Source organism: Epinephelus lanceolatus, chromosome 18 (genome assembly GCF_041903045.1).
Source record: "Epinephelus lanceolatus isolate andai-2023 chromosome 18, ASM4190304v1, whole genome shotgun sequence".
NCBI classification, from domain to species: Eukaryota; Metazoa; Chordata; class Actinopteri; order Perciformes; family Serranidae; genus Epinephelus; species Epinephelus lanceolatus.
Genome location: NC_135751.1, coordinates 38,775,180 through 39,057,556, shown reverse-complemented (window position 1 = coordinate 39,057,556; position 282,377 = coordinate 38,775,180). Strand labels below are relative to the sequence as shown.

Here is a 282,377-nt window from a genome sequence, read left to right as displayed (position 1 = left end):
TTGGGGTAGATGGCGATCACAATACTGGGGAGTAAATACTAGAATAAAAAATTCTGATATTGATATATTGGCCGATACTTTAAATATATATAAATATGGATATCAAACACTTGTGACAAAGATATGTAATGGAGTCAGGATATTTTCAAGTTTAACCAAAAAACTAAATTGTTAAAAATCTAATCAGTGCACTGAAACAATAAACTTACTTGAGAATTTAATAATTATATTACTTCTTCTTCTTCTTTTTCTGTATAGTGGTCTGTTAAAAATGTACTTTTCTTATCGGTGCATATCAGACAACATTTAAGCCGATATATCTGTGATAGGCTGATTTATCTGTCGGGCTCTAGTGTAAATGCATTTTGTAAAATCATTAAAAGATGTGATGGTAGATTGCGTTACTTCTTAAAATCTGTTTTCAGTCTTCACTCTTTGGATTTTCCCCCTTTTGAATAAAGGTGTTTAATATGACTGTGGCAGGACATAAAGCAGATCCTGTATGTGTTAAAAACTCTGGTATGCGCTTGTATCACGTCTGTTTACAAAGAATTTCACATGATGTAGTGGCAGCACATGGCTATGTTTTTGCAAAAGCACAAAATAAGGTTTTCCTAATTTCACCTCGCTGGCCGAGCTCCGCCATCGCTGACAAAACACAGAGATGTTTATGCAGTAAAATCCATGCATGTAAAACACTGTGATCCATAACTGTGATTACGTCGACAGTGTGTTCTCACAGAGGGTTTTGTTATCATTACAAGCTTCATACTCCTACTCTATAAATAATCTATTTGTCAAGACTTCACATGTTCTTAAGCTAAAAACTGTGTGACTTAACTGTACACAAACTACACACAAAAGATAGTGAGTATACTGGTGGCCAGGAACGCCGTGCTCGCAGCTTGTACCAGGATATCCTCGGGTGGTGGCTCCTTTACTTGTCACCCATTTGTGATTGTGTGTGAGGAAGTCCACCTGAAGCCAGTCCAAATAAATTTCACCAAGTCTAAAGCTGGTTGAGACTGAGTTACAGCGGAGGCAGAGCGAGTTCTGTTGAAGACTGAGACTGAGACCAGGCAATAAATAGTCTGGATGTCCCTCCAAAAACAATAAGCCTAGGTGGCCCTAGTGATAGCTGGGTTATTGTCTGGTATGTGCACTTCCAAATGTAAGACTGGCAATATGTTAAATCTCTATGGAGCAGCCCAAAAATATCTCCAGAGTTTCTCAGGGGTAAATGGAGATGCAGATCTGTCTTTAGGAGCTCTGTGCTGGACCCTGCAACCGTCACAACAGCGCAGTGTGTCAGGGTTTGACCAATAATGAGAGGAGGTCTGGTGCTTTGCTCTGGAGTCTGTTGGTCCACCACTTCAGTCCAGACTGAAATATCTTAGCAACTATTGGACGGATTTCCGTGATGTTTAGAATAGATAACAATGATCCTTTGCATCTAGCGACATCATCATGTCAAGCTTTACATTTGTTGAAATTTGGTGTGTGATCATATACCTGCAAAACAAGTGACATTCTCTTAGTGGTCAACCGACATGTTTTTTTTTTTTTTCAGGGCCAATACTGATACAAATTATTAGTAATCAAGGAGACCAATATCCGATATCCAGAACTGATACACATTTAAAATGTTAGTATCAAAAGTTAGACTAACACAAACGCCAACACGAAACATTGTTGCCTTTAAGCGTACGTTTAATTGAATGGTGCAATAAAGAACTTCTCAATGTTATCGTTAAAAAAAGAGCTATTGGTCTTTCAACGTTTTTGCATATATAGTAGTCTGCCAACGCTGGTCACATCTCTTGCAGCATCCAAGCACTCATACAACTTAAGTCTCATCCAGTAATTAGGCTATTATTCGAGTAACAGCAAAATGTTACTAGCAGAACCATCGTGTGTTCCTGCAACCAAGGGACGAAAAAAAATAAATTCCATTCATTGTAAAAATGCTCAATATCGTGTCCCATCAGTGGTCAACCCTTGCTCAGCTGTACTTTGTGTTTAGAGCCAATTAGAACTAAATGTTAGCATACGATTCTGACCCACTGTCTCTTTGGCCGTTGCCTGTAGGTACGTCTCTACACTGCTGTCTACAACAGTGCAGCTCGCTTCATTTCCTATAAGGGCAAGTGCAAAATAAAGTTTTTCTTTTTTCTCAGAAATAAATCCCAAATACAAACAATGGCTAACTCCTTGTTTCGCGCTCTGCTAACTTGAATGGGGATAAAATGATTTAATCTTGCGGCTTCTCTAGACTTAATAAATGTCACTGGACCAACTGGATCAGATTCTGACAGTGAAACGAAATGTTTTGTGTTGGTTGCGATGCTCAAAAAAATTTATCCACTGATTTACAGATGTCTCTTTCACAGTGTAAGTTCATGGGCCCAGTGGCATCGTCGGACTCAGAAGTTGTAATTCCTTTTTTGGCTGCCATGTTAGATTGGCTTCAAAGCCCAACACTGTTCCTGGGGGCTGGGGTTAGAGCAAAATATAGTTTGAAAAACATGGAAACCTATATGGAAATGGAAAACCATGGTGTCCTGCAAAGGACAGATGGCAGGCATTGTTGTATTCTCTCTGTAATAGAGAGCACAAAAGTGACAACTAATGGCATACTCAAGGCTACTACCTCGTGTTGTGTTCACACCAGGAGCGAATGAAACAATTGTGTGAGTGAATTACATGTAAAGTCAATGTAAAGAAGTGATTAGACAGGAATTTCCGCCCGGGGGTTGTGGTGGACGAATTACGACGCAAATGATGCAAATTAAGTGGTGTGCTTGAAGAGAGTAGTTCAATTACGCGTCATACACTTATTCATGAGAGTTGAAAAATCTGAAGTTTTTGCACCACGATAGCCAATCAGCATTGAGATTCAGGAACGTTTGATGCTGAGGACATACCACACATTCACATTCACTGATTCAGCGATTTCACACGCACATGACACAAGTTACGTGCACGTATGAAGCAAGTCATCACAAAATACTCTAGTGTTGAAACTCACACACGAATAACGCAACGCAAAAAATACACTAGCATGACATGTTAAACAATGTACCTGCCAAACATTATGTTAGCATTGTGAATGTGAGCATATCATCAAGACTGTATATAATAATGGACGTAGGCGTTGTAACGGCACCCATTGGTTTGTAGACTCCCATTGTAAAGCCTTGAGTTTGGCATTTTGGCCGTTGCCATCTTGGATCTTTGGGGCCGGAAGTGACCATATATAGATGAGAGTAGGAGCTAACCCTAATACTATCTGCTAGCTTGGTTAGCATGTTGCATTTACAATTTTGGTTAACTATGATAATGCTAATGCATGTTTATGCTAGCAATAAAAGTCCTAAAGCATTAAAACAAAATGAACTTTCCTGAAAAACTGAACATCAGACCACTTAGAGGCTCTTTGAGTAAGACCAAACGCTGAACAAGACTTTTTTAGGTGATTGATGTGACAGCTACGGCAATGCCTATACTCTGGGAATCTGGGGTTACGCCGTGGTTACGTTACCTGACCAGCGTGGTCGCTGTGGTAGTTTCTTGTCAATGAAGAGAGCCCAGCTGTCACTCAAAGCTGGCGCGCCCTTAATTGTGCTTAACTTTGAGCCTTAAAAACATTTTAAATGATTGAGCTCTATAAAAAATTACCTGCTGTACAGTTGTCATGAACAGGAAAAATAGCTATAGAGACCAAAACAGTTTTTTGTACCAGGCTGTAAACATGTTTATTTCTGCTCTAAAGTTTCAACATGGGGGTCTATGGGGATTGACTCGCTCTTGGAGCCAGCCTCAAGTGGACATTAGAGTAACTGCAGGTTTTGGCACTTCAAGTTGGCTTCATTTTTCAGCTATGGAGGTTGCTGCCTGGCATGTCAGCATGCTTACATTAGCATTTAACACAGCCTCATAGCCTCTAGCATGGCAGCAGACTCAGTTTTGTTGACATATTTTTGGGTCAAGCATCCAACTATGGCCAAGAAAAATCTTTTCAGCCCCTTCTCAAGTGCTACAATATGTGTGCCCGCGTCTTTGTTTGTGTATTAGGATACGTAGTACAAGCAAACTGCAGACATAAAAATTTATGTGTGGCACCATGTTTCCATTAGTGTGTTTACGCTGTGTGTGTGCGGTGGTCTGTGAGGTATTTCGGGAACATAAACTTGTCATTAATGAACATCATTAGACATGATGGTTTGGGACGCAGCAGCTAGGTGCAGCAAGGCACTGCAAAAGAATGCAAGATGCAAGTCCAAGTTAATCAGCTCCTCCGCTGCTTTTCTTGGCGTTAGCCGGGCCCACCACAATGCCACAGCCCTGGAGGACAGCGTAATTACAAGCTGCTATCTCGCTAAATAGGGCTCTTGCTCCTATGCAGAACAGTGATGACATGATTAGTGTTTTCCTGCTCATCTAGGCCTTGTGAATGGGGATGATGACAGCTGTATGTGGCCGGGGAAACAGTACTAGATTGTTCCTCAGTGCCTTTAAACATAACAACACCTACCACAGAGAATGCTTCTTGTGTGAGCCACAGAAATGAGTGTTAGCAGAATAACAGCAATCTGTCTGCGTTCCCTCATTATTTAGCTGAATTTGCGGTCGTTGGTATCAAAGGGTGCGTGATTTTTTTTAGTGGCAAATGAAGACAAATTGTGTTGTCCCGTGGACTGATGAGAGGAGGTTATATCCTCGCCACACACTGCATAACCAACATCTAATGTAACACAGATAGAATATGTTTTCTTAGTTTACTTTTTCAGCCAGAAAAACAGACTTCTGCAAGAATAAAACGCCAAGAAAAGCTCTAAATTATATGATAAATAGCTGAGTGCAAATTCTTTAAACAAATGTGCAGACAGTCTATAAATTAAACCACATAGTTTGCACACCATCTTTAAAAAGTCAAGCTCCTATAACCTTCCTTTGCTCTACATATCTCCTGTCTGCTTTCTGTGAATAATTTTACCTTGCATTAAAAGAAGACCCCTGTGCTTCAGTATTCGCGTCCCTAACACCTGTAGAAATATTAGAGAGAACTTTGCACTCCATTAAACGTGAGGCCCGCTAAGGAAGTGGCGGACTCTGTCATCAAAGTAAATCCTCGATGTGCAGGAAGGCCTTCACCCAGAAAGGCCTGCGCTGGGATCTGCCACAGAGTGAGTTACTGGCACTCTCCTCGGTCCTGCAGGTGCTGGTTTGTGTAGCGGAGAGCTGGTGGGAGCTGGCGGAGGTCACTGGAGGGGGTGAGTGAGTGATGTTCGATCTAAACTGCGTGTACAAAGAAGTCAGAAGGAAATGGTTTTGGCCTGAGAGAGGCTGTTAACAGTACGCTCCAATAATATTTCCATTAACGACTTCTCATTAAACTCTGTCTGTTTTTAAGCTGCTAAAAGAGGCTATAAGCTCCCGGCGTTACACCGGCTCCATTTCAGCGTTTTATTAAACTATAAGGGCTGGGGTCTTTTGTAATATATAACCCTCTCTATCGCATAACTCACACAATTTTTCTAACTCACGCTTCCCTGTTGAGTGGATGAAATGTCTTTAAAGTGGTTTTACAGTATCAGCTCAGTGCAGAGGTATTCTATCCCAGGCGAGAGTTGCTCTTGTTATCTTTAAACTCCAGAGGTTACATCGATCCATAAATCACCAGGCCCGCAGTGTCTAAACGTTCCGGCTCGACCTGCCTGTCCGACGGTGGATTTATGATTCGCGGGTGTAGCAGCGAGAGCCAGCGCGGTCTCCTCTGGGCTCCCTGGCGCTCTCCTGTGCACTTGTGTACATATTTAGAAAAAGTGTGGGGTGGCTGAGTGCTGTTCTGTTGTGGGTCAGACCGCCTGAGCTATCCGTTATGATGCTGCCGCACTTCTCTGGCTGCTCAATGAGATACAAAGCTAAAAGCGGAGCGCACACTGCTGCAGGAATCCTTTATAGGTGGGAAGAATCAACACTAAAACACTTTGGTTCAGGACAACTAGAAGCACACAGATAATGTGCAGAGCTGAAACCTGAGGGACGGCTGGGTGATGGTAGGAGCTGTGCTGTAGGCTCTTTTTCAGTTTCACATTCATCTTGTGAAACTATGTGCTTTCAACAAAGCTTGGCAAAGAGGTAAATAGCAATAAAAGGGGATTGGAGTGTACATGTTTCCCTTGCCAAGTGTTGGAAAAAAGATATTCCCCACATTGAGCGTCTGGCAACAGAGCTTTGGCTGGTGATGTCATCTCCAGGTCCACAGTTTCTGTTTGTTTCACCTCCATTATATGTGAAGGTTCAACAGACCTGAATCTCTTGTGGTTTCTACCCTGAGACACATTTTCCCTCGTTTGGTGTCCAGTCCAGGCCGTACAAGGCTTTGAGAGAAGAAAAAAAGAGGGTAGATACAAACTTCATGCCTCTCTGTGACATGTCTGTAATTCCATTAGCAGTAATGCCTCCTCTCTATTGCCATTCATGCCTCGGGACATTTGGATCTGACATGTTTATTAGCCTGGCAGATAAAATGACATGCCTTTCTCTCCACTGGCAAAGATGGCAGCTAATAGCAGATTGAATTGAGAGCAGAGACTTGGAGTGAAGTAGAGTATTAAGCCCTATTCGCACGGGACTACCAGGGGACGTCATGTGACTTAGAAATTACGCCCCCGCGTCTGTGTTTAGTGCAGCACATTCGGACTGGATCAGCAAAGTCTGTACTTTACTCATATATACTGACATATCCCCTGGATATGATGTCAAGGCTCTGCGTAACATCTGCCTCCAAACAACAAGCGTAACGGCAGTGTAGTGGTGAGACGAGCCTCTTGGCTTTGCACCCAAAGTGCTGTCAAAACTTGACCTGTCACAATAACTACTCATGTTGGGTGATATATTGTCCCAGAAATAAGTGTGATACATGATTGTATTGTCATTTTAGACCATTTTCTGCCACTCCACTGTACTGCACTGCACTGCACTGAGCAGTGTGCTGATGCACTGTACCCCACCTCTCGCCCCATGAGTCTCCAGCACACCCATTTCTAATGGTTGTGCTGATTTCTAATGATAGACAGTATTGAGTATTGAGAGACTGTATTACTTGTTCCTGACTGTGGGCGTGTTTCTGGTCTGATTGCAGGTTGCATAATTGGCCACTGCAGCGTGATGTTGTTTTGTCTTTTCCCAAAAGTTGAATATGTTTTAATGTTAGAAACACACTCATACTAACATGCTAAGATGGTGAAGCTGGTAAACTTATACCTGCTGTAATTCTTATATATACGTTAGGCTTGGGCGGTATCTAATTTTTCATGCCTTTATACCTTCCTGGAATTTCACCAGGGTATATGGTCGTATTAGTGTACGGCGCTATGCTGCCCCCCCAATTTTCCTGTGTAATAAATGCACAAAAGAATCTTGCAAAATGTCAAAAAACGTATCCATATCTATTTTTTTAGATAAACAGAGAAAAATACATGTGCACTTTTTTGATTTAAGTTTCTGTCTTTCACAGTACTACTGTATGCCAGGCTTAATTGTAAGGCTGCCCCCGACTAAGAATTTTCCTAGTTGACCAACAGTCGTCATTTAGGCCCATGAGTCGACTAGTCTCCTGCATGTTTCTGATATGAATGTAATGATTAAATGATATATTTTGGTGGTTTGAGTTAGGGATGCACTGAATATTCGGTAACCGAATATATTCGGCTGAATATTGCAAAAAAACACACATTCGGTATTTGGTGGAATAAGTGAAAAGCAAGGCCGAATAATAGCGGCGTGTTTTGATAACGCAATCAAACAGCGTGATTTGTTTTCCACAGAGCTCTACGGTGCAAGCATTTTACTCGCATTTGTGACTAAAAATAGTTTTGTGGGAGCAAAAGAAATCATTCAGGAGCACGCTGTGCGAGTACAGATTTCAACCAGCAGCAGAAACGAAAGGCGAATCCTGCCGGATGTGGTTGAACGGGGGTCACAGACACAGACAGGAATGTATTCCTGTCAAATACAGCGGCCATAGTGCTCCGCGACGCAAGATAACAGCTTACCAGCGAAGGAGAAGCCCAACTCCAGGTCCAGTAATTTCGTCTTTCGTTGGTGTCACGACTGCCCAAAAATACCTGAACAGTCGAGCCGTGGCGGCACACAGGTATGTGACATGTCAGAGGAGAAACGAGCCGTTCACATTTCTCTCTTTGTGGCAGGTAACGGCCCACAAACCTCACCGCACTTTAGGGACTGTTCTTTACTTATGAAGGGACTGTTCTTTACTTGTCAGGGGAGGAGGGTGGCTTGATTTTTGGTAGATTTTTATTTTATTTATTTATTTTATTTTGATCCCCCCTATGTTAATCACTTATTGATGCTGTTTTTGAAGTATGAATAAGTCAATAAGTAATTTATTCCATTGAAATATCATTGATGTATTATAGAAAAGGGATTTATCTTTTTATAAATGACAAAAGGCACATCTGCCTCATTTTTGCTGTGGTATCATGATACTACTCAAAACCATGATATTTTCACTGGTATCGTACCGTGGGTCCCAATTTTGGTACCGTGACATCACTAATCTGGAGGGGGTTCATCTGCAAAAACTAATGAAAAACTAAACAACGGCATTCGGTATTCAGTACTCGGTATTCGGCCAAGTGTTTAATTTTATTCGGCTTCGGCCACAAATTTTCATTTCGGTGCATCCCTAGTTTGAGTTAAAGGTGTGGGAAAGACAAAAAAGTGACCGATGAAATCTAATCTAATCCGACTAATGACCGTTCTGGTCTTGTTAGTCCTTTAGTTAGTTAGTTTACTATTCCAACATTCACCAACTCTGGTTAGGTCAAAATAAACCCTTAATTTATCGAGTTAGATGTGAAAATAAGCTGCTTTCCCACTGGTCTCTGTCCTCTCTGCTGTTGTGGGCATGACACTGTATTCAGTTGGTCCTGTTATGTTTATCTGAACCCGGTGTAACTCTGAAGTCACGGAAAACCAGTGCTTGACACCGACAACAGAGCCATCCTTTCATGTCGGCATGATACGCAGCCGGTTGCCGTTATTGTTTAACGTTGCCCGGTGGTGTGAGGGGAAAATGCGGCGAGACAACAACGAAAATGAAGGCAGAGAAAGTCTAAATGGGGCAGGCGGGAATGGTGATGGATTGGTCCAACAACCACCGACTTTAACTCAGGAGGCTTGTGTTCTGTATGCAAACTGTAGATTTCCTGTGAAAACAGAGTGACATGGCGTCCCAGAACGTCAACAACCAACACACCCAGAGTTGCACCACACTGACCTCTGGATGTGCATGATGTGCACTACATGCAAAAACTCCTCAATACATCCTCTCCAGGAAGAGATTAATAGGAAGATAAGTGTCTGTATTTTTGTTAAAAAAATCTGACTAAATGTCCACTGCCATTGATAACATATCAAGTTTCATTAGGCTCTGGCATAAAATGACACTGCTGCTCACCTAAAGGCTGCAGTGATGCACAGTAGGACTGTAAATTCAGACCAGGATGAAAAGAAAACAGTGGAGTTTAGCATGATGATTGTATCTGCTTCTTCAATCAGTGCACTGGAATGTGTAAAGCTTTCAACAGCCAACTGTGCCACTGTGACATTTAATTCCTATGGTGGAAATACAGCATATTTACAAGTCCTACCCACGGTGTCAGGAAGAATTTGTCCTGTGCTGTGCCGCTGTACTGTGTGTGTAAGAGGATGTATGTTTCCTGTCAGTGAAGAGTAGTCTTCTTATTTCCTGTGTGGATGTTTTAAATGTTTCTACACAAACATTTTCATTGGCCCCAGAGCTGGTTTTCACCACAAAAAGCTTGGGCATGCCAGCCGCCATGTTTCCTCAGCTGGTGGATAACCTCCACTCCTCACGCATCTCTCCCTCTGCCATCAATTTCCTCCTCCCTGCCTCTTACTGGCCCATCTTTCAGCACCTGAATGTGCAGCCGACGTGACTGACTGTGGCCCAGAGTCTTTGCTGTGAGCCAAAGTCAAACTAAATCAAATGTGATGGACAGGAAAGGAAAATGTATTCTGAACTAACAAAACTTTTTTAGCTTCTTGAGACAATTGACCTTTTGCTAAACCCCTCTGAACGCTGAATATCCAGTTGTACCCTGAGCAACTGTAACTAGGCAAAACAGGCCTTTGAATTTTTCTGCGTGTTAAAGAGGTGTGCATGGGACTGTAGTAAGCGTGAATTTAAAGAGTCTAGAGGGTGGTGTAGGCGTTTTTTTTAGCCATTACAAAACCAAAACACAAGTGCAAATGTGTTTTTCTTTTATTGTTAGCTGTAATACTTTCTGGCTAACTTCTTACAGTTAGTAACTAGCCTACGAAGTCCAGCAACCCCAGCCAGCGTTACCCAGGATAGTCATATATTTGTCAAACACATCAGTTAGTCCTCATCCTGAAAGCCTTTTCTTTTGTAATATAAAAATGAAAACACACATTTTGGAAGAGGACGCTGGCTTTTTGCCTGGGACATGTCGCTTTAGCATGTATCTAGCCATGAAGCGCATATGTTAAAGCCTTTGGAAACACAGCTTGAAATAGTAAAAATGCATATATTATATCAAAGTCGAGTGTCTCATTAATCATCCACAAAAGTCTGAGTGAAAATAACCATTAATAACTATTAGAAAACCTGGTTTAAAAACAGCTCATTTTGCTATTTAGACCACTTGCCAGGACAGAGGACAGCTCCCTCGTTTTGACTGACATCTCCCTGGCTCAGCAATGGCTGCCACAAATTTAATCCAGCCGTACATGTTTGAGCCCTCTGATGATTCAGAGGACAAAGCAGAAGCTGAAAATGTTTCCTTTCAGGTGGTCACTGAATGGTAAGTTTCAAAATGTTTTGTGATTCATATTAATGTTACTTCGTAGAATAGTTAGCATAACTTTTACATGTAATGTTACGGCCAGGCTCCACCGGCTGCAAACGTACAGCATAGCGTCGCAGCGTATTCATTGGGGCTCCACTGACTGCGTCTGGAAGCGACACGTAGAGAAGCCAGCGGGGTTGTTTACCGTTTGCTGAGCCGAGAGGCTGCATGTAGGCTGCATGAAATGTTAAAGCATTTTCCACCTAAGTTATTACATATATTTGAGTTATCTACAAGTTTACTGTACTGTTTGTCATCTACTTGCTTTCAAATGTCCGCCACGGACACAGTGTCACGGATAAACAATAGAAGAGCCGCTTAAATAGAGTTGTCGCGCCGCTCTCGTTGCCGGTGGAGCCGCTGTAATTGATTAACAGGGGGGCGAGCTGCTACGGGACTCGCACTGCAGACGTGCCCAGTTGAGCCCGGCCGTTAGCTGAGATGAATGACAACGGGAGGCTAGCGCTTTGCCTTTCTTCATTGAGATACGTTTTCATTGAAAACATAAATCTGCTCCGTTTTTCTCATAATAGCCTTTTTCATTCAAACACATCCAGTCTTAATAGATTAAATATGTCTTTACTCTGACACACACACCGACCGTCAAAGCGGGAGAGACCGGTGCCGGCTGGCCGTCTCTCTGATGTTGTGTAGAAGTATTGGCCCGCCTCGAATAATGTTCCCCTCCGGCTAAAATTGTGTTGTTTCCCGCAGCATCACCTCTGCGATTGGGGATATGTTTATGCGTAGCAAAGCTAACTGCTTGGGGTTGGGGTTAGGGGTGAGGAAGGGTGCACATTACGTCCCCTCCCCGCGAGTCAACACGGGCACCGGGCCCGGGGGGCAAGCCCGGCCGCTCACAAGCCGCCTCTTCCTGCAGCTCCACAAGCTGCAAAGGCTCGGATTGTCCGGGCTCTGGAGCCGGTCAACCTGATTCGAGTGCTGCTGGGAGCCCGCTGGAGGCAGAGCCTCCACTGGGTCGCAGCCGAGCATTTCAGCCAGTTTACGATCTGTATTTTCTACACATCAGACTAGAAAGAGGAGTTGGCTCAGACTCAGAGGCAGATTTAGCTGGAGCAGAAAGGTTTTGTTGCGCTGCCACTGGGGGGCGGGATGAGACAACTGACTGATGATTTATGATTGGTTTGGAATTTATTGCGTAATAAATCTCAGAGATAACCACGGCCAAATCAAACCCAATTTCAAGAATGTACAAAAACTTAAAAGACAGATATTTCGAATTTGGATGGAAACAGATTTCTAATTGTTTTAAATGTTTAATATTATGTACATAAGACCCTAAATTACATAGTTAGAAGGCTATTGTGGATTTGGGTTTCCAGAGGCTTTAAGACAATTTACAAGGCTCCCATTTAAAAAAAAAAAAAAAAAAAAGAAATGCTAAAAAGTCTGCTTTCAACCAACTAGTGAAGCTAACATTAGTTTAATTAGCTAGCCAGTTAAGTACAACCATACATCTTCTGAATTCCAGTTTCTCTCTTTAATGGCCTTGTTAACTCATCGTAAAACACACTTCATTCAAACTGGACAAAAACCGTCTTGGTTAGTCTTTCTGCTGTTTCAACAATCAAGTCTGGATTGGTCGAAGTAAACCTTTAATTCATCTGGCTCTGCTGTTTTTCCCACTGTCGCCCTCTGTTGTTGCTGGGTGGCTTTTTAATAGTCCTGTAACATTATCCCCACCACTTGCAGTTGCCATCTCTTAGCTCAGCTGCATGTTCCACCAGTTGAGACCGACCTCTGGTGATGCATGCTGTGCACTACAATACCTCACCTCAATAAATACTGAAATTATCATAGAGTACTTTAGTATCAGACGAATGTAATTTGGTTAACAGTGGTAAACAAGTGCAATTTGTAATTAATTTATTGAACAACCGGGCTTTAACGAACCTAGTGAACCACAAATTCAAAGTTAACATAAGAAAATCAGCAAACTTTCTGTTGCTGCTGTTACATAGGTTAGTGGCAGCGCTGAAGGACTGTCTACAAGCAGCTCTCCTCCCAATGACACCAGTGGTGGAGGCTAACATCCAACACAGCCATTTATCGGTCCCAGCAAACTCACATCAACAACGAAAGCTGGATTCATTTAACCCATTAATTATTGTTAACATTAGCCAGTTAGCCCTGTCACCGTGTGTGTGATTGTGTGGGCGGACTCTCGCCAATTGTACGAGGGTGCAGAGGTTACACTCCCACAGCACTTGTCTCCTAGTGTCTTAAGATTAACCGAGAGAGAGCAAGTTACAGCGGAGCAAGGAGGCGCTGAGGGAAGCAGTATGCTGCACGCTGCTCTATAATGAAATAAGGTTTTACCCATTTTAAATAGTAAAAAAATATATATATTAAAATCATGTTCACAAGTGGGAGGTTGGGCAGCGATCACTCTATACAATGAATGAATACTGATGTCCACATGGAGCACTGGAGTACTCATGCCCATCCATACTCTATTATCAGTTTATTAGAAAGAGTAATGTCTATATTTTCAACGCTCTTGATAATCAGCCCTTTGGGATTTCTAAATACCTTGGTGGTTTACTGTAACATCTTGATACCACCCAAGCCTAATGTGCGGGACAGTAGCACAGTGACTTCCTTATTTCCTACAGTACATATGAGCACACTTTCATTACTCAGTTCCCTTCTCCAACATCAAAGCACACCTAGACACCCACCTCAGTGACCTCACCCTGTGGTTGCCTCACTCTGACTACGTCCAAGAATCCAACTACGTGGCAGGTTTGAGATGAGGAAGCCAAGGGTGAGAACAACGCTCCGAGTGTGATACTTTGAAGTTCCTGCATGCTCTGGAAACAGGGCAAGGAATCACCTGCCATAAAGACGTGTGCGTAAGCGCTGAGCTATTTGTTCTGGTGCCTGGGTGGTTATGGGTCCCCAGGGAGGGCTGGCCCGGGCCCCTGTGAGATCACATCAGTGTGGATCGGGTGGGAGTCCACCCGGAGGTGGAACTAATGGGCCCATGTGTTCGGAGACACTTCTAAGAGCCAGATGCTGGGAAGAGAGACGTCCATCGAGTTTTTCCACAACACCTCCCCTGGAGAGAGGAGCGGGAAACCCAGTCAAGCTTCACACGCATGCTGGACATAGAAATCGGTGTACACAGATACACATACCATGTTCATTTGGTTCAGTGCAGCCAGGAATGCTCTCTATGACACACACACACACACACACACACACACACACACACCTTTAGTTTGTTGAGCCTACACGGACTCTGTTTCCACTCTCCCTCTCATTGATGCAGCACGCAAGGTGAAATAGTCTAATAAAAGGGATTCAGGGCTCACATCTATCTATTCCATATGATCTGCCCGCCCCAGTAAAAGTCACGTACAGACTCCGGTGCCTGTGGTTCGCCGTATTATTGATGTAGTCTTGACCTCTCCAATCTGACGTCTTATTCAAAGTGGTTAATGATTACCATCTCTCAATGTGTTTCAGCTGTCGCACCGGTAATCCCCCCTGCTCCATCACAAGGATTGTTCCTGTGGATGTCAACGTCTGGACGTTGTTTTGACCTCATCTCTTCCTCCGAATTGACTTAGAAAGGGTGAGTCATTAACCCATCTGTCCAATCTAATGTAACATCAGTAACAAATCGGATACAGTGATATGGATAGGAAGCACAGGCTTACAAGAAATAAGTGTCGTTGGCCACCTTGTAAATCTCAAACAAGATTAGCAACACTCAATAACTCCACGAGAATTGATGCTGTCAGATGGTTACAGACTCAATAAAAGATGAATAATAACATTTAAAGATCAAGATAACGTGACAGGCCTGTTAGAGAAAGGTTCTTCTTTTTAGGTTCTCACATCCTGATACATGCTCTGCAGTCTTAAAGGGGCAGTTCACCCCAAAATCAAAAATACGTATTCTTCCTCTTACCTGTAGTGATGCTGATCAGCCTAGATTGTTTTGGTGTGAGTGTTGGAGATGTCTGCCTTCTCTTTAATATACTGAAACTAGATGACACTTGGCTCATGGTGCTCAAAGCGCCAAAGAAATACATTTGACGAACTCATCAGCAGTGTCTCTTTACAGAAAACATGACCTGCTTACTCAAGATAATCCACAGATCTTATTGTGAGCAGTTTCATGTAGGAGCTATTTTCTTTCGACCAACCTACCTCAGCCAACTGTGTCATAGTGCAGAAGGAAGCGTGCATCTACTCATGGACGAGAGGCTCATGACAGTGCAGGATGTAAACACTAGGACTGTCCATGACTAAGAATTTTCCTATTCGATCAATAGTCGTCATTTAGGGCCATCAGTGGACTAGTCTCCCGCATGTTTATGATATCAATTAAATAATAAATGATATATTTTGGTGGTTTGAGTTGAAGGTGTGAGAAAGAATAGTATCAGTAACACTGTTAACACTGTGCTACATTACAGAGAAATACAAACCGTACTAATGAACCTTCATTAATATAGGCCTATATTTTATCTCCAAGTGCACGTCACACACTGAGCGAGCCGCCTGTTAATGACGCTGTGGGCTAATGGACATGTAGCTACTTCCATGTTTCAGATGATACGTCATGTTTGTAGTCGACCAATGAAGATGAGTTTACATATCACCTTGGGTTCGTCCTTCACCTTCTCAAAATGATCCCACATTTTGGATTTCCTGCCCGACATGTTATTAACTAGCCTGTGGAATTACCGCAGGTACCAGCCCTGGAAATTAACCTGACTCCTGTCTGACTGCTGAGCGTGGACACTTCCTGTGTCTGTCCTGTCAGATTAAAGTCACACATGGTGCAGTCATATAAGTTTGGATTTATTTTGACAAGGTGCAGCTCCTGATAGAGTTTCACGTTTTGTATTTGCTGACTAACGACCTTTCTGTTAGACTATCAGGGGGCAGCTCTAGTAAACATAAATGACAACCTCCTGGGCTGAGCTGTAACCATGGATGTTTGAAGAGACCTGGACACAGTGATGGAAGCGGGGCCACGTTCATTCCTGTGGAAATTGTTCAGTGGTGCATGAATCAAAAAAGTTCACCTGCCTTGTATAAAATTACCTGGATGATCGTCACTGCTTCTGCTCTGTGTGGCCCATAGAGCAGGTGCACTTAAGACTTCAACTGGTTGAGCCAGCTACTTCCTGATTAGTGCCCCACTAACTTAAATCGGGATAAAATGATTTAATTGTGCAGCTCTTCTGGACCTTCCCAATGTTATCGAACCGAATGGATTCAATTCTGATTGTAAAAAGATTCATTTTGCGGGGGTTGTGACACCACAGATGTCTCCAACACTCGGCAGTTAACACCAAAACAATCTAGATTGAAAAACAGCACTACAGGTAAGAGTAAAATTTGTATTTTTTATTTTGGGCTGAACTTTTCCTTTAAGAGATGATGTTGTGAGAAAAGTCCATGTGAAATTGAAAGGGAATGTGTCTGTCACGAGTCACCATGTTGTCCCATCCAGTCCAAAACGGAAGACTGGCGCAGTCCAGAGAACACAGATAATGTGTCGCCACCCTCTTCCTTGCTTGAATATAACATCCTGGAGTTCGGTGTGGATCAAAGCAGAGACGGATCGCACACATCCTTAGTAAAACCCCACAGAGTGACTGTCTTCAGTGTCAAAGAGGGTTAGAGGGAGCGATTCCTCTGCGCCTGGGAGAAAAGGTTGGCTGCTAGAAGTGGAGGAGGCTTTCTGCAGAGAGGAAAAACAAGCATTAGAGAAGGAGGAGGTCAGCGAGGCCTCTGTAATGATTGCTTAATAACAAAGAGGTGAGAATGAGTCAGACAATGAGAACAAGATAGGAAATAAAATGTGACTAAGTCCCAATTCATTGTTTGCATTAGGAACTATAAAACATCCAGGGGGTGGATTTAGAAACCTGTCAGCGGCAGGGTAGGACTGGGGCACATTTATAACATTAGTTAAGACTCATATAAAGCTCTGGTTCCTGGCAATGATACACTGTTCATCCTTAATTGTTACGGTAAAGGGGACCTTTAATGCTTTTCCTTACTTTCTGTCATATATGACGGATTACAATACTGAATATTCATATTAAACGTGGCCAAAGTGAAGAATAATGAGCATGTAAAAATAATCCTTGCAAGCAAAAACCTCAGACTTCCAACAGTTTCTTTCTACTTTCGAGACAAGGTGACATCAGCTCATGATGGATTTCACTATGCGGTCATTTGCCCCAAGCACGCTACATGCTAACGTCAGGGAAACATATAGTCTTGGTTGCTGATGTTGTCAATTTCTTCCAGATTTTAGATCATATTCCTGCAGGAACATGTAAAAATGTTGGTTTTGAAGCTTTAAGTGCTGCTATTCTCCTTAACAGTCACTCCCCAGCTTCATTGACAGTGCAGAGACCCAGAGATGTGAAAGGCGTGGTGATGAACAGAGCGTGAATACAGGTGTTCCAGTACAGACAGTGTGAGGGTGCTTTCAGACCTAGAGTTGTCTTGCTTTGGTCTGAATCAGGGACTCATGTTGTCACAAAGTTGTATAATTGCCTAGAGTTGGTTGGTGTTCTCACGGCAGCATTTACAAGAGGACCAGATCAAATGCCTTGTGTGAGAAAGCTGCTCTTGATTGGTCAGAATTTCCATGTGGGAAAAATCCAGCAAGTAAAGCAAACGTTGAAGAAGAGTACACTTGCAAGATAAATGTGACACTTTCTAATGTCACAATGGAGGGACAACTACGCAGGTTGATTTTAGCGCTGCTCATCGTGGACTATATTGCTGTCATTGTTCATTTTAGTCAAAGCATACAGTTTGAAAACGAGGCGCGGCTCCAACTAGAAAACAATGTTTTGATGCATTGGATGTGCTGAATGTGCATATTAAGGCAGTACAGGAGGAGGTGCACATTAATAATCCTCCAGGACTGTAACATGCTCATGTTTAACACAAACAATGTGTCATGTGACTGCAGTTGCTTCACATCCAGGTCGGAACACCTTCTCACCACAAACCAACCGCACCAGAGTTCCTTTGGAACCGGACTGAGACCACCTCTTCAAGAAGGTCTCGGTCTGGTTGTTTTGGTGCACACCTGAGTGTGACTGCTGTGTTCACACCTGCCCAAACGAACTGCACTGAGGGGGCAAATGAACTTGAGCTTGATTGAAATGAACTAAACAGGGCAGGTGTGAAAGCACCATGAGGAAAAAGAAGTGCTTTTTGACCATTTACAGTTCTTATTTTCAGGTGATTATACACCAAAGAAAACATACTTAGTATATTATATTATTTTATTTCTTCCCATAACTCCTACACACTGGACCATTTAATTATTTACAACACATGCAATCACATGTAGACGCTGCTTATTGAGGTGCTAAAAGATTCATACCTCCCTCTGTGAGATGTTGGTGCATTGAGATGCAGCGACACACTCTGGTAATGAGTTCGTGTCATTAGAAGTACTCTGTTTATCAGCATTTCCCTCGATCGCATGAGGACAGCTCAGCTGTTAAATTGGTCTGAACGTAGAGTGCCTGTTTTCCCAAGCAAAACTAATTTTGTTGATTTACAGGCACGGCTACTTATCGTGTGTGTGCATGTTCCAGCCTGTGTGGCACGTCTTGAATCAGCCATGCATGCCTGTTGCTGCAGTATTTCACAGTGCTGGTATCTTTGTTGGTAAAAACCAACCAAACAAACAAAGACAGTCATCAGTTTCCCATGCAGGTTTTCCACATTCTGTCTTCTCTTTCATCATGGAAAAGGAGCTGTTGTCCAGATGGGAGCAGACAGCACACATCACTCAGGAATCTTAGACATGATTGGATGAGCAGAGAGTGTGAGTCAAGAGCACTGAGCTGTTTTCTTTTTCTGGCTGAGTGTAAAGTGCCGAGCGCTGGACGCTCTCTGCCTCTGGTCAGTCACTCGCTGCAGAGATCACAGTGCTTTCCCTCAGATGATCCTCGAGGAAGTTTTTATACTTGTTGAAAGATCCCTTGTTGTTCATTTAATGCTGAGCACAGTGCAACAAGTGAACCAGCTCCTACATGAACTCTTTACTGGAGACCTGACGTAGGTTTCTGCATGACTATGCTACGTATACACCCGCCATCCTGCCTAATGTTCCAGTTCATGACTGAGCAAAGCCTTCTTTGAGAGTTATTGATCTCCCTAGTAGTTAGCTATATTCTTCTAACCCCCAAACAGGCATGGAAGCTAAGCAATGTACTGCTGTGTCAACACATTCTCACTCCGACCTCGTCACATGTCGACGTTTTAGTCATGGACTTTCCAAGTCCAGATACAATATGCAAGGTACCCTGGGTGTGTTGGCTGTTGACGTTCTGGGACACCGTGTCAACTTCAGCCTGTTACATGCATTGTCTTATTTTAAGATACACTTCAGTTTTCACAGGAAATATAATGTTTGCATACAGTCTCTTTCAAAATAAACGCACTACGTCAGTACAACAACGCAAAGTGACATTTTTTTTCCTCCAACAAGTAACGCACATGGTTGGCTTTATGCAACAAAAACACATGGTTGGATTTATAAACTTATGGGACGCGAACACCTCTCTCCCGGGTGAACGTCGGTGTTTGTTGGACCCATCCACCACCGCTCCCACCTGCCCTTTATGGACTTTTGCCACCTTAACTTTTGTTCTTGTCCTGCCACATTTGCCCCTGACGCCACCAAGCACCGTTAAAGTACAACAGCGACCAGCCATGTATCATGCCAGTGTTAAAGAACAGCTTTTTTCGTCAGTGTCTGACGCCACAAGTCACTGCCCAAGTGCCATATTTCAACGACTTTGGAATGAGACCAGGTTGGTTTGTTTATGTACTGCATGATTGTAGACTCTTAGTCTGCTGGAGAATTTACCACATTAATGATTATTATTTTTAGTATCTCATTGACCCAAACATTTTCATATTGCAAAAATTTTTTTTGTCTGATTCACTTAAAAATCTAACAAAACTGAAAGCAGCCTGTGGCCGTGCTGCGGCCGTGCTGCCTGCTCTCTCCGGTTTTACGCCAGGCTTGGCTCCTTTCAAAGACTCCTTGCGAAGCACTCCTCTGGGGTTTTTTCGGACCTAATTGTATTGCAGAGTTTTGCACAGCAGCGACCGGATCTTTGCTCTCAAACCACAAAAAAATGTGATGGCACAACAATGTCCTTCAGTACATTATTCTGTGCTTTCTTTTGATTTTCACATTGGCTAGTCATCCTGTTTAATTTGTCTTCTGATTAAATCGGAACCGCTGAAACAAGTTGTAGGAAGCCTCTGCAAGTAATTGGTTGCTGGCAGACACTCTGTGCTGCAATAACATGGTTAATCAGCAGTGTCGTGCACTGTAGAGCCGATGCGCTGCTGGTTCTGCCGGCCTGAATAGAATATCATGTCTATAGCCTTACTGTTGTGTACAGCCTTTATAGACTGAGCTGCGTAGCGATGCGCGGGTCGACCCGTAACCCGCGGGACCCGCAAATGGACCTGCGGGTCGGGCAGCAGTGATCGTCTGTTAAATCGGCCTGTAAATGATATTTTGACATTATTGGCTATTACTGTCATGGCATCCGAAGGTACTGATGCGTTGAGCAGGTGACAGTCCGCGGTCGTTTTCAAAACACACTTGTGTCACGCACTCTAAAAGAAACTTGTTGAAACTTTAAACAATGATTTATTGTACAAAACGGGGGAAACAAACGTTGACAAAAACGGTTCCATAATTCATATTAAATTCAAAAGATAATGAAACAACAGCTACAAGTTAGAGGGAATAGTGATAAAGTGGTAAAACGTGGCATTGATCCACAGCCTCAGACGGATGCGCTCAAGCCTGCCGTGCGCACAAGCTCAGTTGATAGGCTATACTATATTTTCACATTTTTAACAATGCAATTTAAAAGTTTTGATTTTTATTGATAACCTACATTTACCAACAACAAAAAGACTACATTTAGCACCAAAAAAAATATGTAAACAATAATAATAATAATAATAATAATAATAAAAAGTAAATAAAAAACGAATATCGAATACCAAATTTTCATAACGAATACCTACCCATAGAAACGAATATTCGAATATCCGAATATTTTGGTACAGCCCTAATAAATATCAGAGTTAATCATGATATGAAGATAGATACACATCATCTTCTACATGTCATGCTTGTGCAGGATAAGTCTGTTGTTTGTTTCTGCCAACCACTGATATGACCTGTGGTTAACATTTGGTCAGGTTTAGCCACAAAAAAACAATTTGTCATAGTTAGGGAAAGATCGTGGTTGAGCTTAGAAAACTTGGTTTTGGCGGCACAGTGACGGCTGGAGAAGACGTCGACGTTTCAGTAAAAAACAACCACTTTTTGTGGATATCTCTGGTCGCTAAAATTATCCATGTTTGTTTGCTAAGAAGCCGTTGACACTGCAGCAATGACTCACTAAAGCACAACCAGTTCTGTTGTTTGTTGATATTGAACAATTCCACAGTGGTCTGCAGCTTGGCAGGTGTCATCTGCGTCACCTCCAGATGACAAAGTCAGCTCATATACTACTACATGTGTTCGTGGTCTACAGAAATGGACAATTCAAACATTTTCTTCTGGCGACCCTGATGGATAGATGACATGAAAACTAAAACATTTCCTGGATGATTTGAACTCTGTTGATCTTTCTTTAAAATAAAACATTTAAATTGAAATACTGATTCTGATAATAACACAGCAACAATCCAAGGTCACCCTGCTGAAGGTGACTGTGTGTATGTGCAGGTATGTGTAAATAGATTTCCTCCTGGCTGGCGTTGTGACCCAGGTCCTCCTCCTGTGACCCTGTGGATGATTGCTGTGACTGAGACGTGTTTGATCCCTGTGCTGATGCTGGGCTTTTGATGGCCACCCCGCTTTGATGCCGCAACATGATTGAATCCGACCGCTCTCTGTGACTCACACACACACACACACACACACACACACACACACAGTGGACCAAATAGCTCCATCAGACCTTGTATCTAAACAGGAGGTGCTTCTTTCTTCTCTCTTTGATCCTGAGCATTGATATTTGTCGTATTTCGGACATTCTGCGTCCAATATTTAATTCTCTGTGAGGAGGGATTTGGACTGTAACCTTCAAACCTCATTCATTCATTCATTCATTCATTCATCTTCTAACCGCTTCATCCTCTTGAGGGTCGCGGGGGGGCTGCAGCCTATCCCAGCTGACATTGGGCGAGAGGCCCTTCAAACCTCAGAAATATTAATATTTTTATTTTCTAACTTCTTTTTCTTTTTATTACTGTTGACATGACGGATGTCAGTTTCAGTTATTTTTGCTTTCAACAGCCAAACACCCACTAGCCATAAACTAAGTGGTTCATTTCTAAGAAAAAAAACACAAAATAACTTGAAATACATGAGGCGCTCTCCTTTTAGTCCAGTGCTCCATTGACTCTGTGAAGTTAAGTGCTGCATTTCAGAATGGAATTCATTTAGAGGTTCATTCAGCAATTACTTATGGTAACGAGGTGGAATAGGATTGGTGTGGTGGCTACCCTGTCTCCCCCCAGCTAGCCCTGCTAAATAAGTGGTGTCATTTTGAGCTGCAAAACCCCTTTAGCAAAGTGAACTATGCTAGCACCACTAGCCTTGCTGACACCGTTAACAGAGCTGATAGATCTAACAGTAATAGCATAGTTGCTAAAGGAGGTTTTGGGGGTCAAAAGAAGAAGAAGAAGGAGACGAAGAAGATATACTTTATTAATCACAGAGGTGAAATTTAATTTTTTCACTCTATTGTCATATACACACAGGCCCGAAATACACACACATGTACAAACAGGATCTATACATGCATTAAATGGAAAGATGTCAGAGCGAAGGTACTGCCCATGGACAGGCGTCCCGAGCAATTGGGGGCTCGGTACCTTGCTGCCCAGGAGGCAAACTGTCACCTCTCTAGCTGCCAGTCCACACTCCATATTTGATCTGTATAGGGACTTAAGCTGGTGACCCTCTGGTACCCAACACAAGTCCCTATGGACTGAGCCACTGCTGCCCCAAAATTAAGTCACTTAACTCATGGAGGGACCTGGGGGTAAACCAAAAGACTGGGCAGTGTTTTCGCAGCAACACTGTCCCCCCACCATGGCTTGTGAAGGCGTTACCAGCTGTAATCACCGAATGAGTGGTGCCGCAAGCTAGCTCCCACCTGACCCGGGTGGTGCACAGTGCAGAGCTGCCCCAGCTAGCTAACCAGTGTAGCATTAATACCTAATTAGCTTTGTTTATGATGCGGTGCAGCATAGTGCTACACAGTACGGCCACTAAACTGAAGATTATTTTTTGGGCTTTTTAGCCTTTATTTGATAGGACAATGTTGTTGTGAAGGGGGAGGAAGAGAGAGGATGACATACATCCCAAGGCTGTAGGTCGGAATTTAACTTGTGGCCGCTGTGGCAAGGATGGGATGCCCACTCTACAAGGTGAGCTACTTGGTGCCCCCTTAACTGAAGAGTAGTAAAAGTAACCTGTAGACGAACATGTGGTTAAATTAAAAAAAAATGTGTAACCAGGCAAAAAATATTCCCAGCAGTTGACAGATTAACGGTTAACCATTGACACCCCTAGTTGACAAACATTTGTTTTCCTCTGACACCGGTTGACACAGCGCTTTTGTTTCTCACATGAAAAACGGGCATTTCCTCCTTTAGCTTTCCGCTGGTTATTGTGCCTCTGCACCGAGGACAGCCATGACTGGAGGCATTAAGTTTGTGGGTTGTCTGTCCATCTCATTCTCATGAACGCAGTATCTCAGGAATGCCTTAAAGGAAGTCCCTCGAATTTGGCACCAATGTCCACTTGGACTCAACAATGAACTGGTTAGTGGTGGTCAAAGGTCACTGTGACCTCACAAAACATGTTTTTGGCCATAACTCAAGAATTCATACGCTCATAATGTTTTCTGGACCTTATTCACCGGCATATCTCAGGAAAAGAAGAGGAGACATTTGGTCAGATACTGAACTAGTGACACTAATCTTGGGTGTCCATTTTGAAACTGAGTATAGATCTTCTGTGCTGCTGGGGGAAGATGTTTGTGAAGCATCCATGTTTCAAAATGTGTAGCTTCTTAGCAGCAACATCTGCGTTTGAAGCTTTGTCTACTGTCATGGCTACAACTTTGTGTTCTGTCCTGGTCCTCTGGTCGTCCACTATGAGCGATTGGATCTGCTGATATTGAACTTCAGGTTATTGACGTTGCACCATGTGATGAAACTCTTTATCAGTCCTCTGTAAAAATAGTCTTTAAGTGACGGCAGACACTCTCACTTGAAATTATTCACTGGAATAATACATGTCAATAACTTTAGTTTAACTTCAGTTTAGTTTGGATGTAAACTGAGACTGTGACTGCCTGGCGGAGGCCTACAGCCATGAGGCGGTATTTCTAGTTATACAACAGTTCAGTTTCCTGACCGTTTGATGTCTTCCTGTATTAATCCGAGCACGGAGCCTGATTTACTAGCAACTCAGGACCACTTTTACTCTGCTTTTATGTCAGGTTCTGTAGGATGGAACAACATACTGACTAATGGCCAAAGCAGACGCAGACCTTTAAAACATACAGCTTGTTGAAATGAAATTTAGGTTCTGGTCATATAATGAAAGTATATGAAGACATTTTTATTAAATATGATTTATCGTTAAAGCAAATGAAGTTTAGAGGTGCTGGTAGGAAAATTGTGGCTCCTTTAGACAGAGCCAGGTTTGTGCTAAGCTAAGCTAACTGGCTGTAGCTTCATATCTAACTGACTGAGTGAGTGGCATCAATCTTCTTATCTAAGAAGAATGTTGAACTTTTGGGATATTTTGATCCCTTAACAACACAATTGGTTCATGAAAGTTTTACATTATGTGGCAGCTCTCGCTCTGCAAATCTTGTTAAGTATTAATATTGATCATAATTTGCCACTGGTGGAAAGTAACTAAGTACATTCACTTAAGCACTGAACTTAAGTACAATTCGGAGGTACTTGTACTTTATTTAAGTGTTTTAATTTTATGCTACTTTCCATGTCTACTCTGCTACATTTTGGGGGAAATATTGTATTTTTTACTTCACTACATTCAGTCGATGACTTAAGTTACTAGTCACTTTGCAGAAGAAGATACTGAAAACTTTTTAATGTGCTGTTAAAGCCAAAAACGATAAAATGCATCCAACATGTTAGTCCATCAATAATAAAAATATATAATAAACTGCAGAGCCCCTTTGGTTGAATAGTGAGTACTTAAAAATTTAGACTTACAATACGTTTTCATTAGCCTGGAAATCCAGACTCAAATCTAGAAAGATTTAGAGTCTGGCCTTCACCGATACACCCTTCCTACCCAAGGGGCGGCACTAACTGAGGCATTTCAAATGCCACTGCAAACAATTGGATAGCACAATAGCCAATCAGAGCAAAAAAACAAGGTGACGTATTCATTGGACTAAGCCCTGTTTGTTTGCCGAACAGTGGACTAACTGATATATTATGCTTTTGCCGTATCCCATCGGCAAAACAGCAAAAACGTCCTTCCTGGAAGCGAAGGCTTCTAGGGCAGTCTTCTGTTCCTCTCTCAAGGTAAAAGATAAGTGTAGTTGGCTTAGCGTTTCTTCCAAAGCTAAATTGAATGGACACGGTCCTTCGGCAGCTGCCATCTTGGCTGTTTACTTTTCGACTCCTACGGCACAGCGCTGTCCTCATCATGTTACGCCCGCCCAGAGCCCAGACAGACTGATCTGATTGGTCCGATAGGCGATTCAGCAGGCTCTGCTCATCGGGGGCCAGATCCCCGTGTAGTGGAAATTCGAATTTGCTAGTGGCGGGGCATTTGGATTTCCAGGTTACATTTTCATGATTATACTTATATAATTTTACTTACCTAAGATTTGAATGCAGGACTTTTACTTGTAACAAAGTGTTTTAAATTACTGTTTTAGTGCTTTGACTACCAGCTTTTTATCAATATGAGTAAATGCCCAGATCTCCCTGCTCTTTTGCCGTAGCTGAAGGGCAGGTCTCATGTTTGTACGCCCATCGTCACCTCAGACACAAAAAGTAGAGAGGCAGATCACGACAGAGTCCATGGTTACAGTTCTTTGAGCATCACAACTCCCATGAAATGATTAATTTCACTATCAGGGTTTTATCAGTTTAGTCCAATAACATTTGGAAAGTCTAGAGGAGCCAGAAGGAGCTGCATGGTTGAATAATTTTATCCTAATTCAAGTTAGCAGAGCACTAAACCAGATGTCTCTAGAGCCCTTGCTCTGTGGGACCAGTGATGCCAAAGCAGTGCTGATCATCTGGGTAATTTTAAACACGGCAGTTGAACGATTTTGGCTTCATATGCCACTGAGCAACTTTTGATACACTGTATCCAGTTCTCTTCATACATTTATGAAAAACACTGAACCAATATTCTGTAACTGAGTTGCCTATGTCTTGCCTCAAATGTTTTCAGCAGCATGTTTTAGCTAACTATATAACTGTAATTTGAGATTGTTTGTCACGAGCTGGCCACCATTTTGTTTTTGGATGAGCTGGAACCAAGTTGGGAGCGTTTATGGGTCCAATGAGGCGCAGTGCATTCTAGTAGTTGTAGGTTTTCTACCTCTTGAGCAAAAGGGAAAGTCACAGCCCTTTATCTCTGTTTCCTCAGGTCTTGTAGCAACTTCAAAAGTCTTTCATCTTTGTCACTGCATAGACAGTTCAGTTTAATTAAAGGACCATCTTTCAAACACTTAAAAACTCAAAGTAAAAGATCTCAATATGTCTTCCACCTCTGTAACTTCTTCATGTTGTGACCAGTACGTCAAACATCAGTTGTTCCCCAGAAGTTTAAAGAAGGGGGAAATCTTTTGAGGTTGTCACTTGGGAGAGAAAAAGTTCTGGGTCAGCGTTGCAGCCACTCTAGAAACCAGAGCGAGCCACCCTGAGAGTTATAGGTCTGCCTCATCAACATGCAGCGTTTTTCTAACACTAAATCTCAACATAGGTCAGCGCTCTGTTTTCCTACATTTCTGTCTCCCACTCGACCCAGAACTGTCTGGTAGCTTCTCAGCGCTCCATGGACGGACAAGAGCAAAGAGGAAAAAATGGCGGAAAGAATAAGTGATTGTGAGATGTGGGAGCGAGGAGTGTTTGGCAGGGCTCATCTTGTTTGCTCAGTAAACCCCTGAGGCCTGTGTTTTTTCGCTGAGGGAAATGCCCGCATTGTTGCGCCCGGAGACCGTGGTTACTGGCCAGCCCGGGGCCCAGCCAGGCAGGTTGGGACAAACAACAAGATGAAGGTCAGCTAATATAGCAGTTAATTCCACTTCCTGGTCCCCATGACACCCAGGCAGGGTTTATTTGAAGATCCCAGACCCTGAAGTCACTCTGCACTTTGTTTAGTCCATGAGTATTTTTGGTCCGAGCCAACACTTTCAGATATTAATGTATTCGGATGAGAAGGAAGGGAGGGTGGAGGAGAGAGGAAGAGGGGATACAGCCGAGCAGTGAGGAGGAAAATTCCAACAACACACCTCTCTGTGTCAAATTTTGTCTAATTACTTCTATCATGACAAATATGTCACATAATTATAATAATAATTTTCACATCCTTGAGGATTAATCATTCATTCTCACATTAAGACAAATTACAGTAAAAATAGTCAACGTAGGTGTTTTTGATATTGTGGCCCAACCTTTACTGGATTTTTTCAATTTCTAAAGCTAAGATTTCACATCACTTCTGGAGCGCCTGCACAGCAAAGTTGTCACAGACAGCGTTTTTTTATTTGGTGGCCAAAGTCTTATTCAGTGACAGTCTGGCAAGGGCTTGACTGTGTCCCTGTCCTGCACTCTAGCTTTAATACAGCTGTGATGTGGCTGTAGGAGAGAACACTGAGCAGTGAGGCTGATATCAGTGAGGTAAAATTACAAAAAGTGACACTGGATTATATACTGCGCTAGTTATAGTAAGTAGGCATTTGAATCCAGCGTGGAAATGGCAAACTCCCCCACTAATAATGAGTAATCAGCCTTTACAGGATGCTGTGATGTCACGTCTGCAAGAATTTACACAAATTCAACCAGTCTCCTTGAACGCTACGCAACCTTGCAATTTTGTTTAATCACCACAGTTCTTTCCACAAATGGTAGTTTACCGTGAGTTTCTCGAGTCATAGCAGTCCCCTGCGTAATGTCACCAAATTCACTTCCTTGTTTCTTGTTGTGAAGATTAGTTACTGCTAAAGACCTTGCAAGGTAAATCTCTGATGTTCTGCAGGAGTGGGGGTGAACTGATTTACACTGTGTGCAGCGTTGTGGTGGGAGACAAATCACATCAATTGACAAACACTTTTATACTGCAAAACTCACCTGGGACTGGTCGCACAAAACACCTTAAGTATGACACTTAAGGCTTAATTTCTCCTCAGTTGAAGACCAGCCCCGGACTTCTCAGACTCTTTAAGTGACTTAGCGCTCAGAGGGAACTCATTCAGCGGCTCCTCTGGCAGCAGCACAGCGTCTCTCCCTCTTCTCTCTCGCCGTGTGTCATCAGGTGTCATAAACTTTTGGCGATGTAAACCTACGTGATGCTTGCAGCTAGACAAAACTCCATATATGTGAATGTGTGATAGTTGTGGCATCATAACAGCCTGTCACAGGTTACAGTGTGATGATTAGAGGAGAAATGCAAGAGCATAAAAAAACAGAAGGAAATCACCTGTTGATTTTTATATATAGATCCCAGGGGACATTTTTTGATTTGAATTTGAAGGAAAACTGTGAAACTAGATCACTTATTTTGCTGCAATTCTGTTTTCTTACATTAACGATAAAATATACATATATTTTCACTAATTTGTCATATTGTCAAGAATGTTGTTATCGCAAAAATACCCTGAAATATCGTGATATTATTTTGGCCATATCGCCCACCCCTTGTTGCATACAGATCTGTTGCACGTGCAGAAAGAATTAAGGTGAGTTAGATCAAATATGCTGGTTAGTGGTAACATTAGTGTAGTTTTCACTTCCTCCTGCAGTGCCTTTGCAGAAAAAAACACTTAAAAACATTGAAACAGACCTCGCAGTTTTCTTAGAAAAGCTGCTGTGAAATCAGTCAGTTTAGGTCACACCAGTCTCAAAACAAAGCAGATAATCACTTAGTGTGAATAGCTACTGCAGAAAAAATGTCAACCATAAAGAATATCAAATTAATTTTGCATTAATGGAAATCTTTAGGATTGTAACTTCGGAGTTAAAGACCTTATAAAATGTCAAATAGCTTTTAGTGTGTTAAACTCTGTTTGGTGTCCTCTTGTCCCCGTTAAAGCCTGGAGGGTGAAAACAGGGTGCTACTGTGAGGCAGCTGAAGGACTCTCCTCACGGCGTAGACTCCAGTGAGATCCATCCCCTCCGGCATCCTCTGGACCCGGCAGTGTGCGTGAATAGACATTTAAAAGAGCTAGTTTATGAGCTGATGGTCTTCTTGATCGTTTAACTTGGACTTTGAGAATGCAGCGGGGGGGCGAGCTGGGTGAAAAATATAGTACACACCATCCAAAAGCCAAGTGGCTTAATCCTGTATGGAAATGGTAATGAGAAAATAGAGGACTAACCCTGTCTGTGTGCGCTCTCCTATCCAGGATGGGTTGGAGGCCTCTCTAGTGGGGCTTCTCCAGGATGCATAAGAAGAGCCTTTGTGCTCCAATGTAGTAAGCCAGAAATACAGCTTTTGAACCATGTGCATTGCAAGAAAGAGAGCGATGGAGAGGCAGTTTGGGAGAGAGTGAATGAGTCAGTGAAGAGGTGGGGGGTTGGGAGGGCTCTGAAGGTGTCAAAAGCAGAGGCTGTAATAGTTGTGTGTCTGCGTGTGTGCACATATATGTTTTTTTCAGGGTGTGTTTTCGCCTGTATGTGCCCATGCTTGTGTGTGTGTGGTGGTGGCCACACAGTGAGCTGATATCAAGTACCTCTTTAAGCCCTCCTTCCATCTCCAAAGGTGCTTCACTCTTTGTTTCACGGAGCCCCATTTCCCCCGTTCTGCTGCAGCCTGACTGTGAATGAAGGCTGGGAAGCAAAAGAGTGGCCTTCGACGGATGGAGGACAGCGCTAAGAAAAGGAGTGGAAACTGCAGCACACCACCTGTTTGTGTTTGTACACTGAGCAAAACTTTAAACGCCACACTTGTTTTTACTCCCAGTTTTCACAGGCTGAAGTTAAAGATCTAAGACTTGTTTTAATGCACTCAGTATATAGATTTCTCTTTTGGTCATAAGTTTGGTAGGGCTGCACCCGACTAAGAATTATCCTAGTGGACCAACACATCACACACTGAGTGAGCCGCCTGTTAATGACGCTGTGGGCTAATGGGCATGTAGCTACTTCCATGTTTCAGATGATACGTCATGTTTGTAGTCAACCAATGAAGATGAGTTTACATATCACCTTGGGTTCGTCCTTCACCTTCTCAAAATGATCCCACACTTTGGATTTCCTGCCCGACATGTTATTAACTAGCCTGTGGAATAACTGCAGGCACCAGCCCTGGAAATTAACCTGACTCCTGTCTGACTGCTGAGCGTGGACACTTCCTGTGTCTGTGCTTTCAAATTAAAGTCCCACATGGTCCAGTCATATAGGTTTGGATTTATTTTGACAAGGTGCAGCTCCTGATAGAGTTTCAGGTTTGTTTATTGGCTGACCGATGACCTTTCTTGGCAACTAATATTTGTCCGAAAATTAGGGGGCAGCCCTAAAATTAGTAAAAATCCTTTTACAAAACAATCCACCCACCTGACAGGTGGGACATATAAAGATTCTGACCAAACAGCATCATTACTTAACAGTGAGGCTGGGGCGATTCATCAGCGTCACCGATTATGGACTAATACTCTGATTTTAGAGGAAAAATGGCGCCGTGTGTAACGGTCCTCTGTGAGCTGAGCCTGTTTCCAGGAAGTGGGCCTTCCATTTTTAACACAATCTGGAAATCCATCGGTAAAAAAAAAAAAAAACAACTTTTTTTTTTTCGTCCTTTACCTCTGGAGGCACAGCCCAGAGTTTTTCGACTAACGGAAGTGCAGGGGCCTCGACGATCGCTCACGCCCTTCACTTCCGGCGGTGCCCCCAGGGAATCGCCGTGAGTTTAGCTATATATCACATTTTTCACGTCACTATATCACCGTGTAGACTAATCTGATGTTTGCTAAGTCTATAAACACAATGACTGAACAAACGTTACTATTTCTGTGTGCACATTTTGTAATTAATAACATGGTTATCGTAGATTAGCTGGGCTAACCGTTAGCTGTTAACGTTAGCCGTTAGCAGTGTCTGTAATAACCATAGACTGTATAAAAATAAGGTAATAACTCAATAAACGGTCCATGAATAAAAGATTTTTTCCAGCGGATATCTTAGTTACAACATGATTGAGCTAGCAAAGCAGTTTTGTGTTGCTGTGTGTGGTATTTATTCAGTTTTGGCAAATCACGATGTCTAGAAAGCATCAGTGGCTGCAGCTGACAGGGATAGTTAGCAGTTAGCGTCATCTGTTCAAAGCCCCCCCAGTTGTCTTTCACACAGGGCTGCCGACAGATTCTACAATGTAAATTGCAGAATCTGTCTTGAGAGATTATTTTTAACAAAACATTTATTCATTCTTTCATTTCAATGTGATTAAGACATGTAGACTTTACATCACTCAAGACCCCTGCGTTTAAAAGAGAAACATAAATGAATTATGTAGTATATACTAAATGCATATTTGTAAATTGAACAACCCACCATTTCCCATCTTTTACAGTGCAGGCCTCACAACCACGGATCACATGTAACCACAGCAGCTCAGGATCTCCACATCCAGTGTCTTCACCTGCAGGATTGTCTGAGACCAGCCACCTGGGTTAGACATAAACTTTTTTGTTGCTGGTGGATTCCAAAAATCTACCAGCCCACTCAATAGAGATTACCACTGTTTTTTTGGCTCGTGAGTGAAGCAAAAATAGCAGCCACTTGCATGTTTTAATAGCATTTGGCTAGTTGCTGGTGCTGATTTCCAACCCTGGCAGCCACACGAACAGCTGATGCAATAATTGGTTTGCACAGCCAAAGAATTTCTGCACATATCGTCAGAATCCGTCCCAGGGAAGTTCATCTCAGCGACTAGTCTCAGAGGATCTTGTGAGTGGAGAAGCAGGATGTGGAGGTCCTGGGCTGGCTCTCTAAGCCAGATGGATGCATTGCCAAAATTTCTGAAATGATGCTGGAGACTCTTGTGGGCATTCCTGCAGTCAGGATGCCAATGGCACGCTCCCTCATAACCTGTCATCTGTTCTGCATTGTGTTGTGTGATCAGACCGCACAGAGTGGCCTTTTACTGTGCTCATCCCAGGGCACACCTGTGTAGCAGTGATGGTGTTTAATCAGCATCTTGATATGCTGCACCTGCCTGGATTATCTTGGTAAAGGAGAAGTGTTTGTGACCAAAATTTGATAGAAATATATCCACTGAGTGAATTGAAAAGTCTTCTATCTGTAAAAATTGGAGCAAATCAAAAGCGTTTAAATTTGTATTCAGTGAAAATTGCAGTCAAAGAGGTGACACATGAAAAACATTTATCAAGGAAGGAGTGAAGCGTGTTGGTGTCTCACACTTTGTCCACCAGGCAAGCCAAATTCCTGAGGTTTATTTTGATAGTACTGATAGTTTATTCTCTGGCCGTCTTCGCACACACTTGCATGAATTGAAATTTACTCTGCTGCATTTGTAAATTATATGATTGTTTCCCATCCTCACGAGAAGCAAAGCAAACAGGGCTTGGAAATACATTTAGTCAGCTGAGAAAACACAGTGTTATATTGTTCTCTGTTTAGTCGGGTGCTTAGGAGCAAACAAAACAGCATCTGTGGTGCAGCTCGAGTTTTACCGAGGGTTAAGAAGAAGGAGCAGGGGGCCAAGTGGGTTTGAGAGAAACAAAAGACCATGATTGCATATAGTTTTGCAGCTAAAGTGGCGGTAGCAGAAGGAATCTCATGCATAAAATCAGAGTTTAAATCTGTCAGGACCTGACTGAAATGTTTGAACCTCCCTGACTGAAATAAAATGTGATGGCACGCATGAAGCTGCGTTAAACGACGTCGTCCTTTGACAGTCACTTCCCCTGAGGTGCTGCTGTGAATAGAGATTAGAGACAGCAGCACTAAAGGTCCGTGGCTGCTGGTTAATGTAAATCAGTGCCTGTGATCTCCTCTGGTGTTCCTCCTTCATCCCGAACAACTAATCCACTTAAGTATCAGAGGCCTCTCAGCTCGCTAACCAAACTCATTTGGGTAGATCTCAATAATTAGTTTTCTCCCACCCTGTGTAATAAAACATCAATCGTAGTCATTAAAACATTGTTCATTTACGCTGAAGTTAATGAACGTCTCGTCAATACACTGTAATTACCTGCTAATTAGATTGTTATTGGACTGTTTGAATACCTCCTCTTTCTTTTACTCTTCTATTGAAGGCTCCATCGGGCCTGTTGATGAGGGGGTGTGAATGGGATTAGACTGCCTGTGATGCTTCCTGTCCCACCATGGTGGTCAGTTCTCTTAAAGGGATTTTAGGAGCCTTAGATTTGTCCATGGGTTTTTAGTTTTAGACAAAACTTATAATGGAAGATTTTTATTTTCATTCAAGATAGAAAGAATCTCTACAAATAAACATATACAAGCAGAACGTTTATAAGTAGAGCTTGTTCAGTCCAGGTATCAACATGTGTGTTGGGTGATCCGATCACAAGGGGAAAGCTCTAAGTCTGTCTGTTCACACCTGTGAAAGTTCCCAGTTGCATATGTCAACTAGAACGCCCCCCGATGTCAGATTTCCAACTCAGAAGGTTGGAGGAACCTCACCAACTCCATCCTGAAAATCCAAGATGACTCCAACATACATCAACAGTAGTGAAGGTTGTAGTAAAATACAGTTTATTAGCTCCTCTATCTTATTTGTGTTTCACTGAAAATATCGTACACACAGTCCTGTCTAACTTCTATTTGTGGACATGTTCCTGCAGTGTTGGTATGTGCAAAATACAGTGTAATGTGTTGTTATCAACTGGTATTCCTAACAACATCTTGGTTGTACTGGAACAGGGTCAACTGTGACGTCATTCCCAGCTCTCGCCATCTGTCTCGAGTGACCACTTTTGAGCACATCTCACATTCCCGCTCTTAATGCAAATAGACACGTACGTCATTTCAAACTACAAAGATCAAATGCATTGTTGCAATGCTCCCCGACACTACTCAAATACCGAGATATGAATTTTTGTCCGTGTCGCCCAGCCCTAGTGACATTTTATATGAGCTGACTTCGTCACTGGGAGGTGGAGGGGATAGTGGATGGTGTGACATTTAGACAAGATGCCTGGCATGCTGCAGGGCACTGTTTGAGACTGACAAACAACAAAACCAGATGTTTTTAAGCAACTTTTTTTAGCCACCGACCATGGGTGTTTCTTTAGTGATCTGTCAGTGTGTTTTCTGCTGGAATAGCGCCACGAAAAATGGTAGTTTTTTAATGAGACATCGCTACATTTTCTGCTGGCATTGTGCTACCAGAATGGCCAAAACATGCTCTTTCCATAACTATAACCCGGTGGTTACAAGCAGTGTTGGGCAGTAACGCGTTATTAGTAACTGTTAGTTTTGGCAGTAACTAATACTCTAACATGTTAGTTTTTAAATTCAGTAACTCAGTTACCGTTACAAAACGGTGCGTTACTCCGTTATTTTTGGCTAGGTTTTAAAACGGCGTGCAGCATGCAGTATTCCTTCACAAACTGAAGTTCCCTTTCACTAAAACATTTTAGCCCTAAACAATAAAAGATAGTCAAGTCAGATAGAGGTGTATGAACAATTCTTACCAGAGAATCTTAATGAAACACGTCTCTCACCATCTCTCAAGTCACTGTCGACCTGCTGGCCTCACCACAGTGCTGTAACGTTACATTAAGCGGTAGCGATTCTGTAGATTTTTAGTCCCAGTAACGTTATATCCAGTGACGTGATAGCCATTGTTATCCCAAGGAAGCTTTTGTTGTGGACAGACGGTCTGCGGTGGGGTGCCATGTCATAATTCCGACATCCCATTATCTCGACATCCTATTATTCCGGAAATTACCCATTGTTCCAAAATCTCAATGTTTCGACATCCCATTGGTCCGACCATATCAAACCCATTGTTCCGAAGTCCCGTTGTTCCGAAATCTCAATGTTGCAATGCAAAAAGTTGAAAAAGCAAGCAGCAAGGGAAAGCAGCAAGAGACTGTGTTGTTGTGTTGTTTACTGTTGCCGTGACGACAACGGTCGCCCTGTTTTGAGGAAGTAGAAACGATGTTGAAAGTTGTAATTTTAACCCAAACCATGATCTTTTCCTAACCCTTAACCAAGTAGTTCTTTTGCCTAAACCTAACCAGACCTTAACCATGAAACAGTTATTTTGTAACAATGAAAAATGAGATTTCGGAACAACGGGACTTTGTAACAATGGGTTTAATATGGCTGGAACAATGGGATGTCGAAATATTTAGATTTCGGAACAATGGGTCATTTTCGGAACAATGGGATGTTGGAATTATGGGCAGACCCCCTGCGGTGGGCGACAGACTGGACATCATCATGTAGCTCTTCAAATGTTCTCTTTAGCTCATTTTCCATATTTGTATCCAAGTACCGTATTTGAAAAACGTTTAGCTGCCTGACAGCGAGTGACTCCACTGTAGAAGACATGTTGCATGTTTCCTATACCGTTCAATTGTTTTGTCAAGTTGTAGTCTAACAGTCCCTTGGTTAAACTCCATCCTCTGTCGCTTAGGCGATGTAGCTACGAGTCAATACAGTTAGGAAATGTTTTTAATCCTGTTTCCCAAAACATCAATAAATCTTCTTTGTGGCTTAGAAAAACTACACTGCAAAAAAGAAAAGCAGTTAGCGCCTTCTAGCGTCCCCACTCAGTCATCTACAGCCAGGACGTACTCAGAGAATAGATGACAGTAGTAGCACAACACTGGTTATAAGTTTCAGTGTATCCATGACATCATAACTTACAAACGTATACATGGTTTGCAGACACATACAATGCCAGCCTTTACTCTGGTGATTTGCCAAGAGAAGAGTGGCTCTGGGGACAGTCCTTCAGCGCTGCATCTAATTCATGGAGAAAGCAAGGATGTGAGCTGAGTAGGTGGACTTTCAGTTTGGCCCAGACCAGCTCTGAATGTGGTCTGACTGGTATCGTGTTAATACCAGGTGTGAACAGGGCCGTAGTTGGTGTAGTGATTTGGGCCCACTTGGGTGTAAGGACTTAAGTGTCTCCACAGAGCTATAAAACGCAGCTAACCGCATGAAGGTCACATAATCCCTGACGTGATGTTGTTTCAACGTTGCAGACAGCCACAGCGGTCTCGTTACACTTCGCGCTTACCTTTCAGGGAACAACATGGGGGTAAGGAACAATAAGGAAAAGGCAATAAATTCAAACGCTCCACATGTTTCCATGGGCTCAACCTGACAAAGAAATCAGGGTCTTTTCCATCCCGTCCTCATCAGTGCACATATAGAATACATGTCATGGGACTTTGAGCCATGTCACTCAGCCACTTGCTGTTTCCATTTCCTGGCAGCTGTCAGCGCAGCACACAATCAGAGGGCAGAGGGCCACCCTGCCACCACAGCAAGAACAACCTCAGCGTGCCGCATCGTCACCGCCGCCCTGCCTGGCTGTGTTTTCCGAGGAGTACTCTCTCTGTTAACAGGGAGACAATGGCAGCGGTGCGACCGGGGGGGATTCATCTGTGTGGAAAGTTCCAAGTTGGTGCTGCTGATGGAAACCTGACCCCTGCATTCAGCCCGCTTTGCTGCAATATGAAGGCCAGAAAGCTTTGGTCATATCGTGTCTGTGTGTTTGTTGTTCCAGCTTCATCTTTGCACATACTGAGAGGGAAGTTCACACACACCCAGATCTCTTTTCAACTCTCCCATCCCGCCCAAATCATGAGACAAATCACAGAAAGCTTGTACAACACTCGGCCTCGATAAGCCGAGGTGAAATCGTTCGTATCTTGAATGACTGTTGTGATGTCATTGTCAGAGAAGCCAGGGAGCCTGAGCAGCCACGTTAACAGACCTCCATCCACTGGCCTCTTCATCCCTCTCTTCCTCTCTTCCATCCACCCATAGTTGGAGCAGTTTTCTGGGTGGTAGTCCTGGTGGCCTTTATATTAATGGAGAACACAGTGACTGTATAATTGGTTGGCCCCTTTGGAGCATTTTGCACTGGGCACTATGGGAGCAGTATATCAATACCCTGTCGTCCAGCCAAGACAGATGGACTCTCATTTGGAGCAGGTTCAGAATCGTGTGTTTTTGTGTTCAGCTCCCAGAGGAATAAGTTAAGGGGTTTCCACTGGTGCCAAAACCTCCCAGCTACAACAATAACATCTGCGGTTTGGATTAGACGTGTTGGTGATATCACCCTTTTAGTAATATGCCTGCGTTATAGCAATCTAACAGCCAGTCCTTATTGTCTGTGAAGTTTATAGAGGCGCAGGATCCAACACAAATGATGATCAGCGCTGCAGGACATGGCCGAAGTTCTTTGGCTGAAGCTGATGTTTTAATTCATTTACTTCATTTAGTTGCTTAACAGTTGGCTTCACATTTTGAATGTCACACTGACAAGTTTCCCTTTAGAGACCTCACATAATTTCAGAGTTTGAAAAAGTAAATATCAGAATGGGATAATGGTTTGCTCAAAGTTGAAGTGGTGTTTTATTTTTCTTAAGTACTCACAGAAAAGATCACGGTAAGGTTTTAGGAGTATACCTGAATCAGAATACATGACTCAGGAACGCACAAATAATGTGTATCTGAAGTTGCTCATTGTTATTCAGGGGGAAAAAATGACATGTTTGTGCACTGTGCTTCCTCAAATCAATTCATTGTTGATGGCTAGAAGATAAAAACACCCATTCTGGTTGCAACACAGGACTCTGACTTCACTACCCAGTCGTTTCATTTACTACATATTTACGTTAGCTGGTCTGCACGACAGTCACAGTATTGACTTCCTTTCCAGTTTCAAATCCTGTCTGAAAACACATCTTTTCTAACTGGAATATTTGGTATAATTTAATGGAGACACACATTTTACCTAATATTTCTAATTCCGATTTTTGTCCAGTCATTTTATTAACTTTTATTGTATATTACAACATTGTTTGAATTTGGCTCTATGGATACATTGCTGCTTGTTTTTTTTGTGTTACTTACTGTGTCTTGTAAGGTGTCCTTGAGTGTTGATGACATGAGGATGACATTATAACATGATAACGTCATGATGATGAAATGTTGATAAGGACATGTTGATGGTGATTGAAAGTACACATCTGAAATAACTGCACAAAGAATAAACACTGGTCCGATATGTTCAATTAAAGATCTAATAACTATGAACCATCTATATTCTTCCCGATTAGGCAATAAATGTTTTTTCCTTGACAACATTTGGTATATTTAATGTGTTTTTTAGTGTCAGTTTAATCTTAGAGCCTTTGTTTTTACGCTTTTCATGGTGTTACATTAATGCTTTTAAAAGGAAGACAGGAATAAGAGGGTAACACATTTACGCTAAAGCTGAGTCAGACTTAATCACACTGTTAGTCCTCTTTTAATTACCCAGTAAATAATAAATGATTACAGTGTACAGACGGGAGCAGACGGCTTAGACTACATGTTCTTTTACAAGCGTTACTGTATGTCATGACAAGAAATCAAACTATGTGTAGAATTGTCACTTAGTTCAATAAAAAATCTTTATTAGAAACTTAAACACTTAATACACTGTAACCAGCTTCACTATAATTACAGTAAAGAGTGGTGTAACGAGGCTGCACACTCCAGACCTACACTGTTATAAAATAGCTTTCTCACACATTATCTAAACTTTGTCTTGATGAAGACAATATTTATATACAACACGACATTTTGTTCAATTTATGAATTGCTGGGCTCACTTTTATACATCATGCAGGACATACAGTAAACCTCAGTAGGTTGTTTGCGAGTGACAGTATATATATTTGGCTCCTTTATTGTTTATGACCTGATGATATATCGGGTCAAAAATCGAGTTTCCTCTGTGACATCAGCTTTGTGAGAAAAACTGTTCTCCAAGTATTTCATCATCATTTTAAAAAAGACAAATATGACTGTTTTGTGACTATTAAAAAAACACCATTTTTTGTTTTATTCCTCAACAATAATGAAAAAATTGGAAAAAAAACAACATTCATCTAACTGAATATTTCCCTTTTTTTTGCAAATATGTACATTTTAAAATAAATTATACATTAATTTAATTTCAATATCAACAATATCAAACTTGTTTTGCCCATTTTTCTTGCCTTGTTACCCAGTAATAATATGACTGCACCCTGTAATTATTGAATAAGTACTCAGTAATTTAGTGGCATACTTAAAGTGTAATTTATCCCTTTTAGTCAAGTCAAGTGAGCTTTATTTATACAGCACTTTAAACACGGAGTTGATCCAAAGTGCTCTGACAGCACACAGAGAAAAGCAAAAACAAAAGAAAGAAGAGGAACAGAAACAACTGAATAATAATAGCAGTAAAATATGATAAAATTATCATTACTGATATTATAGCACCTATAGCAACAAAAAAACTGTGTTCTTGTTGTTATACTGTCACATTATGCACAATTAAATGAGTAAAACTTTGTTTTAAGATGGCTCTTGAGAATCTCAGTGATGGAGGAGAGTCGGAAAGTGGGAGGAACTGTTCTCAGAGTCCCGGATCTCGGGACGGACAGACGTCTTTAGTCAGATGATCTCAGTTCTCTCACGGTGTGATATGAAGAGAGAAGCTCTGTGATGACAGAGGGGGTGAGGCCGTTTAACACTTTGTAGACACACATCAGAATCTTACAATTTTTTCTGTAGCTAACAGGCTGACAGTGTTGGAGGCAAGAGTGGGTGTAATGTGCGCCTTATTTTTTGACCTTGTTAAAACTCTTGCTGCTGCATTTGGACTAGTTGCAGACGGGATAAACATGAATGAGTAATACCAAAATATAATAAATTGCAATAGTCGAGGCGGGATGAAGGAGTGGACGACTTTCTCTAGTTCAGAAGTATAGAGAGTTGATCTGAGTTTGGAGATGGTGCACAGCTGTGTGAAACTTAATTTTACTACTTGATTGATTTGTATGTCAAACTTCAATTCAGAAACAAATATGAGATTGTGAACATGTGATTTAACAGAGGGAACAAATAGTCCAAGATGAGGAGAAATAATGTCAGTCAAATGCTGTGGTCCAAATAAAATAACTTCAGTTTTACTCTCATTAAGCTGGAGAAAATTTGCAGCCATCCATGATTTCATCTTGTGACAACAGTTATTGAGTTCACTTAGTCTGTTGATGTTGTTTGGCTCTAAGGGGAGGTAGATCTACATGTCATCTGCGTAACAGTGGAATATATGTTTTTGGATAATGTGGCCTAATGAAATTAAATAAATGAAGAAAAGGAGCGGACCAAGTATGGAACCTTGGGGTACACCACAGAAGATGGGAGCTGAGGAAGAAAATGAGTTACTGACAGAGACAAAGAAGGATCTGCTGGATAAATATGAAGAGAGCTAGTTTAAAGCAGAACTAGAGACCTCTACCCATTCATTTAATCTGTGAATGAGCATCAGGTGGGCTGCAGTTAGAGCTAAGTGCAAGAGGATGGAGCAGTTGTCTGCGTCAGCAGCTATGAGGAGGTCATATGTCATTCTTAACAAGGCTGATTCAAGACTGTGAAGCGCTCTGAAACCAGATTGGAATTTTTCCAAAATACAGTTTTGAGCCAGGTGGGACAACAGTTGATGGAAAACTACTTTTTTAAGTATTTTTGAAAGAAAAGGGAGTTTAGAGATTGGTCTGTAGTTATTTAGGACTGAAGGAACTAAATTTTTTGTCATCCGTATTGCCTTACCCTTTGTCTTGTTATTTGTGGGCTGTCATCTAAAGTTTTGACGAAAATAACCTGCAGTATACACCGATCAGCCAAAACATTAAAACCAGTGGTGGGTGAAGTGAGTAACATTGATCATTTTGTTACAGTGCAATGTTCTGCTGGGCGACCTTTGGTCATGGCATTCATGTGGATGCTAATTGATGCCCTCCACCCACCCAAACACTGCTGTGGGCTAAGTAACCCCCCCTCACGGCAGTGGTACTCCCTGATGGCAGTGGCCCCCAGCAGAAAAATGAGCCATGCCACACCACATAAACTGCTCAGGAATGGCCCGAGGAACATGACAAAAAGCTGAAGGTGTCAACCTGGCCTCCAAATCTCCCACACCCCAATCTGATTGAGCATCTTGGGACGTACTGGTACCCCACCTCAGAACTGACAGGTCTCAAATGAGCCGAAGTCAGCACCCCGGTGCCAGACAGTCCAATCCAAGCAGGCCTCACTGTGGATTAGGGGCACCTCTGAGGTACCAGCACATCCCGTGGATGCTCGATCAGCTTTGGAGCTGGGGAATTTGGAGGCCAGGTCGATGCCTTGAGCTCTTTGTCATGCTCCTTGGGCCATTCCTTAGCAGTTTTTGTGGTGTGGCATGGCTCATTTTTCTGCTGGGGGGGCCACTGCCATCGGGTAGTGCCGCTGCCATAAGGAGCGAAACTTGATCTGCAGAGGTGTTTGGGTGGGTGACATGCATCAAGTGGCATCTTCATGAATTTCTGGACCAAAAGTTCCCCAGGAGAACACTGCATTGTAACAACATGATCAATGTTACTCACTTCACTTGATAGTCGTTCTAATGTTTTGGCTGATTGGTGTATGTCTGTGGACCTTCCTGTAGGGAGTTATTTTATTTGACTGTGAGTATGGCTAAAAACTTATATGCTGTGGGCTTCCACAATTATAAACAATTACTGCTGACAAAATGTGAAGTAAAAAGCACAGATGCGTCTAAATTGTATTGGATTGCACTGTTTGATTAAATGCAGTCGTAGTAGTTTATTGTCTGCGTGTGTTGTGTTGCAGTGTTATGAAAATAACGACACTTTCTGATTTCAAGAGGAGAAAAGAACTAAAAATGTAATTTCAGCTGGGATCATTGCCATTTAGTTTTTTCACACAGCTTTATTTCAGATGAATTAATTTTCAGTTCTATCAGGCTGTTCAAGAGCCAAACACGTATCAATACTTTTCATTACAGCCATCTACAATTCAATGCAAAAAAAAGTAAAAAATAAAAGATCAACAATAAAAACCACAGAAGCCACATCGTTTCATGTGTCATTAAATATATTCATTTGTGATAAACATAATATATTAGTATTACAAGACATTACACAACCATTTGCAATGGACACTGCTAAACAACATTTACAAGCCAATGTATAAACATGAGCAGATAATTGTTCAGATATAATATTTATGGAGAGCAGAAGTCTGGTAGGGAGTACCTTTCTGCAGACGTGTCGGTACAGATGTGTTGGCAGAGACTCGATAAGTGCGTTGTAGTTTTCAGATACATACAGTATGATGCACAGAGTACTGAGGTGTACCCTTGTATTTATTTGTGTTCATGTGTGTGTTAATGCACTATATGATGTGTGCGTGTAAACTGAGTTGTGGTGTGTGATCTTCCGGGCGCTCACGTAAACATGAGACATTTCTCTGACATTCATTTATTTGTCTGTCATTTATTAAGCCTCTAGTATTTAAAACTCTGGTTAAGTTCACATGGAGATAGATCTAGTTAATGTTTAACAAAAAAATAAAAAAGTAATACTATACAGCTATATAACACGTAGACAATCAGTCATGCCTTGTTGTCGAGTACCAAGTCTTGATATTGGAATCCAGTCCTCAGAAAGTCTCTTTGAGGTGACGAACATTTGACATGGCGTGCTGAATGCACTGTACAATAAACATCTGTGATATTTAAATCACTCCACAGGTTATTTTTCCCACAACATTGAATACTGTATACAAAGTAAATGTGTACATAATTCACAATCATTGTTAGCTATCAGTCAGCTGAAGTAAATAGTGAGCATGCATTATGTCAGTGGTTTGAGGATTGTTTGATAGGTCGATATTCTCTTTTCTTTTTTTCATACAGTGAGATACTTCATCAGTTATTTCACTTACAAATGTTCGGGACATCCACCTTACATCTAGATCTTTATTAGAGAATAAACACGAAATTATGTTCTTACAAATTCAAACAGGGTTCCTGTCAACCAGAAACATCAGACCATACAGACCAGTCATCAGTCAGCCCAGTCACCAGGGAAAAATGTTGGCATTGTATGTTTCTGCAAACCACGGATACGTTACATTTGTACATTTCATACGTAGCATATCAACATTTCTAAAGTGATGTAGTTTTTGAGCTGACTTTGTCACTGTTAGATGGAGGGGATGGCATGGTCACCTAGGTGCCACACCTGCAAAGCTGCAGACCACTGCTCAAGACCAACAAAGAAAACTGGTTGTGATTAAACGACTCGTCACGGTATGAAAAGGCGGGGGGGGGGGGGGGGTGGGGGGGTCTTTACAGACACATTGCTGCCTTTTCTTGTTGGGGAAGTGCCACAAAAAAACGGTTGTTTTTCTAGCAATACGTTACTGCATTTTCCAGTCGGGATAGCAGCACAACATTTTCTTTACAGACATAGCTGCATTTCCTGCCAAATAGTGGCATGGAAAGCTGTTGTTTTTACCAAGACATCACTGCATTTTCAACAGGTAGTATGGCCTGGAAACTGCGTTTCCTGCCGAGAAAGCCCCACAGAAAGCGATTGTTTTTACTGGAACTATGCTGCGTTTCTTGCCAGGGTAGTTGCACAAAAAGTGGTTATGTTTTTCAAGACAAGCTGTGATTTCAGCCAAGATAGTGCCATGAAAAGTGGTTGTTTTTTTTTACCGAGACATCGCTGCATTTTCAGCTGGGATAGTGGCCCGAAAAGCATTTGTTTTTTTCCGTGACATTGCCGCATGCCCTGCCCAAAAAGTCCCATGAAAAGCTATAGTTTTTCACCAGAATATTGCTGGGTTTCCTGCCCGGATAGTAGCACAAACAGCAGTTGTTCTTTACTGAGACATTGCTGCGTTTCCTGCCAAATAGTGGCATTGTTCTTACCAAGACTTCACCGTGATTCCAGGGAGGTTAGTGCCATGAACAGTGGTTGTTCTTTTACAGAGACATCACTGCATTTTCAGCTGGTATAGTGGCTCAAATAGTATTTGTTTTTTTCCATGACATCGCTGCATTTCCTGTGGAGAAAGTCCCACAAAAAGGGATTGTTTTTTACAGAAACATTACTGCATATCCTGCCAGGATGGTGTCATAAAAAGTGGCTGTTTTTGACAGGGTCATTGCTGTGTTTCCTGCCAAATAGTGGCACAAAAAGTGGTTGTTTTTAACCGAGACATCACTGAATTTTCAGCCAAGATAGTGGCCTGAGATGCATTTGTTTTGTTCCGTGACATTGCTGCGTTTCCTGCCGAGAAAATCCCACAAAATTTGGTTGTTTTTTACAGAAACGCATTTCCTGCTCGGATAGTGTCACGAAAAGTGGCTGTTTTTTCCCCGAGACATTGATGCATTTCCAGCCAACAAAGTCCCATATAAAGTGGTTGCTTTTCCCAAGACACTGCTGCCTTTCCTGCCGGGATAGTGGCATGTAAAGTGATTGTTTTTTAATGTGACATCACTACGTTTCTTGCCAAGACAGTGGTATGAAAAGTTAGGCTGGGATTGTGCTCCCAAAACCCCGCATTCTAAGCCAAAACACGCTCTTTTCCAAACCATACCGAAGTGGTTTTTGTGCCTAAACCTAACCACACGTTACCCATAGCGTTGTTGAAATGTAATGTTTTAACCTATCAGCTGAGATCATCTAAGATATCCATGGTTTGCAGACACATACAATACCAACATTATTTCTGGTGGCTGGGCTGCATCAGTGAGGCCAGCAGGTTTGAACTGTACAGCTTTTTTGCATCGTATGGTACAGTATGGGATTTCTTTTCTTTTTGGATGCCACTCTAAAAATGTGAACATATCTCATATGTTCTAAAACTTTTGACTAGTAAAAATAAGTGCATGGTTGACATGTCTACTCTACATCTAGCTGATGCTACGGCATCATCTACGAACATAATGTCTATGTATGCACGTATGGTTACTTTACATTGCAGAGGTCACAACCACAACATACCGTTGAAACATTGAGAAGCGCTGAGCAGAGACTTGTGATGTGAAACATGATCATTATACAGAATGAGCTGAGGATCGTTATGGCATTTTGTTCCCACAACACCAGTTGTCTCACTGAGGTAACACTCACATATGAGCAGGGAGCTCTCAGGCAAGATGGCACCTATTATTTTTTCCACAGTTATGAATAATTAAACAATTTTTCACTTTCAGCTGTTGAAAAAGTTTATCCATAGTTTGGCAGGTTACAAGAGCACATTACCATACATGAGTGGAGTCCCTCAATGCCATGAAACGTCTCTTCATTTAACTACATAATGCTTTACACAGCACAGTGGAAATAGATCCTCTTAAAATACAAAAGAGTGATACAGTAGATGCTCTTTAAAACAACTGAATAAGGGACTTTAAAAAACGGCATCATGGGTAAAATAGTCAGGATGTGACATATCTGTAACATTAGGTGCAAACTCTGCAATTACAAACAAAACAAACCTTGAAAGACGAACAGAAACAGAACAAATGTAGAATGAGCTCCTTCACAAAAGTTCCTAAAAAACACTAATCTCTTCGCTCCAACTCAGAGCAGCAGCACTCAGTCACTCCCCCATCTCTCCTACTTTTCACCTGTGTCTTTCTATCTCTTATTCTTCCAGTTTATTTTTTCATTCATCCCCTCCTCTTCCTTGCATTCATCCCAGTGGAGACGTTATTTTGCTTCCACCTCGCCCTCAATCTCTCCTCTCCGCCAACTTTTAGCACTTTCCCCTCTTGTCGCGCTGTTGAAACTTCCTCAGCCGGCGGCCCCACAGGTCCTTCCAAGGGATGAGCAGGCTTCCCTTGTCCGCCACCACGCCGCTCTGCCCGGGGGAATCGTCGTCTGTACCCAGGAGCAGGTACTTCCTCCCGGGCTTGATCTTAGGGCATTTACAGGCCACGTCCTTGGCTCGCACCCACAGCAGCTGGTCCCCACGGCGAATGCGGTGCTCACCTTGTTTATAGACAGAAATGATGTTGACGGTGAACTTCCACCACTCGCCTGCCTTGTCTCCTTTTAGGACGTGCACTTGGACAGCTGGTGAAGGAGAAGAGAAAAGCCAAGGTTAAAACACTCACATGAACGAGTGATGCCCAGCCAGGGATACTTGCTCCCCTTGTAACCCTGGGTAAAAATATCCACATATTGAATCAGCTTTAATACCTGAACACCACATGTTAAAATTGAGTGTTAGCAAGTGCGGACAGATCAAAAAAGTTAGCTAAAAGAAATGTGTAAACAGTTAGAATAGTTATTCACCACGGCGTCTCCAGACTCTTTCAGGTCTGTCACATGTGCTCAGTGTGAACCTGCTCTCATCTGTGAAGAGAACGGGGCGCCAGTGGTGGACCTGCCATTTCTGGTGTTCTCTGGTGAATGATGGAGCTGCACGGTGCTGGGCTGTGAGCACAGGTCCCACTAGAGGACGTGGGGCCCTCATGCCACCCTCATGGAGTCTGTTTCTGACAGTGTGGTCAGTGTAGTGATATCTACTTTTATATAGTTAGGAGTGTTAAATAACATCCATTGGGCTGCAGAGTACATCAGACAAAAGCAGTTTGGGAACCACAGACATAAACTTTAACACCACATGCCTTTTTTGTGTTGGCATCTGTCTGAGGCAGCACACAGATGCCAACACTTTTATACAACATTGTATAAAAAGCTCCAATAAAACCTGCTGTACAAACATGACCCAGAAATCGCTGACTTTGCTGCGTGTCACTGGTCCCTCCCCTCATCTCCGACCTATGACCTGTCCTTGTTGTGCTCCTGAGCATACTCCCTATTACAGCAACTGTTGCCATAGCACTCCCTGTGCGAACACAAAGGGACCCGGTGGAGAACATCTGAAAGCACACTTCCATGTGACGGGCAGAAAAAAACACTTTTCCTTGAGGTGGCCGGGCCGAGTTTGAGGAGGAAGACGTGGATATTAAATTCTTTATTGCAAACATAAATGGCCAAAAGAGATTTTTTATAGAAAAATGGCCCATCTGTTAACAATATAACTTCTGAAACAAATCCTTTCCAATTGGTCTATCAGGTTTTAAGCTGGACTCTGAACATCAGAACACGGACATCCTCAGGCCATATCAAGCTAAACCTGGTAACTATTGGAACACCACTTGTAACAGATATTTTCATACCAGGAAATGAGTAAAACTCCCTTCGCAGAGGCTCCCCTGTGCGGATTCTCCATCAGAAGGAGCAGCTATTACCTCATCACTCTGATTGCAGCAAGAGGCAAACAGCTCAACAGTGATGGAGCTAATCTGTGCTTGAAGTGAAGTGCTTTACCCCATGGGTTTAGCAAGGAATGTGCTATTAACGCTGAAGTGTGTGGGGGTTTACTTACAACTGTGAGAATTAATCGAATCTGGAGAAGACTGGGTTAGATGATGGGAAAGACTCGGAAAAACAATCAGTTGGATGTGCACGAAACAAACCTTATATGTACCCTCTATTTATAACCCATTTACTGCTTTAACGGAACTGTTCAAAAACCAAAATATACATTTCCCTTTTATCTGTAGCACTGTTTATCAATCTAGATTGTTTGGTGTGAGTCTGAGAGTGTTGGAGATATCGGCTTAAGAGATGTTTGTCTTCTCTCCAGTATAATGGAGCTAGATGACACTCCGTCTTTGGTGCTCAGAGTGCCAAAATAATATGTTTAAAAAACTCAACAGCAATGTCTCTTTTCAGAAATCATGACCCAGTAACTCAAAATAATCCACAGATCTTGTGAGCAGTTTAATGTAGGAACTATTTTCTATCTACCAAACTACACCTGCAAACTGTATCACCATGCAGAAGGTAGAGTGCATCTACTCATGGATGAGAGATTCATGCTCGTCACAGCATGAAATATAAACGTTAATGGCGTCCTCCTTGGCTGAACTGCAACATAAGCTAGCACAGGCGTGCTAGCTGAGCTAGCAGTAGCTGCACGCTTCCTTTTGCGCGGTGATATGGTTGGTGGATGTAGTTCAGTAGAAAAAAAATAGTCCCTACATGAAAGGTCCCTCTACAGAAGCTCCCCAATGATAGTGATGTTTATTGTTGCAGATGTGTTTGCCGCCACATTTTCTTCACTGCTTTTTGATCAAACAACTCTCTAAAGCAGTGGTTCCCAACTGGTCCAGCCACAGGGCCCACATTTCCCCTTAGTCATTAGTTCAAGGTCCACACAGTTTAATATATACAGTGTCATAATTGTGTTAGGCCATGTCGTCAAGCTACTTTGCTGTCTCTGCTGAGTCGCTGTCCATTTGTCACCCAATTTACAGCAGCAAACAGTACTTCAAAATAAGAGCTCTGTGCCGGAAATTCATTGTGCTTAAAAATAAAGTGTGTATTTCTACAGACTTTACAGTTTTTTGTCACATGCGGTCCATTCAGAGTGGACCTGTGATCCACTTTTGGACCGCAACCCACCAATTGGGAACCACTGGTTTAATGGTTTTTAGCCTGTTTTCCACTAGAGAAAATTAGCAATAGCATTATCATAGTTAACCATAGCTGTAAATGCACTGTGCTGTCCAAGCTAGCAGCTAGCGTTAGGGTTAGCGTCACCATCTCGTCCAAATGTATTCACTGTACTTCAAGATAAAGTGTGTATTTCTACAATCTTGACACTTTGGCGAGTCATTTGCGGTTCATTCAGAATGGACCCGTAACCCAACAGTTGAGAACTGTCAGTGTGCGAACGTGATTGACACAGTGTGAGGTTGTTTTATTTTGGTCGGTTTAATTTTAGACGTGCAACAATTTTGGACGACAAAAAGACTTGGTGTGCGAAGGCCTTATTTGGAGTAACCGGATCATGATTTCTGGAAAAAGACATTTCTTTTGAGTTTTTCAATTTTTTGTTTTCTTTTTATTCTAAGCTGAGTAGCATCTAGTTCTTTTATATTGGTGGGAAGGCAGACATCTCTACGGCCAATATCTCCAATACTCAGCAACTCATACCAAAACAACCTAGACCTATAAAGTACAACAAGTAAGAGGAAAACGTGGGGGCCAGTTCACCCCAAAATCGGTGGCCCTTTAACATTTAATGTCTAAATATTCTGTGGTTTTTGCTCTACACACAAGGGGTTATGTTGTGAGGGTTTGGGAAACTCTTGCTGGTTAACCTGTGTAATAATGATATCCAAAATATATTTCCTTCCCATTTGATTCAGATAGCTAGGTAAGTTAGCCTTTTCTGTGCCTTTCTGGCTGAACATGATCACTTTCAGTGTTCATCAGTCGCCCCCCCCTTTGCTGCCAAGAATGAGGAGAACCGGAGGAGTGGGGTGTTTGAGTATGTGTGTCAGTGCATGGTGTGAGCAAATTGCACACAATTTCAGAAGAAAGAAGGTTTGTTGGGCTGAGTAGAGCGAGCTCTCACAGCCCTGCCATTCATTGCAGCCCTCTCCTTCATCCAGACACATAAAGGGTGTGTGAGGGGGAGGGAGGAGGGGCCACTATTTGTCTTCCCAGCCACAGAAAAAGTTCCAGGAGAATCGGGATGTGTTTCCGACCTCATGAGCTATCCGGGTTCTGCTCCCAGAGCCCCATCCAACTTCGCAGCGTGAGAATCCAGCAGAGATAGCGCTCTCCTCTCCAGGCCGAGGAGACTCGGTTACAGCATCCAGCGCTCAGTCTCTCAGTCGGTGTCTGCCTCTTTCTCTTTCTCTCTCAAGTATGTTCTCAGTCTGTGCAGTGTATTTAAACACGCACAAATCCACACACCTTCTGCCACTCTGAGCTAAATAGACACCAGAGACACTGAGAGCACGGGGTCAAACAATCTAGTGCACGCTGACACTGTTTGGTGAGACGGTGAGAGAGAGGAGATAAGTGTGAGATGATCCTGCGCTTGCACAATGGCTGCCAACCGAGCCGCCCTCACAGCCAAACTTCCAGCTGGGTTTATCTTCTTTGGGTGGTGTGCTGCAGCTTGACACCGCATGCCACCAACAAGCAAGGGCTAATGAAATTAGAGCTCGCTTAATTACCGTGCTGAGGCCCCTGTCCCCTCTGGTTATCAGCTGAGTGAATGATCAGGGACCTGTTACCCTTGGGTGAGCACAGAGGGGTGGCCGGGGAGGCTGGGGGGCCCTGCCTTTGAGCACTATCCCGGAGCGTCAGTAAACACGCGGCCCTTTGATTCATTGTCCTCCTGGTGGCAGCGAGAGGGAGGGTGCGTGTGTGCAGAGGAGGGTGTCAGGAGAGAATATAATCCCTTTGTGTCCCCCGTCTCCGTAGCTACGGCAGTGATGAAAAACAAAAATTGAATAAACAAAACATATTTCTTTCTCTCCGGGGTGGCAATCCGTCACCGTCTGCCTAATTTACCACCTGTTTGTGCCCCGAGGAATGCTCGGTGCCGGCAGAGCGCAAAACTGTGTTTAAACAGAGGGCCCCTTCCCGTGACCCCCGGGGGCCTGTGGCACCACTCACACATGGGGGTTGTGGCCCCCAAAGAACAGAGAGGAGACCCACAAAAGCGAGGCGACAGGCCTGAGAAATGAATTAGGCCGAGGCGGAGGGAATGCATGCTAAGCAATGATGTCTGCCATACCGCCGGAGCGCGGTTCAGGCAGGATCATCTGCTTCCAGACTTTTTAGAGGAACTTCAGAGGAAAAGCAACAGGAACCGCCTGCTTTGCTTGAATCAGCCTGACTGATTTATAGATGCAGAGCCTGTCTCAGCTCCGATGATTAAGATTTAAATCAGTGGAAATATGAATAATGGCTGCGTTTGGCTTCCTAGCAAAATTTAACAAATGGCCTGAATTACTGTCTACTCAACTGTAAGGGGGAATAAAATATATTTGGCTCTGTTTCCAGTTGGATGCCGTTTAAAGTCTATAAAGATGAAGTTTCAGCGATGATGATTTTGAATGAGAGACAAGTTAGTCAAGTCTGAAAGGAATCAACATGAGGGGAGCTGGAAGGGTTCACGCAGAGCAAACAGAGATGAACATTTTTAACAAAGAAAAATGTGTTCACAGACTCTCACTGTGTTTTGAGGTGATACAGCACTCGCAGAAACCTGGCTGAGAGGAGACTGTCCTGTGTAACGTTGGATCTGCCTCAGAGAGTTTTTTGCGTGTCTGTGGTTTACAGATGTGGATCCACTGTTAACAGATAAACTATTACACTGTGATGATTAATGGTGCAGAAAATCCAAAGAGCGCAGTGGATCATTGGCCATGTGAGTGAAGAGTAGAGCTACACAGTGGGATAGTGCTATAAAAAACCATATTATTCTGCAGCCTCTTTTATATTCTTATATCCTCCTGCGTTGGAATTACAGGTATGAATCTCCTCTTTGTTGTGGTTTTTGTTTGAAGCCTAATGGACCAGTATCAATCTTCAAAACATCAGATCTCACTCTTGTTCCAAGACGGTTTGCGAGACACAGCTGTCTTTGCTTTATTCTGGTGGCACCACTTTTTTAATACATCATTTCAGACCCTGTTATATGATGTTTATTTACCTGGCACCACATTGTTAGATATATTTCAGCTGCGCCGCTCGTTCTGTGGATTCATTGACAACATAATGTGATTGCTGTGTGTGTTTTGGCTTCTATTATCAGTTTGGGATTTGCTCTAAAACGTCTCAAAGTTTTGCCAAACGCTTCGGGCTGACTGAGCTGGACCAAGTATCCACCATATTTGTGTGGTCTGTTCCTCCTCTGCAGGCTCTACAGAGGTGAAGTCGACCATACGTTTATCAAAGCTCAGAGATCCACACTGACTATTCAAGACCTTTCGCCACTGACATCAGCAAAAATATGCGCACGCATGTTTGCAACAGAAGTGGCGTTCTGCCCCAGCCATTCAGATGAGTTAGCAAGCTTTAAACATTGAATTAGAACAGTTACCGCATTAAAATGTCTGGTTGTTGCGTGTTTGGTTGTCAGAATAGATATCCCAACAGTGAACTCAAGTTCTACAGGATTCTGACAGGATCACCGCCGTGTTAGAGCAACCGGTGTTTCGGTCTAACGAGTGACCATGTTAACCTGTGACTCAGCTGAATGCTTTGTGGTTGCTCGTAGTGACGGCAGCTGTTGCAAACACAAACAGAACATGTAGGAGTCCTGGTTCAGTTTTACTCTAATCAATTTTGAATACTTGTAGTATCACCACAGGATCTTGATCTTTTCAGAGCAACCGTGTTTCGCTTTAACGAGCGACCGTGTTAACTGGTGACTCAGCAGAATCCTTTGAGATTGCTCATAGCAACAACAGCTGTTGAAAATGCGAACAGATCACATAGGTGTCCTCCTAAAAACCTTTAATTTTACTTTAATTGATTTTAAATTCTCGTGTTAAATGGCAGAATTCATGTTGCATAACAGCTGCGCTGGCAAGTCTACAACACAGAATAATACAACCCTGCCATGTGTGTACAGTTCTCTGTTAACATGTTGTTTTCTGGTTTATTAATTATAACCAGCCTCAGACATACAGTAGTGGTCTTGTGTCCTTGTCTTTGTCTTTCTCTGTCTGATTTAAAGACATGAAACTCAGACATCGAATTCAACATCTGTACATGACCACAGATAATGTAGCTGTAAGCATGTGGTGACTTGTATGCTCGCAATTTCTCGCAGGTGTAGCAGCCAAATTGCCAGAAGAAAGTGTTGGTTTCTAAAGTGATGTCGTCTATGAGCTGACTTTGTCATCAAGACGAGGAGTGGATGGTGGTTAACGTCACCTAGGCAAGTCGCCTGCCAAGCTGCAGACCACTGTTTGAGACCAACAAATAACAAAACCAACTGTTTTTTAGCGTCATCACTGCGTTTCCAGCACATTCCACCAAACGTGGGTTTATTTAGCGACCTGTTGCTGTGTTCCCAGGCCAGATGAGATATATAATCTCTCCAGCGTGTTCTGGGTCTGCCCCAGGGCCTCTTACCAGTGGGACATGCCCAGAACACCTCTAACAGGAGGCATGTTAACCACTGCGTTGTTAAAACGTAAAGACATGTAAAGTTTAAACTCATTTACTACATAACAAATGTAAAGTATCCTGGTTTGCAGAAACGTACAATGCCAACATTTATTCTGGTGATTGGGTTGGGTGTACACACTAACGTTAGGTTTCTCCACCTTAAACGTGTAGCCTGTATACCGTGCCACTGAACATTGGGCCACTTGCTGAAGTCTTCTCCACGCTCACCGAAAACACGTGGATCAAGAAGGTGGTCTTCATTTTTCAGTTATTTTGTTTGGGTGGCCTTGGCGTTCATTGGTGGTTAGTGCCCTTGTCAAGCTATTGCACACCACCATACTTCTGCTGCCATACTGCGTGCTCATGCTTATGTACGTCGTCAATGTTTAAAAACTGTCAAACTGCTGATGGCTGCTAAACCACTGGCCAGCTTTTTAGTCCGGCACCCTGTTGCCATTTTCAAAATCCAGGAAGCAACAACCTTCCAGCGAACAGCCTTCACACTGACAATGGCAACTTTCGGATTGTTCAATAAGGCGTGCTTGCTTTGCCCTTTGGTGAATTGTTGTAAAGATCTATAACGAATAAAACAACTTGTACAACTTGCCCAGGAGTGCATGATGTTGATCTGTTTTCTGTAACAGCTAGTCGGAATTGATTTGCCACATCTTTTAACTCTGGCAGCGGCATGCGCCAGCGACACTGACTTCACCAATGTACCGATCCGTTCCACTTTACATGGACCTCTGTGATATCGACATAATAGTGTTCTCCAAAAGCCGAAAACAGCCAGCAAATCATCCGTGGAGAGCGAAAGCAAAGTCAGACTTCACCTCTCAGGCCTCCAACTTTGAAATTATGTTTGTCTTTTTTATCACAGCGTGCAAATATTCCACCAAAAAAGTTCTGCCTGACGCTATTTTGCAAGAAAAATCGCAGAAAAAATCCTGGGCTTTGTGCTGCCCAGTACTAGTATGATTGGTTTAAAGAAATACAAACAACCCAGAACGTTTTTCCCTCTATAGCAGAATGATAATGGGTTCTTCCAGACCTTTCTCTAGACCTGATACGACGCTGAGCAGATAGATCCGACCAAGCGAGACTAACACAGTGCAGGTGTTTTGACTGGCCTCACAGTGAAGTCGTGTTGTCACATACCTGTACAAACATTAAATAGTGATCTGATCGAGGGTTAAAGCCACCTGACAATAATTTCTGGGCATTTCCATCAAGATTCTCAGTTAAATCTCTCCTGCTAACTGGTGCAGTTATTTAAAAACAGAGAAAGAGAATTAGATGTCAGTGAAAACACCTGTACTGTGTGATCACATCAGCTATATCAATACACAAAATGAGCCATTTCAAGTGACAGAATGTTGGCTGACAGTCGCACGTCTTGAAAGGCTCAGTTTCCTCCGTCCAGACTTCAAGATTATCCACGTCTTTGAAACCTCAGTTCTGTCAATTTGTCAGCTGTCAGTTCGGTGTGTATAGAAGCTCACAACAGAGAGAGGATATCATGTTTTCAGATGGATCTGTGTTAGCAGACATCGCCTCAGGCTGTGTAAGTAAGCCATCACAGAAATATGCAGAATAGCACCAGGGTGTGGATTGGCTTCACTCGGGCTCTGATTAATTGAGACATCTGACCTCTTGACTGCTGGCTGACGTCTGGCAGCACACATTCCTGCATGTTGGACTCACTCACCGTAGTCTTTTTTACAGTACTTCTTCATGGTGATCTTCATCTTTCCCTTGGAGGCTTTACAGTGAGACTCGCAATCTGGGGAAAAAGATGAGAGAAAGATGGAGTCAAGGTTAGATAGCAAATTTCATCCTGCAGTATCATCAGACCAGGCTCCTGCTCGATGCATTTAGTCCCTTGCGTCACACTATTTGTGCCCCCAGGGTCTCCAAGACGCCCTCAAAGTGCCACTGTGAAACTGGTTATAGCTTACACAGATCCTCCTGTGTCTGTCAGCACGCTCTTAACTATACTCCTCCCAACTTTTCCACTCCAGCCTGCTCCCTCGTCAGTGTCCTGGCATGCATTGTGTGAGCTCTCAGGGCTACGCCGCACAAAAGAAGGTCACAGGGGGAAATTAGCTTGTGACCTACCAAAAATTAGCAGGGACCCTTTGCAGCATCTGAGCCACATGAGGCAAGAAAGTGAACAGTAAACGTTCTGTGGCCTCAGGAGAAAGAAGCTCAGACTTATGATTAATGTCTCAGCGGTATCCCTTTTCCACCGGTGTACCTGTACCTGCCAAAGGGCTTTATCGATGGCCGCCACTGTCGCTCTGTCACTGCGCCAGGTACCTTTTGTATTGAAGGAGTTGGTGGTGGGACCAGAGGCCAAACTGAAAATTGAAATCATTTGTTCCCTCCACTTTCCACTGACTGACACAAATTGGAACCAGATCATCCCTGAGTGTTGCCCCCCTCCCACTCCACCTCTCCCAGAGCAATAAGCCTTGTGCTCTTTTCTGGGGGGGTGGGAAAGCTGGGCTGGGCAGTCTGAAGAGAAAGGAGGGGGCAGTTGAGAGAGAGAGGGGACCTTTCAGCTTGCCTGAATATGGACAAACTTCATTATTTCTTCCAGCCCTCTGTCCAGTCTTCCCCTTTCTTCCCCATTATACTCTGTGTGAATGAGGTTGCCTGGGTAATGATTGAGGAAGAAAAAAACGCCCCTCTCCTCCCTCTCAAAAAAAAAAAAAAAAAAAAAAAAAAAAAAGAGCGGTTTGGGACGTGGGATGAGGATCGAATTCATGTATGTAGAGAAAGCATTTCTGGTGGAATGCCTGGCTGCATTCTCGGGTGGCGGGAGAAATAAGAAAAGAGGAAATCCCAAAGTAAATGAATTTGACGAGTCCATATCGAGCATGCCTGATTTCCATGTAAATGAAGTGCTGAGGGCGGGGGGCCTCTTTATCTCCCGCTGGCCCCTGGGGGCCTTTATCATACCTCCCTTTGATAGCTGACGTTGCCCATTAGCCCCTTAGCACAGTCGCTGCACTGGGCCATTACACCCACAGCTCTCATTAAGGGCCAATCTCCTGCTGCGAGGACAAACGCCCCCTTTGTGTGTCTCTGCAGCAGTGCCACGTTCATTCTGCGGGGTCCCTGGGGACCACACTGCTCCTAATTTGGAGGGTGGTGTCTGTGTGGAGTTCCTGACAGGAGTCCAAACTCCACACAGCCCCGCCAGTCACTATAGTAGGAAGTGGGACTCACAACAAAGCTGAATGAAGTCAGTGGCGCCACTCTCATCAGACACTGATTGATGATCAGAAGTGACTCAGCCCATTCAGCCAAACCTGCATCAGGGTAACAACTAATTATCATACTGTAATTTAATAAATACCAGAGGTCTTTGAACTCAAGTCCCAAATCAAGACCTTAGACTGTGAAAATAATGGACTGAGCTACTGTGACGTCATCCACTTGTTTGTGGACTCAGGTTGGAATGTCAGCCGTCGCCATCTTGGTTTTTTGGACCATATTTGGGCAAGAGGCTGCAGCTGTGGAGGAGCGAGGGGTGGATCTGAATGAGAGGCCGAGGACACTATCAGCAAACAACCTGTCACCCAAAGCAGTGCGCCCTAATTATGTGTAACTCTAAGCGTTAATAAAATATAAATGGGTGAGTCATATAAAAATTCAACCCCTGTACAGTTGTCATGAAGAGTGCAATTAGCTTCAGAGACCAAACTGTTTTTGTACCAGGCTGTGAGCATTTTTTTCCTGCTGTGAAGTTGGGCAGTTTAGCATGGGGGTCTATGGGAATTGACTCGCACTTGGAGCCAGCCTCAAGTGGCCGTCAAAGGAACTGTAGTTTTTCTCACTTTCATGTTGGCTTAATTTTTCAGCCTTTTTTTTCAGTTTGTGCAAAACCATAGGCTGTCTAAAATAATCGACGTAGCTACTGTGAGGTCGTCCCGTAGTTTTTGAACTGCCATTTTGAAGCTTCAAGTTCGGCATCTCAGCCCTTGTCATTTTGCGTTTTTTTCGGAGCCAGAAGTGACCATAGCTAAACGAGAGCGAGGGGAAGATCTGACTCACAGACTGTAGCGACACCTGGCAGACATCCTGTCACTCACTCAAGCAGCCCTGCACTAATTATGCGTAATGTTAAGGCTTCATAAAATATTAATGTGTGAGTTCTATAAAAATTAATCTCGGGGAAATTAGCCTTAGAGACCAAAACTTTTTTGTACCAGGCTTTGAACATTTTTTTTTTCTGCTGTAAAGTTGGGCATTTTAACATGGAGGTCTGTGGGGATTGACTCACTTTTGGCGCCAGCCTCAAGTGGCCATTAGAGGAACTGCAATTTTTGGCACCTTGGTGTTGGCTTCATTTTTCAGCCCCAGAAGTTGCTGCTTGGTCAAGACTAACACGTCCCAAATCAAGTCCCTAGTCAAGTTCCAAGTCCTTCACTTTGATTGTCGAGTTTCGAACAAGTAAAAGTGCACTCTTCAATAAAAATAATGCAAACATTGACTATACAAAATCACGAATGCTTTTTACAGCTGCTCTTATTTGTTAATACAAGTGGGTTAAACAGTTACTTCGCTGTTAAGCTAATCGTAGCTCAGCATTAGCTTGCTAACAGTTTTAGGGTGCTTTCACACCTGCCCTGGAGTTCCTTTGCCCCCTCAGTGCGGTTCATTTGGGCAGGTGAGAACACAGCAATCACACTCAGGTGTGCACCAAAACAACCGGACAGAGACCTTCTTGAAGAGGTGGTCTCTGTCCGGTTGCAAACGAACTCTGGTGACAAATTAGTCCCTGATTTGGACCAAAGCAAGACAACTCTAGGTCTGAAAGCACCATTAGTATTTCCCTTGACTTAGAGTTCTTTGTGCAACTTCATATGTTAAATAAAGTTGTTGCGTCTTTGTCTGTAATTTTCGACCCGCATGTTTTTCATATTTCAATTCATTTCTTTTGTTGACCACCAAGTACTTTTTGTATGTAAATGAAATTCACATTGATATAATATTTTCCTTGCGCTCAGCAATGTCATGTTATTTCTTTGTGGTTCTCTCCTGCAAATTGATTGCATGATTGATTAAGTGCTGACTTGCTGGGAATGAATAGTGTTAACGTTAGATGATTCAGAATATGAAGGAAAATAAAGTGATCCATGGCACACTGTGGGCTTGGGGGGAAGGTAGAAAGTATTTTCAAGTCAAAAGGTTCAAGTCCAAGTGAAGTCACAAGTCATTGATGTTGAAGTCCAAGTCGAGATGCTAGTCCTTTTTTTATTTTCTTTCAAATCGAGTCTAAACTCGTAACTTGTATGAGTATTAATCAGCCATTAAAGGACAAACTCAGAAATGAAAGCAGGTAAATACTTTTGTCGCTCATCGTCTCATGTCAGCAGTCCAACATGGAGACCCTCTGTCAGAGCACATGAACAACAGGGTTGGGCAGGGCTTCACTGTCGGCGCAGCCAGCCTTGATTGAAATACAAACTGGTGCAAATGAAGCATGTAATCAGATTAGGGCTGAGACCCAGGGGAGGCTGCTAGGCAGGCTGGGAATACAAGGCAATGAGGCCGCAGGGAGCGCTGGCAAAATATCTGGAGTTTACATCAGCGGTGCTCAGACCTCACTGACGTGTGTTCAGTGGAGGAGTGAGGCTGTGAATGAATGGAAAAACATGCATGTGCTAGAATACACGTTTAATTACGTGCATGAAGGAACAGTTACTTCAGTTTAGGCCCCGTCGACACTGATACTGACACTATACTCATATATTTGAAAACAAATCTTTTCCTCTATGTTTTGGCCTCTCGTCAACATGCAAACAGAGTTTTAGATTTATAAAATGGAGATTTTACTGATTGCTTTGTATTCTCAACCTGATCTCTTCTCTACTCATCATATTTTGCCACTTGGGCAGAAGCACCAGTGTTAATAAAACCACTGCTTTACTAAAGGCTCTCTGTGCTGTATCTGGACATAGAAGGGGTTGGTGGTTATGTTTAGGCAACAAAATTACTTGGTTATGGTTAGAAAAGGTTGAGGATGTTTGAACTACATCCGTCGCTCTGAGCATCTAATAATGACATGGATGGGTTTACATTGGAGTTGGTGGAAAGCCTGTTGCATCTGCTAAGCAGTGCACCCAATGTTACTATAATGATGCCGGGGGCAATGCCCAAGCAGTGTATTTCGACGCTCTGGGAGTGATACCAGGCTGGTGTCCATGTAGATATGTAAAATAGAGCATTTGGGAAATGATGACAACATCTACTAATTTTGTATGTTTTGCTAGCACTGCTTCCTGTCATGACTACTTGACATATAAGTTGTATTGTTGCATCACATCACTCAGGCAAATGAAGCTGTTTGCTGCAGCCAGTGTTAGTTCGTCCACACCTGCCAACCCTCCTGTTTTTCATTACCTAAACCCAGTGTCCTCCCTGGGTCACAGTTTATCAGTTTTTCTCCTGATTTATGAGGAATTTTCACAACTATTTTCCTTGTAGTTCTCACAACCTGTTTCTGCCACTGTACAGTGTGTGTTAGCCCTACGACTCTGAAAGGTGCTTCTCCCTCTATACGTTCTTCTTTGATCCTACGGGGCCAGAGTGTGGTGCCCATCAGGCCCACATGAGTCGGGTGTTGTCTGTCAGATATTTGCGAAGTAGTCCAGGGTTGACGGGGAACCGACTTGCCCTCCTCTGCTGCGGAGGGGTACCTAGCTGTCTTCCAGAGACCATGAGCCTCCCATTATGCCTTGCTTTCATGACTCATTCAGGACCTAAGGGTGTGTGGGCCAAAGAGGAAGGCATACTGTGGGTACCTGGCGTGGGCCAAGGCTACAACCTGGCCTCTTTGTCTTCTTCTGGTACTCTGCTCGAGCACTGGCAACATAAACCAAAAACTAAACTACATAAAATGCACTTTAAAAAACGTTGATGCAGTGTACTTATAATGTTTTATTCTTTAGAGCAGTGGTTCCCAACTGGTCCAGCCACAGGGTCCAGATTTCTCCTTAGTCATTTGTTTAACATCCACACAGTTCAAAGGGAAATTTCGGTGTATTTCAACCTGTCTCCTATCGTCCTAAATTTGTTTCAAGTGACTAGTGACATAAAAATAATAGTTAGCATGTTAGCCGTTAGCCTAGATACAGCCGGGGCGCATAGTAGCGTCAGACCTGTTAAAACGTAAGTGAACGGGCAGCCTTCAAGTGCAAAGTTAGTCCACTAAACAAGCTTTTTTTCCACAAAGACCACCTCATATCGTTAGGATAAATGTCAGAGAACATATAGAAAACGACATGTAAACGTGTTGTCTTACCTTACCGATGTGCTGCCATGTTTGTTTACCATTTAGCTCTGCTTTCCAAAGCGCGGCCGAAATATCGTGAGAACAAGCAGCGATCTCATACCGTGCCTGAAATCTCGCGAGAACGAGCAGCAACAGCTGGAACACAGAACCGGACAGTAGCCTGCAAAGTTCATTCATTTATTTTATGAAAGATTTATAGAATAATGGCTGACTTTTTCCAGACTTCGACTTTGTGGAGGAGGAATTTGATTTTGCAGAGTTTGATGGCCGCCCTTATTTATTTGAGCCAGAATACACTGACGAAGAGCTTCATGAAATTGAAGAATGGAGGAAGAGAGAGAGAGAGAGGCGCAACAGGTAGAGGACGAGAGAGGAGGAATGGCTGCTGCAAGGCTGCGTAGCTCTGGAGATTGGTGGTGTAGCTGTGAATGCTGTGCCCCAGTGCCCACAGAAGAGGAATGCCTCTGTTGCAAGGAATGGTACCAGTTGCAGCCTTATTTTCAAGGTCTGGATGTGACCGAGGACGAGACACCTCCACCTGGAGTAGTATCCAGCTGGGCTTTATCTAGAGCTCGCGAGATTTCAGGCACGGTATGAGATCGTTGCTTGTTCTGGCGATATTTTGGCCGCGCTTTGGAAAGCAGAGCTAAATGGTAAACAAACATGGCAGCACACCAGTAAGGTAAGACAACACGTTTACATGTCGTTTTCTATATGTTCTCTGACATTTATCCTAACGATATGAGGCGGTCTTTGTGGAAAAAAAGCTTGTTTAGTGGACTAACTTTGCACTTGAAGGTTGTCCGTTCACTTACGTTTTAACAGGTCTGATGCTACTGTGTGCCCCGGCTGTATCTAGGCTAACGGCTAACATGCTAACTATTATTTTTATGTCACTAGTCACTTGAAACAAATTTAGGACGATAGGAGACAGGTTGAAATAAACTGAAATTTCCCTTTAATAATTCAGCATCATACTGGCGTTTGGCCATGTCGTCGAGCTAGTTTGCTGTCCCCCTCAAGTAGCTGTCCATTAGTCACTCACTCCACAGCGAGAAACAGCACCTCAAAATAAAAACTCTGTGCCATAAATTCACTGTACATAAAAATGAAGCCTTTTTTTCACAAACTTGACACATTCGTGAGTCACTTGCGGTCCAATCAGAATCGACCCGTGACCTACTTTTGGACTGTGACCCACCAGTTGGGAACCACTGCTTTAGCGATCACCAGAATGCAGGGAAGAAAGTCTCTGAAACTCAGATTTTTCTTGAGGGGGAACCCCGTCACCTTCCACTTTGGTTTCAAAATCAAAATCCTCTGTATTTTGAGATCTCAAGGTTGGCAAGTATGACCTCAGCGTCCGCAGTTTAGAGTCCACCAGAAACTGAGGTCTTGCATCAGTCCCCATTTAACTAGCAGACGGTGGGACGATTTCGAGGGTGGGATTGTCCAGAGCATCACTCTTATCTTTGAGAGAGCTTTGTCATCCTTAATCGAAGAGGAAGCAACAGTAGCCTGAACACTTTACTACCTTTGTGATGAGGAGAGACGGCAGGAAAAAACTTCACACCAGCAAGTGTCTGGAGTTGCTTTTGCGTTCTAGTGTGGATGGCGATATTTTGTAAAATGAAGGTTGCGAGAACAGACTCTTCCTTTTTAACGAAGGGGAAGTTATCTGTTTTCAAAAATACCTGCATACATGTAAACAGCCTTAAAAATACATAAAAGAGAAATGTCACTAAATTGTGCAGGTGAGCTTGAAAACAGAACTTATAATTTTAATACATGAGAGTTTCTGTGTTGTTTTATTATGAATAAATCATCAGAATATGTTCTGTGTTACTGACCTGACGGCTCCTCGTAGCTGGTGTAAGTCGCTGTCGGAGATGCAACTGGGATCTCTGAGACAAAGAGAGGAATAAAAAACAGATTTGTGATCATATTGCAATGCAGACAGAATAAAACTTATGTGATGGAGAAAATATATGTAGCTCAATTTCCTGGTTATTCTCCTAAGAGCAGAACTGTACCCCTGTGAAAACCCTCAGATGTGTTTGAATGGGTTTAATGGGATGTCTTGTTCATAACAGCTGATTTTAACACACAGATGTGCTGAAAAATTTCTGTGCGTTTCCCATTAATGTTCCGCTCCCTCCTGATTGTGGTGTGTTGTAGGCACAGAGAGCCAAGGCCGTCGGTCTTGTTAAAGTCGGAGCTGGCAGGAAGTTAGATATCACAAAAATTTAATATCATGCTGTAAAAACCAAAAGGCATTATCTCAAAAAATATACGAGAAACCAAATATATTCCTCAAGAACCCCATTTCCTCCAACTTTTACACCACATTTGTTTCCTTCCCATCAAAATTAAAGAATTCCTGTTCCAGCAGGTTCACAGGTTTAAATTATCGCTGTGGATTCAGGCCAAACAAGTCCACAGAGACATGTCCAATTTCCACACACGACTTTATCAGAAATGTCAACCCCAGTAACACAGAGGACAATTATTGGTGTGTTCATGTCCTCGCAGACATCTCTCTTATCTTATCTGTTCATGCCAGCCAGCTACTTGATGCTCCTAGCTACAGCAGCTACCAGCGACCCATCTCTGTTTCTGTGAGGCGTTGGCGTTTATTGCCGAGGGCCTGGAATCTGCAGGCAGCAGATACAGCCAATAAACATATCAGCCATCATTCCCTTGGACTCGTTCTGGGGATTTATTGTGAGACGAACAGTTAACGGCGTTGAAGGCACACAGGGCCATGTTAGGCAAGCTCTAATGGCCTGTTTATCCAGGCTCTGGTTTAAACAGCCAATCTATCCAAAATATCTTAGAAATAACAGAAGACAGTGTGGGCCATGAACTCATGTGTACCCAGCATGTCCTGTCCTTTTCAGGTCCTGTGCTGAGGGTCTAGGAGGGTTTGCTATCGCTGGTAGAGTCTAGATGTCAGAGCTTGGACTGTACATGGATATATAAGAAGAACTGGATGCAGCGCTGAAGGTGGGGCCTGTTCATTCATATGGAAGTTGCTAAATAGTGAAGCTAAAAAGATGTGTTTTCTGGGAACAGAACTACCCAGATCTTCTGCATCACAGGGTAGAGCCAGCGCACTTGCATTTCCTTGAACCCTGCCTCTCAACCGCTCAGCGTCAGGCGCCTTCACATGAATGTCAGTGGGAAAATAACTCTTTACAACTTTAAGGACATAATGATTTAAATATGGGCTATTTAAGTGTTCATACTGGGAAATGGACGTGTCTCAAAAAAAATTAAATGCTTTTTTACAGATTTCGCTTTCACAATGTAAGTGTATGGGAAGAAGTCTTTTCAGGCCCAGTGGCATCACATGACGGACCTGGAAGTTTTAACAGTATAGTCACTATGTCAAATTGTCTTAAATTCTTTGTACATGTATGGGAATGTGGGAAATAAAATTGCAGTTAATTATTTCTAATGGAGCCTCTGCAATTTAGGGTTAGGGTTAGTTCAACTTTGGCGAACTTCTACCCATGAACCTTCACAGTTGACCAATAGCAAACCATCCTAACAAAGCTGACCTCTGAAGCTTGGTATACACTTTGCGATTTTTGGCTGTCCCAGACAAAAGGTGACCAACGTGAAAGAAACGTGGCGATATCTTTGGTCGTGGCTCTAAAACTGTGGTCCTGCGTCGCACAGTAAGAGATGTTCAAGCATCGTCACAACCTTGCAATCAAAGACAGTCCGGGATAAAATTCTGACAGTGTCAGAAATTTGGGATGACCATCTCACTGTGTGACTGCTGTTACCACCTACGTCTACTAACCAACCAATAGAAATGCAGCATGAAATGACACTCTGGTCAGCGTTAAACCCAAACAGACAGATAGCAGCTCGCCATGGAGGCAAAACGCGCTTGCCTGTATGATGTGTCCTCAAGCTCTGACCATGATCGCGTAAAGAGGGTCTGAAAGCACCCTTACAGAGATATTGCTGTGTTTCCTGTCAGGATTGAGTCATAAAAACCTCATATTTTAAGCCCAAACACCATCTTTTCTTAACCATACATATGTTTTTTTTGTGCCTAAACCTGACCACACGTTAACCACAGTGTTTTTGAAACATAAAGAAACATTAAGTTTCAACATTTCGGCGGTTTGTAGGAATGTGCAACACCAACATGTACTCTGGTGTTTGTGTTGCAATAAACTGTAAAGAGGTTGTTGACGGTGCAGTTCACATTGACTGTGAACATCCTCTGGATCCAGTGTGTGTGAAGCTGGTAGAGGTCGTCCTTACTGATGCAGGGGGCGATGGGGGAGCGGCTCTGCTGGTAGCCTTTGGCACAGCGGTTACAGGTGATTCCCGTCACTCCATCCTTGCAGGGGCATTGGCCTGTTGTCTGGTTACACGTCTTCCCTGCTGCTCCGACTGGATGGCAGTCACATGCTGCGGAGAGAGAGGAGGAAGAAAAAAAAGAACATGAAGCTAGAGATTGAACCCAAGTAAACAACTTGTGATTTGAGAAATGAAAACAGGAGTGGTTTACAAAACCAGCGCTGTTACAAAACAAATATCAGCTTTCAAATGGCTGCAGTGTGTCTCCGCCCTGCCCTCTGCTGACTCTACATATTCCATACAATAAAAGTCATCTGACGTGAAAACCTAGTGAGAAATCATTGGCATTAGAGCGGGCTGTGTTTTCCTTCCAGACCATCACAGATGGGGAACTGGGCCCTGCACCAGCATAAAACCTCAATCAAATTAAACTGCTTCCCTCCGCCCATAATGACCATGGGATTCTTCATTAGGTCTGCTCTTGAAGGCACGCACAAGAGTAAATAACTTGATTAATTATAGTATTTCACCCTCACCGCATAGTGTCGGTCTACTGTGTGTAACGCAGAACGCATGTGGGTCTGTGTTGTGTGTGTGTGCCGAGGGGTGCTTGTGTGCGAGCTGCTTGAGAGCAGGCTTTGTGTGTCTGCAGCGTTGTGATTGGACAGACTGTGTGCTCTTCAGATTGAGTTTCCAATGTAAAGCTTTTTGGCAAAGAGTTCCTTACAGGCAAATACTGCCTGAATAATGTTTCCCATTAATGGACGAGTGGAGCGCACTTCAAAGTCTGTTTAAGCTGTTAGTTGGGAGGATCGCACGTTAAATGTGAGAAATTCACTGTGTGTGTGTGTGTGTGTGTGTGTGTGTGTGTGCGCTGGCAAACATTTACCATAAAGCCAGTGTTTGAAGTGGAAGCCCAGCCTCCCTATTAGCCCTGCATGTGTTATATGTACCAGCAGAGTCATTTGAAATGTGCTTGAAGTGGTCCAGTGGAGGTTGGAGTTGCTTTTAGTCAGAATTTATGGAGCTTCATTCACATAACGAGATGCTTATTAAATCTTTCTCTTTTTAAAAAAAGTTTTAACTTCTTTGTTTTTCTTCCTCTTGATTTGAATCGTAAAAACGTCTTCCAAGTGTATTTGTTTAAAAAAAAAAAAATCAAATGGTTAGATTTTTAGAGATCAAGTTCATTTCCTCTGATCGTTCAACACGGGTGTGGTCTTTACATAAAAACGAGGGAGGGACGTTTGATGGAAACTACAAGTGCAATAAAATAATCATCACATGAGTTTACAATAAAAATGAACAGTGACATCATTGAGGTTTCAGTCTGACTGTTTCTATCTATGAGGTTTTCTTTGAGCTGCTACTGTACAGAGTTTATTCCCCAAAAATCAGGCATGTTTACCTTCTGATGCTTTCACAAATAATTAAGGAACAATTCAATTTAATATAAGCCACCATAAGTTGCAGTCTGTTCCAACCTGTTCATATTTCCAGGTTGTCAAATACCTTTGCTTTGTGACAGCGCTTGGCGTGTGATAGCGATGCACAGAGCAGCCTTCAGCATCTGTATGTGACGCACAGCTGGAACAAATTGTAATGTCATCAGTGTTGTGAAACTGTTTCAGTCAGGTTTAGCCAACAAAACTAATTTGTTAGGTTTAGAAAAAAAAGATCATGTTTTGGCTTAAAATAGTATGTTTGTGAAATAACGTGACATTTGAGTGTGCGTGACGTAAATTATGTGACACTGCGTTAAACAACAGTGACTGTTTGTTTCAAACAGGATACGTACAGTCTCGTAGATTTGACCCATCCACCTTCCCTCCATCCCGCCATATGCAGACTTTCTTGCCCTGTATTCCATGTTTGTTTGTGACATCGACGCCAAAGGCACCCTTTAGTGTGTTTTTGAGACACCCTGGGCTTTCAGCTAACCTCAGTGTAAACTCACCCGCGGCAATACTTGATGTTAAGAGCAGCTTTTGGAGTATAAATAGCGAGAAAATCTGCATTGGATAGGAGTGGGAGTGGGATGGGTCGACCCATCAAACTGGATTGTTTGGATGCATGTTACTCAGTGCATGAGTTGACATTGTAAATCAGTGTCAATATGACAGCTTGGACCTTTTGATCTGACGATATTCACTTAAGTGATGACTGGATCGTCAAGCGCTTATTAAATATCAATCGTATTACACAAACTGCGAATCGTCTATTTCCTCACTTGGAGGAAAAAAGTGGCGGAGCGTCACTCCAGCATCACGGCACCCCTGGTGTTGATTAGTGAGCTTTAGACATCTTAGTCAGTGGATTTGGTTACTAGCACAGATACAGGATAGCTGTTTACCCATATGGACATATAAAGCCCAGTTCAGACAAAAGATTTGTGACTAGACAAGCTGAAACAGGCAGCTACTTGCAACGTGCCGTTCTGCAACGTTCCAAAAACCTGCCGGTTCACCCCAATGCAACTAGATGAGACGGCGTATCATCTCTAGTCAACAACTCTCTGTGCTTCTGATCTGTAACGTTGACAGGAAGTGACCGCCGTGAGACGGCGTATCATCTCTAGCCAACAACTCTGTGTGCTTCTGATCTGTAACGTTGACAGGAAGTGACCGCCGTGAGACGGCGTATCATCTCTAGCCAACAACTCTGTGTGCTTCTGATCTGTAACGTTGACAGGAAGTGACCGCCATGAGACGGCGTATCATCTCTAGCCAACAACTCTGTGTGCTTCTGATCTGTAACGTTGACAGGAAGTGACCGCCATGAGACGGCGTATCATCTCTAGCCAACAACTCTGTACTTCTGATCTGTAACGTTGACAGGAAGTGACCGCCATGAGACGGCGTATCATCTCTAGCCAACAACTCTGTGTGCTTCTGATCTGTAACGTTGACAGGAAGTGACCGCCATGAGACGGCGTATCATCTCTAGTCAACGACTCTCTGTGCTTCTGATCTGTAACGTTGACAGGAAGTGACCGCCATGAGACGGCGTATCATCTCTAGCCAACAACTCTGTGTGCTTCTGATCTGTAACGTTGACAGGAAGTGACCGCCATGAGACGGCGTATCATCTCTAGCCAACAACTCTGTGTGCTTCTGATCTGTAACGTTGACAGGAAGTGACCGCCGTGAGACGGTGTATCATCTCTAGTCAACAACTCTGTGTGCTTCTGATCTGTAACGTTGACAGGAAGTGACCACCATGAGACGGTGCATCATCTCTAGTCAACAACTCTGTACTTCCGTTCTGATTTGCAGTTTTTCAGACTTATTTTGTGGCTGAATATAATTTGTAGCTTCTTAAAATCTGAATGAGGATAGTGACAGTGAGATACTGGCTGCAGTGATGAAACAAAACCAGCATCAGATGGACTGTATTCATAATCAGTACGCCACAATAATATAAATAACCAGCACCAATTAATCAGTCACTGAGAATGTGTGTGTTGAGGGGGCATAAGCACACACAGCGAGCAGCAGCAGCGACCCACCGTCTGACACCGGCACACCGTGAGGCCGGAAACAGAGGGCTCGGTGGGGACGGAGCACCTGCCGTCATTTTGACTTGACCAGCGGACTTCACTACAAGCTTACTGGCTGTTGAAACAGGTGACGTGCTTCATGTTCTAAAACAGTTTTGTCTCATTGCGAATCTTTGGTCTGAACTGGGCTTAAAGAGAAGTGGATACAGCGTTGGAGGCGGGGTCTTGTCATTCCAAAGTTGCTCAGTGACACATGAAGCCAAAAAGCGCTGTGCGGCCCATAGAGCAGGCGCACTAGACTCTTCTGCTGGCTGAGCCGGCTACTTCGGGTGTAGCCCACTCTAACTTGAACAGGGATAAAATGATTTAATCGTGTGGCTCTTCCAGACTTAGCAAATGTTGAAGGACCGAATAGATTAAATCCTGATTTTGCAGGGGATGTGGCGCTCAAAAAAATGTATCCACTGATTTACACACGTCTCTTTTACCATGTAAGTTTATGGGAAAAAGTCTTTGTGGGCTGCAGGGCATCATGGGACAGTGTAATTACACTGTTTGGCCACTATGAACATTGGCTTCAGAGCCAAGCGCACTTCCTGGGGGCCTGGTTTCCTCCTGTTTCCGTTCTTTGTGCTGAACCAAACTAGAGGAATAGAATAGAAATAAGAACGTGAATAAGCCAACATTCAAAAATGTCAAACTGCTCCCTGAAGAGACACTTTAAAACACAGAGTTTGATTTACTCTACAATAAATGTGATAAACTGAATAAAGTTTATGAGGCGGTAAAATATCAGAACACCACTCTGTCAGGTTTTTATAATGAAAGGTCGTCTGACTGTATTTTCTACCACTTTAACCTCAGCAGTCCCCTGATGTAAAACCACAGCCTCGCCGCCGTCGCAGGAGGTGCTGCAAACTGGACAGATTAATTAATTTCAACCTGTGGGGGGGGGGCTGTGGAGCTGAATGGCTGCTGAGGGGTGCAGAGCAGTGAACCATGTACCAGCTTCATCTCTGTGGACTCGCTGAGCCCAGTTAAAGGCTTAGACTGCCAAACGTACGAGGGGACGGGGGAGAAAAAACAAACTGTTCGGGCGGGGGGGCGTGCACTGTGGTTCTCCAAGAGCTGTGTTTACACTGCGCTTGATGAGGGGTGAAGTTGTTAATCTGGGAAATAAAGCATGAGGCATTCCACGCTGCCGCTGGAGATGGAGGCGCACAAGACACATTTTTTCACTAAACCTCCAACGATTAAGTAAATCGTTGAGAGGACATTTTGAGATGTGGATGTGGTGGGGGGGGAGGGGTGGGGGGTAAAGGAATGGGAAATGAAAGCAGACTTCCTCCTGGCTGTGCTGGCGCAGCGCTGTATTTCCTGTCCAACAACAGCAGAGTGGGATGGTTGGCTGATTTGAACAATAAATACAGTGCTTTCTAAGTGATGTCACATCGCCTCGTATTTGTCACCTGAGGAGAAAAGCAGCAATCAGGCTGTTTAGGTTTGATCCCAGAGCAGCGAGCTGCATATATGAAGAGCGAGGGGGGCTTTAAGTCTTCAGGTTACTGATCCAGCTGTTTGGAAAGACTTTGCAAAGATCTATGGATGCTGCTACATCGATTCATTAGGCAAAGTGAGAACCTCTGTTAACCTGCTCCCAGCTCCGTCCCCCTGAACCAACTCCTCCCCAAATATAGCTTGTGAAAATGTTTAGACTGGCGGAGTGAAACAATGCTGCAAAGAGCCATTTGTCATTTTTTAGCTTAGTGCAGATGATCTATCAAGCTTGTGTTCAGCCCAGCACAGCCACATGCAGTAAATCGATCCCAGCGCTCTGTTTGAGAATGATACAAACTGTGAAATTGCTTCTGAAGGCCACGTTACTCTTTGGAGCTGAAACTGTGACTTCAAGTTTTGGCATCAAAAATAAAATTTGGCATTTAAAAAGGAAACATTAGCACTGAAAGAGCGTCCACTGAAAAATAAAACACAGAAATTAAAAACATATTTTGTTGTTTTTCATTGACAGTCTTCTGATTGTTTCTTCATGTCAGACTTCAGAGTGGACTGTGGGTTCACAACAGTACTGGTTCCTCTTTAGTATGCAGATTATATGTAAATCACACCCGCACACCCCTCCTCTCCACTACAACACAGTGAAAGGAATTGAAACTTAAAATAAGAAAAGAGTGACAAAAAACCTGACACTGACAAAATCTGAAGATTGCCATTAACCTCCTGCAACCCTGCGTCTTCATATGAGGACGTTACATTTTTGGATTGCTGCACTCCACATGCAGGTTAATTGGTGACTCAGGGTGAGCCCCGCTTCTTGCCCTGTGTCATAGGACATTTCTAGATTGGATTATGGAGCAAGGAAAATTCCTGCATGTTCAGACAGTGAAATGAACAGTTTTAGACTGAAACAGTGACTCCTAACCCATAAAGTTAGAAAAGATTGAGCAAAGGTCACATTGAAATGTTATTTTTGCACAACAATGTTCAGGTGTTGAAATAATTAGTTTTATACTTTATTAAACACGTGTGACTGTTAAAAATAAACCCATTGTTCCCTTATGAGGAAATATTTATTGCTACTCAAAGATGATGCTTATTTTTTTTAAACTTATCAGGTCCGTCTCATCCCAAAGAGCTGGGAGAAATTAAAAATGCATACCACACAAAAGCTCAGGTCTCAGGATGTTAAAAATACACAAGGATGCAAAAAATAAAATATTTTTAAAGCCTGTGTTTTATTTTTCAGTGAAGCTTTTTTCAGTGCCAGTGTTTCCTTTATAATTCTAAATTTTATTTCCAAAACCTACTGTCAGTGTTCTTGCTCCATACTGCTCGTGCCTTTTCTTTCATTTCATGCGAGCTGAGTCAGAGTGAATTAAGAGGGGAGGGCTGCTGTGGCATGCAGTAGGAAATATCATGTTGCTCTTCTTGTGTTTAAATAGCCAGCGGTGTACCAGGGATGGAGGCACTGCAGGATAGGCATCCTGTCACCGACCAATCATAGCTCAGTGGTAGATGTTGCTCAAGACCGCAATGTGTGCATCTGCCCAGAGGCTCTCATTTTTCATTAGTATGTGGTGAGTAACTGTGATGTAAATGTACAGCGGCATCCAGTATTGTTTAAAAGCAGCAGGCAGAAGTGCTGCCATAAAATCTGTAACGCTTTAAAAGGTTTGAGAGATTTTTTTATCCCATAAAAAACAGACTTTCCCTCCAATAACAGCACATTAACAGCGAGGGCTGCCAGCGTTTGGAGGCAAACGTTCTGTCATATACTCGGAAAACATGCGAAAATACTGTAAAGATACATTCGTATGGGAACACCCACAAAACCTGCACATGCATTTACTCTGTGGGGGAAAACAGACCATTTGCTATCAGGCTGAAAAGTTGCTGCTTAAAGTTATTAATGTCAACAACTTCTTTTTTTTTTTAAAGATGACTTTTTGGGGCTTTTTGATAGGGTTGCAATGGTATGACATTGCAACACATTCTCACTCTGACCTCGTCACATATTGACATTTGGTCATGGACTTTCCATGTCCACATACGATGTGCAAGGTACCCTGGGTCTTTGTTTTTGATGTTCTGGGACGTGGTCTCAACTTCAGCCTGTTACATGCATTGTCTTCTTTCAAAATACACTTCTGTTTTCACAGGGAATGTACAGTTTACATACTGTCTCTTTCAAAATAAAAGCACTACGTCAGTACAACACTGTAAATTGATGTTTTTTTCCTTCAACAACAAACACACATGGTTGGGTTTAGGAAAAATTCGGACTTTCACCGCCTTAACTTTCATCCTTGTACCACCGCATTTACCTCTGACGCCGCCGACCACCTTTAAACTGTAACGGCAACCAGCAGCGTATCGTGCCGATGTTAAAGGAATTTTTTGTTGGTTTCTGACACCACAAGTCACTGCCCAAGCGCTGGATTTGGACGATTTCAGAGTGAGACCGGACTCGACATTTCCACTGTACAATAAGCAACTCAGAAAATATTGAGGTTTCATTGTATTACAAAATGATAATATCAATCAAAATGACCCTTGAAGGAATGAAAACAGAAGGGTTATTTTTGATTAAACATTTTATTAGTATAATACAAACTTGATTTTTTTTTTTTTTTTATGGAAGTTTGAATAAAAAGTTTCGCCTTTGAAAATAACTACAATAGGAGAGATTCTGCATCCAGTTACATTTTTCCTTTTTCAATATCATAAATAAGCAAATGCACATGGTATGAAATGGTCACCTTTCATATCATGGTATACCTTTGCAACCCTTCCATCTGGCCTTCATTTGACAGGACAACAGTAGCGAGGGGATGACGCGCAGCAAAGGGCTGCAGGTCGGAATCAAACCTACGGTAAAGATGCAGCCTTTGTACATGGGGTGCCTGCTCTACCAGGTGAGCTACTCAGCGAGCCCAGTCTCACTACGAAGTCATCGAAATCAAGCGTTTGGGCAGTGACTTGCAGCGTCAGAAATCAACGTTTCCTTTAACGTCAGTATGATATGCGGCCGGTTGCCGTTACAGTTTAACGGCACCCAGCGGCATGAGGGTGAAACGTGTTGAGGGTGTTCGCGTCCCGTAAAATCCTAAAGTCAAATCCTGTTCTTTTTTCCTAAACCTAACCATGTGTGTTTGTTGTTGAAGGAAAAAAAACGTCAATTTGCAGTGTTGTACCGATGTGGTACTTTAATTTTGAAAGAGACTGTATGTTAACGTTAAATTTCCTGTGAAAACAGAAGTGTATTTTGAAAGAAGACAATGCATGTAACAGGCTGAAGTGGACACGGTGTCCCAGAACGTCAACAACCAACACACCCAGGGTACCTTGCATGTCGTATGTGGACGTGGAAAGTCCATGACCAAATGTGGACATGTGACGAGGTCAGAGTGAGAATGTTTTGGCTCGACACCTCCGCACAACTTTTTGATTTTTAAATTGGTCCGGCCAGGCTGTTGTAAACACTCAGGGCATGTTCAAACCGTTAATTTACGTCCACTAAAGTTGTTTGTTTTTTGCCACTGACAGGCTCAGAATAACATAAATGTCTGACAACATTATGGAGAGGATCCCAACAGAGATAGACCTTTTTGTTAAAGAGTAAGATCCTTTTTGTTTAACCAGAAACAGCCCCAAAATCACCATCACCAATCCCACCAGACTCCATTTAAATAATCAGCAGTTTTAGCATTGTAAATCACACTACATTCAAAGTCGACAGAAACAAAATAAGACTTACAGAAACCATCCTGGTTCATCTTTCCACAGTTACAATAATCACCAACTCTGGTTTGGTTGACATAAACCCTTAATTCACCCAGTTAAATGTCAAAATATGTTGACTGGCTAAAATAACTGTTACTGGAGTCTGGTGGGAATGACACTGGCAATTTTGGGGCTATTTCTGATTAAACAAGAAAAAGCTGTGAGCTTCCAAGGACCTGTAGTTCTTGCAGTTGCAAATTCCAGCATGATAATGCTTCAGCACATCATCAAAACATAGGCTAATGGCGTTGAGTAACGTTCATGCTGCTTTACTGTCTTGAAAGGTGCATGGAAACATGACATTATTACTTCATAGCGTTCATGGCTGTAGGGTACTGATATTATGATATGTTCAATTAATAATATTTGTAGTAAATGTGTCTCTTACGTGAGTTTAAAAAACACCCTTTCCCAGCATGTACAGGCTCAGAGAACGGACCATATTCCCCCTCACTGTCTACGTCCCTTAAATATGACTAGACACTGACTGTACCTACGTTCAGGGATATTTTCCGCTGAGTGTCTGGCCTGAGTGACTGAGTGACAGCAGTTTGTTTGCTCAGCGCCTCAGAGCATGTCTTTACTCCCCGAGGTGCTGCGAGACAGAAGGAGCTCAGCTTTTGTCTCCCCGCACATTAATCCTCGGCCGCTCGGTCTCAAACCTGACGTATGTGCTCACACCTGTGTGTGTGTTGTCTTCTTTGTGCCTGTGCAGTTGCAGTGTGTTCTGAGTATGAATAAAGGAGAGAGACGATTAGCGAGTTGTTTCCACTGCTCTGTTCAGTGGATCTGCTCACACCTCTGTTCTGTTTGTTATGTTTGTCTTGTCAGGGATCCACGGACGACCCCGAATAGTTTGGGAGCTGCACGGGTCAGTTCACTGACACCAGGACAGGTGGGCACTTTTCTCCACAACTTTTTAAAGAATTCCTTTAATACCTGTGTGAAACAGGCAGAGGAAGAGACGTGCACAGATTCTTTACTACATTTTCCAATGTGTTTGTGTCTAAGTGATCAATGAGATCAACAATTTACAAATAGTTTCAGTATTGAGTGAGAGCACTGCAGCCGACAGCCTTGAAAAGGCTGCAGTGTAGCCCACTTGGGGCATGCACGTAGCCTGGAAATCCAGACCCAAATCTAGAAAGATTTAGGGTCTGGCTATGAGTAATGCAAATTGCCCAACTCGAGGGGCGGCACCAAGGATGCATTTGAAAATATCACTGCAATTGGATAACACTACGACCAATCAGAACAATACACGGGGTGACGTATCCAGAGCTTAGCTACCAGCAGAGCTAACTGGTAGATTAGACTCTTGCCGTATCCGGTCGGCAAAACAGCAGAAACGTCCTTCTTTCAAAGGAAAGATTCGAGCGCCGTCTTCTGTTCCTCTTTTAGAGAAAAAGCCAAGTCTAACTCGTTCATTGTAGCGGCCAAAGCTGTTTCAAACAACTGGTGTTCATCCGTAGCCATCTTGCAATGTTTACTGACTGATTCTGGACTTCGTCGTCACAGCGCTGTCGTCATCTGTTTAGCTCACCTCTGGCCCGCCTATATCAGATACACCGATGTGATTGGTGCAGCTCGGCTCCAACGGCACGGGTAATGAGCATCATTACTGATTGCCAGAGTGACTCGCTGAGCAAATTCCAATTGTGCTCTCACGAGAACTCTGGATTTCCAGGGTAGCATATACACACCGTCACTTTACATCCAATAAAAGTGCCTTTTTTGCCACTGACAGGCTCAAATCATCATTCCAAGTGTGTTGGAATGTTTTTGCCATCCCAGCATCGAGCGCCGCCAGTGAAAGAGACGTCTCCTTCACTGGATTTGTAATTCAAGAATGGAGAACCCAGCTTAATGTGAGTGACAATAGCCTGTGTGTGTTTAATTATCCGTGCAGGTTGGGTGGCAGGACTTTTGTTAACGGATGCAGCTTTGACACGGGTTTTCAAAAATGGACCCATGCAGGACCATTAATTTCGTTGACAAAAACTATAGCGATGATGATGGTCATCAACAACTTTTTTTCCATGACAAAAACAAGACAAACTAAAACTAAAATTAGATCTTGATAATAAAAACTAAGACAAAATCTATGCTTCATTTTCGTTGATGAGACGAGACGTGACGAAAATCTGTGCTTGTTATCTTAAAATGCCGCACGAGCAACAGGCTGGTAAACTCCAGTAAATAGTCTGCACCAGGCTGTTTCAGTAGCCAGCAGAAACAGTCTCACTGGAGCAGCGTCAGCCGTTGGTGCGAGTTGTGAGCTGTAATTCAGCAGTAGGTAATCAGCCGTGTGTGTCTGACTGTGGATGGTAGAGCTGCTGAATGGATTTGTGGAGTTTGTTTAGTTCAGTTTAGTTTAGTTTATTCACTTTATTAATCCCCCTGAGGGGAAATTCAATGTTTTTCACTCTTGCTTGTCAATTACACACGGGTCTGAAAGACACACATATGCACAAACAGGACCTATACATGCACAAAGTGGAGAGATCTCAGAGTGAGGGGGCTGCCCTTTGGTCAGGCGCATGGAGCGGTTGGGGGGTTCGGTGCCTTGCTCAAGGGCACCTCGGCAGTGCCCAGGAGGTGAACTGGCACCTCTCCAGCCACCAGTCCACGCTCCATATTTTGGTCCGGACGGAGACTCGAACAGGCGACCCTCCGGTTCCCAACCCAAGTCCCTATGGACTGAGCTACTGCCGCCCCCATTTGCAGCGGTGGCTGTTAGCAGCTAGCTCTGCTCGCAGCCTGCGGCCGCCGGACTTCACAGCTTCACCCCGCAGGACTTTTAAGGTGGAACATTAACTTGTAATGTTACTCAATGCATGAGTTGAAGACGTGAATCCATCAGCACACCTTAAATTTCACTGTGACAACTTTGACCATCACTTTAGTTTTTATATGACACTTTTAGTAATGAGTGGATCTTCAAGTGTTTATATATATTTATTTCGGCCGGGTTATGTGAACTGCATATATTTTAATCCTCACTCTGAGAAGAGAAAAAAAAGCGTCGTAGACAGTCGTTCCTGTGGGCTCCAGCAACACTAAACCCCTGAGCTTGCCTGAGAAGGACTAAATGCACAAAGCTGCTATTTTTAAATATCCCATGGAGAGAGACTCTCACTGCAGCCTGTTCTATTTTGTTCTGAAAATGTGGGCGTGCAGCCTCGTTCTGTGGACGATAAACCAGGTGCAGACTGATAAAGGAGGAAATACAGTGAGTGCTGGACAGAGCAGTGAGTGACAACAACCCCGCCCACATTTAAGAGGACTGTCTGTGGTGGAAACACTAGGGTCTAGGTACCATGTCTGAAGGGTTGCTGTTGGTTCCAAAGTGCTGTACTGAAAGTGTTTGACTTTTGACACGTTGCCTCCTGTTACCTTTGCAAGCCCTCCGGTGGGAGATGGACTTGGTCATGTCCCTGTAGTATCCCTCCTTGCAGTAATGGCAGTGGCGTCCCGCCGTGTTGTGACGACAGTTGAGACAGACGCCGCCGCTCCTCCGTCCTGACAGCTTGTACAGCTCCATGTTGAAACGACAACGGCGGGCGTGCAGGTTACAGTGGCAGGCTGTGGAGAGACAGAGAGAAAGAAATTCAGCCGTGACATTTTGCAGATCAGCTCGTCGTAATGCCTTTAAGTGAAATAATACGTCCACCACTCAGATTTAAACAGTCACATGTGGCAGAGCATGAAAACCATGTAACTCCAGTTGTGCAGATTTTCATGTTTTCACTCCAGTTGCGTGGTTACATCGTCCCCTGTCAGTTGAGAAACTCCAAACTCGTGAAACCAAATGCAGTGTCATCAGGCCAAAAAAACACTGGTGTTGTTCTAAGCTCCTGAAAAGTTGACATTTTGGAAACATGAGCTTGTTATCTGACAGTGATGAACTCAGCTCAGTGTCTACAGAGCTTCTAATTTGCACCGCAGTCAGTCGAGATCCTGAGAAAATGCATTTACTCAACAAACACAACAAAGTCTCAATCTTCTGGTATGAGTTTGTCACTTTGAGAAACAGGTTATTGGAACAGATGGTGTGGCTCAGCCTGCGCTGATCTGGCCTCAGAATAATGGAGCCTCTAAAAGAAACGTCCTGAGCTCGCTTGGCCACCTGCTTGTGAATTTAACCTCTGAACCCCTGTGATGTCAGGCAAGAAAACTTTCTTCCGCTCTCCCACACATCTGAGAGGCTGCTGATTTATTGTCATTGCTATTTTCACTCGTTAATATTGACCCCAAAGTTCTTATTTCTCACGCACTGACGCACTGCCATGATTTCAGGCCTCCTTTATGGAACCCCAAAGTGGTCAACATTAGATAAATGAGACATAAATTAAATAACCACATGACTGAATTTTGTAAAATCTATAAATGTAACAGGGTCAGTTATACAGCAGGACGATGTGTAACAAAGTCAAATGTACATTAACATCAGCATTAAGTATTATAATTACTCAAAATTTGTTTCAGGTGTTATTTGACACGTGGAAGCAGGATTTATACTTGTGTGGCAGACCCTACACACGTACCCTACGCCGTTGTGAGCATTTATACTTGTGCGGTGGTTCATTCAAAACACACATTAAACACACATTAAACACACATTAAACATGGCTTAATAGAGACAATTTCAAAAGAAGGTGCACGTCAGGTTACGGTGTAGGGTCTATGTCGACACAGAGCAAGTTTATTTTATTTTATTTATTTTTGTGTCTCTTATTTGCTTCCATACATTTTGAAATAAAATTTAATTCCAATAAAAATTAAGTTTTAATGTCTTAAATTATGTCACAAATTACAGTTTAATTTATATGTTACATACAATTCATTAATGTGATATTGGACACTGTAGGACTCTGTATTCTCTTCTGTCATCCTCTTGTTAGTGATGTTTTACCTTTTAGGTCACTTTTTTCCTTCATTAGGCTCAGGGCTTAGAGTCAGGCACGTAACATTCACATGAGCCGCCCTTACGGTCCCTCACATTTCGGTAATCTCTCCATCAATGCGCCAGTCTTAATGTTATTACAGAGAGATGCTGGAGATAAGACTGTCGCATATGCTCCACGTTCATCAGTGGGCTGAATCACGTACAAACTAACTCACACCTGCCATCAGGGACCGGAGCTGGCAGGTGGTTGGGATTCAGAAACACTCCTTCTGAATGGGGGGTCCAGACGCACAGGCACACACACGTACACACACACACACACACACACACACACACACAGAGGTGTTTGGCAGCTGTCACAGGCTTATCTCCCACACCACCCTCCCCGGGGCTGATCCAGCACACACTGCACTGAGCTTTGAAGAACACACACACACACACACACACACACACACACTCCCTCCTCCCTTTCCCTCTCACTCTTTACTGCTTTCTTATCCCAGATGTTATCTCCACTTAAGGGAAGTGTGAGGGGAAAATGCAGCGGGCCTTTTTTCATGAATAGGAAATGGATTGCTCTTAGTTTTGGGTGCTGAAGAAAGCCGATGCTGGTACTGTACTTTCATCTTCCAAAATATTCAGACACAGATGTGTTTATTGTAACACTGCAGCCGTCACTTCAAAGAACACAATTACTTTTTAAAAGACAAAACAGAGACAAAAAATCCAAAGCAGGCTATGCATCATAATTTCTATCTTGTGTTTTGATCCAGCACAAGCAAATCAGTAAAGTCTGTGAGTCTTTGGTGTAAATTGATCCGAGTGTGTCTCTGCTGAGACTGTCACAGATGTAAAAATGTACTTTTCTCACATGTGTGTGTGAGAGCGTCATGAGATTAATAAGCGCTATCTCCACAGCTGTCCCCAGGCCCTTCTAATGAGTGCTGTGCTATCTCATCCACACATCCTTGCTCTGCTCACACACTTGTTGTCCAGCAGGGACAACAGCTTGAGCGCTGATAAGCCGTGTTTAGAGCAACAGGCTCCAAATGCCCCTCGCAACATCTTTCGCACGTTTGCCAGATAACTGAAGTACGTGTGCCATGGGAAGTCAAGGTAACAGGTAAAACTTTTTTGTTCTTCAATAGTTCGGGCTTCATATAAAGAAACAAACCTAATCGCCAGAATAAATTGGCATTGCACGTTTCTACAAATCATGGATACGAAACATTTGTATGTTATGTGCGGGATACTTTGAAGCTTTAAGTTTTAACAACTCTGTGATGAACATTATGCAGGAAGACATTATATTATGGCTTAAAATACCCTGTTTTAGCGGCACTATCCCAGCTGGAAAAACTGTGACGTCTCTGTAAAAAACAACTGCTTGTAATGCAACACCTGACAGGAAACGCAGCAATGTTTAGTTAAAAAACAACCAATTTTCATGGTGCTATCCCCCCTGGAAAAATGATGATGGGTCACTAAAAAAACACCCACATTTTCGGGGTACAAACTGCTGGAAAAACAGCAGTGAGTCGCTAAAAAACAACCACATCTTGGGGCTAAAAAGCTGAAGGCAAAAGTCACGGGTCGCCAAAAGATATTCACATTTTTGGGCTTAAACACCACTAAAAAAAAAAACAGGAACAGGTTCCTAAAAAAAAACATGTTTGAGGGCTAAAATACTGCTGGAAAACTAGCAACAAGTCGCTAAAAAAAACCCACATTTTCGGGCTAAAAAGCTGATGGAAAACAGTCATGGGTTGCCAAAAAACACCTATGTTTTTGTGCTAAAATGGCACACAAAAAAACATCCAGAGGTCGCTAAGAAGTACACACATTTAAGGGCTAAAACCCTGCTTGAAAAAGAGCCACAAGTTGCTAAAAACACTCTCATTTTCAGGATAAAAAAACACTGGAAAACAGCAACGAGTCACTAAAAAAACAACCACGTCTTGGGGGGCTTAAAACCCTGAACACCAGCCATAGGTTGCTAAAAAACATGAATGTTTGGGGGCTAAAAAGCCGCAAGAAAATGTGCCATGGATCACTAAAAAAACACCTACATTTTGGAGATAAAAACCGCTGGAATAGCACCGATGGGTCGCCAAAAAACACCCATGTTTTGGGGGCCATAAAAGCCGCTGGAAAACCTGCCATAAGTCATTAAAAAACAAGTATGAGGGCTAAAAGTTGCAGTAAACACAGGAACAGGTCCCTGAAAAAACACCCTTATTTTGGGGCCTTAAGAGCTGCTGGAAACGCAGCAACGACTCACTAAACACAACTGAGTTTTGTTGTTGTGATAGTGGCGTAACCAAGCAGAAAACACAGCAACGTCTCGGTAAAAGTGTGCACCCCACATAGGCTGATCCTCCTGCAGCGTTTGGGTTCAGTTCCAACCTGTGGCACTTTGCTGTGTGTCATCCCCAATATCGTTATCTTTGTTTTCCTGCACTAAAAAAACCTATTGCTTTTTATGGCACTGTGTCCACTGGAAAAACAGCAACAGGTCACTAAGAAAACCGTCACATACAGAGGCTTCAGCAACAGAAAATCTAAGGAGACATATGTCACAGTAGTTGTTACGAAACAGCAACAAGTGCTTATGACCAAAATAAATTACAGTACATATAATTTAGTCACGAATGTCTCAAATCTTAGTTTTCTAGTAAAATCCCAAATATAAAGTGTGTTTTATAAAGGACAGTTTGCTGTAAATCAGCTGCTGACTGTGATTGTGCGCTGGACATCAGAGGAACAAGGTGTCTTTTCTGGGTCTGCTTTCATTTGGTTTCAAGGGCCCACTTAGAGCTATGCTATTCCAATCTATTTATGTTCAAGTGCCATCTATCAAGCTTAGTGAAGGAAGCGCTCGTGGTGGGTGTGCATATTGCATGGAAATTACGCATCCCACTGCTCGGCGGAGGCGGTTTTTCGCTCCGTCTGCAGAGGAGAGCGCACTTCAGAAACAATCAAACGTCTGTACATGATGATGTGTAATGAAATTTGGTTATGGATGGTTTGAAGAACTCAGCGCCGCGGCAGCAGCAGATGTTTACCAATGCTGTCAACAGGTGTCAGATGTTTAACCATACAGACTGAAGAATGCTCCGCTCCTTCAGAGACGGAGAAAGATGGAATTCCTGCACAATTGTTGTTTATTCAGGACCAATTACTCTCTGGCTGCGTATAATCCTGAGCAGTCACTCACATCGTGAGCGCATGACGTGTGCCAGATCAAACAGGGTTCATCACCGCCTGTGATCTGAGGAAAAGACAACACTCGGCCCCTTAACAGATTACAGAGCCATATTTTCCTGACAACAGTTGGTTTAGTGGTTCAGAGACACGCACACATGCAGAAACTGTTCCTGTTGAGTTAGACAGCATCTTGTGTTTCTGTAAGGAGGGTACATCTCTCTCTCACACACACATGCTGTTGAAGCTACATTACATACACTTGATTCAAGGTCTCACTGCATATGGAGATTATGCAATGCTTGTATAACACCTGTATTAAATATGTGGGTGATGTTGCAGGAGTGTCAGAAGAGTTCATTAATATCCATGAAGTGGCTGTGCGTTTTTTTTATTTTGCTGTATTTAAAAAACAGTTCATGCTTCAAATTACAACTGACGGATTATGTTGTAAATATTTAGCAAATTCAGGAAACTGCTGTTCCGTGCTTTGTAGTGGGGGTGGGCAATATGGCTCTGAAATAATATCACAATATTTCAGAGTATTTTTGACAATATGACAAATAAGTAAAATAAAATAATATATTAATAATTTAAGAACACAGAATTGGAGCTAAATCAGTGACATAGTTTCACAGTTTGCTTCAAATCTTCAGTAAAAAATAAAATGATCTCTCATTTCTTTAGTTTGTGAACAACAACAGTAACTCCGAGTGAGATTCAGATTCTGTCACAATATTAATAGTTCAACAAATTACACATTTAAACAGCTCCCAAATACAAAACATGTCCCCTGGGATCATAAATCAACAGCTGATTTCCTTCTCTGTTTTTATGCTCTGCCATTTCTCCTCTAACCATCAGGCTGTAACCTGTGACAGGCTGTTATGACACAGTCACATATATGGAGTTTATGCACGTAGGTTTCCATCACCAAAGGTTTGTGACAGAATCAGAGAGGAGAGGGAGAGACGCTGTGCTGCTGCCAGAAGAGCCGCTGAATGAGTTCCCTCTGAGCGCTAAGAGAAGGAAAAGTTTATTCCACACTACTGAAGCTGCTCCTCTTTTTGGAACCACCAAGGAGTCAGGAATAATTTCGCTTTCAGTCATGCTTGTTGTTGCCGTGGATAACAGTGTGACGTCAACATGTCAACAAGTTGAAATATCACAAGTATCACGATATTAAGTTTTCATATGATATTAAAAATTATACTGGTGTCATCGTGAAGGAGATGATATGGCACACCACTACTTTGTAGTGTTTTATCACCAACTCAATCACGTGGTGATATTGTATTCATCTTTTATTTTATACATAATTCATTTTTTAGCATTGTTGCCTCACAGCAAGAGGGTTCCTGGTTCAAACCCTGTGATGGGTGAGCCCTTTTGTGTGGAGTTTGCATGTTCTCCCTGTGTCAGCGTGGGTTTCCTCCAGGTGCTCCAGCTTCCTCCCACAGTCCAAAGACATGCAGGTTAATTGGTGACTCTAAATTGTCCGTAGGTGTGAATGTGAGTGTGAATGGTTGTCTGTCTCTATGTGTCAGCCCTGTGATAGTCTGGCGACCTGTCTCCGCAACCCCCAACAGGAAGTGGTAACATAAAATGAATGAATGAAATGAATCTTTGCAAAGACACATTTTAATACGACTTTTGGTACTAGAATAATAAAATAAGTTGCTTTTTCGGTCCGCCAGATGGTGCTGATGTTTTTTTTTATGTTCATCAAAACAAAGATGGAGGCACTGGAGAAATAAATTAGAAACGCACCGTCTGCATTTAACTCAAACATCTGGACTTATTTTGGATTTCTTAACACAGAAGGAGGACTTGGATATTACACATGCGATTTCCAGCAGTGTCATATGAGAATAAAATACTCCGGGAACACAAACATGAGGGCTCACCTCACACTCCAGCATCCAGAGATAGTGTTAGCTGCTGACGGCCAAGCTAACGCTAATCCCGCTCCCAGAAAAACCAGCCAACACTGGACACACTTAGCTCGACAAAACTACCATCCAACTGTGAGAGAGCCAAGAATGGAACACCGTCCATCATCTACTTCATGTGCAAAGACCTGCGTCCATACAGCGTTGTTGAAAACTTTGTGTTACATGCTAAAAACACTTCATCCCTTTCAATAACAGCAAGAATACTAATATACTTGGCTATATTTTGTTTGTTTTTCTTGTCTGTACTCCTGTTTCCATCTTCCTCAACATATGCATCATAATATAAAACCCCTGCAGTACACACTCTGTACATACGAATTCATTAGACTGTAATTTGTGAGTTACCAAAAAAAAAAAAAAAAAAAAAAAAAGGAGAATAATAACGGAGCTTTGGTCGGTGAAGTCATGGAGAAATCTTTTGCTTGTATTCCTCACTGATCAGGCAACGATTAAGTCAGTGATTATTATGTTTTATTCTCTGGAAGCAGCTCCTCTGTAGGATTATAAAGACATCACTGAGAGCCACTGATCACATCATATTCCATAAAAAAAAAGATGGCACAAATATATCATTATAATTCTGGAAGGCTGAGCGTAAATCATAAATGATTTCTGCTGTGAAGGTTTTAATAAATCGCTGTCATAAATAGAGTTTTATAGTAAAGTGGTATCAGCTGCCACGGCTATAAAAGGCCGCACTGAGACTCATCTTTATTGAAGCCAACGCTCCGACAAACAGGCGTTTCTGTCACACAGCGTGCGTGGACTTTCTCTGATGAAGCACGTTTGCCTCGGTAATGCACAAACATAAAAAGCGAGCGTTGCGATCCGTCACCCTCAGCTGCCTCCAGGCCGGCTTCCACCGAGAGCCACGTTTCCCACAATAAATATTTCGATCACACATCACTGCAGCAGCTGTGATTTTGATGAGGGCGCGGATGACAACAAAGGACTTCTGCAACAAGCCCTCCAGATGATGAAGCCTTTTACAAGTTTCCGGACTGCTTTTCATGATTTCACTCAAGGCACCAAAAAAAAAATGTAAACAGTGAAAGAAAAACAGTCGGAGCTGTCACGGGGAGATTTGTATCTCACACAGAACGGAGCAGGTTTACGCAATGACCTTTGAGGGCCGCTTCATCAATAGCAACCCCGTCACCTTGGTGTCACATAAACAAATACAGCATCGAAACATGCGAGCCAATATGAGAATGATTTAAAGACCCTCTTTGATCAAGTCTAACAGAGATGGCACAGCTAAGACAAACAACAGAGCTGGAACATGAGGAGTTAGTATATGTGACGTGGTTTTAATGAGACACAAATTAGAGGCAGGAGGATGTTTGAAAAATGAGAATACTGGGTTCAGTTTGCTGCACCTGCCTCTGTGCGGACGAAGGGAGCTGGTGCCAGAGCTTTGCAGGCTTTGTAGACGTCATTCTGTCATTGCATTTCAGATTTCCTCCGTTGTTCCTCTAAGACAACAAATGATGGTTCCTGTTTTTCCTGGCTGACGGTGAGCATGAAATTTAGTTGCTGCACTCTGGCCATTAGTTCACAGTTTGAGTTCATAGTTATTACTGAAGTCAGGAGCAGAGACATGACGGGAGCAGCTGTGTAGCTACAGGAATCAACTTTTACTCTACGGCCTGTCGTACAGCTAACCAGTGGCAAGTAAATAACAAGTGAAGGTTAAAGCTAATCTACAGCTGCCTCAGGACCTGATCACACAGGAGGTGTTTCAGCAGCTGGAGGCGGCTTTTTGTAATTGACTTTAATGAGAATGAAGCTTTTTGCTCTCGTTTTTTGCGTTGTGACGTGCCTCACATTTCTGCGCTCTAGGCACCTGGCATTTTTGCTCTCTGAACTCCTCGAGTTGAGAAAACTTAAACTCAGAGTGGAAAAGCGCCCCACGTCATCTTTTTTCCTATTGTCCAATCGGATGATTTGAGAGGAGGGCCCTCTGTGGTGGTCACAACAACAAGTTTACAGTTGGTAAACAATGGAGGAGAAACTGGTGGTAGTGGTTGCTGGATACCCAGAGCTATACGGCCTGATGATAGACAGCAGGTTGTCAAACTGCCCCTGAGTCATCCTAAAATCTGCCTGTAAACGTCCATGATGGAGGAGAAGCTCCTGGACCAACTGGTGGTACTCCCCATGATCCAGCCTCTTTTTTAGGGTCTCATGTACCCACACAGATCTCTGTTTATCTGCTGACAGCCTCTCACCCTCGACCAGAGCTACAGACAGCACCCTCTGCCTCAACATGGCAGCAACTAGATACTGTTTACCATGTGTAAAAAATGGTAGACTCACTGCACGATAACGTAGTGTAAGGACAATAAAAGGTGCTGCAAACATTTTTTTACTAGTTGCATTCAATTAAGAAAAAAGACAGTGCAGTGTGCTTCATGTTTGGCAACCTGCAAAATGTTTTCTCTTTGATCTGGGCCTTAAGATGCAGTTCCTTTAATGGCCACTAGATGGGGGCTTCCCAAAACAACCCAGACTCTATTGTCTAGAAGAGCCCCCAACTTTTCTGCTGAAAGACAAAGTTAAGAATCTTTCCACAAGACATTTGGACTTCAAGAGACAAACAATGCGTGTGTCAAGTGTTACTGATGTACCGTTGGTGATTTCAGACATCTGTTCCTTTACAATATCGGACATTTGGAAGAAGTGCCTCGTTTTCAAACTGTATGGTTTGACTAAAATGAACAGTGACAGCAATATAGTCCACGATGAGCAGCACTAAAATCAACCTGCGTAGTTGTCCCTCCATTGTGACATTAGAAAGTGTCACATTTATCTTGCAAGTGTACTCTTCTTCAACGTTTGCTTTACTTCCTGGATTTTTCCCCACATGGAAATTCTGACCAATCAAGAGCAGCTTTCTCACACAAGGCATTTGATCTGGTCCTCTTGTAAATGCTGCCGTGAGAACACAAACCAACTCTAGGCAATTATACAACTTTGGAACAACATGAGTCCCTGATTCAGACCAAAGGAGACCACTCTAGGTCTGACAGCATCCTGTCTTTTATGCAGCAGCGTACAGGGATGGGTACTGAAACCTGGTACTAAGTGAGCCCTGGGGCTAAATTATCAAAGACCGTAGTATTGATGAGCTCCGATATTATTGGTGGTTGACAGCAACTACGCTTGTTACTATAAGTGCGAGTAAAAAGCCAAAACTTTATCAATACCTGTGTTTAGCAAGCATAAACATGTCAACAGGTGACACTTGTATGGTAGCTTTGGCCACCAGTTAATGAATGTGTATGTGAATAGTGATCTAGACAAGAAAGGCACTATACAAAGTCAGTTTACCATTTACCACTCTGGCTAGTTTCGCGGTGGCTTGAGTCCGGAGATTAAGGAAGCATGAAGGCGATATCATTTTGTCAACCTGCTCCTGTTTGCCTTTTTTGGCTAGAAACAACTGACCAGATGCAGCGAGCGTTAACCACAAACGTTAAGGCTCCAAAACATCCTCTCAGAAGCCTTTACGTGACATGATTTCAATTTCTTTTTCCAACGGGAACCATTATCAGTGTCAGCTTCCGAAGTGATATCAAGGCCAAAGGCTAACAGAGCAGTTTAGCTGCATCTGTCTGGCTGTATCAGGACAGATGCTATCAATCTAATGATGCCATCATGGCCAATTTGGCAGCGACACCTCTGTTCCCTGTGGGGAATTGTGTCCGCTCTGCTACCATAACAGCACACAGAGAAACATAATGAGCCATCACTCAGCTCACCTTTCACCTCTGAGGAGCTGCCAAACCACAAGAGAGTGCACTTTGTGCCCCGAGACCAGATAAGAGATGAAAAGGTAAAAGCTGAGCTAATGAATTGAGTTATCCCGAGATGAAAGGCTATCTGGAGCCATCTCCGTCTTCTACTTCACCCAGGTCTGAGCACGTTCCTGCATCTGATTGTCACTGTGTGTGTGTGTGTGTCCAGTTTTAGCCTGAGTGTGGGTATAAACTGATCTTATTGTTTCAGCCGTGTGTCAGATGCTAGAAGCCAGAGGTTATTATTTTATCATCATTTAGCTGAAACCAAAATCTTTTCCTAACCTTGTAAAACATTACATCTACACATAAAAACACAGCGTATGATTCCACCATATATGATTTAATCTCCTGCGTCCCGGACGTCAGAGGATATACACACAGTGTTTGAGGAGACCTCTGAGTTCAAGTCCCCGCGTTGGGTCCTTGAGAAGGACAATAAATACCTGTAGATAAGTTTGACCTCTGACCTCACAGGAATTTCCCTGCGTGCATATTAAGAGTAATCACCACCTCAGTCACTCAGTTTAGTTTATTCCAAAGAAAAAAAGTCTAATTTGTCATAGCTTTGGTGGGAAACATCCTTTAACACGTTCAGATCCTCCGACCATTCCAATGGACGTAACTTTTCTAGGATGTCTAGATCTGTCTCAGGGATTTTGAACATACATAATATAAATGCAAAGTGTTTCAAAGCATCACTTTATTTATTAATATTGGGAATGGGCATTTTGAGAAATTTCCGTATCCGAGTTTTCGCACAGGTAGGAGGCTGGCACCGGAGCCAACCATCAAAGAGAGCAACCTTAAAACAAAACACAGGGTGCAGCGCTGCAGCAACAGAAATGCTGTATCAACACCTAAGCAAAATTGTAGGTAGGGGTCAGGGTTAGTCTGCCTCTCTGTGCTGCTCAGACTGTAGAGATCAGCTGTGATACACAAGTTAAGCTTTACATAGTTTGCACTGCAGATTTATTTTGTTTATTTTGCCGAAGTTCTTTCAAATGTTACTTTAATGGCTGGTCACCACTCTGCCTGTAACGTTAGATCAAGTGATGCCTGACTGAAAACAAATGTTATCTGCAGCTGCACAGATCTGTTGTTTTTACTGTATAGACCTGTGCAACTTTTTATAGATAGCAGTTACATCACTGCGTCCCTTTCAGAAAAATGTCAACTTTAAATATAGATTAGGGTCAATTTATACTAAAATATATTCTGTTGGGTTTTTTTACAAAGCAAAATAAAGTGATAACTCTAACACGGGTTGGCAACTTTCCCTCAGAAGAGCCATTTTTGACCAAAATAATGATAAAAAAATTTGAGCTTTATATGAAGGTAACACATCTATTAAGTCTCAATTAGCCTGTCAACATTATTTATAATTCTAAATAAGCATTCATTAATATGTTTTACCACGAGGTGCAGTGGACTCTTTTTGATTATTGGTACTTTAACTTTGCAGCTTTGGTAGTAAAAGCAAACAAACCTGTTCACACCTTATTAAATACTTTATTTTACTCCAAGACGTTTCCTTTTTTTTGGATCTGGAATCTAAAGTTAGTCTGGCTAGGGAGTCTCAGGACCACATACTGCTTTTGAGTTTGGCAAAATGGAGAGGAAACGGTGTGAGACCACGGATGTATGACACACATGTTAAAACATTTTTCTAGTTTGGTGTACAGGCTACACGTTTACAGTTGGAGAATGTAAATACTTATTTAGGTTTACAAAGATGAAAATTAAAATGTTAAAGTTATTCTTTGACATAATCTTTTTTTCTTTTTTTTTGTCAAAGCCACAGGGAGCCACTGCAGAGGGGCAAAAGAGCCGCATGTGGCTCTGAAGCCGCAGGTTGCCGACCGCTAATCTGTATATCGAATACATACTGACGTCTAAACAAGTACTCGAGTACTAACGTGCCAGTGCCCATCCTTAATTGATATATGTTAACCATTAAAGGAAAATAATTTGGGTTAAGACCATTTATTGTCATATTTACTATTAGGTGTTTTTTTGTGTTTAGATTCTCCGTCCACTGGAATCAGACACAGAACACATAACACAGTAAAGAATTTTAATCAAAAAATAATTTTACTAATGATTTATGAGTGCGTTTAGAGTAGAAATCCACCATTACAAGATTTTATTTGTGTGTGTTTGTAACACATTGGGTTCTGAACGTAGGTATCATGGCATTACAGAGGTTTCTGAGGCGTTTGCAGCTCCTGTGCATTATAATTTATTTCTCTGAGGATTAATGAGGTCGTCTTTATGTCACCAGCTCTAAATTAGCAGCAGATTATTCAGTTGTAACTGTTGATTAATGGTTTCATGTACAGTGTGTGTGTGTGTATCTGTGTGAATGTGTGTTTTCCACGTGACACTCTGTCCCTCGTCTCTCTGCAGACTGCCACCCTCAGTGTGGGAATAAGTCTCTCCCCTGACTTGCACGCCTCATCTCGCCATGCAGCATGTGGTGATGTCATGGGAGGCGTTCCCTTTCTTTACGAGCGCAGCTCTGTGATCTCTGGTGGAGATCAATTAGCTGAGCAATCAGCCCGCCCCGTGCTTTTGTGTGAGTAACTGCTCGTAAACCGTTCGGTTGCCTGGCGAACGGGGAATGCACTGCCTCAACATAAACAGCCACCCAAGTCAGCCTGGCTGAGGCAGCGTGGCGGGCTGCTCCTCAGCGCGCTATACTGTATGTCATTAGGTAATGCAATGTGACATCAGCTCACGCAATGCGCCATTAGCATTGTAACTTAAGATCAGTTGGTACTAATGTGTGTGGGTCACAGTAATGAGCTGTTAGTGGTGACGGAGAAGAACAGTAGTCCTCTCTAACAGGCTGTAATGATGAGGTTGATCTGCATCTACTGACTGTACACGATAAATACAACAAATTATAACATGTATCTGCCCTCAGTGTCACACTGTATGGTTTTATATTAGGTGCATTTGCAGGCAGTATTGTGAAACCTGTCACATCCCCTCTGCAGTATGTAAACTGGGACTAATCTGAACCATGACCTGTTTTACATACAAGAAAAAAGAGCTGACATTTTGTAGAAACAACATGTTGTAATTGTGCAATCAGTACTGACCGGAGTTATTCACTCTCCTCTCTAAACAGCCGCTGCTACGTGGTGCCAATGATAACACACCCTCTCTTATGAATAATAATGCATAATGGCCAGCATATCTCAGCCCATTTATCCTCTTGTTGCCGTGTTGGGAGCCGTCCAGGGGAGGCGGGAGTGGGCGTACTGCTGGTTCACTTTGCTGGAACGTATGCCGTGTAATTGCAACAATCTCGCCTGGGATCTTTGTTGCATGTCACCCGTTTTCTATAACCCATTCGTCTTGTCTTTGTATACTCTAAACTTGCTAATTAAAGCGCCAATGACGTGGAAAAATGGGAAGAAATAGGAGCAAGTGGGACAAAGGGAAACACAAAGGAGAGGGGAAAAGAGGAGCGTGTATTTCAGTGTCGGCTACGAGCTCATTTAGGTTTTCCTCAGATGTCCAGGGCTGTTCTCAGGCCTGTCTTACACCTGATCCTCCCCACATCAGCAGTGGTGTGTTTAAAGGTTCTGTTTGTAACTTTATACATGTATTAATCTTTTTTTTAATGCCATTGGATGAACAGGTTGTAATGTAACTCAAAAACTGAGACCTTCTTGGTTGCCTACAACAGCCTGTGGACTGACTTCTGTGTAAAGAACTTGGGCCAATTTTTTTGTGGAACATACAAAGGATGTGAAGTTATGAGTGTTCCTGGGTACCTTGCATCTCTTCAGCTCAGTGTGCAACAGAGGCTGACGTTAGCTAAGAGATGGAGTCCACTGTCATCAACAAACGACCAACAGAGTCCACACATGCTGTTTCCGTTTTATCCTCCTGAGACCTAAGCTTTTGTTTGGTTTGCATTTTTAATTTCTCCTAGCTATGTGGGATCATTAGGACCCAGTAAGTATAAAAAAACTAAACACTGCCAACAATAATGAAGTCCCATTGTCCTCAAACGCGTATTTCCCAGTTAAGAGCGTCTCAGCTAAAATTGTTGTTGCCACATCAAACTACAAACATTATTCATCACAAATAAACAAGTTTCAATCATAAAATGTGATCAGGTTTGGATCTTGTCCACTTTTGTGTCAGGATCAGCTGCAGACTGACTTGGCAGAGATGGCCGCCATCTTGTTTTTGCATGGATTAGTGTATGGTGATCTTACTACCACTAGACGGCACAAGAAGTGTCCACGAACGAGGACAACAGGTCTGAGTTAAACAGAATGAAACATAAGGCCAAGTAAACCTAAAATGTGATGTCCTCATATGAGTACACAGGGTCTCAGGAGGATATACATTTTGCTGCAGCAGCCCGGCAGAGATGGACTTTCACTTAGCGCCCCGTAGCAACTCAAATAGCAAAAGACCCAGTCCCAAAGGTCTTATCCTGGGCTGCCCTGACCTGAGCAGCCTGGAGCATTTGTCACTCGGAGCGCCAATGTGCTCTAAAAGCAGAGTATGGTAATTGGAGAGCAGAGCTAAGAGTCGACTGTCATTCTACTCTGGGAGCTCTACTTCTCCATGTCTGCATACAACCTATAATAATATAATCAAAATTTGGAGTATAGTACACTTTGTTCTGTTTGTGTTACATGTTGTAAATAGTCATGGAAATTTCATGATATGTCCTTTAAAAGTCACAGAAAAGTTTTGAAACTTTGTCCATGAAAATGTGTAGGAACCCTGCTTGTGTGTTACGACAAATGATATTAATTACGCCAAAAATAAATGATGCAACGGTACAAAGTGCTCTCTACTCGCCAAGAGCAGTGCGGGGTGGCCAATGAGCTGTAAGGTTAGCCAGCTAGCTATAAAGCTACTTTAAATGGATCTGTAGTTGGTTGCTTTGTAGTGTCGGCTGTTAAAGTGATTTGCAAACGGAAAGCTCTTTAGTATCATAGAGCCAGTGGACCGAGTGAAATATAGGAGCATTACAAATAGTGATAGTGTGATTGTAATTTATTTTACAGCATTGTGTCGACATGATGACGCTCAGTCGTGGTCAGTCTCGTCACTGTCAACAGGATGCTGACTGCAGTTCACCTTACGTCCTCAGTGACAGGGGTCACTAAAAACAAGGATTTTCTAAAGGTTACATACAAAACTTTTTAACCTAACATTCAGCCAAACTGTGAATCAAGTGACTTTATCAAATGTGAGGTTTGTTTCCTGACTGGAGGAAAAAGGACTGGACTTAAAATGTCCAATTAAAACATAAAGCTGATGGATTGGTGGAGGAACATCCTGCTGTCGCTGGTTGGCAGGAGCTCGGGGCGTTGACTGGGGAATACTTCCTCTTTACTCTGTGTGTACGGTGTGTGTGTGTGTGTGTGTGTGTGTGTGTGTGTGTGTGTGCGCGTAAACAGACATGCAATTGCGTCAGCAGCTACACACGCCTGCTGTGACTGTTGTTAAAATATTCTCCTGAGTAATAATCTCATAAAAGCTTATTAATTTCTGATGTATCTGTGTGTTTGTGTTTGATGCCCTGTATATTTTCATTAATGGACGGGAGTGCTCCCAGTGTAGGTGTGGAAACAGGCCGACTGGACCGCTGCTCCTTTCCTTCCTCAAGTTTATTTCCTCAAGTTTATGGGAGAGGTGATGAAAAGGTCCACGGTCATTAAGCTCGATAAGCAAAATCTGTTCTCTCTGTTTCTGAGGGAAGTTTGGACTGTGTGTAGGTAGGTGCTCTGTATTAATACAAACAGGTTTTAAAGGATTAATCTTTCTCTGTGTTGCCAGATTAGTGACTTTCTCTTTAGATTTGGCAACTGATAAGACCCTTAGGTTATTTATATTTTAGTGGCTAATGACATATCAAGCAATGTTTGGGACAGCCCTTAACTTCTATCCTTAATGGGAGTCACCAGTATTTCTCAGACAATGTTCACTAATGTGGTTCTCTGTGTTCAGTGGGTGGGACAGGACATCAGAATGTTTAGTCGACCAGTTGCCAGCCAGACTGAGACATAAATGTGCGTACCTAATGGTCACTGATCCCCACTGTTTTTGTTCTAAACACTAACTTTGCTACCTAACTTTGATTTTGTTGTGCCAAAAAAGACATCACTGTGAAAGTGATTTTATTCCAGTGCATGGTCACCTCTCTAGTCATGATACTTAAGTTACAGAGTCTAGTCTGTCTAGTCCAATAAAGGCAGAAAGAAAACAGTCCTAAAAAAAAAATAAAAAATGCTACTGCTAGTTACAGTCAGTTTAGTTTAACCTCTTTTTTTGCTGAACTTTTTTTTTTCTCGTTTTTTTGGCATAGTAGCTATACAATGCTTTTAGCTAATTATTTTAACAACTTAAATAATGCCTTTAGCTAGTCATTTTTTACCACTTATAAAATATTTTTTAGCCATTTTAACCATTATGCTGGTACTATTAGCTAACTATTTCCAACCCTTTATACAATGCTTTTAGCTAACTATTTTAACCTGTTATATAATAGTTTTAGCTAACTATTTCAAACCCTTTATACAATACCTTTAGCTAGTCATTTTTACCACTTATACAATATTTTTAGGTATTTTAACCATTTAGCTGATACTTTTAGCTAACTATTTTCAACCCTTCATATAATGCTTTTAGCTAACCATTTCAACAACTTAAATGATGCCTTTAGCTAGTCATTTTTACCACATACAAATTTTTTTAGCTATTTTAACTGTTTAGCTGATACTTTTAGCTATTTCAAACCCTTCATATAATGCTTTTAGCTAACTATTTCAACCCCTTCATACGATACTTTTAGCTAACTATTTTAACCTGTTATAGTTTTAGCTAACTATTTCCAACCCTTCATACAATGCTTTTAGCTAACTATTTTAACCTGTTACAGAATAGTTTTAGCTAACTATTTTAAAAGTTTAGCAGACACTTTTAGCTAATTATTTCAAACCCTTTATACAATGCTTTTAGCTAACCATTTTAACCACTTATACAATATTTTAAGCTATTTTAACCGTTTAGCTGATACTTTTAGATATCTATTTCCAACCCTACATATAATGGCTTTTAGCTAACTATTTTAATCTGTTATATAATAATTTTAGCTAACTACTTTAACAGTTTAGTGGACACTTTTAGATAACCATTTCAAACCCTTTATACAAAGCTTTTAGCTAACTATTTTAACCTGTTATATAATAGTTTTAGCTAACTATCTTAACCACTTATATAATAGTTTTATAGCTAGCTATTTTAACCGTTTATCCAACACTTAAAGGATAACTTCAGTATTTTTCAACCTGGGCCCTATTTCCCCATGTGTATGTGTGCGTATGATTCATGGGTACCACTCGTTCTAAATTTGGTTCAGTATTGAGGCGCTAAAACGGTAACGGGGGCAAATGCGTCCCGTATAAAAGTGCTTTTTTTTTGCCACTGACCGGTTCAGATCGCCAGTGCTATCTCTGTAGATAGCATATTGTAGCGGCCTTGGGGCAGTAGTGAGTGTGAATGAGTGGAGTCAGCTGTCAGTCAGTGACATCACACAGTTCAGAGGTAAGGGAAAGGCTAGTATGCTATTTACAGAGATAGCACTGGTGATCTGAACCGGTCAGTGGTGAAAAAACACACACTTCATACACACATACTCACTTACAGTACCCAGCGGGGACGCCCTCCCCCTCTCTGCTCCAACACTGACTGACAGCTGACTCCACTCATAGCATTCATAGCACTGGCGATAATACTGAACCAATTTTATAACGAGTTGTACCCATGAATCATACGCACACGTACACATGGGGAAATAGGGCCCAAGTTGAAAAATACCAAAGTTGTCCTTTAAAATTAATTATTTTAACCCTTTATCCTATACTTTAGCTAACTATTTAAACCTGTTATACAATACTTTTGGCTTTCACCTCCTGGGCACTGCCGAGATGCCCTTGAGCAAGGCACCGAACCCCCCAACCGCTCGGGGCACCTGACCAAGGCAGCCCCCTCACCCTGACATCTCTCCACTTTGTGCATGCATAGGTCCTGTTTGTGCATATGTGTGTCTTTCAGACCTGTGTGTTAATGACAAAAAGAGTGAAAAAATTGAATTTCCCCTCAGGGGGATTAATAAAGTATATGAAATCAACTGTTTCAGTCATTTATCCATTACCTTTAACTAGAACTGTTAAGACTTATTGCTGAGCAACTAGTTTCACAACCTCAGTGTTTAGGTGTTAAAGCTGACTCAATGTATGAGCATGTTCTTTAATAAAATGTTTAGATTGTTCAAGTGAAGCTGCACTATACATTGTTCACATACACTCTAGGCTAAAAGTGCAGCTGGTTGTGGATCACTGTTTCACATCATCTTCGAAATGCGCACTGTTTCTTCTTCTTAGCTATCCATTTCTTTACGTAAATTTTATTTATCCCTCCTAATAGGATATTCATATGCTGTTAGGCTACCTGAGAGACATTTCCTCTGCATTGTCATGGTCCTTAAAGTTTTCTATCACCTACACAAGTTTACTCACAACTTTATTTGGTGAAAAAGATTGTATGACAGATGTAGCATAACATTTGTAAGTAATGGCACCACAGTTTCTCTGTACCTATTTTACCTTTTGAAGCAAATTGTCTAAATTACAGTAAAGTCTTTACTCTTTAGTCTTAAGAGTAATTTGGATGATAGGGATTTTGGTTTGAGTGTTGATACAACTCGGAGTCATCTGAAAATCACTCATTCATCTCAACCCAAATCACAAACTGTAGAATAACCTGAGCAGTTTTCTGCAGTCGGGACCTCATATTTACAGTAAACCTGAATGCCGCATAATTGAGCTTGTGGTGACAGGGGACGTTCTCCAGACTAAACCTGTATCTAAACAGGGCCAGGTTGCTGTGGGACTCTGCAGAGCAGCGTTAGGCCGGGGTCCAAATCTTCCCCACAGAGCAGGGAGGTTATTTTAACACTCCGGCACGTGTGTCTCCTCCGTGTTCCCCCGTGTAGAGGGAATAAGGGAGATGGAGGCAGGAAGCCACTAGGTTGTAAATCATGAAGCTGAGGTGACAATCCATCGTTCTTGTGGCATGTTTATTGTGCTTTCTTCCCCTTCTCTCCAAAGGCCTATTTATAACGAGCCACATCCCCACGTCAAAAAATATCTCTCCCATGTGTTTTTAGATTGCATCAAAACATTTAACCCAATGTCTCAACCAACAGAGATTCCTTTTAATTGCACGCAGTTATTTTCCAGTATTTATTCAGTTCATGGAGATGGTCCCTGAGTCCTTGGTGTGTACCCTCTACACAAGTCCAAGCACACAAGCTCATCTCAGGAAAAAGGCACAGCCTGAACACTGTCACATTTTCTCTGTATACTTAGGAAAAAATTAGGGAATTAAAAGTTAATGATTATGATTATGGAAACACTGAGAGGTCATTGTAAAGGTTTTCTGACTACTGCGTCCCAAACCATCCCAAAGTTTGTCCTGGTTGCTAAGTGACTTCCAGGACGTGGTACTGGGCTGAAGAGGAAAAGGCTTGGTTCTTCCTGAAGCACGCCAACTGCTGGCGATCTCAGCAGGAACCCAGTGAACCTTAAACTACAGTAGTGATGAGGAAAACAAATGCTGAAGGCCGACTATGAGCCTCAGATTAATGAAGACATCCAGTGTGAGGGGCCTGCTGTCGAACCAACCCATGTGACTCAACTGTTTAGATTGTCCCATCTCATTTATTTCACTTTTGTCCGTGATGGAAATGGTAGCAACTTTTATACTGTGTACTGTTTAAAGGGCCACTCCAATAAAGTAACCCTATGATGTCATCGAGGTTATGGGAAATATTGGAGTCGGTGTTTAGGGAATTATAGGGAAATTCAAAATATCTCAACCTCAAATTAAAATCAATTCAAAACCCATTAAACCCCGTTTCCACCGAGCAGTTCAGTTCAGTTCGGTACAGTTTCAGCACACCTTAAATTTATTCTCTTGGATGACAGACACTTCATGGATAATCGGAAAGAACTTTTCAATCGGGTTGAGATGGATGGCGTAAACCTTGATAATCCGTTCAAAGCAAAATGTTAGCTATGCTAGCTCAAACCTCTGGGCTCGCTGTTCGGGTGATATTTCAGGCTTGAAGTAATCCGATGGCACAAAAATTCCTTACCGCTCCTTTCAACAGTTCCATCCGTGCGTTTTTTTAAATGTAAATGTTCTGAGCAGCGTCGTCTCGTCTGCCTCCATCATGTGACAAAGCCACTGTGGCCTTCGATGATGCACCGCGTCAAAGTAACACCAGCAATCAGCATTAATTTTTTAATGCGTTATTTTTTCTGTGATGAATCAATCAAAATGAATGCATTATTTTGACAACCCCACTTTAAAGTAAGGTGCAACACATCTTTGTAATATTAACACTTGCATAAATCGAGTGTAATCCTGCCCAAACATGTCCGCCACCTCTGTATCTTTAACTGTCCTCTGCTCAGTGTGACAGCTTCATTGTTTAGTTATTTTTCGGATCTGTTCCTGTCAGTCCAGAACATAAAAACCTGCAGTAACAGAGCCCAGGTGCTCGTCACAGTGTAATCTAACATGGTCTTTGGGCTCTCTGCTCTGAGGTCATTCTTTCCCCAGCTGCCTGCCCAAGTGGGAACCAGATACAGCGTGTTATCTCTGACTCACTATCATGAGAAATTGAGCCTCACTATCTGTGTAAACAAACCACATGGCACATACACGCACACATGCACATGTATGCATGCCATGAGCTGCTCCCCGCTGCCTGAGTTTACATCACACTCCCATGTTTCTCTGCGAGCAGACAAGGGAGGAAACCGTCTGATGCATGTCTCAGAGCTCGGCCGATCAGCAGAGGAAGGAAGTGACTTTCTACTGTTTGTTGTGAGCGTGTGAAGGAGCCATCTGCTCCACGGTAGCTGTGGTGACCTGGACAGGAGACAAGGAGAGGGTGGGAACAGGAGGGCGGCTCTGTCTGGTAGAAGAGTTATGGAAGACTGGAAGGCGACTAAATCCTCAGCCTGTGCTCCCTTTCTGACCAAGAGATCTGCCTCAATCACAAACACACATGCAGAGGGAGGACTGGTATTGATGAATCCCCAGGTTTCCCCTCCTTTGAGCAGATGTGGAACACTGGGATATTTATAGTCAAGTAGGGACTGGTGTCTGGTAGCCACTGTGTTCTCCTCTCCTCTATCCATCCTGCTGGATATCCCCTCAAATCCAATAAGTGGTTCCTCATTCTCTCTTGGAGAAGAATTGGTCACTGGGGTGTGTGAGGGATGGAGGCAGAGCGCAGGAGGATGTAGACATCCATTATGGAGCAATAGAGACTCTTGGACAGGCTCATGCAGAAGTTATATGGAAAAATAAATATGAAACGGGAACCAACAACTCCATTTCCTCCTCGAGGCAGCTTATTATGTCTGCACTTTGTTTGTTTTAGAGTGTTCTGGAGATAAGTGGCTGCTAATGAAAAGAGGAGCGGAGTAATTAGCAGCAGACATTCCTGATGCTTGGTGAAGTGTTGAGGCAGATTTTTAGTTGGACTCTATGAAGACCCTGCGCTGTAGCTCACACAAGTGGCCTTTGCTGTTGCATTTATACTTGTGTGGTGGTGTGTCTGCAGTTACACCTCCAAAATGCAAGTCGACAGTGGGGTTTTTGTGCCACTGGGTTGAGTGTCTGTAAAGTACAGTGACGTTTGATTGATTTAACTAACACACATAAAGCATGGCTTGATAGTGATGTTTAAAAAAAAGAGTATAAAATTTTGCCCCATTTTAACTCACAAGGTTCACAGACTAAACGCTTGTCTTTTGCTAGACATGTTTTCCCCACAAATACAACATGCTAACATTATTAGCACAAGCCTATGGTATTTTACATTGCATGAATTAGCCTAGTGGCTAGTGGACTTTTCCTGCACTGAACAGCAGCAAATTTAACAAAGATAATGTTACAAAACTTGTCTGTATTATAACTCACATAAGACCTGATGAAAAAATCCATATTTTCCATTTTATGTTTTTCTGAATTCTGTGTTTTACAATTTAAGTACATGTTTTCATCACAAAGAGTCTGATCATGTTATAGATTAATAAAATTTCAACAATTCAGTAAGAGAATATTTAAAAAATGGTTGCATGTCTAAAAATAAATATGACTCTACATTGCGTCAGTCACATTTGCACACAGGGTACGAAACTTTCGTCCGTCATTCAAATTTTCATAAGAGGTTCTGCGGTTCATTTTCTGCATTTTTCGCATCCGTCAGAGCCTTTAGAGACATTTGACCAAGAACTGGGACGCACAGAATAATTTCATAACTCAGATAGCTCAGGTTAAACAGGTCAGATAGAAAGATTCAGGTGGATGATGATGAAGAGGAGGCGGATGTGGACCGCACACAGAATGTGGAGGACAGCTCTGCCCCTTCATGCAGCTGTGGTGTGAAATGAAAGACAGAAGGGGAGTGATGACAGCCAGATAGGTAGAGAGAGAGGCAAAGGAGGAAATGTCAAATATGTTTTTGGAAACGTATCTGAAAAAAAAAAAAAAAAAACGGACTCAGTGTACAAAGACCTTTACTCTTAGTAAACCTGCCTAAACTAAAGTTAGACTAAAATTAGAGGCAGAACAAAGCAAAGTCTCGCCGCTGACTCAGCATTCCTTTGGCGTCGGCGGTGGCGTGTGTGGAGAAGCTGGGTCCCTCTCTTAGTGCAAATCACTTAGAGCAGAGGATAGATGCTGCGTGCCTGTAAATGACACCAAATATTATTGCATGTTTTTGTTCCCTTTCATTCGGCTCAGGCGCTATGAAAAAATGCTTCTGGCGAAAACTTTGATTTTTATAAATTCAATCCACATTTTGGCAAATTCGAAGATATTTCGTGTGTAACAGCTGAGGGCCCTACTCACAAGGTTCACAGACAAAACAATTGTCTTCTAGTAGACACATTTTCCCCATAAATACAACATGCTAACGTTATTAGCATAAGCCTATGACTTTTCCCATTGTATAAATTAGCCTAGCAGCTAGCAGACTTTTTCCTCTACTCTTACGAAGCCAGGATAAATCACACACAGAACTTCAAATGCTTCTTTGTAGGGGCGTTATTGTCCTCATAATTTATTGTTCCTTATCTATGAAATTAAAGTAAATAAAAGCTTTGCTGCTTCATGTAGTTACATTTCTAGGGAGGTGCAAGTCAGGTTGTGGCGTAGGCTACACTGAGGTACAGTGTCGATTCAGCGCAGAAGCATAAACCTGTCTTTACGCAGCAGTCACATTTAATGTATGCTATAAGGCTCCATGTTATTTAAAAGGCCCCAAACTGTAGTAAAGCTGCCACAGACTTACTGTAAGTGTCGTTCTAATAAGGATCAAGACTTTATTCAGCTATAATTAATCCAGTTGTCAGTCGGTGCCTTTGTCTCCCAGTAAAAAGACCCCTGTGTCGACAGCACAGCAGGGAGGATGGGACCAGCCAAAGGAGCTTATGCCTCCACTGCAGAGTTCCTTAATGCGTTTTGGGGGCAGAGGGGGAAGTGGCACAGGGGGTAAATCGGGTAAGTGACACTGAGGAAGTGTGTTGTGTGTGGGCGTACAAACGGCGCTGTCACTGAGCTGGCTGTGTCGGGTGGCAGCGCAGCAGGGGAGCTGGCCGGGGGTCTGAAGCTGAGCTGCGGAGCGTGTCACTCCGCTGGCCCATTAATCATTCCCAGCCTGCCCCGCTTCAGCGCCTCAAAGGGGGCTCGATGCGCACGCACTAGGTGGTCCTGATGCCACCCTGGAAGCCCCAGCAGTCAGCTGTGTGGAGGCAGACGGTGGACACAAAGAGTCGAGCATCCACACATACGCTCTAACATGTGCATCTGTTTCATCTCAGCTCAGTGAACAATCAGGCGTCCCTCAAACAAACTCATATAGCAACAACAAACAAACAATCTGACACTCAGGATCCACTCGCTGCATCGTATAATGCTGTTGTGTTTACGTGAGCACAGAGATGAGACCCAAATAATAGAGGTCAGAGTTCACACTAACTGACTGAAAAACTGCATCAGTAATAGGTAAAGGGAGATTTATACTTGTGCAGCAGGCCCTACACATGTGGCCTACACATGTGGCCTACACTGTTGTGAGCATTTATACTTGTGCGGTGGTGTGTCTGTGAGGTGCTGTAAAGTTTAGTTGATCCAAAACACACATTAAACTCACATTAAACACACATTAAACATGGCTTAATGGAGACAGTTTCAAACACAAGTACACAAATCAGCTTCACTATAACTCGCAGCATTCACAGACAAACACGTTTTCCCCACAACATGCTAATGTTATTAGCACAAGCCTATGGTATTTTACATTGTATAAATTAGCCTAGTTACTAGCAGACTTTTCCTCTACTCATATGAAGCCAGGGACAACAGCAACATTTAACAAAGGTAACGTTACAAAATTCAGCTCCATTACAACTCACAAGGTTCACTGACAAAACAACTGTCTTATACTAAACACGTTTTCCAAACAAATACAACATGCTAATGTTATTAGCACAAGCCTATGGCATTTTACATTGTATAAATTAGCCTAGCAGCTAGCAGAGATTTCCTCTGCTCATATGAAGCCAGGATAAATCACACACAAGACTTAAAATGCTATTTTTGTGGAGGCTTTATTGTCTTCACAATTTATTGTTTCTTATCTGTGAAATTAAAGTATATAAAAGCTTTGTTTCCACTGAGGGAAATGGTTTCAGCTTACAGAGACAGACAGGAGGTCTGCGTCGCTGCAACGTGTTGTTACTTTTCTGGGGAGGTGCACGTCAGGCTACGGCGTAGGCTCTACGCTGATGCAGAGCCTACGCCATATCTCACTGGAAGTTGTGTCCATAAACATTTCTACAGTAGTGCCCTCAGGAATCAGGTGGATATATATCCCAGGGTACGTTTTTTGTATTTGGGAGCTGTTTAAATGTGTAATTTGTGGTAGATTTTATTTAGTTGAACTATTAATATTGTAACAGTTGTAACAGTTGTATTGTAACAAACTGTAAACGTTTATCACTTATTTTGTTGCAATTCTGTGTTCTTGAATTATTTTTATTTTTTTACTAATTTGTCACATCGTCAATAATATCATTATCGCAAAAATACCCTGAAATATCATGATATTATTTTAGGGCCATATCGCCCAGCCCTAGACACATTTCATCATATCAAAAATATGATATGTGCATGCATCAGGCAGAGGTTCGTATAAAAATAAAGTTGGTTTGAAGAGTTTAATTCTTCGGAATGTATCGACAAAAATCTGAAAAGCTCTCTCTTTTGCATGCTCTTCTCGAACAGTCCTTCACCACAGCTCGTTAGATTAGCGTCTACTGTTAAGTCACGCACACTTCAGTATCTGAAGATGTAAAGATGACATCTGCAATCGAACAGGAGCCAGTTGAAACCAGTCCTTTCAGACCTTTGGATGCCCTTTCATACAATTTAAAGACTGTTAGACATGATGACTCTTTAAACCCAGTGCTGGCTCGTCCTAAAGCAGTTTGGAGAGACGCACACAGGATGTGTGGTGTGTCTCAATCATCACTTAAGCCTCTCTGTGGCATCACTCAGCCATATGTATTGGGAAAAATTGTGTTTACTGGAATCAGTGGCTTATAAAAGGGATTCACAAGATAAGTGACCTTTACTTGGATGGAGTGTTTATGTCTTTTTCAGAACTCCTGCAAAATATACGATCTGGGCTGTCCCTGGCTAAGAATCTTCCTAGTCCACCACTAGTCCTCATCACGGTCCATCAGTGGACTAGTCTCCTGCATGTTTCTGATATGAATGCAATGATTAAATGATATATTTTGGTGGTTTGAGTTGAAGGTGTGAGAAAGAATAGTATCAGTAACATTGTTAACACTGTGCTACATTACAGAGAAATACAAAACCGTACTAATGAACCTTCATTAATATAGGCCTATATTTTATCTCCAAGTGCACGTCACACACTGAGCGAGCCGCCTGTTAATGACGCTGTGGGCTAATGGGCATGTAGCTACTTCCATGTTTCAGATGATACGTCATGTTTGTAGTCGACCAATGAAGATGAGTTTACATATCACCTTGGGTTCGTCCTTCACCTTCTCAAAATGATCCCACACTTTGGATTTCCTGCCCGACATGTTATTAATTAGCCTGTGGAATAACCGCAGGTACCAGCCCTGGAAATTAAGGGCCGTGCACATGCTGCGTCTTTAACCACCTGGAAAACGGGTGTGACACAGGTGTGACTCTTTCATTTAAAAAGTAGCTGCTAGCAGTTAGCGGCTAACTCAGAGAAGAAGTACTAACAAATCAGAAGCTGTCTCACTAAGGGACAATTCATTCAGGATAATAGTATTATTTTTTGGAATTACCTGATGTAGCACACAGGGTTACAAAAACATATTTGTAGAAATATGAGGATCATTTGGCAGAGGGACCAAGGGTGTGAATTAAGCAATGAGGAATGGTTGAAAATACTGTCCAATACATTTACAGGGTTCCCTCACCCCAGGCTCAAACCAGAAACCCTCTTGCTATGAGGCAACAATGCTAACCACTATACCACCATGCCCCCCAGTAATCTGTATGTGTAGAATAAACCGTCTGTACTCTGCACATGTCCCGTACAGGTCAACAGTCATGATATCCAACATCCCATGCATGAAGGATACGAACGTTAAATCAAAGTTAACTCACTCCTCTCACAACATTGAGTCACCTCTCCAAACCGCCGTCCACAGCACAGCAGATTTTTCAGTTTGCTCTTAAAAGCCTGAGTGAAACCTTTCTGGCTCAAACCATCATGTCTGTCTTGAATTATGAGCTCAACAAAACAAAATCCTCAAAACATGCAGCCTTTACCCAGAGGACACTGGGTTGTAGCAGCGAAAGGATTTTTTTTTTTTTTTTTTAGATCCCCCAAATACATGTCTTTGTTTTATGGTCTGGTTGTATACAGAGAAACCTCTTTCCAAAGTCACACAGGCTTATGTTGCAAGAAAGACTGGAGGCGACAGAGTGAAAGGCCAATTTAAGAAGTATTGTTCTCCGTTTGTAATCATGACAGAGTAAATAGATTGTGGAATGTTGGGGTAGAGTCAGGATATCGGTGCTTAACTGGATGACCTGTATACAAGAATCCCTGTGACATTGTCTGTGTTGAAGTATTAAACAGAATACTGACTCCCTGTCACGTCTGGTTGTCATATTGTTGGGCTGGCTGTGCACTCTGCCCTCACTGAACCTGGGTTTTTTTTTACTGACACGTCACAGCGTTTCCCAGCAGCGTTTGAGCCACCAAACCTGAATGTTTTCACCAACTCGTCCCCGCTTTTCTAGCGGCTTTTATGCCAGCAAACATGGGTGTTTTAAGCCAATACATAATCTTAATTGGGCACAAAAAATCTTAACTCACCACAACACTGTTGAGAAATCTTAAGTTTCACTGTATCCACAACAAAATAATGTACAAATGTAACATATGCATGGTTTGCAGAAACGTACAATGCAAACATTTTCCTGGTGACTGAGGTCACATTTACACGAAAACGCTCCATTGAAAACAGAATTGTTTCTCATTTTCGTTTTGAAAAAAGTTCCACGCTCAGACAACAACGTTTTGATAACAAGACTGTGCAAATGGATCCGCAAAAATGACCAAAAACGCTGTGGTATACATGCCAGGCCAGCAGTTGCCGGTGTGACTTTGTAATGAAACAATACCTGCCTGCACACATGCACAAACAAAATGGCAACCGCACGAATGTTTGTCTGGACAGACGAGGTGGAGTTCCTACAGTAAATCTACACTTTGCTGGAGAAGCTAAATTCAGCAGGGTGAGCAGCACAAACAAAGCTTGGGAGTCCACCATTGTTGTTGTGATGATCGACTTTCTCGAGCATGCCTAGTGACTGGAACCTTAATGCACATGTGCGAAAAGTCTCCATTTTATGTGTAGTATATATGTTTACATGAGAACAAAGACGGTGCTCTTTCCAAAAAATTGCAATCTGTAACCTGTTTTCAAAACATTGCGTTTTCAGGCACCCAAAATGCCGCTGTCATGTAAATGATCGGCCAAAACGCAACTAAAGTTTATCGTTTTCGGTTGAAATTGTTGTCATATAAACAGCACCGGAGTTGTTCCAACACTCGGCAACCAAAACAAAAACAATCTGACTGAAATATTACTAAAGAAAAGAGGAAAAATATTTTTACGAAGATCTAGTCTTAACTTTAAGGGAGAGTTTTCGTCACTAGGAGCAACGCTTTGTACGAGGGAGCTTTGTGAATACGGCCCCAGATACCTAACTCCTTTAAATTAGCATATATTTTTTATGAGCAGATTTCATCTTTTGCCTGTAAGAGAAATATTGAGCTTGGCAGAAAAAAGGGCAGCAACATTTGAACATACGTTGACTTGATGAATTACTACCTTTGCATGCATAACATTATATCGAATATGACAGTCTTCTTAATTTCATGTGTTTTTGATTTTTGGGTGAACTGTCCCTTTAAGGTTCTGGCAATTGAAAGTTATTGTGGCAAATACAGAACATGAAGCTGTTTTGGCCAAGTCATCATGAAACTCTGTGTCATACAAGCGACTGTATCAAAATTATTGGAGGGAAGGATCGTCAGAAAAAAGGGGAGTTTTATGTCTTTTTGTTTTTTTAAAAAAAAAAAGTGTATTTTTTTTTCTAATTCTTATTTTATTTATTTTAAAAATGGAGACGTTTTACACATACTTACATAAAAATAAACATTCAAATTTCAATTATAATAAAGCATTTATTTTACCAAAAAAAAATCTATTTTCATTACTTTAAGGGTTATTGTAACTGATAATAATAACATAATAATAATAACTGTGCTGTGTAATACCTTGTATACCAAATATCTAATAATACCTCATACTGTGATCGTGTGAAACTGCGATATCCTCTGAGGTGGTTATAGTAACATGAAAATCTCGTACTGTTACGACCCTAGATACCATAAATTTGACAAATGCTAATTTGTGTAAAGTTGTGAGCTTTGTGGAAACTATTGCTCCATTTTGGTTCAACGTTTTTAAATCATTGCTTAAAAGAAAGCTTTCCCTTTTAATGCTGCATTTGTACTTTTGTGATTTATTTCCTTTGTATTGTTTTGTTGTCTTTTTTTATACACATTGTGAAGCACTTTGTAACCATGTTTAGATAAGTGCTATACAAATAAAAAAATATATATTATATCACATAACTTAGAAAAAACTGTTCTAAACATTATGTTAAGGTTAATAAGATTTTTGTAAGGTCCCCAAGGCATTCCACCTCCAAGCCAGGTTATTGAAAAATATGGGACAATTCTATCCCAAATATTTTATTTTTAAAGCCTAATATCACAAATCACAATTTGCCTCAGAGCTTTACAGCATCTAACATCCCTCTGTCCTTGGACCCTCACAGAGGATAAGGAAAAACTCCCCAAAAAATCCCTTTAACAGGAAAAAAAGGTATGAATTTGATCATACTTTAAATTCTGCAAGACTAACAACATGGATGATTAAAGTGGATAAAGTTGCTGTCAAAAACAAAACAAAATCCCTTTCCTGACACATTTCAGTTCATCTTTGTGAACACGAACAGCGACAGAGAACTCAGCCCGATGTTCACACGACACGTCACACACACACACACACACACACACACACACACACTGTGACTGATTTACAGAATAGCGAGTAACAACAAAGTTTTCCTCAGTCCCCGTGATTAACAAAGGTTCCTGTCACAGTTTCCAGTGAGTCCATCTCCAGTTTTCTGTCGCTGCTTTTTGTCACGCGAGTCCCCGACAGCTTTAGTTGTACTGCATTGTTAGATTTTCTCTTCATATTCATAAGAAAAGCTCTCATGAGTTTGCGTTTGCTTACTGAGAGTGATTGGTTTAATATATATTTTGCTTCAGGGTCACCACTGCTTGCAGCTACTGTCTCTGACCTCCCATCGGTCAAACCATGTGAACGTTCCTCCCCAGTGCCCCCAAGCTGCGGTCAGGCTTTGACATGTTCTAGATGACTGAGACTAAGTCCATCTAATTGTCACTCTGCTCCTGATGGGGCGTTCAATGCCACAAAAGTTCCTGAATATTACCTAACCTGCAACACACCTGTTTCCTGTTTAACAGATTTCATGTTTGTTTTCATCTAATACCTATTTTTTTTTTATGTACGATATATTGATATATTTTCAAGCAAGATATAAATTTAGACAACACCATTTATATCAATATAGGACCAAGTTGTGTTACATGAGGCATAGCGGTTCTCCTGCAACACTTTTTAGAGGCTACGCCTGATGCGCACCTCCCTAAAAATGTAACCACATGTCACAGTGACGCAGACCTCCTGTCTGTCTCTGTAAGCTGAAACCATTTCCCTCAGTGGAAACAAAGCTTTATTTAATTTAATTTCACAGATGAGAAACAATAAATTGTGAAGACAATAAAACCTCCACTAAAATATCATCTTAAGTCTTGTGTGTGATTTATCCTGGCTTCATATGAGCAGAGGAAATCTCTGCTAGCCGCTAGGGTAATTTATACAATGTAAAATGCCATAGGCTTGTGCTAATAACGTTAGCATGTTGTATTTGTTTGGAAAACATGTTTAGTATAAGACAGTTGTTTTGTCAGTGAACCTTGTGAGCTGTAATGGAGCTGAATTTTGTAACGTTACCTTTGTTAAATGTTGCTGTTGTCCCTGGCTTCATATGAGGAGAGGAAAAGTCTGCTAGTCGCTAGGCTAATTCATACAATGTAAAATGCCATAGGCTTGTGCTAATAACGTTAGCATGTTGTATTTGTGGGGAAAATGTGTCCAGATAAAGACAAGTGTTTGTCTGTGAATGCTGCGAGTTATAGTGAAGCTGATTTGTGTACTTGTGTTTGAAGCTGTCTCTATTAAGCCATGTTTAATGTGTGTTTAATGTGTTTTGAATCAACTAAACTAAACCGCCGACTAGTGTTTTGGAGGTGTAACTGTTGTGCGGCTGCATATTTTCAAATGGGAATAAAATCCCTGTCTTTGCATTTTATTTTGATCACGGTCTGTTTTTATAGAAGTGCTTGTGACATCTCAAATGTGGCTTTGACTTGCGACTAAAAACATGTAGCCCATTTCGTAGAAAATAGATGGATATGTATCGCCAGTCAGCCTGTAAATACCGAGATATGAATTGTTGTCCATATCGCCGGTCTACGTCTAACATACAGCAATGTTTTAAGAAGGGAAGAAAACAGGGGAATGTCAGCTGCTCTTTTCCTTTCGATTCAAAAATAAATCTTTTTCCTAATAATGTAATAGTATTTAGAATGCAAGGACAACCACTCCTTAAATGCAAAATAAATGCAGCATATCTTCAATTTCAGATTTACGGTATCCATCCTCATCCATACCCAAACCAAAAAGCATTTTTTGTCCATGTCTATGTCATCCTGATGACATGCAGTTTGTAGTGTCTTGGCCTTATTTAAACTATTTGCACAGCACGTCTGTAGGTCGTAATGTTGTAAAGTTGTTATGGACCCCAGGGAAGCTGTTGCCCCTGTAATCACTAATGAGCATCCAAACAAACAACCCACAACAACAGCAAGATGCTCACAATCACATTTACTTGTTTTCCTTTTTGTGTGTTCTCTCATTCAGTAAAATGTAACTCTCATTTCTGCATGACCAAAGTCCTCTTTAAATCTTTACCACTAAATTCAACCCCAAAAGCTTTGCCTACCAGAGCAAGGTCAAAGGTCAGAGCCTGAGGAGTTGTTGCAGACTCGTGCCCTGCTCATGGGTGCTTCAGTATGACAGTGAAATAGTGTCTCAGTGACTTCACTACAACTGTTGCACGTTATAACTGTTGCTTCTAAACGCAGCCTGTTTCCATTACTGCAGCGTTCAATATGTTAAGCTAATGTATTTAAACATGAAACCCATCAAAACAGAAGTCAACAAAACAAAAACAACCGCAGAAATAGCCGTGTCCTCTGGCTATTGTTGACTAACTTCATGTGAAAATTCAAAACCCTCAAATATGTCTAAGCTTACAAATTAAATGGAAATGGCTGACTGTCCGCTGGCGTTGGCACACAGCGACTGACGGGGAGAGACAGAGGGAAGGAGCGGGAACGAAGGAACCAAAATACCAGAGGACGAGGGAGACAGAAGAACGTCCATGACATCATGCTTTACAGAAATTCTTCTCTCCCGTCACATGGAGCTGAAATGAGACCCAGATGGTGAGCAGGCCTGGCCCAACCTGGCAACCCAGGGGAGGCAGCGGCATATTCACCATCAGCAGAAACAGTGTCAGTGGTCCCACAGAGCCACATGGATACCAACGACTGGTCCAGCACAGAGACAATGTGAGCCCACGTCCCTAAAAGCATGTTGTGATTCAAATGATCATAAACTAAACAGGGAGTGCGATGTCAGATGTGGAGTGGCTCTATAAAATAGACGGTGGTCAATGTGGTGCCATTGTTCTATAAGAGTCTGGTTTCCTCCTGTCTGTACCAGTCTGTCCCCTCTCTGTCTCTCAGCCGCTGTCATGCAACTGGGTTGTAGTTCAAAGACACCTACGCAGTTTTCTCAAAGCACTCTTGACTGATCTGATGTGTCTAGACCACTGACTTCCAACCAGGGGTGAGATTGTTTAGAAGCAGTGAAATAACATTTGGATTTAAAAATACATTATTGAGTCAGCTGTGGCACCTGAATGCCACGTGCTGTGAGTGTGTGTGAAACTAGTTAGCCATCAAACAGACACATGGTGAATGGTTTAAAAAAATCATTAAAATAGTTAAAAGTAATGGATAAATGATTGAAATATTTAGCTAAAGGCAATGAATAAATAGTGGAATAGTTAGCTAACAGTAACACTTAATGGTTCAAATAGTGAGCTTATAGCAAAGTAGTTGAATAGTTAGCTAAAAGTAACAGATAAATGGTTAAAATAGTTCACTTGTGGCTAAGTGGTTGAATAGTCAGTTAAAAGTAACATAATGGTTTAAATGGTTACCTTATGACAATGTAGTTGAATAGTTAACTAAAAGTAACGAATAAATGGTTGAAATAGTTAGCTAAAAGTAACGGATAGTGGTTGAGATAGTTAGCTAACAGTAACAGATAATGGTTGAAATAATTAGCATATGGCTAAGTGGTTGAATAGTTAGCTAAAAGTAACAGATAAATGGTTAAAATAGTTCACTTGTGGCTAAGTGGTTGAATAGTCAGTTAAAAGTAACATAATGGTTTAAATGGTTAGCTTATTGCGATGTAGTTGAATAGTTAACTAAAAGTAACAAATAAATGGTTGAAATAGTTAGCTAAAAGTAACGGATAGTGGTTGAGATAGTTAGCTAACAGTAACAGATAATGGTTGAAATGGTTAGCTAAAAGTAACGGATAAATGGTTGAGATAGTTAGCTAACAGTAACAGATAATGGTTGAAATGGTTAGCTAAAAGTAACGGATAAATGGTTGAGATAGTTAGCTAACAGTAACAGATAATGGTTGAAATGGTTAGCTAAAAGTAACGGATAAATGGTTGAGATAGTTAGCTAACAGTAACAGATAATGGTTGAAATGGTTAGCTAAAAGTAACGGATAAATGGTTGAGATAGTTAGCTAACAGTAACACATAATGATTGAAATAATTAGCTTATGGCTAAGTGGTTGAAAAAGTAACAAAAAAATGGTTGAAATAGTTAGCTAACAGTAACAGATAATGGTTGAAATGGTTCGCTAAATGTAACGAATAAATGGTTGAGATAGTTAGCCAACAGTAACAGATAATGGTTGAAATAGTTAGCTAACAGTAATAGATAATGGTTGAAATAGTTAGCATATGGCTAAGTGGTTGAAATAGTTAGCTAACAGTAACAGATAATGGTTGAAATAATTAGCATATGGCTAAGTGGTTGAAATAGTTAGCTAACAGTAATAGATAATGGTTGAAATGTTTAGTTAAAAGTAATGAATAAATGGTTTTAATAGTTAGCTAAAAGTAATGGATAGTGGTTGAGATAGTTAGCTAACAGTAACAGATAATGGTTGAAATAATTAGCTTATGGCTAAGTAACAGATGAATGGTTGAAATAGTTAGCTAACAGTAACGAATAAATGGTTTAAATGGTTAGCTAAAAGTAACGGATAGTGGTTGAGATAGTTAGCTAACAGTAACAGATAATGATTGAAATAATTAGCTTATGGCTAAGTGGTTGAAATACTTAGCTAAAAGAAACGAATAAATGGTTGAAATAGTTAGATAACAGTAATAGATAATGGTTGAAATGTTTAGTTATAAGTAACGAATAAATGGTTGTAATCATTAGCTAACAGTAACAGAATGGTTATAATAATTAGCTTATGGCTAAGTGGTAGAAATAATTCACTATAAGTAACAGTTGAAATGTTAAAAGTAGAGTTAAAAGTAACAAAAAAATGGTTGAAATAGTAAGCTGAAGGTAATGGATAAATGATTGACAGCTAAAAGTCAGAGATAAATGGTTACAGTTCATGGTCTAAAAAAATCAATAAATTAGAATGTCTAGCTTTTATCAATTCAAAAGGGACTATGAATGCAATCATGACTAAATCGACCTAGCCTAGACAGTTTGATTTTATGAAAACATTATTGAAGCAATATCCACTTCTACAAATTGAACAGTGTTAAACATCCAATTTAAAATCATTATAAAATTTAAGTGAACACATTTTGAGCATGACAGTGGGGGTACTTGAGTTAATCTGACGGGGCTGTGGGGCTCATGTCTGACAGTAAAGGTTGGACACCACTGGTCTCATTTCATTACAGGACATAAAGATAATTATAGAACTGATTTTAACACTGCATTTGTGCTCTCAGTTCTCTTTCTCCATTTTTATCATCAAACCTGCTGGTTCTTTAAAAAACAAGTGAGCATGCATTTATATTCTGCACTCTATTATTAGAGCTGTTGGAGAGAGCACCAGTACGTGCTGCACAGACTGGGAGCAGCGCCAGCAGGCAATTGATACAATCATATCCTAATTCAGCTACCTTGTGGGTGGCAAACGTGTCGGCTCTTCCTCACACACATTACTGCGTAGGTTTAATAAAACACTTTGAGCAGAGCACAAAACAAAATACTCTCTACTAGGACAGATAGTAGCTGACGCTGTGATCACAGATTTACAGATTTATATTCCACAAGGCTGGATGTTTGCTGAAATTACAAGGCTCTCTTTAACATCTCCTTTCATATTAAACACATCTAAAGCCAGATAAGCGTCTGCCAAATGTAAGAACATGTGACAGTGAAAGTTTACTCTAAAAGCACATCAAAGTGTGAAGAAACAAGACTGATTGAACCTCCAGCTGACTCATAACACAAAACATCGCATGGCACAGTGACAGAAAAAACACAGTTAGAATTGGACAAATGTGCAAAATTACACGTATGAGTGACTGAGGCTACCATTTTCAACTCGCCTCAAAACCCACTTGGCAAGTGGAAGTTTCCCACAGTTCCCTTCACAGCCCATCAGTCAGGCCGGAGAGGAGCGGGGGCCTGACTGTCAGGGGTCAGTGCTACGCTGAACATGGAGAGAATATGAAGCAGCTGCCTGGGACAGGAGAGCCTCATGTGTTACCACATGTGAGTGTTTCTCTGCCTCATTCATTCCTCTACATACATGATTATGGGTCATGGTCAAACATCATCATGCATTAATACAAGTGTAAAGATTTCCGTCTGCAAGTTTGATGCATTTGTAAAATTAGTGAAAATGTGTTAAGTTGGTTCTCAGTGAAAGTAGATTCACTTAATTAATAGTTACATTACATTAAGAAATAAATGCCAACTAATATTAAATAATATTAACTTAAACAGAGCCAGGCCCCTGGACACAGACATATGAAGGGACCCCCATCCATTTTACATTTCTGTGTAGCTGTTTTGTGTCTCTTTGTAGCCTGTTTGCGAGTCTTTTTGGTTATTTTGCGTCTTTGCAGTAGGTTTTCATCTATTTCTAGTCATTTTGCATCGCTTTTTTGCATCACCATTTGTTGGCCTTTTTGCATCTTCATGTAGTCTGTTTGCATCACTTTGGAGTCATTTTGCATCTCTGTGTAATTGTTTTGTGTCTCTTTGTAGTCAGTTTTGGTCATTTTACATCTCTGTTGCTGGTCTGTAGTCATTTTGTATCTCTTTGTGGTCATTTTGCATCAATTTGTAATCAGTTTCTGTCACTATGTGGTCATTTTGCATCTCGTAGTCGTTAGTTTACATCACTTTGGAGCCACTCTGCATCACTCTGTGGTCATTTTGCATCTGTTTCTGGTCTCTATGTGTCTCTGGTCACTTTGCATCTCTTTGTTTGTAAGTTTTCATTTCTTTGAAGTCATTTGTGTCACTTTGGCGTCATTTTGCATCTCTTTGTAGTCGTTTTATGCCTGTGGTCATTTTGCATCACTTTGGCTTCATTTCACAGTCATTTTGTATCTCTGTAGTTGCTGTGCGTCTATGTGGTCATTTTGCATCTTTTTGTAGCCATTTTGCATCACTTTGCATCACTGTGGTTCTAGTTGTAGTAGGGCTGCAACGATTAGTTGACTAATTGACTATTAAAATAATCTGTGACTATTTTAGTAGCTGACAAATCGGTTTGAGTCCTTTTCATAGAAAAGTACTATAAAAGTACCCAAAATACTCTTATTGCAGCTTCTTACGTTCAAATATTGGCAGCTTTACACACTCTCCCGTGACGGTGAACTAAAACCCTTTGGCATGAGTACGAAACAAGACATTAGATGACATGATTTTGAGGTTTGGGAGAGACAGACCGATATCTTTCAACATTTTAACACATTTTTTGATAAAATGATAAGTAGACTAATTGAAGAAATAATCGATAGAATAGTCGACAATGAAAATAATCGTTAGTTGCAGCCCTGCTTTGTAGTCAGTATGTACCTCTCTGTGGTCATTTTGCATCTTTGTGTAGTTGTTTAGTGACACTTTGTGGTCATTTTGCATCGTTTAGAGACACCAGTTTGTGTCTCTTTAAAGTAGTTTGCATCTTTTTGTAGTCATTCTGTGTTTCTCTGTGGTTATTTTGCATCTTTGTTTCGTCGTTAAGTGTCTCTTTGTGGTCATTTTGCATCTCTTAGTAGTCGATTTATGTCTCTTTGTGGAAGGTTTGCATCTCCTTGTAGTCATTTGCATCACTGTGGGGTCATTTTATAGTCATTTTGCATCTGTGTTGTCATTCTGTGCCTCTCCGTGGTTACTTTGCAGCATTTTGTGGTCGGATTGTGTCTCTTTGTGGTAATTCTGCATCCCTTTGGGGTCATTTTACAGTCATTTTGCATCCCTTTAGTCTTTGTGCTTCTCTTTGTAGTCAGTTTGTGCCTCTCTGTAGTCATTGTGCATCACTTAGAGACACCAATTTGTGCATTTTAAAAGTAGTTTGCGTCTTTTTGAGGTCATTTTGCAGCTGTGTAGTCATTTTGTGCCTCTTTGTGGTAGGTTTGCATCTCTTTATAGTCATTTGCATCAGTTTGGGGTCATTTTGTAGTTATTTTATATATCGTGTAGTCAGTTTGTGTCTCTCTAAATTAGTTTGCATCTTTGCGTTGTCATTTTGAATCTCTGTGTAGTCGTTTTGTGTCTTTTTTAATTAGTTTGGCCTCCCTTTTTGGTCATTTGCATCTTTTTGTGGTCATTTATATTTGCTTTGTGCCTCTTTTTCGTCGAAAGTTTTCAACAAAAAAATGTTGATCCAGCATTTCCATCCATCCATGACGCTACCAAACCTATTCCCTGTCACCTTCTGCCTGTGGTGGGTGAGGCACCAGAGTCTGTGGGGGAGGCCTGTGTCACCCCTGTCCACCCCTCTGGCCCCAGCCCTGCTTTTATGAATACATTTGTAAATTGTGCAACTCCAGCTGATAGGAATGTGAAAGCTGCTGCTGCCAACATAAATGCCTCTTGACAAAATGATGGCAACCCTGCATGCAAAGTCATGGGAAACTCACTGAGACTGACTTCTTGATGCCTGCAGCCAGTGAGTGAGACACAACACACACCTCTCCTTCACACTCCTCTCTCAATATCTGAATGTCCCACAGCAAGGAGCAGAAATCCAGATAGATCATTAGCACCAACCACTCTGCATCCCCACCGCCAGACCATATGGACCCACTGCTCAATGGAAACAACCCCTCCCCTGGGTCTTCTTCTTTCAGGGATAGGTGTCAGGCCACCCTTATTATTTCCTCTTTGGAAGACATGCTCAGTCTGGCTTCTCTGCAGTTTTATCTGATGACACCGCTCACACAAAAAGCGGGATGGTGAAAGGGGGGCCTCCCACTGACAGCGAGATGGATGCCACAAGTGACAACCTTTTGTTTTAGTAAAATACACTGAGATGCTGGCTTTGCAGAGGCAAAAGGCGGAGGCCAAGGGGAACAACTTGTTCACTTGTTCCGTTTGGTTAAGCAAACCATGGCACTGTCAGAACTTGTTACTTTTCCAGGTTTGTTTCTGGAGCTCAGGGGGGCTTGAACTGTTGATATAACACCCCCCTGCTCTGTTGAAAATAAGCATCACAGCAAATACACTCTGCACGGATAAAAACTCAGATCAGGCTTCAAATTACCTCGGGCTTTGTCCTCCTCTCTGAATAGTTTACTGGCTCTAAAGTGGCAGTTTATACTCTACGTGCCAAAAATGTCAATAAAACCGCCTTAATCGCCCATCCAATCTGTAATAGCACCTGCTTATGGAAACACAACACGCCCCTGCAGTCTATCTCCGCAGCTGCAATGTTTCCTTCCTATTAAAGAGCTACTACAGTCGGAAACACGGGTCAAAGCGTAATTACGCATTCGGACAGGCGCACTTTGTTTGTGGAAATGACTTCCTGGCTTTTCTTTTCTTCTGGATGTTGATAAAAAATCAGGGGTCAACAAATACATTTGTCACTGAACAAAACAAATAACTTCTAAAGCTTTGGAAACAACACTTTATTATTTTATCTAAGCATACAGGAAAAATGGCGCAATACTTGGAGCAATGTCTGCTCTAAATTGTGCATTTATGTTTCCTTAAAAAGGCCGATCTGATGTGGATAAATATATTTTTTTCTTACAAAACACAAACACTGAATTTAATATTTTATTTCAATAATTTGCAGTTTATTTACTTTGAATTTATTTAAATTTAGAGAATTCATTTATGTAAATAAATGTCACTCTTGTGACTTTGTTTGGACTTATTAAAAGTCATAATAAGAACAGTAACAGAGCAGATTGATTTCCGAATAAGATTCAATTTTATTTAGTTGTTGTGTGTTTAATGTTTAATTTAAATGTGTCTTGATTTTAATATTAAGGTTCTTTTACCGTTTAGGTCGTTGGATTTCAACTCGAGGCCTTCTCCTCTCTCTTCGCCTCCACCAGGATTTGTTTGGCCACAATCAAATTAATTAGACCCTAATTAAGTCAGATTACCACCTATTAATGTGAGCCTTTAGCACCGACATTTCTTTAGAACAAAATCATGAATGTTATGTCACCAGATGAGAGGTGTATCTGTGTTTCATTCCCAACAAATAAAAGTACATTTGTGCGTAAATCTTTCTGTGCGTAAAGACAGGACACGGGGATCGTGCGTATTTGTAGCAGCACATTTTAAAAGAATCGAATAATTTAATTAAATAGAATCAGATTCTGGAGCTTAAATAATGAGGATGAGGAGGAAAAGAGGAGATGCCTTACCGACACACTCGTTGGCTTCCCGGGCCGTGGCGCGCTGCCATGGTCGGTCATAGTGGAAAGGTTTGCACCTGTCGCACTCCGGTCCCGCCGTGTTGTGTTTGCACTCACAGACCAGATTCCCCTCTCTGTCCTTGACGCATTTCGAAGCGTGCCCGTTGCACTTGCACCGTCCTCCGACCTGCAGGTCCGACACCGCGTAAAAGTAGGAGTCTCGGGCCAGCTCCGAGTCGTCCTCGTTCTCGTCTCCGAAAGTGTGAAGCCGGCTGAAGATCACCTTGATGTCGGTGGCCGTCACCCAGTCCTGCAGCACCGGGGAGTTGTCGAAGTCGTGCGCTGAGGGTCTCCCGTCCAGGGTGCTGAAGGCGATGAGTCCACCTGTCAGAGGGTGCATGTCCGTGTGGGAGTCCGTGCAGATGGCCTCCTGCTCGTTCTGCTTGGTGATCGCTGCCTTATTCTGCCTGTTGTACATTTTCTTACACTGAGTGGAGTAATACTGGAACGGCACCCAAGACTTGCCGTAGTCCATGGACTTGTAGATGGCCATGGACTCGGGTCTGGGTGAGCAGAACTGCAGGCTCACATAGGTGACCTCAAACTTTTTACCGAGCGACAAGGTGAGTGTGACGTTCTGCGGGTACTGCACGTAGTTTTCAGACTGCCAGCAGGTGAGGTTGTGCGGGTTGTTGAGGTCTGTTAAATACGCAGGTGGATGGGACTTCTTGGGATCCCCGGCGTCGCACGTGTGACAGTCCCGCGTCCTCTCCTCGCCCTTCTCGGTCACCACGCAGTACCTGGCGGCGGGGTTGCCGCAGGTGCTGGATACGCGCACGTCCTTACCGAAAGCGGAGTTGACGAAGTCGGGGATGCACCTCCGAGGGTTCCCGTTCTCATCATAGCACGGGTCCGGGGGGGACGACTGTGCAGCGAACATGCTGAGCCCGTATCCTCCAAAGACCCCCTCGGTCAGCGCAGACACTGTCACCAAGGTGACCCAAACCTCCAAAATCCTTTGCATTGTAATCCGCGCACCGCAGGGACTCTGGCGCTGAAATGTAACGAGATAAAACAACCAAGATTAATAATTAATTCAGATAAAGGCAAAACAATCACAATAAATGATGCTCTGATGTGGAAAAACTTGGACGCACAAGCGAAATAAAATATTCTTACGAGGCAAAGAAACCCAGGACTCTACCTCCAAATAAACTGCTCAGTCTGAAAGTGAAGCTCAACTCCTTCTAACAATTTGGAGAACAACCTATCCCGTTTACGCACGAACAACTACTGCTCCACTTTCCCCCCTCTGTGAAATTCCTAAATAAAAATAAGAGATGGCAAAAGCCCAGCTGGCTGTGAGTGTCCCTCTGCCTCTGCCTGTCCTCTCAGTCACACCTCTGCCCACCTCTATCTCTTTCTGTCCCATTCCCTCTCTGTTATAATGGGAGAAAGGGGGTCCACTCATTCACAGGAGAGGAGCCTTTGGAGTGGCTCTGCGGAGGGAGAGGGAGCAGCGACATCTTCCGGCAGATCATCGGTACTACATGTTGAACTAGAGCACACACTTCTTTTGTCCCAATAAGGAGAAATATGATGCAGTGAAATCTTGTGATTTGAAGATATAGAAAACAAACTGACATGTTTATTTATAGCGTAAGAAAATGGCTTTAAGACAATACATCTGCCTCACAAGATTATTTTATCTTGCAGCAAATAATACATGTTTGCTTAATTTGCAAGTGGGAGTAGATTTGTTGTACAAACACCCATTTTCTTAATAAAGAGGCAAACTCCAGCTAAAATATCTAATTTAATTTAATTTAGAAAACCTTCATGAGGAACCTGTTTGTTGATGTTTGCATGTGGGAAATATAAGTGTGTGACACATCAAATGATAACACACATTATAGAAGCTTTTGTGCACAGACATAAATACACGTGTGCCTTGAGATTTTGGCTTGCCCTTTGGTGTACCTTGGGCACAACTAATAAATTATAAGTTCCTCAACATATTAGTCCAGGGATGACTGTGGCAGGTGTCCCAGTTAAATCTTTTTAGTGAGTCTCCGATCGGGAATCTTCACAGCTCTATTCCAGAGCCGAAGCATTTGACATTTATATCTGATGTTTAGAGGTTCTCATCCTATGTCTCCACTATCGGCCAAAACTGAGGTACATTTTAGGACTCTCAGAGAGGATTGAATCGCTCTATGATACACTGTGTTACAACTTGTGTGTTCAGGGAAACCCCAAACACCAGAAGCTCAGTCAGACTCAGGACACACACACACACACATGAATTATAGAGTTATGTTTAAGTTTAGAATCCCAGATTACCGCATTGTCTAAATTTGGTCAGTACACATCCCAGCGCTCTGCTGCTGACTGAGCTACAACACTGACAGCTTCTTTAAATGTCATGTGCTCATCCAGCGTCAAGCCAAGATGTTCATGCTGGTCAGTGTGTGACAGCACTGTTGGACCACAGTTAGAAACAACTGAAGTTCTCTCCAATGACAATAAGACTGAAAGTAATGAAACAGAGACAATGTTTGACAGTGACTGTACTGACCACAGTTGCGCAGCTGCTTCTGCTGTGGGCACAGTGACAGTTTGCAAAACCACACGCAGAGCTGCAGTACAACGTTATATTAGAGTATATTGATCTTCTGAGCACATTATTGGGTGGAATGTGTCTCCCCAATATACACTCACTGGCTTCTTTATTAGGTACACCTGTTCAACTGCTCGCTAACACAAATAGTTAATCAGCCAATCACGTGGCAGCAACTCAACACATTTAGTCATGTAGACATGGTGAAGACGACCATCTCTAGGGTTTACAGAGGATGGTCCCAAAAAGAGAAAATATCCAGTGAGCCAAAATGCCTTGTTGATGCCAGAGGTCAGAGGAGAATGGCCAGACTGGTTCAAGATGATAGAAAGGCAACAGGAAGTCAAATAAGCACTGGTTCCAACCAAGGTGTGCATAAGAGCATCTCTGAAGCAACAACACCTTGTCCAACCTTGAAGCAGATGGGCTACAGCAGCAGAAGACCACACCAGGTGCCACTCCTGTCAGCTAACAACAGGAAACTGAGGCTACAATTCACACGGGTTTTCTCACCAAAACTGGATAATAGAAGATTGGAAAAACCACATTCAGATGGAAGCATGGATCCATCCTGCCTTGTATCAACGCTTCAGGCTGCTGCTGCTGGTGTAATGGTGTGGGGGAGATTTTCTTAGTACCAACTGAGCATGGTTTAAACACCACAGCCTACCTGAGTATTGTTGCTGAGCGTGTCCATCCCTTTATGACCACAGTGTACCCATCTTCTGATGGCTACTTCCAGCAGGATAACGCACCATGTCACAAAGCTCACATCATCTCAAACATGACAATGAGTTCACTGTACTCCAATGCCTCCACAGTCACTACATCTCAGTCCAATAGAGCACCTTTGGGATGTGCTGGAACGGGAGATTCTCATCATGGATGTGCAGCCGACAAATCTGCAGCAACTGTGTGATGTCATCATGTCAATATGGACCAAAATCTCTGAGGAATGTTTCCAGCACCTTGTTGAATCTGTGACACCAAGAGTTAAAAGGGGTCCAACCTGGTACTAGCAAGGTGTACCTAATATAGTGACCTGTAAATATTATAACTACTGCCTAGTATCAAATCATTTGGGCTAAAAATAACAAAAAATAAACTGTAATTTTTAATTTTACACTACGTGTCTCCCAGGGTAAGTAGCCCATTAGCCATTTTTGAAACATAAAACTGGTTTTAAATCTTTATGTTAACCTACATTAAAAAGGTACTGTAGAACAGCTACAAACTATTTTAATTAAAATTGCTGTGCAGACACAAGAAGTAGAAAAGCTACAAGCCACTGAAAGCTGTCAACACTTTGCAGTTACAGACTTAGCCTACTGATTTGCCACTTGTTGCTCTCAGTCGTTATTAAGGGTGGAAACCTTTAAACGTAAGACATAAACATGACATTTAAAGACCTTTAACTAGGACGTTGTGCATGAATAAACCTAGATTACTGAGGTGAAATATTTATTTTGTATGATTAATTTGTCAGTAATGAGGTCTATCATGTAAAGACTCCTCCTACAACATTAGTATATCGTCTTATGTAAACCACCTCAGCCTAAAGACTCATTCAGTTCCTGTTTTGCAGCACACGCTCTCTGACTCTGCAGTCAGAGGGTCTATTTTTGAAAAGCACCAACACAGGAGGATGTGGTCTCGGTATTGTTTCCCTCCGCTGCTCAGCTGTGGTTGATCTGGGATGATCGAGGACACTGATACCAGCAGTCGATGGGTGAGACGCATGTCTGTCTCTTTTCATTTCTAACTTCTTTTTATGCTTTAACATGTTTACAGTAAGTTACATGTATGTGTCCCGTGCCTTTCTCAGGTTGGCAAGTGGAGCCATTTAATATGTGTTCACCATTTCCATATACTGCCTCTCTAATAGGAACAAACTTCTGTTACATAACTTCCATCAGATCTAACTGCAAAGTGTTGTTCAAGTTCTGCATGTTTCCTGTTCCCCTTCTTTTAAAAGCTACCGCAGGCCTTTATCAGTACACTCAGAATTAGGCAATATAAAGTTTGCTTTGCAAAGCATTTCATAGGTTATTGAGTCTCAATAGTGTGTGTTTCTTTTCTTTATTGAAAGATAACCTGATAAGTATAATGAAGCACTTTGTGCAGTTAAAGCAATAAAAAATCTTAATGTTTAAAGCAGCAGCAGCAGAGAGCAGTGTTTTTGCATTGTAGCAGTAACAGTCAGGTTTGCATGGAAGTGCTGGACAATATATCCTCACACATACAATGGACTAACACCTGCTTCCTCAGTAGACAAATGATTGAACAGGCTTGTTTGCAGAAGCTGGATATGCAGGTACCTCAGAGCCCAAAGCTGCTGCACTTATATGCAGTTCAGAGTTTAAACTGGTTTTACTGTTAGATTGATACAACAATCTTGCTGAGAAAATCATCATCACTTATAACCTGTCATCAGATGATCCCTCCTACTTTAGCTCCTACTTTAAATTCAAGAAATCTCAAGAGAAATAATAAATTGAACTGCGATTGGAGTAAAGAAAATATATCCACATATTGAATCAGCTGGAACTGCTGAGCACTGTTGCAACTGAGAGTGCATGAAAACTATTAAGTTAGCAAACAAATAGCTAAAAGTTACGGATAACATATTGAAATAGCTCAAAGTAAACAGATGAAATAGTTGAATAAATGTTTGGAATTATACAATTTCAACTGTTAGCAAAAAGTAATAAATACAGACTAGTGAAAAGTAACGGATAAACAGTTTAAAACAGTAAGCTAATGGAGAAAATAGTTGAAATATTTAACTAAAAATAATTTATAAATGGCTAAAATGGTCAATAGTAATGAGTGATTGGTTAAAATAGCTAAAAGTTATGAATCAGTTACAATAGCTATAAATAATGGATAGATGCTAAATTAGTTAGCTAAAAGTAACGGAATGCTAAAATAGCTAGCTAAAAGCAATGATAAATTGTGCAAGTAGTTAGCTAAAAGTAATGGATATGGCTAAAATAGTTAGCTAGAAGTAATAGATAAATCGCTAAAATAGCTAAAAGTAATGGATAAATGGCTAAAATAGCTAGCTAGAAGTAATGGATAAATGGCTAAAATAGCTAAAAGTAATGGATAAATGGCTAAAATAGCTTAAAGGAATGGATAAATGGCTAAAGTAGCTAGCTAGAGATAATGGATAAATGGCTAAAATAGCTAAAAGTAATGGATAAACGGCTAAAATAGCTTAAAGGAATGGATAAATGGCTAAAGTAGCTAGCTAGAAGTAATGAATAAGTAGTTAAATAGTTAGCTAAAAGAAATGGATAAGTAGTTAAATAGCTAAAAGTAATGGATAAATGGCTAAAATAGCTAGCTAGAAGTAATGGATAAATGGCTAAAATAGTTAGCTAAAAGTAATGGATAAATGGCTAAAATAGCTAGCTAGAAGTAATGGATAAATGGCTAAAATAGTTAGCTAAAAGTAATGGATAAATGGCTAAAATAGTTAGCTAAAAGTAATGGGAACTGCCCATTGGTTCAACACCCCATTGTTCCGACCATATTAAACTCATTGTTCCGAAGTCCGTTCCAAAATCATCATGATGCCCTGTGGTTAAGGTCTGGTTAGGTTTAGGCACAAAAACCACTTGGTTAAGGTCAGGAAAAGATCATGGTGTGGGTTAAAATGAAAAAGAAAGTGACAAACACATAAGCCGTGAGCCTGCTCCGCCTCAAGCAGGTCGCGGCACGCCATACGCCCGCCGCGAGCCGTTCAGCACCGCGGACAGTCCGACTAATGGGATGTCGAACCAATGACATGGACCCAAAAGTAATGGATCAGTAGTTAAATAGTTAGCTAAAAGTAACGGATAAATGGCTAAAATAGCTAAAAGTAATGTTTAAGTAGTTAAATAGTAAGCTAAAAGTAATAGATAAATGGCTAAAATAGTTAGCTAAAAGTAATGGATAAATGGCTAAAATAGTTAGCTAAAAGTAATGGATAAATGGCTAAAGTAGTTAGCTAAAAGTAATGGATAAGTAGTTAAATAGTAAGCTAAAAGTAATGGATAAATGGCTAAAATAGCTAAAAGTAATGGATAAGTAGTTAAATAGTTAGCTAAAAGTAATGGATAAATGGCTAAAATAGTTAGCTAAAAGTAATGGATAAGTAGTTAAATAGTAAGCTAAAAGTAATGGATAAATGGCTAAAATAGCTAAAAAGTAATGTTTAAGTAGTTAAATAGTAAGCTAAAAGTAATAGATAAATGGCTAAAATAGTTAGCTAAAAGTAATGGATAAATGGCTAAAATAGTTAGCTAAAAGTAATGGATAAATGGCTAAAGTAGTTAGCTAAATGTAATGGATAAGTAGTTAAATAGTAAGCTAAAAGTGATGGATAAATGGTTAAAGTAGTTAGCTAAAAGTAATGGATAAGTAGTTAAATAGTAAGCTAAAAGTGATGGATAAATGGCTAAAATAGCTAAAAGTAATGGATACGTAGTTAAATAGTTAGCTAAAAGTAATGGATAAATGGCTAAAATAGTTAGCTAAAAGTAATGGATAAGTAGTTAAATAGTAAGCTAAAAGTAATGGATAAATGGCTAAAATAGCTAAAAGTAATGTTTAAGTAGTTAAATAGTAAGCTAAAAGTAATGGATAAATGGATAAAATAGTTAGCTAAAAGTAATGGATAAATGGCTAAAGTAGTTAGCTAAAAGTAATGGATAAGTAGTTAAATAGTTAGCTAAAAGAAATGGATAAATGGATAAAATAGCTAGCTAGAAGTAATAGATAAATAGCTAAAATAGTTAGCTAAAAGTAATGGGTGATTGGCTAAAAAACAGTTAGCTAAAAGTAATAGATAAACAATTAAAATGGTTTGCAAAAAGTAATGGATAAATGGCTAAAGTTGTTAGCTAAAAATAGGCCAGGGGATCCCTCAGCTGTCAGCTGATTAATCTTTGCTAATATGTTGAGTTCATGTTAAAATTTAATTTTTGGAAAAAAAAAAACAAAACTTAAATTAGATTTTCAAACAATAATTTGGCAGCCCTCCTACACTAAGTACGAAGACCCCCTAGCAGTTGCCGACCCCCTGTTGAAGACCCAGGGCTCAAATTAATGGATAAATCATTAACATATAACTTCTACAGTTGTTCAGATGCAAACTTCACCAAACTAAATAAACACTGACAGTTTAATTGTATGAAAAATGTGACTATATTGTAACAATATACACTTAAATTTAGTTAATACCCTTGTGTCAACATCCAGTTATCCAGTTTAAAATCAACTGAAATGAACCCATATGGAACATGACCGCGGTGTTAATAAGGGATTCCTCTGCTCCATTACAACAGCTCACACACACTCTTCATTATATTTCACTAGCTCAGATGCAGTTTCTCCATCTGTCCCGTCTTAGTGCTACATCAGTGCTTCCCGGAAGGCCTCTTCCTGTTTTGACGGGCACAGGTGACCCCAGTTTTCCAGTCGTGTCACTGCACACATTATTCAGTAGTGGTCACAGTGACACATCTGCCAGCTGGGCACAATTGTAGCTTCCGTATGCGCATTGACATCCTGCTAGCCAAATATACTTAGGAGGAAAATAGTTTTTCTCATCAGAGTGAAGTCTCATGACAGTCTTATTTAAATTTTTCTTTCTAAATCATTCACAATAGGCACTGAAACAGACCCTGCCTGGGGAAATGTCCTAAATTACCCCAGTGAAATGTTATGGTTTCCAAAATTGTCCATTTCATTGTGCGGTCAGTGTGGTTTTACTTGTTTGTCATAAAATGCCTGTGCACCCCGACCACAGGTGTCATGTGATCTGTAGTAAGCAAATTCCAGAAATGTGTGTTTTGTTCATAACTGTTGTTCTTCACTGGGTTTGTTGCTTTAACATATTTGACTGATTCTTTAACCTTGACTGACATTTGTGCTCCTTATTATATAATACTCAGATACTTGTCTCTGCTTGTTGATAATGAGCAATAATGATAAAATGGGAAGTTGTCCTTTTGTAAGATTCATTTCCATCCCACTTTGAGTCACATGAAATCTGGCGTCAGCAGCTGATTTTAAGAATGAAGTAGAAGTAGAGAAGCAGAAGAAGTTGCGGCTGCCTCTTTCGACCAGCTCATCTCCGGTCCGCACACGCAGTCTGTGACTCATTGGTTTTAGTAGGAAGTGGCAGGCTGTATTTTCTGCCCTGACATCTTTGCCGTGGACATTTGTGCTTGCACCTCTGTTTGTGTGAGCCGTGTCCTCTTGATTGTGTTTGATTGTCTCTGGAGAGGAACAATAATGATTATGGAGTGTTGGCAACAGCAATAACAGGAAGTTTGGACTACTGAAGAGACATAATATATCGGTTTACTGGAACACAATAATAGGGTGTGATTCTTGTTTTTATTTTGGGACTTCCTGTGGTTTATCTGCTGTATTTCTCTCTGGATGTTGTGATGCCTCTGCAGAAGATGATGCCGAGGATGGAGCAGAGCTCGTGCACTGAAGATCGTATCCAGCATGTCCTCGAGCGTTGCCTCAGCAGCTTGGGCCTGGACACTCCGGACAAACAACTCTGGAACGGTAAGACCCAATCCTCTACCTGCCTTTAATGGTTATAACTTTAAGAAACTACGCTGAAAATATGACACAACTTGGGTCCTCAAGTCACACCAGAAATCTACATGTGGTACAGAAAAGTACAGATGATATCTTAAAACCAATGTTGAAACCAGTTTGTTCAAGTCCTGACACGCCTCTGCTGAATTTCACTAAATAAATGACAAAAACGCCAAGTAGATTTTTAACATGTGAAATTATCGATAGACGCAACCAGCAAACCAACCGGGTACATGCTGTCCACCTTAATGGCGACAAACAGGAATTGAAAGTGGTGACACACAGAATAAAGACTGACCGAAAGTATGGAGGATTGTCATGGTGGTTAATGCAAGTTCAGTTTTGAAATACTTAACTGCTGTAACTTCATTCAGTCATTTCCAACAAGGGAGAGTGGTGTAATCATTTTGCTTTCACTTAGCGTCTACTGAACATTAGTTAACATGTGAATCTAACTAGTGTGTTTAGCACCTGTTATCAGACTGAAACCTAAAAGGAGAAACAAGCTGTGTGTTTGTGTCTGTCCGCAGCTGGGCTGTGCATAAACCGCTGGTGTTTGGAGGAACTTGTGAAGAGAGATCCGCACAACTTCCTCATCCTTCTACAGAAAATACTGAGGAAAACAAAGGAGGTCAAGAGCTGAAAAACAACATCATCAGTGTGATATGAGGAATGACAGCATGTTTCAGTTCATAATTCTATGTTTTTTAACAGGTGCTGGAGCAGAGTCAGTACGAGCTGGTGGTGCCTCTCACTCTCCTGTTCTCTTCAACCCTCCTCAAAGTGAGTTGGTGGAGTCAGCGGCTATATGAACACAGATTCTTCCCGTTTATTCTATTTAACCTGGTGACTTGTTTCTTCTCAGGCTCCTCAGGTGGCGTCAGACTGTGACGTGCTGCAGGAGGCCTACCTGTTGTTCCATAGTTTCCTATCCTGGCCTGAGCCGTGCAGCTCCGCCTGCAAACGCCTGCTGAATATCATCCAGCAGGAGCTCAGAGCACCAGGTACCACTGACGCTCTTATGCACTGATGTGAAGGCTGAATGTTGTGTCTCTGTTTTCTTTCAAGTATGGAAGGAGGTACTTAAAGGAACACTTCAACCCCAAAATGATTATTTGTTTATGGATTACACATTCAATGTTACGCTGAATTCATAGTGGAAACTTAGTTTTTCTAGCATGCCTCCACGGTGTACAGAGAATCCGAAAATTAGGGCTGCCCCCGCCTAAGAATTGTCCTAATCCTCATCATGGTCCATCAGTGGACTAGTCTCCTGCATGTTTCTGATATAAATGTAATGATTAAATGATATACTTTGGTGGTTTGAGTTGAAGGTGTGAGAAAGAATAGTATCAGTAACATTGTTAACACTGTGCTACATTACAGAGAAATACAAAACCGTACTAATGAACCTTCATTAATATAGGCCTATATTTTATCTCCAAGTGCACGTCACACACTGAGCGAGCCGCCTGTTAATGACGCTGTGGGCTAATGGGCATGTAGCTACTTCCATGCTTCAGATGATACGTCATGTTTGTAGTCGACCAATGAAGATGAGTTTACATATCACCTTGGGTTCGTCCTTCACCTTCTCAAAATGATCCCACACTTTGGATTTCCTGCCCGACATGTTATTAACTAGCCTGTGGAATAACCGCAGGTACCAGCCCTGGAAATTGACCTGACTCCTGTCTGACTGCTGAGCGTGGACACTTCCTGTGTCTGTCCTTTCAAAGTAAAGTCACACATGGTCCAGTCCAGGGGGGGGTCTCGTCTTAGCGACCGATGAAATCTTGCCAACTAATGACCTTTCTGGTCGGCTAATGTTAGGTCAACTATTAGGGGGCAGCCCTTCTGAAAATTGAGAAAGTTTTTGAAGAATTGGAAAGAGGCCAGGATTAACAACAAAAACTATATCAAAGCATCCGTTTACAAACTCTAACACAAGTCATGCAGTGTAATATAGTCTCATTTATCCAGTTGTGTGCTCAGTACTTCCCAAACACATTTTCGCTAAACTCATATTTAAACACTTAAGTATAAATAGCTCAGTTGTGCTGCTCTTCAAATTGTGAGAAGTCATTTCACAGTTCCGTCACCCAAAGAAAATGCACTTTGCACTGTGCGTTTCTGCAAACCACAAATATGTTTCATTTGCACATTTCATACGTCTCATATCAGCATTTCTGAAGTGAGGTAGCATATGAGCTGCCTTTGTCATCAGGAAGTGGAGGGGTTGTTGGATGGCGTGACATCTAGGGGAAAAGCCTGCCAAGCTGTAGGCCACTGTTCAGACCAGCAAACAACATAATGGGTTGTTTGAGCAAGTCATCGCTGCATTTCCAGCGACTTCTTAGGCACCAAAGGTGGATGTTTTGCAGCAACATGTCACTGTGTTTCCAGCTGGGATATTGCCACATTAAGCAGTTGTTTTTTCCCAACATATTGTTGTGTTTCCTGACGGGATTGTGCCACCAAAACTGGGTATTTTAAACCAAAACATAATCCCCTCCCAACCATGTCCAAATGACTTTTGTGCATCAACGAGGCATGAAGTTTATACCGTGCAAATGTGACATATCTGTGGTTCGCAGAAACGTACAATGCCAACACTTTTTCTAAGATTGAGTTAGTATTAAACATTAAGGTCTTCGTGAAAATGCATGTGTTCAGGAAGTACTGAGCGTTCAATTTGATAAATGGGATGTGGACTTGTGAACGAATAATCTGACATAGTTCTGCTGTCGTTAAACTCAGACCTCTTTTACTTTAATTCATTAAATATTCCGCCATTTTTGGATTCTTCAATCACCGTGGCGCATATGAGAAAAATAGTTTTCTTGCCAAATTCAGTGTAACACAGGGTGAGTGACTGATATACTAATGATCATTTTGGGGTGGAAGTGTTCCTTTAATGTTTTTTGTATACAGTTGGTCACATTTATAACATGACTGGTGTTGATGACGGGATACTTGAGTTCATCAGACAGGGATCAGGGTTATGTAGGTATCAGTGCGACCACATGGGGGCAGTGTTTACCCACTGAGAAAACTAAACTGTCTGCCTACTTTTGTTTCAGGTATTTCATTTCAAAGACTGCTTCGCATGGAGCAGGGTATTTCCCCGGAGATTCACTGCTCTAAAACCATGTAAGTTCATTTAAATTTAAATGATAAATGCCATCAAAACAAGCTAAGCATGGCTCCTGTTTCCATACATCTTAAATGTCTTTATGGCACTTCTAAAACGACAACCATAAATTAAGAAAACACTTGAGATCTTGAGACATTTTATAAGATTTCTACATCATTGCTCTCTTTGTGTATGATGGTGTATGTGTGTATTTCATCAGGACGGTGCTGTTAGTGAGCCCAGATGAAGACGTCCCTCCAGAGGTCCAGTCTGTCTCGGAGCAGCTGAGCAGCACCCAGCACTCCAGCAGAGACGTCACCATCACCCTCATCCTGCACGCCTTCCAGGCTGCTCTGGGCACTGGTCACGACCTGCAGGCGCTCCACACCACCCTGCAGGTGACTCACCAACATGTTTTAGATGCACAGTTCCTTTTTATTATTTTCTTCCTAAACCAAACATCCTAATGTTCCTCCAGACGAAGCGGCCAGAGGAGCTGGAGCAGCTCGTGGAGGCAGTGACGGACCGCATGGAGACAGCAGCCTCTACAGCTGATCTCAGCATAGCTAGACGAGTTCTGCTGCAGAGCATGGAAAGGCTCAGGGAGAGCCTGGCTGGTCCTGGTCCTGCTGATGGCTGCCCAGATAACGGTGAGACAGAATATATAAATATGAAAAGCCACAGACAAAGTGAAGATAAATAAATGTGTGACACGTCGGGCTTCCTTAACCTGAGTATGACCTCCTCTCATTAGGGGCTGTTGAGACTTTTATGCTGCCCCTCCCTAAATGTCACACGTGCTCCTGGGAGAACGACAACCTTGGTAATTAGATCAGTTTCAACAACTCTTCAGATGCCTTTACCAGAGTTCTATCTTTAACCGTTCTCAAACATTTTCTTCTTCAGGTGTTCTGTATTACATTCTCACCAGCGGGTCGGACCTGGACTCACTTCCAGACTGTTTCCTGAAAGCAGAACTGGATGAGGACGATACTAACGACACCAGTGTGGATGAGGAAGACGAGATGGAGGGAAACAAAGTGGACCACGAGTTTCAAAACCACCGCATCTCCACCACATCCTCTTCCTCGAGGGACTCCGGCTACTCTCTGTCCTCCAGCTGGTCTGTGGTCTCCACGCCATCTGGCTCCTCAGGTGTGGAGAGTGACTTCAGCGAGGACACGACACACGAGGATGCAGAGAAGGGACAAGAGAGCCAACCGAAGCTTAGAAAGAAACCCAAAAAGAAGTCCAGATCCATCTTAGGTGTAGAGCGCTTCTCCTCGTTTTTCAAGAGTCCTCGCAGCCCGAGCAACTGCCGCCGTGTCCAGAGTATGGGCTACAGGGGTGACTTTACCACAGACTGTCAAAGAACTGGTTCGCAGCTTAAACACTCCAGGTCCATGTCCAGACAAGCTCATCCTCTGCATCCGTCCACCACTGCTCTGGATCCTCTTTCCCCCCGGAAGCACATGTGCGTCCGCAGGAGGCCGATCCTGAGCTGCGACGAGGGCGATGTGACAGAAGTGCCCACCTTAGTCAAAGTGGTGGTGTTTGGAGGTGACAGAGAGGCGGGCAGGTTGGCCAGGGCGTACAGCGACCTGCAGCAGAAAGAGAGTAAATGTCCTCGACTCACCAAGACGTGCAAACTGCAGTTTTACTTTGTTCCCACCAAAAGGAGAACGATAGGAAGCACAGGGGGAGGACACACACCGACCGAAGGGCCGACAGGAACCAAAACTGCTGCCTCTGTGGTGAGAAGGCTCATTCAGCCTTTTATCTGTATATGTAAATGTATATTAATGTATTCACAGATACCACTTCCTAACTAGAGGGGCACTCAGAGAGCGTAGACTCCCTCGTCTTACACCTCATGAATCAGATCTGCTCCAAAATTTAATGGGCTCTTCTTTGGCCCATGCTTCACCCTTCAACCAAGTATCATGAAAAAGGAACTTATGATAACAACCTGAGCCCGTCAGTGTAAAAACAAGCACTTTTACTGGACGTAAAATGAAGGTGTGAACATGACCCAAGACGTTACATCTCAGCCTGTTTTGCAGTTGCTGGCTGCAGCACTCTCACTGAAGACTGGACCGATATTAAAAATTGTTGCTCTGATTAGTCACTTCGACAAAAAAAGGGGGGAAATAGGGCTCAGGTTGAAAAATACCAAAGTTACTCTTTTATGTGGAAACCCTTTATAAACGGAGCCTCTGTAGAAAATAGTACTTTTAGATAATATGATGATGTGAAATGTTATTGATGTGTTTCTTTGACTGAGGTAATACAGCTTTTCTTGTCTCCCTCTGACAGGAGAGTAATGGCAGTATACTGGAGGACAGTACCACTGATATAGCACAGATGTTGGGCATGATGGACCCCTGGTACGAGCGAAACGTCCTCAGTCTGCTCAGCCTGTCCTCTGACGTCCTCTGTCAGGTACCTTCCATACCGTCTTCAACTCTGGTCCTTACATTACACAATGAGTCAAGACAGAAGCTGCTGGGGTCAAGCAGGATTTATACTGGTGTGTCAGCTCTATGAGTTGTGTCTGTGTCACTCTGCGGTTACACCTCCAAAACAGTGGTCGGCTGCAGGGTTTCTGTGAAGTGCAGTAAAGTTTAGTTGATTCAAAACACACATTAAACACACATTAAACATGGCTTAATAGAGACAATTTCAAACACAAGTACACAAATCAGCTTCACTATAACTCGCAGCATTCACAGACAAACACTTGTCTTTATCTGGACACATTTTCCCCACAAATACAACATGCTAACATTATTAGCACAAGCCTATGGCATTTTACATTGTATGAATTAGCCTAGCAGCTAGCAGACTTTTCCTCTCCTCATATGAAGCCAGGGACAACAGCAACATTTAACAAAGGTAACGTTACAAAATTCAGCTCCATTACAGCTCACAAAGTTCATTGACAAAACAACTGTCTTATACTAAACACGTTTTCCAAACAAATACAACATGCTAACGTTATTAGCGCAAGCCTATGGCATTTTACATTGTATAAATTAGCCTAGCAGCTAGCAGAGATTTCCTCTGCTCATATGAAGCCAGGATAAATCACACACAAGACTTAAGATGATATTTTTATAGAGGCTCTATTGTTTTCACAATTTATTGTTTCTTATCTGTGAAATTAAAGTAAATCAAAGCTTTGTTTCCACTGAGGGAAATGGTTTCAGCTTACAGAGACAGACAGGAGGTCTGCGTCACCACGACGTGTAGTTACATTTCTGGGGAGGTGCACGTCAGGCTACGGCGTAGGGTACGGCATAGGCTCTACATCGACGCAGAGCCTACGCCGTAGATACAGTGTCGATTCGATGTAAACGTTTAAATCCTGCTTTCAAGAAAGGGGAGAAGGGTTATATAGAATCGTGTACAATCCTCAGTGTGTGAAAAAATCATTGACTTGCTTAAATATTTTGTAAATAAAATCTTACGGTGGTTACGTTTGATACCTTACTGTATGCACATACTCATTACCTACATTGTCTGAAATCCATGCGTGTGTTTCCTCCATGAAGCAGACTGCCTGTAAGGAGGGAGGAGATGAGTCAGTGAGCAGTGGCAGCGCAGAGAGTCTTCCCCTGCTGGCCGACCTGGTGCTTTATTACTGCCGACATGCAGACCAGCCTGTTCTGGTGCAGCTCTACCAGGCTGAGGTGAGAGCAGCAACACACACACACACACACACACACACACACACACACACTCACACACACAGTATTTACCTGATTCATTTTTTGTTTCCTCCTCCACACAGCTGACCCTGGCTGGAGGAGAGAAGAGAAGGGAAGTGTTTATTCACTCTCTGGAGCTCGGGCACACTGCTGGAACCAGAGCTGTTAAGGCCATGGGTGAGTCACACTCTGACACATCCAGACAGCCACAACAGCACATACACACATATACACACACACACACACACACATCTGATCTAATCTAATCTAATGTGTCTTCTTGCAGGTGCTGCCAGCAAAAGGTTTGGCATTGATGGAGAGCGTGAGGCTGTCCCTTTAACACTAAGTGTTGGTTACAACAAGGTATTTTTCACACCCTCAGATTTCCAGTAACAGCAAATATTAAAGTTCACATTCAGAGCTATTTTTATATCTGTCTGTCTACACCCAATTACAGGTGGCTGTTAGTGGGAGGAGCCAGTGGATGCAGACAGAGAAGGTCTGCACATCGGTGAATCTCTACAAAGCCTGCAGGAAACCTGAGCAGCTCGGTGTGTGACACTGATGGTCCCAGCCTTTTAATCGTGTGCCAGCAGGTGAATTTTGTTTGGGTTTTTTTGTCTAAGCAAATCAAATCTCATCCGTCCAGATTCAAGAATAGAAAGTCTGCAGCTGACGATGACAGAGGTCCTGAAGAGGCAGTGCTCCAAGTCAAAAAAGGGCTACAACCAGGTGAAGGAAATAAAACATTGATAAACATAATCTCATACACACACCCCTCTCTTTAAAACTCCCCCTCCTCACATTTCCTCTCCCTCCACGTGCTCTCTGGCAGCACATCTCCATATCAAAGGTAAAGGTGGACAAGGTGGAGGTGAACGGAGGAAAAGACGGGACGTTTGCCGTGTGTCTGGATCAGGATGAGAAGAAGTTCATCCAAAGTGTCACCAGGTACAACAGAGCCTCATCACTGACTGTCATATCACTGAACCTTTACTTAAAGGAATACTTCATAGACATCTGAAACGTAACAGGGGGCCCAGCTGACACCTTTTTGTATAAAGTCACAAGCCAGTATCGAGCATTTCGTAGCCTTACCATATGTTTTTTTTTCAGCCCCTCCCCCAATTAAAAAAAAGTCCATATAAGTCGTCTGACCGAAGTTTTGTTACCTAAATCTAACTACATAGTTTTGGTGCGTAACTGCGACTGTTTCACAACATTGCCATGTTTGCTAAAACATGGCTAGTTACGTAGGTTAGGCTTAGGAAAGTAAAGTTACATAGATTAGGTTTAGGAATGTAAAGTTACGTAGCTTAAATTTGGGAATGTAATGTCACGTAGGGTAGGTTTAGGCAAGCAAAGTTACCTAGGTTAGATTTAGACAGGTAACTTTACGTAGATTAGGTTTAGTAAAGTTACGTAGATTAGGTTTAGGAATATAAAGTCACGTAGGTTAGGTTAAGGAATGTAAAGTTACGTAGGTTAGGTTTAGGAATGTAAAGTTACGTAGGTTAGGTTTAGGAATGTAAAGTTACGTAGCTTAGGTTTGGGAATGTAATGTCACGTAGGGTAGGTTTAGGCAAGCAAAGTTACCTAGGTTAGATTTAGACAGGTAACTTTACGTAGATTAGGTTTAGTAAAGTTACGTAGATTAGGTTTAGGAAAGTAAAGTTACGTAGGTTGAGTTTAGAAGAGTAAAGTTAATAAGCTTAGATTCAGACAAGTTATGTAGGGCAAGTTTAGTTAAGTTATGTGTACGTTGAGTTTAGAAAAATAAACATTGTAGAGATGTACCTCAAAATAATTCAGAGTTCACTCGGTTTCACACGGGACACGGACTCCTGGGGAAAGTCCTGTGTTTGTTTGACCATCCATCACCCCAACCAGCCATCTTACACGGTCTATCAGTCTTAATACAAATTCCTTCTTCACATTCATCAGTGAATTGGTCACATGATCCCAGCCTTTCTGATTAGATGGAATATACACAAATTAAAGGCTCATGATTACGTGGGTTTTATACGAATTTTGGTGCATAACTTTTCGTAGGTATATGTGCAAACAGTTTGTGACAACAGCCTATGTGTTTTTTGGGCAGAGGATGGTGGATGCATTTTTCAGCCTCACATGTAGTGATGGTGTATCTTGTGTGTCTGCAGGTGTGAGGTGTCTCTGTGCTGTAAACCAGGAAGCAGTTCAGACTGGATGTCCTACAAGCCCTCACCTGGACAGGTCCAGCCTCTGCACCCGTCCTACTGCTCTCTGCTCTGCCTCCCCATCACCTCGTTCTCTGCCTCCTGCCCCTGACACACTTTTTACTGCAGCTTATCTAAGTTCCCAGGGTCCAACGTGCCCCAGTTCAATTTTCTGTCACACATTAACCCTACTGTTGTGATCGGGTCCAGTGTGACCTGTTTTAATTTAAATATTTCACAGATATTATCCAGTTAACCCTGAACGTGGCAGATGATAGTAAATTGTTGGAGCTCTCTGACTCCAGCCTGACCCCTGACCTGTTTTCTAATCTTAACCTGTTTGGATATTGCAGTATTCCGTGGTGTTGTGGAGGGTATACGCAGGTATATGGAGTATGTCCACCTCTTTCTCTGGCGGTTTACAGTATACAAAAAGCCATGGGAATATATAGGAGAGTATACCCACTTCCTCCTTGGTAACCTACCAATTACAATTATACAACTGTGCAACAACATTAGTTCCTGATTCAGACCAAAGCAAGACAACTCTAGGTCTGAAAGAAGCCTTAGACCTGCGCCAGTGCAGTTTCACGACTCACAGGGTCATGATTATGGTCCCCTAACCTAACCCTTATCATATTAAGCAGGGTTGGGGAACATCTGGGCTGTACACAGCTGGGTAATATAGGACCCTGGGAACATGGGAATGACCCCCTTTTACTACACTGATTGAATCCATTGAGGTGATAATGTTTAACCAAAGCAACACTGGATGCAGAACAGCTACTGGATAGACTGGTGAAAATGAAATCAGACAAAGAAAAAAGAGTGACCTTTATTGACCCACTTATATTTCAGGTTTGTCATGTCGCTGATGTCAAGGTGTGTCACTTTGTAATTTGAAGGAGTTTGACTGGATTGTTTCCCAACTTTCTATGTTTTTTTTTTCTTATCAGATCTTTAAAGAGACAGTTTAACTTTGGAAAGAAGAAACATTAATGCCAAAGCTCTGTCTGTAGAGACGTGTTTATGTTAATTATCTGCTGTCAGTAGCATAAAACTGATTACTTGATTTACTACTGTGTACGTTCTCCCTTTTTAAAAAAAAAAGTGTACTAAAATAAGCTATTTATTTTGAAGTGATAGCGATAAAAACATGTTTTTTATATATATTTTCAAAACAAATTGTCTCATTATGTTTTTATATGTCACTCAACTGTAATAAAATCATACTTGAGTCGGTTCTGTGTTTTCTTTGTTCTCACAGTTTAGACAGTGACTGCCTCTCCTGAACTTCCTCCTATGACTCACTCACTTGCACAACAGACACCACCTGTCATTATCACATTATTTCACTCTAAGGTAGCAGCAGCAGCAGCGGCGAAGAGCATTTATAAGAAGAGACGATGCAATGGTGAGCGCTGGATCTGTGCAGACAGTGTGTACAGTGAACTCTGTTCGGGCGCACACGTTCCTGAAGTTATCCTGAGACTCTGAAGAGCAGAAAAGATGGTTGATCCCACAGGTAAGTGCTTTTATTTCCTCTTTAACTGTTTGAAATCACCTAATACACACACTTTTTTGCTGATTAAAACTTGCAGTAGTGCAATGTGGACTGACTATGGTTATTGTGATCTTAATGTGTAGCTGATGTGGTGCTCTCGCCTGTGGAGACCAGCCTGTACAACAACGTCCAGGCTCTTCTCAAAGAGATGAGCCAGAGTTCTTCACAGAAAGGTAACTACAGCTGAGGCTCTTAGAGGGTCAGTGTGCTACATTCAGAACATTATTATAGCAGCAAATGTAAAGATGTGGCTGCACCAGAGAAAAAGTCACACTCTGTCTGTGTGTTGTGATCAAAGTTTCTAGCTTTGCGCATTTAGTCCTTCCCAGGCAAGCTCAGGAACGACGCTCTTGGAGATTAGAGTGTAGGACCTTCACATAACCTGGACGAAGTTAATACAGATTTTAAAACGCTTGAAGATCCACTCATTACTAAAAGTGTGTGTCATATGAAAACTAAAGTGACGGTCAAAGTTGTCACAGTGAAATTTAAGTTGTGCTGATGGATTCACGTCATCAACTCATGCATTGAGTAACATTACAAGTTAATGTTCCACCTTAAAAGTTGCCGGCAGTCGGCCCAGTGAATGAAGTTATTTTTTCTCAGACTCCAGCTGCTGTGAGAGGCAGCAAAACATCCTTTCAACAGACTGCAGTGTTCACAGCTCCACCTTTTAGTACCAGATCTGTGTGCTAGGTACCAACAGAGGGGGGACCAAACATGGGGATGGTATGGAACGATTGCATTGGTACCATCCACAACTTTTCACAGTGGAAACGGGAAAAAAGTGAACTGAACTATACCGTACTGATCGGTGTAAATGGGGCTATACTGGGCACCCTGACCACCGTAACAACCATCCAATGTTAATCTCAAAAAGTGAATTATCAACAGTGGACTACATGCCACAACATAAACAGCTAAGTGAATATAGTCAAATAAAAACGCAAACTGCTGTCTGTCTGCAGGAGTGCACAGATGGAGCCTTCAGAAGAAGCTGGAGGACGATCCGTCCTGCAGCGCCTCACTGATCAGAGTTCTGGTCAGAGAGCTGGACAAGAAGCTGAAGAGAGTCAGCAAGGTTCGTTCCCTCAACTCTGCTTTCAGATTTTAAAGTCGAATTTAAAGTTCCATGTAGATTTCCAAACACTTGTTTCTGTCTTTAAAGACAAAGATTTTTATTTATTTAACTTTTTTTAGTTGTTGAAAAAGAATGTTAAAGCTCATCATTGTAACTTTGTTTGTTGACTGAAACAGATTCACAAACCACAATCCTTCACGCATGTCATTCCGATGCTTCACACTCTCTACTATGCAGTTATTCAGGTAAGACACACCTGCGTGACTGCAACTGACACTATCATAGTGTTCAGATAAGTCCGTAACAACCGTTTATACTTATAAATACATGCAGCTGGAAAGACAAAAACAGTTTGCATTGTTAGTCATGTTTCCGGTCTTAAGGTTTTGTTACGTCTGTATTACCTTTCCAGTCAGGTGTGATGATTCCCAGCAGCCTCTACCAGACAGTGTACGAGTGTTTGATGAAGCTGCTGATATTACCATCGCCTTACTCTGCTGTGGCCCTGCACACGCTGAGGAGCATCAAGATGGAAATGAACACACCAGGTGTCCATCAATGCACACGTCTGTACAGTATGATGCTGTAAAAGAAACACTACCTAACAAACTGATCCCTCCTTCAACAGGCTCCTTGTATCAGAAGAGAGTCACTGCTGAGCAGAACCTGAACAACGATCATTTCACCTGGCAGGAAAAGTGGGTATAGCCTCTGAATGACAATCAGCTTGTATTAAAATGCTTCAGAGTTTAAAACACTTAATAAGGTACTTTATTAACTGCTGATTTCCTCCAGGGTGTTTGTGCTCGCTGACCCAGCTGTGTTTTCGGCTCCACTGGACGCAGCAGTGAGAAAAAACTTGGAGGCGTCAAACTTTCTCAGGGACACGACAACCATGGAGATCAGTGTGGTGCTGCGTGTGCTGCAGGCCGGGCTGGGGACGAGCTGCCACAGCTCCAGACTGGCTCAGGCTCTGGAGGTACGTCTGTTAAGATTAGGGTGGCAACTGTGTGAGATTTTCACAGGACCATACCATCTCAGAAAATATTACTGTTTAGGGTGACCATATTTTGATTTCCAAAAAAGAGGACACGAGGTAGCCTACTTAAATGATACTCGCAGTTTACTCAAAGATGCCTTATCATTTTAATATATTTAAAGTTTATATGTATGGATAGAAAATTCAGTTATATTACAAAATAATATCTCTCAAAGACAGAAATTCAGATAGGCCCCACTAGGGGACACATACACACACTAGAGTGTGGCTACCCGATCCGAGTCCGACGGGTCCCGACGGTAGGCCTACCCGACGGGTCAGGCCAGGTTCAGTCAAAAGTGTATAAATTGTATTCGGGCTCGGGTTGGATTCGGTCAGCTTTCAGTGAAAATGTAGTGTAAAAATAAATAAAATCCTATTGTCTGTCCTGTTTATTGCTTGGGCACTGTTATTTACGTGACACCACCTGAACACAACACACACACAGTTTGTTTCTACCTCTCCCCTCGCTGGAAGCCTCGGACCTCCCGCTCCCATCTCAAACATGGAGGTCTCCCTCTCCGCTGAGCACCCACGGCGCACGCCCGGCCTGTTAAAAAGCCTGTAACCATAACAACTGTGTGACACAAACTCAGTGCTTTAGTAATTAAATAATGTCGGGCTCGGTTCGGTGGACATAACAAAACAGAATGACTGTCGGGTTCGGACAGAAATATGCGGCCCGTGCCACACTCTAACACACACACACACACACACACACACACACAAGGAAAACCGGACATTATCATCAGTTTATAAAAACCCCCCGGACGCCCCGGACAGGACGTGAAAAGTGGACATGTCCGGGCAAAAGAGGACGTTTGGTCAGCCTGTTACTGTTTGTGGTATCACCTTATACAGTATTACCTAATATTATCAGGGACAACAGGGACCCTTAAAGGAAAACAGAAGTTTTTTTTGGGTTGAACAAACGTGTTAAAGTTTATGAAGTTTTGTGTAAAAAGTCTGCTAGGCATTCATGGAGGAAGGAGATGGGCATGTGCAGATGAGATTTTTCGTCCAGTTGCATTTTTTTTTTCAATACCACAGATGAGCAAATATACACAGTTTGATACCAATTTCCATACTATGGTTTTCACAGTTTACAGATGCAGCCCTAATGAAGCTGTCTTGGACAAGTAACATTTTTAGACACAGTAGCGTTGTTGGTCTTGGGATGGTCATGCCAGTCAGTCAACTGGTTGATCAGTCAGCACTTTGGTCAGGTCTAAAATATCTCAACAACTGTTGGACAAACTGCCGTTAAACTTTAGTACGTCAGCCCAGGAAAATGTCATCCCTGCAGCACTTTATTAGCAAACACTAGCATGCTAAACTAAGATGGTGAACATATAACTGCTGTACATTAGCGTGTTAGCACTGTCACTGTGAGCACATTGCCATGCTAGTGTTAGCATTTAGCTCAAAGCACTGACTCTTAGGGTGCGTTCACACCTGCCTCACTCAAGTTCGTTTGCCCCTCAGTGCGGTTCGTTTGGGCAGGTGTGAACACAGCAATCACACTCAGGTGTGCACCAAAACAACCAGACTGAGACCTTCTTGAAGAGGTGGTCTCGGTCTGGTTACAAACGAACTCTGGTGCGGTTGGTTTGTGGTGAGAAGGTGTTCCGACCTGGATGTGAAGCAACTGCAGTCACATGACACATTGTTTGGGTTAAACATGAGCATGTTACAGTCCTGGAGGATTATTAATGTGCACCTCCTCCTGTACTGCCTTAATATGCACATTCAGCACATCCAATGCATCAAAACATTGTTTTCTAGTTGGAGCCGCGCCTCGTTTTCAAACTGTATGCTTTGACTAAAATGAACAATGACAGCAATATAGTCCACGATGAGCAGCGCTAAAATCAACCTGCGTAGTTGTCCCTCCATTGTGACATTAGAAAGTGTCACATTTATCTTGCAAGTGTACTCTTCTTCAACGTTTGCTTTACTTCCTGGATTTTTCCCACATGGAAATTCTGACCAATCAAGAGCAGCTTTCTCACACAAGGCATTTGATCTGGTCCTCTTGTAAATGCTGCCGTGAGAACACGAACCAACTCTAGGCAATTATACAACTTTGGAACAATATGAGTCCCTGATTCAGACCAAAGGAGACCACTCTAGGGCTGAAAGCAGCCTTTGGTCGTGCTGATAAATGCTTGCGTGGGGCAAGTTTATACCTCACTTTACTATATCAATAAGTTGTCAGTATTTGTTGTTGTTTATCAGACTGTGTGTCTTTTGTGTGTTTCAGGCTTTAGAGAAACATACGGTAGAGAAATATTTCCAGGAAGTGGTCTCAGCTGTGGAGAAGAGTATGAAGCATGGTGCAGGTGGTCGTACAATCTATCTGAACAAACTAACATACATATACGGAGACATCCTGACTGCCTCTAAAGGTGTGTGTACTGCAGTCTGCTGCTGTAGCACAGATTGGTATTAGCAGAGACTGTGACAGGACTGCCACGTCATCTTTATCTTGTTGTCTTAGGAAGAACAACGCTGGATCACGGTTCTGTGTGCAGCAATGCAATGCCCTTTCCAGAGATCAACTTCCTGTTATGGAGCGACGAGGATGATCTATGTGAGTCAACCAGACAAACCACCACTGCCACTGCTTTATAATTCTGTCAAGGTGCTGCAGTAAAAATGTACACTGATGTATCTGTCCAAAAGGGGACCTGCTGGCAGACTTCGCCCAGTGCTCCCACTCTAACTCAGCCAGTGTTGATGAAGATGAGAAGGGCAAAAGAGACAGCGGGATAGAGAGAGATATAAAGGAGAGCGACCCCGACGACACACTGCGGTCTTTGGCCACAAAGCCCGGGTCAGTAATCAAACGGAGAAATGCCTTTAAGTCCATGAAGCCAGCAGATAGACTGAGCCTTATGGAGGAGAAGATAGATGTGTTTCCTGGAAGCTCTGCTGTCGTAAAAGAAGACAGGAGGCGTCACACGGCACGTGTGGTGGTGATGGGCGATGACCGTGTGCTGGGACGACTCGCCAGGACTTATCACTCGATTCGGTGAGCAGCTGGTTTGTTGTGAATATCTTCTTCCAGATAGTGTTACAGCAAAGTGGTGTATGATCCTCAACCTTTTTCTGCATTTGCATTGTGTGTATGTAAATGTGAGTAAGTACACTTAACTCTCCTTTAAAGAAACCATATGTAAAGCTTCCTGCAGACTGTATGATTTAAGCAGTCTCATAACTTTAGTGCAAACTACACTGTGCTACATGGAACTAATAACCCTGGGTAAGACATCAAGTTTGATGTATGCAGACTAACATGGAGGACTCCTTGGACAAGGGCCTGATCTCTATGTAAAAATAAACAGCTCATTCAGAGGTAACAAAAACAAAATGATTCTTATTTCCAGGTGATTAAAAACTAAAGAAAATATATGTTTTATATTATATTCCCTGTCTGAATCTTACACACTGGACCTTTAATGTTCTCCATGTATTTCCCAACAGAGAACGAGAGTCAAAACACCTTCTCCTGACGAGGAAACTGAAGCTACAGTTGTACTACGTCCCGTTCTCTAATGTGGAGTCGTCGCTCAGTTCACCTGTGAGTCACGCTGAGTCGCTCAAAGCGACACAGACAGACTGGTATTTTGTTGGAGACTCACAGGACAGCCCGTGTCAGAATGGATGCAGATTGTCTCTGGCCTCCACGTTGGGAAGAGTGGATCCATGGTACAACAGCAACATCAACAGTCTGGGAGCTACAATCTCCAAACTGGCTGAAATGGTAACCATTGAGTCTACACACATCCATCTGTGAGGCTTCATTTGGCACAACTGTGTTTTGAGCTAATGCTAAATAGCATGCTAACATGCTCACAGCAACAATGCTAGCATGTTGGAGGTACAATGTTTACTATGTTCACCATCTAAGTTTAGTGCTTTAGCATGCTAACATTTGCTAGCATTAGCGCTTAAGGTTTGTTCGGGCCTTAGACTGTGTATAGTAATTTGACGTAGCCACTGTGACGTCACCGATTGTTTTGTAGACCTCCATTCTGAAGTCTCAAGTTCGGCAATTTGGCCGTCACCATCTTGGATTTTTAGATCCAGAAGTGACCATATTTGGATGAGAGGGTGGTGCTAACCCAAAGACTAGCTGCTAGCCTGGTTAGTACAATGCATTTAGAGCTATGGGTAACTGGGGTCCATGTCATTGGTCCGACAGCCCATTGGTTCGACATCCCATTAGTCCGACTGTCCACGGTGCTGAACGGCTCGCGGCGGGCGTATGGTGCGTCGCGACCGGCTCTGGGTCAGCTGGGAAAGACTTGAGGCGGAGCAGGCTCACGGCTTATGTGTTTGTCACTTTCTTTTTCATTTTAACCCACACCATGATCTTTTCCTGACCCTAACCAAGTGGTTTTTGTGCCTAAACCTAACCAGACCTTAACCACAGGGCATCATGATGATTTCGGAACGGACTTCGGAACAATGAGTTTAATATGGTCGGAACAATGGGCTGTCGGACCAATGGGAAGTTCCCGGGTAACTGTGATACTAATGCTAATGCTAATTTTCTCCAGCGAAAAACAGGCTGAAAACCATTAAAACAAAATGCACTTTCCTAAAAAAACTGAACATCCAACTCCTTAGAGGTCTTTTCGTACAACCAAATTCTGAACAAGAGGTTTTTTTGGCAACCAAAACCTCTAGGTCTATGGGGACTGACTCACTCTTGGAGCATCAAGTGGCCATCATCAGAGCAACTGCAGTTTTTGCACTTCTGCTTTGGCTCATTTTTCACTTTGGTTTCACTTTTCCGTTTGATTCAGACCAAACACAAGGCAAATTTTTTATCATGTTACTCGCGTGATTAGTGCCACCGGGGTGCCAGCTGTGCTAAAGGTTGGGCTAGCTAACAAGGGAAGGCAGTTAACGCTAACGTAAGTGCTAACTTGGTTCATAGAAAAGTATTAGCAATATCTGGAATTAAGTATTTTCAGAACATACCATGTATTCCTATGACTTCGCTCACTTTTCTCCGACCCCTCTCTGTGCTCGTTGTGTCTCTGTACAGTACTGATGTTGAATCGTAGAGCTGCGGGTGCCCACACATGGTGATAATACCTTTGTCCTCCATACTGACGGGCTTGCTTGACACACCATCGCACCTCTTCCTAACATATAGCGAGCGGGTGAACATCAGATTGTTTCACTGTTCCCAATGTACATGTCCTAACCTGCTCCATGTGTCAATGAACAAGCTAAGAAACATGTCGCTTGCTTGAAAAATAGCTCACGCTGGCTCAGTTTTGTTGTCGTCCCTCGTCGTATGTCCAGACACTTTTTCGCACTGCATCTTCCAGAGAGCGCTCACTATGTTAAAAAGAGGTGTCACATGGACGCACATTCATGTCTATGTGCCTCTTTACAATGACTTTGATGTATCCACACTGTGCAAAAATAGTTTGCTTTGTGTTTGCGGAATAAACTGATTGTTCCACCAGAGGACGTGACAATTGGAAAAATTCAAACGGTGTTTACATCAAGACAGCCAGTCAAGCGGTAGCCACAAACAACCTGCGAGGCTAGACTGGCAATTAATGTGAATATGTCGTGTATCGTGGGGCTGCACCATAAACAAGTAGAGCTTCAAATACAGCAGCAGCAGAGAGTGTGTTCATCTGAAACCTTCTTCACTGTGTGATGTCTCTCTACTGCAGCACTCTGATCACAGCGAGCCACCAGAGCAAAGCATCCCTCTGCTGGACACTCTGTGTTACTACCTCCGCTGTGGGATGCAGCCCGTTAACCTGCCGCTCTATTCTGTGAAGGTACAGTGAGTGATATTCAAATTTACACGCATGCAAATGTGGAAGACAGAGCAAGGTTGGGTTTTCATATGTCAACAGGAGCACAGGAACATTATCACATGAGAAGAAGAACATTTTGTCAAAGACATATTAGAGTTTATAAATTTATATTGTGGTGTGCTGCTGTTTTTACATAAAGCTGCTCTGATCAATGATTCTTTATATTAACAACTGATTACATGGCTGTGTGTTCGGTAAAAATGATCACTTGCAATGTTGAACCACAGAGAATTATCACCCAGCTTCTCTTAATTGTACGAAGGTTTTTACCCTCTTTTAGCTCATTAATTTACCCTGCTCTCATCACCTTCATTTCCAGCTGCAGCAGGCTGCTGTTTTCAGCCAGTAAGCTCTGATAAATTCACTGCACACTGTTTATACTATATTTGTCCTGCACTGAACAGCAGACAGAAAAAGTCAGTGACAAACTGGTGAAAAAAGTTGAGCAGTGAGCTGCTAAAGATACAGATATTTTTCTTTGGTGGAGACAAAAACCAGAGCTAAGGACACTGACACACAAAGCTGACACTTGGCCGTCGGTCATTTTTGTGGCGTGTCCCACAACGTTGGCACAAGTCAGCCCTTGTTGGCTTTTTTTTCCAGCTGATTCAGCATATTGAATCTGCATTGGAGCTGGCGGAGCTCATCAGTGAATGACATCACTCTGATTGGCGGCTCTACTCAGTGCACAAGAAGAGAAACAGAAGTGAGGAAAGTAAACAAACAGCTAAAGTCAAGAGGGAGTGAGAACAAAACAAACTTGTTATACAAGGTCATATCATTTTCTGGCCATTGCGCTCTTTAACAGAAACAGTTTGTAATTGTTTGTGTTATTGCTCGCTAGTTAAAAAAGGGCGGCTGTAGCTCGGGAGGTAGAGCAGGTCATCCCTCAATCAGAAGATCAGCAATTCGATCCCACACTTGTTCCACTGGTGTGTGAGGGTGTTACAGCTGCGTAGCCGTCCTGTGAATGTGACTCGTAGTGTAAAAAGCACTTTGAATTGTCAGCACACTAGAAAGGCGTCGTCCAAGTCCAAATATAATTTCTTCTTTTGACATCAGGTTGTGTTGTCACTATGCTACATGGCTAACTAGCATCTTGAATCCGTCCTGTTGGTGGTCTGTTTTCCCTTTTTGGATGACAAATACAAACTACTGCCACCTGCTGATATGGAGAGTTATTTTCTCCTAGCAGGAGCAGAATGTACGTGCTGGTTGGACGTTGACTTTAGTCTTTGTGCTGGGTTCAAGTGCAACTTTTAGGCCGGGACAGGGGCACTTGTTCTTTGATGTCATTTGTGTGTGTGTGGGTCTAAACAGGGGAGGAAAAGGAAACCAGCTGATGTTAGTGTTGCTCTGTTGCAAAAGACTTTACACCATCTTTAAAAGGTGATACACACACAGTATGTAAATGTCTTCCCTTAACGACTTCCACTGCCCCCTGGTGGCCAAACAAGACAAACTGATGCAGCTTTAAGTAAAGAAACAAAACACCTTTTCTATTACTGGTTGAAACACTTGTGTTGAAACAAATGTGTCAGTGGTTTCTTGCTGCTCGTGTATTTCCTGGTTTGACTGACTCCAGTCTGTGTTTAGATGACGCGCTCCAGCTGTGGCGTGAGTTCAGTGGTGGAGGACGTGTTTGTGTCTCACCTGGACGCAGACATCCCTGAGTTCAGACACCTGAAAGAGAAGTTCACAAGTAGGTTTTCTGAGTTTCCTTCTGTGTGTGTGTGTGTGTGTGTGTGTGTGTGTGTGTGTGTGTACTGCTATGACATTACAGTCAGATAAAGTGAGGTGTTGTCTTTGACAGAGGAGCCCTCTGCACGCCGAAAGAAGTCGACAGTGGAACTCTTTGGCGCAGTCATGTCAGTCAGTTATTCAAAGGTACCGTCGTTATTATTAATGTTTATAATATTAGCATCAGCAGCAGGATGTGAGCTGACGATTATTTCATCAACAGATGTCTTTGAGCAAAAGAAAAGTCCAAATGGGAGAGGCGCCAATGACATGTGGCGTGATGATTACATCAGAGCCGGCAGCTTTAACATCAGGTGAACTTTTTGTTTTTATATTTAGCTGACAGATGTACACTGAACAAAAATATAAACGCAACACTTTTGTTTTTGCTCCCATTTTTCATGAACTGAACTCAAAGATCTAAAACATTTTGTATACACACACAAAAGACCATTTCTCACAAATATTGTTCACAAATCTGCTTAATTTTTGTGTTAGTGAGCACTTCTCCTTTGCCGAGATAATCCATCCCACCTCACAGGTGTGGCATATCAAGATGCTGATTAGACAGCATGAATATTGCACAGGTGTGCCTTAGGCTGGCCACAATAAAAGGTCAGTTGCAGGTCAATGTGCAGTTTTGCTTTACTGGGGGGGTCTGGGGGGGTCAGAAAACCAGTCAGTATCTGGTGTGACCACCATTTGCCTCACGCAGTGCAACACATCTCCTTCGCATAGAGGTGATCAGGTTGTTGATTGTGGCCTGTGGAATGTTGGTCCACTCCTCTTCAATGGCTGTGCGAAGTTGCTGGATATTGGCAGGAACTGGAACACGCTGTCGTGTACGCCGATCCAGGGCATCCCAAACATGCTCAATGGGTGACATGTCCGGTGAGTATGCTGGCCATGCAAGAACTGGGATGTTTTCAGCTTCCAGGAATTGTGTACAGATCCTTGCAACATGGGGCCGTGCATTATCATGCTGCAACATGAGGTGATGGTCGTGGATGAATGGCACAACAATGGGCCTCAGGATCTCGTCACGGTATCTCTGTGCATTCAAAATGCCATCAATAAAATGCACCTGTGTTCATTGTCCATAACATACGCCTGCCCATACCATAACCCCACTGCTACCATGGGCCACTCGATCCACAACGTTGACATCAGCAAACCGCTCACCCACATGACGCCACACACGCTGTCTGCCATCTGCCCTGAACAGTGAAAACCGGGATTCATCCGTGAAGAGAACACCTCTCCAACGTGTCAGACGCCATTGAATGTGAGCATTTGCCCGCTCAAGTCGGTTACGACAACGAACTGCAGTCAGGTCGAGACCCCGATGAGGACGACGAGCATGCAGATGATCTTCCCTGAGACGGTTTCTGACAGTTTGTGCAGAAATTCTTTGGTTATGCAAACCGATTGTTGCAGCAGCTGTCCGGGTGGCTGGTCTCAGACGATCTTGGAAGTGAACATGCTGGATGTGGAGGTCCTGGGCTGGTGTGGTTACACGTGGTCTGCGGTTGTGAGGCCGGTTGGATGTACTGCTAAATTGTCTGAAACGCCTTTGGAGACAGCTTATGGTAGAGAAATGAACATTCAATTCACGGGCAACAGCTCTGGTGGACATTCCTGCAGTCAGCATGCCAACTGCACGCTCCCTCAAAACTTGCAACATCTGTGGCATTGTGCTGTGTGATAAAACTGAACATTTCAGAGTGGCCTTTTATTGTGGCCAGCCTAAGGCACACCTGTGCAATAATCATGCTGTCTAATCAGCATCTTGATATGCCACACCTGTGAGGTGGGATGGATTATCTCGGCAAAGGAGGAGCGCTCACTAACACAGATTTAGACAGATTTGTGAACAATATTTGAGGGAAATGGTCTTTTGTGTGTATACAAAATGTTTTAGATCTTTGAGTTCAGTTCATGAAAAATGGGAGCAAAAACAAAAGTGTTGCATTTATATTTTTGTTCAGTGTATGTCAGTTTGAAAAATGTGATGAATAATCTTTGTCACTTTGTGTAGGGGAGGATCACCTCACTGTCAGGTTTGACAGTCTGAACCCAGGATACAACACAGTAAGAAGATATTTAGATGATTAAAAGTACTTTTATTTAAAGTAATATTGTAACTGAAGCTTAAATGCAGGTTGTTCATCTTTCTAAACTTTAGACGATCCAAACCCAGAACATCAGCATCAGGACGATGGAGCATCGAATGCTCTCCGTGTGTCTGGACAAGGACTCCCGCAGGACCTACACTGATGTTCACAGGTCATTTCAGTTTGACATTTTCAGTCCACTTTATATATATTTTATTGATTTTAATTTTCAGAATTCAAAAGGAAACAGAAAAACAAAACAGGACAACAGAAAGAAAAACAAACAAACAAACAAGCATGACAGCACCTGAATCACAAATCATAGCAAAATGGCAACATCGACAACATACATCACACAAAAAGCACAGCACAAAAGGAAAATTTACTCCATTCCCGTGTTAGGTCACAAGTTTTCAAGGAAAAGGGGGTTGATGAGAACGTACATTCTTAAAATAAAATTACAAAGAAAAAAAAAAAGAAGGGAATAACTATCAATCTGAATTCATTCTGAAAGTTAATCCACCCCTCTGTAGTAAGTCTGAAATTTCATATGGCAGATGCTCTAAAATTGGTTGCCAGATTTTAAAAAATAATGTATTGTTCCCCCCTAAGGTAGCAGAGAGGCTTTCCATTGGTAAGACCTTATAAATTTCTCTGTACCACTGCGTTACTGTTGGGGTTTTGTCTTTAATCCATTGGAACAAAATACATCATCTAGCTAGTAACAGGAGTTTTGTTATAAGAGTGTACTGAGAGGGGTTAAGATCGAGACCTTCTAGAGAGAATCCCAACACAAACAATGCAGGTTTCCTTTTAATGTCCATGCCCAAGATTGTACAAAGCTCTTTTTTAATATTTTTCCAAAAACATGCAATAAAAGGGCATCAGTGAAAATAAGTTCCCAACTCTTTCTTACATTTTTTACACATGGGAGATATATTGGAGTTGCATTTATTGAGAAACTGGGGTGTACGTTGTAGCCTGTGAAAAATTCGGTATTGGCTCTCATTTAACCGATTACATAAGAATATTTTACTTGACAATGAAAATATCTTCGACCACTCCTCCTGGCTAGATTGGATTCCTAGGTCCTTCTCCCATGTACTACTAATTTTATCAATGTTATATTTGTCCAAGGACTGTAGCTTCTGATACAAAATGGAAATAAACTTTTTTGTAATATTTGGAATGAGAAGAAGGTCATCAAGAGTGCTCCTAACGTACTTATCGTCAGGAAACTTGCAGGCAGAGAATATAAAATGTCTGATCTGTAAATATGCAAAAAAGGATATGAAGGATATTCCATATTTAATCTGAAGTTGCTGAAAAGACATAATTGTTTCTGCTTCAAACAGGTCTCCGATTGTTTTAATACCTTTTGTAAACCACTCTTCAAAAACCTCTTTCCCTTGTACAGGTAAAAAGAAATTATTGTTAATTATTGGTAGAAGAAGGGATGATGAAAAGTTTTGCAAGTCCACTTTAAAGGAACACTCCACTAAAAACATGATCATTTGTATATCTGTTACTCCCCTGTCATTTACAAACTTGCATTTCTCCAGCATTAACGGATGATGCTGCTGCGGTGTGAGTGTCTTTGCTGATTAGCAAACATCCTGGCACTGACTATTTACTGGGATTTACTAGCCCGTCTCTCATGCGGCATTTGAAGATAATCACAGGCCCAGCCGTTCTCTGCTTTCAGTGTCTGACACTAACATTTTCGTCACATCTCGTCTCATCAGTGAAAATGAAACCTGAATTTCATCCTAGATTTTATTATCAAGATCTATTTTTAGCTCGTCATCATCTTGTTTTTGCCATGTTGATGAAACATTTTCGTCATAGTTTTTCTTCAACTAAATTATCACTGCTTGCGGTCCATTCAGAACAGACCCACGACCCACTTTGGGACCGCAAACCACCAGTTGGGAACCACAACTTGAAGGTGTGATTTAATGTGACGTAACGCTCTTTACAGGATTGAGATTTCTCCGTGCTTGGATCCAGGCTGCAGCATCCGGTCCAGGTTCAGTGTCAGTCAGGAGCGAGAGCTGCTGATCAGCAAGTATCTGGACAAAGTGCTGTCGCTGCCCATCAACACCTTCACTGGAGTGACGGCCTGAGAGACGTGAGCCGTCCACGCCATGTGTACAGATGATGCTGCGTCAACACAGATGATGTGTCTCAAACCTGTGTGTATAAATGTTATAAATGACACAGAGGGTTAAAATAAAGTATTAACAACATTTTTTCTATTGTATATAACAATATGCTTTTGTTATTATAACGTTAGACCCTTAAAATACTTTAACATGGTAACTATTTTTAATATAAGAACAACACACATGCCTAACTGCTGCATGAATTTGCTGAGCTGGTCAGAGACACATTTACCGTCACAAGTTCTCTGTCTGCAGCGAGGGAACAAATGAATATGTAACATGACCTCATATGTGTTGAATTTGGAAATTTTGTTAATAAACTGACCTTAAACTGAATTAGTTTCTACTGCTGTGAAAGAATTATTCAGTCAATCAAACTTTATTTGTATAACGTCTTCACACAGTTATGTGTGTAGTAAAAAATAAAAATAAATAAAAATTTGTGACCAATGCATCCAGAACTGTAAATATTATGAAAATGTAGATTTAAAATCTCTAATAACAGTAATAGGTGTGAAAAAACAAGACAGATTAAACAGACAAAGATAAATAAAAATGATGACGATAAAATACAATAACTGATTTAAGGGCTATAATGATAATATAAAGTTAGATAAAAGCTCAAATAAATAATAAAATAAAAATTACAATAAAATAGAATATTAGATTGAAAAGTTTTAATAATAATGATAGTTAAATTAAAGCTATAGATAAAATAGATAAAAAATATGAAACAAGAATAAAATGATGACAATAAAATACAAAAATAATAATAAAATGGTTAAATGAAAGCTAGACTAAAAAGAAGATACAATAGATTAAAAACAAAAATGAATAAAATTGATAACAATAAAATACACTACATTTGAAAGCTATAATGATAAAATAGATAATAAAATAATTAGATAAAAGCCAGACTGAGCAAGACAATTTTAATGATAACAATAAAATACAATAGATTTAACAGCTATAATAATAATAATCAAAAATGATATGAAATGAAACATGATATTAATATGAAATAAAATAGATAATAATAAAATAGTTGGAAAAATGTTAGACTAAAAAGTATATACAATAGATTAAAAATACAAAGAAATAAAAATGATAATAAAATACAATAAAATAGATTTAAAAGTTTTGATGATAACAATAATAATAATACAAAGTAATAAATATAATAAAAGCTGTAATAAAAGTCAGATAAAATAGATTAAAACAAAAAGAAAGAAATAATCTAAATAACATGGATAAAAAAGTAATATTAATAAATAAAATAAATAGATAAAATAAAGGGAAATTTTAAAACATAAATACAATACAAAAGTGAATAAAATACTGTCAATAATGTCTATTAACTGTTTTTATTTGAAAGCCTGGCTGAATATTTTTCTCTTTTATGTGCATGCTTTTTTCTCTCACACCTGAAACAGCAGCACATTACAGTATCTGTAACTGACCAGTGTTCAGTTTATATAACATTATTTCATCAGATTAAGGATCAATAGTTGAACTTTATTGATCAACTTGTTGACACTGTTTGGGTGGAGTCATGCTGTGTGTTGTGCACAGAGGCATCCACACCGACAGGGGGCGCTGCAGTCCTTGGTAACACCCCTCCAGGTGAGCTCTCAGTCACCGCAGAGTGAGTTCACCTTTCAGACGGTAACAGGTGTAACAGGTGTCATCTTCACTAAACTCTAAACTCACCAAACTGTGCATGTAACGCGGGACACCAGCTTTAAAATGACCGGGACAGGAGTTTAAAGAAGCTCGTGGGGGCCGGAAGTGAAAAAGGTAAATGTTTAATGTCACTTTTTTTTCCCTTATCTCGCTACTTTTACTGTGACGTGGACTGAAACACGTCTACAGCCTGTTATCGTGCAGGAACAGGTGCATCCAGCTGCACAGGTGAAACTGACCGACAGCTGGGCCTGGTGTTATCTCAGTGTGTCTGAAAAGAAATGTAAAGTAGATTTATTAGTCAGGACGCGAACACAGAACACGTTTGACATGTGCACTCGATTTATTTATTAATTTATTTTACCACCGTAACAGCTGTATGCTCATGTGTAAACCACCTACAGGTTATGAATCATTAATACTAGTAGAATAAAATGAATTTATCCTTTAAATTAAGGTGAGACACTCCAGGTGAAACCGTTTGTTTCATGCAATTTGCATCCACAACACGTCTTCTGTCAGACTAGTAAGAAGAAAGCCTCCAAAAACACACATTTAGTTTATTTTAATTAATATTTCTCTTCTGTAAATGTGTGTGAAACATCCGTATTTAATTAGACAATGCCTCATTTGTATATTTAAACATTAGGAAGGAACTTTGGGTATATATTCAAAACCAGCTCCCTTTACATGCTGCAAAAACAAACATGCATTCAATATTTTTTCCCACATATTTAATGCTGCATCACAAGCTGGGAAAACAGCACTGCAAATACACTCAATGCACTGAACAAAAAGCACCATGTTCTCACCACTGTCACATCATTCAGAGACGTCATCACCTCTGACAGCTCTGTGTGTGTCGTACTGATGTTAGTCCGGTGTACAGAGTGATTAATGATCAGCTGCTCCACCTTTAAAGAGTTGAAATAAACCGAAATGAAATAAAATGAAATAAAAACATGATATTTCAGAAAACTAGCCTTCAAGAAATATTCAATTTAACGCACTGTAACCTGAGGAACCTGCCTCGATATCTTCTAAAAACATGGGAAGAAGGTAATGAGCAACATAAGAAGAAATGACCCCCCAAAAATTGCAAGAAATTAGCAGAAAGAGAAAATTGTGTTTAAAAAAAGCGTTAGCTCAGAGGGCTAACTTGTCTTGTTTACTATATTACATTAACATCACTGTCACCCTGAACATCTGGAAGTTCAGTACAGTGTTGATCGATAGTAGAGCTGCAAAGATTAGTCACTCGAAAGAAAATGAATGATAATTCTGATAATTGATTAAAGAGAAATTTCGGTTTATTTCAACCTGTCTCCTATCGTCCTAAATTTGTTTCAAGTGACTAGTTACATAAAAATAATAGTTAGCATGTTAGCCGTTAGCCTAGATACAGCCGGGGTGCATAGTAGCGTCAGACCTGTTAAAACGTAAGTGAACGGGCAACCTTCAAGTGCAAAGTTAGTCCACTAAACAAGCTTTTTTTCCACAAAGACCGCCTCATTTCGTTAGGATAAATGTCAGAGAACATATAGAAAACGACATGTAAACGTGTTGTCTTACCTTACTGGTGTGCTGCCATGTTTGTTTACCATCTAGCTCTGCTTTCCAAAGCGCGGCCGAAATATCGCGAGAACAGGCAGCAACAGCTGGAAGGCAGAACCGAACAGTAGCCTGAAAAGTTCATTCATTTATTTTATGAAAGATTTATAGAATAATGGCTGACTTTTTGCCAGACTTCGACTTTGTGGAGGAGGAATTTGATTTTGCAGAGTTTGATGGCCGCCCTTATTTATTTGAGCCAGAATACACTGACGAAGAGTTTTGTGAAATTGAAGAACGGAGGAGGAGAGAGAGAGAGGCGCAACAGGTAGAGGACGAGAGAGGAGGAATGGCTGCTGCAAGGCTGCGTAGCTCTGGAGATTGGTGGTGTAGCTGTGAATGCTGTGCCCCAGTGCCCACAGAAGAGGAATGCCTCTGTTGCAAGGAATGGGACCGGTTGCAGCCTTATTTTCAAGGTCTGGATGTGACCGAGGACGAGACACCTCCACCTGGAGTAGTATCCAGCTGGGCTTTATCTAGAGCTCGCGAGATTTCAGGCACGGTATGAGATCGCTGCTTGTTCTCGCGATATTTCGGCCGCGCTTTGGAAAGCAGAGCTAGATGGTAAACAAACATGGCAGCACACCGGTAAGGTAAGACAACACGTTTACATGTCGTTTTCTATATGTTCTCTGACATTTATCCTAACGATATGAGGCGGTCTTTGTGGAAAAAAAGCTTGTTTAGTGGACTAACTTTGCACTTGAAGGTTGCCCGTTCACTTGCGTTTTAACAGGTCTGACGCTACTATGTGCCCGGCTGTATCTAGGCTAACGGCTAACATGCTAACTATTATTTTTATGTCACTAGTCACTTGAAACAAATTTAGGATGATAGGAGACAGGTTGAAATAAACCGAAATTTCCCTTTAATTGTTTCAGGCATTTTTCAAGCAAAAATGTCAAACACTGGGGCCCTGGTGGCCTCGTGGGTAGAGCAGGCGTCCCACAGACCAAGCTGGCCTCAGGCCTGCAGTGTCCGTGCTCCTGATGAACCAAAACAAGAAATGGGTATTTGGTAGCTGCTGTGTCTCATCATATAAAGGCCAGCCACACACACACACACACACACACACACACACACACACACACAGAGCAGCTCCTTCCTGTTACACACACAACTCTGTTGTCACCCGGCCGTCACACATTCAAACACAATCTCACCATCATCACAGGCAGCCTTTGAGTAACAGCACGACTCTGCTGATTTAATCTACACCGGTTATGGTTAAGTTTTCCTCTGTCGGCTCACTCAGACCTCTGTTTGTAGAAAATATCCAAATCAGCTGAGCTGGTTAGAGAACTTGGTTGGACAGCTCATGACTCTTACTGCTTCCTTTTTCCTCCAAGCCCCGCCCCCTCCGAGTAAGGATACAGATACAGATCATTTACTTGGTTGAACAGATACAGATAATGGTGTACTCGCTCATCCCTAATATACGTATTGAACAGCCAAATCTGAGTCACGTACAGACCAAAAGTCCCTGCTCCTGTTCTGCTGTCTAATATTTCTGTCTGTGTCTCCCAGTTTAAACCTGCAGACGCTCCATGTGAATCCTCTCAGCAGAGACCGTGAGCCGTCCGTCATGAAGAGGAACAAGCAAATCGACGTCAGGCGAGCCCTCGCTCTGGCTGGCACCTTCAACTTCCTGTGCTCCTGCGCCGCAGCCTGCCTGCTCCCCTTCCTCACCCTGTACTTCAGACAGCTGGGTCTGACTCCCGCCATGACGGGCATCATCATCGGCACCAAGCACCTCATATCGCTGGTGTGGAGCCCCGCGGCGAGCCTCCTCGCCAAACACTACAACAAGAGGCGCGTGGTGATAAACTGTTGTCTCGTGTGTTCGGCAGCAGCAGCTCTGGTTCTGCTGTTTTTCCCGTCCACTAAGGTGCACATCAGCACCTGTAACACGTCTGATCTGAGCAGCGGTCCTACACAGAGTCTGGGTGGTGACCTCATCATGAGCAGCATTGCACCAGCCGTGTCTTCGAGAAGTCACTCTGAAATCAACACAGCTCCTGTTTCCCACTCTGCTGTCACTCCTCCTGCTCAGACACTCCCTCATACTAAAGCTGCTCCTGTTATGACGAGCAGAACTGGACTTAAAACTCATCCTCAGCTGACACAGGAGAACGTATCAGCAGTGACGGTCAGCGTCGGCGCCGGAGAATCAAAGATCAGCGGCTCTGTCACACACCACACCTCCAGCTCTACAGCAGCTCTGCTGAGGAATAAGAGGTCCAAAGAACAGGAAGGAGGAAAGAAGGTGGAGGAAGAGGAGAGCAGTTTTGAGTTTCTGGGCAGCCTGAAGACGATGGACCCTCAACACCAGCTCTTCTTCTTGGTGCTCATCACCGTGTCTGTGTGGGAGGTTGCGTCAGCCCCTCTGGAGTGGACGGCAGACGACGGCCTGTACGAATATCTGGACTTTGCAGATGCTTCAGATCGCTACAGCAGCACCGGGCTGTGGAGTTTACTCGGAGCGGCGTGTGGGGTCGGAGGAACAGGTTTGCTGGTGAGCCAGTTACACTGTCTGATAGCTGGTCAGACGACGAGGAGCGCCGTGCATTTCTACAGCTACGCCGGTGTGTCAGCTCTGGCCCTGCCTGCGGCCGCCTGCCTCCCTCTCTACCTCAACAAGAAGCGAGACAGAGCCAACGGGCTCCTCAAGGCCATGCAGCTGGTGCGAGGCTCCCCCCGCGCTCTGCTCTGCGCGGTCACCACCCTGCTGGTCGGGGTAACAAACTCGGCCGTGGAGAACTTCCTCCTGTGGCAGATGCAGGATCAGGAGAGCAGTGAGCTGCACATGGGGCTGACTCTCGCCCTCGCTCTGCTCTCACAGGCCGCCTTCCCTCTGCTGGCTACTCGAGTCTCCAAGCTCCTCAGCCCGGGCAGGGTGCTCGCTGTGGGGGCTGCGACTCTCGGGCTGCAGTGCTTCTACTACTCCTTCCTGTGGGGACCGTGGGCGACGCTACCTGCTCAGGTGTTCAGCTGTTTCAGCAGCGGAGCCCTCTGGTGGGCCGTGAGGCTGCAGTGTGAGGACGTGGCCACGCCGGGGGCTGAGAGGAGCGTGAGGAGGGTCTACAGCTCACTGTCTCTACACCTGGGCAGCGGGCTGGGGAGCTTCGCCGGAGGGTTTGTGGCGCAGAGGTTTGGGCTGACGTGGCTGTTCAGAGGAGCGGCGGTGGGTGTGATGATGTGGTGTGTGTGTCTGCCTCTGCTCCAGTGGAAAGCACCTCGCCAACGCAGGATTAACTACTCTCGCCTTTTGGCGGCTGATGCAAGTGAAGCCAGTGACTCTGAGTCTGAACAGGACAGAGACTGGCTGGAGAAAGCGATGGAGGACGACAGAAGCAACAACAACAACTATGGAAGGAGGATAAACCGCTGAACTCTGGTGTGAAGGACGCTTCAAAGACTGCAGCAGACAGAGAGTGTTACCTTCACAAAATCACATCATAGAGTCATTTCTGTCACTGTGGAAATCAGAGGGTTTATGCTCTCAGTCACAGACATGTCACTCTTCATCATCAGGTACCGGCGCACCGACCATGAATACGTTACATTTGCACGTTTCACATGAATCATTTCAACGTTTCTAAAGTGATGTAATTTATGAACTGACTTTGTCATGGCAGCTGGAGGGGATGGTGGATGGCAGCTCACCTTAACGTCTACCAAGCTGCAGACCACTGTTAAGACCATCAAACAACAAAACAAATGTGTTTTAGCGAGTCATTGCTGCAGCTTTTTAGGAACCAGACACGGGGGTTTGTAGCAACCTGTCACTGTTTTTCCAGAGGGCATTGCTGCACATTAGGCGGCTGTTTTTTACTGAGACATCACTGCGTTTCCTGCTGGGATAGTGGCATGAAAAGCAGTTGCTTTCTACAGAAACATTGTTGCGTTTTCCACCAGGATTGTGGCACGAAAAGTGGTTGTTTCTTACCGAGACATCGCTGCATTTCCCGCAAGGATAGTGGCATGAAAAGTGGTTGAAAAAAAAAATCAACTGCTTTTTGTGCCACTATCTCAGCAGGAAATGCAGCGATGTCTCGGTAAGAAACAAAGACATCGCTGCATTTCCTGCTGGGATAGTGGTACAAAAAGCAGTTCTTTTTTACTGAGACATCGCTGTGTGTCCTGTCAGAATATTGGCAACAAAAGCAGTTGTTTTTTACAGAGGCATTGCTGCGTCCCCTGCTGGAATAGTGGCACAAAAAGAAGTTGTTTTTGACGACATCGCTGTATTTCCCACCAGGATAGTGGCATAAACAGCAGCTGCTTTTTACAGAGATATCACTGCAGTTACCACTGGATTAGTGGCATGAAAACCAGTTGCTTATTAAGGAGAAATCACTGCATTTCCCACCGGAATAGTGGCATGAAAACCAGTTGCTTATTAAGGAGAAATCACTGCATTTCCCACCGGAATAGTGGCATGAAAACCAGTTGCTTATTAAGGAGAAATCACTGCATTTCCCACCGGAATAGTGGCATGAAAAGCGGTTGTAAAAATCAACTGCTTTTTGTGCCACTATCCTAGCAGGAAATGTCTGGGTAAAAAACAAAGACATCGCTGCATTTCCTGCTGGGATAGTGGCACAAAAAGCAGACATCACTGCAGTTACCACTGGATTAGTGGCATGAAAACCAATTGCTTATTAGTAGAAATCACTGCATTTCCTGCTGGAAACGTGGTACAAAAAGGGGTTGTTTTTGACCGAGACATCACCGCTTTTCGCGCCAAGATAGTGGTATAAAAAGCTGTTGTTCTTTACAGAGACATCACTGCATTTCCTGTCTGAATAGTGGTACAAAAAGTGGTTGTAAAAATTAACTACTTTTTCTACCACATCACAGCAGGAAATGCAGTGATGTCTCAGAAAAACACAAAGACATTGCTGTATTTCCTGCTGTGATAGTGGCATGAAAATCAGTTGATTTTTAGGGATAGATCACTGAATTTTTCGCCGGAATAGTGGCACAAAAAGCAGTTGTTTTTAAATGAGACATTACTGCATTTCCCACTGAGATGATGGCATGAAAAGCAGTCATTTTCTACGAGATGTTGCTGCATTTCCTGCTGGAACAGTGGCATGGCAAGGGGTCGTTTTTTTACCAAGACATTGCTGCTTTTCCTGCAAAGAAACCAGGTATTCTAATTCAAACATTATCTCTTTCCTAACCACAACCAGTTGTTTTTTGTTCCTAAACCTAATCACGTATTAACCTCAGCACTGCTGAAAAGCTTCAATGTTTCCGCAGCATAATAACGTGCAAATGTTACATATCCATGGTTTGCAGAAACATACAGTGCAAACATTATTCTGCTGTTTGGTTGCAGGTAGCTCAGCTCAAAGCAGGATAATTGATTTACTCTGACAGGTTTAATAAAAGCAAAGTGTTGACTTCAAACTCATCACTGCTCATAATTTTCCCATCAGAATGAAATCTTGTGGCGTCTCGTCTGTCTTGCCATTTTCGGGGATTCGTCTCTGGGCCACCTGAGCCTTCACAAATGAACATTAGCATAAGCAATCATTCCTTTATAGAGCAAACAAGGCAGCAGGATTATGGGTGGGCAGAAGACTCGGCACCACCTGGCAGGTTCAGCGGCTCAGGCATCCTGACAACAGAAACACTGAAGCCTCTTTCTGGGAGTGTAAACACAAGACGTGTGCACAAGGTGAGGCCAAACTAAACTGGCTCCTTGTTTGAACACACCCCAACAGTCTGTTTATCTGCTGCTAAGGTCAACGCTGTCGTTCACTGTGTCTGTGTGCCTTATTTTGTAATGTGTGAACTGATAAAACGATTAAATGAGATGGAAGTTGATCAGTCGTGTGTGTTTAACTGCAGTCAAACCGGGTGGTAAGGTTCTTGTTACGCACGCGTGAGATGATGTGTTTGTTTAACCTGTATTTCAGAGTCACTCTTATCAATGGTTCATTATTACCTGTTAGATAACACTGCAGAGCGTGGTGCCAAATGTAGATTACATATACTGCAATTTTATGCAATCATGTCACATGAATACAGATAGAAAAGGCTGCCTAATGTAATTTTCTTCTGTCCAAATGTTTCTGTATGCCTCTACTGTGTTAGAAAGTCTGCAGATCTGAGTGCTGTGAAGAGTAAACTAATGATACTAAAAGAATCTCCACCTCTGTAGAGCAGAAACATCTGGCAGCATTTGTTCCTCTTGAGTATTTGCAGTAAATAAACATTCTTACATTCAGCCAAAATAAATGTTTGCTTTAGTTTCAAATCATGTACGTGGGAGAAATACCTTCAGACTCTTTGCTCACCAGGTTTGACTCTGCATCTCTTAATATTCTTCTTCTGTCATGTAATGATCCAGAGGTGTGGCCAAGTCATTGTTCCAGGTCTTCTTGCGGGACCCTTGAGGGCCCGGCTGCATGAAACATGAATTCAAGTCGTCCCCAGTATGTCGTTAAACAGCTGAACTCAATCAGGCGGGATGGAAAATTCATGGTGAAAGACGGCTCGATTCTCCTGTGGAGAGAGCTGAAGTGGTGAGAGCGCAGCCGGCTGTTAAAACAACAGCTGTCTGTTAATTTAATCCTTTTATTTCATGTTTCGGACCCTGATTTAACTCCATACATTTATTGTCTTCCAGTGGTCACAATGCTGCTGTAGGTCCTCATTAGAAAACAATGTATAAACAGTTACAAACTTCAACACAGGCTGTTTGACATTTAAACAAATGACAGGGAGGCTCATTTCAACCTGAGTCCTTAATCTTTAATTTAATGAAGGAGCGACTGTTGAAAGATGTTTTGATGAACAATTCACACTGAAGAGTAAAAAGTGTGACAACACTCATCAGCGGGCTGCTGTGTGTCATACAGCGGCTCTGCCAGCAGGTGGCGCCCTGCAGCTCAGCTCCTCCTGCTCCTCACATCACCTCTGTAGGAGTCAGCTCAGCATCTGTTCATCAGCTCTCCTCCCGTTATTTCATTCACACCTTACAGCAGTGCTGCACGGACTCCAGCACCGCTTATTAACCTCCGGGCTGCACAAATACTGTCTTTATTTTCCTCTGCGCAGAGTGTGTGAGGAGAGGAGTGTGTCTGAACAACATGGAAAAGGAGAGAAGACCCTCTAAACAGTACGGCTCTCTGGAGAAGACGCAGGTGGATGAAGCGACGGAGAAATCAAGTGAGTTTTTAGCAGGAAGCATGCTTTAATAATGTTACTATGAAGAAATCAGTGAAAGAAAGGGATGCGTTCACTGCACCAACTTTGAGCAGAGGGAATTAAAGCTCCAGGTGCTGCAGATCATCAGTGAGCATGTTAAAGTTACCTGTCAGCAGGATATTACACATCCTGAGGGGCTCAGACAGACCTCCTGTGTTTCTTCATCTCTGTATGTGGAGGTGCAGGATTGTATCTTTCATGTAGTAATGATGCTTTTTTAGTGGCACATCAAGTTAAAGATTTTAAGTAATTTCAAGGTAGAGCTGAGGGACTTATACTTTGGAATATCTTTAGATACTGATACAGTAAAAATACTTGAGTTGTGTGTCATTATGCCGTCAGACATGTCCTCAGCATCAGGAGCAATCCTTGTAATTTCTATTTCCAGCAGCCCAAAAATAAAGAAGAATAAAATCATTTCCCTCACAAGTTAGTGGTCTTTACTTTTTAATTTATAAGGGACATCAGTAATAAATCTTACACTTCTTCTGAATGTATTCCAATTAATCGTATTTCCATAACGTATGTATTTTATAACACCTTATTTGAAAACTGAATGTGTCTAGTGCTGCTCTAGTGTTTATTTAGTAGTTTACAGTTTTCTGACAGGCCTATATGCTCCAGAATGCAAATAAAAGTTTGTTTTAATACAAATAATACAAATACACGAATTAGTAATCTTGATAGCTAATTTAGACTTAATAAGGCCGTGTTACCTTTATTATAAGGCTCAAGGATATTTTGTGGCTCCGGACAGATTTAAATAAAATGGCTCTTCTGCTTACAATCAATGAACTCCTTCAAATTAAAGCTGTTTGTTTGTCTTTTTAGGGAAAAGGACAACCAGATTATCTGAAGAACAGTGAATTGAAATGAGGACTGTTGGGGAAGTGAAAATGTTAACTTACCAGTGTTAGTGTGTGCACATCAGATAATTATTAATATTAACTGTAAATTAAGAAACCAGAGTGTATCAGTGTGGGATTCCTTAATTCTCATTTTGACAGAGTTTCAACCAGTCTGTATCAACAGCAGAATAGAATTCCTGACATTCAGTTACAGCTTTAGGTTTTCAGTCGACGCATCTGGCCACCCTGATGAAGCATTTCTAGGGACGCCACTGTCCAAAGTTTCCAATAAGATTCCTTAAATGTAACTTGATGATAATTATAAAAAAAATGGTGGCAACTACTTGTCTGAAAAATGTCAGAAAATAATGAAAAATGCACGTCACAACTTCCTCACATCCAAGGTGACGTCATAAAATATTCACTTTTGTCCAACCAATAGCCCAGAATCTTCAGATACTCAGTTTACAGTCACAGGAGTCAAAGAAAGCCATCTAACATTTTAGAGGCTGTAACTCGAGAATGTTTTTAGCGTTTCTTGCTTTAAAACTTACTGAAAGGGGATTAAAACAAACGTGTGGTGGGAAAATAAGACAAAACCATTTGATTTGATGAATACATACACACACGCACACCTTCAACCTCACAAACTTACCCCCTTCAATCAGGTCTCAGGGTTGCTCTATATGGGTAAAGGAGCAGCAGGTGGTGGCCTCCATCAGTCAGGCCCCTCCCCACGGTCAGGGGGCGACTGAAGAAGGGGAAACCTCTGCGATTTCATTGAACTTTTATTTTAGTGAATTGAATTTAAAGAGGGAGACGGAAACAGTTAATTGATTATCAGAATAGTTGCAGATTATTTTTCGGTCAGTCATCAAATCTGTTAAAGGTTGAATCATTTCAGGTATAATTTTAATGGATTGCTTGATCTAAAGACTGTCAGTGCGCAGTGAGTTGGCTGAACATGATGTAAAATTGATCTGGGCAAGCATAAAATTCGGCAAGAATTAAGATTCCTGTAATAAATTAAAAATGAACACTTTTTTTCCCCCCAAATCCTTGCTTGAGGATATTTTACACATAATTCTGAACAAATTGCAAATTTTTTTCCTCCAGAAAATTCCTCAGAAACAATAAGATAATTCACCTTACATATTTAGCTTCATTGTGAGATTTTGTTTTTGGCGTTCCTCAAGGCTCAGCTCTTGGTCCTCTGTTATTCCCATCAAACTTGCTTCTTTTCTATCATGTGTGTGACATTATACCACAAGAACACACACAGGCACACAGTCATTTTATTTAATTGCTTTCCATTAGAGCCTATGTTCCACATCACTGACTTAAAGTGCGCCTTCAGGGCGTGACAGTGTTACTACAACTGTATTCTACTGAAATGATGTTCAAGCTTTAAGGAGTAAAAAGAAGATGTAATCAGTAAACAATAAAAATGTGTCTTCACACAAACCTGCTGTAAAAAAAGGAATATTATTACTTAATATTGAAATAAGTTTGACTGAATTTATCGGGCCTGTTTGAGTGCTTGAACAAAATAATTAAAATAAAAGGAACACAAGATGCCTGTTTAAACAATAAAACATCAAATCGCCAGCTGGTAGTTGATGTGTGTGCGTGCATGTGATAACACACGTGAGAATACACTAAGTTGTAGAATCACCAGATGAATGTGCAGCTTTGAGCAGGCTGAGTGTTTGTGCAGCTGTGATATCCCCGGTGATCCAGGGTGTATGATTGTAATGTCTTTTCACACAAGGTCAGGTAATTAAAAGCCGATCTGACTCTGCTGGATGAGTCATCGCTCCTGGTTAGGAGGAGGAGGCTGCAGGGGGGGGGGCAGTGCAGCTATTCAGTGAAGAATTACAGAGCTGTGATCAGATCGTAGCAGGGTGGTGACTGTGATCCAGTTTTAATGATTAGAATAACGATCCCTGCAGGTTTGACTTTCATTCATGAATTCATGTGATTTCTTAGACATCAAGTTTTCCTTCATGTGTCTCAGAAGTCTCTTGAGAGCCTTGGTTACAAATACAGGTGGTTTATTGGGCTTAATGAGCGAATTGAATGACTCCAATTAAGCAATTTTCCACTTAAGGTGCAATACAAATATGAGCAGTAACAGAATCACTAAAATTGAGTTTCAGTATGTTTTAATACCACTTTAGTCTGAATTGACAAATATTTAGGCCAATAGAGTCAGAATAATGTGACAGAAAGCAGAATTTATCACATAAAAAACTATTTAAAACAATAGTTCAATACTTCTCTGGTCTTTATGCTAAGCTAAGCTAAGCTAAGCTAAGCTAGCCAGTTGGCTGTAGCTTCATGTTTAGCACACAGGCATGATGGTGGTATCATCCTCTCTGTCATCTCAGAAAACAAATAATCCTGTTTCCCGGACACTGATGAGAGGATCGATACATCCATCATGTTAATATGATGCTACAGCCAACAACTTGTTAGCTTAGCTTAGCATAAAGACTGGAGACCAGAGGAGAAAGCTAGCCTGGCCAGTGGCGTATGGTAGTTAGGACGGGCCCCAGTGCACATTATGACGATGGACCCTCGGGCAAGATTTTGCATCTAAACTAGCTAGACGTTGGATAACATCAACATATTGACCAAAGGAAACACACACTGAACATTTGACCTGGGGAAACATTGCTGAGAACATAAAACCATTTGAAAAATCTCTTTAATAATAAGTAGCATTATCACAGTGCCCTGAAACCTCCTCAGTGTGCTGAGGGTTAATGACGTACACCTGGGGACACTCGTTAGCCTGCTCCAGTGTGTATTCACTGAATGATAAGGAGGACTCTTGCCTTGTCTAGTGTTCGTGTTTGGACTGTGGTATTAAGCTAAGGAAGATGTTTAGCACTAGCTGTTTCCACCTGTTTCCAGTCTTTATGCTAAGCTAAGCTAACTGGCTGCTTAAATATTAAGCGTTCAGCAATCTGTGAGCAGTGAGAGCTCTGAACCGCTCTGTGCTCAGAGAAACAGCACACCTTCTTCACAGCAACACACTGCAGCAGAAACACAGGTGTGACTGATGGCGTTAATGATCTCTCAGTTCCTCCTCTAAGTGTTCAGTGAGCCAGCATGCACACTACCAGAGCCTGCAACTGGATCAGTTTAACAGATCACTTTAATCTCTATTACATAATCTCAAAATAAGCAGAGATGATTTATGCCAGACTGAGCTGTCAGCTGATTTCCATCTGCAGTCCCTGAGCAGGTAAACATTCATTTACCTGCACCACTGTTACAGAGTCAGACACATCTACAAGCACAGTAATACCAAACACATCCATTCATAAATTACAGTTCAACAATTAAAAACCTGAATCACAGTCAAGTTAACATCAGCATGACTGGTTGTTAAATGTCCATATTTTGGCGCCATAGGAACACGAGTCTGTGAAAGTTTTAAACTTGGAAGCATATCTGAACGTTTGATGAATGAAAAAGCAGACTGTGGTAAAGCCGTACGCCTCAGTGGGAATTTAAATCTGAGTATAGAGCAGATCAAGTTTCTCCTCATTTGTTCAGAGCGGAGCTGAAACAAAAGCTCTTCAGTGATGAAGCTGCACCGTGAATTATGTTTAATACCAATCAAACTTTTTAGATTGCTGCTGTTAATCAGGTTATTAGTTAAGCTTCTGCTTTCCCTGCAGTTAAACGTCAAAATGTCTCCTGTAACATAGTTTATTACAGACACAGCCTCTTCTTTGTGAAAGTAGATAACACTTTATATTTTATTTTTGCTCTGCTGAGGGCAGCTTTAGTCCAAACATGATTGTAAAATAAACTGCAACATTCTGATGGTTTTAATTTGGTAACAGGAAAACAGCAAATTGATCACCAGCATTGCACATTTCTGCAAATCATGGATACATTACATTTGCACGTTATTATATTGCAAATACGTTTAAACTTTACATTTCAACAACACTGTGGTTAACATGTGGTTAAGTTTAGGCACAAAAAACACTTGGCTATAATTAGGAAAACATGATGTTTTGGCTTGAAATATCTGGTTTTGTGAGAATATCCTTGCTGGAAATGTAGCAAGGTCTCAGTAAAAAACAGGTGTTTTTTGTGGCACTATCCAAGCTAGAAAAACAGTGACAGGTTCCTAAAAATACCCACTTATGGGGGCTAAAAGCTGCAGGAAAAAACTGCAACAGGTTGCGAGAAAACATCCACTATTGGGGGCTAAATAGCTGCAGGAAAAACAGTGACAGGTCACTTGAAAACACCCCCATTTAGGGGCTAAAAACCCAAAGGAAAAAAAAGCAACAGCCCCCTAAAACAACACCCACTTTTGGGGGCTAAAAGCTGCAGGTAAAAAAAACGCAATGGGCCACAGAAAACATCCACTTTTGGGGGCTAAATAGCCACAGGAAAAACAGTGACAGGTCACTTGAAAACACCCCCTTTTGGGGCTAAAAACCCAAAGGAAAAAAAGCAACAGCCCCCTAAAACAGCGGCCACTTTTGGGGGCTGAAAAGCCGCAGGAAAAACAGCGATGGGTCCATAAAAAACATCCATTTTGGGGGCTAAAAACCTGCATGATAAACGGCGACAGGTTGCTATAAAACACCCACTTTTGGGGGCTGAAAAGCGGCAAGAAAAACAACGACAGGTCGCTATAAAACACCCACTTTTGGGGGCTGAAAAGCTGCAAGAAAAACAACGATGGGTGACTTAAACATCTACATTTGAGGCTTAAAAAGCTGCAGGAAAAAAGCATCGACTATGGGGGCGAAAAAGCCACAGGAAAATCAGCAACAGCTCCCTAAAAAGTACTTGTGTTTGGGGGCTGAAAAGCTGCAACAAAAACAACGTGTCACTTAAACATCTACATTTGGGGCTTAAAAAGCTGCAGGAAAAACAGTTGGGGTCCCTGAAAAAACACCGTCTTTTAGGGGCTAAAAAATGCAGGAAAAACAGCTATGGGTCGCTAGAACGCACTGAACAGTGGTCTGCAGCTTTGCAAGCATCTCACCTACAGTGTCATGCAAGCCATCATCCCCTCCACCTCCTGATGATGATGTCAGCTCATATACTACGTCATTTCACATATGCCAATATGATATGTATGAAACCTGCCAATGTAATGTATCCATGGTTTGCAGGAACGTATAGATCCGTCATTTTCCTCTGGCCATCATGCTGAAAACAGTTGATATTCCAGTGATTGTGTAAATCAGCTGCGGTAATGTTGGATGGTAGAAAAACTACCAGCCTCAATCTCACCTGGGTTTTGTGTCTGTAGTTCTTCATTTTCATGCCTTTGTCATTTGTGTCATGATGGCAGTCGGACATAAAGTCTTTGGCGCTAAAACACTCCTAATGCCATGATCATCACCACATCAATGTGTTTTGTTCTTGTCTTTCAGCAGAGGATGTCGTTTCCATGGCTGACTCCACAATTACGATCGAGGATATCGAAGGAGAGCTGTGCAAAATCGAGCGCATAAGAGACATCCTCGTACGGAGAGAATCAGAGCTGAGATACATGTGAGAGCTGCTTCTTCAATATGACTTCTCATGTTCACTTTAAATACTAGAGACACAAACAAAAGAAACAACTTTAGTGTGAATGAAGACATGAAGACATCAGATGATAACACGTGTTCCTCTTCCATCATGTTGGTCCTCTGCGCGCGCGCACACACACACACACACACACACACACACACACACACACACACACAGTAGAGCTCTGCTGTACAGGGATCTGGATCCAGCAGATCTGTCAGCAGCCCCTCAGGAACATGAGATGATGTACTGTGACTGTCAGTCGTCAGCACTGCGAGCAGCCATGTGCATGATGGCAATGTGCATGATGGCAAAAAGTGTGTGTGCAGAAAACAGCAGCAAAGCTATTTAAGGTCCTCGCAGACTACCAGCACACACACACACACACACACACACACACAGGCTTTTTTCATATCTGTGAAGATGGCCTTTACTTCTTTCTCTCTCATCTCTGCTTTTAATTATTTCATTCTTTTCTGTGGAGACCTTCCTCATTATTTTGACACATGAGGATGGAGGTGGTGGAGCGGAGACGGAGAGCAGCGCCCAGCTGCATGACGTGGTCACGTGACAGCTCACAGAAACTGAGAATCACGACTTTTACTTGGTTCTTTTTTTCGTTAGTTTTCTCTGTGTGAGTTTTCAAAATGATGACACACAACATGTCTCATGCCAACTGCAACACAGAAAATAACTGAGGCTCAGCCGCTGTGGGGACGATAAAAAAAGATGAAAATAACGGCATTGTGATTTTCTGCAAACCATGAACATGACATGATACATTTGTACGGTTTATACGCAGCATATCAACGTTTCTTAAGTGACGTAGTATACTGTATGAGCAGAATTTGTCATCAGGAGGTGGAGGGAACGGTGGATGGCTTCACACTGAGGCAAGACGCCTGCCAAGCTGCAGACCACTGTTAGAGGCCAACAAAGAACAGCACCATTTTTTGTGTTTGTGGCACCATATCTGGGTGTTTTAGTGGCACAGCGCGGTATTTCGCAGTGGCATTTGTGGTACAGAACCTGGGTGGTTTTACAGACAAATCATGGCGTTTGCCAGCGGCATTTCAGCCACTGGGTCTGGGTGTAGTTACCATAACACAGACATTTCCCAGCAGCATTTGAGCCACCATACCTGGGTATTTCTCACTGACATATCGCAGTGTTTCCCAGTAACGTTTGAGCCACAGGGTCTGGGTGTTTTTTACCAACACATTGCAGTGTGTCCCAGCAGCATTTGAGCCACCAAACCTGGATGTTTCTCATCAACATATTGCAGCATATTCCAGTGGCGTTTGAGTCACCAAATTTGGGTGTTTTTCACCAACACATTTCAGTGTTTCCCAACAGTGTTTGAGCTACAAGATCTGGGTGTTTCTCACCGACATATGGCAGCGTTTCCCAGCGGCGTTTGAGCCACAGGGTCTGGGTGTATTTACCAACACATTGCAGTGTTTCACACTGACATATCACAGCATTTCCCAGTAGTGTTTGAGCCACCAAACCTGGGTGTCTTTCACCAACACATTGCAATGTTTCCCGGCCGCATTTTAGCCACCAAACCTAGGTGTTTCTCACCAACACATTGCAGCGTTTGCCAACAGTGTTTGAGCTACAAGGCCTGGGTGTTTCTCACTGACATATGGCAGCGTTTCCCAGCAGCGTTTGAGCCACCAAAGCTGGGCATTTTTACAGACAAATAACGGTGTTTGCTAGCAGCATTTCAGCCACAGGGTCTGGCATTTCCCAGCAGCATCTGAGCCACCATACCTGGATGTTTTTCATCAACATATTGCAGCATATTCCAGTGGTGTTTGAGTCACCAAATTTGGGTGTTTTTCACCAACACATTGCAGTGTTTCCCGGCAGCATTTTAGCCACCAAACCTAGGTGTTTTTTACCAACCTGTCCCTGCTTTTCTAGCACCTTTTGTGCTACGAAATGTTTGCAATTTAAGCCAAAGCATGATCTTTTCCTCACCATAACCTCGTGGTTTTTGTACCTAAACCTAACCACACCCTCACCACAGAGAGAAATGTAAAGTTTAAACATATCGGCTACAAAATAACATACAAATGTAAAGAACCTGTGTTTTGCAGAAACATACAATGCCAGCGTTTAATACTGAGTTGCTGTGTCGTACCATGCGTGGTAGCACGTCTCGTTTAACTCCTGAAATCCTGCTTTATGCAGTTGATGCAGCGCCGTCATTTAGACTGGCTGGGACATAAACCAGACAACTCTCATTGTGAATAAACACTCCTGAGTGGCAGCATATGACTCATCCTGAAATACATACTGCTGAAGTACACCGAAGTGAAACCTATTTTATTAAACCAACAGCTCAGAGTATTTCTCTCTCTGTAACAGCAGCCCACACACACACACACACACACACACACACACACAAACAAACACTTGTGTGACAGCGCCTGATGTTTTGAAATCTGCATCAGAGTCAGACGGTGAAATGAGATCTGATCCTGTCAGGTGTGATTCATTCAGAGGGCAGCGTGACGGTGTTATTCCAGCTCATAAACTCACAGACCTCGCCGTCATCTGAGTCCAGTGTTTCATATTAAATCCATTAATGTTTTTAAGCCCATTGTAGAGAAAACTAAAAGAACTGATTTTGAAGTGTAGTTTACTTTTATTTACACTGACATCACCTGCTTTTTGATGCAGAATAGCTTTTCATAGTTTGTTTGTTTTCCACTCAGGATGGATGACATCCAGCTCTGCAGAGAAATCACAAGGCTGAAGACGGAGCTGCAGAAACTCGTCTCGATTCCAGGTAAATTAAAAAGCAGTCAGTGTCACATCTTAGTTAACCTGCAGACAGTTTGCTCAGGTGTTCCCATTATAGGTTTCTATTTTCTGTTTTATCTTTGAATAAATATCAGCGAAATGCAGCGAGGTGATTATCTTATTAGCAATTAACTCTGAGGACCAGGGGAATAAATGAAACACTTTCAAATAACAACAGGCCTCCACTTCAGTTTTGGTTAGAGCTCTATGATGCTTATATTCTGTCTTAAAAATATTCACAAGGATCGTCACTTTCCTCTGTTCGTTAGAAAGATAACATTTATTCAATCAGGGGAAACCAAATGGAAAAACAAAACTCTTTTGCGGTTGTGCCCTGCAAAGACACGAACAAAACAGGTTCTATAATAATCGAAACTCTCATACAGGACATAGATACGACACAGACATTACACATTAAGTTTAGCTGACAGCTCTACGATAGAGGAAGGCTGCTGTGGCAACTAAAAAGAAAAATAAAGTACAGAATTGGTGAGTTAGTGACCCATGAGCAGGGCCGGCTGTAGACTTTTTGGGGGCCCTAAGCAGGATTGGGTATTTTACTGCTATTATATTGAAATATCACATAAGGCCACATCAACATAAATACATAGCAAAGCCTACTAAATAATAGAGAGGACTTTTTTCTGGGTTCCTGCTGCCCCCTGGCGCTAATTAGCAAATACTAGCTGTGACGAGGATGACATAAACTGTGTCTCTGACATAAAGTGTGTGTGTGTGTAAAAAAATATTAATGACTGGGGCAGATATTGAAGGTTGGCTGGCTGGTGGTTGCTACTTTGATTTAGCATCAGTGGCTAGCTCATCCTCTGTCATGTTTTTTTAGGTGTGATTGTTTTGTGGGTGTTGTCAGCTTAACAAGAGACAAGCTGACAAACAGGTGTAGTCACACTGCAAAGCTCAAGACCTTTATACACCTGGATCTGTGATCTGACTGAAACCTCCCACCACTCTGCAAAAACAAAGACAGAAATGCGAGCCTGTAATGCTCAACCTTAACAATGCTAACATGCTTATAGGAGCAATCCCACTGATGTTTTACTCTTTGTGATTCCAAGGTACAGGTTATGTGGTTGTGTTTGACTCACTCAAGCAACCAAGATTCCACTTTTCCTTTGTGTATAATCATTTATTCACCAACGAGTTTCCCCAACAACAAAATGGATCAGTCTTACCGGAGCGGAGGAAGAGGCAGGTGCGTCAGCGAGTTATCAAAAAAGGAGGAAAACCGAGCCAGCCCTAATGAGCACACCTGATAAAGCTTAGGTGCTGCAGTCACCTGCTTACCAAGGAGGCGGGGGTGTCAAAACGCACCGCCACACACCAGCCTCTCCTCCATCAGCCAGACAAATTCAATAAACAATCAGACCATAACACTCAATCCATGGTAACAACTCCTTATAACTTTTAACAAATCCAAATTATTTAAAAAACTATTAAAGCAAGTATTTGGCTCAGATGAGATGTATAATCCCTCCAGCATGTTCTGACCTGGGGCCTCCTACCAGTGGGACGTGCCCGAACACCTCTGGCTCTACTCCGAGCTCCCTCCAGATGTCTGACTCCTCCCCCTCTCTCTAAGGCTGAGCCCAGACACCCCACGAAGGAAACTCATTTCAGCCGCTTGTATCCCCGATCTCATTCTTCCAGTCACTACCCAGAGCTCATGACCATAGGTGAGGGTTGGGACGTAGATGAACCAGTAAATCGAAAGCTTCTCCTTCTGGCTCAGCTCCCTCTTCACCACGACGATCCGGCATCAAACCGCTGATCCATCTCACGCTCCATTCTACCCTCACTCATGAACAAGACCCCGAGATACTTGAACTCCCTTGCTTGTGGCAGTAACTCTCCCCCAACCCTATAATATAATAGTTAATAAACGTGACACTGAGTGACGGCTGTATTTTATGTTGTCATGTGACTGTTGAACAGACAACGACAAGTCCAAGGAGGACAGAGAGAGAGAAGAGGAGCTGCTGCAGCAGATCAACAAGCTGGTGGAGACCAGAGACTTCCTCGTGGACGATGTGGAGTTTGAAAGACTGAGGTGAGCTGCTCTTTATGTTTACTCTGAGGAAACTGCCTCATTCAGTACCTACTGCTCACTGGTTCTCAAACAGGAGTCTTTAAGGGAGCTAATCTAATTGATCTAATTCACTATAGAAGTGAGCCCAGTGTGATTAAGAGTCATGAGAGTGACTATTCTGATCAAAGGTTTAATCCCCCCCCTACAGTTATCTTCTCAGCCACCCCATTTGCAGGTCATTTTAATACCACTGGTTTTTCACACCCCTCTGCATGTGATATTGAAGCTGAACGTAGCCTTTGGCGTCGCTATGACTTCATCTGATTTCAATGCACTGCAATATTTGACCCTAAGAGAAAGTGACATAGTAGAAAGAGTGAGAAAGTCTGCACATGGTGAGGAGAAAGGGAGGCAGATGGGTCAAACAAACAGACTTTCACTTATACTATATAGGCCTACTATACTAGGAGGTGTCTGTTTTCCAGGTGAAACCAAATGTCAGTGTCATTTTAATGTAGTGTTATGTAACTTGCTTCCATGTCAGTGAAGATTCTCAGTCATCCAGGTCATGGTAATTGTAAGTGCTATTTCGTAGGCAACTGGACTTGCTTGAGTATCTTGAAGATGTTTCACCTCTCATCCAAAAGGCTTCCTCAGTCAGATACTCTTCAAGAAACTCAAGCAAGTCCACTTGCTTACGATATAGCATTTAAGATTACCATGACCTGGATGACTGAGAATCTTCACTGACATGTTGCCAATCAATTTGGGAAGAATGCCCTTTGAAACAGCTTCAAGAAACTCAAGCAAGTCCAGCTGCCTACGATACTGCACTGAAACTTACACCCATCCACCACATACTTAAGTCGTGATGTTTTTAGGTCACGTTACAAACTTATTTTAACTGAAAACATGATGTGTGAAGTGATCACGTGACGGTAGTAAATAAAGAGGCAGACTCGAGAACCTGTAAAGACGAAGGTTGGTGTGTTGGTTGGGTCACAAAGAACTGGACTTTCACTCAGGACTTTCCCCCTGAGTTGCGTGTTCGCATCCATGTGAACTTTGAGTCATTTTAAGGTATGTCCTCACCATGTTTCTTTTCCTAACCCTAACCTCCGTACCTTTACGTTAATTACAGAGCTGTACGTTTAGGAAGTAACGTCTGTCCTGGGGTGCAGTTTTGTAGGATATCATATGAATCGTTCTATGGGAATATGTTGCAGTATCACGTGACGAGGGGTGTGAGAGAGCGTTATTTGACGACCTGGGATGAGAGTGTGTCGTCTCAACTGTAGAATTCTGGTTGTAATCATGTCTGACAACCAAAATCTTTTCAGATGGAGGAAGGAAAGTCTTATCAAATGGGGGTCTGTGACCTAATGTGCATCAGTTTAAGGGTTTGTGACATGAAAAAGGTTGAGAGCCACTGACCTGTAGTTATTTGCACCATGTCTGATTATTGATCTAGTGAGTTTTTAAAGGGGTTGTCTTATCTTCATCACTCTGTTCTCATTGTCTCTCTGTGTATAGTCACACTGAATAATGATAAGAAGCCCACCATCTCTCAGGTGTTCTGTTTATGGTGTTACATTACCTGTCACTGCTGATGAGACGACAGATGTTAATGCTGAAAAATATGTTTGAGTGACATTTTCATTGGTCTCAGAGAGAGAGAGAGAGAGAGAGATTACCATCTTCCTTCATTATGTGAGAACAGATCCAGGCGAGGATTGTGTAGATGAAGCTGTGAATTCACACCATGTGCCATACAATAACATCCTCTCAGTTCAGCTCATAGCCTTGGACTCTCTTAAATGCAGCCCCGTGACATTCAACATGATGAAGAAAATCTTCCGACCACACACTTGACGATTAAAAACCAAAGAAATATTCTCCTCCACAGGGAAAGAGAGGAGGACAGAGAAATGGCCGCCTTCTTACAGTCCAAATTTCCCAAGACACTGGCTGCGAAAGGTGAGTCTAACCATGAGGCTGTCAGGTGTAAGCTCCCAATTAAAAAGGAATCTTACACTGCAGTTATCTCTGCAGCTGACATTTCTCCTCACTCATGACTCCTGTGTGTAAGAGGATGAAGAAAGGTGTCGACTCTTTCTGGTAGTTCAGTTGTAATCCTCTCACCTGCTGTATGGACCGACGCAGGACGTGTGATCCACACAGAGCTGAGCCTTTCTGCTACAGCCTCTAATCCCTGCCTCAGTAATCCTTAACATTTCACTCCTGGTTGATTTGGTGACACCTGTAGTTACTGCTGGTCACAGCCAGGTGCTTAATACTACAGACACTCCTTGAGCAGCTTCTTAGAAAGAAACACAACAGAAGAGCAGCTGGTGTCTCTGTGTACACCGCCCAGTTGCCAGATAACATGTTGGTATCATACGTTTCAGCAAAACACGGATACATTACATTTGTTCATTATGTAGCAGAGAAGTTGAAACTTTATGTTTCTTTATGTTTCAACAATGCTGTCGTTAATGAGTGGATTGGTTAAGACGCAAAAACCACTTGTTTGTGGTCAGGAAAAGATCATGCTTTGGCTTAAGTTTTGCCCAGTTTTGGTGGCAGCATCCCGGCAGGAAACACAGCGACAGCAACCACATTTCGTTGCATTATCCTGGTGTAACCTGAAGATTTAATACTCCAGTCTCACGGGCTGTGGGTAATAATCGGCTACAGTTGTCTTTAAGTTCTTTTCTTTTATTCCGGCCAAAACGGCAACAGCAGTAGCATAAATTAAGCACGTCAGTTGTTTACATGGCGAACTGGAGAACTTCCGTCCCCAAACATTAACGTCCCTCCAGACACACCCCACAGGTAGGAACCAAAATCACCCTCTAACAATAGTAATGATACATCAGTCCCACAACAATGACTATCCCCACAGTGACCCTAACAGTCATGTTCAAACAGGGAAATACAAAACCAACCTCTCAAAATAAATGTAATACAATAACTCAGAAATGTGGCGATGTCTCGGTAAAAAACAGCTGCATTTCATTGCACTATACTGGCAGGAAACACAGCGATGTCTCAGTAAAAAGTAAAGCGCATTTCATAGCGCTATCCCGGCAGGAAATGCAGCGACAACAACCGCATTTCATTGCATTATCCTGGCAAGAAATGCAGCGATGTCTTGGTAAAAAACAACTGCATTTCGTAGCGCTATCCCGGCAGGAAACACAGTGATGTCTTGCTAAAAACTAACCAATTTTTTTGCGCTATCCCAGTGCAGGGAACACAGTGATGTCTCGGTAAAAAGTAAACCGCATTTCGTAGCGCTATCCCGGCAGGAAATGCAGCGACAACAACCGCATTTCACTGCATTATCCTGGCAAGAAATGCAGCGATGTCTTGGTAAAAAACAACTGCATTTTGTTGTGCTACACCAGCAGGAAATGCAATGATGTCGTGGTAAAAGACAACTGCATTTCGTTGCACTATCCCGGCAGGAAACACAGTGATGTCTTGCTAAAAACCAACCAATTTTGTCGCGCTAACCCGGTGCAGGGAACACAGTGATTTCTCAGTACAAAGTATACCGCATTTCGTTGTGCTATCCTGGCAGGAAATGCAGCAATGTCTTGATAAAAAAAACACTTGTTGCACTATACTGGCAGGAAACATAGCGACAACAACTGCATTTCGTTGCATTATCCTGGCAAGAAATGCAGCAATGTCTCGGTAAAAAAACAACTGCATTTTGTCGCACTACACCAGCAATAAACGCAATGATGTCGTGGTAAAAGACAACCGCATTTCGTTGCGCTATCCCATCAGGAAACGTAGCGTTGTTCTGGTAAAAAACCAACCACATTTTGTCGCTCTTAACTGAAAGGGAACGTAGCTATGTCTTGGTAAAAACAACTGCATTTTGTGGCACTATCCCGGCAGGAAACACACTGATGTCTCAGTACAAAAAAATCGCGATTCATCACTCTATCCTGGCAGGAAACTCAGCGATGTTTCAGTAATAAACATTTTGTCGCACTATCCTGGCAGGATATGCAGTGATGTCCTGATTAAAAAACAACTGTAGTTTGTCTTGCTATCCTGGCAGGAAACTCGGCAATGTCTAGGTAAAAAACAACCGCATTTCGTTGCACTGTTCCAGCAGAGAATGCAGTGATGTCTCAATTAAAGAAAAACAAACTGCATGTCACACTATCCTGGCTGACGTAACAGTGTCTTCACTTTTATGGCACTATCCAGCTCGCTAAAAAACAACCAGTTTTGTTTTTTGGTCTTGAACAGTGGTCTGCAGCTTGGCAGGCATCTCACCTAAGTGTCACGCCATCCACCATCTTGTCCACCTCCCAACAGCAAAGTCAGCTCATATAGTACGTCAATTAACACTGATATGATTCGTATGAAACGTACAAATGTAACGTATTCCTGGTTTGCAGAAACGTACAGTGCCAACATTTCCTCTTGTGTCTGAGCTGAGCAGAGAGTGCGAACATGCTGTGGCGATAAAGAGTTAACTGTCAAGTCTTCTTTTCAATCAGGCACATTGCAGGATCAGAGGGTGGCGTCCAAATCTCAGCAGACATCGGCGCCGTTCATCACAAAAACTGGAATCACGCTGCTGAAGGACTGCTGCGGCTTCACCTGCTCCATCATGTAACACTGACCAGGACACTGTGTGTGTGTGTGTGTGTGTGTGTGTGTGTGTGTGTGTGTGTGCCCTTCTCAGAAAGATTACCTGCATTAATCTTCATCATGCCCGTTTGCATATAATGTAAGAGACGTGTATTATAACATATTATGTGATTTGCTGTGAGATGCTGTGGTTCGATGTCGTGCAGAGAGGAAGCTGACCGCCTTATAGTTATACTAATAATGCTTTCTGTCCAATTAGGGTCATTAGATATTATTACAACTGCTCCGACTTTGTATTTGTGATGTAAGTATCTGTGAGGGAAGAAACTACACCTGCTGTAGAGTTGTAGCGACGTATTATAATAACATTGTTCAGACTGCAGCTTTTTTTTTTTTTCATCTTCTTTCATCTTTCAGTTAATGTTTGGTCCATAAAAGGTCCAGTTAGCAGCAGCAGTGTATTGAGTTAATATAAGATTACAGTTTTATAAATAAAACGAAAATGCAGAACCCTGTACTTGAACAGAGCTGAACAAATGTGATGCAGATTTATGCAGAAAGTTTTTATACTGCAATGAAATATTGTTCATTTGCTACTCAGTGACAACTTAAACCAAAGTCTTTGTCTGATCTGAGTGTAGTTAGTGTTTTAATGATAGGCCTTTCAGTCAGTGTTTTATTAAAAGATTTTCACATACACTCACTGGCCACTTTATTAGGTACACCTGTTCAACTGCTCATTAACACAAATAGCTAATCAGCCAATCACGTGGCAGCAACTCATCACATTTAGTCATGTAGACATGGTGAAGACGAGCTGCTGAAGTTCAAACTGAGCATCAGAATGATGAAGACAGGTGATTGAAGTGACTTTGAACGTGGCATGGTTGTTGGTGCCAGACGGGCTGGTCTGAGTATTTAATGGGATTTTCAGCACAACCATCTCTAGGGTTTACAGAGGATGGTCCCAAAAAGAGAAAATATCCAGTGAGCCAAAATGCCTTGTTGATGCCAGAGGTCAGAGGAGAATGGCCAGACTGGTTCAAGATGATAGAAAGGCAACAGGAAGTCAAATAAGCACTGGTTCCAACCAAGGTGTGCAGAAGAGCATCTCTGAAGCAACAACACCTTGTCCAACCTTGAAGCAGATGGGCTACAGCAGCAGAAGACCACACCAGGTGCCACTCCTGTCAGCTAACAACAGGAAACTGAGGCTACAATTCACACGGGTTTTCTCACCAAAACTGGACAATAGAAGATTGGAAAAACCACATTCAGATGGAAGCATGGATCCATCCTGCCTTGTATCAACGCTTCAGGCTGCTGCTGGTGGTGTAATGGTGTGGGGGAGATTTTCTTAGTACCAACTGAGCATGGTTTAAACACCACAGCCTACCTGAGTATTGTTGCTGAGCGTGTCCATCCCTTTATGACCACAGTGTACCCATCTTCTGATGGCTACTTCCAGCAGGATAACGCACCATGTCACAAAGCTCACATCATCTCAAACATGACAATGAGTTCACTGTACTCCAATGGCCTCCACAGTCACCAGATCTCAGTCCAATAGAGCACCTTTGGGATGTGCTGGAACGGGAGATTCTCATCATGGATCAACTGTGTGATGTCATCATGTCAATATGGACCAAAATCTCTGAGCAATGTTTCCAGCACCTTGTTGAATCTGTGACACCAAGAATTAAAAAGGGGGTCCAACCTGGAACTAGCACAGTGTACCTAATAAAGTGGCTGATGAGCGTATATGGTCAAAAATAATCCATTATTTTGTGTGACTATGACTGTAGAATGTATCATCTCTGCAATGCTGTTAAAATAAAGACTTTTAATGCTCTTCACTTGTCAAGGTGCTTCTGTCTTTAACCACTTGATACGTAGGTCAATGAAACTTACACACTTGCATAAATAGACCATATTAGAATTAACAGATAGTAAATATATACAACCGGAAAACTTAAATTAAAAGCCTAGTCCCAATTTAAAGCCCAGTGTGGCTACACATTTTTACAAATAAAGGCCTGCCTCAATTAGAGGCCTGGTCTGGCTGCCAAGCAGTTCTTCAGATGTATAAGAAACAAAAGCGGGTATTTTAAACAAAAACACGATATTTTTCTGACCATAACCAAGTGTTTTTTGTGCTCAAACCTAACCACACATTAACCACAGCGTTGTTGAAACATAAAGAAACAAAACTGACTGTATCTGCTCCATAATAATGTATAAATATAACGTATCCGTGGTTTGGGTCGTAAATATCCAACTTACTCCAAAGAGCATCCTGTGTGTTACTGCCATGATGACGGGATGAGATGTGTGTGTGGTTGTTGGGGGTTATTGTTGTTCACTGTGGTGAGGAGAAAACCAGATGGTTTCAGTTCCACATAACTTACCTCAGCTGCTTCCTTCACGTCTCACACACACAACAACACACACACTGCAGCCGCAGATGAGTCATACAGCGGACTGAGAGATGCAGCGCCCCCAACAGCAAAAACACTGTCTTTAATTTGGCTTGTAGATCATTTTATGCAAAGAATGCTCATTGTTAAAAGAAATTAAGGACATGCTTGATGTGCATGTGTTTCCCTCTTTCTTCAATATTTATTTTACCTTGTTAAAGACATAAATTTAAGTTCAATAACACTCACAGTCTGTTACTAACGTCCACACAGCGTTTCCCTGAGCCTGTTCTCCTGCAGTGTTGTGGTCTGCTCGTGTTTCCATCCTCGTGGCAGCTGATAAAGGCCGTCACAGCTGGTTGCAGATTAACAGACCTGCAACGCTCTCCACTGTATTTAATTTGCAGGCTGAGGAGACTAATCAGGAGGCTACATACTGTGAATATAGACAAGTCACTGCCAACCCCTCTCTAATTGGATGCTTGTGGAAAAAGCGGCTTGTTCTTGTGTGAGGCGTTTGGCTGAGACATTTAACAGTCCCTGCAAAGGTGATATCGCTCTCGAAATGCTCGGCCAATTAAAGACTTTGTGCTTTTCTTTTTTCTTCTTTACAGCTTCTGAAGTGTTTAATAATCCCAGGCTCAGGCTTTGAGCGTGCACTTTATGGTTGTGTGCATGTATGTGAAGAGCCGCTCAGACCTCTACAGCAGTTTGTGTTGAGTCTCTGCTGTCTCCAGGGGCAGTAAATGAGAGCTCTCTGTGTGAGTGCATGTCACTGAGAGCTGTGAGAGGGAGAAACAACAGAGAGAGGAGGTGAGGGGTGAAGGTGGAGAGGTGGGAAATAAGGTGAAAGGTGGTGGGAGGGGATGCACATCTCTGCCAGCAGTATAAAATACGCTATATGTGTCGTTGTGGATTCAACTCAAGTCAGAAGCGATTTGAAACTCCAACCTGTCACACTGCCTCCCTGTCACGTGACCAGCTGGATTACTGCCTCAATATTTTGGAGAATTAGGAAATTGCTGAGGTGTAACAGTGAGAAATTGAAGAATTAAAGATTGAGGGTTTTTTTCTAAAACTTTTTGTAAATGACTCAAACTTATTTTGCAAACTGAAAACACATAGGAGTGACATCAAGGCGTCCACGTCCACATACGACGTCAAAGGTACCCTGGGTGTGTTGGTTGTTCTGGGACGCCGTGTCAAGTTCTGCCTGTTACATGCATTGTCGTCTTTCAAAATACACTTCTGTTTTCACAGGAAATTTAACGTTTACATACAGTGTCTTTCAAAATAAAAGCACTATGTCATGACAACACTGCGAACTGACGTTTTTTTTTTCCTTCAACAACTAACGCACGTGGTTAGGTTTAGGAAAACAGGGAAAACAGGAACAGGGTTTGACTTTAGAATCTTACGGGACGCAAACACCGCTCTTCCGGGTGAAAGTCTGTGTTTGTTAGCTCCAGCCCACTCTACTCGGACTTTGGTCACCCGAACTTTCGTTCATGTCTCGCTGACGCCACTGAGTGCCTATAAACTATTGTTACGTTTCCATCCAAAAGTGATTCGAATCATTGGGAAATGCGCATTAAAAGAAATATGAATCCTGTGTGTTTCCATTAAATGTATGGACTTTGGTGAAAACTACGAACTCGCGCGAGTTTTCCGCAGAACCGGAAACAAAACAAGTCTCGCATTCTTCTTCTTCTATGTTTTCTGGCAGTTGGCAACCAGCTTGTAAATGCATTACCGCCTTCCCGACCCGGAGTGTGGATATCACCATGTAGAGAGGTGCGCTACGTCAGACTTAATTCGAACATAACTGTTTCCATCCCCCGTTTTGCGAATCAACATTTTTTCGAATCAACCAAAACCCGGCTAAAGCGAGCGTATTTTAGTGTGTGCGAATCAGGGGATTTTAATTCGAATTTTGGCGTTTCCATCATAATTTTCCGATGCGATACTTCTAGATGCGCATCTAAACAGGCTGATGGAAACATGGCTAGTAACAGCAACCAGCCATGTATCATTCTGACATCAAAAGATAGCTTTTTTGTCAGAGTCTGAAGAGGTGGTGCAGAAATCTAGTTTTCTGTCAGACCATTTGAATCACAGTAGGCAGGACTTTTTCCCCAGTGACACCAATTTAAAACTTCCTACCCCAGCTTTAAGAGAGATATCCAGCATGTGTCTCACAGTGAAAGACACGGTTGAATTTTTGCAGAGGAAACACGACTCTACAGACAGTGACTATCATCTGAATTGCATAGAATCATTTTGTGTTTCCAGCTTATGTTTATCAGTTTGACAGTGATGATGTGACGTCTGTGACATTTAAACCTATTGGATGAACGCCACGCCGACATTTCCAGTTTCTTATGAGTGGCATGTTGGATAGTATTGAAATTAGCGCTACCATGAAAGAATTATAATCAATATAAACATCTGTTTTATTCCCACTGAGAGCATGGAGTTATAGTCCCTCACTGTGACTAGTGTTAGAGCCTTTACTCAGTTTCTACAGTAACACAGGAAGTGACATGACCAGTTTACCCACCTTCGCAAATGAACCAGAACAACAGGGAAAGGCTGCTGGAACACTGACAGTGAACATTACTTACAGTAAAATGATTAACAGAGCTAAACCAATTAACATTTAACAAAAGGAAGCAAATAAGGTGTCAGGGTCTCTATGGCCAAAATAATAAACAAAAAGCTCACAATAACTGGAACATAACTTTTCATTAAACAATCCTAATGATGTTCATAAAGATTTTGACTGATGACCAGGTGCAGGTCAGCTGTGGGTGATTCAGGCGCTCAGAGGGCAGACCTGAAACACAGCATGAGAGACAGCGCTCTTCCAAAAACAGGCCAGAGAAAAAGAAAAGAAATATTTAAATATGTTTTTTTTTCTTTCAATTTTTATCTAAAAAGAAAAAATTCTTTTTTGTTCCCAGTTAACATAAAATCCAGTGATAGTGGAGATAAGTTTTGATATTTTCCATTTTTATTTGTGAAACTGACCATAAATAATCAATATGTTTACAATAAATTCCATATTATAATTATCAGTAATAAATGTGATTATTTCACTTAGTTCATTTGTGATTGTGTCAGCATGGTCGCTTTATTCTGAAAGTAAGCACCGGAGATTTCCGTATGTTGGTCTCACTATTAGAAGACTGTTAGTGCATTAAGAATAAATTATTAATGCTCATAGCAAGAGGGTTCCTGGTTCAAACCCCAGGGTGGGCGAGCCCTTCTGTGCAGAGTTTGCATGTTCTCCCTGTGTCAGCGTGGGTTTCCTCCAGGTGCTCCAGCTTCCTCCCACAGTCCAAAGACATGCAGGTTAATTGGTGACTCTAAATTGTCCGTAGGTGTGAATGTGAGTGTGAATGGTTGTCTGTCTCTATGTGTCAGCCCTGTGATAGTCTGGTGACCTGTCCAGGGTGAACCCTGCCTCTCACCCAGTGTCAGCTGGGATAGGCTCCAGCCCCTGTGACCCCTAACAGGATAAGCAGTTACAGAAATTAATGAATAATGATAATAAAATCAGTCAGTATATGTATCTATATGAGTTGCACTAAACTGTTCCAGTGATTTGTTATTACGTGCATTTGTCTTCGTACAGTAGCGTAGCAACAACTGAGGCAGCATCACTGCACACACACCGTAGGTACAGTTACACACACATATGAAACCATCACTCACAGGAGATTTAATTGCAGTTTCCTGGGACAAACTGTGCAGACACCACAGGCTCAGCTCTGAAACAACATCAAACAATAAACTCTATGTGAAAACACTTTTCTTAAAGCGATGGACGTCACTTTGATCAGAAGCAGCCTGGATCGCCCACATACGGTTGTTTCTTTTTTTAATGGGCAGCACTGTATCATCTGTGCTGGTGTAAACAGAGGAGGGGGCTGTGCTGCAGCCGTGAGAGTAAAAACTGTGCACTGTGAGTCACTGTGTATGAGTCACACACTCACATCATGGACATGATCAAACACAGTGTGCGTCCCCAGTGTCACCAAGGACAAACACTCATTTCTTATTTTATAAATACTCTGGAAGGTCACAATTAATGTGTGGCATAATTACTCAGAGGTCTTTAAGCTCTAACAGAAGTGTTTGCTCACTGTAAGCATGTTAGAACAACCTGCATGTGGATTAAACACCAGTTAATTTAGGAGTATACAACATAAAAGCACCATACCAAAAATATAAAGGTTTGAAAAGTAGATTTGGACACACACAGAAACCCTCTTGTCATACATCTGGACCCACCTCACAGTCCTCACTGTGTCAGTTTTCATAGTGCTCTAATGTTGCATATTCCCAATCAAACTTTTAACTAAAGAAGCACAAACCAGTTGACACAAAGTCTCCAGCTGTCAGGGTCCAGCGCTAACTGGAGGTCAGCAGAGATGTTCAGGCAGCCTCACCTGACACTGTGAAATGTGAAATCAAACAGCACACCCATGTGGCAGAACCACGGAGACACAGCCTGGAGATTTGAAGGTCTAGTGATGATGTATAATGATGGTCAACATTTGGGGGTTTTTTTCAGCTAAGCTTCACAATTTATTCTTGGAAACAGCAGCGTTGGACCGTATCTAATGATCCTCATCAGCAGATGGCGTTTGCTCAGTTGTCATGCAGCTGTTTAAACTTTACATCAATCTGAGCACTTTAAGAGCTTCTTGCCTGGGTTTGAAAAGTTGAGCTTCACTATTCAACTCAACTCCCAGTGTCCTCAAACGAGACGACAATAAAGTCCTAATGTCCTCAAACGAGACGATAATAAAGTCTCAATGTCCTCAAACGAGACGATAATAAAGTCCCAATGTCCTCAAACGAGGCGACAATGAAGTCTCAATGTCCTCAAACGAGACGATAATAAAGTCCCAATGTCCTCAAACTAGACGATAATAAAGTCCCACTGTCCTCAAACGAGACGACAATAAAGTCTCAATGTTCTCAAACGAGACGACAATAAAGTCTCAATGTCCTCAAACTAGACGATAATAAAGTCCTACTGTCCTCAAACTAGACGATAATAAAGTCCCAATGTCCTCAAACGAGACGACAATAAAGTCCCAATGTCCTCAAACGAGACGACAATGAAGTCCCAATGTCCTCAAACTAGACGATAATAAAGTCCCACTGTCCTCAAACTAGACGATAATAAAGTCCCACTGTCCTCAAACGAGACAACAATGAAGTCCCAATGTCCTCAAACGAGACAACAATAAAGTCCCAATGTCCTCAAACGAGACGATAATAAAGTCCCAATGTCCTCAAACGAGACGATAATGAAGTCCCAATGTCCTCAAACGAGACGATAATGAAGTCCCAATGTCCTCAAACGAGACAACAATAAAGTCCCAATGTCCTCAAACGAGACGACAATGAAGTCTCAATGTCCTCAAACGAGACGACAATGAAGTCTCAATGTCCTCAAACGAGACGATAATAAAGTCCCAATGTCCTCAAACGAGACGATAATAAAGTCCCAATGTCCTCAAACGAGACGATAATGAAGTCCCAATGTCCTCAAACGAGACGACAATGAAGTCCCAATATCCTCAAACTAGACGATAATAAAGTCCCAATGTCCTCAAACTAGACGATAATAAAGTCCCAATGTCCTCAAACGAGACAATAAAGTCCCAATGTCCTCAAATGAGACGATAATAAAGTCCCAATGTCCTCAAACTAGACGATAATAAAGTCCCACTGTCCACAAACGAGACGATAATAAAGTCCCAATGTCCTCAAACGAGACAACAATAAAGTCCCAATGTCCTCAAATGAGACGATAATAAAGTCCCAATGTCCTCAAACGAAACAGCAATAAAGTCCCAATGTCCACAAACTAGACGACAATGAAGTCTCAATGTCCTCAAACGAGACGACAATGAAGTCTCAATGTCCTCAAACGAGACGACAATAAAGTCCCAATGTCCTCAAACAAGTATCTCCTCATTAACAGTGTCTCAGCTTGTTACTGTTGCTAAAATTGGTCAAATGTATTGCCATGGCAAACTACAAACATTATCAATTATAAATAAACAACCATAAAATGTGATCAGGTTTTGTCCACTTTTGCGTCAGGGTCGGCTGCAGACTGACTCGGCAGAGATGGCTGCCATCTTGTTTTACAGGATAGGGGCATTGTGTCTTACATCCACTAGATGGCACAAAAACTTGTCCATGATCGAGGACAACAGGTCTAAGTTAAGTAGAATGAAGTCTAAGGTCAAGTAAACCCAAAATGTGATGTCCTCATGTGAGGACAGAGGGTCTCAGGAGGATGTAGTCAATGTGTACCTAGCACTCTGTTTCCTTGAATTAGGGGGTAACTTTAATTTGCATTCATGTAGCCTGAGTGAAATTATACAGTGATGTCATGTTATAACCAGACATTTTTACACACAGTTTTTATATTATAATAGTTTGACACTATATTTAATCTTTCATTTGAGTCCTAAATATAACTGAATGTATATAACAGTAATATAAAACAGTGGTTGATGTGTGTGGCCGGAGTGCAGGCTGCAGACTGCTGTCACTTTAAAGCATGACGCAGTTCAACTAGTGCCCCACTTTGTTGTGAGCAACAGCAGCAGCAGCAGTCTGCAGGAGACAGCGGGGAGGACGCTGCTACTCGGCCCGGGGACGTCGGTGCTTCGCGGGGCCCTCACCGCCTCATCATGGAGTTTTTGCTGGGGAATCCGTTCAGCACGCCGGTGGGACAGCGGATCGGTGAGCTGCTTTATCCGTCCTTACACTGTAATAACGTAACGCTTCAGTAAGGCTCAGTCACGGTTACCGGAGACACAACGCCGCCGACACTCACCTGTGTGTCCACCTGCTGACACAGAGGCTATTAAATATGATTTAAATATACATGTTACTATCTGTTAATGTCTGTGTGTTAAAATAACGAGTCTGAGGGACATTTATTAAAGCTGAGGAGGTTATAGTTTGATTGACGCGTCCTGTGAACAATGATTGGTCGGAGGCGGGACTTAGCTGCTGTGAGGCGCAATCTGATTGGCTGTTACTGTGTGTTGAACCTGCCAATCTGTGGCCTGGACCAGAAGTGGGCCATATCCTCCTGGCCCAAATTAGATGCACGTTCAACTGTGGCTTAATGACTGCACATGTGTTTTCACTGACTGACGGACAATAAGCAAATACACAGATTTATTTAGAGCACACACACTGTTATTCATTATTTGGAATTATAATCAGATTTAAAATCAGCTTTACTGGCCCAGTATGTGTGTGAGCACATGCAGTCTGACTCTAGGCTTTTATTGCTCTCTATGTAAATACACAAAATAAACATACAGCTAAAAACAAGGACAACAAAGCTGGACGGGGTAAACACAAACACCTGTAAACATTTGATTACTATGTACCAGGGCTGAGAGATATGTCCTGAAAAAACAAACAGAAAAGTCTGGTAAGTTGATACATTTACATCATTTTGCTGTAATGCAGCCTTTTAAACAAGGGTAAAAACAACCTTTATGCCATGTCACGATACAACAATATCCAAAATCTAAGATCATATATAGTCTCATATCTCGGTATCAGTGTATATCTTCACATTTTTAATTTAACCTTTATTTAACCAGAAAAAAACTGCTTGATATTAAATATTGACAGGCCAAGACAGGCAGTAACAGACAGACAGACAACATAGAACAAAAGTAAAAAATATACAGCTTTAAAATGAGTAATATAGAACACAAAATGAGATTACTACAAAGAAAAGCCAAAATGTATGTTAATATATGGTATAATTGAACCATAGAAACGCTAAAAAGGACAAGAAAGATTAAAGTGATTTAAAAAGTCCTGTACCTACACAGGTTCTTTAACTGTGATCAGATATTTATAAAATAAGCTACAGCAACTGCACAGTCTGTTTTTGATTGTATCAAAGCGATACATAACATTTTTTGCAACTTACTTTTTTTCTGTTAAAAAGGCATCACAATTACATTTTTTAACCATACCAGTGTATACTGTTGCTGCTGAAATTAAGAATCTGGAGTTGAAGTTTAGTTTTTGGGGTGAATAAAAACAGAAAAAGATTTTGTTGTACCGAAATGTAATAAAAGATTATTGTCCACTAGCAGTGTAACTAATTTCAGCATTTCTGAACTAAGCATATTTTCTGTTTTTTGAAAAACACATTACAAACTCACTAATAAATCAGACTCATCACCACGCAGAAAAAGCCAATTAACTTCTGAATTCACGTCACTTACATATGCTGGTATTAGGATTCGAAATGGTCCTAATATTGATTCCTGTGGAACATCACAGACTTAAAAAACACAATGAACTGTAGCAACTGTGAAGTATTTGTCTTGCTATATTAGAATGTGAGAAACATATACTAAGCATTTGAATGACAAAGTCATTCAGCTATATGATAATTTCCCCAGTAAAGTGTTTGTTACTAGGCCTACATTGTTTAATTTTCTCTGCAGTTTCATCTTATTCAACATTGTATTGACCTGTTCTCCACAGAGTCTGCGACCGGCTCCAGCCTGCCGTCAGAGGACTGGGCACTCAACATGGAGATCTGCGACATGATCAACAGCTCAGAGGAAGGGTGTGTATGTGTTTGTGTGTGTGTTATCTGACAGAATCAGGAACGAATCAGTCCTCTGGAGATTACATGCTGCTGACTGTTGAAAATTCTCTGATTACAGACCTAAAGATGCTGTCAGAGCCATAAAGAAAAGGATTGTGGGGAACAAGAATTTCAAGGAGGTTATGCTGACGCTCACTGTAAGTGTTGTTCCCTTGTCACCCTCATGCTCCGTCACCACCCTGTTGACTCAGTTTATGTTCTTGTCGCTTGGTTTGAGTTTTAAAGGGGACCTGTTACACTCATTTCAGGTTCATACTTGTATTCAAGGTTTCAACTGAAACATGTTTACATGCTTTAATAGTCAAAAGGAACTTTATTTTCCTCATACTGTCTGTGCTGGATAACTTAAATTTACCCTCTGTCTGAAATGCCCTGTTATTGCGCCTGTTCTTTAAGCCTTTAGCCTGCTTTGATTGGTCAGCATTTCTGAGTCTTCCATGTCAGCCGGTGAATGACGGTAACCGAGAATGGCGGTAGTTCGTACATGAAAATCCCCCAATAAAAGCTTTCAAGCACAACCGGACACATTCCAACAGGAATAAGATATGAAATATAGCACGTTCAACTAAGCTTACACCTTTCCCTGACAATAGCATGTAGCTACATGTACGTTAGCAGTGTACTTTCAGCCAGGGAATGACTGTAACAGAAAATAGTGAAACTTTCTACAATGAAAAACTTCCAAAAAAAAGCCTCTAAACATAATCGTACATGTTCAAGCTGGAATATGATCCGAAATCAGGGAGAAATTTCCAACTTGGCAATCAAGATGACGTGTTTCCTTGATGTTAGCATGGAGCTACATGTACATTAGCAGTGTATTCATAGCCAAGGAATGACCAAGGTAATTCTTACCTTGAAAACAGCATCTGCAGCCAAGTTTACATCCCTCCCTGACCGTAGCATGAGGCTACATGTATGTTAGCAGTGTACGTGCAGCCAAGGAATGACTGTTACAAAAAACAGTGGCGCTTTCGCCCATGAAAAATCACCAGAAAAGCCTCTGAATGCAATCGTACTCCTTCCAGCATGAATATGATCCAAAATCGGGGAGAATTTTTCAACTTTGCAACTAAGATGAAGTGTTTCCTTGATGTTAGCATGCAGCTACGTGTATGCTAGCAGAGTATTTGCAGCCAGGCAATGACCTAATGGAGAATAACAACACTTCTTATCATTAAAAATAATTACAGATAAAAGCTTCCAAACACAACCGGACCTGTTCCAGCAGGAATAAGATCTGAAATCTAGGACATATAAACAGCATCTTCAACCAAGTTTACATGTGCACGTAACTTTCTCAGACGTTAGCATGTAGCTAAATCTATATTAGCAGTGTATTCACAGCCGGGGAATGACAGTAGTAATATGATCCGAAATCACAGAGAAATTAACAACATCAGCAACCAAGATTAACCTACATATTTCTCTGAAGTTAGCATGTAGCTACATACGTTAGCAGTGTATTTGCAGCAGGGAAATGACTGTAATGGAAAATATCACCAGTAAAAGCTAATAAACACAACAGGACTTGTTCCAGCAGGAATATGATCTGAAATCACTGAGAAATTTTCAATATCACCAACCAAGTTTACAGTTAGCATGTAGCTACATGTACAGTAAAATATCACCAATACAAGCTTGCAAAGGCTCCGTCCATCTCCGTCCATCTCTGTATACGTATCTAATGTTGAGCATAAATGAGCCCTTAGGTTTTTACTCAAAAAGATTACTTTCAAATAAGTTTACCTCATGATTCTAAATTTTGGCCACATTTAATATCAACATCCTTCATTGTAACATGAAAGAAACAATATACGAAAAAACACAATAGGTCCCCTTTAAATATAGGTTTTCACTGCTTTTGCTGAGTCACCACGTCTCCTTCTCGTGTTAGGTCCTGGAGACATGTGTGAAGAACTGTGGCTACAGGTTCCACATCCTGGTGACGACGAGGGATTTCGTAGAGGGTGTTCTTGTCCGTTCGATCATCCCGAGAAACAACCCTCCATTAATCCTGCATGACAGGGTGCTCAGCATCATACAGGTAAAACATGCCACAATACATGTTTGGCAGCCTGGCAGAAAAATAAGGTTGCAATCAACTTTGGTGTGGCCATGTTGCTTCACTAGTAATTTGTGGTTTTGTCTCGTCAAGGCGTGGGCTGATGCATTCCGCAGCTCACCCGACCTGACGGGTGTGGTGTCCGTGTACGAAGACCTGCGAAGGAAAGGACTTGAGTTCCCCATGACTGAGCTGGACGGTTACTCACCTGCCCAACCCCAGAAAAAGGTGCAAGCATGCCTGGTTCACTCACTGCTGTTTTCTGGGTGCTACCTATCGTCTTCGGTCATTTTACTTTCGGGTCATTTCTGTGCCTTTGCTTAGCAGACTTTGCCTGGGAACGGGCCTGCTGTCACTACTCTGCCTGCTGTGCGCCTCTCTTCCCAACCTCCACTCATCTCACCCCAGACTTCTGAGCTAAAATTGGCCTTAGAGGGAAGTAATGCCTTCACTCCCAGCCAGGTGATGGCCTTGCTGCACTAGAGATGGATATTTTAGTATTTCAATTCTGTTTTCCTATAAAATCATTGTTTCCTTGTTGGCTGTTGCACAACTCCTCCACTCTTTGCACTCCAACACTTATAAAAATCAATATTTGCCTTTGCAAGGAGTACTCGCTGTGTTTATTTGGGGAATATGATTGATTTTCCAGATAAAAAAGCTGAAGTCAGAGCTGGGAGTGGTCAGAAGTAACCTGACTATGATGTCAGACATGATGAGTCAGCTGGATCCTGTCACAGTAAAACAAGCAGACATGGAGCTGCTGGAGGTACAAGAAACTCACTTCCATCCAGTCATGTTGAGTAACGGTGCCTTACCCTTAACTGATCTCTGTACTTTATATATTTTGTGTTACATCTGCCCCCTCAAACCCCCGCCCACGCATTCTTTGTCTGATTGTGTCATTAGCAGTTATACACTGTATGTAAGGAAATGCAAGACAGGATAGTGAAGATCGTCCCCAGGCTCAGTGAGGAGAAGCTGATTGAAGAGTTGTTGGCAGCTAATGATGAGATGAACACTGCATTTATTCGCTACCACAGGTTGACTACATTTATTATTGTGTAGTACCTTATTAAAGAAAGAGGATCCTTATTTTGTTGATGATGATGATATAATTTTGTTCTGCTGTTTACAGGTTTGAAAGACGAATACCAAATGGTCAAAATGCAGCAGAGAAGGTAAAGAACATGGCAGCAATTTTTGAACTGGTTGTTAGAGACCCTTTAAAGGCTGACGTCACAATGATGTCAGTTTGTTAGCTGGAGGTAAAGCTGCCTCTCCCCCACAGGGCTGGAGGCTCCATAGGAGTCTTAAAATGTGATTGTCTTGTTGTGTTATTGGGAGCCAGAATAGAAGGAGTTATGGCTCAAAACCAGCAGCCACTGCCCATCAACAAAAACAAAGACAACTATGGTTAAATGTGATAAGACCAAAAGACTGGACGGAGGCCATCATCAAAAATGCTCACATGTGCAGCGCACACTTCATATCAGGTTAGGGAAAAAGTATTTCCTGTTGTAGGGATGAATAAGGTTATGTGTATTAAGGGTTATCATGTCCACCTCATCAGAAACTGGGGAGGGATTAAGAGGAATATTGGATTTCTCCATAACTCTGTAACTTTTTAGCACATTAGCTAACGTTAGCTTCGATAGCAAAACAAACTGGAGGAAATCGTGGTCCTCCTTTGTAAGATTGGCTTCCTGTGACATCATCCATCCACTGAGTGAGAGCATACGGGTCGGCCAGTCTGGTCCCGTTGGTCAGTGTTTACTTATTCAAGTAACACTGGCGGTCCCAGAGAGTGAGTGACCTCACATGGTGCGTTGGTAAATTCAGTCTGACGCTCTACACTAAAATGAGAGCCCTGTTGGTGGAAGAAACAGAGTGTTTTAATTCTCCATGAATTAATGAACGGTTAAGTTAATCAAACATTCACTCCACTCTGCGCTCTGCTGCTCCGTCTCCACAGACAGAGTGTCCGGAGTGCGCTCTGCTGCTCCGTCTCCACTCCGAGAGTGCAGCGCTCTAGATAACCGAACGGTACATTCAGACAGCGCTCTGAATTTACGAACAGTCCAGTTTGTGCCAGAGTGCCAGACACTCAGAATGAGTATTTCTGAATGCATCACTTGTATCATCTTCCTCCACTAATAGCTAATGTCTGTGGAGAATTGTTTTGCCTCCAGCTAAGCCCCTCCCACTACAAAAATGTCATACTGTTTACTAACAGTAAAAGGGCCTAGTCTTCCTTCACAGCTCAACACTCATAATATAATGAAATGGTCGAATCATTGACTTTTACTTTTCGTCCCCCTCAGAGTCACACATATGTCAACTTAACGGACCTCGCCTTGACACCTGAGTCCATGGCTTTAGCTACCAGTGACAGCTCACACAGCCTGTCAAAACCCAACAGTTTGTCCAGTCATATGGCAAGACTCAGTAAGTACTCCCATCTTCCTACATACTGCACATGCACATTATATGCCTCTATTTATCCCGTGCGCTATTAACTTCCTGCTGTTCTTTTTGCAGGTACGAGTGAATCAGATGACACATTATCGCCCAAAGTAACTGTCTCAACTCAACAAATACTAAGGTACAGAAATACTAGAAACCATAGTTTGTGACCTTGAAGGTGTACACAGTAAGCAGCATATGTTGCAAACACTGTATTTTTGGCATCAACTAAAATATCACCATTGAGAGTAAGTTACATCAGGGGTCTTCAACGTTTCCAGGCCAAGGAACCCTTAGCTGAAAGAGAGACAGAGCAGGGACCCCCTACTATATACTGTATGAAATTTAGTTGCATATTAGACTGGTCCTACAATAACATGAAGGGTGGCTGACAGGAAGTCCCATTGAGATTAAAAATGTGTTATACAAGAGAGACCTGGCCGAGGTAGCAGCCAATCAACACAAAATTCAACAAATAAAACATATAATACAAAAATCCACAATAAAACAGCAACTATTCAAACTTAGTGGCCTCTCGAGAAAAACAAGCACGTCTCTTTCACCCCATTCTTTATGGTGCCCTTAAATTCATCAGTGGATAGGTGTATCTAATTTTAGATCTTTTTGAAGATTGTCCTATGCCCATGTTGCATAGTACGATAATGCAGTTTTCCCCAGATCTGTTAAAACCCAAAAAGGTTATGGGTAAACAGTTGACATAGTTAGCTCAATAGTTGAAGTCGTTAGTTAAAAGTAATGGGTAAACAGTTGACATAGTTAGCTAAATGGTTGAAGTCGTTAGCTAAGAGTAATGGGTCAAGAGTTGAAATAGCTGACTGGTTGAAGTAGTTGTGTAAGCGACGTGGGTGTGCGTGCAGGAATGAATGAGTCCAACAATGTACTGGGTTCTGTTTATAACGTTTAGTGCGGTCTCTTAACACAGGTCACCATACAGCCATACGATCCTGCTCCGTTTCTGCCCCCTTCCTTCCTCTGCCTAAATCTGACCTCCACATCACCCGCTGTCTCAACAGCGCCGCCAAGCGGCTGACACTAACACATGCCATAAAAATACAGGCAATACTTCAATAATGCTCCAGTGAACAATAATACAATGAGAACAGTAACTTTTACCCATAAAATATAAATTCAGTCTTACAGTTGGCTAAAAGTAATGGGTAAACAGTTGAAATAATAAGCTAAATGGTTGAAGTCGTTAGCTAAAAGTAATGGGTAAACAGTTGACATAGTTAACGTTAGCTAAATGGTTGAAGTCGTTGGCTAAAAGTAATGGGTAAACAGTTGACATAGTTAACGTTAGCTAAATGGTTGAAGTCGTTAGCTAAAGGTAATGGGTAAACAGTTGAAATAGTTAGCTAAATGGTTGAAGTAGTTAGCTAAAAGTAATGGGTAAACAGTTGAAATAGCTAAATGGTTGAAGTCGTTAGCTAAAAGTAATGGGTGTACAGTTGAAATAGCTGACTGGTTGAAGTAGCTGGCTAAAAGTAATGGGTGAACAGTTGAAATAGTTAGCTAAATGGTTGAAGTCATTAGCTAAAAGTAATGGGTAAACAGTTGAAAATTGTTAGCTAAATGGTTGAAGTCGTTAGCTAAAGGTAATGGGTAAACAGTTGAAATAGTTAGCTGACTGGTTGAAGTAGCTGGCTAAAAGTAATGGGTAAACAGTTGACATAGTTAACGTTAGCTAAATGGTTGAAGTTGTTAGCTAAAAGTAATGGGTAAACAGTTGAAATAGCTAAATGGTTGAAGTCGTTAGCTAAAAGTAATGGGTGTACAGTTGAAATAGCTGACTGGTTGAAGTAGCTGGCTAAAAGTAATGGGTGAACAGTTGAAATAGTTAGCTAAATGGTTGAAGTCGTTAGCTAAAGGTAATGGGTAAACAGTTGAAATAGTTAGCTAAATGGTTGAAGTCGTTAGCTAAAAGTAATGGGTGTACAGTTGAAATAGCTGACTGGTTGAAGTAGCTGGCTAAAAGTAATGGGTGAACAGTTGAAATAGTTAGCTAAATGGTTGAAGTCATTAGCTAAAAGTAATGGGTGTACAGTTGAAATAGCTGACTGGTTGAAGTAGCTGGCTAAAAGTAATGGGTAAACAGTTGAAATAGTTAGCTAAATGGTTGAAGTTGTTAGCTAAAAGTAATAGGTAAACAGTTGAAATAGTTAGATAAGATAAGATCTTTATTGTCTTCCTTAGAAGAAATTTGTTTTGGACCTGCGAGAGATCGTCCACCATCACACAGCCACCACATATACAGATAACATATAATTAAGAAGACGAATATATACCCCCCGCCCCAACATCCCCAAGTATGTTATATATTTAGCTAACTATGGCTATATAGTTAGCTAAATGTATCATGAAAACAACATTGAAATAGTTTGCTAAAAGTAATGCATACATGATTGCAGTAGGTAAAAAGAAAAAGAAAAAGAAAATGGCCGGCAACAAAGCAATGCCTCTTGCATTTTTTAAAAGGACACGCCCTCCTGGAAATGTGTGCTCCCCCTTTTCTCATCTGGAAGGAAACAAACACACAGAGAGCTTGAAAATGGATGCCAAGAGATTTAACTCGGTTTTATCAAACGTGTGCTCAGCCCACAAGATTGTGGAAATGAAGGACTTACAGCGGCTTTGTTTAAAACTTTTAACGCAGTCAGATCCTGACGAAGATCTATGTTGATCAAAACGCTGATCCTTACAATAAACATTTGAGAAGCTATAACAGTGTGCGGACTTCACCTTTTATAATTCCAAGTTATTCCCTCTGATTCCTTTTCAAGACAGGTGCCAGTATTTCACTGTGTTAATTGATATTATTAGCTTACACGGCAGTTGACCAATGAAAAATGTTGTGTTTCAGTGAGCAGAGTGAAGTCACAGTGGACGGCCTGGCTCAGGCTCCGGACAGCAGACAACACAACGCTGCAACGGTAAGCAACGATGCCGCGTAACTCAGGTCTTCAGGCATTTCCTTATCTATGATGTGACCTTTGGGAGCACTGGAAAAATTCAGTTAAGCTTTTGCAATTAAAACCCAAAACTATGCATCACAATGTAAAGTCAAACTTCGGTTTTATGTGCAACAGAGTACGGAGCTCCCACTATAGATGTTCATGGTGTCGTACACACTGTCTGAGCTGTATTATTTATAGGAGAGAGGAGACTGTCAGTGAATTCAGTCGAGACATAACACAGAATTACCTGTCCTATAAAAGGCTCCTCGGTTGAGTAAAGTGTATGTTGCTTTGTCTCAGTAACTTCTTTCCTCCTTCATTAACTCTCTGTCTGTGCATGAAGGATGACAGCCCAGCCTCCACCCGCAGCTCCTCACCAAAGTTAGATTGGATGATTAAAAGGGGAATGGTGGGTCTGAGTCCAGAATGTGTCCTGGTTTCATATTGATTCACCTCTCCACACCTTCTGTCTCTTGGTTTTGTCATATATTTACTTTGCTGTGGTCTGGATTGCTTTTGCTTGGATCACTTTTTGGGTTTGGTGGTTCAGGTGTTGAGATAAAACACAAAGGGCTGCATGTTTTTATATGTGGTGAAGACAGTAAGATGTTTTGGGAGATTGTGCCTACGCCCACTACAGAGCATGACAATGTTTGGGTTGCACTGTCCTGATATGCTGCATTGTTGTCATACCTGTCATGCTGTGCTCACCGACATGTGGTTGGTCCTTTTTTGTTTTGTTTTGTTTGTTTTTATTTTGGTGGGTTTGGTAGTGTTGCTATATCTTCATTACGTTTAACTAGCAGTTCATATTTTTCTGCTCTGACCATCCTGTTGCTCTGCTTTCTGTCTTAGATTCCCATCAATCAGTCGACTGTAATGGATGATATTGAGAAATGGCTGGCGTTGGATGATGAGGTAAATGACTACATCTACTATACTCACTAAAGGACAATTCTGACTAGAACTCAGCACATACTCAAACCGACTGAATCAAATGTCTCTTGACTAGTGTTGGGTTCTGGTTTTGCTGGTCTGGTCTGGTGTACAAGTGCGATGCATCCACCTGAGCCGTCATTAGATATCGTGACACCTTCTGGCGAATTAAAAAGCAGCCTATGGCCTGGATCACACAGAAAGCGTTTCAGCAGCTGGAGGCGGCTTTTTGTATTTGTATTTAATGACAATGAAGCTTTTTGCTCGCTGTTTTTGCATTGCTACGCCCCTCACGTTTCTACACTCTATGTGTCTGGCGTTTTTGCTGGAGTGTTCTGAACTTCTCAAGTTGAAGAAGCTTCAACTCAGAGTGGAAAAGCGCCTCACGTCATCTTTTTTTCCCCATTGTCCAATCAGATTATTTGAGAGGTGGGCCTTCTGTGGTGGTCATGACAACAAGTTTACAGTTGGTAAACAATGGAGGAGAAACTGGTGGTAGTGGTTGCTGGATACCCAGAGCTATACGGCCTGATGATAGACAGCAGGTTGTCAAACTGCCCCTGAGTCATCCTAAAATATGCCTGTAAACGTCCATGATGGAGGAGAAGCTCCTGGACCAACTGGTGGTACTCCCCATGATCCAGCCTCTTTTTTAGGGTCTCATGTACCCACACAGATCTCTGTTTATCTGCTGACAGCCTCTCACCCTCAACCAGAGCTACAGACAGTAGCCTCTGCCTCAACATGGCAGCAACTACACACTCATTACTGTGAAATAAATGTTACACAGGAAGGTTAGTGTAAGGATGTGATAGGGTGGTTGCCTGGCAACAATAAAATGGCGCAGCAAGTATTTGTTTTATTAGTGGCATTCAGTTTTTTTAAAAGGCAGAGCAGTGCACCTGCAAAACGCTTTCTGTGTGATTGTTGCAAACACCAGCAAACATTGCTGACGGCATCACGGTGCTTCATCCAACTTGTGTTTTAGTAGTAATAAGCAATATGACAACATGTGTAACATGATGTTGTATTTGTCAAGAAAGTAGTGTCTGACAGGTCGTGCAAAATGTACTGCTGAGCAAAGGATGAAGAGTGGCACACTTTGTGTTGGTTTACTAGAAAGTTCATGGGGGGTTTTTTTGGGAGTGAAGAGATGAGACATGGCAGAGTTAGTCTCTTAAGAAAACCAAATTTTGAATTTGAAGCCAACAACAGAGGCTTCCTAACTGGCTGCAGCATGCCATTTTAAGCTGAACGCCCTGTGTCCATTTATTCCTGTCGCTCGCTTTGAAAGCACCACAGTGGACGAGGAACGGCTGATTCATGACGTTCAAATCAGGAATTATGTAAATGATACCTTCATATTTTACTACAAAATCTTAAATAAGGAGGCAGCTGGGTGGAGGGAGATTGCTGAGAGCTGAAAGTTTCTGGTAAATGATGATTGCTTATAACAAGCTAGGCTACTTCATATTGGCTATAGTGTTTGTCATGTAAAGTTAATATCACAACATAACAATGTGTGGTTTTCTTTGTTTGATAAGTATAAACATAGGAAGATAGCAACTCTTTATGTGGCTACATCTCCAGACTGATCTTAAGCACAGAGCTGATAGCTACATGATTTGTTTATATGATGTAACAGAAGTGTATAGTTAAGGGAATCAGATGCTAGTTGTCTGGTTGGACACAGTGTCATTACCACTCAGAAGCAGCTGCTGAGTCCAGTGTGACACCTGCTGGTTAACGTCAGTACACCTGTCTGGTCCTGTATTTTGCTTAATGTCAAACTGGTTTGAATATTTTTACATCGGCCCAACTCTACCCTGCATCTGATTATCTGTAGTTATTTCATAGGATCCATGTATTTTACTGTAACTGCACAAGTTGTGTGTGTGTGTATTTATATTTAAAGCAAAATGTGCGTTTTCTGTTTGTGACACAGTATGACGACTTCGAGGATTCAGACGGTGTGACCAGTGAAGGTGAGGGTCTACTTTATTTTGAAAAAGAGCTGCTTTTGTCATCAGTTATTTGATTTGGTATTCATGCACACCTGCAGCTTCTAGTTTGATATTACAGCAGTGTTACACAATGCTCACCAGCCTAGGCTCTAAGGTTATTATAGTTAACTAAAACTAAACTAAAACTAGGTGTGAAAAAACATTTAGGCTAACTGAAATAAAAATGAAGACGAGAGTTTAGAAAAAAACAAACCAAAACTATTTGAAATGATGTTGTGTTCTTACAAAATTAACTAGAGTAAGGTAAAATTGTATAGAAAAAGTCTTTAGTTTTAGTCTTTGTCAATTTGGTTAAATGAGTTATCACAAATACGAGGAGGATGATTATAGAGACTGAGATGTCTACGTGAGTGTGCTGTGTTTGTATTGTTGTATTGTAGTACCTGTGCTGAACTTTATATTTACCTTACTTTTATATTGCCCCTGACAAATACCCCATGGTGTGATAAAACAAACAAATAAAACTAAACTAAAACTGGGGCCAACTAAAACTGGGGCCAGCTTACGGCCACTTGTTGCGTGTCGTCCCTTGTCTCTCCTCCTTCCACGCTTGATCTGTCCTGTCCAATAAAAGCCCAAGAAATAATGTTAAAACAAAATTCTTAACCATAAAAACTTAACTGAAACGAACCGAACAAACCCACAAAACAAAAACACGAACAAAGTGAATTAAAAATGAAAATACTGGGATGTCAACATGACTGTGAGTCAGTTACCTTAAAAAAAAAAAGTGTTGTGTATTGTACAACCTTTATGAACATCTGAATTGAAAACAAAAATTAAAAGTGAAATAAAAATAAAACTATTAAAAAGTACAAAGCTATAATAACTCTGTTGGGCACTGAGTGTTTAAAGGGAAACAGATGTTCGTGCTGAACTGACTGGCTGTACGACAGTCTCTAAACTCAAGATTTTATATTCTATCCATCAGTGGAACATCTGTTGCTAAATATTTTTGCATGTGACCCATAGGTGGCACTAGTGCCTTGACTGGACATGTGGTGCCACATGCTTCAGACCTGTTGAACACATAAACTGTACACAGCTCTGTAGTTTATCAGTTAGTCAGGGTCAGTTTGACCCAAGTGATTTTCAGTACTACTAGGCTTCTACAAGAACTGATAATTAATCTAAATCAGTGACTGCATGTACATGTACAAAAAATTCCTTTATGTGCCCTTACTCTGAAAAAGGCAATATTCCTACCAAACTGGTCACATGGCTATTGAAAATAAATATTCCACTAATATTCCCTTTGACATGCAGCTGTGCATACTCTGATTAATGTGCTCTAACATGTTTATCACGTCAAAATGTGGAGAAGTGGAACGTCTGGAGCAGCTTGTGCCATTTTCCTTGTAATGCATAAAAACTTTCCACTGATGGTGTTGTGATATCTGCACATATCCAAAAACCTGTTATTAGTCTCATATATTTATGTTGACAGCAGCATCCTTTCATGAAATCCCATTTTTCTCTCCTACGTCTTTATCCCATCATTCCGTTCAGTAAATTTACTCTTGCTGGAGTGTCATCTCGTCTAACCCATCTCCTCTCCCTCTGCAGAGTTTGACAGGTTTCTGGCAGAACGAGCGAAAGCAGCTGAGCGTCTGCCGTCGCTGAGAGCTTCCTCACAGGACACCAACCACTCTGAGTCTTAAGCTTCACCTGAAACCTGCCAAACTAACAGCACTCATGAAGCTCCCATGCCGTTGGCTGAGGAACGCAGATTTCTTTTAGATGAACGGTTAAATGGCACATTTGACACGGGAACTACTCCCCGTGTCTGAGGAAGGACGTCCTAGCTGTGTATACTGCTCTTTACCTGGGGAGCACCTGTGTTTTTTAACTGATAAAATAATGTTATTCTATATGAAGGGCGGAGGTTTTTACTTGACGTTGTTCTGAGGGTTTGTCCATGTGTGGAATGCGAACATTTGCACATTTTATATGGCTACATTCCTGCTGTCGAGAGAAAGAGAGGATGCTGTTACAGACTTTTGCAACATAGATTGTGTATTATATTGCTGTGATGTATGTGTTGTCAGACATGATGATGGGTTACAGAAACACCCCTGTTGAAGTAGCAAACACTCGTATGTAAGAGAAGCTCGGCTGTCACAGAACAGTTTGATGCTTCACATCGTTACTGATGTAGAATCATGAAGAAAAGTGAGTGATGTTTTTTACATCCAACATTCCCCTGTGAAGATGTTTTACTTGAAGTTTAACAGGAAGTCATGACACACTGCTGTCAAATATTAAACTAAAACTATTAACTGGAAGTCTGGCTGTCCTCATTTTAACCCCATACAAATTACTGTACATCATCTAAGCATTTTTTTTTTGCTTGCTGCAACTAATCATAGAGGAAAATAAAATCAAACACTGACTGAAGAAATTACTGCGAGGCATTACATCATAAAATCAAATCATGATCTGACCCCACTGTCAGATGGACTGCACCATTTCACAATACCTGCAGAAGGGTGGGAGCAACAGATGGCATGTTGAAATGTGTTTTAATGATAAAAATATTAAATATTCATTTATCATGTAAATACACAAATTATATTGTCAGTGATATAAGTCAAAAGGTAAACTGTATGTCATCCAATTTAAAGGTCAGCCATCAACCTTTTCATGGGCCTCCCCTTGGCCTTGGGCCGTGGTCATCTGTACCCTTTGACCCTGTTTCCACCAAACACTTTCAGTATGGTACTAAAAGGTGGAGCCAACAGGCTAGTGTTAGTGTTAGGCTAGTGTTTCCACCACAGACAGTCCTCTTAAATGTGGGCGGGGTTGTTGTCACTCACTGCTCTGTCCAGCACTCACTGTATTTCCTCCTTTATCAGTCTGCACCTGGTTTATCGTCCACAGAACGAGGCTGCACGCCCACATTTTCAGAACAAAACAGAACAGGCTGCAGTGAGAGTCTCTCTCCATGGGATATTTAAAAATAGCAGCTTTGTGCATTTAGTCCTTCTCAGGCAAGCTCAGGGGTTTAGTGTTGCTGGAGCCCACAGGAACGACGCTCTGTGACGCTTTTTTTCCTCCGAGTGGCGATTAAAAGTTGCCGGCAGTCGGCCCAGTGAATGAAGTTATTTTTTCTCAGACTCCAGCTGCTGTGAGAGGCAGCAAAACATCCTTTCATTTTATAGTTACAGTTTACTAATAAAACTCTCCACAGTATGAACAGTGGTTACATGAGCCTCAAAACCAGACACAACTCAGCCCTGAGCAGAGTGACCGTCCTCTACTGACCAATCAGACTGCAGTGTTCACAGCTCCACCTTTTAGTACCAGATCTGTGTGCTAGGTACCCCAACAGAGGGGGGACCAAACATGGGGACGCTAAGGAACGGTTCTGTTGGTACCATCCACAACTTTTCACTGTGGAAACGGGAAAGAAAACGTACCGAACTGAACTGAACTGCTTATGTCCTCCTTGCCTCTCAAACTAGAGTTACACCCTTTCATACAGCACAGTAATATTTACTTTCCCATAGCCTGTGTTAAGGTGCTGTAATACCAGCATTGTTGTCACTGGTCGATTTAGCATCAGTTTATCCACACGTGGGACGCCATTACATGTTTATCAGAGTTACAATTTTGTTATATCCTGAATCACTCTGCAATGCAAGAAAAAAATGAGGGTCATACAAGGTAACCAGGATCAGTTTGTGTGTGTGTGTGTGTGTGTGGTAACAATGACAATAAATGTGTTTCTGTAGTTATAACACAATATTTTTTATTATAAATATTTATTATAATAATTTTCACAGTTAGTGAGAGATGAGGTTGTTTTGTTTTTAGAAAGAAAGAGACTTAGTAAGTAAGTCACTCACAGCTCACATTAGGCAACACACTGGATCTGAACGGGAAAGTAAATACTGAACTCTGATTGGACGAAACAAGCCACCTCGCAAGTGCCCTCGCCTCTGATTGGTCCGGCGCACATACACCCATCTTTGTTACGTGATGACGTAACGGCCTCGCCTCCGTCTTTACTCCAACAGTTTGCCTTCGTCTCCGTGTGACAACGAGGGACACCTCTAACAAACCGTGTTATCGACATGTCTCTCGGAAAAGTTGCCCGCAGTTTGGTGAGACCGGCCCGGGGCGTCCTGCGGCCCTCCGCCGCGGCTCTGAACCGGAACTACGCCGCCGTGGCTGAAGCCAGAGCGGTGCTGGAGAGCGAGCTCGACGGTATCCGAGCGGCGGGGACGTGGAAAGCGGAGAGGATCATCACGTCAAAGCAGGGACCGCAGATCAACGTGGACGGCAGTCACAGCAGTGAGTGGTGGGGCTTTAAATACGTGGTGACAGGACGACTTTATGGTCCTTAAACGCACCATGACTGCAAAGCTGAGACTTTATGGTCCTTAAACGCACCATGGGTGTAAAGTAAAGATAAAAACATGTTAGTGGTCGTTTTTCAGTTGTTATCTTGATGTGAAACTCAAAGTAACTTCAGTCATGTAACTGGAGGACACACAGGCTCCCTAGTGTTTCCACTGACACCTGTCCACACATATAGCATGCAACTTTCATATTTTATAATCTAAACTTTAGTTTTGTGGCTAAAAGAAAATATTTTACATTGAATTCAGAGGTGAACACTGCAGCAGCTCGTCTTCATTGTGTTAGCTGTTCAGCCTGTGTTTACCTTTGCCAAAATGTGACTCTGCTGATTCATGAATGGCCGCTGGCTCCAGGCCATGACCCCTCACTGACTGTGCCATTCAGCCTCTGTCCCATGCATTGTTACTGTCTCTCTTTGTCTTCATATGTTGGTTTTATCCTCCTGAGACCTGACATTTTGTTTGGTGTGCATTTTTTAATTTCTCTGAGCTATTTGGGATCAGTAGGACCTGATAAGTATAAAAAACTAAACATTGTCAATAATAAAGTCCCAATGTCTTCAAATGAGCACTTTTTAATTAACAGTGTCTGAGCTTGTGGCTAAAATTGGTAAAGTTTGTATGTCATATGAAACTACAAACGTTTTTAATCATAAATAAACAAGTTTCAACCATAAAATGTGATCAGGTTTTGTCCACTTTTGTGTCAGGATCAGCTGCAGATGGACTTAGCAGAGATGGCTGCCATCTTGTTTTTACATGGATTAGTGTAAAGTGCTCTCACTGCCCACTAGATGGCACTAAAAAGTGTCCTTGAACAAGGACAACAGAACAAAGTTAAGCAGAATGAAATATTCTGGCATCGGTTAAAGCTTACCGGGCCAATCACAACCGTTTATTACTTTGGGGCGGGCACGTCATCAGAATAGGAGAGACAAGGAGTGGAGTGAATGCATTTCGTAAACAACCAACATGGCTACTGATTTTGAAACTGCGATGGTAAATGTGTTGAACGAACTGGAATGTACATTTTCTTTTAAAGCAGAACAAACGGCTGCACTGAAAGCTTTTATTGAAAAAAGGATGTGTTTGCCGTCCTTCCTACGGGGTTTGGTAAAAGTTTAATTTACCAACTGTCTCAGTTGATCGGGAAAAAGATGGGACTCAGTGAAAACCCAGTGGCTATTGTTGTTTCTCCGCTAGTTGCTCTCATGGAGGAGCAGGTCAGGTCAGAGACCAAGCTGGGAATCACAGCCATGCAACTCGGAGTCCACAGTGAGGAGGAAATCCGCAAAGACAGCAACACTCTTTCCCAGACATCATCACAGCTCATCTCTGCTGCACACTGCACTTGCTTGCTGGTCTGTTTGCAGTGGCGTTGTGCTAGCCTACGTCACACGTTTCATTTACTCTGATTGGTTCTCCGTCTTTACAATTGCATGAAGGGGCACTTTGAGTGACAGCTGTTGATACTGCCCCTCGGGAATAGAGGAAATGTACAGTCCGTGTCAAGACCCATTCGCATTTTGCGAATTGGGTCTGGCAACGCCAGACTAGTGAAACTTGCCTTTTTGCAAAACAAAAAGAAACGAGGAAAAAATATATATTAGGGGTAGGGGGAAAAAAATCGATACAACATAGTATCGTAATATTTTTGTGTGACAATGTCGTATTATCACACAGTGCCAAGTGTCAACTTTTTAATTCTATAAATGATTAATATTACAAATAAAAATTAAACTTTAGATAGTCTAGAATAATAATATCATTTGTTCTTTCATATATATATATATATATATATATATATATGTGTATATATGTGTATATATATGTGTATATATATGTATATATATATGTATGTGTGTGTGTGTGTGTGTGTGTGTATATATATATATATATATATATACATATATATATATATATATATATGTATACATATACATATATATATATATATATGTATATGTATGTATGTATATATATATATATATATATATATATATATATATATATATATATATATATATATATATAATGTATACACACACAAGCAAAAAATAGCAGGGTTTGTGTTGCTGACAGTGATTGTCGTCTCACTGATTTGAGCTGTGCAGTGACCTTTTCACCTTTGGGTTCCTGTTCTCTTTTTAAACTCCCCCCCTCTCTGTCAGGCATATTGAATTTCTGTGCCAACAACTACCTCGGACTGTCGAGCCATCCAGAGGTGGTGCAGGCGGGGATCGATGCTCTGAAGACATATGGTGCTGGATTGAGCTCTGTCAGATTCATCTGTGGCACACAGGTATGATGGGTAATTCACCACTTCATCAACACATTAAAGGGATACTTCAGATATTTTTAAGTGGGGTTGTATGAGGTACGTATCAATAGGCAGTGTTTTACAGACAGTAGATGTATGTTGGAACGGCCCCAGTTTAGAGAAGCAGGCTGGAGTAATGACATAGAAGCGAAGCAACATATTGCTGTGGAGGGGGGAGCAGCAAAAAAAATTAGCCAGCATCAGTTTTAGTGTATGCTGTATGGAGAATATTTTTGCTACCTTAAAAGGCAGTGAAAATATTCTAAATATTGTGTACACATAAACTGATGGCTAAAATATGTTTTGCTGCTGCCCCCCGTCCATAGCACTTCATTGCTTAGCTTCTGTGGTGGTACTCCTGCCTGCTTCCCCAAAATGGGGGCGTGCTGAGTGACATCTACTGTATGTAATAAACTGACTATGTGCCTCATACAACCCCACTTGGAAAGATCCAAATTGTCCCTTGAACACATGGATAACAACATATACGCAGCTGTAACGCAGCTAAATCTCCTGGATGTCATTCAGTTCACTCTGTTCACAGGATCTGCACAAAAACCTGGAGCAGAAGCTGGCAGAGTTTCATGAGAGGGAGGACTGCATCCTCTATGCTAGCTGCTTTGATGCTAACGCTGGACTGTTTGAGGTACGTCATGTTCACGCTCACACTACTTCAAACTGACTGGATTCAGAACAGAAAGGATTCTCCTGTTATGATCAGTAATGCATGATATTACTCTTAATCCAGGTTCTGTTGGGCCCAGATGACGCCGTGCTGTCTGACGAGCTAAACCACGCCTCCATCATCGATGGGATCCGTCTGTGTCGAGCGAAGAGGCTGCGCTACAAACACATGGACCTCAGTGATCTGGAGACCAAGCTCAAAGAGGCTCAGGTGTGTGAGGAGGAGGATGAGAAGAAGCAAATAGTATTACTGTGTATTTACTTAATGTTCAGGCTACTGACATAATGTCTAAAAAGTTAAAAATTTGCATATTTAAAGGGATAGTTTGGAGTTTTTGAAGTGGGGTTGTACGAGGTGCTTATCCATAATCAGTTACATACAGTAGATGTCAGTCGGCATGCCCCCAATCGAGGCAGTGGTAGACCAGCAGCTCCTGTTTTCAGCGATGTTAAATTACTGTTTTTGTCAGTGGAGTCTGGCTTTGAAGAGTTGTAGTTGTATTTGGGTGGAGGCAAAACCAAAATAGCAAGATATCCCTACAGCTGACAGAGAGAAAGCATGTCTTGTTTTGTAATGTTGGATGAACCAACCAGTTAAAATGATTCACCTCTCTAGTATCATGTGACGCAACCAAACCCAGTCCTTACTCAAGCTTGGTATTTCCTGGTTTTCAAGTCAAGTCAAGTCGAGGCATTTATTGGCACATGCACATTTAAAAACAAGTTCCCTGGATAAAGGAACAGCTTACTTTGCTAGTGTTGCTTTAACAATAAAACACATGATGTAAAAGACCCAAAATGTGAATACAGGATTATAAGAAAAAAAACAGCAGAGTTTTTCTGACCATCATAAGAGTGCAGCGATTCTCCCTTTTGTTTCGTCTCCTCTCCGCCTACTTGCAAGAGTCCAAAGACAAATAAAACAACACTTAAGAGACGACACAGTGTAGCTCACCTGCTGCTGCACTTTTTGTCCTGATGTTCCTTGATCATATTTAGATGAGCTCACCCAGGTCGGTGTCGTAGCGTGTCCATTACATGGTACATTAAACTTGATGACTGAGGTGACGGGGTCAGGTGAGGGTCACAGTATTGATTAGGCTGTATGCTCCACTGATCATCAGGACTCTGTTTTGTCTCCTCAGTCGTCTCGGATGCGCCTGGTAGTGACAGATGGCGTCTTCTCTATGGATGGAGACGTGGCTCCGTTACCAGGAATCTGCGACCTGGCTGAGCAGTACGGAGCCATGGTGTTTATAGATGAATGCCACGCCACCGGCTTCCTGGGGCCCCGAGGCAGGTGGGTAAAATCCTGAGTAACCCTGAAGTGCAACAGGTGCAATTCTTTTTTTTTCTCTTTTTGCTTTTTAATTCATGTTTTATTTTTCACAAACCATCAGAGGAACATGAAAAATCTGGTCTGTCCCATCGTGTAAAATTTGCATTAACTTTCACGTTATTATAACAAGATGATTATTTTATTTTGTAGAAATTTCGTCAAGCCCAGTAAAAATTAGTTGCTGTTTATGTGCCTCCGTGCTGGTGATAATCGTGGCCAGGGACATAATGTTTTGTGTTGTCTGTCCGTCCGTCGGATCGTTGAGCATAATATCTCAAGAACACCGTGAGGAAGTGTTGTCAAGTTTGGCACAAACGTTCACTTGGACTCAAAGATTAACTTATCAGATTTTAGTGGCCATAGCTCAAAGGTCAAGGTCACTTTGACCTTGTCTGTCCCATTCTTGTGAACGGGATATCTCAAAAACACCTTGAGGGAATTTCTTCAAGTTTGGCACAAACGTTCACTTGGACTCAAGATGAACTGATTAGAATTAGGTGGTCGAAGGTCAAGGTCACTGTGATCTCCAACACATTCTCACTCTGACTGCGTCACATATGGATGTTTGGTCATGGACCTTCCACACCCAGATTTGACGTGAAAGGTACTCTGTGTGCATTGGTTGTTGACGTTCTGGGATGCCGTGACAAGTTCTGCAGGAAATTTAACATTTACATACAGTCTCTTTCAAAATAAAAGCACTACATCAGTACAGCACTGTGAATTGACTTTTTTTTTTCCTTCAACAACAAATATTAGTGGTTATGATTTGCCAACACTCACACGTGGTCAGATTTAGGAAATAAGAACAGGGTGTGGCTTTATATTCTTTATATTCACGAACACCGCTCTCCTGGGTGACAGTCGGTGTTTGTTGGACCCATCCACCACCCCTCCCACTCGCCCAACTCGGTCTTTTGCCGCGTTAACTTTCACGTTCTTACCCAGCCACATTTCCCACTGACGCCTCCGAGCTCTGTTAAACTATAACAGCGACCGGCTGTGTATCATGCCAACGTTAAAATGGCAGCTTTTTTCATAGTGTCTGATGCTGCAGGTAGCTGCCCAAATGCCAGATTTCGACGACTTCGGAGTGAGACCAGATTGTGACCTCACGTCCATCTCATCTTGGTAAAGGCAGTATTTCAAGAAGGCCTGGAGGAAGTTTCCACAAATTTGGCAAAAACGTCCACTTGAACTCTGGTGGTTGAAGGTTACTCTGACCTTGAAAAAACCTGTTTTAGCCATAACTTAAGAATTTGCGTGCTAGTTATGACAAAATTCCACACAAATGTCTAAAAGGATATAATGATGAAGTGGTGACAATTTTGCATTTTGCATTCACTCGCAGCAGCTGCTCCTCTCTCATCTGAACAGCTCTGAACAGCTTGACTGATCATTTAGCCACTCCGCAAGTTACGATTTGTGGAAGCATACAGCTGCAAGGCAGTAATTCTGGTTTGTTGAAATCACCAGTAGGTGTCACTAACGTAAGAAAGTGTGCTCATCAGGGCTCTTGTAAAGTAAAGCTTTATGTCTTTCTATCATTATGAGGGTTTAAACTAACGGTGCCACTGTCTGTGATTTACAGAGGAACAGACGAGCTGCTGGGAGTGATGGACAGAGTTCACATTATAAACTCCACCCTGGGGAAAGCACTGGGAGGAGCTGCTGGTACGTCTCTGTCCAACCTGTGAGAAAGTGCTGTTATGGTACCAATACATAAAGCTTTCTCTGTCTTCATTTCTTCCTCCAGGTGGATACACAGTCGGTCCGAAGCCGCTCATTGACCTGCTGAGGCAGCGCTCGCGGCCGTACCTGTTCTCCAACTCCCTCCCCCCTCCTGTGGTGGGCTGTGCCACCCGGGCCGTGGAGCTGCTGCTCGCCTCCAACGAGATCTCTCAGAGCATGACGGCCAAAACCATGAGGTGCGTTTCATTAGGGGTTTGTGGGGGTTTTCTGCGTTTATGGTATTGAGAAAGTCAAGCTAAAGGACGTACTAGCTTCTCAGGGGGAAAAAACGTCTTGGGGGGTTTTATTTGAAGCTCACAAACTTTTTCTGAAAGTCAGTGTTTTTGTTCGCATATATTCAAACTTCTGAAATGTCTGCAACAAAACAAAAGCAGGGTTGTTGCTTCCCTTCTTGGTTATTTATTTTTTTAAGCTGCTAACATGAACTTTCCTCTGACAGTTATACACAGTACTGTGTTGTATTTAGGGTTAAATAGATAATACTTTTTTGTAATTTTACATATATTAATGCACATCATATGTGCTTATGGAAATAAAACATCAAACACTGAGGAGGAGAAACTGTGGCAACGTCTTTGTTTTGCTGTTGAACAGAAACAGAATGAGCTAATATTTATCCTGGCAGCAGTTATTCAGATATGTAGAGGAAAAAAAAGTTGTCTCACATCTTGAGTCGTAACCCTGCTCAGTAACACCCACATGCTGCCTCTAGGCCACATTATGTAACTGTGAGCTAAATCAGCACACTGATAATTGTTATTGAAAAAAGACTTTATGCCTCATCTTGAAGGATTTTGTGATTCAGTCCTGGTGAAACACGAACACGAGCAGGCAGCCAGATGTGTGTGAGAGCTTAGCTTGCTGGTTGATTTCAGGCCGTCACAAACAAGAAGTGTGTCAGGAATGTCACCTGTGGAGCTGTCAGCTGAAACAACATGATGTGTTCGGTGCATTCCCGCTCACGTTGCTGCTCCTTCTGTAACCATGAATATAATATTTGTGTCTCTGCTCTTCTCTCAGGTTCAGGAGCAAGATGACGCAGGCTGGCTTCACCATCGCAGGCTCGGCTCACCCCATCTGTCCTGTGATGCTGGGAGACGCACGGCTGGCCTCTGTGATGGCTGATGATATGCTGAAGCTTGGTGAGACGACCTGAGCCGCTGAGCTGATATACTTTATAAAGTGTGGCCCCTGTTGAATCTGTGACTGTGAAACTTTTGTCACATTTAATATGATCGTCTAACATTGTGACATGTTTAATAAGGAAAAGCAAAATAAGTCCTCTTTAATGAGAAGTCACACAGGTACAGTTTGGCACAGTGGATGTGATTGATCCACGTTGGTTGCCATAGAAACAGCTCCAGCCTCTGTTAACACGTCTCCTCCCTCCACAGGAATCTATGTGATCGGATTCTCCTACCCAGTCGTACCGAAGGGCAAAGCCAGGATCCGCGTTCAGATCTCAGCCGCCCACACAGACGAAGACATCGACCGCTGCGTCAACGCTTTCATCCAGACGGGCAGAAAACACGGAGTCGTCTCCTGAAGGCAACAGATGAGCAGGGATCAGGAAGACTCAGCTGCCAGTGTGTGAATCACTGAACAATGAAGCACTTGCTCGTACAGATTGTGCTCCCTGTTACTGACGACCTATGGATGATGGTGATGGAAATATTCTTTGCATTTGTAGGTCAGCGGAGGTTATTGTTATGTTTGTGTCTGCTCGGCTGAATAAAGCACTTTTGCTAACATGTTGCTGTGATTCTGTTTTAATTATTTTCCACAAAAAAAGTATATGAGGGAGAAAATATGTAGATACTTATAGTTTAGTTGTTCCTCCATTCAACAGATTATGGTTCCAATGATTGTAATCTTGATTTAGTAATGAAACTAGTGGCGTAGGGCGGCTGTGGTGAAGACTGTGCACAAAGATGGACGACATGTCTCCACTTCCTCCCACTGTACAAAAACGAAGCTAAAATATTCCAGATACGGCCGCTGCCATCTTGTGTTGGTGACATCATTTGGAGCCAGAAGCTGTACAGCATCACACATCCGTCTGACCAATTGTGAGCAGCACTATTGATGGTGACCACACCAACTGACACACACAGCTGTCAATCATGATGTCACACCCCCTTTTTTAAAGCATCAAATAACCAATTAAAACCAAACATACCAGAAGAATAAGGCACATCAATGTGATATGACTTAAACTGCAGCCAGCCACAAGGGAACCATGGAGATGTTTCGGCTTCACTTCTAGGGAGCTGTCATGTCGTCCATCTTTATATACAGTTGGTGTTTCTTAAAGTCAAGGATCCTTCCTTGGTAGGATGGTTCCTTCCAAGGACATAAGATCTCAGGAAACTTGTATTACAAGCTTGTGCAATCACGTTTTTATCATCTTAGGAAATATTTATTTTAAAATATTATTCATTTTAACTTTTAAAGACACAGACAATTGTACACACCTCCATGTCTTCACACCTGGGTCACTGCAGCAGCCTCTTTTCTTACCTGAATCAAAAATCTATTAATCGACTCCAGACTGTTCAGAACTCAGCTGCCAGTATACATGATCACATCACTCCAGTTTCAGCCTCTTTACTGGCTCCCAGTATGTTTTATGATAGATTTTAAGATGTTACTGATGACTTTTAAGGCTCTTCCTGGTCTCTAACCCAGCTAATTTTTTTTGTATTTTTTTTGCGAGCCATTTTGAGTTGTTCTTTTTTGCAGTAATTTTCCTTTTATGTGGCAGTGTTTTTTGTATTTTTTTGAGGTAATATTTCTTTTTTGCCATAATGTCTTTTTGTTGTAATTTTCCTTTTTTGTGGTATTTTTTTATTTATTTATTTATTTAATTTTTTTGCAGTATTTTTTGCGGTATTGATTCTTTTTTTTTTTTACCAGACGTGTTTCTTTTTTGAGTTTAGGTTTTTTTTTTTGTTTTTTTTTTGCAGCAGCAGCAGCAGTGGGGTTTTTTTTGCGATAATTTTTCTTTTTGCGGCAGTGTTTTTATGTGGTAATATTTCTTTTTTGCCATACTGTATTTTTTTTTTTTTTTTTTGTCATAAGGTTTTTTTTGTGGTAATGTTTATTTTTTTATTTATTTATTTTTTTTTACAGTGATAGGTCTTTTTTCAGCTATATCTCCAACCTCTCAGTGCCGTACACACCAGGACTTACTTTGAGGTCCTCGGGCAGACGCCTTTTTTTTGTCTATTCCAGAGGTCCAGCTGAAAACTAAAAGGGACAGAGTGTTTCCTATCTGGAACAATCAGGTCGGCCGAGGCAGAGATCTCTTTAAGTCCCTTCTTAACACACATTTTTATCAGAGAGCCTTTAATGATTTTACTTGAGTGTTTAGTTCATTTAATCAGTTCTTTTAAAAGTTAATTTCAAGTCTTGTCTGTTTTAATTATTGACATGTAAAGCACTTTGTAACTCTGTTTTAAACAGCACTTTATAAATTATAATTATTACAAAAAAATAATTATCTTGATGTAAGTCATCAACTGATATCTGCTGATTCCAAGTTTAACCCCATTCATCTGTGGTGTCTCCTCTTTAAACACGTCTGGAGAGGGAAACATCTGGACGTTAAGAAAATAAAATGACGTAGAAACCTCTAAAACTGACCCAGTTATATATTATTTTACTGTCGACTCACTGTATATACAGAGTAAAGAGGGCTCCTTCAAAACAGTCTTCAATCTGTGTATATTAATGTGTCTGTGATCACAGTTTGCACTTCAGTTTGTATTCCTGCTCCTTTGTGTCTCATATCTGCTGCTCCACATGCTGCTGCTTCCTCCTCCTGTTGTCTTTTTCGCGCCACCAGTGCTCACAAGCCCCACCTTCAAACCGAAACCACGCCCCCGCAAAGCCGCTGTGACCAATAGTAGCGGGTGGTATCTTCTTCTAGCCAATCAGAGCACAGCAGAGGGGCGGTGCGAGAATCGTTTCGCGGGAAACAGACAGGAAAGAGTTCAGTTTTTGCCGCGGAGCAGAGACCGTGAGCAGCTTTTGTCTCCGGTAGTTTAACGTCCACCGTATCTGACCTTATACTCTCTGTAGTCTGAGCTCCGGTTCGTCCCGTGTTGATCACCGAGCTGCTGCAGGATGTCTGGCTTCGACGACCCGGGAGTTTATTACAGTGACAGCTTCGGAGGAGGAGGAGGAGAGGGAGCAGGAGGAGATGAAGGAGGACAGAAGAGGGTCCACATCAAGAAGCGGTTCAGGGAGTTCCTCCGGCAGTTCAGGGTCGGGACCGACCGGACCGGCTTCACCTACAAATACAGGTCCGTTCATAACCATCACACACCTGTAGGTAACAGAGTCTGGTGTGTAAAGCGAGTGCTGAGCCGTATGACTCTACTGTTAGACACAGTCCAACATGTGGCGTTAGATTTACTCACCGTGAGGAGCATAGTGTTAACGTTACACAGTCTGATGTGGGAGATGTCTAATGTCTGGAAAAATGACCCTGCTGATGTCATCAAAGTCCTCTAAATGTGGGCTTGTGACTTGAAAACTAACAGACAGCTAATGAAGGATTGGGTTGCAGGGGGGTCATTGAGTTGCATCATGGGAAATGTAGGACCCAGCATCTCTGGAGCATGGTATGTTTAGTCAAGCAGCAAGCTTTGTGGCTGGAATATGAGGCCATGGAAGTGACAAAAACTGCAGTTAATTGAACGTGTAATTTAAAATGTTAGGCTGAAGCTACAGTATCTGTAACAATGTTGTTGTTTTTATGGTAATATTTATTTATTTTTTGTGGGAATGTTTCTTCTTCTTCGTGTTATTTTTATTTATTTATTTATTTATAAATAAAAAACTTTTGTTGTGGCAATGTTTTATTTTGTGGTACAGTTTTTGGCAATTTTTTTCCAGTATTGATTCTTTCTTCTTTTTATGCAGTAATGGTATATATTTATTTTTATTTATTTATTTTTTTCTGGTAACGTATCTAATTTTTTTTGCAGTCACTTTTCTTTTTTGTGGCAGTTTGTTTTTGTAATTTTTTTCATGTTAATACTTTTTGCGGTATTGATTCTTTTTTTTTAGCAGAGGTGTTTCTTATTTATGTTTTCATATATATGCGATAATTTTTGTTTTTGCGGCAGTGTTTTTTTTTTTAGATAATTTTTGTTTTTGCGGAAATGTTTTTTTTATTGCGATAATTTTTCTTTTTGCGGAAATGTTTTTTTGCGATACTTTTTGTTTTTGCGGCAGTGTTTTTTTTTTTTTAGATAATTTTTGTTTTTGCGGCAGTGTTTTTTTTTTTTGTGATAATTTTTCTTTTTGCGGCAGTGTTTGGTTTTTTTTTGCAATAGTTTTTCTTTTTGTGGAAGTGTGTTTTGTGGTAATATTTCTTTTTTGCTATGCTGTCTTTTTTTGTCGTAAGGTTTATTTTTTGCGGTAATGTTTCTTTTTTTTTTTTTTACGATGATGGTTCTTTTTGCAGTAATGTTTGTTTTTTTGTTAATTTTTCTTTCTCATGTCTTTTTTGTTGTAAGGTTTCTTTTTCCTTTTTTTTTTGTTGTGTAGGCAGAGAGTGTCATTCAACACATTCATTTTTTTATTTACACGACAATACACGCAAACTTTTATTTGATCAGACTTCATAGCTGCTGTTCTTTTTGTTCTGGGGTATGACAGCTTTAGTTTTATAAGACCATGTAATAACATTTATTGTCTTCTTATTTTAATCAGAGATGACCTGAAGAGACACTACACCCTGGGGGAGTACTGGGTGGAGGTGGAGATGGAGGACCTCGCCAGTTTTGATGAGGATCTGTCAGACTGTCTCTACAAGCTGCCGTCTGAGAACCTGCCACTGGTCAGTCTCAAACTAAAATACTATGATAACTTTAAAATGACTGGTGAGCCAGTTTCACGCAGCCATAGTTACAGTGATTTCTTTCCTCTAACTCTCTGCTCTACGTTACAGCTTGAGGAGGCTGCGAAGGAGGTGGCCGACGAGGTGACTCGTCCCCGTCCTGCAGGGGAGGAGACGGTCCAGGACATCCAGGTCATGCTGAAGAGTGACGCACATCACGCTTCCATCCGTGGCCTCAAGGTACAAACACACTCCTTTTTATATCTCTCATTCTCATGTTTCTCATCGACCGTTTGGTGACATCATGTCGTTCCCCTCCTCCTGCAGTCCGAGCAGGTGTCTCGTCTGGTGAAGATCCACGGCATCATCATCTCAGCCACAGCAGTGAGGGCGAAGGCTACCAAAGTGTGTCTGCAGTGTCGTGGCTGCCGCAACATCATCAGCAACATCCCTCTGCCCCCGGGCCTGCAGGGATACGCTCTGCCACGCAAGTGCAACACGTGAGTGTGAACGTCTGGATCAAGAAGGCAACAGGAATGACTGACGTGAGCATTTCAAAACAAACATCTTCCCATTCAACAACTTTTCTCTCTTCTCAGTGAGAATGTTGGAAGAGTGAAGTGTCCCGTCGACCCCTACTTCATCATCCCAGACCGCTGTGTTTGCGTCGACTTCCAGACTCTGCGCCTGCAGGAGTCTCCAGACGCGGTGCCTCACGGAGAGATGCCCCGTCACCTGCAGCTCTACTGTGACCGGTACGGAGCAAACTCTCAGGCATTGGTCCATCCACAGAGTTAGAAACATAAAGCATTGTTAGTTCAAACTTGTTTCATCTGCTCCTCCTTTCTCAGGTATCTGTGTGACCGTGTGGTCCCAGGCAACAGAGTGACCATCATGGGTATCTACTCCATCAAGAAGATGGCTGCTGCGAAGACCAAAGGCAAAGAGAAAAGCGCTGGTGTGGGGATCCGTGCGTCCTACCTGCGGGTGGTCGGCATCCAGATGGACACAGAGGGTGCAGGTAAACATTAAAACACTCATCTGTTAGTGTAATGAATGCATTTCCTTTCTGTGGACGGAGGAGTTGGATGTTGATGTTTTTTGTCTTCCAGGTCGTGGTGCGACTGGATCAGTCTCTCCACAGGAAGAGGAGGAGCTGAGAGCACTTGCTGCCACTCCTAACATCTACACCTCTCTGGCCAGCTCTGTCGCTCCCTCCATCTACGGCAGTGATGATCTGAAGAAGGCCATCACCTGTCTGCTGTTCGGAGGGTCGAGGAAGAGGTGAGGCTCACACATGTACTCCAGAGCAGTGAAGTGTAAACCCTCTCCTCACACGTTTAGTGACGCTTCCTGTTCTTTCAGGCTGCCTGACGGTCTGACTCGTAGGGGCGACATCAACCTGTTGATGCTGGGAGATCCGGGTACAGCCAAGTCTCAGCTGCTCAAGTTTGTGGAGAGATGTTCACCTATTGGGGTAAATATCCAGCCTCCCATGGCAACTCAATATTATCTTTTCTTGTGGCTTGTAAATAGCAACCTGGTCTCACTGCGAAGTCATCGATAATCAGCCATTGAACAGTGACTTCCAGCGTCAGACACTGACATGGATGGGTCGAACAAACACTGATTTTCACTTGGGAGAGCGGTGTATTTCCTGTAAAAACTAAGTATAATTTAAAGGAAGACCATGCACGCGGCGTCCCAGAAAGTTCGTGACCAAGGTCGCAGTGAGACTGTGTTGTAACTTGACCCTCTGATGCTGAGCCGTCTCCGTGTGTCTCCAGGTTTATACCTCAGGTAAAGGCAGCAGTGCAGCCGGTCTGACCGCCTCTGTGCTGAGGGACCCCAACACTCGTGGGTTCATCATGGAGGGCGGAGCCATGGTGCTGGCCGACGGAGGAGTCGTGTGCATCGATGAGTTTGACAAGGTAAAAACCATCTCATATAGCAGCAGGACGTTAACTTTATCTGTCCCCGGATTAAAGACAAACTACTTGTGTTGTTCAGATGAGAGAAGACGACAGAGTGGCCATCCATGAAGCCATGGAGCAGCAGACCATCTCCATCGCCAAGGTATTTACTGACCTCACATCACAGTTTCCTCTCTGCACTGAGTGGATCACAGGCCGAACTAACATCCTGACTCCTCCCAGGCCGGCATCACCACCACCCTCAACTCCCGCTGCTCCGTGCTCGCTGCTGCTAACTCCGTGTTCGGTCGCTGGGACGACACAAAGGGGGAGGACAACATCGACTTCATGCCCACCATCCTGTCCCGTTTCGACATGATCTTCATCATCAAGGATCAGCACGACCAGCAGAGAGACATGGTGAGGAGACAAACGTGACAGAGGACGCTGCTTCTAAAGCCGGATTTGTACTCGTGCAAATCCTTTAAATCGTGAACATTTATATTGAGTTTAATGTGTTCTTTAATACTTGTGTGTTTGTAGACACTGGCTCGTCACGTGATGAACGTCCACCTGAGCGCTCAGACACAGACCGAAGGCGTCGAGGGCGAGATCCCGCTCGCCACCTTCAAGAAATACATCGCCTACTCCAGAACGTGAGTCTCTAAATTAGTGTTTGTTGCACATTTTCTTCCACTCATGATGAAATAACTCTCTGCTCTTACTGGACTCAATAACATGATTTGGTGTGAATGTTTGCTCGCAGGAAATGCGGACCTCGGCTCTCTGCTGCGGCTGCGGAGAAGCTGAAGAACAGATACGTGGTGATGAGGAGCGGCGCCCGAGAGCACGAGAGAGAGACTGACAAGAGACCCTCCATCCCCATCACTGTCAGGTAGGTTTAACATGCTGCTGTTCAAATCCACTCATCAGTGATGATCCTTTAAACTCCACCTGTTGATGCGTCAGTGCTCCTCAGTCATCGTGTATGTTTTGTTATGTCTTCAGGCAGCTGGAGGCAGTGGTGCGTATCGCAGAGTCTCTGGCCAAGATGAAGCTGCAGGCCGTGGCAGGAGAGGAGGAGGTCGACGAGGCTCTCAGACTCTTCCAGGTGTCCACACTGGACGCTGCGCTGTCCGGCAGCCTCTCAGGTGTGTTTTGGTTTCGTACTTGTGACTATTATTATAACACGTGGATCTTCAGGAGTGTAAGGACACAAGTCATGGTTCAGTGGAAGGAAAACGCATAAGGATGTTTGAGTTTTACAATACCTAGGAGAGACCACGCAGGGCCTACATGCATCTAGAAATCAGCCTGTTTGTAGTCAGAATGCAAATTTGACCAAAGCCAAGATAAACACTGGCAGTTCAATTTATGAAAAAATACTACATATGATTGTGTAAAATAAGTTTAAAACACTTAATAAACACATTTAGAACGTGACAGGTGGTGTTTTTGATGCCTGAGTTTACCTGACGGATCTGTAGGGTGACATCTTGTCTTTTTAACTGGACACACTATAATAGCCTTTTGTTTTCTGAACGTCTCTCTGACCTCGTTCTGTCTCCAGGAGTGGAGGGCTTCACGTCTCAGGAGGACCAGGAGATGATCTCGCGCGTTGAGAAGCAGCTGAAGAGACGTTTTGCCATCGGCTCCCAGGTGTCCGAGCACAGCATCGTCCAGGACTTCACCAAACAGGTCAGTGTGACAATATCATGAAGGGAAATGGTTATACATATAGAATGATGTGAAACAAGACTCAAATGAAAACTTCCACTGAGGAAATGTTGACTGAAACTAATCAAAAAAAGACTAAAATGTGACTTTAAATTACAAATTTAAATCTCTACACACATCACCATGCTGAATGGTTTGCTTCCTGCAATTATAATCCAATTAATCATATTTCCACACGTGTTACGTGTTTGTTTGGCTGGAAAAAATGCCCTCCAATACATGATTAGAGAAAAGTAAAATCAGACATTGACTGAGGAAGTTACTGCGAGGTATTAGTACATCACACAATCAAATCATGACTGAAAAACACTACTTTAATCAAATACTGGTCAAATTGTGTGCACAACAGAAACAGTGTAAAGAGTATAATGCTCTTGGTTTTCCAGTCAAACCCAATTTATGTAACTCCAAGGCTGCTCAGGGACCCTAGGATGCAGACATATTTAAATACACCAGTTTGAAAAATGGCAATGTTCCTTTTTCCCTCGCTAAAAGTTAGCCTAACTTTGGAGCAGTGTTGCCAAGTCCGCTTATTATAAGCGACTTTGGGCTTGTTTTTCTGTAAATTCGCTTACAAATATTGGTAGTTGCGGGTCACATGTTTTTTTTTGGGCTTGTTTCTAAAGCGAAGTTGCTTATTTGGGCTTGTTCCCAGCTCCATAATAAGTTGTCAAGCAGATATTTTCGACATGTTGTTTAAACGTAGGATAGTTTGTCTTGCCTGTTCCCTCTGTCCCTCCCCTTTCCCCATACACACAGGAGACAGCAGAGTTTTTCCCACCTGCATCCTGCTTCTAATTGGCTCTGACCCTGATGGCAACGAGTACTAGCCAATCAGAGGCAGAGCAGGGTAATGTGTTTTTTCTGGTTAGGAAAACGTCAGTCCTGTAACTAAAAGAAAAAAGTTAGATGAGTGCATAAAAAGCAATGATAAATAAAGAATTTGTGAATTCAGGATGATATTTATTTGTGTGTGCAAATTTAAATTATCACAGGTTTACTGTGTATATAATGTACTTGGTACATGAGTCTATATTTGATATCCCATCTGTTTTCTAATGTTAAATAATGTTAAAAGGTAGTTTAACTCCCTCTTGTGGTCATTGTCCTGAAGCTCAGGGGGGAGAAAAATAAATAAACTGTGTACCGTGGGTACAGTTTTGCAAAACTGCACACAGTTTACTTATCTGTCCACATGGATGTAAATTGACAATCTGTACCCACAGTTTAAAATCCATCCCCATGGATTGTAAAACCATGCACACAGTTTATTTAATTTTCTCTCCCTGGAACCTAGGGGGGCTCCGTAGAAAAAGTCGCTTGTTTTGGGCTTGTTTTCACAGGCCTGGTTACTTATTTGTCTCGCGAGATCTGGCAACACTGCTTTGGAGCGTTATTTGGCCCCGTTTCCAACCAGATATCCTGACATGGTGGATGCCAGTGGTCCTCTAGTTTAATATGAGAACTGTGTTTTCACTGTAGATTTCTTCCTAAAAATGAGTCTGCCTCTCTTCTCACTTTCAGCTTCGCCTGTCACACCCGTTTTGTTGTATAATGCCTCTCTGCTCCTTTTACTTTCCTGCTCTCACCGTACGTGGCTCCTCTTTGGAGCTCCTGAGCTTTGGTCCGCCATTCTGACTTGGCTAATCAAGCTGAGTCCACCTCACATGTTTACATTAGTGGGCTTATATAACTTGTATTGTCAGTGTTACAAGTCAGTAAGTAAATTGGGTAACACTTTACATGAAGGTATCTACATAAGAGTGATATAACAGTGTCATAACTATGACATGAACCTGTCATGAACATTATGTACATGTCATAAACGTTTATGAGTTGACATTGTTTGGGATGTCCTTATAATGACAACTTGACATTGATCAAAGTGACATTACCAGAAGTTGTCTTTGTCATGACAATAATAATCATTATGTCAACTTGTCATAAACACACAAAGAGGTGCATTTCTTGTCAATGTCAGTTAGTGTCATCCTGGTTAATGTCAAGTTGTCATAATAAGGACATTCCAAACAAATCTAATGTCAACTTGTCATGACAAAGACAACTTCTGGTAATGTCACTTTGATTAATGTCAAGTTGTCATAATCAAGACAACCCAAACAATGTCAACTTGTCATTACAAAAACTAAATGGCACTATGACAGCAGTCATAAACGTTTATGACATGTACATAATGTTCATGACAGGTTCATGTCATAGTTATGACACTGTTATATCACTCTTACGTAGATACCTTCAAGTAAAATGCTACCAAAAATTGTCCTACTTGATCCAATTTCAAGGTCAAGCATTAGACCTTGTCATGGCCCCTCCTCTCTGGCTGGGGTCATCTCTAACCTTTGACACCAGCCCACCACCATGGGTTGGCACCATGTTACCACCAAATAAGCGGAGCCGCTAGCTAGCTTCAAGCTGACCTGGTGCAGAGCAGCCAAGCCTAATTAACCAGTGTAGCATACAGCGTAGTGCTGCTGTTCAGCTAGACATGTTCTCAGGAGGTTAACCAGCGATATCCTGCGTTAAAACAACTACAATTTTAGGTAGGGGCTTAAAAAGAAATGAACACAGATTAGTTCCTGATCATTTGTGATAAGTGCTTTTAATGACCTGTGGGCGTTCAGTCCGAGAGTGAAAAGAGGAAGACTACTGTTTCCTACTCACAGAAAGAAATGTGTAGATCTGCAACATGGCTTATTTAAGTTTCACCTCAGGCAAGATGAGACAGGTTATTTGTGCAGCACACAAAGGCAACATAGAAAATGAAAACCAGTTTAGAGAAGGAAAACTAGACCAAAGTAAGAGTTTTTTTTTTCTCGGAGTAACCTCTGTGTGTTCTCCCGTTTGTTCCACTGTACAGAAATACCCAGAGCACGCCATCTACAAAGTCCTGCACCTGATGCTGAGGAGGGGCGAGCTGCAGCACCGCATGCAGAGGAAGGTTCTCTACAGAGTCAAGTAGAAAAAGAACTGAGCTCTCACACGTTGTTGTTTATGTAAATAGTTTGTGCCTGTTTGTTTGTGTCGCTCTGCATCGCAGAATAATTCCTGATCTCAGCCCCGGTGAAAAGTGACGGAGCTGATTCAGTTTGGTTTTAAGGCACCAACAGTCTGATCAAAGTAAAACAGTGAAAAATGTCACATTAAGATGTTAAAAAATAAAGTATTTGAAGTCACTCTGGTTCAAATTCTGATTTTATTCAACAGAAATCATAAAAAATAGACAGTATATGATTGTTTTCATGAACTTTATACAAATGACGAGTAGAAAAAATCTGTTCCAGCTGATTTGATGGTTTATAGATTTCACGAGTTGCATGAAGCGTTATTAAAGTTATTAAAGTGCCGTGTGTGCGTATAAATGTAAAGGCAAAGTCTACATGGCGTACAGTCCCATCCCAATAGTGGTCAGAGCCACACACACTCCCACGGTGATCCTCATGACGGGTGAAGATGGGAACATGGTGGCTTTGACGGCGCTGCTCTCTGATTGGTCCGCTGCTGTTGTGACACTCAACATTTTCTGCAAGTCATCAAAAACCTGCAGGAACAGACATAAAATCTCAGATTGTGTCGACACATTCACTTCCTGTTTTTACCAGTTTCACTGTTACTTAAAGATATTCTGGATGTCACCATCGGGCACAGCCACTGTCAGTCATCTCTCTGATTCTGCTGTTCTCACCTGGATGTTGAGCTCGAAGGCGGCGACGGCCTCCTCCAGCACCGCCGCCCTCTCCTGCTCTGTCAGCTCGATGCTGTTCATGCGGCCCCTGTACAGCTGCTTGAAGCGGTGTGGGCTGCTCACGCCGGGGAAGGAGAAGAACGAAAGCCCCTCTTTGCTGCTCAGCCCCAGAGACTTCTGGGTGATCTTCCCCAGCACCTGACCTCCTGATAGGTCGCCGAGGTATCGAGTGTAGGCGTGAGCCACCAGCAGCTCTGGGCTCTCTCTGCCAATCTGAAAAAAAACAGAACAGGTTCAGATGTTACTCAGCAACAGGGGAATCCTCTGGACCCAGGTGTTCAGAAGTAACCTGACTGGGCTTTGGCAGGGACGTAAATACAGACAGTGCGGGCAGAGCACTTGCACTGGGGAACATGGGGGTGGGGGGGCCACCTTGGAACTACATCTGTGTTCAAAGAAGAACTCACATTAAATTTAAAAAGGTGCCATTTACTATAGGCTATATACTATGTATATAAAGCACTTCAATTAAATGAATGAAGTCTCTATTTCATCACGTGACAAGATGACACAATACAGGAGCCAATTAAGGTGCAAAAATGGTGATGTGTGTGTGTGTGGGTCTTATAACTGGTAAACTATGAAACAACTTTTAATATGACCTCCTTTTACATGAAAAATAAGCAGTAAGTAAAAAGCCTTTTTGCTGTATATGATGCATCATAATTCCCTCTCTAATATCTATTTCAACATTGAAACTACATTTAATTCTGATGATTAACAAGGTTAACAAAATTCTCAGGCTGCAGTCAGCCTCGCATGTTTACATCAGCGGGTTTATGAGTTGTCCGCATCGCACACCTGACCCCTGCTGTCACATGGACTGAACCATTTCATCATTTCACAGAACCTGCAGTTCAATGTTGAGGTTTCAGAAAGATCTGTTTCAACGTTTGAACAATTTTGAAGCAACGTTTAAAGTTTATGGAACAACCTTGAAACAACATTGTAAAATCAATGCTGATTCATCTTTCAGAATCAAAACATAATTCAACAGTGAATAAACAATGCAACGCCAGCTGGGTTGATCCAGATCAAAACCAACACTGAATTATGCGATCAATACTTTTATTCTTTTAAACAACTTATTTTCAAGATTTGATCCAATCTGAAATCCGATCACATTATTTAAATATTATAAATGAGTAGGTATATGGGGGGAAATTAATACAGCATAGTATCGTGATATTTTGTGTGGCAATATTAACTTGTCAACTTTTGTATCATACAAATACAAATTAAACGTTTGGTAGCCTACTGGAATAATAAAATCATGTTTTCAGTCGCCAGATAAATTTTTCCTGCGATAAAAATGACGGAAGTGACACAAACAGACTTAAAACTTTATCTTAATTACGGCTGTCAGTCGGTTAAAGTATTTAATCTTGCTTAATCACATGATTGTCCACGGTTAACTCATGATTAATCGCACATTTTTTACCTGTTCTAAATGAACCTTAAAGGGATATTCTTTATGTTTTTAATATCCTTATCAACATGTGAGTGAACAAAGATACTTTAACACAATGTAGTGTCCAACTTTACACTTAAAGTTAAAGGTAAAGGTTATCTAAAAATCCTGCACTCTGGCAGTAACTCAGTTCACATCGACAGTAAATGCAAAAACTTTGGTCTTGCCGAGAGAATCATGTGGCGGACGACGCCTTCCTTTATCTGTGTCTGCTCACAGAGGTTTGTGTTTGCTTGCCATTCATAAATTTACAGCCGCATTGCTTCCTGATCTCCCACTCGGGTGGACTGAGGGTTGTAATTATAGACGGTACGTGCGTTAATCGTGCGTCAAAAAAGTTTGTAGCGTTGAAAGGAGTTCTGTTTAACTCGTTATTAACGTGTTAACATTGGTAGCCCTGATCTTAACAGATACAACAGATGTTGATAAAGTTTTTTGCAAGTTAAATAAGGTAAGAAATTGCACTGTATGTTTTGGCAATACTCAGCAAAACATTTAAATCATGATGATATTGTATCGTAACTTGAGTATCGTTATAGTATCGTATCGCGGCTGAGGATTAACGGAGGTGCCTCCTCTTCACTCACCTGTCGTAGTCTCTGTTGGTATCTGTGTGTGGCTGCGGGAACAATCACCCTCTTCCTCCACTCCGAGCCGAAAAAATGCTCCAGATCTCTTTCGAGCGACTCCAGACGGGCGAGCTCCTGAGGGAAGTAGATCGGGGCCACGGCTGGATGGGAGCAGTTCCTGTCCAGCTCCTCCTCCAGCGCCTTGTAGATCTCGTAGAGGGAACACAGCAGCACCTGAAACAGGAACAGAGAGATACAGGTCAACATCCAGAGAGTGTGACCTTTGTGTCAGCCCACACATGTGTTCATATGCCAGTGTGTGCAGTTTACCTTGTACTGCGGCAGCGTGATCTGACCCTTCTGGTAGCTCAACATCAGCTGTGTGTTCTCAGCTCTGATGTGGTTGGTCTTAGTGGCTGCTTTGATCTGCTCTGATAAATCACTGACAGGAGAAAGACACAGTTATTAAAGGAACTTTTACAGCATAAAAATAAAAGTTTGGTTTGATCAAAGTGTCTTCATACCTGCCGACGTCCCCTGTGTCTTCTTTCCTGGCGCTCTTCATGTTCTCCATCTGTGCAGACTGTAACAAAAGGCTGATTAAGATAGAAACTGAAGTCTTCTCTCCTTCGTCAGCAGGTCGGTCCTCCTCCTGTGAGTTATCGGTCCTCTGTGTCCTCCTCACGGCTCCGTCCTCTTTTATACCGCCCTGCTGTGCTGCAGCTGCTGAGTCAAAGGGGAAGTGTGACTGCTGACTCTCGTCACACCACAACACTGCTGAGGCCTAAACATGACACAGCAGGCATGTGAGGGGAAATCTGAAAACATGACAAGGCAGAAACCAAAAGCTCAGTTTAAGGCTGCTGTTTGTGCTGATGCTGAGGGAGGAACAGGGGTTAGTCAGCACACTTTTCCCTCTCTGATGTATTTCTCTGGTACAAGTCATGTTAGAATAATCTAACAAAGGTTAAAGTCTCAGCTATAAATGAACATGTTAGTTTGTGACAATCGGCCCGTCAGGTCAGGTCAGTTGGTACAGTGTTAAAAAGCTAAAGTTACAAGAAAATAAAACAACCAACACAAACTATTTGAACATTTGATTCAAACAAGAACCAGAAAACATGAACATTTAACAGAATATCCAACACATTCTCACTCCGACCTCATCACATATCAACGTTTGGTCATCGACTTTCAACGTCTACATGTGACGTGAGAGGTACCCAGGTGGGTTGGTTGTTGACGCTCTGGGACACAGTGTCAACTTCTGTCTGTAATGTTGTGCTCACACTGGGCGCAAATAAAACAATTTGCGCGACACAGTTACACGTAAAGTCAAGGTAAAGATGCGATTAGATGTGAATCCCTGCTGGCCGATATGTTGGACGCAATGGACATAATGGACATGACGAAAAAGACACGAAATACGTGAATTCAGCAGCGCAAATGAAGCGAGTAGCGCAATTTTGTGTCATACACTTATTTGTAAGAGTTTAAAAAACTGAACTTCAGCAACCCATTCGCGCCACGATCGCCAATGACACAACATAATGTTGTGTTCACACTGGGCGCAAATAAAACAATTTGCAGGAGTCAATTACATGTGAAGTCAATGTAAAGACACGATTAGACGCACATTTCCCCCAGGTGGCACGCTTGGCATGTTGGACACAATGGACGCAATGCAAATGATGCGAAACACGCAAATGAAGGGAGTAGTGTGAATTTGTGTCACATCCTTATTCGTGACAGTTGAAAATCTGAACACCATCAACCAATTTGCACCCTGATAGCCAATCAGCATTGAGATCCTTCAGGGACGTACGTAGTGAGGACGTACCGTCAGAAGTTCATGAATCGATTCAGTGATTTCACGCGTGTATGAAGTGTGTCAACACAAAATATTCTAGCTTTCAAACTCAGGCGAGTAATGTGATGCGAAAATTCACATCAGGTTTGGTGTGAATGAAACATATAAGACAATTAGTGCGAGTCATATCCAGGTAAAGTCAATGTAGAGAGGCGATAAGATGCGAATTCCCACCGAGCAGCACAATGGACGGAATGGACCCATTGGAAGCGATGCAAATTACGCAAAAAAATGTGAACACGTGGCGCAATTAAAAAATTCAAACTTCAGTGACCAATTTGTGCCACAAAAGCCAATCAACGTTGAGATGCAGTGAAGACGTACTGGTGGAAGTTCATTCATTGATTCAGTGATTTCGTGCCCGTATGAAGCAAGTCAACACAAAATATTCATTCAAACTTGTGCAAATAATGCAACATGAAAATTCGCGTCATGCTTGGTGTGAATACAACTAGGGATGTCCCGATCACATTTTTTTTGCATCCGATCCAATACCAAGTCCTTTATTTTGAAACCGAGTCCAATACCGAGTCCGATCTGATACTTTGCAAAGCATTAAGAAAGAAAAAAAAGAATGCTTCAAAGCTGTCCCATAAGGTTTGTTTTTTATTTAAATATTATCCAAAAAGATTATCAGAGGTTCAGCAGCATAAAATGTAAACAAATCCTGAATTGTAAACAAATTGTCCCTCCAGAGTTGCCGTAGGGCTGTGGTAGGTGAGGTTTCGTCGTTAGGTGTAGCTGAACCTGTTGTCTCGACTCCTGACCATTTATTGCTCATTAGCCGCACTCAGTTAGGCGAACCCAGGATACTCTGTTACAATACATTGGAAAGCGGAGGCAACAATGAACAACATAGATGAAAAACCTGACCATTCTTTTTGTTTTGATTCCTCTGATCTTTCATTACCGATTCCGATTTTGTAAAAATAACATGATCGGTGCCGATACCCGATCCGAGGATCTAAATACAACATATGAAACAATTTGCATGAATCAATTACATGTAAAGTCAAGACATGATTAGACACGAATTCCAACTGGGCAGCGCGATGGATAAGATGAACCCACTGGACACAATGTGAAATATGCAAATTAAGCAAACACTCAACACTCAAATATTCGGCAACTCACACCAAAACAATGCAGACTGATAGAGAGCTCTACAGGTCAGAGGACAGATGTGTGTTTGGTTATAGAGTGAACAGTCCCGCTGTTATTATTGAGAGATAGTCAGAAAATGTAAAATGCTCAGATTAAAGATTACAACAGGCCTCTTGACCCTTCGTAGATTATCTTTATTATTGCAACAAGTGTCTTCAGACAAACCTCTGAAGAGGATGGGCTTATGCTTTGGGCGGAGACCACTAAATGTTTATTGTGTGTAGACAAATAATTCTGTGTGTCCCACCTGCCTGGGGAAAGTTACACAGACAGGAACAGTTGGACAGAAGGATCCTCCACTCACTCTGTGTCCTCTACGTGACGGTGAGTAAAAGTCTTTATCAGCCAGAAAGCAGCAGATATCATGTGTTTAAACTGTTCCGCTAAAACACAAGTGTAGATTAATGCGTCTATCATGCGTCACCCTGCAGCAGAGATGAAGAGAACACAACTGAATTTGTTTCAACAGTTTGATCAGAGACACTCACAGTAACACAGACTAACAGTGAGACACACAGTAACATATGGTGACTGTGTGAAGGCCTGTTGGACGTCCTGACAGAGCAAAGAGAAAGAGAGACAGCTTTACAGTTACAGCCAGGAAGTTATTCCATTTAGGTCAAATAAAATATACAGTACAGGGCTGGCACGAGATCAGATTCTTATCATGGCCAAAAGAGTTCATGAGCCTACATCTGTATAAAATAATGGACACAGATACGGTGATGTCACCCATTGGTTTGTGGACTCCCGTTTTCAAGTTTGGCATTTCGCCTGTCGCCTTATTAGTTTTTTTGGAGCCAGAGGTGACCATATTTGGGTGAGAGGCTAGCGCTGTGGAGGAGTGAGAGGTGGATCTGACTGAGGAGATGAGGATGATGTCACTTAGAGCAGCCCCGCCCTTAATATATGCAGCTTCAAGCCTTCATAACATTTAAATGGATGAGTTATATAAAAATTCACTCCTGTACAGCTGTCATAAACGGGGACTTTAGCTATAGAGACCAAAACAGTTTTTGTGTATCAGGCTGTAAACATGTTTATTTCTGCTGTAAAGTTTTAACATGGAGGTCTGTGGGGATTGACTCACTCTTAGCGCCAGCCTCAAGTGGACATTAGAGGAACTGCAGGTTTTGGAACTTCCTGTGTTGGCTTCATTTCACTAAACACAGTGTTTTGTATCCATACAAACGTTACAGAATATTTTACCTTCATAAGCTCTTCTGATAATTTTTTTATTTTCTTTTTTTGGTGTGTGTGGAAAAAACATATTGGATACCAATTATTACTGAAACCAGAGTTTTTATTTTTTGTTATCTTATGTTGTACATTTCAGACACCCGATATCACATAAACCAGATTTTTACATTTTATTTTATTTAGTGTGCATGAAAAAACATATCAGACATTTATTATTACTGAAACCAGAGGTTTTTTTTTTTCTTTTTTCATCTTATTTATTTATTTATTTGGTGTGTGTGAAAAAAAACACATGGAACACCAAATATTACTGAAACTTGAATTTATATTTTATTTATTAACCAGGGTTATTTTTTTATTTGATTCTTTATTTTTTGGTGTGTATGGGAAAAACACATTGGATACCAATTATTACTGAAACCAGAGTTTTTATTCTTTGTCTTATGTTATTTGTTATCTTATTTATTTTGGTGTGGATGAAAAAAAAACAACATTTCAGACACCCGATATCACTGAAACCGAATTTTTTTAAATTTTATTTATTAATCAGTTGTTTTATTTTTATTTTATTTAGTGTGCACAAAAAAAAACATATCAGACATTAATTATTACTGAAACCAATTTTTTTTTTGTTTTTTATTTTCATCTTATTTATTTATTTGGTGTGTATGAAAAAAAACCCACAGGGAACACCAAATATTACTGAAACTTGATTTTTAATTTTATTTATTAACCAGAGTTATTTTTTATTTGATTCTTTATTTTTTGGTGTGTATGGGAAAAACATATTGGATACCAATTATTACTGAAACCGGATTTTTTATTGTTTGTTATCTTATGTTATTTGTTATCTTATAATTTAATATTTATAATTTTTATTTTTTATTTTTTGGTGTGGATGGAAAAAACAACAACATTTCAGACACCAAATATCACTGAAACCGGATTTTTTAATTTATTAATCAGTTGTTTTATTTCATTTTGTTTGGTGTGCATGAAAAAACAATATATCAGACATTTATTATTACTGAAACCAGATTTTTTATTTTTTTGTTTTTTATTTTTATCTTATTTATTTATTTATTTGGTGTGTATGGAATAAAAACCACATGGGATACCAAATATAACTGAAACCTGATGTATTTATTTTTTATTTTTTATTTTTGGTGTGTATGGGAAAAACACATCAGACATTTATTATTACTGAAACCAGAGTTTTTGGGGGGTTTTGTGTGTGTGTGGAACAAACATATCGGACACATAATTTTTCATCTGGAGGTTCTTTTTTTGTTTTGTTTTTGTGTGTATAGAAAAAATATATCGGACACCAAATATTACTGAAACCGGATTTACTTTTTTATTTATTTATTTTTTATGATGTGTATGGAAACTAAAACACCTGAAACCAGAGTTTTTTTTTAATTAATTAATTTTTTTTAGTCTGTAGGGGAAAAAAAAACATCAGACACTTGTTATTACTGAAACCGAATTTCTTTTTGTTTTTAATATTGAATACTTGAAAAATAGGCAGTGCACATATTTCCCTCATCACAACACCCTGGTCAGAGACTGTGGGACATCTTCAGTAGCTTTTCTCCATTATATTCCACCCTGTTGTGTTTTATGGTGTTTCTAACACGCCCCCTCGTACAGGCAGCCCTCCATTGGTTTTGTTATCCAGAGGGGGAAGTGGGCTGTACTGGAGGATTTTCGGAGGGGAAACATACACACACAGACGTATTGTGCTTTACAATGCTGATCAGTAAACATGTAGCAGCCTGGACACGTCTGATCCATGTTAAACCTCAGATGGTGAGCTCGAGGGATCGTCTGGTTTAAAGGTAACGTCAGGTCTCCATGTTTATTTATTATAATCCTCAGGCCGACCTCACATCTGCCTCAGCGGCTCATGGCAGCGCCGCATCCTCAGGAGGGTGATATAACACCGGCCGGAGAGTCCGAGGAGAGCCGGGGGATCCTTCCCTCAGCACAGTGCTAACTCTCAGCTCCTTTACACTGATTTAAAGTCCATCATTTATCAGATGAGCTGCCTGTGAAGTCAGACGCCATGATTATTATGGGCTGGTTTGTATATTTGTGCTTCAGAGTAGCGAGACTCAAGATGTAGTCAGTGTTGCCTAATCATGGCCCTCATGTCCATCCAGGCTGGGAGGGAAGTACATAATACAATTTATAACCTGTCTTAGACCATTTATAAACAAGTCTCTATGAAAGAAATAATAATAATGACAAGACTAATGTTGAAATATTCTCAACATAATGATTCCAATGACACCAGATGTGTCCAGATGAGATATAAGTGGATTTTTGTTGTTGTTGTTGTTGTTTATTTGCTGTAGTTTCTGTATTCCTTTGTGTCTCAGCAGCAGGATGTTAAAGTAAGACCCATACAGATGTTATAGTAGGGGAGACTGGGTATGGTTGTAACATGTTTTGTCTTACCACATACAACTTGCTTAACTGTTGTTTTAAGGTGGATTTATACTTGTGCGTCAGCCCTATGTGGTGGCTATGCTGTGTCCTACGTCCATGTGAGCATTTACACTTGTGCAGTGGTGTGTCTGTGTCACGCTGCAGTTACACCTCCAAAACACTGGTCAGCGGTGGGGTTTCTGTGAAGTGTTGTGAAGTTTAGTTGATTCAAAACACACATTAAACACACATTAAACATGGCTTAATAGAGACAGTTTCAAACACAGGTACACAAATCAGCTTCACTATAACTCACAGCATTCACAGACAAACACTTGTCTTTGTCTGGACACATTTTCCCCACAAATACACTGGGCTAATTTATACAATGTAAAATGCCATAGACTTGTGCTAATAACATTAGCATGTTGTATTTGTGGGGAAAATGTGTCCAGATAAAGACGTAAGGAGTTATAGTGAAGCTGATTTGTGTACTTGTGTTTGAAATTGCCTCTATCAAGCCATGTTTAATGTGTGTTTATTGTGTGTTTTGAATCAACTAAACTTTATAGCACTTCACAGAAACCCCACCACCGACTAGCGCACAAGTATAATTGCTCACAACGGTGTAGGCCACGTGCGTAGGCTCTGCTGCACAAGTATAAATCCCCTTATAGCAGTAGTGTAGTAATGCAGTTTCAACAGCTTGCTAGCATTATTAGCTCGCTAGTAATCATTAGCATTGCTAGCTATCTAGAATCATCCAACTTTAGTAGCAAGCTTGCTGGAGGAAGACATCCTGAATTAAAAACAGCTAGCCTGAGGGAAAGGCTGAAATGCTTTTAGATAACCCATTACTTGGTCAGGATTGGGATTTTAGTTTGTTTTATTTAGTTAAATAGCTTGTTTTGTTCTCTGGGACGTCTTGACCCAAATGTGAGGCAAGACCCAGCCACGCAATCATCCCATTGCTACGACCATACTCAGTCTTCCTGACTACAACATCCAAAATATTTCATGGAGTTTTATTAATTGATTTATGATGTCATTTTATTTATTATGGTATCATGTCATTACTCAAACTTTTACCACACTGCCTTGTGTCCGACAGGTTATGGATTCGAACCTTCCTTGTTTTATCCTCTTCATCTTGATTGGCTGTGTCACATGCTCCTCTGATGATCATCACCACCACAATGCCACCCGTCGCTACGATTACTGTGTGCTCGGAGCCGGGCCTGCAGGACTGCAGATGGGATACTTCCTCTCCAAGGCCAACAGAGACTACATCATCTTGGAGAGGAACTCAGGACCGGGCAGCTTCTTTAACAAGTAGGAAACTTTGTGATGACATATTGAACAGGAGACACAAGAAATTAGAGATGTTCTGATACCACTTTAATTACAGTACCTGAACTTGCACATCGTCCGATACCAAGTACCAATCCGATATTGTTGCGTTAAAAAAAGGTATGTCTCAGGCTCAACTCAACAACTGACGGGTGGACAGACTACCCGCATTTTAGGCAACGCAGTATCGGAAGAACTCTACAAGAAATGGTGCTTGGAAATTGCACCTATCTACCCTCCTGAATCACCTTTGCCTTCTCTGCTCTGTTTTGTGTATCAAGGTATCCCAGGCACAGGAAGCTCATTAGCATCAACAAGATCTACACAGGAAGGCAGAACCGAGAGTTCAACCTGCGCCACGACTGGAACTCGCTGCTAAGTGATAAACCTGACCTCCTGTTTAAGAGGGTGAGCAGTGAGTTTTACCCTCCAGCCGATGCCTTTCCGCTCTACCTTTCCATGTTCGTGAAGGAGCTCGGGCTGAGGGTCAGGTACGGCGTGGACATTGGCAGGATCAGGGCAGTGCAGTCATCCACCGGCAGGAGCTACATCCTGACTGATCAACATGTGACAGACTACACATGCAGGTAAATTTGTGTCCCGCTGAATCTGAAATGATCTTATATTGGTTTGGGTTGTGGATTGCATCGTGCTGTCCTCTGTCCTTCAGCGTCCTACTGGCAGCCACAGGTTTGTGGGTCCCTCAGAAGGTAGAGTTTCTCGGGTCTGACCTGGTTGAAGGCTACGAGTCCATCTCCACTAATCCAGAGGACTACAAGGACCAGGCCGTACTTATCTTGGGCAAGGGGAACTCGGCTTTCGAAACAGCGCAGAGCATCCTGGGAAGAGCAAGTCGGGTGCACATGCTCAGTTCCAGCCCTGTTCGACTGGCTTGGCAAACTCATTATGTTGGAGACCTCAGGTAGTGCTAAAGATTTGGTGATTTCTTCCCTTATCTGTTCTGTCTCTACGATATGTGGTTCCCAAACTTTTTATTTCAGAACTAGTCCCCACAGCCCTGTTAGAAAACCTCAAGTACCCAGTGTGTAGGCTGTTTTGGTCAGGTCTGCATTCATACTCCCACTTTGGATGGCTGGATGTTGTATTATTTATAAGCTAACTATTTTAACCGTTTATCTGTCACTAATCTAACTGTTTAAAGTATTAAATTAATTGCTTTTAACGCCATTTTAACCATTAACCCGTTACTTTTAGCTAAGTATTTTAACCATTTTTTTTAAACTTTTAGCTAACGTTAACTATTTAAACTATGTTACTTTAAGCTAACTATTATAACTGTTGGTCCATTTCTTCTAGCTAACGATTTTAACTGTTTATCTATTTCTTTTAGCTAACGATTTTATCTGTTTATCTATTTCTTTTAGCTAACGATTTTATCTGTTTATCTATTTCTTTTAGCTAATGTTAACTCTGTTACCTATTTATCAGTTACTTTTTGCTAACTGATTTTATCATTTATCCCTTACATTTAGCTTACTATTTTAACGATTACTTTTAGCTAACTATTTTAACCATTTTTCTGCGACTTAAGCTAACATTAACTATCTTAACTATTTTTCCACTACTTTTAGCAAAATACTTTAACCATGTATTTATGACTTTTCGCTAATTGTTTTAACCATTTTTTTTAACTTTTAGCTAACGTTAACTATTTAAACTATGTTACTTTTAGCAAGCTATTATAACCGTTGGTCCATTTCTTATAGCTAACGATTTTAACTGTTTATCTATTTCTTTTAGCTAATGTTAACTGTATTAACTATTTATCCATTATTTTTGCTAACTGATTTTACCATTTATCCCTTACATTTAGCTTACTATTTTAACGATTACTTTTAGCTAACTATTTTAACCATTTTTCTGCGACTTAAGCTAACATTAACTATCTTTACTATTTATCCACTACTTTTAGCAAAATACTTTAACCATGTATTTATGACTTTTCGCTAATTATTTTAACCATTTATCCATTACTTTTAGCTTACTATTTTAATCGTTTTTCTGTTACTTTTAGCTAATGTCAAGCATTTTAACTATTTATCCATTACTTTTAGCAAACTATTTATTTATGACTTTTCGCTAATTATTTTAACCATTTATCTGTTACTTTTAGCGAAGTATTTTATACATATATCATTTCTTTTAGCTAACTATTTATTTATGACTTTTAGAACATTATTTTCACCATTTATCCCTTACTTTTAGCTAACTATTTTAACCATTTCTCTGTTACTTTTAGCTAACTACTTTAACTGTTTACCCATTAGTTTTATGCTCAGTTCACACTACACGACATTTTTAAAGTTGTCAATAATTGACCTAGCGCTAAAGCGCTTAAGGTGGGGCCTCTGTCGGGGAGCTCCAGTTGGCGAGTGGACAATCAGGGCTAAAGTCATGTAGTGTGAGGCATTAGTTACCAATTCAACTGTTCATCCATTACTTTTAGCTAACTATTTGTCAGCTTCACCAACCTTTCTGCTTTGGATCTATCAGCACGTATAATGCAAAGTGACATCTCGTTTTTGTTTTCAGAGCTGTGAATAATGAGCTCATAGACACATATCAGCTGAAGTCCCTCGATGGGTTAGTGGAGGCAAGCCTGGACAAAATAGTCATCGTTCAACGAAAGGAGCAAGGCAGGAGGAGATCGGGCACCAAGAACAAAGAGAAGAAGAGACAGTTGTACTTGACTTTAAAGAAGTACATACAAGACAAGAACAGCTCTGAGGTGACAGGAGACGAACTGCCGGGGTATCACTTTGACAACTTCTCTATGCGAAAGCCCTACGACCGTGTGATTCGATGCCTCGGGTTCAGATTCAACTTCAGCGTATTTGACAGGTATGGACTTATGTAACATGGAAGGCTTTTATTGTGTTGTGTCAATATCCGTACATTAAGTAATGTACTGGCCTGTCGACAGATGCCTCTCTGTTGTATCTTATTTCCATGTATAAGAAAGTCCAAGCTGTTTTATTTATGTAACGTTCAATCTCCTGCAGATCTGCCTGCCCTCCAAACAGTGACAATGCAAAAGGGAGGTTGCCGAGGGTGACAGCCTGGTATGAAGGGACCAACACCCCTGGTTTGTTTGTGCTGGGAACTGCTGCTCACTCCAGAGACTACCGCTTGTCTGCTGGAGGCTTCATCCATGGATTCCGTTACACAGGTGAGAGTCCAACAGGTGTTTGTTCATTTGTGACATTAAGAGCAAACAATGCTCCATTCATTCAAAGCATGCTCTCTGCTACAGTTATCACATCTATATGGACCATGAACTCTCAACTACCTTTGTCAAAATAGAGTGCTGCGGGGATGACGTTTTTTTTGTAGGACTACCTGGAAGTTAGTGCTGCTCTGGTTCCTTTAACAAAAAGGAAATGGGATTTTTTGCAAATAAAACAAAAGGTTCTGACACTCAGCAAGATAATCAGAAGTAAAAAGCTAACTACAGTTGCATTAATTCAACGTTGCCACCTCAACGAGGCTGTAAAGCAGTGTCCGTTGTGATTACACTCTGCAGTCTCATATAGCCACTTGTTAGCAATCGTCTTTTTCAATGCGGCACCCATAGCCCCATGCAACAGGTTCAGTCACTGTTAAGGTAAACACACTCTACAAGCTGTGTTGTATTAAAATAGAAATCTTTATTTGTTACAAAAATAGTCCCACAGATACAGTTAGCTTCACCCTGGCAGAACAAGGTTGATTGGTTGAACTGGAAAACAATGGCGGCCCACCAGCAGGTGCACTTTAACACCTAACCACTGTCAGTGCATGAGATACAAGTCCGGCGGGACCAACTTTAACACAACGTCAGTTCCCCTTGGCTACATCAAGACAGAACTGACTACTACTACATTTTACTGAAATCATATTTTTATTTAGAGTCACCAATTAACCTGCGTGTCGTAGCTCTGTAGTAGCATTTCCCAAACTCTCTTTTTTTTTCTGGCAGTATCTCTCTTTGCTGCCTGTGGCCTTTCCTCAAACAAAACTGGTCTCCTTGTAATAAACAGACGAGGAGAAAGACCACGAAATGTTCGACGTTCTCCATTGTGTCCTTTTCTGAATCATGTTTCCTATGTCACTTTATGTGTTGTCAAGCTAGTTAGTGGTTGACGCGGCTACGACCAGCCGGTAACAACTACACCTACATATAAAGGGTACTGTTTATGGTGGAAACGCTAGGGTCTAGGTTCCATGTCTGAAGGGTTAGTTAGGTTTGGTTCCAAAGGTACCATACTGAAAGTGTTTGGTGGAAATGGAGCTTTAGGGCCATCAGTTAACCCATCACTCCTGCAGCACTCTGTTGGAGTGACTGAATGAATTGGACAACTGTATATTTTAATAAAGCAGCCTTTTGTGCCAGTTGTACATGTAATTAAGGTGATATTTAAATACACTGTGTGTATTTCCTGCCACAGCGCGAGCTGTACATCGTGTGCTTGAACAGCGTTACCACAGCAACCCCTGGCCATCCACAAAACTGTTGACAACGCAGCTCCAGTCCTGGATCCTGAAGCGGGTCGGTGAGGCCTCTGGGCCATACCAAATGTTTGAGGTGCTGGGGGACGTTATACTTCTTCGAGGGTAAGTGGATGTTATTTTAACATCAGCAGGTCAGGAGGTATTAATGCCCAGACCACCTTAACTGTCTGGATGCCAAGACATTACATCACCTGACTGTTTCACAATACACAAATGTACAGTTAATCACTTTCATGCTCATCATATGTTGGTCCTTTCCTCTCTCCATGACTCTCAGCTCTCACTGTGAATATGTGGAAGAGTTTACTCTCCAGGCGTTGCCTCAGTTCACCTCTCTGTCGGGTCATGAGGTCACCCACCACGGACTGATAGTTCTCATCATGCAGTACGGGAAGAAGAAGATAGACTATCTGGGGCGGGGCAGGGCGGAGACAGACTGGACCAAAGCTTGGCAATCCAACTTTTTGCATCCTGTTTTATACTACTATGACACACTTCCTACTGGTGAGGACAAACACATTAAAACATTTATTATGAGGAGAAGAATTACTGTAGTTTGACAGGGAACAAACTGTGAGTGAATGTTAAAGATTTTTTTTTTTTTCCCCCAGAGGAAGAAATGAAGCTCCGTCCCCAAGGCTGGCCTTTACCGAGGCCCAAAGCAATCCATCACATGGTGGAGGACTTCCTCACAGAGTGGGAGGGTCCCATATCTCATATCCAGCCACTGCGGCGCTTCCTCGAGCACTGTGTCCAAACTGACCTCAGGGCCTTCTATGCGGGTAAAGCTGCAAACATTATTCTTGAAATACTAATTTAACACTGATCTGTGTGGGTAACTGCTTAACATTACTGATTAATATAAATCAAGATGTTTAAATATATTTGGTTTGTAGCTTATGCAGGATTTATACCTGTGTGTGTAGGCTCTGCATAGAGCCGACGCACAAGTATAAATCCTGCGCTACAGAGAGCAGACCAGCAGCATTTATCCCTGATTGTACATCAGATTAGGCGTTTGACTGGTTCCTGTGTTTTCTCATGTCTTTCAGAATCATGTTTCCGCTCATCCCTCACCCACCGAAAGCCGCCGCTGTTTTGTCAGCAAGGGTACTTGAAGCATCAGGGTGTCGCTCACAACATGCAGCTGTGGCAGCGCGATCATGACACTGGACTGATGCCTGTCGAGCAGGATGCGGACACATCAGGGGCCGACCCCGCATTCCCCAAATACCTGGCACAAGCTGGAGCCTCCGTGTCTTCAGGACTGAAACTTGACTTCTGATTGTTTTACTCGAGCGTGATAAAGCTCTGTCTACCATGCTGTTAAGGTCCCTCAGACTTGCTACCTCCAGCACCCATGATAACTTCCTCCATGAGACCAAATATTTTGACAGAATATCATCCTACAGATCAGTGGTTCTCCACGTTTATGGCATGTGACCCCTTAAAGGTCCAGTGTGTAGGATTTAGTGGGGATGTACTGGCAGAAATTGAATTTAATATGATATAATAAGTGTGTTTTCTGTAGTCTCACCTGAAAATGAGATTTTCTTTTAGTTATCTTAAAAGGAGCCTTTTATGTCTACATAGGGAGCAGGTCCTTGTCCACAGAGATTGCCATGTTGCACCGCCATGTTTCTACAGTAGCCCAGAAAACCAAACACTGGCTTTAGATAGGGACATTGAACAATGAACACTGAAGGAATTCAATTCAGGAGAAGTGTCAGCTGGTTGTGATGTGAAATCCTCACCACTAGATGCCACCAAATCTTCCTAAATCTTACACACTGCTCCTTTAAATTACGTCAGTTTCTACCTACAAACTCTCCTCACCTGATGTAAATGTCTCACACTTGACTGTTTCAACCAAAGAGTGACTTTCCTTCTTTATTTTGATCATGCTTTAAGGGGCAAATGATGCAAAATTATCCAATAATTCACAAGTCAAAAAGCAAAGATTAGAGGAAAGATATATCACAGCCCCTCAGGCTGCATCATCATGCAACTTTTTGGGAACCCAGCCCCCACTGCATATCACTGGAGAGGCACCTTATCTCTGGAATGCTCCTTTATTGATATTCCTCACAAAATATTTACATATAAATCAGAATATAACATTTTCATATCATGGAAATCGACATTATATGAATATATATAGACGGAGGGTGGGTGTTACAGAATGATTATGCATATATACATTATACATGATGTTACCTGATTACAGACTGTTTTTTAATTCAAATAAAAGTGTTTTTGGACCATTATTGCTTTTTCACAGTGTGCATACGTGAACCAATCATTTGTCCGGCCAGAAAACATTGCCATGCTTATGTTACAGCTTAGGTCTCTCAGATCTGCTGCTTCCAACACCCATAAAACGACCTATTTTATTTTATTTTTTAGAACTTATATAGCCAAACCCATTGATTAGAAAAATTACATAAATAGATTTTCTTTAAAGGAATAAAAAAATAGTAATAATAATTGTCCTCCCCTTTTTAAAAAAAACAACACAAACTTTTTTTTAATCACTTGAGCAGCACCTTGTCTCTTGGCTGCTCCCCCTTATTGTTATTCCTCCATAAATATTTATATACATAATAATATGCCTTTTACATATCGTGTAAATCTAAAAATCTAATCATTATTGTGCATATAGATATTTTACATGATGTAACTTGATGAAACAAGAGGGAATACAACCTGTTTTTAATTCAAATAAACGTGCTCTGTGTAGTATTCAGATTTTTCCAAGGTGCGCATGCGCAAATTAATCATCGGTCCAGCTCAAGGGCTGTCTGATTGGCTGCCCGGTTGCGTTGATCCTATTGGACAGGAGCTAATGAACAACACTGAATCTGATTGGTCGCCAGTGCCCTGACTGTACAATGAGTGTGTATTTTACTACATTGACACAGTAACGTTAAACAGGAGACATTTTGGTGTTGTAAAGGAAGGAGGCTTCTTGTGCGGGTAAAATAAAACACGTTAACCGGGATGGAGAGACTTTAACGGGGGAGTTTGTGAGTGTACGTGCAGTGTAACGTCGCCATGATGTCGCTGACTGCTCACACGTCACATTCAGAGCTGAGCGACATTAAAGATATGTGTATTTCCTTGTCGCCTCGGCAGTAGCACCGCAGTATAAACAGCCTCCATATGTCACGGTGAAGTATGGACGGGTGGAGTCCAATCGTCGCTACAGCCTCGGACAATGAGCGCTCCAGCTCCGAGGGGGAGTACATGGTGGAGCCCGGAGCCGAGGATGAGCCCCGGGAGGCGGCGGACAGAGAGCAGCGGGGCAACATGGAGAGGATGGACCCTGGGGGGACCGCTGCTGTCGGGTTCGGGATCAGTGGGACCGGGGAGGGTAAGGTGGTGTTAGGTCGGGTCGGACAGAGAGACGATAAAGAGCTCAGGTACCTGCACCTGCTGTGGGAGCCGGGACGAGCCGAGCTGGGAGCCGGTGGGGTGACCAGTAAGACGGGGAAGGTGATGGGGAGCAGGACCAGGAGGCACCACAGAGCCCTGCGGAACCTCGGTCCTCTGGGGAAAGATATCTATGGTGAGAGACGGTTATATTATCTGATGATTAAGAATATATGTGCGTGAAAAAACTAAAGCTAAAGATGATGTGTATGTAAATATTTAGACTTGGTGTCTCATCACTGATGTGTTTTCTTTCAATGATTTTTATTAGGTTTTTCAGTAATAACAACAATAAAGGTCTACACTTCAAAACAAGACAAAAACCTGCAATTTTTATTTATTTTAATTATAATTTCATTTAATATGAAAGCTAGACTGGGTATATGGAGAAATAATGACATAAATAAAAAACACATCAATAAATACAGGAATAATTATATATAAATATGAAAATAACTAAATAAATAAGGAAACAAAAATTCTGAAATAATTAAAAGAATAAAAAAATGCTGGAATAAATAAAATACATAAATAAATAAATGCTTAAATGCATACAGAAATGATAAAAAGAATAAATGATGAAATAAGTTAAACTAAATGCATAAAAAATAAAAAACAGAAAGAATGATTTCTAAAAAAAAAAAATGAATAACTTCACAAATAATTACAAGATTAAATAAATGCTGAGATAAATGCATAAATGGAAAAATTGAAAAAGCAAAAAACCCCTAAAATAAATAATCCCAAAACATTTAAAAGAATAACTTAATGCTGAAATAAATGCATACATTGATAAAACACAGAAGTCTTTTTTTAAAACAAATAAAAAATAAATAGAGAAACAAGTAAAAGAATAAATAAATGGTGAAATAAATATCAAATTAAATGCATGAATAAATAAAAACAGAAAAAAACTCAAATAGATAAAATACAGAAAAAAGAAATGCTTAAATAAATAAATAGAGAAACAATTAAAAGAATAAATAAATGTTGAAATAAATACAATCCTGTGCTCCACCGATGAACAGGATACTGTATGTACAGTTGTGATATCAGTGGCTCATCAAACAACACCCTTCTGAAAGTGTAAAGCCAGTGAATGAAGCCATTGTTTGCTGCTCTACAATCTGACCCCGTTCATCCAGTCACAAAACAATGTTTACATACTTGTCACTTTGAATGTCTTATCTCCACAGCTGTGAAGAGACTGAGGGAAGCAGCAAACAGCAATGACATCGACACAGGTACGAACAGAGAGGTGATGCAGCAACATGCCTCGCAGGTGGTGTAAGGGAAGGATGTGTGTTTTGCTAATAACATTTTGTTCTTCCAGTTCGAAAGCTCCTGCAAGACGACATCGACCCCTGTGCAGCAGATGACAAGGGAAGGACAGCCCTGCATTTCTCCTCCTGCAACGGCAACGAAAGCATTGGTAGGTTGATGATTAGTGTCAGGACAGTGTCAGAGGAAGTCATGTATGATGCAGCAGGATGTAGTGATGGGTGGAGTGATTCTTCTCACAGTATCAGTTCTTCGAGTTGATTCATGGAAATGTATCAAACACCTCAGGTTTTAATACTTGTTGTAAAATATGGCATCAGTTTCTCTGTGATGCTCCATTATAGTATGCACGTTGGCCCGCTAGTGCTGCCCGCCCCACAAAACTTCTCTTTAATGCATTACCAGTCATCATGTTTAAGTTTCCATTTATAAAGATGAATTATTCATTTGAATGCAGCGATTTAGCATCCTGCTTGTATGCAGGTAGGCTTGACTGTAAGCTCAATACGATGTTACAGAAATGTCACTGACCAACGATCTGTTGTTCTTTGAGGGGAAAGTTACCTCTGCAGCTTTGTGCTGCTTTCATGTGGTGTTGGAATAATCTGAAAAATTAGTGCCGATCACATTTAATGGCGCACTTGATCCGGGTCCTTTGCTTTTCGTTATCAACATGTTGTATAAACGCTCTAAGCAATGAAAAACAACGTACATCTTCTTTGTAGCGTCCATGTTGGTTCCACATTACAACTTAAAGCTCATGAACACACTGACGTAAAGAACGACCATCCAAGGAACATGTGAATTCACCATCGCCCTTGACTTGAGTCCAAGTTAATCGGTCTTGGCTTGTTCTTTCAGTGCCGTTGCTGCATTGCTTTCCACTCTGAGAAAATGGTTAATTCTGGTTCATTCAGTCAGTGTAGCTGTCAGGCTGTCTGTACTCGAGTCCTATTCAGTCAGTTCTCATTGACTCATCATAGCAGGTAGTGTGAGCAGTACCCTATCATAAAAGCACGCTTGAGTTAACTTGTAATTCATCTTCACAAAACACAGAGGTTGCAAGCATCTTTTTATTTAATGTCGAAATAATTACATCTGCGAGGCGAACATGAAGTATAATGTCAATACTTTCCTCGGCCATCACCCAGAGACAAACATGAACAGAGCGCATCAGCCTTAACATAAACAAAAGAGACTAATTCCATAAAATATAAAGGCTGTGGACCATTTACTGTTAATAGTAGTAGTTACTGGATCCTATTTCCTCTGAACTATTGCATTACACAGAATCCCACAAAAGGTTAGTTTGTGCAGCTGCAGAAGAATACACTTTCACTGGTTTAACAGCTCAGGTATGGAAATATTTTGGGTATAAGGCTAAGGGAAAAGGGACCTGTACAAGAGCCAGATGGTAGGCAAGTAAATTCATCTGTTAAATTTTTTTTATAGATCACTATAAATACAGTTTGCTATGTATCAAGTAGTCAAAAATGTTGTTGTATTGTGAAGCGTCAATAATGGCCTAATCATCAAATCGTACCTCTTTGAATCAGATGGAACGAAATTGTGAGGTGCCTGGAGATTCCCACCACATACAAAAAAAGAGTTGTTCAAAAAGACTTGTTTGTTTATTTTTGTCCATTACAAGCAGGGTGGTTGCAGTTTGAAGAGCAGAGTGCAAGCAAACACGTCCATCTTGATGTAGCGTCATTGAATGATACACTGAACGTCTCCAAATGTGATGTTCTGTAGCTTTACCCTGTAGTTTTACCACTATAAAAAAATAAAATTAAAATTAAATTAGGGAACTAATCACAGATGTATCGTCTATGTGTGTTTTTTACATCTATTGCTGCTTTTAATTTGCAGCTATACTTTTAATGTAGCTGACATGTCATGACAGTGAAGAACCCCCCCCCTCCCCTCCCTGAAATTCCCTGATCGCTTCAATGACGTCATCAAAGTTAAAAAGCGAGTCTGTTGATTTCTGCCACATTTGACGAGCGATTGCAACTGAGCGATGAAGCGATATCAAAGGGGTGAAACCGAGTGACAGCGAAAAAAAAAACTGGTGCAGTGTGAACACACCTTTATAGAGTGAACAGTCCTTCTATTATTATTGAGGTACCGGTATCTGGAATTCGGTACCGGTACCAAACGGCACCTTATTTCAGTACTTTTTAACCCTATGGGCCCTAGGTGTTTTTGGGCTATTTTTACTGCCTTCACTTTTAAGCTCATATGATAGTCATTCTAAAGGCTACATACACATTCTATATCTTCACATCTCATCATTTCATGTCCTTCTGTGTGTCTGTATTTTATATTAATTTTTATATCAATGAAAAAAACAAATGTGTGTGACTAAATTCTTACATTTTTACATGTATCTCAGCATAGCAAGTTGGAAAAAGACATATTCTGCCATATCTGAAGAGGGGAGACTCTCTGGAATCTGGCAATATAAGAACCATGATGCTGGGACATACCGTCACTTCACAGCTGTCCAAAACATGTGGTTTGTGCCAGGCGGACATGATTGCCAGTATTTTTTCATTATTGCAAGAAATTCCATTGACTCATTCACAAGTCAAAAATGTGTTTTATCTGAAGGAAACATGCAATATTTACATCTAAGATCATAGAAAAATAGTCAACCAAGTGCAATGATGTCCTCCAAGATAATATTTGTTTTTCAGTTTCAGTTATATATTGGGGAGACATTTTGGGCATTGGTGGGGGGGGGCACGTGTCCCCCTCAATGTATATGGTGACTACGGCCCTGTCAGCATGCATTAGGCTGCAGTTGTCTGGATGCGCAAAGGTGAAGTGGCTGGTCTTGTCATACCAAGTTTGATGGAGTGTCAACTGGACAATATGGAGATATTTGCATCTTGAAAGCCGGACTACAAATGTGGACAGACAGGGAGAAACACACGCAAGCCTAAGACGTGGTAAGATACGATATTCCTCACTATATGAAGTGACTGATAACAAGATCTGTATAATGGATTGTAAAGAAATTCGTCAAGTTTTTATTTTGTAGACAATTGATCTGTACTTAGAGCGTGATGGGATGACAGCACAATGATGTGTGTGGTCCTGCGCTTTCATGTGATATGCGTGGTATTTCTGTGCGAGCCTGTGTTCGCGAGTAATCCATCCAAGAGTAATGTGTGTGCAAAGCTGTATGAAAGCTCTGTTATACATCATTTTATTGTAATTTTTCGCTGTGAAAACATTGGATTACCGACAAGTGCTTGGCCTTGTCGGGAAGCTACAATTCTGCTGTTTCCGCTGATATGCGTGGCTTCTCGCTATGACGCACGGTCGCGGAGAAAATCCACAGAGAAGAACAGGTGTGAATTTGGACGCACTATGCGTCGTTTGGGCCCATAGTCTAAACTTCTCAGTTTCAACATTTTATTGAGAACATTTAAGAACAGTGCTGCACGTTAACTTTTGTCTGCACATTGTTTTTGTCACCATTGTTGCCGAGTCTGAGGTGCCAGTCATGCGCTCTCGCTCCGCCTCCACCTCAGGTACCGAAATTTGGCACCGTTTCATTTTAAGTGAATCGGTACTCGGTAGTGCCAACGTGAATCGATACCAAGTACAAAAAGTACCGAGTTTCGGTACCCAACCCTATATTCCACCCTGTTGTGTTCTGTGGTGTTTCTAACGTCCCCTCCTACAGGCAGCCCTCCATTGGTTGGGCAGAGACCACTAAATGTTTTTGTTTGTAGACAAATAATCCTGTGTCCCACCTGCCTGGGCAAAGTTACACAGACAGGAACAGTGTGTCCTCTACGTGACGGTGAGTAAAAGTCTTTATCAGCCAGAAAATAATTCTGTGTGTCCCACCTGCCTGGGCAAAGTTACACAGACAGGAACAGTTGGACAGAAGGATCCTCCACTCACTCTGTGTCCTCTACGTGACGGTGAGTAAAAGTCTTTATCAGCCAGAAAGCAGCAGATATCATGTGTTTAAACTGTTCCACTAAAACACAAGTGTGGATTAATGCGTCTATCATGCGTCACCCTGCAGCAGAGATGAAGAGAACACAACTGAATTTGTTTCAGCAGTTTGATCAGAGTAACTCACAGTAACACAGACTAACAGTGACACACACAGTAACATATGGTGACTGTGTGAAGGCCTGTTGGACGTCCTGACAGAGCAAAGAGAAAGAGAGACAGCTTTACAGTTACAGCCAGGAAGTTATTCCATTTAGGTCAAATAAAATATACAGTACAGGGCTGGCACGAGATCAGATTCTTATCATGGCCAAAAGAGTTCATGAGCCTACATCTGTATAAAATAATGGACACAGATACGGTGATGTCACCCATTGGTTTGTGGACTCCCGTTTTCAAGTTTGGCATTTCGGCCGTCGCCTTATTAGTTTTTTTGGAGCCAGAGGTGACCATATTTGGGTGAGAGGCTAGCGCTGTGGAGGAGTGAGAGGTGGATCTGACTGAGGAGATGAGGATGATGTCACTTAGAGCAGCCCCGCCCTTAATATATGCAGCTTCAAGCCTTCATAACATTTAAATGGATGAGTTATATAAAAATTCACTCCTGTACAGCTGTCATAAACGGGGACTTTAGCTATAGAGACCAAAACAGTTTTTTTGTATCAGGCTGTAAACATGTTTATTTCTGCTGTAAAGTTTTAACATGGAGGTCTGTGGGGATTGACTCACTCTTAGCGCCAGCCTCAAGTGGACATTAGAGGAACTGCAGGTTTTGGAACTTCCTGTGTTGGCTTCATTTCACTAAACACAGTGTTTTGTATCCATACAAACGTTACAGAATATTTTACCTTCATAAGCTCTTCTGATAAGTTTTTTTTTTTTTTTTTTTTTTTTGCTTTTTTTGGTGTGTGTGGATTAATATTTTGGATACCAATTCTTACTGAAACCAAAGGTTTTATTTATTTATTTATTTTTTTTATTTTTGTGCTTACTTTTGGTGTGTATGAAAAAAACCCATATTGGATACTTTACTTTTTTAATTATTATTACTGAAACCAGAGTTTTTATTTTTTTGTTATCTTATTTGCTATCTTATTTATTTATTTATTTTGGTGTGGATTAAAAAAAAACATTTTGGACACCGAATATCACTGAAACCGGATTTTTAAAATTTTATTTGTCAATCAGTTTTATTTTATTTTATTTTATTTGGTGTGCATGAAAAAATACATATCAGACATTTATTATTACCAGAGTTTTTATTTTTTTTATTTTCATCTTATTTATTTATTTGGTGTGTATGAAAAAAAACACATGGGACACCAAATATTACTGAAACTTGAATTTATATTTTATTTATTAACCAGGGTTATTTTTTTTAAATTAATTTTTTTTTTGGTGGCAAAACATATTGAATACCAATTATTACTGAAACCAGAGTTTTTATTCTTTGTTATCTTATGTTATTTGTTATCTTATTTATTTTGGTGTGGATGGAAAAAAAACATTTCAGACACCTGATATCACTGAAACCGATTTTTTTTTTTTAAATTTTATTTATTAATCAGTTTTTTTATTTTTATTTTATATAGTGTGCACGAAAAAAACATATCAGACATTAATTATTACTGAAACCAGAGTTTTTATTTTTTATTTTTTTTATTTTTATTTTTTTTTTCATCTTATTTATTTATTTATTTATTTATTTGGTGTGTATGAAAAAAACCCACACGGAACACCAAATATTATTGAAACTTGATTTTTAATTTTATTTATTAACCAGAGTTATTCTTTATTTGATTCTTTATTTTTTGGTGTGTATGGGGAAAAACATATTGGATACCAATTATTACTGAAACCGGATTTTTTTATTGTTTATTATCTTATGTTATTTGTTATCTTATTTATTTATTTTTTATTTTTTGGTGTGGATGGGAAAAACAACAACTTTTCGGAAACCAAATATCACTGAAACCGGATTTCTTTTTATTATTACTGAAACCAGAGTTTTTTGGGGGGTTTTTTGTGTGTGTGTGGAACAAACATATCAGAGACATAAGTTTTCATCTGGAGGTTCTTTTTTTTGTTTTGTTTTTGTGTGTATAGAAAAAATATATCGGACACCAAATATTACTGAAACCGGATTTACTTTTTTATTTATTTATTTTTTATGATGTGTATGGAAACTAAAACACCTGAAACCAGAGTTTTTTTTAATTAATTAATTTTCTGAAACCGGATTTCTTTTTGTTTTTAATATTGAATACTTGAAAAATATGCAGTGCACATATTTCCCTCATCACAACACCCTGGTCAGAGACTGTGGGACATCTTCAGTAGCTTTTCTCCATTATATTCCACCCTGTTGTGTTTTATGGTATTTCTAACACGCCCCCTCGTACAGGCAGCCCTCCATTGGTTTTGTTATCCAGAGGGGGAAGTGGGCTGTCAGACGCCATGATTATTATGGGCTGGTTTGTATATTTGTGCTTCAGAGTAGCGAGACTCAAGATGTAGTCAGTGTTGCCTAATCATGGCCCTCATGTCCATCCAGGCTGGGAGGGAAGTACATAATACAATTTATAACCTGTCTTAGACCATTTATAAACAAGTCTCTATGAAAGAAATAATAATAATGACAAGACTAATGTTGAAATATTCTCAACATAATGATTCCAATGACACCAGATGTGTCCAGATGAGATATAAGTGGATTTTTTGGTGTTTATTTGCTATAGTTTCTATATTCCTTTGTGTCTTACCACATACAACTTAACTTACAGCTTAACTGTTGTTTTAAGGTGGATTTATACTTGTGCGTCAGCCCTATGTGGAGGCTATGCTGTGTCCTACGTCCATGTGAACATTTACACTTGTGCAGTGGTGTGTCTGTGTCACGCTGCAGTTACACCTCCAAAACACTGGTCAGCGGTGGGGATTCTGTAAAGTGCTGTAAAGTTTAGTTGATTCAAAACACACATTAAACACACATTAAACATGGCTTAATAGAGACAGTTTCAAACACAGGTACACAAATCAGCTTCACTATAACTCACAGCATTCACAGACAAACACATGTCTTTATCTGGACACATTTTCCCCGCAAATACAACATGCTAACGTTATTAGCACAAGCCTATGGCATTTTACATTGTATAAACTAGCCTAGTGGCTAGTGGACTTTTCTTCTACTCATGCCATATATTGGTTGAAAGAGGAATTAAGGGGATGGGGGCATCATCCCCTACTTTGTGTTGAAATTTGAGAGCTCTAAAGCGAAATTTATACGTCTGCCTCGAATCAACGCCATACTTAAGGCGTAGGCTCTGCGTCGACATACCCTACACCGTAGCCTGACGTTCACCTCCCCAGAAATGTAACTACTCGTCGCAGCAACGCAGACCTCCTGTCTGTCTCTGTAAGCTGAAACCATTTCCCTCAGTGGCAACAAAGCTTTGATTTACTTAAATTTCAGAGATAAGAAACAATAAATTGTGAAGACAATAAAGCCTCCACAAAAATAGCATTTTAAGTCTTGTATGTGATTTATCCTGGTTTCATATGAGCAGAGGAGATCTCCGCTCGTCGCTAGGCTAATTTATACAATGTAAAATGCTATAGGCTTGTGCTAATAATGTTAGCATGTTGTATTTGTTTGGAAAACGTGTTTAGTATAAGACAGTTGTTTTGTCAGTGAACCTTGTGAGTTGTAATGGAGCTGAATTTTGTAATGTTACCTTTGTTAAATGTTGCTGTTGTCCCTGGCTTCATATGAGTAGAGGAAAAGCCCGCTAGCCACTGGGCTAATTTATACAATGTAAAATACCATAGACTTGTGCTAATAACATTAGCATGTTGTATTTGTGGGGAAAATGTGTCCAGATAAAGACAAGTGTTTGTCTGTGAATGCTGCGAGTTACAGTGAAGCTGATTTGTGTACTTGTGTTTGAAATTGCCTCTATCAAGCCATGTTTAATGTGTGTTTAGTGTGTGTTTTGAATCAACTAAACTTTATAGCACTTCACAGAAACCCCACCACCGACTAGCGCACAAGTATAATTGCTCACAACAGTGTAGGCCACATGCGTAGGCTCTGCTGCACAAGTATAAATCCCCTTATAGCAGTAGTGTAGTAATGCAGTTTCAACAGCTTGCTAGCATTATTAGCTCGCTAGTAATTATTAGCATTGCTAGCTATCTAGAATCAGCCAACTTTAGTAGCAAGCTTGCTGGAGGAAGACATCCTGAAATAAAATCAGCTAAAATGCTTTTAGATAACCCATTACTTGGTCAGGATTGGCATTGTAATTTGTTTTATTTAGTAAAATAGCTCGTTTTGTGCTCGGGGACGTCTTGACCTAAATGTGAGGCAAGACCCACCCACACAATCATCCCGTTGCTACGACCATACTCAGTCTTCCTGACTAAAACATCCGAAATATTTAATGGAGTTTTATTAATTGATTTATTATGTCATTTTATTTATTATGGTATCATGTCATTACTCAAACTTTTACCACACTGCCTTGTGTCCGACAGGTTATGGATTCGAACCTTCCTTGTTTTATCCTCTTCATCTTGATTGGCTGTGTCACATGCTCCTCTGATGATCATCACCACCACAATGCCACCCGTCGCTACGATTACTGTGTGCTCGGAGCCGGGCCTGCAGGACTGCAGATGGGATACTTCCTCTCCAAGGCCAACAGAGACTACATCATCTTGGAGAGGAACTCAGGACCGGGCAGCTTCTTTAACAAGTAGGAAACTTTGTGATGACATATTGAACAGGAGACACAAGAAATTAGAGATGTTCTGATACCACTTTAATTACAGTACCTGAACTTGCACATCGTCCGATACCAAGTACCAATCCGATATTGTTGCGTTAAAAAAAGGTAACCGCTTTATACTAACCCTGTATGGATGTACAATTCTTGCATGTCTCAGGCTCAACTCAACAACTGACGGGTGGACAGACTACCCGCATTTTAGGAAACGCAGTATCAGAAGAACTCTACAAGAAATGGTGCTTGGAAATTGCACCTATCTACCCTCCTGAATCACCTTTGCCTTCTCTGCTCTGTTTTGTGTATCAAGGTATCCCAGGCACAGGAAGCTCATTAGCATCAACAAGGTCTACACAGGAAGGCAGAACCGAGAGTTCAACCTGCGCCACGACTGGAACTCGCTGCTGAGCGATAAACCTGACCTCCTGTTTAAGAGGGTGAGCAGTGAGTTTTACCCTCCAGCCGATGCCTTTCCGCTCTACCTTTCCATGTTCGTGAAGGAGCTCGGGCTGAGGGTCAGGTACGGCGTGGACATCGGCAGGATCAGGGCAGTGCAGTCATCCACCGGCAGGAGCTACATCCTGACTGATCAACATGTGACAGACTACACATGCAGGTAAATTTGTGTCCCGCTGAATCTGAAATGATCTTATATTGGTTTGGGTTGTGGATTGCATCGTGCTGTCCTCTGTCCTTCAGCGTCCTACTGGCAGCCACAGGTTTGTGGGTCCCTCAGAAGGTAGAGTTTCTCGGGTCTGACCTGGTTGAAGGCTACGAGTCCATCTCCACTAATCCAGAGGACTACAAGGACCAGGCCGTACTTATCTTGGGCAAGGGGAACTCGGCTTTCGAAACAGCGCAGAGCATCCTGGGAAGAGCAAGTCGGGTGCACATGCTCAGTTCCAGCCCTGTTCGACTGGCTTGGCAAACTCATTATGTTGGAGACCTCAGGTAGTGCTAAAGATTTGGTGATTTCTTCCCTTATCTGTTCTGTCTCTACGATATGTGGTTCCCAAACTTTTTATTTCAGAACTAGTCCCCACAGCCCTGTTAGAAAACCTCAAGTACCCAGTGTGTAGGCTGTTTTGGTCAGCTCTGCATTCATACTCCCACTTTGGATGGCTGGATGTTGTATTATTTATAAGCTAACTATTTTAACCGTTTATCTGTCACTAAGCTAACTGTTTAAAGTATTAAATTAATTGCCTTTAACACCATTTTAACCATTACTTTTAGCTAAGTATTTTAACCTTTTTTCTTTAACTTTTAGCTAACGTTAACTATTTAAACTATGTTACTTTAAGCTAACTACTATTACCGTTGGTCCATTTCTTCTAGCTAATGATTTTAAAGGTTTATCTATTTCTTTTAGCTAACGATTTTAATCTTTAATCCATTACTTTAGCTCACGTCTGCTAATTTAGCTACCGGTAATGATATTAACTATTTATCCATTACATTTTGCTAACTGATTTACCATTTATCCCTTACATTTAGCTTACTATTGTAAGGATTACTTTTAGCTAACTATTGTAACCATTTTTCTGTGACTTAAGCTAACATTAACTATCTTAACTATTTATCCATAACTTTAGCTAATGTTAACTATCAACTATTTATCCATTAATTTTAGCAAAATAATTTAACCATTTATTTCTGACTTTTAGCTAATTATTTTAACCATTTATCCATTACTTTTAGCTTACAATTTTAATCGTTTTTCTGTTACTTTTAGCACTTGTCAAGCATTTTACCTAATTATCCATTACTTTTAGCAAACTATGTATCTATTTATTTATGACTTTTAGAAAATTATTTTAAACATATATCCGTTACTTTTAGCTAACTATTTGAACTGTTTACCCATTAGTTTTATGCTCAGTTCAGACTACACGACTTTTAAAGTTGTCGATACTTGACCTAGCGCTAAAGCGCTTAAGGTGGGGCCTCTGTCGGGGAGCTCCAGTTGGCGAGTGGACAATCAGGGCTAAAGTCATGTAGTGTGAGGCATTAGTTACCAATTCAACTGTTCATCCATTACTTTTAGCTAACTATTTGTCAGCTTCACCAACCTTTCTGCTTTGGATCTATCAGCACGTATAATGCAAAGTGACATCTTGTTTTTGTTTTCAGAGCTGTGAATAATGAGATCATAGACACATATCAGCTGAAGTCCCTTGATGGGTTAGCGGAGGCAAGCCTGGACAAAATAGTCATCGTTCAACGAAAGGAGCAAGGCAGGAGGAGATCGGGCACCAAGAACAAAGAGAAGAAGAGACAGTTGTACTTGACTTTAAAGAAGTACATACAAGACAAGAACAGCTCTGAGGTGACAGGAGACGAACTGCCGGGGTATCACTTGGACAACTATGCTATGCGAAAGCCCTACGACCGTGTGATTCGATGCCTCGGGTTCAGATTCAACTTCAGCGTATTTGACAGGTATGGACTTATGTAACATGGAAGGCTTTTATTGTGTTGTGTCAGTATCCGTACATTAAGTAATGTACTGGCCTGTCGACAGATGCCCCTCTGTTGTATCTTATTTCCATGTATAAGAAAGTCCAAGCTGTTTTATTTATGTAACGTTCAATCTCCTGCAGCTCTGCCTGCCCTCCAAACAGTGACAATGCAAAAGGGAGGTTGCCGGGGGTGACAGCCTGGTATGAAGGGACCAACACCCCTGGTTTGTTTGTGCTGGGAACTGCTGCTCACTCCAGAGACTACCGCTTGTCTGCTGGAGGCTTCATCCATGGATTCCGTTACACAGGTGAGAGTCCAACAGGTGTTTGTTCATTTGTGACATTAAGAGCAAACAATGCTCCATTCATTCAAAGCATGCTCTCTGCTACAGTTATCACATCTATGTGGACCATGAACTCTCAACTACCTTTGTCAAAATAGAGTGCTGCGGGGATGACGTTTTTTTTGTAGGACTACCTGGAAGTTAGTGCTGCTCTGGTTCCTTTAACAAAAAGGAAATGGGATTTTTTGCAAATAAAACAAAAGGTTCTGACACTCAGCAAGATAATCAGAAGTAAAAAGCTAACTACAGTTGCATTAATTAAACTTTGCCACCCCAATGAATTGGACAACTGTATATTTTAATAAAGCAGCCCTTTGTGCCAGTTGTACATGTAACTAAGGTGATATTTAAATACATTGTGTATTTTCTGCCACAGCGCGAGCTGTACATCGTGTGCTTGAACAGCGTTACCACAGCAACCCCTGGCCATCCACAAAACTGTTGACAATGCAGCTCCAGTCCTGGATCCTGAAGCGGGTCAGCGAGGCCTCTGGGTCATACCAAATGTTTGAGGTGCTGGGGGACGTTATACTTCTTCGAGGGTAAGTGGATGTTATTTTAACATCATCAGGTCAGGAGGTATTAATGCCCAGACCACCTTAACTGTCTGGATGCCAAGACATTACATCACCTGACTGTTTCACAATACACAAATGTACAGTTAATCACTTTCATGCTCATCATATGTTGGTCCTTTCCTCTCTCCATGACTCTCAGCTCTCACTGTGAATACGTGGAAGAGTTTACTCTCCAGGCGTTGCCTCAGTTCACCTCTCTGTCGGGTCATGAGGTCACCCACCACGGACTGATAGTTCTCGTCATGCAGTACGGGAAGAAGAAGATAGATTATCTGGGGCGGGGCAGGGAGCAGAGAGACTGGACCAAAGCTTGGCAATCCAACTTTTTGCATCCTGTTTTATACTACTATGACACACTTCCTACTGGTGAGGACAAACACATTAAAACATTTATTAATTTATTTATTTTTAATTTTTTTTTTTTATGCTTCCGGCTTTCTTACAGTGCAGACGCTCTGCTGCTTGCGCTTCGCTTTGCTTACATTCTTTGTGGATATACTTGTTTTTTCCTGCTAAAAGCTACAGAAAGTAGATCCTGGATACTTATAAAGCATTGGGACCTTAATTTGTGAGAGATACAGAGGACTACTGCCATATTTTCACCACTTTTTCACAACTTTAGTACTGTGTGAGCAGGGCTGAGGCACAGTGCAAGCCTGAGTGGAGCTGACTTGTGAAGCAACCTGTAGCAACTTAGCTTGGTTTGCTAAGCTAATGGCTACATCCAGCCCTCCCGATGAAAACCAGCAACTTGTTCAGAAAGACAGGATCATTGCCAACCTCAAGGAAGACATCCGACGGCTGTCAGCGGAACTCGAGTCCCAATCTGAGCTGCTGACAAACACCCTGGACGTGGCTCACACGCAGTCTCTACAGATCGCCTCGTTAAAAGCTGTTCTTCAGGATACAGTAGCCTGGGATCCTACCTCTCCTCCGCAGCCCAGCAGTTCAATGCCCCGTCGTAAGCCACAATGGTCAGAGGTGGTGTTATGGAGCAAAAAAAGGACCTCGCTCGGCGTCGGTCTCTCATCCCACCTCAGCCTTTCCAACAGATTTGAGCCTCAGTCATCGCGGGTCGAAGCGCTGGACTCCGATGAGCTCAAGGATGATGCAGCCCGTCCCACGTCTCCCCATTCTGGGAGTCGTCCTCTGCCGGCAGCTCCCATCTCGGCAGCTCCCCTCCCGGCTAACAGCTGGCAGCCTCCCCGCGTGGACAGCTCTGTGTCCCCCCTCGCACACACCACGGAAACAGAGCAGTAACAGAGGAAACAGAGTCGCTTAACTCATAAAGGTGAGACTATGAAACTGAGCAATAACAAAGTTAACCGGTCACAAGCCAGTGCCAGGCCAAGAGCCAGAGAGCATTCTGCCAAAAACAAAGCTAAGAGGATAGACACTATTCTGACTGGGGATTTTATAACGAGGCAGGTGGAAATGGCCAGGACTGAAAATCTAACTGTGAATAACACATCAGTCAGAGAGGTGGCAGCTATGCTACCAGACATTATGTCTACATGGCCACATATTAAGAAGATTGTTATTCATGCTGGCTCATTTGACATCCTCACGAATAAATCTGGGTCTGAGACCCTAAAGAAAGACTTTTTGTTTTTATTGGAAACACTTAAAAAACTTCACTCAGGAGTGTCTTTCATCTCTGGACCTATCCCAACACTCGGTAGAGGTTGCGAGTCCTTCAGCAGACTCCTTGGCTTAAGCACCTGGCTGTCATCAGCTTGCCTTGAGCAACAGGTTGGATTTATTGACAATTTTAATATTTTTTGGAACATGAAAAGCTGCTTCATGTCAGACGGGATTCACCCAAACAACCTTGGCTCCAGATATCTTGGCTGCAACATACGTCACACCATCGAGTCATCTTATCAGAACATATATGCACTGATAAGCAGGAAGGTCAGCACACAGGGAGCAGACAGACAGACAGTTACTGCTCCAAAAACAACAACCGCCTCCCATGATGATGATGTCACGGTCTGTGACTCTGTCCTCCACATTACAAGAAACCTGCAGAGATTGTCTCTGTCCCAGAAAGAATGTCAAGACAAGAAGAGATAGGACAGTCACCATGCCGCTTTCCCCCTTATGCCGGCAATGTCACTCAGCCGGCAGCATGGCAAAAATAAAAACAACTGCAGAAAATCAAGGACAGTCAACCCATCAAGTCTGATATGTATCTCATGTCAAACACAGTCTGTCTCTAAACTTATGCCAGATAACGTTTCACAACTAGCACTTCTAAATATCAGGTCTCTGGCTGGCAAATCCTTCTTAATCAATGATTTTATTAACAAGCACAAACTTGATTTTATGTTTTTAACTGAAACTTGGCTAGGTCAGGAAAATAGTGCAGCAGTTTTAATTGAGACAGCCCCTCCAAATTTTAGTTTCTTTAGTGAAGCAGGAATACATAAGAGAGGAGGCGGAGTTGCCACTCTGTTCAAGGACAGCTTCCAGTGTAAGCAAATGTTTTATGGTCAATTTGACTCCTTAGAATATGTTGCCACTCAGTTAAAATCCCCCTGTCGAGCAATTTTAGTGACCATCTATAGACCCCCCAAATATGATGCAAGGTTTTTTGATGAGTTTGCCAAATTGCTGTCTATTGTGTGCATGGAATTTGACTGTGTTGTTTTAGTGGGCGATTTTAACATTCATGTTGATAATCTTACAGATGGGTGTGCTAAGGAACTGTTAAATATTCTGGATAACTTTGGGTTTTCTCAGCATGTCACAGAACCAACACATAACAGAGGACACATATTAGATCTAATTATTTCCAAAGGTCTTAATATCTCTGAGGTTGTGGTGAACGATGTCGCTTTATCTGACCATTACTGTGTTTCATTCAAAATGACCACCCTTGCTAATCCTATGAAAAGTGAAGCAGAGGTGATCAGAAAGCGTTATATAAATGACAACACCTGTGCATTATTCACCCTGGGTTTTACACCATCACAAACCCTTCCCTCAGCTCTAGTTGATGACCTTGTAAGCAGTTTTAGTTCCAATGTTATGACTGTTATTGATTCTATCTCCCCAGTTAAGACCAAAGTTATGTCAGGCAGGAAAAAGGCACCCTGGAGAAACGCCACACTGGTTAAAGAATACAAAAGAGTATGTAGACAAGCTGAACACAGGTGGTGAAAAAACAAACTCCAGGTATATTACGACATTTATAAAGAGAGTCTTCACAACTATAACCAGGAACTGAAGAATGCAAGGCAATCATATTTTTCAGAGATTATCAGTAGAAACAGTAATAATGCCCGCATACTTTTTTCTGTAGTGGACAGACTGACCAACCCCACAGCATCACTCCCTCCTGAACTACTGTCTAACAAGTCATGTAATGACTTTGCAGCCTTCTTCACAAACAAAATATTACAGATAAGACAGGCAGTGTGCAGCTCCAGCTCAGGAATGATAACACTTGTGCCTTCCTGTCCTCCGGTTAATCTAGGACATTTTAGCCTCCTAGATTACACAGCTCTAACAGAAACGGTTTCAAAATTAAAGCCCACAACATGCTGCCTTGATATTCTGCCTTCACACTTGTTTTAAACCATTTTTAACTGCAGAGATGCTCCAGATGTACTGCAGATAATAAATACTTCTCTTAAAGCAGGCCAGTTTCCCCAGGCCTTGAAAACTGCAGTAATAAAACCTCTCCTAAAAAAAAATCATATCTGGACGCCACAACAATTAGTAGCTATAGGCCAATGTCAAATCTGCCATTTTTGGGGAAAATCATTGAAAGGGTTGTCTTTCAGCAAATCCATACTTTTATGATGCAAAACAATCTTTTTAACACATTTCAGTCTGGATTTCGGCCACACCACAGCACTGAGACTGTACTTATCAAAGTCTTAAATGATATTCATCAGAATAATGATGCATGCAAATCCTCTGTCCTGGTATTACTAGATCTCAGTGCTGCATTTGATACAGTTAATTATAATATACTACTTAGCAGATTGGAAAAGTGGGTGGGACTCACCGGCACTGTGCTACAATGGTTCAAATCTTACTTACAAGATAGGGACTTTTTTGTGTCAGTTGGTAACCATGAATCTGAGTGAACTACGATCACATGTGGGGTTCCTCAAGGGTCCATTCTCGGACCACTTCTATTCAACATCTATATGCTACCCCTAGCCCAGATTATGGAACATCACAACATCTCCTATCATACGTATGCCGACGACACACAACTCTATATCTCAGTGTCATCACACGACTACAATCCCTTACTCTCATTGAGTAACTGTATTCATCAAATCAATGACTGGATGTGCCAGAATTTTCTCCAGCTAAATCCAGAAAAGACAGAGGTATTAATTTTTGGCCCTAGAAATGAAAGGGCAAAGATCAGCGCCCACCTTGGCTCTATGTCATTGACAGCTACAAATCAAGCCAGAAATCTTGGTGTTATTATTGACTCAGACCTGAACTTCAACAGCCATTTAAAGTTTATTACTAAATCTGCCTATTACCACCTGAAAAATATAGCTAGAATTAAGGGGTTTCTGTCTAAACAAGACATGGAAAAACTTATTCATGCATTCATTTTTAGTAGGTTGGATTATTGCAATGGCTTATTTACAGGCCTTAACAAAAAAATCAATCAGACAACTGCAGCTGATTCAGAACGCTGCCGCCAGAGTCCTTACAAACACCAGGAAACTGGACCATATTACACCAGTCATTAAATCGCTACACTAGTTTCCTGTGAGTCAAAGAATAGATTTTAAAATCTTACTGCTGGTCTACAAAGCCCTAAATGGTCTCGGACCAAAATACATGCTTGATCTACTGGTTCCCTACGAAGCATCCAGACCCCTTAGGTCATCTGGAACTGGTTTGTTGTGTGTTCCAAGAACAAGAACCAAGCAAGGTGAGGCAGCATTCAGTTATTATGCTCCTCACCTGTGGAACAAACTTCCTGTAGATCTGAGGTCTGCTCAAACTGTCAGCTCCTTTAAATCGGGGCTAAAAACACTATTGTTTACTGAAGCGTACTCTTAGATTAAATACTTACGTGCTGTATTCTACTGCCCGTACTTTTTAACTACACACTGCTGATTTATGCCTTTTATTATTCTACTTCTTTTCTTATCCTGACTGTTCAATGTATTGAGCCTGTTTTTATTTTATGTTACTGTATTTTATTATTATCACTATCATTCTCAATTTCTATTTCCCTTTTTAATCAACTGTTTTTATTGTTTTAAATTGTGTCTTGTTGCTTTTAATGTCTCTGTAAAGCACTTTGAATTACCTTGTGTTGAATTGTGCTATACAAATAAACTTGCCTTGCCTTGCCTAGTTTGACAGGGAACAAACTGTGAGTGAATGTTAAAGATTTTTTTTTTTTCCCCCAGAGGAAGAAATGAAGCTCCGTCCCCAAGGCTGGCCTTTACCGAGGCCCAAAGCAATCCATCACATGGTGGAGGACTTCCTCACAGAGTGGGAGGGTCCCATATCTCATATCCAGCCACTGCGGCGCTTCCTCGAGCACTGTGTCCAAACTGACCTCAGGGCCTTCTATGCGGGTAAAGCTGCAAACATTATTCTTGAAATACTAATTTAACACTGATCTGTGTGGGTAACTGCTTAACATTACTGATTAATATAAATCAAGATGTTTAAATATATTTGGTTTGTAGCTTATGCAGGATTTATACCTGTGTGTGTAGGCTCTGCATAGAGCCGACGCACAAGTATAAATCCTGCGCTACAGAGAGCAGACCAGCAGCATTTATCCCTGATTGTACATCAGATTAGGCGTTTGACTGGTTCCTGTGTTTTCTCATGTCTTTCAGAATCATGTTTCCGCTCATCCCTCACCCACCGAAAGCCGCCGCTGTTTTGTCAGCAAGGGTACTTGAAGCATCAGGGTGTCGCTCACAACATGCAGCTGTGGCAGCGCGATCATGACACTGGACTGATGCCTGTCGAGCAGGATGCGGACACATCAGGGGCCGACCCCGCATTCCCCAAATACCTGGCACAAGCTGGAGCCTCCGTGTCTTCAGGACTGAAACTTGACTTCTGATTGTTTGACTCGAGCGTGCTAAAGCTCTGTCTACCATGCTGTTAAGGTCCCTCAGACTTGCTACCTCCAGCACCCATGATAACTTCCTCCATGAGACCAAATATTTTGACAGAATATCATCCTACAGATCAGTGGTTCCCCACGTTTATGGCATGTGACCCCTTAAAGGTCCAGTGTGTAGGATTTAGTGGGGATGTACTGGCAGAAATTGAATTTAATATGATATAATAAGTGTGTTTTCTGTAGTCTCACCTGAAAATGAGATTTTCTTTTAGTTATCTTAAAATGAGCCTTTTATGTCTACATAGGGAGCAGGTCCTTGTCCACAGAGATTGCCATGTTACACCGCCATGTTTCTACAGTAGCCCAGAAAACCAAACACTGGCTTTAGATAGGGACATTGAACAATGAACACTGAAGGAATTCAATTCAGGAGAAGTGTCAGCTGGTTGTGATGTGAAATCCTCACCACTAGATGCCACCAAATCTTCCTAAATCTTACACACTGCTCCTTTAAATTATGTCAGTTTCTACCTACAAACTCTCCTCACCTGATGTAAATGTCTCACACTTGACTGTTTCAACCAAAGAGTGACTTTCCTTCTTTATTTTGATCATGCTTTAAGGGGCAAATGATGCAAAATTATCCAATAATTCACAAGTCAAAAAGCAAAGATTAGAGGAAAGATATATCACATCCCCTCAGGCTGCATCATCATGCAACTTTTTGGGAACCCAGCCCCCACTGCATATCACTGGAGAGGCACCTTATCTCTGGAATGCTCCTTTATTGATATTCCTCACAAAATATTTACATATAAATCAGAATATAACATTTTCATATCATGGAAATCAACATTATATGAATATATATAGACGGAGGGTGGGTGTTACAGAATGATTATGCATATATACATTATACATGATGTTACCTGATTACAGACTGTTTTTTAATTCAAATAAAAGTGTTTTTGGACCATTATTGCTTTTTCACAGTGTGCATACGTGAACCAATCATTTGTCCGGCCAGAAAACATTGCCATGCTTATGTTACAGCTTAGGTCTCTCAGATCTGCTGCTTCCAACACCCATAATAACGACCTATTTTATTTTATTTTTTAGAACTTATATAGCCAAACCCATTGATTAGAAAAATTACATAAATAGACACAAAACAACACAAACTTTTTTTTTTATCACTTGAGCAGCACCTTGTCTCTTGGCTGCTCCCCCTTATTGTTATTCCTCCATAAATATTTATATACATAATAATATGCCTTTTACATATCGTGTAAATCTAAAAATCTAATCATTATTGTGCATATAGACATTTTACATGATGTAACTTGATGAAACAAGAGGGAATACAACCTGTTTTTAATTCAAATAAACGTGCTCTGTGTAGTATTCAGATTTTTCCAAGGTGCGCATGCGCAAATTAATCATCGGTCCAGCTCAAGGGCTGTCTGATTGGCTGCCCGGTTGCGTTGATCCTATTGGACAGGAGCGAATGAACAACACTGAATCTGATTGGTCGCCAGTGTCCTGACTGTACAATGAGTGTGTACTTTACTACATTGACACAGTAACGTTAAACAGGAGACATTTTGGTGTTGTAAAGGAAGGAGGCTTCTTGTGCGGGTAAAATAAAACACGTTAACCGGGATGGAGAGACTTTAACGGGGGAGTTTGTGAGTGTACGTGCAGTGTAACGTCGCCATGATGTCGCTGACTGCTCACACGTCACATTCAGAGCTGAGCGACATTAAAGATATGTGTATTTCCTTGTCGCCTCGGCAGTAGCACCGCAGTATAAACAGCCTCCATATGTCACGGTGAAGTATGGACGGGTGGAGTCCAATCGTCGCTACAGCCTCGGACAATGAGCGCTCCAGCTCCGAGGGGGAGTACATGGTGGAGCCCGGAGCCGAGGATGAGCCCCGGGAGGCGGCGGACAGAGAGCAGCGGGGCAACATGGAGAGGATGGACCCCGGGGGGACCGCTGCTGTCGGGTTCGGGATCAGTGGGACCGGGGAGGGTAAGGTGGTGTTAGGTCGGGTCGGACAGAGAGACGATAAAGAGCTCAGGTACCTGCACCTGCTGTGGGAGCCGGGACGAGCCGAGCTGGGAGCCGGTGGGGTGACCAGTAAGACGGGGAAGGTGATGGGGAGCAGGACCAGGAGGCACCACAGAGCCCTGCGGAACCTCGGTCCTCTGGGGAAAGATATCTATGGTGAGAGACGGTTATATTATCTGATGATTAAGAATATATGTGCGTGAAAAAACTAAAGCTAAAGATGATGTGTATGTAAATATTTAGACTTGGTGTCTCATCACTGATGTGTTTTCTTTCAATGATTTTTATTAGGTTTTTCAGTAATAACAACAATAAAGGTCTACACTTCAAAACAAGACAAAAACCTGCAATTTTTATTTATTTTAATTATAATTTCATTTAATATGAAAGCTAGACTGGGTATATGGAGAAATAATGACATAAATAAAAAACACATCAATAAATACAGGAATAATTATATATAAATATGAAAATAACTAAATAAATAAGGAAACAAAAATTCTGAAATAATTAAAAGAATAAAAAAATGCTGGAATAAATAAAATACATAAATAAATAAATGCTTAAATGCATACAGAAATGATAAAAAGAATAAATGATGAAATAAGTTAAACTAAATGCATAAAAAATAAAAAACAGAAAGAATGATTTCTAAAAAAAAAAAAATGAATAACTTCACAAATAATTACAAGATTAAATAAATGCTGAGATAAATGCATAAATGGAAAAATTGAAAAAGCAAAAAACCCCTAAAATAAATAATCCCAAAACATTTAAAAGAATAACTTAATGCTGAAATAAATGCATACATTGATAAAACACAGAAGTCTTTTTTTAAAACAAATAAAAAATAAATAGAGAAACAAGTAAAAGAATAAATAAATGGTGAAATAAATATCAAATTAAATGCATGAATAAATAAAAACAGAAAAAAACTCAAATAGATAAAATACAGAAAAAAGAAATGCTTAAATAAATAAATAGAGAAACAATTAAAAGAATAAATAAATGTTGAAATAATTACAATCCTGTGCTCCACCGATGAACAGGATACTGTATGTACAGTTGTGATATCAGTGGCTCATCAAACAACACCCTTCTGAAAGTGTAAAGCCAGTGAATGAAGCCATTGTTTGCTGCTCTACAATCTGACCCCGTTCATCCAGTCACAAAACAATGTTTACATACTTGTCACTTTGAATGTCTTATCTCCACAGCTGTGAAGAGACTGAGGGAAGCAGCAAACAGCAATGACATCGACACAGGTACGAACAGAGAGGTGATGCAGCAACATGCCTCGCAGGTGGTGTAAGGGAAGGATGTGTGTTTTGCTAATAACATTTTGTTCTTCCAGTTCGAAAGCTCCTGCAAGACGACATCGACCCCTGTGCAGCAGATGACAAGGGAAGGACAGCCCTGCATTTCTCCTCCTGCAACGGCAACGAAAGCATTGGTAGGTTGATGATTAGTGTCAGGACAGTGTCAGAGGAAGTCATGTATGATGCAGCAGGATGTAGTGATGGGTGGAGTGATTCTTCTCACAGTATCAGTTCTTCGAGTTGATTCATGGAAATGTATCAAACACCTCAGGTTTTAATACTTGTTGTAAAATATGGCATCAGTTTCTCTGTGATGCTCCATTATAGTATGCACGTTGGCCCGCTAGTGCTGCCCGCCCCACAAAACTTCTCTTTAATGCATTACCAGTCATCATGTTTAAGTTTCCATTTATAAAGATGAATTATTCATTTGAATGCAGCGATTTAGCATCCTGCTTGTATGCAGGTAGGCTTGACTGTAAGCTCAATACGATGTTACAGAAATGTCACTGACCAACGATCTGTTGTTCTTTGAGGGGAAAGTTACCTCTGCAGCTTTGTGCTGCTTTCATGTGGTGTTGGAATAATCTGAAAAATTAGTGCCGATCACATTTAATGGCGCACTTGATCCGGGTCCTTTGCTTTTCGTTATCAACATGTTGTATAAACGCTCTAAGCAATGAAAAACAACGTACATCTTCTTTGTAGCGTCCATGTTGGTTCCACATTACAACTTAAAGCTCATGAACACACTGACGTAAAGAACGACCATCCAAGGAACATGTGAATTCACCATCGCCCTTGACTTGAGTCCAAGTTAATCGGTCTTGGCTTGTTCTTTCAGTGCCGTTGCTGCATTGCTTTCCACTCTGAGAAAATGGTTAATTCTGGTTCATTCAGTCAGTGTAGCTGTCAGGCTGTCTGTACTCGAGTCCTATTCAGTCAGTTCTCATTGACTCATCATAGCAGGTAGTGTGAGCAATACCCTATCATAAAAGCGAGTGGGCAGGTGAGAAAAGTTGGGGATTCATGAGCACTCGGCTGTTTGACAGACAGATCTGGTACATACCGGACACTAGGGGCGGGGTAGACATTCATTTCTTAGATGATGACCTAATCATCAAATCGTACCTCTTTGAATCAAATCGAACGGAATTGTGAGGTGCCTGGAGATTCCCACCACACACAAAAAAAGAGTTGTTCAAAAAGACTTGTTTGTTTATTTTTGTCCATTACAAGCAGGGTGGTTGCAGTTTGAAGAGCAGAGTGCAAGCAAACACGTCCATCTCACTGTAGCGTCATTGAATGATACACTGAACGTCTCCAAATGTGATGTTCTGTAGCTTTACCCTGTAGTTTTACCACTATAAAAAATAAGAGTTCATAAGTAGAAATTAGTAAATGATATTCTAATAAAGACAACAAGCACAACCCATATTTAACTGTTGCTGTTTGACTCATTACTCTTACTCCCTCCATGGGTTGGTGGCTATTGTCAGCCTGCTGCATATGATTATATACATGATTTCTGTCTACACTTCCCTTTATTGGTTTTAGGATCAGTGACAGCTCTGTCCAAATTGTTAATAATTAAATATCCTTTTTCAAACATCCTTTTTTTCCGTCTATAGTGCAGCTGTTGCTGAGCCACGGCGCTGACCCCAACCAGCGAGACAGTCTGGGGAATACCCCCCTCCATCTGGGTAAGAGACAGCAATTACCACGTCTAAAACCTGTAGCACTGTGGTCAGTGATGCATGTGACAGAGGTTTCACTCTGACTCACAGCTGTGCAGCTGTGTCAGCCTCACACCTGCTAACGTGAAGATCAACTTCAGAAAAACATAGAGAAGAATTTAAGTGATGTTTTTACATTCAGGTGTTTGTTTTAAAACCCTTTTATTCTTGTAATTTGTGTTGATGATTTGAACCTGTGTGTCTGCAGCGGCCTGTACCAACCATGTGCCTGTAATCACCACACTGCTGAGAGGAGGTGAGACCACTGTAGAGGGTTGAATTCTGTCTGTATACATGTGTCCCATTATAGTTAGCTGAAAATCAACAAGAGCAAAATGAACTTTATTCGTTTAAACACAATGTGTGATGAGCCTGTTGACCTGAAGGAGCGCATGTGAGGTCAAATGCATTAAGGAGGGTTATTTTTATTGACTAGCATGATTTAACATGCATGCTTCCAGACTGTACAGCACGGCTAACTTTACTCAGTGCCATTATCCTATGTTTTTGATAATGTGCTGTAATGTTGTCAGGCAGGGGTTTGCAGAGTAAGAGTAAGATCCTTTTTGTTTACCCAGAAACAGCCCCAAAATCTCCATCACCAAACCCACCAGACTCCATTTAAATAAAATGTAATTTAAGCATGTATGGAGCCAGCATATTTTCACATCTCTCTGGGTGAGTTAGGAGTTTATTTCAATCAAACCAGAGTTGGTGATTGTTGGAACAGTGGAAAGACGAATCAAGATGGTTTCTGTGAGTTTTATTTTGTTTCTGGCGACTTTGAATGAAGTGTGTTTTAAGATGATAAAATTACTGTTTCTTTAAATGGAGTCTGGTGTGCGTGGCGATGGCAATTTTGGGGCTGTTACTGGTTAAACAAAATGGTCTGGACATTTTTAGTCGAGATAAATTGTCAGTGAGAACATGCCCTGAGTGTCTCCATTGCAGCCTGGCCACTGCTCTGTCTCAATATTGGACAAATTAAATAAAAGTGTTGTTCCCATTCGTCATTTAGACACAAAAACATTAGAAAAAATGGTCTATGTTAAAAAAAATCTTTAACTCTGGATTTTTAAGTGTATTTGGTGTGCAGAAAGCTACACAGCAACTCTTCAGCATTGTAAAGAATGCTTTGTTTTCTCCCTCGACATAACAGGATGTGACATTTTGTGGGCGTTCCCTTAAATCCCAACTATCTATACCGACGCTGATCCTTTATTTAGAGTTAAGAAACTCTAAGTGTGATTGTTATTCAACTTTACTTAAGAAATTCATAGATATTATTTAATAAGCATGTGTAACGGAGAGGTTTGTGCGTTTATTGTTTCTGTACAGGAGCCCGTGTGGACGCCCTCGACCGAGCAGGCCGGACCCCTCTGCATCTAGCACGCTCCAAGCTTAATATTCTGCAGGAGGGAGATTCACGCAGCTTAGAAACTCTGAGAGGGGAAGTCACACAGGTAGAGGACACGTTCACGTTCCTGGTTTAGGCCCTGGATAGATACCAACGACTGCATTCTTTTAGAGCGGAAGTGTTGCTGAAGATGTTCATATCTGACTTTCCCTCACAGATCATTCAGATGCTGCGAGAATACCTGAACTTAATGGGTCAGAGTGAAGCTAAAGAGAGGCTGGAGCACATTTCAACACAGCTGCAGCACACGCGCACCAAAGAGCAGGTGAGACGTGCTGAAGGATTCTCACACTCACAGGCAGAAAAACATAAATCTATTGTGTCACTAATCTTAATATGTGTCTTTTTTTTAATAGATCTGCATGTATTGATTATTTATTTTATCATTTACGGTATCTATTCTTTCTCTTTTTTCTCAGGTGGATGAAGTAACAGATTTATTGGCCAGTTTTACATCTCTCAGTCTACAGAAACAGAATTTGGGAGATAGGTAGAAGATGAAGTTTATAGAGAGCTGAAGTCCTGCTAGTTTTTCAGAAAGCCTTTGCTCCTCTTGCTTAGGCCAGACAAGTAAATACTGAATCATAATGCTGTTTATTTTCTGTCCATGTTCCAAACTAAGTGTTTATCCGCAGCACTGCTGTACAGGACGTTTGAACACCTCGTCATTTTAGCGAAGATAACACAGTTATTCTTAGCGCCCTCTGATGTGTGGAAGGCCTCAGAGTTACTCTAATATTCATGAAATTTGAAATATATATTCCTCTTATCATTCTGGACAAATTTCAAACTGGGTTTCATTAGCTCTGCCCATCTCGACGTCAGCCATTTTGAATTTGGTGCATTTTTCCTGTTTTTGTGCAAACTCTTTTGAACTTCTCCTGCAGGGTTTATTGGATTCGTTTTGAATTTGTGTGGTGTAACCCTCCGACTAATATGATGCCAAATTTGCGAAGGAATAGCCGATAGCTCGAATTTTGTTAACATAGGTCATGTGAGAACACGCCATTGTAAGCACTTCACAGGCGTAAGACTTTGATACTTCTTCTGAAGGACTCAACAGATCTATGTCAAACTTTGGCAGCCGAATCTCTAGACCAGAACGATGCCAAGTTGTAAAGCATTTATGTTAACTTGACTGTGCATGGTCCAGTCTGCCGCAAATTTCACATGCTGGATACGAACCAGGCCCAAGACAAAAAAGCTCTATTTCCATGGTATGAAATTGCCCAGGTGATTGGTGCAGGTTCCGCATCGTTAGGCCCATATAACGAGGGCACTACAATATTAAGGCCGCCGAATGGCTGAGGGGCCAACTTCAGTTTAGCACCCAGTTTATTTAAATGGGGAAAAAATATTTTAATCATCCTAGATTTTTGACGCCGGGGACATACCGATGGAAGTTCATCGAAGTTCTTTGATTTCACCCGTGTATGAAGCGAGTCAGCACAAAATATTCTAGTGTTCAAACTTGTGCGAGTAACACGATGCAAATTTTGCACTGCGCATTCGGCAAGTCAATTACATGTACAGACACAATTAGACGCAATGGATGTGATCCAAAATATGCTAATTAAGCGACGCAAATGAAGCGAGTACCATGATTTTGGGGCTTACACTAAAGTCAAAACTTCAGCGACCAATTTGCATCATGATAGCTAGTCGGCATTGAAATCCTCCGGGGATGTATGACACCGAGGATATACTGGCAGAAGTTATTCACGTGTATGAAGCGAGCCAACACAAGATATTATAGCCTTCAAACTCACGCGAGTGACGTGACGTGAAAATTTGCATCACGTTTGGTGTGAACACAACATGTATTGTCTGTTTTCAAAATACACTTCCGTTTTCACAGGAATTGTACAGTTTGCATACAGTCTCTTTTAAAATAAAAGCTCTATGTCAGTACATCAGCACAAATTGACTTTTTTTCCAACAACACAGACACGTGGTTGGGTTTAGGAAAAAGAACAGGGTTTGGCTTTATAATCTTACGGGACATGAACGCTGCTCTCCCAGGTGAAAGTCTTGTTTGTTGGACCCATCCACCACCCTTACTTGACTTTCACTGCCTTAACTTTTGTTCTTGTCCCGCCGCGTTTCCCCCTGACGCCGCCTAGTGCTATTAAAATATAATGGCGACCAGCTGAGTATCATGCCAATGTTACAGGACGACTTTTTCGGCAGTGTCTGACGCCGCAAGTTGCTGCCCAAGCGCTGGATTTGACGACTTTGGAGTGAGACTGGGTTGTCCATCTTTAAAGACAGTCTATGGTCGACACAAAGTATGCATGGAGGTGTGAGGGCAGCGACGTTTACGTTTAAAATCGTCATATCAATTGTCGTAGGTGAAGAGAGTATAAATGAACCTTCAGACTAATATTTGAACTGTGCTGACAAAAATATTGTTATCTTGGTTAAAATGAGAAGATGCTCAGATGCTGCAGTGTAGTCGATATTCACTGAGCTCGTGGACAGAAACAGTATCACGTTCGCCTTTCAGAAGAAGGATAAAGGAAACCCCCCGAGGGAAATAATGTATTGTAATGTATTAGGAACAGGAAGCTGGTGGAACAGAAGCCGACCCAGAAGTGCAGCGGGATCTCAGCTCTCTATTTTGTGTGTGTGTGTGTGTGTGTGTGTGTGTGTGTGTGTGTGTGTGTGTGTGTGTGTGTCTGTCACGGCTGTGTTTATGTGCTGACATGTTCTCTCTGCCTGCTGTTATTAGCTCAGCTCTCTGATAATTATGAGACGTGTTTCTCATGAAATGATTCAAACAGTTTTCACTGTTGTATTTTCAGTTTTCTTATGAAGCATCTTTGTATCTCGTTGCCTTTTCTCTTGTACTGCATGTTCTGTATGTGTGTGAAACCGTACTGTAAAGATTGAGTTTGCTGTCAGTGGAAATGGATTTATGTGATTCAATAAATCAATATGTTTGGCTATACGTGTGAAATATTGTCTTTAAGAATCAGAATAAGGTTCATAACGACAGAGTGCTCGGTTGTATACTGATAATATATTGATATCTTGATACTGAAGTGGATATGGTCTTAGATTTTGGATATCATGTCGATGTATTTGGTCAAAATATTGTGACGTCAAAGAAATCACAAGAATAATGAAAAATAAAGTGAAGGCTGGGATTTCATTTCAAAGTACTGCAGCAGTCAAGAACAGTCAGAATCAGAAATACTTTATTGATTTCTGGGAGGAAATTGTGATACATTACAGTGATGGATGGAAAGCATTGAGAATAGACAAAAATATGGACATTATGCTACTATGTTTAACAAAATATGTACAGAAATAGAAATAAGAATAAGAAATATTTACAGTGTGTGCATCATTCATCAGCCACTTTATTAGGTACACTGTGCTAGTACCAGGTTGGACCCCCTTTTTAATTCTTGGTGTCACAGATTCAACAAGGTGCTGGAAACATTCCTCAGAGATTTTGGTCCATATTGACATGATGACATCACACAGTTGCTGCAGATTTGTCGGCTGCACATCCATGATGAGAATCTCCCGTTCCAGCACATCCCAAAGGTGCTCTATTGGACTGAGATCTGGTGACTGTGGAGGCCATTGGAGTACAGTGAACTCATTGTCATGTTTGAGATGATGTGAGCTTTGTGACATGGTGCGTTATCCTGCTGGAAGTAGCCATCAGAAGATGGGTACACTGTGGTCATAAAGGGATGGACACGCTCAGCAACAATACTCAGGTAGGCTGTGGTGTTTAAACCATGCACAGTTGGTACTAAGAAAATCTCCCCCACACCATTACACCACCAGCAGCAGCCTGAAGCGTTGATACAAGGCAGGATGGATCCATGCTTCCATCTGAATGTGGTTTTTCCAATCTTCTATTGTCCAGTTTTGGTGAGAAAACCCGTGTGAATTGTAGCCTCAGTTTCCTGTTGTTAGCTGACAGGAGTGGCACCTGGTGTGGTCTTCTGCTGCTGTAGCCCATCTGCTTCAAGGTTGGACAAGGTGTTGTTGCTTCAGAGATGCTCTTCTGCACACCTTGGTTGGAACCAGTGCTTATTTGACTTCCTGTTGCCTTTCTATCATCTTGAACCAGTCTGGCCATTCTCCTCTGACCTCTGGCATCAACAAGGCATTTTGGCTCACTGGATATTTTCTCTTTTTGGGACCATCCTCTGTAAACCCTAGAGATGGTCGTCTTCACCATGTCTACATGCCTAAATGGTGGAACAGGTGTACCTAATAAAGTGGCCAGTGAGTGTACATTCAAGTGATGATGGTAAGAATAAATTAGGCTCCTGACAGAATATTGCACAGTTGAATTATTGCGCAAGTTAAGACAGGTTTACAAAGAATTATTGTGCCTGATACATCCTGAAGAATATGAGAGATACTTTGAGAAAAATACAGCTAAAATACTTTCAAGTTTAATTTAACACTTATTTAATTTTAACACCAACATATTGAATGGAAGCCTGTTGTAGTAAACACTGGAGTAAACCTGCTGTTATCAGTGTTAGCATGCATTGCTAATATGGCTAATATTGCCCTCCGCTGATTGGCTGCCTCTCCAAAGCCCCTCCCCTACGTCGACACGTATTGTTGCTCGCCGATAATAAAAGATGGCGACCGGACCCGCGTAAATTGGAGATCCCGCAGAGGTAGTAAAATCTCATAAACACATTATTTCTTCTCTTCTTGGTGTTTATAATGAACACACGCTATCAGCCCAGAGGAGCTGAAGACCCGGGCAGAGTTAAATGCATGTTCGCCGCTTTATTTAGGCACCGGAGCCCACCGCGGCCTAGCTGTGGGCTGTAAGCCTCGGGCTTTCCTGGGTCACTGTGCCCGGAGAGCGGAGGGGAAGCTCAGGGAGACGCGCTCGGGTGCTGGGAATGTTGGGAAGCTAAGGAGTCAAAGTGAACGGAGAGGGGGTGTGTTTGTGTATCTTTATGAAAGTAGGCGGGAAGTTGTTTAGCTTTTATTATTGTACTCTTTAGTAGGTAACAGACCAAATTGTTACTGTGATATAACGCAGCTTTTCCTCATTTAGCAGCTAATGGTGGAGCGTTTCCTCACTTTGTCCAAGTTAAACATCTGCAGCTCCAGTGTTTCTTAGACAGCTGCAGCAGGAATAGTCATAGCAATTCAGTACATGTTTAGTTACCTTTGTTGATGTCTAGGTAACGTTACAAGATGTAAAACATGGCCAAATGTATTGTTGTGTAGCATTCAACTGCTCTGATATGTTGATGGACAGAATCATTCACTGTCTTATCTTGCATTTGATTTATTTCTTCCTGGTGTTCCCTTCACAGGTCAGTGTCCTGCCTTATGTTGTCAGTGACATACTGTGACAGATAACCGTGTTGACAGCGGAGGAGCCATGGCTTTTGAGGAGATCAAGAATAAAGGAGGGATGGGTAATGTCTGCCTTATAAACTACATGCAGCTTTTCCTGTCTTGCTACTCTACAGGCCTGTCAATCACATGTATATTTGCAGTCAGAAACACGATGCGAAATAGTGACAAAACCTTAAAGTGTAACTGCTGCTCCACACATTTGGTTGGGGGGGAAGAACACTACAAGAGGCCCATCACAGTAGAGGCTGTGTTACATGTTGTACTTTTAAAGGGACTTTCAGTAGGTTTACATGACATTAGAGAAAACTGTGTCAGTCCGACTAAAACCAGACTGATTAATAACATATTTCCTAAAATGTCAGACTGTTCCTTTAGTTAAAGGTCAAATGTTTTAGGGGGACTCTGTGGCATCTAGCAATCAGAACCGCTGAGTGCAACTAGCCGAGACGTCTCCTGGTTAGAATTCTTTCAGTGTTCATTTTATCAGGACCTGAATTATCCACAAAGGTCTCTTCCTCTCCAAAACAAATTGACCAGGTGATTAAAACCATTAAAAACACTGAATAAAGTAGTGTCACATTAGAAATCAGTGTCTCCTTGATGCTGTTTGGCATGTTGGTACCTGCTAATAGCCGCTCACCTTTTTTCTGTAGCTGTTTTTTTGCACAGAGATCACGCTATAGGGCCGCTACAAATTCTCTTCATTATGCCGCCTTTGCAGTTTTACACAGATCAAAACGACGGCAGCATCATGACACTCCAGTGTGTGATTGTAGAAAGCATGCTGGCATCACGGAAGCAAAAGAGGTGTGACATGTAAAACAGAAACGTCAGCCTGTAGTGTGACATAAAGTTACGTGTCGGCAGCGCTTTCTGACCAGTAACAATGGCATAACATGGTAATAACAATCATCTATTATCCCTGTTATATTGTGGCTGATCTCGTCCTCTGCTTGGAGGTTAAGAAGCTCCCAGGCCTCATTGTTTTCCCAAGTTGTGGACATTTTCAGCTGTTGTTCTTCTTAAAGTTAGCTGCTAACTGCTATCAGCTTCTTTTTAAATCACTTACTGTGAATTGCAGGCATAACACGTGACCAGAACGTCTCACTCATGCCACCAATGATCAGGTCCTGCCAGCTGTCCCATTTATACACACATCATTTTGGTGTTGTTATCACTTCCAGTGTTGGCTTTAAGGCGAAACAACTCTGTCCCTTCTCTCTAGGATTGTACCTTTTATACAGAACAGCGAGAGTTTTTAACTGGGAGCATATTACCCACAGAGGTCTCTACCTCTTCAAAACAAATGGATCCGATGATTTAAACTGGTAAAATCGCAGAAGAAAGTAGTTTCGCATTTAAGTAAAATCAGTATTTTTCCAACATTCTCATTGTGGGGGGGCTGCAAACTACGATGGCTGATGCGAAAACAAGATTGGCTCTGTCTAGAGCCAGAGTTTTGTTTGTTTGTCCTGAGCAACTTTAGAAACATGACGGGCAACGTGGCGATCTCTCTAGACAACAACCTGCTGCCTATGTAGATACAAATGGCTCATTCTAACGTAACGAAAACACAGCGATTCTTATTTTCAGGTGATTATATACTGATGAAAACATACTTCTTATATAATATTCCATTTTTACTAATATATCCCTCTGAATCCTACACACTGAACTTTTAAGGTTAGGATTGTAATTCTCATTTCATGTATTCCAGAAATGGGGATGGATGGAGAGAGGGGCCTTGTAGCTGGTCGTAGCCAGAGAGAGAAGAGGAGGTCGTACAAGGATCTTCTGAGGGAGGAAGAGGAGATCGCTGCTCAGGTCCGAAAATCTTCCAAGAAGAGGCCCAAGGTAAGTTGTCCGTCCACAGTAACCTCACCTCAGGGTTAAATGTCACAGAAAGCATTTAAAGGGATAGTTTGGATCTTTTGTAGTACGATTGAATCAGGCACTTATACATAGTCAGTGTGTTACCCAGAGGGTGCGCTAGACTTTTTCGTCGCTGGTCATTTTGACCGACAGGGTCATAAAAATTCGGTCATAATCTATTTTTACCGGTCATTTTAATTTTCGTTTTTAAATGATAATAAAGATATTCAAAGACATTTAGTTTTCATTCGTTTGTTTTTAATAAATCCAACAAGCAATTTATAAAGTGTGCATTAATAAGGACGCTTCATTTCGGCGTCTGGTCTACACGCGAGCCGCGAGCGCTTCTGTCAAGCTGGATAGAGCGGATCGTACCAAACAGGAAGTCGGACACAGAAAAGACGAGAGAATCCGGCCAATTTTCAAAATAAAATAACAACAGTACGCACTGAGGAACGTGAGGGAATACCATGTTTATAATTTAAAATAACACACAACAGTGCATAACCGAACATATTTTTGAATATCCTAATCACTTCATTACAATTTTAATTTTGTGTCACCGAGCCTACAGACTACATAAATAAAATGGTCAGAACAATATGCCCTATTCATTCAGTGTTAATCCAACACGCTCAATACACGGACGTGCAATGACAAATTGTTATTAACTTATTACGTTATAAAAAACGATTAAAATATGGACTTACCCATGTTTAAAATGACCTGTAGAAGTGAAAAAACGAGTACTGACGGGAACAGACGAGTGGAGTCGATGTTTAACCAGCGCGGAGAGCACAGGAGAAATGCGCTGCCTGTGTGGACAGTCAAGCACCTGCGAGTATACTCACAGGAGCTGCAGCACTAACGCATCTGGTGTGTCCAGGCCGTTATATCAACAACGCTAGATGAAGCAGATGAATGACTTTTTCTCTGCAGTGTGAAAACGGCAGCCACTTAAACCACTGACTGTGCACTCCGCCGCGAAGTGGGCAGGGGTGGTAATTGCAACCGGTCAAATGACCAACGGCCTTCAGATTTTCCATCATCATTGTTGTAAAAAAAAACAGTCAATGACCGAGAATATCCGGTTAACGCGACCCCTGGTGTTACCTACAGTGGATGTCAGTTTGCACGCCCCCGGTTTGGAGAAGCAGGCAGGAGTGCCGACATGGAAGCTAAATGATGCACTGCTGTTTAGCCACCTAAAGAAATTGATATCATTTTAAGTGTACGCTGTATTTAGAATATTTTCGCTGCTTTACCTTGCTTGACGTTAGTTATGGTGTAACTAAACATTTGAACATATGTATGAAACTGTAAATGGAAAACTGGTGTGTTCTTCCAATCAGGATTCAGAGCTGTTCATGCTCGGATCTGACTCGCACAAAAAGAAGAAGAAACATAGTGATGACTACTATTACCGAGGTGAGAGGTTGATATATCGTAATCATCTTTTAATTTTACTGACTGTCACTGTATTAACTATTTTCTTCTTGTCCTTTATTGTCCAGACCACGATGGTTCAGGTCCACCTCCCCACAAGAAGAGGCACAAATCCGCAGACCGCTCCCCTACTCTCTCATCGCCCTCATCCTCCCACCCGACAGACACAGCGATGGGCCTCCTGCAGGCCATCACCTCGCCGCTGGCCACGGGTTCTGACCCCAGCCCCCACTTGCACAAGAAACCCTCCTACCCGCCCTTCTCCTCACACTCCTCCAAGGACCGCAAACGTGAGAGCAGCAGCGGCAGCGGAAGCAAAGGGAGCCACTCCTTCTCCCACTCCCGCCCTGTGTCATCATCGTCATCTTCCTCCAAGAAGCACTCCTCCTCGTCCTCAAAGTCGTCTCTGTTCCACGGTGGAGCTCCCAAAGAGGAACCCCTGACGTTACGCGAGGCCGACGGGCTGAAGATGAAGCTCATCATGTCGCCAGAGAAAGAGGAAGGAGAAAGCTTCCCGTTCACGCCACATTCATCCAAATCAGGCGGAAAGAAAGAGAAGGACAGAGACAGGATGCAGCTCTCAAAGTCGCCCAAGAAGAAGATACAGCAGAGTCGAGATCCGCTGCCTGTAGTGGGGAAAGAGGTGGAGGTGGAAGGTAAGATAAACCTAAGTTATCTTTCTGTTTTTGTCCACATTTAAACTGTGCTGATTGTATAGATCTTCTGCCTGTGAAGCTTCCGTGTTTTAGATTTTGTAGCTTCTTTGCTGTGACATCTATATTTGAAGCTTTGTCTGCTGTCATGGCCACAACTTTGTGTCCTGTCCTGTTCCTCTGGTAGTCCACAACGAGCTCACTGTATCTGCTGATATTGAGCTTCATGTGATTGTCGTTGCTCCATGTGATGATGCTCTATCAGTTCTCTGTACTCCTGTAAAAATAGTCTCTAAGTGAAGACAGCGTGTTTCTCACTGGACATTATTTACTGGAATCATACAAGTACATACACTTAATACGTTCTATTAAATTCCTTTAAAGTCTTCACTATATGTCTCATGAGTCTGGGCAGATGTGTATGAAAGCTGTAACTTGACTGGCTCATGGAGGCACAGAGCCGTGAGGCGGTAATTCTGATTTTGTTTACTAATATTGAAAGCTGTGTTCTGTGTTGTGTAGGTCACTATGGAGGTGGTATGGGAGACGATAGCTCTTCATCTGGAGGTGAACTGGAGGCTGGTGAACTGGTTATAGATGATTCATACACACACCTGTCCAAAAAGAAGAAGAAGAGCAAAAAAAGCAAGAAGAAGAAGGACAAAGAAAAAGACAGAGACAAGGAGAAGAGTGGGAAGGACAAGAAGCACAGTAAAGGATTTGGAGGTGAGTTTATTGTTAGTTAAATATTAACAAGTATGTTGTAGTTGTCCATAAAACTGCTGTGTGGTTTGTTTATGTGAACAGATTTTTTAATGACTGCAGTTGTATCAACACCTTTCTCTTTATCTTTGTATGACATTGTTCAGACTCATCGAGGGACCACAGTCACTCCCATCCCACCGTCACTCACAGCGCCGTCGGTCCAATGTACGCCATGGGCACTCCCGTCCCTCCGCACCACCATCAAGGCAACGATGGAGTGACGGAGAAGAAGAAGAAGAAAGAAGACAAAGATCGGGGAAAGCACAAGAAGGATAAAGATAAGGTGAGATGCTGTTCAGTCGTCTTTCTGCTGGGTTGGTAGGTAAATCTGATAAATTAGCTCTGAACGCCAAAAATCTCAAATAATGGTTTTCAAGAAATCTACAACCCCACTGAACCTCCTTATTTAACTTCATTGTAACATTATTTTATTTAACTTTATTATAACAGAACTTCATTGTCCGTGTCTTGAAACTTTTCTCTGTCCTCTCTCAGCCCAAGAAGAAGTCAATCACAACAGCCTATCAGGTGTTTTGTAAGGAGTACAGGGTCAACATTAATGCAGAACAGCCGGGACTAGGTGGGTACTGACACTGGTTTACATATTGTCCTTTTAAATATCACTAAAATACACATTTTAATGAGTCATGTGTTTTTATGTCTGATCTGCAGTCTTTGGTGAGCTAAGTAAAAAGTTAGCGGAGGTGTGGAAGGGGATGCCTGAGAAAGACAAACTGGTACGTTTTTCTCATTTGTAATTAATATTGGAAAAGCTTTTGATTATGTTTTTCTGCAGCTGTGGAGGTTAACTGAATGTCCTCTGTTTGCTGTGTGCAGGTTTGGAGGCAGAAGGCTCAGTATCTCCAGCACAAACTGAACAAAGCTGAAGCCACCACAGTCAAACACAAGAGCGCCACTGAGAGCAAAAGCAAAGGTATCTTCAGCCTGTTTCACACTCAGTTCCCTGTAAATTAGCGGGATAAGCTTTCAGCCAGTGATTTTCACGATTCACACACGCGCTACAATCAGGAACATGACATGACAGAATGAATGGGCAAGAGACAGTCCAGCAGATGGTGGTAATGCAACACTAATATCTGCCCACTGCCATAAAACAGAAAAACAGAAGAAGAAGTATGTGCATGGAGGACATCTCTTAGTATTTTCAGGAATGAGGAGCTGTTTCTCTGTGGCGCCAGTGTTCTTGTTTTTAATTTTCAAAAAGATAAGAGACAGTGTTGTTTTTGTTTCCTGCTTAAATCAGAAAAACACGTTTAAACCATGAACAAGTTGTGGATTCAAATAAGTCATGAGCAGAGTCACCTGATAGGTTGGTTCGCTCAGTGTTAAAGCATCTTTCCTCAGGCTCATCTAACCTTATACATGCTTGGCCCTGCAATTTTACTACTTTCATTCACAGCAGTCATACTGACATTTTCCCTAAAATGTCAAAAGGTCATGAGGGCGAAAATTGGCGGTACAGACGACCCGAAACATCTATTTCCACTTTTGGAATTTAAGCAATGAAATTTTGATTGTTCTAAAAAAGGAACCAGTTAGTAGCAGGGTTGCAGCGGTATGAGATTTTCATGGTACGATAATTGTCTAACCTTAAGGAATGAAAACAGAAGGGTTATTTTCGGCTAAACAAATGTTTTATTACTTTAATTGAAACTATTTTGTTAATGGAGGTACATGTAAAAAGTCTCTCCTATAATAATATAATAATAATAACTATAATAAAGGTGAGACTGAACGTCCAGTTGTATTTTTTCAGTTTTGTAGATAAGCAAATGTGCACGGTATGATAACCATCAGCTTTTATATCATGGTATACCTTGAAACTGGTGTATCGCTGCAACCCTAGTTTGTAGTTCATTTAAAGGCACTATGTGTAACAATTTCAGTTGTTCTTTGAGACAAATTTTGCAGTCAAAAGTGTGTCCTAGCATGTGTATTTACCTCCATCAGCGTATCTAAGTATGTCCATAAGCTCCGAAATTCTCATTTACATATACATTGTGACCGGTGTCTTATCATGTATGTGCGCCATCTTGAAAATACAGGTACGCACAGGGACATACTTGAGAAATAGGAATCGCCTTTTGTGTTTTCACTTGTCGGTTTCCGGTTTCCGACTGCAGGTAGAGTGACGAAAAGCAGCAGCAAGCAGGCTAGTCACAAGTGCTGGTGCATTTGAAAAAAGGCAAAAAGGCAACGTGACCAGCGATTTCAAAAAACGAGGGTCAACATCCGGGTAGCCTTTCCCAGGTGGAGAGAGCTGCTGAAGGAGAATCACAGGTAACAGCGGTGACCAGCGCCGCTAACAGCGCCGCTAACAGCTGTTAGCCACTGCTAGTGCTATTAGCGGCGCTGGTCGCTAACAGCTGTTAGCGACGCAGTGTTGCGAGGAGAGGGATGAGGTGTGTGAGGTTGAGCCACTTGTCAGTTGTCAAAAGACAAGTCGTGATTGGTTTGTTTCGATTTACACCTGCCCCAACAGGGGCGGCCAGCATGGTGAGGAGGGGGTTTGTCAACTCGCGTGGCGAGTGTCTGTGTAGGAGCCTGAATGAATACTCCATGAAGTATCGGATGTCATGGTTTCATCAGTGTTATCATAGCTTTTTGGTACAAAGCAGCTACCGTTGTTGCAATAAGCGTTTGAAACAATGAGGCGCTAGATTGTGCTATCTGTTTGAATGCAAAATACGATCTCAACACTAGATGGGAGAAATTCCTACACAGTGTCCGTTTAAGAAACCTGTCTTATTTTCCCTTTTTATACATTTAGTAATGTCATTACTCAATTAATCGATGGATCATTTGATAGAATACTTCACTACAAAGATAATCCATAGCTGCAGTCCTGTCCTGTTAACATAACTGTCTTTAAACTGTGTTTGGTGATGAAAGTTGTAGGAACAGCGACAGGGATGGTGTCACCGAACAGAGCGCCTGGCACTTTGTCTCTGTCCCCTGCACGAGTCCCAGATGTTGATCCCATCGATGCTGCAGCTCACCTGCAGCTGCTCGGAGAGTCCCTGTCCCTGATTGGACACCGGCTACAGGAAACAGAGGTAAGCTTCAACATGCAAGTGTGTGCAGTGGATTTAACATATCCTCCATACCAGTGGATCAACACTAAAGACAGCATATTAGTAGACTCGGACAAATCAAATCTAAAAAATAGACAATGTTTTATTACTTTGCAGTGGAAAAAGTGAGTCATGTGACTGTTTCTGTGTGTTAGGGGATGGTTGCCGTGTCCGGGAGTCTGTCTGTACTTCTGGACTCCATCTTGTGTGCGCTGGGCCCGCTGACGTGTCTCACAGCACAGATACCACAGTTAAACGGATGTCCTCGAAACGTCCTGGTAAAGTATTTACAGTTATAAACGTATGAATGAAATGACTGTTGGTGCAGTTTTATATACATTAATTTCCCCCTTGACAGCATCATGTGCTTCCTCATTACCTTCCTCTAACAAAGCTTCTCTCTCTTCACTTTCTATCAGTCGAATACGTTGGACAACATCGCCTACATCATGCCTGGGCTGTGAGCACAGGCTGGTAGTCAAAGTGGAGTTGACCGACACATTTGACTGGAGCGAACATTTACAGGAGTGACCCTTGGACTTTAATTTAAGCCACTCGCCTGGCATCTGAAAACTTGGATATTTCTAGTGTCAACATGTTTTTAAAGTGTATTTTTTTAAAAACCTTGTTCTCTTAATTTTCTAATTGTTATATTTTTAAATGAAACATTTTACTGAACACGTTCTCGGCATGTCAGCTTAGTTTTGCTGTTGTACAGTGTGCTGTTGTACGAACGAGTGTGTGCTTGTGTGTGCTGTACGGAGTGTGAGGGTTTCCACTGGTGCCGGTCCACATCTCCTGAAAGATTTTAATATCCTAGACACATAGGAGAAACTCCAGTCAGATAATATCCACGTTAATTAAGCTTAAAATCAATAGTTCTGTTACGTCATGTAAACAAACCTTGTACCTATCAGCTGTGCGCTCCAGATCACCTGGAGACGCGACCACTTAAAGATGGGTGAGTACTGTCTTCACACGTTTGGTCTTTTTAAACAGAAAACCAGGGTTGGGTACTGTTCACATTCAAAAACGATACTGGTCCAGATACCTGGAATTTGTTACATTACGTTTTTTGGTACTTTGTAATAACAAGAATATAATTTCTGAACAAGCTGCAGGGGTGACGTCGTTTACTAAAACACAGTCCTGCTCCTCGGCTCTGTTCCAGTCACACATTAAGCTAATCTGCCGTCTCTGCCTGCTTGTGTTTGTGTCTGCTCGACCAGACCACTGAGTTCGGTGGCTGGCACCCATCTTCAGTGTGCTTTATCGCTCCCTAGGCCAAAACACACCCGCTGTAAACGGTGCACGTCAAAAAATCCAGCCTCACCGACCCCAGAACTAAATGCAATGTTCCCTCCACTCACTCTCTGCTTGAAAAAAAGTCCAACTGTAACGACACCGCTGCAGCGCTCGGGGCTTTTCAGGACATTCCAATAGAAAACAGTTCAGTCAGACTGACGCTCAATCATGTTGCGTTCAGTAAGGACAGGGAGCAAATTATTTTCACCGGACATTATGATCAATATGTCGGACTTCAACAGATCTTCCAGGTCAAAACTGTCAGTACTGTATAACGAGACCCAGATGAGTGTATGTGCATTTGTTTAGCTGTTAAAAGGAAACCCTGTTGTCTCGTGTTTCTGTCTAATGTTGTGTTCGCACCGGGCGCAAATAAAACATTTCGCGATTTAATTACATGTAAAGTCAACGTAAAGATGCGGTTAGACTCGAAGCCCTGCCAGGCAGCACGCTGGACGCTGAAGTTCGCAAAATAAGTGGCGCGAATTAAGCGACGAGTGATTTCGTGCCACATGCTTATTTGTGAGAGTTGATAAATCTGAATTTCAATGAACAATTCGAGCCGTGATAGCCAATCAGCATTGAGATCCTGCGGGGATGTATGACACCGATGATGCCTGCAGAAGTTAATGTGTCGACTTAGCAATTTCATGCACGTATGAGGCGAGTCAACAAGTATTTTTGTAGCGTTCAAGTAATGCGGCGTGAAAATTTGCATCGCTGTTGGCATGAACACAACATGTAAAACAATTCATGCGAGTCAGTTACATGTAAAGTCAATGTGAAGACACGAGTAGACAT

General features: G+C 41.8%; 13 protein-coding genes across 25 annotated transcripts; 11 read left to right on the top strand and 2 right to left on the bottom strand.

Moving 5' to 3' along the window:
- Window positions 1-44,311: 44,311 nt before the first annotated feature.
- On the bottom strand, window positions 44,312-118,902 carry ntn1b (netrin 1b). 3 transcript variants are annotated; one of them, XM_033645229.2, is made up of 7 exons: window positions 118,640-118,902; window positions 117,492-118,536; window positions 77,113-77,301; window positions 64,878-65,027; window positions 62,444-62,497; window positions 54,996-55,070; window positions 44,312-46,363 (listed from the first exon to the last, which is right to left on the bottom strand). In XM_033645229.2, exons 2-7 carry the CDS (start codon window positions 118,504-118,506, stop codon window positions 46,044-46,046), a joined length of 1,803 nt encoding a protein of 600 aa, XP_033501120.1. In that variant the 5' UTR covers window positions 118,507-118,536; window positions 118,640-118,902; the 3' UTR covers window positions 44,312-46,043. The 3 variants fall into 3 exon arrangements, with proteins under 3 accessions (XP_033501120.1, XP_033501118.1, XP_033501119.1); XM_033645227.2 differs by having other exon boundaries at window positions 118,662-118,902; XM_033645228.2 differs by having other exon boundaries at window positions 118,687-118,902.
- Window positions 118,903-121,693: 2,791 nt separating this feature from the next.
- On the top strand, window positions 121,694-136,997 carry LOC117267965 (phosphoinositide 3-kinase regulatory subunit 5-like). Its single transcript, XM_033644054.2, has 18 exons — window positions 121,694-121,831; window positions 126,561-126,675; window positions 127,242-127,342; window positions 127,426-127,494; window positions 127,577-127,715; window positions 129,795-129,864; window positions 130,068-130,245; window positions 130,326-130,497; window positions 130,602-130,670; window positions 130,754-131,601; window positions 132,164-132,289; window positions 133,402-133,539; window positions 133,641-133,734; window positions 133,844-133,920; window positions 134,015-134,108; window positions 134,207-134,289; window positions 134,393-134,508; window positions 135,720-136,997. The coding sequence occupies exons 1-18, from the start codon at window positions 121,799-121,801 to the stop codon at window positions 135,865-135,867; spliced, it is 2,670 nt and encodes an 889-aa protein (XP_033499945.2). The 5' UTR covers window positions 121,694-121,798; the 3' UTR covers window positions 135,868-136,997.
- A 128-nt stretch (window positions 136,998-137,125) lies between these two features.
- Window positions 137,126-151,649, top strand: pik3r6b (phosphoinositide-3-kinase, regulatory subunit 6b). 2 transcript variants are annotated; one of them, XM_078161666.1, is made up of 18 exons: window positions 137,126-137,280; window positions 137,403-137,492; window positions 138,288-138,400; window positions 138,577-138,645; window positions 138,813-138,948; window positions 139,029-139,098; window positions 139,196-139,379; window positions 141,703-141,847; window positions 141,940-142,032; window positions 142,125-142,473; window positions 142,926-143,205; window positions 145,145-145,255; window positions 146,891-146,996; window positions 147,108-147,181; window positions 147,258-147,348; window positions 149,073-149,125; window positions 149,220-149,320; window positions 151,130-151,649. In XM_078161666.1, the coding sequence occupies exons 1-18, from the start codon at window positions 137,265-137,267 to the stop codon at window positions 151,272-151,274; spliced, it is 2,226 nt and encodes a 741-aa protein (XP_078017792.1). In that variant the 5' UTR covers window positions 137,126-137,264; the 3' UTR covers window positions 151,275-151,649. The 2 variants fall into 2 exon arrangements, with proteins under 2 accessions (XP_078017792.1, XP_078017793.1); XM_078161667.1 differs by lacking the exons at window positions 149,073-149,125; window positions 149,220-149,320.
- A 1,172-nt stretch (window positions 151,650-152,821) lies between these two features.
- mfsd6l (major facilitator superfamily domain containing 6-like) lies at window positions 152,822-160,445 on the top strand. The gene is made up of 2 exons (XM_078161505.1): window positions 152,822-153,110; window positions 156,135-160,445. Exon 2 carries the CDS (start codon window positions 156,193-156,195, stop codon window positions 157,996-157,998), a length of 1,806 nt encoding a protein of 601 aa, XP_078017631.1. The 5' UTR covers window positions 152,822-153,110; window positions 156,135-156,192; the 3' UTR covers window positions 157,999-160,445.
- Window positions 160,446-161,548: 1,103 nt separating this feature from the next.
- Window positions 161,549-179,564, top strand: LOC117268955 (bMERB domain-containing protein 1). Its single transcript, XM_033645744.2, has 6 exons — window positions 161,549-161,792; window positions 168,100-168,220; window positions 170,968-171,041; window positions 173,009-173,123; window positions 175,009-175,079; window positions 177,629-179,564. Exons 1-6 carry the CDS (start codon window positions 161,714-161,716, stop codon window positions 177,745-177,747), a joined length of 579 nt encoding a protein of 192 aa, XP_033501635.1. The 5' UTR covers window positions 161,549-161,713; the 3' UTR covers window positions 177,748-179,564.
- A 7,196-nt stretch (window positions 179,565-186,760) lies between these two features.
- tom1 (target of myb1 membrane trafficking protein) lies at window positions 186,761-201,579 on the top strand. 6 transcript variants are annotated; one of them, XM_078161351.1, is made up of 16 exons: window positions 186,761-186,916; window positions 188,702-188,786; window positions 188,887-188,965; window positions 190,726-190,875; window positions 190,987-191,121; window positions 191,221-191,355; window positions 191,546-191,662; window positions 191,806-191,936; window positions 192,032-192,074; window positions 193,218-193,341; window positions 193,435-193,498; window positions 196,241-196,310; window positions 196,678-196,743; window positions 197,190-197,252; window positions 199,216-199,255; window positions 200,861-201,579. In XM_078161351.1, the coding sequence occupies exons 1-16, from the start codon at window positions 186,865-186,867 to the stop codon at window positions 200,953-200,955; spliced, it is 1,449 nt and encodes a 482-aa protein (XP_078017477.1). In that variant the 5' UTR covers window positions 186,761-186,864; the 3' UTR covers window positions 200,956-201,579. The 6 variants fall into 6 exon arrangements, with proteins under 6 accessions (XP_078017477.1, XP_033501757.2, XP_033501758.2 ...); XM_033645866.2 differs by having other exon boundaries at window positions 191,803-191,936; XM_033645867.2 differs by having other exon boundaries at window positions 191,218-191,355.
- Window positions 201,580-203,282: 1,703 nt separating this feature from the next.
- On the top strand, window positions 203,283-211,504 carry gcat (glycine C-acetyltransferase). The gene is made up of 9 exons (XM_033643859.2): window positions 203,283-203,590; window positions 205,830-205,960; window positions 206,523-206,624; window positions 206,727-206,873; window positions 207,808-207,962; window positions 209,593-209,675; window positions 209,758-209,929; window positions 210,774-210,895; window positions 211,148-211,504. Exons 1-9 carry the CDS (start codon window positions 203,371-203,373, stop codon window positions 211,297-211,299), a joined length of 1,284 nt encoding a protein of 427 aa, XP_033499750.1. The 5' UTR covers window positions 203,283-203,370; the 3' UTR covers window positions 211,300-211,504.
- A 2,238-nt stretch (window positions 211,505-213,742) lies between these two features.
- On the top strand, window positions 213,743-222,448 carry mcm5 (minichromosome maintenance complex component 5). Its single transcript, XM_033645633.2, has 16 exons — window positions 213,743-214,060; window positions 215,478-215,604; window positions 215,716-215,844; window positions 215,932-216,104; window positions 216,204-216,359; window positions 216,456-216,625; window positions 216,717-216,888; window positions 216,970-217,081; window positions 217,392-217,535; window positions 217,615-217,680; window positions 217,761-217,937; window positions 218,061-218,173; window positions 218,284-218,412; window positions 218,526-218,668; window positions 219,088-219,215; window positions 222,133-222,448. The coding sequence occupies exons 1-16, from the start codon at window positions 213,882-213,884 to the stop codon at window positions 222,232-222,234; spliced, it is 2,220 nt and encodes a 739-aa protein (XP_033501524.1). The 5' UTR covers window positions 213,743-213,881; the 3' UTR covers window positions 222,235-222,448.
- A 1-nt stretch (window position 222,449) lies between these two features.
- hmox1a (heme oxygenase 1a) lies at window positions 222,450-225,748 on the bottom strand. The gene is made up of 5 exons (XM_033645634.2): window positions 225,582-225,748; window positions 225,388-225,499; window positions 225,076-225,291; window positions 222,958-223,230; window positions 222,450-222,813 (listed from the first exon to the last, which is right to left on the bottom strand). The coding sequence occupies exons 1-5, from the start codon at window positions 225,629-225,631 to the stop codon at window positions 222,649-222,651; spliced, it is 816 nt and encodes a 271-aa protein (XP_033501525.1). The 5' UTR covers window positions 225,632-225,748; the 3' UTR covers window positions 222,450-222,648.
- Window positions 225,749-228,283: 2,535 nt separating this feature from the next.
- foxred2 (FAD-dependent oxidoreductase domain containing 2) lies at window positions 228,284-239,850 on the top strand. Of its 2 annotated transcripts, none has more exons than XM_078161068.1 (10): window positions 228,284-228,415; window positions 232,836-233,056; window positions 233,356-233,661; window positions 233,745-233,996; window positions 235,628-235,936; window positions 236,098-236,264; window positions 237,523-237,688; window positions 237,864-238,090; window positions 238,198-238,368; window positions 238,639-239,850. In XM_078161068.1, the coding sequence occupies exons 1-10, from the start codon at window positions 228,299-228,301 to the stop codon at window positions 238,869-238,871; spliced, it is 2,169 nt and encodes a 722-aa protein (XP_078017194.1). In that variant the 5' UTR covers window positions 228,284-228,298; the 3' UTR covers window positions 238,872-239,850. The 2 variants fall into 2 exon arrangements, with proteins under 2 accessions (XP_078017194.1, XP_078017195.1); XM_078161069.1 differs by lacking the exon at window positions 228,284-228,415 and adding an exon at window positions 230,984-231,132.
- Window positions 239,851-240,528: 678 nt separating this feature from the next.
- Window positions 240,529-261,512, top strand: LOC117250915 (FAD-dependent oxidoreductase domain-containing protein 2-like). Of its 3 annotated transcripts, XM_078161713.1 has the most exons (12): window positions 240,529-241,154; window positions 242,215-242,262; window positions 242,352-242,450; window positions 250,820-251,040; window positions 251,381-251,686; window positions 251,770-252,021; window positions 253,204-253,512; window positions 253,674-253,840; window positions 254,253-254,418; window positions 254,594-254,820; window positions 259,857-260,027; window positions 260,298-261,512. In XM_078161713.1, exons 2-12 carry the CDS (start codon window positions 242,248-242,250, stop codon window positions 260,528-260,530), a joined length of 2,166 nt encoding a protein of 721 aa, XP_078017839.1. In that variant the 5' UTR covers window positions 240,529-241,154; window positions 242,215-242,247; the 3' UTR covers window positions 260,531-261,512. The 3 variants fall into 3 exon arrangements, with proteins under 3 accessions (XP_078017839.1, XP_078017841.1, XP_078017840.1); XM_078161715.1 differs by lacking the exons at window positions 240,529-241,154; window positions 242,215-242,262; window positions 242,352-242,450 and adding an exon at window positions 245,988-246,119; XM_078161714.1 differs by lacking the exons at window positions 240,529-241,154; window positions 242,215-242,262; window positions 242,352-242,450 and adding an exon at window positions 246,105-246,243.
- A 633-nt stretch (window positions 261,513-262,145) lies between these two features.
- ankrd54 (ankyrin repeat domain 54) lies at window positions 262,146-270,025 on the top strand. Its single transcript, XM_078161716.1, has 8 exons — window positions 262,146-262,763; window positions 263,825-263,872; window positions 263,962-264,060; window positions 265,558-265,629; window positions 265,871-265,918; window positions 267,001-267,125; window positions 267,237-267,344; window positions 267,499-270,025. The coding sequence occupies exons 1-8, from the start codon at window positions 262,373-262,375 to the stop codon at window positions 267,571-267,573; spliced, it is 966 nt and encodes a 321-aa protein (XP_078017842.1). The 5' UTR covers window positions 262,146-262,372; the 3' UTR covers window positions 267,574-270,025.
- A 1,641-nt stretch (window positions 270,026-271,666) lies between these two features.
- On the top strand, window positions 271,667-281,670 carry hmgxb4a (HMG box domain containing 4a). 2 transcript variants are annotated; one of them, XM_033645527.2, is made up of 13 exons: window positions 271,667-271,737; window positions 272,395-272,499; window positions 274,158-274,294; window positions 275,665-275,740; window positions 275,827-276,414; window positions 276,934-277,137; window positions 277,281-277,459; window positions 277,672-277,756; window positions 277,849-277,913; window positions 278,014-278,110; window positions 280,090-280,253; window positions 280,427-280,549; window positions 280,691-281,670. In XM_033645527.2, exons 2-13 carry the CDS (start codon window positions 272,463-272,465, stop codon window positions 280,733-280,735), a joined length of 1,800 nt encoding a protein of 599 aa, XP_033501418.1. In that variant the 5' UTR covers window positions 271,667-271,737; window positions 272,395-272,462; the 3' UTR covers window positions 280,736-281,670. The 2 variants fall into 2 exon arrangements, with proteins under 2 accessions (XP_033501418.1, XP_033501419.1); XM_033645528.2 differs by lacking the exon at window positions 271,667-271,737 and adding an exon at window positions 271,875-272,010.
- Window positions 281,671-282,377: the final 707 nt, after the last annotated feature.

What these genes read in the sequence shown, in the direction of transcription:
- ntn1b (XM_033645229.2), bottom strand. Translation starts at nt 118,506, where the DNA reads ATGCAAAGGATTTTGGAGGTTTGGGTCACCTTGGTGACAGTGTCTGCG. An exon ending in GGAAGCCAACGAGTGTGTCG is followed by an intron (nt 77,302 to 117,491) that starts GTAAGGCATCTC and finishes GTCTCTCCACAG; the next exon opens with CCTGCCACTGTAACCTGCAC. An exon ending in CCACCGGAGGGCTTGCAAAG is followed by an intron (nt 65,028 to 77,112) that starts GTAACAGGAGGC and finishes CTCTCTCCGCAG; the next exon opens with CATGTGACTGCCATCCAGTC.
- LOC117267965 (XM_033644054.2), top strand. Translation starts at nt 121,799, where the DNA reads ATGATCGAGGACACTGATACCAGCAGTCGATGG. An exon ending in CTGATACCAGCAGTCGATGG is followed by an intron (nt 121,832 to 126,560) that starts GTGAGACGCATG and finishes ATGCCTCTGCAG; the next exon opens with AAGATGATGCCGAGGATGGA. An exon ending in TGATGGCTGCCCAGATAACG is followed by an intron (nt 130,498 to 130,601) that starts GTGAGACAGAAT and finishes TCCTCTCATTAG; the next exon opens with GGGCTGTTGAGACTTTTATG.
- pik3r6b (XM_078161666.1), top strand. An exon ending in AGCTGAAGAGAGTCAGCAAG is followed by an intron (nt 138,401 to 138,576) that starts GTTCGTTCCCTC and finishes TGACTGAAACAG; the next exon opens with ATTCACAAACCACAATCCTT. An exon ending in CATCCTGACTGCCTCTAAAG is followed by an intron (nt 141,848 to 141,939) that starts GTGTGTGTACTG and finishes TTGTTGTCTTAG; the next exon opens with GAAGAACAACGCTGGATCAC.
- mfsd6l (XM_078161505.1), top strand. Translation starts at nt 156,193, where the DNA reads ATGAAGAGGAACAAGCAAATCGACGTCAGGCGAGCCCTCGCTCTGGCT.
- LOC117268955 (XM_033645744.2), top strand. Translation starts at nt 161,714, where the DNA reads ATGGAAAAGGAGAGAAGACCCTCTAAACAGTACGGCTCTCTGGAGAAG. An exon ending in GAATCAGAGCTGAGATACAT is followed by an intron (nt 168,221 to 170,967) that starts GTGAGAGCTGCT and finishes TTTTCCACTCAG; the next exon opens with GATGGATGACATCCAGCTCT. An exon ending in GTGGAGTTTGAAAGACTGAG is followed by an intron (nt 173,124 to 175,008) that starts GTGAGCTGCTCT and finishes TCTCCTCCACAG; the next exon opens with GGAAAGAGAGGAGGACAGAG.
- tom1 (XM_033645865.2), top strand. Translation starts at nt 186,865, where the DNA reads ATGGAGTTTTTGCTGGGGAATCCGTTCAGCACGCCGGTGGGACAGCGG. An exon ending in ATCAACAGCTCAGAGGAAGG is followed by an intron (nt 188,787 to 188,886) that starts GTGTGTATGTGT and finishes CTCTGATTACAG; the next exon opens with ACCTAAAGATGCTGTCAGAG. An exon ending in TCAACTCAACAAATACTAAG is followed by an intron (nt 193,499 to 196,240) that starts GTACAGAAATAC and finishes GTTGTGTTTCAG; the next exon opens with TGAGCAGAGTGAAGTCACAG.
- gcat (XM_033643859.2), top strand. Translation starts at nt 203,371, where the DNA reads ATGTCTCTCGGAAAAGTTGCCCGCAGTTTGGTGAGACCGGCCCGGGGC. An exon ending in GATTCATCTGTGGCACACAG is followed by an intron (nt 205,961 to 206,522) that starts GTATGATGGGTA and finishes CTCTGTTCACAG; the next exon opens with GATCTGCACAAAAACCTGGA. An exon ending in TTCCTGGGGCCCCGAGGCAG is followed by an intron (nt 207,963 to 209,592) that starts GTGGGTAAAATC and finishes TGTGATTTACAG; the next exon opens with AGGAACAGACGAGCTGCTGG.
- mcm5 (XM_033645633.2), top strand. Translation starts at nt 213,882, where the DNA reads ATGTCTGGCTTCGACGACCCGGGAGTTTATTACAGTGACAGCTTCGGA. An exon ending in GGCTTCACCTACAAATACAG is followed by an intron (nt 214,061 to 215,477) that starts GTCCGTTCATAA and finishes TATTTTAATCAG; the next exon opens with AGATGACCTGAAGAGACACT. An exon ending in CTGCCACGCAAGTGCAACAC is followed by an intron (nt 216,105 to 216,203) that starts GTGAGTGTGAAC and finishes CTCTCTTCTCAG; the next exon opens with TGAGAATGTTGGAAGAGTGA.
- hmox1a (XM_033645634.2), bottom strand. Translation starts at nt 225,631, where the DNA reads ATGGAGAACATGAAGAGCGCCAGGAAAGAAGACACAGGGGACGTCGGC. An exon ending in GACACAGGGGACGTCGGCAG is followed by an intron (nt 225,500 to 225,581) that starts GTATGAAGACAC and finishes TTCTCCTGTCAG; the next exon opens with TGATTTATCAGAGCAGATCA. An exon ending in CCTTCGAGCTCAACATCCAG is followed by an intron (nt 222,814 to 222,957) that starts GTGAGAACAGCA and finishes CTGTTCCTGCAG; the next exon opens with GTTTTTGATGACTTGCAGAA.
- foxred2 (XM_078161068.1), top strand. Translation starts at nt 228,299, where the DNA reads ATGTTTATTGTGTGTAGACAAATAATTCTGTGTGTCCCACCTGCCTGG. An exon ending in GTGACAGACTACACATGCAG is followed by an intron (nt 233,662 to 233,744) that starts GTAAATTTGTGT and finishes TCTGTCCTTCAG; the next exon opens with CGTCCTACTGGCAGCCACAG. An exon ending in GACGTTATACTTCTTCGAGG is followed by an intron (nt 237,689 to 237,863) that starts GTAAGTGGATGT and finishes CATGACTCTCAG; the next exon opens with CTCTCACTGTGAATATGTGG.
- LOC117250915 (XM_078161713.1), top strand. An exon ending in CTATGACACACTTCCTACTG is followed by an intron (nt 254,821 to 259,856) that starts GTGAGGACAAAC and finishes TTTTTCCCCCAG; the next exon opens with AGGAAGAAATGAAGCTCCGT. An exon ending in CCTCAGGGCCTTCTATGCGG is followed by an intron (nt 260,028 to 260,297) that starts GTAAAGCTGCAA and finishes CATGTCTTTCAG; the next exon opens with AATCATGTTTCCGCTCATCC.
- ankrd54 (XM_078161716.1), top strand. Translation starts at nt 262,373, where the DNA reads ATGGACGGGTGGAGTCCAATCGTCGCTACAGCCTCGGACAATGAGCGC. An exon ending in CAGCAATGACATCGACACAG is followed by an intron (nt 263,873 to 263,961) that starts GTACGAACAGAG and finishes TTGTTCTTCCAG; the next exon opens with TTCGAAAGCTCCTGCAAGAC. An exon ending in TGAGAGGGGAAGTCACACAG is followed by an intron (nt 267,126 to 267,236) that starts GTAGAGGACACG and finishes TTTCCCTCACAG; the next exon opens with ATCATTCAGATGCTGCGAGA.
- hmgxb4a (XM_033645527.2), top strand. Translation starts at nt 272,463, where the DNA reads ATGGCTTTTGAGGAGATCAAGAATAAAGGAGGGATGG. An exon ending in CAAGAATAAAGGAGGGATGG is followed by an intron (nt 272,500 to 274,157) that starts GTAATGTCTGCC and finishes CATGTATTCCAG; the next exon opens with AAATGGGGATGGATGGAGAG. An exon ending in TGATGACTACTATTACCGAG is followed by an intron (nt 275,741 to 275,826) that starts GTGAGAGGTTGA and finishes TTTATTGTCCAG; the next exon opens with ACCACGATGGTTCAGGTCCA.